Source organism: Cavia porcellus, unplaced genomic scaffold (assembly GCF_034190915.1).
Source record: "Cavia porcellus strain 051 isolate PalLab524CR breed Dunkin Hartley unplaced genomic scaffold, mCavPor4.1 scaffold_25, whole genome shotgun sequence".
NCBI lineage: Eukaryota > Metazoa > Chordata > Mammalia > Rodentia > Caviidae > Cavia > Cavia porcellus.
In genome coordinates this window covers 36,347,055-36,613,050 of record NW_026947508.1, presented here as the reverse complement: position 1 = coordinate 36,613,050, position 265,996 = coordinate 36,347,055, and the positions used below count along the sequence as shown (strand labels likewise).

At 42.9% G+C, this 265,996-nt stretch overlaps 3 protein-coding genes across 15 annotated transcripts; 2 read left to right on the top strand and 1 right to left on the bottom strand.

Moving 5' to 3' along the window:
- Positions 1 to 31,178: 31,178 nt before the first annotated feature.
- Klf17 (KLF transcription factor 17) lies at positions 31,179 to 41,560 on the top strand. Its single transcript, XM_013157834.2, has 4 exons — positions 31,179 to 31,372; positions 37,021 to 37,858; positions 38,738 to 38,982; positions 39,328 to 41,560. Exons 1-3 carry the CDS (start codon positions 31,316 to 31,318, stop codon positions 38,980 to 38,982), a joined length of 1,140 nt encoding a protein of 379 aa, XP_013013288.2. The 5' UTR covers positions 31,179 to 31,315; the 3' UTR covers positions 39,328 to 41,560.
- Positions 41,561 to 125,511: 83,951 nt separating this feature from the next.
- Dmap1 (DNA methyltransferase 1 associated protein 1) lies at positions 125,512 to 134,516 on the top strand. Of its 2 annotated transcripts, none has more exons than XM_063236265.1 (11): positions 125,512 to 125,628; positions 125,794 to 125,943; positions 126,476 to 126,567; positions 126,826 to 127,021; positions 132,365 to 132,523; positions 132,638 to 132,805; positions 133,030 to 133,215; positions 133,338 to 133,409; positions 133,707 to 133,779; positions 133,893 to 134,188; positions 134,402 to 134,516. In XM_063236265.1, the coding sequence occupies exons 2-11, from the start codon at positions 125,839 to 125,841 to the stop codon at positions 134,459 to 134,461; spliced, it is 1,407 nt and encodes a 468-aa protein (XP_063092335.1). In that variant the 5' UTR covers positions 125,512 to 125,628; positions 125,794 to 125,838; the 3' UTR covers positions 134,462 to 134,516. The 2 variants fall into 2 exon arrangements, with proteins under 2 accessions (XP_063092335.1, XP_063092334.1); XM_063236264.1 differs by having other exon boundaries at positions 125,517 to 125,628; positions 125,834 to 125,943.
- Positions 134,517 to 134,879: 363 nt separating this feature from the next.
- On the bottom strand, positions 134,880 to 263,722 carry Eri3 (ERI1 exoribonuclease family member 3). 12 transcript variants are annotated; one of them, XM_013157946.2, is made up of 10 exons: positions 263,237 to 263,598; positions 261,238 to 261,313; positions 248,880 to 249,157; positions 231,054 to 231,170; positions 224,253 to 224,312; positions 220,206 to 220,297; positions 194,418 to 194,490; positions 158,709 to 158,841; positions 143,585 to 143,662; positions 134,880 to 135,400 (listed from the first exon to the last, which is right to left on the bottom strand). In XM_013157946.2, the coding sequence occupies exons 1-9, from the start codon at positions 263,369 to 263,371 to the stop codon at positions 143,592 to 143,594; spliced, it is 1,035 nt and encodes a 344-aa protein (XP_013013400.1). In that variant the 5' UTR covers positions 263,372 to 263,598; the 3' UTR covers positions 134,880 to 135,400; positions 143,585 to 143,591. The 12 variants fall into 12 exon arrangements, with proteins under 12 accessions (XP_013013400.1, XP_013013407.1, XP_063092337.1 ...); XM_013157953.2 differs by having other exon boundaries at positions 158,742 to 158,841; XM_063236267.1 differs by lacking the exons at positions 143,585 to 143,662; positions 263,237 to 263,598 and adding an exon at positions 263,605 to 263,625.
- Positions 263,723 to 265,996: the final 2,274 nt, after the last annotated feature.

Sequence of the window (265,996 nt, the reverse complement as noted above, 5' to 3'; positions counted from 1 at the left end):
ATGTCTTTCCATTTTCTGAGATCCTCTTCAATTTCATTTTTCAGTGTATTATAATTTTCCTTATATAGGTTTTTCACTTCTTTCATGAGAGTAATTCCTAGATATTTCATTTTTTTGGTTGCTAGTGTGAAAGGTGTGGCTTCTCTTATTTCTCTCTCTGTGACTTTGTTGTTAGTGTATAGGAATGCTATTGATTTTTTTTTGCATTTTTAAAAAATTTTATTTAAGGAGAAAAAAAAGCAGAGAAAGGGTACAAGTTATACAGATTTACAGAAAAAATAAACAGTAGGAAATCACTAGTTAATGGATTACATATTGTCATCCTAGAAATAATTGTTCAAGACACAAAGTTAAAGCTTGTAAAGTGGACATTCCATCAATGATACTGCAAACAGTTCTGTTCAATGATCCAATAAAACTCAGTGATATCATTTTCTATCTTATACACTTAAACATACATGCAGTTATATCATTTAGAGCACTTTCTTTTCCTCTCTTTTGTACAATGACAATTACACATTTTGGGTTTTGTTACTCCCACAGTTCTTATTACTTTTTTGGAAGAGAGTAGAACCAAATGTGACATAACAGAACAGAGTCAATCAAATCAAAAGGGTGGACATAATAGATAATGTAAAAGCATAATACAAGGTGATCAATAATGGTTACCATAATGCCTCCCGCTATCTCTAATAGAATTGCCTATATCATCAGTTATAATTAAATTGAACAAAACAGTAAAGAACAAAACCAACAAAACCAAAACATTGGAGACATTGTAGGTCTTCAAAAGTAGATAAAAGTCATCGAGAATGGGTGTCATAATGAATCTCACTATCTTCACAGCTGTTGCCTAAACTTTCGAACCTGGTACTATCAAGCAAAGCAGAATAGGGGGACATCAGTCAAAAATAAGATGGTGAGAGTAATACAGGGCTTTAAATCAAGATAATGGAAAGTCAAAGTGGGTTGCTATAATATATCCTGCTATTTTTATTTATTTTTCCCTTAATTAAAAGGATAAAAATAAAAAAGTAACTAATGGAGTGGAAATTGAGATAAAAGAGGGCATAACAGCAAAACAGCGCAGATCAAAACATAACCATTTAAGCAGAATAGTGTTTCACGACAAGATAATCCTGACATAAAAGTAGTTACCATATTGTCTCTTTCCTTGAAATCCTTGAGTACAACTTCGTATACTGTAGCATTAAATATATCAAAACAATGTAAAACCATTTAAGAGAATGACAGCATTACAGGGTATTTAGAATCAACTAACAGAAAATGAACAATGGTTTCTGTATAATCTCCCTGTCTTTAAAAGTTTTTGCTTATACTATCGTACATAATAAAATCCAATAAGATACAATCTGTTTAGACCAATGAAGACAGAAGAACAAAAGCTTGATGAGACTTCAAAACAAGATGATACTAAATCAGTATTACCTATTAAGATGTCATTTTCTCCAAAATAGCTGTTCCTATCATCCAATCTTCTCTGCCTCATTTCTGTTGAGCTCTTTTTCTGTCAGTAGCTATCAGTTTGTCTTCTTCATTTTGTTCTCTGCTCCATTTGTTGTGGCTTCCCCACCACTATTTCTGGATTCTTTGTATTTTTCTTTTTTTAGAATATCCTGCAATACTCTCTGTAGAGTTGAATTAGTGGTTGCAAATTCCCCCAGTTCCTCTTTATCCTGGAAGCACCTTGTTTTTCCACCAATTTCCAGGGACAGTTGTGCAGGATATCTCAATCTTGGCTGGAGATTATTATCTTTCAAAGCTTGAATTATTTCCCCCCACGCTCTTCGTGATTTGATGGTTTGTGCAGAGAAATCTGCTGTAATTCTGATGGGTGTTCCCTTGTAAGTGGTCTGTTTCTTGCTTCTGACAGCTTTTAATATTCTGTTCTTGTATTGAATTTCTGGAATTTTAATTATTATATGTCTGGGTGTTGCTCTGTTTTGGTTGTAGATGGCTGGGGTCCTGTATGCCTCATACATCTGAGTATCTTTACCTTTTGCTAAAGTAGGAAAATTCTCCTGGATTATTTCTGTGAGTAGCTTTTGTAGTTCATTTGTTTGTGTCCCTACTTCTTCTTTTATGTTCTTAATTCTTAAGTTATGCATCCTCTTATCATCTTCTTGTCTTTGTACTATTGCTGTTTGTTTCTTTGTTACTTTGAAGAAGTTTTTCATTTCATTCTCCCATATTACAAATCTGCCCTCCAGTTCAGATAGTCTGTCCTTAGTTTCTTTCAAGCTGTTATGCCAGTTTTCAATAGAGTTTTTAGTTTCCTGGTAGTCTCTTTGAACCTGCTTTACGTATTCTATGCTTTCTCTATTTTCTCCATCAAACAATTCTCCCCTCTTTTTCTGTTCTTCCATTCCACCATCTGTTTTTTCTTGGGTGGTGCTTAGCATTTCTCTAACTATTCTGCTTACTTCTAGCTTCAGGTCATTGATAACTTCATTCCTGAACTGATTTATGAGGCTCTCTAGATGGCGCTTTATGTCTATTGGTGCGGTGTCCACTATTACCTGTTTCTCAGGATTGGGGGCCGAGGAGCCTTTCTTGTTGCTGCCTCTTCCCATATTCTTTGTTCCTTATACATGCAAGCTTATATAGGAGGCCCAGCTTCCCTCCCTGTCAGCCACAGCCTGATCGAATTGCACCGGCTAGGTGTTCCCGCCCACTGCAGCACACCAGGAAGTTGCAGACCAGGCAGCCTACACGGGGCCTGACCCTCCAGGCCACTCTCAGGCTCTGGGATCTGGGTTGGGCTAGCCTACTGGGTCCACCAGCAGCGTCACGTAGGCTAGGCACTTCTCACCAATCCCTCTTGAGAGGGGGATACGTGGCTGAAGTCGCCACAGCACCCTGCTCCCGCAAGTCTGCTCAGTCCCAGAATGTCCTCTGCTGGAGTCAAACTGATAGAGTGTCAGTTTCTCTCACTCACCTCACCACAAGTCAGTGCACGGCTCCACGCCCGTCCCGCTCTCAACTCCGTTCACTGATTCCCGTTCTCAGAGCTTCCACAGGTCTCTCTCCCTGCTGAGCCGATGCCGATGCAGCCGCGGTGGCGGGAAACCCAAATCCAGGCTTCCAATGGTGCGGGCTCCAGCCTCCACACTGAGGCTTTTCTGTTCCTGTTCTAGCACCAGGACTGCATTCCAAGTTGGTTTCTCTCAGCCCAGTTCGTTCCTGGGTCAGCAGAGCATATCCCCACCTGCTTATGACTCCTTACTCCACACCATTCCTGAATTATGAGTCGAGTCTTTCAGAGAGCCTCCGTAGCTGCTGTTATCTGTCCGCCATGTTCTCCTGGAAGTCAATGCTATTGATTTTTGAGTATTGATTTTATATCCAGCTACATTACTGAATTTATTTATTATATCTAGCAGTCTTTCAATGGAGTTTTGGGGATCTTCTATATAGAGCATCATGTCATCTGCAAATAATGATAGCTGAACTTCTTTTTTTCCTATCTTTACGCCTTTTATTTCTCTCTCTTGTCTAATTGCTCTGGCTAGTATTTCCAGTACTATATTAAATAGGAGTGGTGATAAGGGACATCCTTGTCTTGTGCCTGATTTTAAAATAAAGGCCTTCAATTTTTGGCCATTTAGTATGATATTGGCTGTTGGTTTGTCATAGATGACCTTTATTATATTGAGGTACAGAGCATCTATTCCAATTTTCTGCAAGGTTCTTATCATGAATGAATGTTGGACCTTATCAAAAGCTTTTTCTGCATCTATAGAAATGATAGAAATGTGGTTTTTACTTTTGGTTTTATTGATATGGTATATTACATTTATTGATTTACGTATATTGAACCATCCCTGCATGCCTGGGATGAATCCCACTTGGTCATGGTGTATAATCTTGATGATTTGCTGCATCCTATTTGCCAATACTTTATTGAGGATTTTTGTATCTGTGTTCATTAGGGAGATTGGTCTGTAGTTCTCTTTTTCAGTTGGGTCCTTTTCAGGTTTTTGTACTAGAGTAATATTTGCTTCTAGGAATGATTTAGGAAGGATTGCTTCCCTTTCAATTTCATTGAAGAGTTTGAGGAGTGTTGGCATTAGGTCTTCTTTGTATTTCTTGTAGAATTCTTCAGTGAATCCGTCTGGGCCTGGACTCTTCTTTGTAGGTAAGGATTTAATTACATTTTTTATTTCATTGATAGAAATTGGGTTATTCAGTAGTTTTACATCTTCATGACCTACCCTTGGTACTTCGTATGCTTCTAGGAATCTGTCCATTTCCTCTGTGTTCTCAAACCTTTGAGAGTAGAGGTTTTCAAAATAGGTGTTGATGATTTTCTGTATTTCTCTAGGGTCTGTAGTGATTTCTCTTCTTTCATTCCTTATTGCGTGAATTTGAGCTTTTTCTTCCCTTTTTAAAATAAGGTTGGCTAGGGGCTTATCGATTTTATTGATTCTTTTAAAGAACCAGCTTTTTGATTTGTTGATTCCTTGGATTGTTTTCTTAGTCTCTATTGCATTGATTTCTGCTCTGATTTTTATAATTTCCTCTCTTCTTTTGGCTTTAGGCTTGACTTGCTCATCTTTTTCTAGATGTTTGAGGTGTAGCATCAGGTTATTTATTTGTATTCATTCTGTTTTCCTGATGTGGGAACTCAGTGCAATAAATTTTCCTCTGAGGATGGCTTTCATTGCATCCCACAGATTCTGGTAAGTTGTATTTGTGTTTTCATTTTCTTGTAGGTAGTGTTTAAGTTCTTCTTTAATTTCCTCTGTGACCCACTGATTACTCAAGAGTGTGTTATTCAATTTCCATGTGTTTGTGGGAGTTTTGTAGTATCTTTTATCATTAATTTCTAATTTCATAGTGCTATGGTCCGAAAGCATGCAAGGGATGATTTCAATCCTTTTGCATTTATTTAGATATGTTTTGTGAATTAATATATGGTCATCTTTAGAAAATGACCCATGTACTGCTGAGAAGAATGTGTATTCTGTTGTTGTTGGGTAGAATACTCTGTATATGTCTATTAAGTCTCTTTGTTCACAGCTGCAATTCAGTTCTTTTATTTCTTTGCTGATTTTCTGTCTCTTGATCTGTCCATTGGTGTCAATGGTGTGTTAAGATCTCCTGTTAGAATTGTGTCACTGTTAACTTGGTTTTTCATTCCTGTTAGTACTTGTTTTATATAACTGGGTGCTCTGGAATTTGGTGCATATATATTTAAGATAGTTATCTCTTCCTCTTGGAGTTTTCCCCTAACCAGTATGTAGTGACCTTCTTTATCCCTTCTGATCATTATTAGCTTGAAGTTCACATTGCCTGCAAACAGAGTAGCCACCCCCACTTTTTTTTTTGGGTTCCTGTTGCATGAAGTATTGTTTTCCATCCTTTGACTTTCAGTCTGTGAGTATCCTTTTGGGTTAGATGGGTTTCTTGTAGGTAACATATGGTTGGATTTTGTTTCTTGATCCATTCTGCCAGTCTGTTTCTTTTAATTGGTGCATTGAGACCATTTACATTGATGGTTATAACTGTTACATATTGGTTTATTGCTGACATGCTATTTTTCTGCTTTTGCATCTTTATCTTTTAGTTCTGTTTAATTTTCTGCTTCTTTTTTTTAATTTTATTTAAGGAGAAAAAAAAAAGCAGGGAAAGGGTACAAGTTATACAGATTTACTGAAAAAAAATGAACAGTAGGAAATCACTAGTTAATGGATTACATATTGTCATCTTAGAAATAATTGTTCAAGTCACAAAATTAAAGCTTGTAAAGTGGACATTCCATCAATGATACTGCAAACAGTTCTGTTCATTGATCCAATAAAACTCTGTGATATCATTTTCTATCTTATACACTTAAATATACATGCAGTTATATAGTTTGGAGCACTTTCTTTTCCTCTCTTTTGTACCATGACTATTACACATTTTGGGTTTCATTGCTCCCACGGTTCTTATTACTTTTTTGGAAGAGAGTAAAACCAAATGTGACATAACAGAACAGAATCGCTCAAGTCAAAAGGGTGGACATAGTAGATAATGTAAAAACATAATACAAGGTGATCAATAATGGTTACCATAATGCCTCCCGCTATCTCTAATAGAATTGCCTATATCGTTAGTTATAATACAATTGAACAAAACAGTAAAGAATAAAACCGACAAAACCAAAACATTGGAGACATTGTAGGTCTTCAAAAGTAGATATAATTGTCTGCTTTGTTTAGTGGTTTTTTCCTAAATGTATCTAGGCTGTCTTTCAGTATTCTTTGCAGGGTTGGCTTAGTGATCATGTAGTTTTTCAGCTCTTTTTTGTTGTGGAAGTATCTTATTTCTGCATCCATTTTGAAGGACCGTTTTGCAGGGTATATCAGTCTAGGTTAGAAGTCATTTTCCTTTAGGATCTGAAATACTTCATTCCATGCTGTTCTTGACTTTATTGTTTGTGCTGAGAAGTCTGCTGTGATTCTGATAGGTTTTCCTTTAAAGGTGATCTATCTTTTCTCTCTGACAGCTTTTAATATTCTATTCTTTTGTTCAATTTCTGGGATGGCCATTATTATGTGTCTGGGTGTAGTTTTATTTTGGATATGGCTATTTGGAGTTCTATATGCTTCATTGATCTTGATATCAGTTTCCAATCTCATGTTTGGGAAATTTTCAGCTATTACTTCTCTAAATATTCTCTTGACATCCTTTATGTTGTCCCCTTCTTTTTCATTTATCCCTATGAACCTTATGTTGTTCCTCTTTGCGTCATCTTGCAGGTGTTGAATTGTTATTTCTTGATTTCTTGTTATTTTTTAAAAGATCTTTCCTTTCCTGTTCACTGGCTGCAATCTTGTCTTCGAGGTCTGAAATTCTATCTTCATATTCATTGAGGTGGTTTTTAAAGCTTTCGATGGAGTTTTTGATTTCCTGTGTATCTCTTTGCATCTGCTTTATATATTCTGTTTGTTTCTTATATTGTTCATCCAGGGATTCTATCTTTTTGTTTAGTTCCTCCAGTTTTTTAACTGTGTCTTCTTTAGATATGTTCAGCATCTCCTTCATTTGTTTTATCATTTCTTCTTTTACCTGGGAGATTATTTCTAGTTGAATTCCTTTAAGGCTTCCCGGAGTTGCTTCTTTATTTCAGTTACTATTATTTCAGGTATTTCAAGCATATGTCATGTATTTTCTTCTATTTACCTGGCTCCTAGGCTTTCTTGGGATGGGCCGGATGTTTGAGATTGCATTTTGGTCTTTCGTTTTGTCATTTTCCTATATTCCAATGTTTCAAGTGTTCCAAAGCTTCCCCTGGGCATGTTGGAAATTGTCTCTTATGTCCTGGACTCCTGGGAATCCTCTGGTAGTGTAGCTCCCTCCTTAGGCAGCGAAGCTCCTGGATTAAAAGAAGGTTGTCAGGCTTCTCTCAGTTAGACCTAAAGCCTCCTCAAGCTACACAGCTTCCCCCTGTGGCAGCAAAGCTTCTCTGAGGGAAAGAAGGCCACCTGGCGTGTTCCAGGCAATGCCAAATCCCGCTAAGCCCAATTTAGTGTGGCTGCAAGCCCACCGGGCCCCCAACCCCCTAATGCAAAGGTCTCATATTCTCCTGGGGGTTGGATGTTGTGTAACCACCTAGCTCCTTGGATGGCAAAGCTCCCCAGGCTGATAGAGGGTCCTCCTATGGCCTCAAATCTCCTCAGCAGGGCTGCTCCCTCCTCCAGGTGGTGGCAGTAGTGCTGGTGCTCTCCAGGCTGAAAGAAGGTCTCAGGCAAGGTTGGAGCAGTTTCCCACAGCTCTGCCCAACTCACTTTTCCCAGTAGGCAACTACGATGTGCCCTTCGGGTGAGAGAGGGCAGTCTGCAAGGCTGGAACGGGGACCCATGGCTTGGCCCAGCTCATTCTTCCTGGCAGGCAACTGCAGTGTGTCATTTGGGTGAGACAGGGCAGTCTGCAAGCTGTATTTCATTTTTGGTTACTCCTGCTTCCTCACTCACGTGCTTTATTCTTAAGTTATGTATTCTTTTGTCGTCTTCTAGCCTTTGAATTGTTTCTTTCTGGTTCCTCGTTATTTTTAAGAGGTCTTTTCTTTCACGATCATATATGATAAATCTCTCTTCAAGTTTCAAAAGGCTAACTTTAGTTTCTGTCAAGGAATTTTGCCAGTTTTCAATGGAGTTTTTAGTTTCCTGGTAATCTCTTTGAATGTGTTTCAGGTATTCTAGGTTATGTTTAAATTCATCATCAGAGGTTTCTCTTTCTTTACTGATTTCCTCTATTATTCCATCTGTTTTCTCTTGGGTGGGGCTTATCATTTCTTTAATTAATCTCTTTATATCGTGCCTCACTTGCATCAGAAGTACAGTTTTAAATTCATCTATGAGGTCATGAAGATATTTATTTTGGCTGATGCTGTGTCTAGTATTGAATGGTTACTGTGCTGGTTTTCTTCTGTGTTTACCTGTCCTGGGCTTATTTTCCCAGGTTTAGCAGCTGGGGATTTTTTAATTTCTATCTCTTGTCATGTTTCTGGTTTCTTTTTTTTGTGTCTGTGTTTTTCATTTTTATCGGTACCAGGGATTGAACTCAGGACTGCCTGCTTGTAAGGCAGGTACTTATGCCACTGAGCTAAATCTCCAATCCCAATGTTTCTGGTTTCTTTCAGACTGGTGTGTTCTGGGAGTCTCTGGCCCTCTCCGTATTACTTAGGGTCTTTCCAAAGTGTGCTGACTGGAGTTTTTGCTGCCCTCCCCAGTTTGCTGTTATCTGAGGTAGGCAGGGATACAGGATGGTGCAGGCTAGCCTCCAGCCTCTGTGCCAGTCAATCTTCAAGTTAGGCTGTATCTTGTGGATGTCACAGAGTTGCGACTATTTTGTATCTGCTTATTGGGTCCCAACCAGAGGCATGGTTCAGCCCCAGTAGACCCTGCCAGTTTTCTCTGCTCCAGAAGTGGCTGACTGATGTCACTGTGGTGCAGAGCTCTGCCCAAATCCCAGCTGTCCTCTACCAGATCTCTCTGGGCCAGGGATGACTATCTGATGTCACTGCGGTGCCAGGGTCTGCCCAATTCCAAGATATCCTCCACCAGTCCTCTCTGTATCACTGACACTGTCACAGCGCCAGGCTCTGCCCAATTTCAAGATGTTCTCCACCAGCCCTCTCTGTACCAGAGGCGACTATCTGATGTCACCACAGCATGGGCTCTGCCCAACTCCAAGATGTCCTCCACCAGTCTTTTCAGTGTCACTGATGTTGCCGTGGTGTCGGGCTCTGCCCAATTCCAAGATGTCCTCCAGCCAGTGACAGCAGCCGCAGGACCCAATCCTTAGGACTCACCGGCCTTAGGACTCACTGGGACTCAATGCAGATCTTCCTCTTGGGTCCACTGCACACTGCACTGCTTGTCTTCACTGTGTTCCCAGCACAGCACAGATTGGTCAGAAAACTGCACGGTGTCCAGCTTCAGAGCTCTGGAGCTTCTCGCAATCTCCTGGGGTGCAGTCAGATGGCTTTGGCTCTGAAGTTATTTCTTTACTTCAGTTGCTATCCATTCAGAAATTTCAGGTGTTTGACTTCCAATTTATTCTATGTGTATGACTCCTAGACTTGTTCTGTGTGGCTGGAGGTCTGAACTTGCCTTTTGCTCCTTTGTCTTGATATTTTCCTGATTCTTCCAGATAAGTCAGTTGTGGGGTTCCAGATGCTTCCTGCATTGTCTGCCCATCTGTACTGTAGGGAAATGGGCCAGGCACCTGGGTTTCTTCTAACTTAGATTCCCAAGGAGGTGGTGGGGTTGTGGGGTAGTTACTCCAGGATGTGTGGCTACACTGAGACTCTCTTGATGATGAGATAGATCATGGGGGCATGGCTGGCTGGTTTTCCCAACCATGCTGCTACTGGTCCTTGACAGCTTCTGGCAAGCTCACCAGAAATTTGAAAACTTAAAAAAATACACAATGGGTTCAAGAACTTGATGAGATTTTTTTTTGAGACAAAGTTTTGCTCTGTAGTTCAGGCTGACCTTGAACTCACTATATGGTCTAGACTGGACTCACACTCACAGGACTCATCTTGCTTCAGCCTGTCAAGTAATGTACCACCGTGCCCACCTGAGAAACTTGTGTATCTATTTCTTCAGTAAATCATGCTTACATTTTAATTATGATATATAAGCCATAGTTTTAAGTGAAATCTCACATAGTGATATCAAAGTGCTACATATAGATTAATGTAAAACAACTCAGGAGTAGATTTATAGATTGAAGTGGGCTGTTTTTTTTTTTTTTTTTTTTGTACCATGGATTGAACTCATGCTAGGCAAGCGCTTGAGCCACTGAGCTAAATCCCCAGCCCCCAGTTTTAATCAATGTGTGTCTACCATGTTTTTAAAAGAACAAACAAATACCTTGTTATCAAAATTGTCAGTTGCCTTGGTAACCATGTGTTACCAAATGTGTGTGTGTCACCTTGCATCTCCTGTTCTCTGTGAAGTACTGGAAGGCCTGATAATCTTGCACTACAGTGTCAGCCTCTCAGCAGTGAGGCCCAGCAGGGTAGCAGGGGGACACCCCCTGTTCCATGGGAGCAGTGGATTATGCTGTGAAGAGACCAGAGACCCTTGGAAAGGATTGGTGAGACCATGGGTTTTAATGCTCCTCTGTTTGGTAGGAACTCTCTCTCATCTGTAGTCTTGGAGCTGGAGCAGTGGAACAGCAGTGACATGAGGCCCATGATGCCATTCCAGAGGGCACAGGAGTGGCCAGTGACCAGCACCATGACTGAACTCCCACTGAGTGTTGCTGCTGATGTGGTCAGGCAAGTTGGAACCTTGTGGGACCTCATCCGTGGGATGAGAGCAGGATACCACGGCTGTGCGCATCCTCCCAGGCAGGAAAGAATGCACCCTGGGGCCCCTGGCCTTGTCCAAGCCTGTAATCCCACCACTCAGGAGGCTGAGGCAGGAGGATTGCTGTGAGTTCCAGGCCAGCCTAGGCTACATAAGTGAGTCCAAGGCTACCCTGCACAAGATAATGAGATCTTGCCTAAAAAAAATCTGAGAATGGAAGGAGAACTGATGATATAAAACAAAGAAGAAAAGGAAACAATGAATTTCAAATGAATAACAATCACATTGAAGGTAAAACAAATTCATTTAAAAATTTATCTTGAAGAATAACAAACAAAAAAAGAACAGCATGAAATTTCAAAATAAGATTGGAGGAGAGTAACAGTGGTTAGTACATTGTATATTGTTATTTTGAAATTAGTTGCTCCTATTACAAGATATAGATATTAAAAATTGATCAAACCATATAGGCACACACCTTTATTTGATATTAATCACTTCATGATAATATCAATTAGTAGTATAACTATCTTAACTGGTTTGTGTGTATATATTTATTTATTTATTTTTCCTCTTCCCTTCGTTTTCCCCATCCCAGTTTCTCTTTCTTTTAGAGCAGTTTCCTTCCACTTCACAATATCTGTTGTACTTTCAGAATCCTATTTACATTTACAGCTTCTTACAGTAGGGAGATGATATGATGATTATATATGTAAGTCTGATTTATTTCACTTATGAGTATGGTCTCAAGTTGTATCCATTTCCCTATAAATGTCTCTTTACAGCCGAGTAGTATGCAATTGTATAAAAATATCACATCTTTTTTATTCACCCCTTGGCTGATGGCCATTTGGGTTGTTTCCAAGATTTGGCTATTACAAATTGTGCTGCTATAAACAGTAAACATATATCATGGCGGTATAATGTTTTCATTCTTCTGGGAAAATACCCAGAAGGGGAACAGCTAGATCAAATGGCACCTCTAAACCTAGCTTTTTGAGGAATCTTCACATTGATTTCCATAGTGGTTACACCAGTCTACACTCTTACCTATGGTAGAGAAGAGTTCCTTTTCCCCCACAGCCCCTCAAACATTTGCTATTGGTTCATGTCTGGATGATAACAATCTTTACTGGGGTGAGGTGAAATCTAGTGTTGCTTCAATTTGTATTTCTCAGATGACAAATGATGTCAAACGTTTTTTGATATATTTATTCATCTGAAAAGTATTCAGCTCAGCTGCCTGATTTTGGTTTGGGTCTTTGAATTTAGGGGCTCTGATTTTTTTCACCTCTTTGTATGTCCTTTCTCAGAGGGACACTTGCCTAAAATTTTTTCCTGCTCTGTGGATTGTCTTTTCACTATGTTGATGATTTCTTTTGATGTACAAAATCTTTTGATGTGTTTTTAATAATATTTTGATGTGTTTTTTAATAAAATGAGATTCCAGTTGTTGAGTCTTTGAAATGTTTCCTGGGCTGTTTGGTTTTTGTTCATGAAACCTCTGCCTATCACTATGTCTTCAAGATTTTTACTTACTTTCTCTTTCAGTAGATTTAGTGTTTCTATTTCAATATTTATATCCTTGATCCACTTTATATTTAGTTTAGTGCATGGTGATAGACATGGGTCTAGTTTTAGTCTTTACCATGTAGAGAGTCAGCTTTTCCAGCATTATTTGTTAAAGAGGCTTTCTTTCAGTGAATATGTTTGGTTCCTATGTCAGAGATAAGGTGACCAAGTGTATTTGTAGTTGTGTTTGCATCTTCTTTTTCTTTCTTTTTTAAAAATTTTATTTAAGAAGAAAAAGAAAAAAACAAAAAAATCACTAGTTATTAGATTACATATTGTCATCTTGGAAATAGCTGTTCAAGTTACAAAATTAAAGCATATAAAGTGGACATTCAAACAGTGAGACTGCAAACAGCTCTGTTCAATGATCCAACAAAACTCAGTAATACGGTTATCTATCTTATATGCTTAAATATAGATGCAGTTATATCCTTTAGAGCACTTTCTTTTCCTCTCATTTTTACAATGACAATTACACATTTGGGGTTTTATTACTCCCACAGTTCTTATTGCTTTTTTTGAAGAGAATAAAACCAAATGTGACATAAAAAAGTGAGTCAAACAAAAAGGATGGACATAGTACATAATGTAAAACAGAATACAATGTGATCAACAATGGTTACCATAATGCCTCTTGCTATCTTAAAAAGAATTGCCTATATCATCAGTTATAATAAAATTGAATAAAACAGTAAAGAACAAAATCAATAAAACCAAAACATTGGAGACATTAGAGGACTTCAAAAGAAGATAATAGTCAAACCAGAATGGGCATCATTGTAAATCTTATTGTCTTCACAGTTGTTGCTGATACTCTCAAACTTGGTACTATCAAGCAAAACAGAATAGAGGGAAATCAGTCAAAACAAGATGGTGAGAGCAATACAGGGTTTCAAATCAAGTTAATAGGAAATCAATAACCCTATAATATATCCTGTGATTTTTATTTATTTTTCCCTTAATTAAAAAGATAAAAATAAAAAAGGAGATTGACATAAAAGAGGACATAACAACAAAACAGCACAGGTCAGAACATAACCATTTAAGCAAAATACTGTTTCACCACAAGATATCCCGACATAAAAGTAGTTACCATAGTATCTCTTTCCTTGAAATCTTTGAGTGTAATTTTGTATACTGGAGCATGAAACATATCAAGACAATGTAAAACCATTCAAGAGAATGATAGTATTACAGGGTATTTAGAACCAACTAACAGAAAATGAACAATTGTTTCTGTATTATCTCCTTGTCTATAAAAGTTTTTGTTTATATTATCACATATAATAAAATCCAGTAAGATACAACATGTTAAGACCAATTGAGACAGAAGAACAAAAGCTTGATGGGACTTCAAAACAAGATGATATTAAATCAGCACTAGCTATCATGATGTCTTGTTTTCTCCAAAATAGCTGTTCATACCATCCAACCTTCTCTGCCTCATTTCTGTTGAGCTCTTTTTTTGTCATTAGTTGTCAGTTTGTCTTCTTCATTTCACTTTCTGTTCCATTCATTGTGGCCTCTCTGCCACTGTTTCTGGAATCTTGGTATTTTCCTTTTTTAGAATATCCTGCAGTAATCTCTGTAGAGTTGAATTGGTGGTTGCAAATTCCCCTAGTTCCTCTTTATCCTGAAAGCACCTTGTTTTTCCATCAATTTCTAGAGACAGTTGTGCAGGATATATCACTCTTGGCTGGAGGTTATTATCTTTCAAAGCTTGAGTTATTTCCCCCCACGCTCTTTGTGATTTGATGGTTTGTGCCAAGAAGCCTGATATAATTCTGATGGGTGTTCCCTTGTAAGTGATCTGTTTCTTGTCTCTGATGGCTTTTAATATTCTGTTCTTATATTGGATTTCTGGAATTTTGATTATTATATGCCTATGTGTAGCTCTGTTTGGGTTGTAGGTGGCTGGGGTCTTGTATGCCTCATACATCTGAGTATCTTTACCTTTTGCTAAATTAAGGAAATTCTCCTGGATTATTTCTGTGAATAGCTTTTGTAGTTCATTTGTTTGTGTCCCTACTTCTTCTTTTATGTTCTTAATTCTTAAGTTATAGATCCTCTTATCATCTTCTAGCATTTGTATTATTCCTGTTTGTTTTCTTGTTATTTTTAAGAAGTTTTTCATTTTGTACTACTACATTACAAATCTGTCCTCCAGTTCAGATAATCTATCCTTAGTTTCTTTCAAGCTGTTATGCCACCTTTCAATAGAGTTTTTAGTTTCCTGGTAATCTCTTTGAACCTGCTTCACGCATTCTATGTTTTCTCTATTGTCTCCATCAAACAATTCTCCCCTTTTTTTCTGTTCTTCCATTCCACCATCTGTTTTTTCTTGGGCAGTGCTTAGCATTTCTCTAACTATTCTACTTATATCTTTCTTTACTTGGTTAAATACTTCACTTTTGACGTCGTCTATGAGGCTCCAGAGATATTGCTTTATGTCTATTGGTGCCGTGTCTGATATTGCATGTTTTCTGTCCTCATTCTCCTTTGCATTTACCTTTCCTGGATTAGTGTTCTCAGGATTGGAGACCGAGGATCCTTTCTTGTTGCCTCCTCTTCTCATATTTTTGTTCCTTCCATACAGGCATGTAGAGGAGGCCCAGTTTCTTTCTTTGTGGGTTACAGTTTGTTTGAATCATGCCGGCTAGGTGTTCCCACCCACTGCAGTGTACTAGGGAGTTCCAGCTTCGGCACTGAGACTTTAGCTGTTCCAGTCGTAGCACTGGGATTGCATTTCCAGTTGGTTTCTATCAGCTTAGTTCCTTCCTGGGTCGACAGGGTATATCTCCCCCTGCTTAGGACTCCCCACACTGCACCATTCCTGGAATCTAAGCTGGCTATCTCAGAGAGCCTCCATAGCTGCTGTTATCTATCTGCCATGTTCTCCCAGAAGTCCAAATATTTCTGCATCTTCTAATCTGTTCCACTGATCTTCTATTTTTTTTTTTTTGCTAATACTATGCTGATTTTATTATAGTAGCTTTGTAGTTTAACTTCAAATCAGGGAATGTGATGCCTCCTGCCTTGCCTTTGTTTCCCAGGACTGCCTTTGCTATTCTACATCTCTTCTGTTTCCAAATAAACTTTAGGATTGTTTTTTCCAGTTCTGTGAGGTATGCTAATGGTATTTTGATTGGGATTACATTAACTCTGTTTAACAAATTTGGGAGTTTGATAATTTCACTATATTGGTTCTTGCTCTTCATGAGCAAGGGATAGCTTTCCATTTTCCCGCTCCTGTTTTCATGCACACAGAATTTCAATCAGCTGCTCTCATGTGCCATGTGCCACTTCTGATCAGAGGCCATATAACCCTGTGCCTCTCGGTATCTGGTCAAAGGAGACAGTCTCACTACTACAGGTTGTTTGCCCCTTTCCACATCCTCAACTCAATAAACCTGTTCATTTTGTACTTTTTGCTTCTCTATTGCACCAAAATACCCTACAACATTTGTTGGAACCCTTCTGTGTAGCTGGCATTCCCTCTGGTCTCTGGGCCACCTTCCCTAGAAGTCCACCTCAGCTGTGGCAGGAGAGAGGGGAGAGACTGCTCTTTGGGCTTTCTAGTGCAGTTCACCTGGTTTCCTATGCAGCAGGAAGGCGTGGGAGGGGGCTGTTCTCCTTCCTAGTGTTCTCCTGCCTTCTCATTCAATTTCTTCACTGTGAGAAGTTGGTAGGAGAGGCTGTTCTTCTAGTAGATTTAGAGTTTCACCTGCCATGTTGCTAAACTTCCACTCCAAGGGAAGGCAATGGGTAGGGAAGTTTATATTTGTAATCCCATGAAGGTGTTACTGGAATTCCAATAAGTTAATTCCAATCTTACTTCCAGTGCAATCCATGGTGAGACTAACTACAATAAGACACATTCATAGTTATAAGGAGGCAAGGGCGTCCTAAGTCCCGCCTAAATAATGGTTCACCAGAATAAAGGCCTCAAACCAGCCGACCCAAGAATTTATTAACTTGTGAAGAAGGAAGTGACTTGAGGATGAGTGTTTGTGAGAAAGATAAGAAGTATGTGAATGCTATGAGCTGGGCTAGGTAGGTGACCTGAAATCACCTCTGCCATATGCAGAGGCAAGGATATGCAGAAATTGAGGTAATATCTGATGTTTTGGGGTGGTGCTTCAGTTCTGATGTATACATTTTTCTTCCTTGGGAAGTCATAACCTTTTATGTCAAGGCTTGATCCCAGTTGACAACTTGGAGCAGTGGCTCTTCATCTTGCCTGGCTCTATCATGTTTTTTGGGAGTCATGGGCTGGAGACTTTCACTTAGCTTGAAAGTTTATACATCATAACATCTCTGTAGTCCAGTGAAAAAAAAAAGAAAGTTTATACATCAGCACCTCAGCCAGCCCTATTTACATAGCTTAAAGCCAATTGGAGGGATAACAAAATGGCCTAACCAACTCTGTGCATAGCAGTACATGGACGTAGGGTCAGTTAGCCAAAATGGAGATAGTTGCTGTTTATTCAAGGAGAGTCATCCAGGTAGTTTTCCACATTTTGTTTTTGGGGATCCCAACTGAACTACATCATCACTTTTTAAAAAATTTGTTTGTCTGTGGTACTGGTGTTTGAATCCAAGGCCTTAGCACTGAGCCACAACCCTTCCTATTTTTCATTTTAAGACAGGATCTTGCCAAGTCATTGCCCAGGATAGATTTAAACTTTCCATACTTCTGCCTCAGTCTCAAAGAGCACTGCCAGGGATTAGAAGTGTCATGCCACCAGGCTTGGTGGTGCATAACTGTAATCCCAGTGCTTGGAAGGCTGAGCAGGAGGATCACTGTGAGTTCAAGGCCATTTTGTCTCAGAAAAACAAAATCAAAACAATAGCAACAATAAAAAGTGTCATGCCATGCTTGGCTTTTTTTTTCTTTACAAATTCTCACTAAATTGCCCAGCATGACCTCTAATGTGTGATCCTCCTGGCTCAGCCTGGGTAACTGGGATTGTAGTGTGTACCACCACAGCTGTGTGACAGTTCTTAGGGTACACTCTAACAGTGGCAACCTGTTATTTGCCCAAACTCATAGGGTATGAACACTAGAAGCTAGCTGTGGGCTTCAGGGGACAGTGGTGTGTCAGTGCTGGTTCATCCCTGTAGCAAGTGTCCCACTTGGTGCTGGCTGATAACCGTAGAGGAGGGTGTGGGTGTGTGGGGTACACTACCTCTCTACACTTTCTGCTTAGTTTGGATGAGAACCTCAAACTGCTCTAAAAAATAAGATTTACTTTAGAAAATATGTGCAAGGATATATAGTGTTAGGTTCCCTGTCTGAGAGACAGCACAATCATCATGGCAGTGGTTCAAAGCTGTGCCCTGATAATGCATACCTTCCTCTTCCCAGAAGCCTCTATGGCTTCTCCCTCCCAAAAGTCTACCAAAGCTCAGGCATGTAAAGGTTAACCCAATCCCCAGCACTCTCACAAAATAAATCAGCTCACATCAGTCCCCAGAGCCCTACCCCCATCAGAGGCTATATCAGGCAGAACCTTCCCTTTGTCTGCAAAGAGAGCTGCCCAGCCTTCCTTGTGGTGACTCCCTCCATGCCCTCTCCCCTTATTAAATTTTTTTCTTATCTGCTTGCCTCCACTCTTTAATATTTTGTGCTGCTCTAGATTGAGTACAAATCACTCAATCAGTTGGTGCCATGATTCCAGTGGTTGGAGGCTTTGTGGCTCCTGGGGGGTCTGTCCCCCAGTCTGAGCCCCCTCAACCTATGGACCTTTCCTCTTTGTTCCTCCCTTCTCTCTCTCTCTCTCTCTCTCTCTCTCTCTCTGTCTCTCTCTCTCTCTGTCTCTCTCTCTCTCTCTCTCTCTCTGTCTCTCTCTCTCTCTCTCTCTCTCTCTCTCTCTCTCCCTGGGACTAGGACTCCTTTTCCTTGCTATTTCTAGCTAACATCCAATGCTGGCCTTCATCTCATATGGCCAAGGTGAGCCTCCCCTCTACTGTACTTTGGGGTGCCTGTCATAAATTGCAGCCATGTCAGGGCATCCCCCTTACTACTCTATATCCTTCTGGGACCTCTACATCCTTTAGGACTTCCTCTTGTCTCCTCTGGTGATGAGTAGAGAAGTCATTGTTGGGACTATGCTACTATGCTACTGGTTGTGCTTCACTGGAGGGTGACAATTGTCTCCTGATTCGCAACCCTTCCAACCCCAGCTCATTTTTCTAATTCAAACACATGGGTAATAATCAACCATTACCTGACAAAGCCACTCCTCTGGGCTGCACTTAGATACACTTGGGCTAAAACAAACTGTCAGGGAAGGAGGCTGACATTAAGAGACTTACTTAACTTCTGTTACTGAAATGGCAAGAAGGGGTAAATACCTTATGTCCAGCTGTGGGCGTGCCCTGATCTATTCCAAACCTGCAAGGCCTCCCAAATCCTTTTGGCTCACTTCACAGGTCCTCCTCCTTTATCAGCTCACCACTGTGACTCTCTCCTTTCTTGTTTCTCAGACATGTTAGATGAAATACCTCCATCCCCTATTGCCATAACTCTTGAGGAGGACACCTCCTTCTGCTCCTCCTCCTTCCTCCTCCTGTTTATCTCAAAGTCACTCTCAGACCACTACACCACTGTGAGATCCTCCTCTGTTTACTAGACTCCACGCACTACCCTGTCTTCCTCTGTCCATCACACTTGATCCCACAGTCCTCCTAAAGTCCCATTTTATTTCCCAAGCAGCACCAAACTTTCAGACTAAATTCAAAATGTCAGACCTTGGTCCTCAATACTCCCAAGGAGACCTCTTAAGTATGGCTTTCCATGTCTTCAGCGATAGACTAAAACAACAAAAATATGATGACCTTAAAAAGGTTACATTCCAGGATGGCCATAAAAAAGGTTGCAGTCCAGCCTAAACTCTAAGGCCAATTTATGGTCACAGCAGCTGCAGTGAGTGGCACTCTGGGCTCAAGATAAAGCACAGGCTGGAAAAAAAAATCTAAAAACCCCAACCCCCCCCCCCCCCATCATGCTTCAAGTGTGGCAAAAAAAAATAACACTAGACACAAGTCTGCCTTGACCTGCAGCCACAGCTGAGAGCCGTTCCCATCTGCAACCAAAAGGGCTACTGGAAGTGCGATTGCTCTGTCCACCAGAGAGTGGGTAAGTCATCACCCTCCCTGCCCTCACAGGAGAAGACACTGCCGCCTGGGAGTCATCACTGGCTGGTCTGCTCAGCATCGCTGCTGAAGAGGACTGAAGGGGCTCGGGGCCCACAGCCTCACCAAGGTATCTTGCTCAGAGCCCTGAGTCTCGCTGGACATCTCAGGGAAAACCTTCTCTTTCCTTGTTGACATGTAAGCCTCCCATAATGTTCTTCCTGAGTTTTAAGGCTGATACTCCCAGTCTGCAGTCTCTGTTGTGGGAGTTGACAGCCAAGGTACATGACCTCTGCAGAAAAAATCTACTCCTTCCAGATTCTAAACCCTTTCTTTACACACAGCTCTCTTATTATCCCAACCTGTCCTATGCCTCTTTTTGATAAAAATTTTACTGCAAAAACTTAATTTCTCTTATACTCTCTCCCTCTCCTCATGGCTCTCATACTCCAGTCCCACCATCATACACCACTAACTCAGCCCCTCGCCTTTCCTCCTCCCTCACTGACCCTACAGTCTGAGACACCTCCGATCCCACTCATGCCACCCACATTACTCCACTGCTAATTCACCTCAAATACCCCTCAGTCTTCCCTTCTGTTCCCCAATACCCAATAGCCCCTAAACATCAACGCAGACTCAAACCTATTATCTTGCTGCTTGTTAACTAATGGGTTTTTAAAAGTCACTCAGTTGCCTGATGACACCCCTGTTCTCCCTGTCCTCAAATCCAACAGCTCCTGTCACCCAATCCAATATCCCAAAGTACATCATCAGTACAATAATGCCAATTCATCCAGTTGTACCAAATCCTTACACTACAATGTCTCATATTCCTCCATGGACCTCTCACTTTCCTGTATTAGACTTAATAATACATTTTCCACTATTCCCTTACATTCACAATTCCAGACCTTTTACATTTACACGGACAGATTCAGATACTTTTCCTTAACTCAAAGCACAGGCTGGAGAGAAAAAATATCTAAAACCCCAAACCCCAACTCAACTACCATGGACACTGTTACCCGAGGAATTTAGAGACAGCCCTCACTTCTTCAGCCAAGCCTTAACCAATGATCTTACAACTATAAGTCAACAACCTAGTACACTCATTCAATGCATAGACGACCTTCTTACTCTGCTCCCCTCCTGTGCCACAACAACACAACACACATCTGCCTTATTCAACTTTCTCTGTAGTAAAAGATACAAGGTCTGTTGCTCCAAAGCTCAGATTGCCTTGCCAAAGGTCAAATTCTTAGGCCTCATGCTTATACTCATCACATGGTCCATAACCTCCGACCGTAAGACTCCTTTGTGACTTACAGACACTGATCACAAAACAATGAATATTATCCTTCTCAGGCATATCAAACTGTTTTTACTTCTGGATCTCCAACTTTGCTTCCTTAGTCCAGCCACTATACGAAGCCTCTAAAGGGCCTCTTTCAGACCCTCTAGACCCCATTATGGCAACTGACACCCCCTTCACAAAGCTTTAAGAGGCCCTCCTTAGAGCTCCTTCACTTACACTTCCTAATCCTACTATACTCTTTATTCTATACACTACGACAGATAAAGATAATGTGATTGGAGTATTGGAACACAATAAAAGACCTTCATTCCAGGCCATAGCATACCTCCCAAAACAGCTAGGCACTAAGTTAGAGGATGGCCTCCCTGTCTTTAGGCAACAACAGCAACAGCCCTCCTGACACAAGAAGCCAAAAATTCACTTTAGGACAGACATTCACAGTCTACTCATCACACCATCTAGTCAATCTAATTTCTCACAAGACACTCCCAGCTCTAATCACATCACAGCTACAAGTATGTCTAACCCTTAATACAAGACCCCACTGTCACAATCTCAACCAGCAGCACCCTCAACCCAGCTACCCTATTGCCCCTTCCTACAATAGATAGAGACAAGTCCTCTACATGACGGCACAGATGTTCTCCAATTAACTCATACTTTCTTTTCACATATACATGATTCTCCTCTCTACTGCTAACTTCTAGCCTCTCCCCACATCACCTACTCAGGTAAGCCCCCTTGGAGCTTATGTACAGTAGACCATTTGTCTTACAAAACTTTCCCTCACCTTCTAATATTCCTCCCTTAGCTGACTACATTCTGGTTCTCTCATTTCTCCGACACCTTCTTCAGCAACATACAGCTCTTTACCCCCCTCAACCCTCTGAGGGACACACACCAGATCCTCCTTTATCTCCAGGAGAGTTAATCTATATTAAAATTCCTAAGCCCACAGGTTCAACTTCAACTCTTCAACCTAAGAAAAATGGACCTCACCTGGTCTACCTTGGACTCCATCTGCAGTAAAGGCTCCTCTTGCGGTTTATCCAAGCCAGAATATAATATAGGTGTTCATTACCAAACAAATCCCACTATTGAGCGACATCTCTACCTCACAGACTTGACTGAATGGATCCCTCAATTCCATTCCCTACTACCTTAGGCCCCAACAATGTCCCTTCTCAGCAGGAAGTAAAAGAAAGACTCCATAGTGCCCCCTAACACCAAAAAGATGGGAATATTAGGTCCCCCATCTGAGAGACAGCACAATCATCATGGCAGTGGTTCAAAGCTGTGCCCTGATAATGCATATCTCCTTCTTCCCAGAAGCCTCTATGGCTTCTCCTTCCCAAAAGTCTACCAAAGCTCAGGCATGTAAAGGTTAACCCAGTCCCCAGCACTCTCACAAAATAAATCAGCTCACATCACTCCCCAGAGCCCTACCCCCATCAGAGACTGTATCAGGCAGAACCTTCCCTTTGTCTGCAGGGAGAGCTGCCCAGCCTTCCTTGAGGTGACTCCCTCTTCATCTCCTCCCCCATTATTAAACTCTTTTCTTATCTACTTGCCTCCTCTCTTTAATATTCTGTGCTGCTCTAGATTGAGTATAAATCAGTCACATAGTATTTCAGTCTTTTTTTCTGTGTGTGTATGTGGAGGGGAGACTGAACCCAGGGCTTTGCATAGGTGATCTACAACTGAGATACAACCTAACCTCTTGAAGTCTTTTAAGGATAATCTAAAGAAATAATTTGAGACTACTTCCTAGAGGATATGTATGTTTCCTGCAATACTTGTATAAGACAAATCGTAGTGTTTACATAATGCTAACCTATTGTTCATCAATAGCAGAATCAGTAAATACATTGGGATCTATTCATACTTTGAGAAAATATTCAGCAATGAGAATGGCTGAGCTCTTGCACCACAGGTGAAAAGTACAGAGCAAGACAGGATTCCATTAATGTGAATGACAAAAATCAAGCCAGACTAAACTGTATTGTCTAGAAACATATCCATATATGGTAAAATTAAAAGTAAAACCAGCAAGTGGTTACCATAACATTGCAGAAGCAATTAGTTCTAGGGATAGGGACATATTTCCCAGAAGAGTCTTGTGTGGAGGGACTGCTTTGTGGTGCCAGCTAAATTCTGTTTTTTGAAATGCTTGGTAGAGAAAAAGATACTCACATCAGAACTAGTCATTTCAATTTATCTTTCAGGCACTGCTGTGTATATTTTATGATATAGAAAGTTTTTAAAAAATGGTAGAGATTAAACACCCACACAGAGCATAACCTCAATTTTTCATGATGCCAGACAGTCTCCTGGTGTCCCTTCCTGGATCTGGAAGACAGGATCACTGGAGAAACAAACTAGTGAAGGAGGACACAGCAGCAGGGTGGCCTGGGAAGGGCACATGGCTGCCACTTAGCCTGCCTAGCTTGCCTGCTGGAACAGTGTGTTCTAAACTTCAGTGTGTGTGCAGGTCACCCATAGGATCCCCGTAAGATGCAGATTCGGATTCAGTACATCTGAGTAGAGGCTGAGACAGCTAAAAGGATACAAAATAATGTCAGTCTCACCCATACATGTAGATATAAAATCTTAAATGTAATTATTATTATGCTCTATTGTTCTTTTCTATTTGTTGCCTTATAATGTGAAAATTATCTTTATATTTTCAACATCAGGCTTGGTCACAAGACTTACTTAGCCAATAAGGTATGAGCAAAAGTGACACATTTTTGAGTAGAAGTTTTGAGTGCTGTTGTATGGTTCTTCCATCCACTCACCTGCAAAATGTCCACATAGGGGCTCATCTACTTGAATGAAAAAAGTATGATTACTGCAGCCAAAATTTTATGTGAGCTAGAAATGAACTGTATTGTTCTAAACCACTGAGATTGATATGCAGATTGCTTTTGCAGCAACTGGAGATAGTATCTGGAGAAGGACAACCTGTTGGCCTTCAGTTGTAGTGGGTGTCACAGGAGCCCATTTGCTTTTGGGTTGTACTTTGCAGAAGTAGGAACACCAGCCTAAAAAAACTGGCAAATCTTTGTTTACCAGCATAATATCATAAAACTGGCAAAGTTAGGCCAAATGAAATATACTCTTTATATTAAAATCTGAGGCTGTTCAAGTCCCTTGTATAAAATGGCATGGTATAGCTGAGTGTGGAGGTGCACATTGTAACCCCAGCATCCTGGGAAGTTGAGGCAGGAAATTACCAGGTGGAGCCCAGTGTCACTGGCAGTTTAGAAATTTAATGAGACTGTGTGTCAAAAAAGAAAAAAAGCTAAGGACTTAGTTCAGGGTAAAAGGTTCAACCCCCATGCCACAAAACAAAAAATAAAACACCTGGATATGGTGACACATTCCTATAACCTCACTACTTGTGAGGCTGAGGCCGGAGGATCACTGCCTGTTAGAGGCAGTCTGGATTAAAAGTGAGTTCAAGGTTCTGGGCTAATTTGAATTAAGATCCTGTCTCACAAAACAAAGTAAAGCAAAGAAAACGAAACAAAATGAACAAAAATCTCCCATCGTAAACTGGGTGTGGTGGCACACTGTTGTAATCCCAGCACTCAGGAGGCTGAAGCAGGAGGACCATTGCAAATTGGAGACCAGCCTGGGCTACAAAGTGAGCTCAAAGCCAACCAGAACTGCATAGTGAGACCCTGTCTCGAAAAGACCAAAGCTAAACCAAACCAAACCAAACCAAGCCAAACCAAAAGCTACCATCAAAAGCAGAGAGAGAGAGAGAGAGAGAGAGAGAGAGAGGATGTGCATAGTGCATAGATTATACACAAATATTCTGCTTCCCTCCCCCATACCCCCATACTGGAATTATAATATGTAGCTCAGGCTACCTCTAACACACAGTTATCCCTTGCCTCATCTTCAAGTGCTGGGGTTACAGAGTGCTGGGACATAGGTACACAAACCCACACCTGACTTTTTAAAATTTAATTTAATATGTATCTTTTTTTTTCTGTGAGACTAGATTTTGCTAAATTGCTCAGGTTGGGTTCCATATCGTGATCCTCCTGCCTCAGCTTCCCAGGGAGCTAAAATCACAGGTGTGCATCATTATAACAACTTCTAGTATATTTTAAATCATTCCTTTATTACTTAAACAATAGTGAATACAATGTACATGCTATGTAAATATAATACATATTCAATTTTTTTCTCAGATGTCTTCTTTCCTTCCTTCCTTCCTTCCTTCCTTCCTTCCTTCCTTCCTTCCTTCCTTCTTCCCTTCCTTCTTGGTTTTTTGAGACGGGAATTTCACTATGTAGTTCAGGCTAGTCTTGAACTCATGGCGATCCTCCAGTCTCAAATGTTTTTCAACCCATGGTTTGTTGATAGGTGGATGCAGAATGCACAGACAGGTACAACCTGTAGCTATTGTATTGCAAATCCAGCTTAATTTTCACCTCCTCTACTGCCAGGCCAGGTCTGGGAGTTTAGGGAAAGGAAGAGGTGTGGTCCTGCTCTTTCATTCAATGGCTATCTGTTCAACACCTTTTTTAAAAAATTTAAGTAGAGCAGAAGAAAGGAACCAGAAGTGAACAATTATCTCTGACTGGTCTGGCTGCTGAACACAGAGATGACCCCTTTTTAGGCTGGAGGGAGGTGGGGTAGACTGACAGTGCAGACTGTTGATGGAGAAGACTGAGACACTTTCCTGTTTGTGTCCACACTGAGTTTCAGACTTTTCAGCAAAGTGGTTACTTGCCGTGGAGAGACACTTCCTTTCCCAAGACTTTGCATTTATTTCCTGACTTTATTAACAGTGAACTTGAAGATTTCCAGAAACGGGTAAATTGGCACTGGAAAAGATCTGCTAGAGGTCTCAGGTTTTTTCCCTTCCATTAATGTTTGGGATTCTACAGAAGCTCTTGGCTGATTCTCTTGGAATCAGTTGTGTCCTTTTCTTAATACTACGGGCTCCAGAGAGGCACTGTAATATTTTTGTTTTCCTTTTTAAAATCTCTGATTCTTTGGTTTTGTTTGTTTATTTATTTATTTATGGATTTTTGTTTCCATGTATTGTCCAGGTCTGCTTGCCTGTAGCTGGTTTGACTTAAATTTTGGTCTGTATCCCATACCATGGCTGAACCATGCATGGAGGGGCTTAGATCACTAATTTGGGCTGAAATGCCAAAAAGGTAGCTTGGATATTTGAGAGTCAAATGAGTGCCTTCCAGATCATCCCAGTTTCAACAGATTTTCCTTATGAGGAGCAGCGATGTTTTTGTTTTTTGAGACAGTTTCACTGTGCAGTTCAGAGTGGCCTTGAACTTGCTTTGTAGCCCAGGATGACCTTGAAATTGCAATGATCCTCCAGCCTCAGTCTCTTGAGTGCTGGGATTATAGCCATCTTTTCCACTATGCTGTCTTTTCCATATATATAATGTTTTTAGTATAGAAATCAAACTCAGGACTGCTGTCTTTTCCATATATATAATGTTTTTAGTATAGAAATCAAACTCAGGACTGCTTGCCAGGTAGGTGCTTGTGCTGCTGAGCTATATCCCAGGAGAACAATGGTTTTATGATTTGACCATTGGAGATCTCTGCTGGGTAGTTGGTGGGATCTAGTTTCTGTTGGATGAATGACAGAATTTGGTTTGTTAGATCCTTTGTTGATTTATTTGTGAGATCAAATCATTTAAACTATTCTGTGCTTGTTGGGGATTGGAACGGCCTTTGCCATCTGAGCTAGTGAGTTTTGTGGACATGTCTGCGACCAGTGATAACACTGTAACCCTGTGTCTGCGGCCTACTCAGGACATAATCTTAAGTCTGATTGTTTGAGTTGAATATTTTCCACCTTGCTGATAGCACTAAATTAAATTATAAAGGTTTTTTTTTTTTTTTTTTTGTCTTTTTGAGACAGGGTCTCGCTATGCTGTTCAGGCTGGCCTTGAGCTCACTTTGTGGCCCAGGCTGGTCTTGAACTCTCAAGGATCCTCCCACTTCAGCCTCTCAAGCGCTGGGATTGCAGGTGTGAGCCACCAAGCCCGGTTCCAAATTATAAAGATTTAAAGAAGCTTTGTTCTGATTGGTTTAGGAAGACTAACAGGAGCTTAAATAAGTCCAATTTAGGGACTGGAGATTTAGCTCAGTGGCATAAGTGCCTGCCTTAAAAGCATGTGGTCATGAGTTTGATCCCCAGTACTGAAAAAAAAAAGTCCAATTTAGCTAAAACTCTCAGAAAACAAAGATAAATTCCTAATACTCTAAGTGGGATAAATAAGGCAAAAAATTTTCTTGTAGAAACTGCCAGCTCAGATTTGATTTTATCCAAGAATCTAAATTTATGTAATCAAGCATGTTTTCTTCATTAGCCAAGTTACACTGATTTGATGATTGTGCCCTAAATATACATGTTTTTCACTGGGTGTGGTGGCACATGCTTGTAATTCCAGCATTTGGGAGACTGAGGCAGGAGAATCACTGTGAGTTTGAAGCCAGGCTGGACTACACAGTGAGATCAGAACAAACCTGAACTATGCCTGAACCAGCCTGAACCAGATCCTGTCTCAAAAAAACCAAACCAAATCACATCAAACAAACAACCCCCTTGAAGCAATGAAAATCCAAACAAACAATCAAACATGTTTTCTCCCTCATTTTCCTAGATGTACTTCTTTGTACATTACTGCTTCTCATATATATATTTTTTCTTTTTTTTTGAGACAGAAGCTCACTACAGCTCAGGTTGGCCTTGAACCCACAGGATCTTCCTGTCTCCGCCTCCTGAGTGCTGGGATTACAGGCAAGGCACACCCAGGAACTCTTCTCATATAATATTAATCATCTTTATAATTTTTACCAAAGTAATAGTAATATTTTTTTCTTTTCTTTTTTCTTTTTGATTTTATCTTGAGACAGAGTCTTGCTTTGCATTTTGGGCTGGCCTGTAGCTCACTGTGTAGTCCAGGCTAACCTTGAACTCAGAGTGATCCTCTTGCCTCAGCTTCCCAAGTGCTGGGATTATAGGTATGTGCCACCATGTCCAGCACCAAATTCTGTTTTAGAGAGTGAACTGGCAGGTAGGACATGGAGAGTGATTTATAATGTACAAACATTTCAAAATTTTATAAAAACCAATACAGTGCTAGGTGTGGTGGCATACACCTACTGTGTGGTATTATTATTCCATTCCATGAATGATTGTTTTTTATTTGAAAAACAAAAACAAAAGGATAAAAATGATAGAGAATTTCAAAACAAAATAATAGGAAGTTAACACTAGTTAATATATTAATGTTGTTATCTTCAAAACAGTTGTTCTGATTATGATTTAGGTATGAAAAACTCTTTATTAAATATAATGTTTGTGGGGAGGGAAGACCCAGCTGTCCCCAGTCACCTTGCCCATCCTGAGCCCTGACCACCACCTTGGACTTGGCCAGCCCAGTGACTGCAGGTCCCATGTTGCACTGGTGTCTTCTTGTGTGTGAGTACCTGGAGAAGAGAAACCACACCTTCCCGTGAAGCAGGCTCTGCTATGCTAATCAGTAAGCGCCTCAACCAGAAGAAAAACCATGCTGGTAGCAACTGAGGGGAAGGGAATAGCTTGAGGCTTGTATTGTTTGGTTGACTCTGCAGGCCTGGGGCTGGCGGGCAGGGCATCTACCTGGAGGATGGCAGTGTACATTGTGTCAGCTGTGGGGGATTTCCTCCGGTTTTGTTTTTGAAATCCAATGTTTTATTCCATTTCACTGTTTTGTTTTATGCCTGCATCTGGTAACCTGAGCAACTATTTTGAAGATAACAATGTGCAGTATTGTTTTCACTGTTTTGTTTTGTTTCGATTTATTGTTTTGTTTTATTCAATGTTATGTTTTGATTGGTGTTATTTCGTTCTGGCTTTGTTTGATTTGCTGTGTCTGATGGTATAGACGACTATTGTGAAGGTAGCAAGATACATGATAGTGGCTATTGTTGATTTCCTATTATCCTGTTTTCACTGCTTTGTTTTGATTGGCTTTATTCTGTTTTGTTTTGTTGGATTTTATTATTTTTAAAATATAATAAAAATTGTGCCCATAAACAATGTTTAGCAAATTCTGAATGTTTTAAAACTTTTCCTGAATGCTATTATATTGCATGGATCCCTTTGCAGCTTGCCTTTGAGCTTCCATTGTAACAAATGTTTTTGTTCCTGTATTTTAGAATCTAAACAACTACTTTGAAGATAATAGTACTCAATATATTAACCAGTGCTTATCTCCTGTTATTTTGTTTTGAAATCTTGTATCATCATTTTATTCTTTTTTTTTTGGTACCAGGGATTGAACTCACAACCTCGCATTTGTACAGCAGGCACTTATGCCGTTGAGCTAAATCTTCTCCCTCATCATTTTATTCTTTTTCATTTAAAACAAAATAAAACCAAAAACCATTTGTTTTTCTTTTGCTGAGGATTGAACCCAGGGCCCCTCATGCAGCCTAGGCAAATACTGTACCTCTCTTCTACAACCCCAGCCAGCCCAAGTTTTACATTTTTTAAAATAAACTTTTCATCTGGGAATAAACTTAGATTCACAGAGGAGCTGCAGTGGTCAGGTTACTAAGGTGGTGGAGTGTCACCACATGCCTTCACTCAGTTTTCCTGATGTTGATATTATCATACATAACAGTGCTCATCAAACTAAGAACTTGGGCTGGGAGTGGGGTGCTTGGGCTGGGAATGGGCTGGGCTGTGGTGGAGTGCTTGCCTAACATGCTCAGGGCCCTGCTTTGATTTTCAATTCAAGGTCCTCCTGTCTCAGTCTCCTAGGAGTAGCTATGATTGTGAGCACCATGCTTGGCTCTGTCTACTTCTTCATTTGATAATCATTTCCCATGTGCCAAGCACCAGGCTAGACACCTAGAGGTATGCTTTTAGTGCCTTATCCTAATCCTAGGTTGTCTTATTTATTCTAATAGCTCCAAATCTGAAATCTGCAACTACAGCCCAGGCTTTGCTTTTTAAGCTTCCAACCTATCCAATTGCTTCCTGGACATCCCCACAGGTAACCTCATGTCAACCTATCCAACGTCTGCACACAGCCCTGAATGGCCCTTCTTCTGGGATCAGCCACTTCCCATGGACTGAGAGGATCAACTCAAAGCTGTGCCAGCTTCTGTCTTGGAACCTCTTAGATTTTAAAAGGCATTTGTTTATTCACTTATCTGCATTTATTTGACGCCTTTCATGGGGGAGCCTGTCCTATGCACCCTTCTATCCTCGGGTTATACTACCCTTTCCTCTGTTCACAGCACTGTGATCCCCTTGCTTTTCTTTCCTTCCCATTTTCCTTCTAGCACAGTCAAGCTCTTTTCTTTTTGTCTTCCTACAGCTGATTCTTTTCAGATATTTAGTTGTTAGCTCACATTTCCTGTTTTGCCTTCTTTACTGCAATCACCACCTTCCAAGATACATTAATTACTGACTTTTAAAATGGAAGTGCCTTGAGGGCAAGGCCTTTGTTTTGTGTTCTTTTTTATCTTTTTTTGTCTTTTTGAGACAGGGTCTCACTATGCAGTTCAGGCTGGCCTTGGACTCACTTTGTAGCCCAGGCTGGTCCCGAACTCGAAAGGATCCTCCTGCCTCAGCCGCCAGAGTGCTGGGATTACAGGTGTGAGCCATCAACGCTCAGCTCTGGTTTGTCTTCTTTACCATATTAGTTGTGAATCTCAGCCCCACAGGTGTGGATACTCAGTATTATGGCGCTCAGCTGCATAGTGGAATGCCCAAGCTGTTTGGGACTGAGAGGGGACAGAGGTGTACACTGGTAAGAGAAAAGTTCCAGCCTTCCTACCATGGCAAGAACCTGGCCTGGTGGAGATGTGTTGTCCCTCCTGTCTGCAAGGCCCTACACTCAGCCTTGGGGTTCTTTCTCCTCCAAAGGAGGCCTGGCTGGAGTCTCAGACCTCGGTTTCCCCAGAATATTACATGTCAAACACAGCTGTTCAGATTCAAGTTTAGAAGGTGTAGGTAGAGTGGATGCATGTATTAATCGTCAAGAAGTGTTACTGAGATGGGTGTGGTGGTGCATGTCCGTAATCCTAGCACCCCTGAGATACATAACGGAGGCCAGCCGGGGATACTTAATGAATTTAAGGATAGTTTGAACAATATATCTTTTTTAAAAAAGGGTTACTGAGGTCTCCTGTGGTTGATCCTGGCAATGTGTGGGGCTCTGATGGGAGGCTGGGTAGGCCAGCCTGGGAGCGACAGCATAGAGATGATTTGACCCTGCCCCCGGCTGCTTTGGCCCCGCCCCATCTGCTTTGGCCCCGCCCCTGGCTCTGCGTTTTGTAGAAGCTTCACGGTGATTGTGGCGTCCTAGTGCTGTGACACAGCCTGCGGCTCCCACCACAGCAGCCCCTTGGCTGGAGTGAGCAGTGTCACGACGTCCCGTGTGCAGCTAGTGTCCTGGCTGAGATGGAGCAGGCGGGTGATGAGCTAGACCAATGGCAACCTGCAAACCAGCCAATCCTGGTGAGTCCAGAATCCACCCGCCCTGTTGACCAAGTGAGGGGCTAAGGAGTGGGGGATGTGGATGGGATAAAGCGGAGTCAGGAGGTGCATAATAACCAGAGGGAGAGATGGTGAGGGGAGAGATGAGGGACACTGGGTAATCGAGTGTTTATTCAAGTAGTGCTTGTGTTGGTGTCGGGCCAGTGTTGGGTGTTGGGGTTAGGTGGGTTCCAAGCAACTTCTCAGAGTGACTTGTTATGGAACAGCTAAGAGCAGGAAGGAAAAACTTTTCTTATTCGGATGCCTTTGTCAGACCCTGCTACTACAATGGTGAGTTAACCATGGAACAGGATTATTTACTTGTTGGCACTAGGATGGAACCCAGGGCTTTAATAAATTAGTGGATGGATTGGAAGTGCGGGGCATGGAGCTACAGGAGCAACTGGTAAGACCAGTTTGGTTCAAGTTTTGGAGGTCAGAGTGCAGGTGAGGACTGCTTCTGGACTGGAGAATTGATGGTATGAACATTTCCAGGTCCTGAGACTGGAGGAAGGCTAAGATGGGATAGAGCCCAGGGTCTGCCGGAGAGGAGGCCGGAAAGGGATGTTCAGGGATGGAGCTGTTTCCTCCCAGAGCAGTAGGCTGCCTCCATCTGTCATAATGAGATTTGTAGTTTTAAAAGAATGCCTGGGGGCGGGGGTGGGGGAAAAGAAGAAGAAGAAGAATGCCCTGAAGGGTGGAACCTCAGCTGAAGTGGATGTTGTGATAATTGGATGGTGAAGTGACAGTGGAAAGGAGAAACAGAATCTGGAGATATTTTGAAAGTAGAACCACAAGCTATGTAGAATCACATTTTGTTGTGCCCTATAAATAATCTAGGGATGACTTAAAGTGTACAGGGGAACATGCAGGTTAGAAGCAAGCACAGCAGTGTTTTAAACAAGAGACTGGAGCATCTAGACAGGAGATCTGGAACCAGTCCCCTGCAGATACCAAGAGACCCTTGTAGTTGAATCTACCTGGTGAAAGAAGTGCCCAGAATAACTTAATAGATTTTTCACTTGCACAGTTGAGCCAAAATGGTGACATTTTCTAAGAAAGCAAAGGATCAGAAGGAACAGGGTTAATAGGATCTTTTGCAAGGAGTGGGTGGTGGGAAAGGATTATCATGAGTTTTGGATATAGACCTTTTGAAGTACTTGTGGCTGCCCCGAAATAGGGGGATCTTCCCTGGAGCTATGGGTTTAAGAGTAATTGGAATTCAAGTAAAAATGGATCCGTTAGCATTGGAAACATTGCCTGGAAGGAAGAAGGGAACTCTGGAGAGACAGGAAGAGCCAGGAAAGTATGTCAGTGGGTGTTCAGGAGGCCTAGGGGAAGCTAAGAAGAATGGAGGTAATAACCTCAAGCAAGGTCAGGCAGGAAAGAGTTAGAGAAGTGTTTCATAGGCTTTGGGCTGTGAAGGCAGTGGTTCCCTATGGGAAGCTGGTTTTGTGGGGAGGAGGGAGCCTGGGTAAGTTTGCAGGAATGAGAAGATGAGGCAGCACAGTGTTCACACAGCTCTACAAAAGTTTGCTTGTGAAAGACTGAAAAAGAGGATCAGTCCTGAGAAGGAAGGAAAAGAGCTCTGCTCAGCGCCCCAGAAGTAACGCCCAGAGGTCTTCTCTGTTGCTGTTGTGTGTTTGCCTTACATTGGTTACTAATGGTTAATAAAAGATGTCTTCTAGGTCTTTTTAAAAAAGAACATTTTTCCCTATAGCCAAAACATTATCAAATCTGTCAAAATTAACTTCACTATATCATTTTAGATTTAATCCTCAAATTCTTCAAGTTGTCCTTAAAATGTCCTTCATAGCTGATGTGTCCCCCCAAACCAGGATCCAATTTTCAAAATATATTGGCTCTATCTGGTTATTATATCCCTTGAACCTTTTTCAAATTAGTTTCTTTTTTAGGACTGATGTGCAGTTTTTCATGATTTTAACCTTTTTCTTCTAGAATTTTCTTTCTGGATATATTAGATTGTGTTTTCATAGTATTGTTTTATTTTATTTTATTTGAAGGAAGGGTCTCATTATGTAATTCAGGCCGGACATGAACTTATTAAGTAGCTCAGCTGGCCTCAAGCTCCCTGTGATACTCCTGCCTCAGCTTTAGAGTGCTGGGATTATAGGTGTGAGCCACCACACCTAGCTTTCAAAGTATAATTCATCTTCTGTTTCTAGTATTACCTGTAAATTAAAATTGGAATTTTTTGGGGTGGTTCTAGAGTTGATCTCATACATGCTGGGTAAGTAAGTGCTGTATCACCAAATTGTATCTTCAACCCCTTTGCCTATTTTTGAGTTTAGTTTGTTTCATGATAGGCTGAGACAGGATCTTTGCAAGTTTGAGACCAGCCTGGGCTACCAAATGAGCTAAAGGCCAACCTGAACTGCATAGTGAGACCCTGTCTTAAAAAGACCAACCAACCAACCAACAAACAAAACCCTCTAAATATTAATCCTTTACCAAGTAGGTGATTTGCAAATGTTTTCTCCTGTTGTATGAGTTGTCTTTTCATTATTTTTATTTTTTATTTGGAGACAGAGTCTCGCTATGTCATTTAGGCTGGCCTTGAATTCACTGTATAGCCCAGGCTGGCCTCAAATTCACATCCATCATGAGTTCTGGGATCACAGTGCTGGAGTTACAGGCTAGGCTGGGAATACCTGGCAGTTTTTTGTTTATTGAGACAGGATCTTTTTTTTTTTTTGGTGTTTTTGAGACAGGGTCTCACTATGCAGTTCAGGCTAGCCTTGAGCTCGCTTTGTAACCCAGGCTGGTCTTGAACTCACAATGATCTTCTTGTCTCAGCCTCCCAAATGCTGGGATTACAGGTGTGAGCCACCACGTCCGGCTTGAGACAGGATCTTGCTATGCAGCCCAGTTCTGGACTTAGCCTCCCAAGTCTGGGATTTTAGGCGAACACTGGTTTTGAGTTAATTTTTTGTATATGGTATTAGATAAAGCTTCAATTTCATTCTTTTGCTTCTGTCTGTCTAGTTTTCCTAACACCATATGAAAAGATTGTCATTTTCCCAATTAATGATGTTGGTACATTTGTTAAATATTCTTTAGGCCGAACAAGCATTGACTTATGTCTGGGGTCTCTTCCATTCTTTTGATTTATATGTTTATATGACTATGCTATTACTATGGCTTTGTAATAAGTTTTGAAATCAGGAAGTATGAGTCCTAGCTTTGTTCTTTTTCAGGATTGTTTTGGCTCTTTTGGGATCTTGTAGTTGACAGGTCTCGTTTATTTTCCCAGCCAGCTTTGCCACACCCTACCTTCCTTTCCAAAGGGTTTCTGATGAGAAATCTGCCAGTAATCTTTGAATGTGTGTGTGAGGAGGGAGTAGGGGTTGAGCCCACGGCCTGGGCCATGCTAGACAAGTGCTCTATCACTGCGTCTTCTTATCCTGGTGATCTTGTTTAGGCTGTCTTTCTTGTGAGAAGTCACTTCTATTTCTCTGTCTCTCTTTTAATAGTTTTGTTATAATGTGTCTCAGAGTGAGTATCCTTGAATGTATTCATCTTAGAGTTCATTGAGCTTCTTAAATGATTTTGTTCATGTCTTTCAAAGTTTCGTAAGTTTTCAATTATCCTAAAAAAGAAAAACAATGTATGTGATCAGCTGGATGTAGTCACAGGTCCCTTAGGCTCTGTTCACTTTTTAAAAATATTTTCTTTTGTGTTCCTTAGATTCAACTTCAGTAGTCCTATATTAAAGTTTGCTAATTTCTTCTGCCAACTCAAGTGTGCTTTTGTATCCTTTTAGCCAATTTTTAAATTTTAGTAATCATGCTCTTTTGCCCTAAAATTTGTTGCCTCTTTTTTTTGTGTGTCCAGGGCCCCAAGCATGCTAGGCAGAGGCTGTATTACTGAGTTATATTCTCAGTCCTACTTCTGATTTTTATATTAGAATTTTTCACTTACACTGAAAAAATTTCATTTCTTAAAGTGCTATCTTATTTGATTATGAAAAATAACATTCATCGAAAAAGTAGAGGTAGGGGCTGGGGATTTAGCTCAGCGGCATAAGCGCCTGCCTTGCAAGCAGGCAGTCGTGAGTTTGATCCCTGGTACCGACAAAAACAAAAAAGACAAAAAAAAAAAAAAAAAAAAAAGAAAAAGTAGAGGTAAGTGTACAGTTTAACAAATTATTCCAAGAAACATATACTGTACTACAGAAGTCCATCTATAGTTGCTCTTTATCGCTGTCCCCCTGACCCTGTAATAGAACTCTTTGCTTTTATGGTTCTGGAGATTGAATCCAGGCTCTTGTGCATGCTAAATAAGAACACTACTACTCAGCTACCCCCTGTCCCCTGATACAACTCTTGCAATTATTTGGACATAATTTCATTGAATTCTTTCTGTTCTGTGATGTTCCTTTAATTGGTGTGAAACTTATATTTGTTGTTAAGTTGTGCTTTATTTATGCTTGAATGTTACATTTTTCTTTGTGTAGCACCATTTTTTTCTGATGGATCTGTCTTTTGGGAAATTGCAGTCTTTAATTTCTATTTGGATGTTTTAGAGTCTATGAATACTGTTGTACTTTTACCTTATGTTTGGGTGTTCATATTTGGATGGATTTTTTTCTTGTCCATCCCAATGGAAGAAGAATAGATGGGAAGCTGGGGTAATGTTTCCAGCTCTCATTTATAGAGCTCTCATTTCTATTGCTTTAATATAGTATAATACAGTGGGATTTTTTTCTGAGACAAGATCTCCCTTTGCAGTTTAGGTTGAACTTGAACGCTCTATGTAGCCAAACTGGCCTAAAACACTCAGTGATTCTCCTGCCTCGGCTCCTGAATACTAGGATCACAGCTGTGTGTTACCACAGCTAGTAAAAATGAAATTTGCAAACTCTATCCTATTTTAAAAGCTTCCATTTCCAATCTTTTCTTTCTCACCCTTCATAACTGTCATCCATCAAGGGACACTGCCCTGACTCCTCAGACAACTATTCTTCCATTTGTTTTCAAAAATGTTTTCTTTTTTAGCTTTTATTGTTTTTGTTATGTAATTTTCATATATGCATATAACAATTTGATCATCTGTATTTCCCCATTAACTTACATCCTTTTCTCCTCTTACTAGGCTTATAATCCTAGCACTCTCAGGAGGCTGAGGCAAGAGGATGTGTCCTGCCTCAAAATTTAAAAGGGGGTAGTTTGGGGCTAAGAGTGTAGCTTAGTGTAAAGGCTTGGTTTAACTCTGTACTGCACATGCAATCAATTAATCATAAAAAACATACCAAAAAGAAAAGAGCCTGTTATGGTGGTGCATTCTGGTAATCCCAGAATTTAGGAGACTGAGGCAGGAGGATCACCATTAGTTTGAGGCTAACCTGAGCTATATAGTGAGTTCAAGGCCACCCTGAATTGCGTAGCAAGATCCTGTCTCAGAAAGAGAGGGATATGAGTTTGAATTAGGGTTCCATTGTGCTTCTGTCAGCCCATTCTGCATCATAGAAAGCCTGCGTGTTGGCAGGATAATTCAGGCCAGAGGTGATGGAAGCCTGGATCAGGATGGAGTCTAGGGCTGGGAAGAGGGATGTGTATAACTGGAATTTGTGCTGCAGTGAATTTCACCTAACTGTTTCCCTCCCCTAGGATAACTTGAAGCCATTGTCCATCTTGGATATTCAGCCACCTCTCAGAAGCAATGGAGTGTACACCTCTTGGAACTCTGGTCCACCAGGCACTGAGCTTTGCCATCAGGACAGAGAGATGTTGGGAACCCTTTTGGCATCTCCTGAGACACCCAGGCAGGATGCAGGCGAAGTGAAGACCTGTTGCAGTGTGTCACAGAATGAGTGCAGTGTGAACTGCTGCCCCATAACACTCACCTACCAGATGATGTACTACCAGAGACAGCATCCCTCCCAGCCAGGGATGATTGGCAGGGAACTCCAGATGATGCCTTTACAGTCCAGTTTTCAAGGCAGGGATTTGACCTTCAGTGAGCATTTGAGGATGCCCTATAGTGGGCTAATGCCAGCTTCAAATGGACTCTCAATGGTGTCCCCCAGTAGTGCTCCAATAGTATCTTACTGTGGGCCCCCACCTTCTTTCAGAGTTTCTCTACAATCTGAAATGTTATTGGGTCCTACTATGCCTTCCACTGAGGCCCAGGCTGTGCCTCCATCTGTGGCTCAGATGTTGCCATCTGGAAATCCCTATAATCTTTCAATTCCTCCTGCTGGCTCCCAATCATCGCACAGCTTAGAATCCCAGGATTCTCTTGTGAACCCATCAGGCTCCCACAAAGACCTCTACCTTTCTGAACAACCCACAGCTGCTTTTCAGAGAACAGAGAACTCCAGGGCCTGCGAAGGGTCACACAGAAGGCAACCCTCAACTCTAAGACCTTACTGCTGCCCGTATAAGGACTGTGGAAAAGCTTATACAAAGCGCTCCCACCTTGTGAGTCACCAGCGCAAACACACAGGTCAGTAATGTGTCATCTGGGGGAGGGGTGGAGTCATCTCTGGGTTTTTGATTTGTGTACTGATTGGTAACTAATGGGATTAGCCCTTTCGCTTTCATGTTTGGAATCAAGCTCTGCTAACTCCACCAACTGGCCATCCAGAATGAATGCTAGGATGGCGAGGAGGGTACAATTGATGGTGTTGTACCCTTTCTGACTTTCATTTGTTTTTTTTTTTTTTTTTTTTTTTTTTTTGAAACACTGCCTCCCTATGTGGTTCAGGCTGGCATTGAACTCACTGTGTTCTGGTTTGTGTTTGGATGGCCTCCTAAGCCTCATGCAGTCATGGAGGTGGCTGAGTCTAGCCTTTGTGTTTGGTTTGTTGTCTAGTGCTGGGACTGGTGGTGTGAGTGCTGCACCCACCTAGGGGTGAGAGCTGGTATACAATATAAGGAGGTGGGGGAAAGAAGTGTGCTTATTCTTTTGTGCCCTTTTTCTTGTTGCTTGTGGCCACCTTGAACAGCTTCCTCTTAGCTATGCCACTCTGCCATGGAGCCAGCTAAGTATGGACTGAAACTACCAAAAACTGTAAGCTAAATAAGCTTCTTCCCTCATTGTGGGTGTCAGTTATTTTGTCTCAACACCAAGAGGAAAAGTAACCAAGACACATGTAACTCAAGCCAATATCAAATTTGCAACAATCTTGCCTTAGCCTCCTGCGTAGTGGAATTACAGGCATATATGCCATGCCTGGGCATTTGTTTGTTTTCTTTTTGTATTTTTATTTTTTCTCTGGTTTCTTACATCTTCCCTTTTGAGTCCCCAGCTTTGACCATTCAATCCCTTCATCTCACTGTTTGAACATTCTTCCACTTAATATCATCTCTTGTCACTCCCCAGGTGAGAAGCCCTATAAGTGTAACTGGGAAGACTGTACCTGGTGTTTCTTCCGTTCTGATGAGCTTCGACGTCACATGCGAACACACACCAAATATCGGCCACACAGGTGTGATCAGTGTGGCCGACAGTTCATGAGATCTGACCATCTCCAACAACACCGAAAGACTCATCAGCGACTTCCAAATTCCCCAAGGCAGCCAGCCAACAATGGACAGATGGATGGTCCTCCTGGTCCTGGTCTTTAGGTCAGTCTCCTCTTCCTTTTTGGCTTCTCTACCCAGATTCTGTTGGCCTCTTGATCAGTTCATCTCTTTGGCAAGTAGGGGCTTAGGTGAAGATGGATTAAGAGGTAAAGGCTGAGTCTCAAATGAACTTTGAACACCATTAGGGAGTCCTCAGAACTCTCAAGCACTGTATTGGATGGCTTTCCCTCCCTGGGGTCACTTGATTGTGCCAGTTAGCCAAATGGGAAGGTGGTGCAGCAGACACAAGTTTATTAAAAAGCTCCCTATCTCATGTCATTCCCCAGCTTGAAACCCTTTAGTTACTTTCTGCCTTAAAAACCCAATTTTTTAACCTTGGTTTTCCAGATTCTGGTGTGAGACTGTTTAGGTCTTGAACTTATCACTGTCACTCATCAAATGACCTTGGGAAGTATCTTTCATCACCATGCCTTAATTTGTCCTCTGGAAAATAAGAAAAACCATCCTGGACTATATTGGATATGTCATATACCACAGCAGTTCTCCTGGGACTCACCACCTGCCTATCCAGGGTTTGTCTCTTCCTTTTAGATCTGGGTGGAATGGCCCACCACAGGGTGGGATACAGCATCCCATGTGGCCACAGAAACTTGGAAGTTCCAGAGGATTAGTACTCATGGGGTAAAATTTGACTAATGGGAAATTGGAGGTAAGAGAAAGCCAGGCAGAGATACTCTGTCGTCTTCTCTCCCTTTTAAGAATTGCTATATAAGGCATGGTTCCTCACTGGCAGTATAGCTTGCAGGAAGATTTCCCAAGTAGCTGGTGGACACAGCTGCAGAGCCTGGTTCTTGCCTGGCATATAGCTATACCCTGCTCGGAAGGGTATCATCTTGCTACCTCCAATATTTTTACTCCAATTTCTCACCCCTAATGCCTTGAGTTTGTCCCTCCTAAATAAAACATCCGTATTCAGTTCCTGCTGTAGGCTCTATTTTCTAGGTGCTTTGGAGGAAGAGGAGAACATTAGACTTTGGCAGAGAAAGATCAAGCCCTGCTGTGACTCCTCTCCTAACCTAGCCTGGTGTCCAGACCTCTGAGTATCAGATATTAAGGGGCCTATTCTGCCCTGCTATATGACTTTCTGGGCAGCTCAGGTAGTTAGAGCCTCATTTCTGCATTCATTTTATTGACCAGTCAGTTCACAATAAGAAAGGAACTTGGCCAAGCTGTCAAGTGGTGGAGCTAGGACCCCAACTAGGATCTGTTTGTCCTGAAGGTTTGTCCCTAACAGATGTTACTTAACATAGATGCTGGCCTGAGCCTAGTTTCTGTCTGTCACTGCCAAGTGGTGGTTGTTAAGATGAGTTGGGTCTGATTCTCATACTCAAGGAGTGTTCTTAGTCTAGGTCAGAACGAATCACCTAAGTGGACAATGGGGAAGAGAAACCCAAAAGAGGTGGTCATAAAGGCCTTCTGAAGGAAAGACCGAAGTGACCCTTGTCCAGTAAGAATGTAACAAGTTGAGTGGAGGGTACTCCAAGAGGGAGACAGCCTGCAAGAGCACCACACAGAGCACTGGCACTGTGCAGACCCCTGGCAAGAAGCCTGGAGAGGAAGCCCGGAGACGGGGAGGAAGAGATTTACTTGTATTTGTGGTACTGGGAATTTAACCCAGGACCTTGTACAAGTGATGCATGTTACCACAGAGCTACGTCTTTTGCTCAAGAAAGACTTCTTTAAAGAGGTATCTGAGTCAGCCCTGAAGGACTCATGGAGACGAGCTGTGACTCTCATTTACTGGACATGTACCTGTGATTATGCTGGACTCTGAGGACTCCAGCATGATGAAGACACACTCCCTCCATTTTGGAGAAGAAAGGCCATGGACTAAACTTCTGAATGTGCTCACCGCTGCCAGGGAGCAGAGCTTGTCCTCTTCAGGCTAAGGCCTGTTCTGGCCCTCTGGAGAAGCCCTGCAGACAAGGCTGTGCTGGACCCAGCCCTGGCCTGCCCACTACTGCCCTGACCTTTCCATGATTGGCTTGAGTTGTGCCACTAGCAGCACCAGCATACCTGAGCTGGGGAGCCGGATACCCTTTACTCATACTCAGAATGCACATGGCTAAAACAAAAAGCAAGAGGAACTGGGCTCACCTGTGACCCCATCCCTGGTGCCAGAGACTGAGGTCTGGGTACTGAAAGCCTCTTTCATTCCCAGCTGCGTACCAGGTGCTTTCCAGGAGCACACCATCTTGGGTTTAGTGGGCTACCTGGCTCAGCTCACTGCCGGAAGGGCTGGTGGACTTGAACTTGTGGTCGGGACACAGGGGAGGTCTGTTTGGAGATTGTCACATGCTGATCAGTGGACCTGAAGAAGAACCAGAGTGGGCTGAAGTTGCCAAAACAAGCTCCTGGCCCTGGACAGCTCTACAATCTAGTGGAGGAAGAATGTTATTAGAATCATTTCAAATGTCTTGTATTATGGATGAACCTCATTGTTTTTTTCTATTTATTGTGATTATAAATGCAAAAATATTTTGTAATAGTTATTCAAGAATAATACCTTTTTGCTCTTCAGGTCACTCAAAATTTACTCAAACCTAAAGCCTTTTTTTGGAATTTTATAGGTGCATTTTAGATATACATGATATTCATCATAGGAAGTTTGTACCTGTACCTGTTATATCTTTTTTTTGTGTGTGTGTGTGTCTTTTTCATTTTTATCGGTACCAGGGATTGAACTTACGACTGCCTGCTTGCAAGGCAGGAGCTTATGCTGCTGAGCTAAACCCCCAGACCGTATCACTGATTTTTGAATGCTGGTTTTGTATCCAGCTATATACCTGAATCCGGTTATTAAATCTAGAAGTTTTATAGTGGAGTTTTTGGGGGCTTCTATGCACAGTCCACAAATAATGATAATTTAACTTCTTTCTTTCCTATCCTTATTCTTTTTATTTTTCTTTCTTATCTAATTGCTCTGGCTAATATTTCCAAAGCTATACGGAGTTACAGTGATGATAGTGGCCATTTTTGCCTTGTTTCTGATTTTAGGGGAAAGCTTTCAGCTTTTTGGTCATGAAAATATCTTACTCATCAATTTTAAAAGATAGCATTGTGGTTTACATCAATCTGTGTTGAAGATTTTCTTTTAGGGCTTGAAATATCTCACTCCAGACTCTCCTTGATTTGATGGTTGTGTTGAGTAATCTGCTGTGATTTTGATGAGCTTTCCTCTATAGGTGATTTTTTTTCTTTTCTCTGCTTTTAGTATTTTGTTCTTGTGCTGAATTTCTGGAATCTTGATTATTATATGCCTGGGTGTAGATTTGTTTTTGTTATGGCTGTTTGGAGTTCTATATACTTCATTTTTTTGTTTTTAAAGTTTTCTTTGATACTAGGGATCAAACTTACAACCACACACTTGCCAGGTAGGTGCTTACGCCACTGAGCTAAATCCCTGGTTGCTTCATTTATTTGTATGTCAAATTCTTTATCTATATTTGGGAAATCTTTTGCCTTTATTTCTGTGAAGAGGTTTTCAGTGACTTTTGTTCTGTCTCCAACTTTCTCACACATTCTAATCACTATTACATTGTTCTTCTTTATGTTTCTTTTTCTGGGCTCTAATCACATTCCTGTCTTTTAGATCTATCATTCAATCCTCACCTTCTTTCAGTCTGCTATGTATACTTTCAATGGAGTTTTTAGTCTCCTGGATTTGTTTGGATGTTTCCCTGATTCTACTTCTTGACTATGTTTGGCATTCGTGGTTTCTATTATTTACCTGAGCCGCCTCTATTTGTTTACCTGTGTTTGCTTTAACATCTTTCATTTTAACTGTCATTTCTTTTTTTGCACCTTAGATAGTTTTTTATGACTTCTTTCATTTGTTTTTTCACTTTTGCTATCATTTCAGAGAGTTCCATCTGCTGGCTTCCAAGTTCCTCTCTTTGTGCTCTGGACCTATCCTGGATGGGCTTGGTGTTTAGAATTGCATTTTGCTTCTTCATCTTATCATTTTCTGTTTTATTTTGTTTTCTGTGTTGATGCTTGTAGATTTATGTTAGATAGCTTTATCACCAGTGTTGAGGCTGTCCTAGGAGATCTCTGTTCCTCTGAATGTCTTCTAGATATTGGTGGTTCTTGGTCTTTATTTCTATCACAAGAACCTACTTTTCCAATATATTAAGAATGAGGAGTTGTTATCTTTTGATTTAGGGGTCATTCCTTTGGTTCTGGACAATGGTGATGGTTATGACCTCTTACAATCACAGTGTTGTCATATGGGGGAAAGCTGGGCATCACATGTATGGCCTGTTTAAAATAGTTAAGTTAGCAATAAAAATACACTCAAGCACAACCTGGCTACTGATGCCGCTACCCAGTGTGGCTCCTGAGGTTCTTGGGGTTAAGGACCATGAGAGAATGAGAAAAATAAAGACGAAGCTGGGCTCAGGTGGAGCCCTTATCCCCGGATGGGTGGAAAGGAACTGCTCGACCACTGTAACACCTTTATTTATATACGAGGAAAGATGATGTGAATTTCAGCTCCTCTGCCTAGCAACCCATTGCCTGGCAGCCTGGGCCCCTTGCCTTTTTGATGCTGGAACAACTTGGTTACATAGCTTGTTTTGGTCTTTCTGTTTTTTCTGGGCTGGCCTTGCTTTAGCCCCACACACGCGATCAATCTCCACCTTCGACTCCCTACATATCCCTCTTTTTTGTTTCGTTGTTGCACAGGATGGGTGGTCAGTTGAAGTTGGAGGAGCTGTGTTGGAGAGCTCTGTAGATGTTTTTATTTTAAGTGCAGTCCAAAGATTTTAAGTCCCTGCATTCCGCAATTGAAACCCTGTGCAGCCCATTAATCTGTGACAGTAGTCAGCTACTAGTGTAGCTGGAAATTGCCAAAAGGTATTAGTGATTTGAGTTTCTTTTATAACATATTACTTTAGCATTGTTTTATATACCTCTGGTAGTTGTACATTTTCTGCAGGATGTTCAAGACCAAGTTAAGGTGAGACCTGTTTTAAACACAATCAGGGTTTGTTATCTATCAAGGTCAGTTATGTCTCCTCAGGAACACCTCGGAACCAGCTACAGCACTAAGGTTCTTTGGTCAGTGTCAGCCATTTGGATGAGTTATGCCCATTGTTTGACCAAGCTGTTTTTTGTGAAAGCTTGGGAGATTTTTGCTCCTGGTGACTCTCTTTGGGCACACCATACACCAATGATCACTTTTCTCAGTGTCTCAGTCTTCTTGATCAGAAAACCAGGGACTCACCAAGTATAGGATAATGCAGCAGAGGTTCTCTTATGTCCTGGATCCTCACTGACATTGGAGGGCTAGGGCCAAAATACTGGCTGTCCTTTTAGCCCATCTGTCTCTAACTATTGGTCTCCAAACCTCAATTGTTGAACATCCAAAAGAAACGATTGATAACAGTACAATGTAAATAGAAGCATTATTATCTTATCTAAATATCAAACATCTTACAACATAAAATGGAACCATTTTTTTTTATATATTAAAAAATAAAATAAAAAAAGGAGATTGAGATAAAAGAGACGTAACAACACAGGTCAGAACAGAACAATTTAAGCAACATAGTGTTTCACCACAAAATAACCCGACATAACAGTAGCTACCATAGTGTCTCTTTCCTTGAAATATTTGAGTATAACTTTGAATACTATAGCATCAAACATATCAAGACAGTGTAAAACCATTCAAGAGGTATTACAGGGCAGAAAACGAACAATGGTTTCTATATTATCTCCTTGTCTATAAAAATTTGTTTATACTATCACATATAATAAAATCCAATAAGATACCACATGATAAAATGGAGGGGCTGGGGATTTAGCTCAGTGGCATAAGTGCCTGCCTTGCAAGCAGGCAGTCGTGAGTTCGATCCCCAGTACCGGTAAAAAGAAAAAAGACAAAAAAACAAAAAACAAAAAACAAAACAAAACAAAAAAACAATGGAGACAGAAGAACAAAGACCTGATGGGACTTCAAAATAAGATATTAAATCAGCACTAGCTATTATGATGTCTTGTTTTCTTTAAAATAGCTGTTCATACTGTCACAGACAATACAATCAAACAACCCGGAATAAAACCATTCCAGTTAATGAATGAAAACATTAAAGGCTTCAAAGCAATATATTGGGGAATCATGATTACCACATACTTTTATGTATTGTTATCATTTCTTATACCAGGGAAACTATTCGGTATTTATACATGTGAGTTTGATTTATTTCACTTCTGAGTATGGTCTCAAGCTGTGCCCGTTTATTTATAAATATCTCAATGTGATCATTCTTTATAGCTGAGCAGCACTCCATTGTATAAAAATACCACAACTTTTTATCCATTCCTCAGTTGATGGACACTTAGGTTGACAAGATCTGGCTATTACAAATTGTGCTGCTGAAACCAAGCAAGCAGCTCACCTCCTGAGTAAACGGCTGTGGTGTGGCAGACTGCAGCCCTTCCAGGGGAGAACCACCAGTGTCTCCAAGATCCACGCCATGTTGGAACTTAGGACAGTGGGAAACCAAGCAACCAGCCTGCCTCCCTGCTAAGCAGTAGTGACCCTACTGGTGCACGGCATAGAATCAAACACCTCACTCCCCTACCCCTCCCCTGTTCCCCTGTTAGCAAATGGGAACCAGAAATCTGAGTATCTCTTGGGAGGTTGACCAGAGTAAATAAGGGGGATTCCCTTCTACCATCTCTTTGAAGACAAATATTTTTATTACTGTTTTGCTCTGTTTTGATTAATGGTACTGCTCTATTCAATATTGTTTTGATAAGTTCTATAATGTTCTGTATTTCATTTTATTTTGATTGAAAGAACATATGAAAGAACATGATTGAAAGAACTATTGTAAAATAACAAAATATACTGTGATACCTATTACTGTTATCCTAGTAACCTGCTGTGAAGTTCTGTACCAATTTCACTACACAGAATAAACTCTCAGTTGGCTTTATTCTGTCTTGTTCTGTTGTATTTTACTACTTTCAAAATAAAAAAAAATGCCTAGAAGTGGAATAGCTGGGTCAAAGGGGACTTCCAATCCCAGCTTTTTGAGGAACCTACAGACTGACCTCCACAGTGGTTGTACCAGACTACATTCCCACCAACAGTGCAAAAGAGTTTCTTTTACCCTAAAGCCTCTCCAGCATTTGTTGTTAGTAGTTTTCTAGGTCCTGGCCATTCTTTTCAGGAGTGAGATGAAATCTCAGTGTTGTTTTAATTTGCATTTCTCTAAAGACTAATGATGGTGAACATTTTTTCATTTGCCATTTATTTTTTTCATCTGAGAAGTGTGTATTCATCTCAGCTGCCCATTTTTTTGACTGGTTCTTTGAATTTCAGGGACCTGATTTTTAAAAATTCTTTATATGTTTTAGACAAAAGTCTTTTGTCTGAGGGACAGTTGTATAAGATTTTTTCCCAGTTTGTGGGTTTTCTTTTTCTCTCTGCTGGAGATTTCTTTTGACATGCAGAAACTTTTTAATAAGATGTGATCCCAGTTATTGATTCTGGGAAGTATTTCCCATGCAGTTTGATTCCTGTTCATGAATTCTCTACCTACCCATATGTCTTTAAGAATTTTGCTTACTTTGTCTTCCAACAGATTCAGTGTTACTGTTTTATTTTTTAGGTCTTTGATCCATTTAGACTTTAGTTTAGTACATGGTGATAGGCATGTGTCTAGTTTTAGTTTTCAGCATATGGAGAGCCAGTTTTTCCAGCACCATTTATTAAAGAGACTGTCGTTCTTCCAGTGAATATGTTTGGCCCCTTTCTCAAAGATAAGGTGGTTGAGTGTGTTTGTAGTTGTGTTTGTATCTTCTAATCTATTCCATTGATCTTCAGATCTGTTTTTATTCCAGTACCATGTTGACTTTACTACAGTTGCTTTGTAGCATAACTTCAAGTCAGGGATTGTGATGCCTCCTGCCTTGCCTTTGCTGCTTAGAATTGCCTTTGGTATTCTAGGTCTCTTCTGGTTCCAGATGTATTTTAGGAGTGATTTCTCTAGATCTATGAGGTATGTTGATGGTATTTTTATTGAGATTGCATTGAATCTGTGTAACAGTTTTGGGAGAATGATCATTTTCACAATATTTATTCTTCCCATCCATGAGCAAGGGATGTCCTTCCATTTTCTGAGATCCTCTTCTATTTCTTTTTCAGGGTATTATAATTTTCCCTGAATAGATCTTTTACTTCTTTTGTAAGATTAATTCCTAAATGTTTCATTTTTTTTGGTTGCTAGTGTGAAGGGTGTGGATTCTCATTTCTCCCTCAGTGATTTTGTTGTTAGTGTATAGAAATCTATTTATTTTTGAGTATTGATTTTGTATTCAGCTACATTACTAAATTTATTATATCTAAGAGTCTTTCAATGGAGTTTTGTGGGTCTTCTACGTAGAGTATTATGTCATCTGCAAATATTGATAATTTAACTTCGTGTTTTCCTATCTTTACCCCTTTTATTTCTCTCTTTTGTCTAATTGCGCTGGCTCATATATCCAGTATTATTTTGAATAAGTGGGGTGATAAGGACAGTCTTGTCTTGTGCCTGATTTTAAGGTAAAGGCTTTCAGTTTTTGGCCATTTAGTATGATATTGGCTGTTGGTTTTTTATAGATGGCCTTTATCATATTGAGGTAAAGACCATCTATTCCAATTTTCTGTAAGGTTTTTGTCATGAATAAGCCTTGGATTTTATGAAAAACTTTTTCTGCATCTATAGAAAAGATCATGTGATTTTTACTTTTGGTTCTATTGATATGGTGGATTACATTTATTGATTTACGTATGTTGAACTATCCCTGCATGCCTAGGATGAATCCTATTTGGTTGTGGTGTGTAATCTTGATGATTTTCTGCATCCTGTTTGCCAATATTTCATTGAGAGTTTTTGCGTCTATGTTCCTTAGAGAGATTGGCCTGTAGTTCTCTTTTTAAGTTGGGTCTTTCTCAGGTTTTGGTACTAAAGTAATATTTGCTTCTAGGGATGACTTAGGAGGAAGGAATGCTTCCCTTTCAATTTCACTGAAGAGTTTGAGGAATGTCAGCATTAAGTCTTCTTTGTATTTCTTGTAGAATTCCACAGTGAATCTGTCTTGGCCTGTCCTCTTCCTTGTAGGTAAGGACTTAATTGCATTTTCCATTTCATTAATAGAAATTGGGTTATTCAGCAGTGTTACATCTTCTTGATACAGTTTTGGTGGTTCATATGTTTCTACGAATCTGTCTATTTCTTCTGTGTTATTGAACCTATGAGGGTAGAGGTTTTTGAAATAGGTGTTGATGGTCTTCTATATTTCCACAGAGTCTATAGTGATTTCACTTTTTTCATTCCTTATTGCATGATTTTGAGTTTTTTCTTTCCTTTTTTAATAAGGTTGGCTAGGGGCTTATCAATTTTATTTATGCTTTCAAAAACCAACTCTTATTTATTGATTCTTTGGATTGTTTTCTTAGTCTCCATTGTATTAATTTCTGCTCTGAGTTTTATAATTTGCTCCCTTCTTTGGCTTGACTTGCTTTTCTTTTTCTATATGTTTGAGGTGTAACATCAGGTTGTTTATTTGTGTTCATTCTGTTTTCCTGATGTGGGTACTCAGTGCAATAAATTTTCCTCTGAGGATCACTTTCATTGCATCCCACAGATTCTGGTTAGTTGTTTTTGTATTTTTGTTAGCTTGTAGGTATTATTTAATTTATTCTTTAATTTCCTCTGTGACCCACTGATTGCTCCAGGGTGTATTACTCAATTTCCATGTGTGTGGGGCTTTTTGCAGTTTCTTTTATTATTAATTTCTAGTTTCATCATGCTATGATGTGATAACATGCATTTGATAATTTCAGTTCTTTTGCATTTACTTAAATATGTTCTGTGGGCTAGTACACAGTTAATATTAGAGAAAGCCCCATGTACTGCTGAGAAGAATGCATAGTCTGATGATGTTGGATGGAACACTCTGTATATATTTAGCAAGTCCATTTGTTCACAGGTGTGATTCTCTTCTGTTATTTCTTTGCTGATTTTGTGTGTGGTTGATCTGTCCCTTTGTGTCAATGATGTGTTAAGGCTCCTGTTATAATTATGTTATTGCTTATTTGATTTTTCATTTCTGTTAATACTTGCTTTGTATAGCTGGGTGCTCTGGAATTTGGCGCATAAATGTTTAAGATTATTATCTTTTCCCCTTCAAGTTTTCCCCTAATTAGAATGTAGTAACTTTCTTTATTTCTTCGGATCATTGTTGGTTTGAAGTTTACATTGTTGGCAAACAGAATAGCTACCCCTGCTTTTTTTTTTTATTCTTGTTGCATTAAGTATTGTTTTCCATCCTTTGAGGCTCAGTCTATGAGTTTCCTTTTGGGTTTGATGGGTTTCTTGTAGGCAACATATGATTGGATGTTGCTTCTTGATCTATTCTGCCAGTCTGTTTCTTTTAATTGGTGAATTGAGGCCATTTACATTAATGATTATAAGTGTTATATATTTGTTTATTGTTGACAATAAACCAATTGTATCTGCTGTTGTATCTTTACCTTTCCATTCTGTTTAATTGTATGCCTTGCTTAGTGGTTTTTTCTATGTCTATCTAGAATGTCTTTCAGTATTCTTTGCAGGGTTGATTTGGTGATTATGAAGTTCTTCAGCTATTCTTTGTCATGAAAGTATCTTATATCTTCATCCATTCTGAAGGACAGTTTTGCAGGGTACAGCAGTCTGGGTTGCAAGTAGTTTTCCTTTAGGATGTGAAATACTTTGCTCCATGCTCTTCTTGATTTCATTTTTTTGTGTTGAGAAGTCTGCTGTGATTCTGATAAGTTTTCCTTCATAGGTGATCTGTCTTTTCTCTCTAATAGCTATTAATATTCTGTCTTTATTTTGTTTTTCTGAGATAGTGATTATTATATGTCTGGGCATAATTTTATTTTGACTATGGCTATTTGGAGTTCTATTTGCTTCACTAATCTGAATGTCAGTTTCCATTCTCATGTTTGGGAAATTTTCAGCTATTACTTCTGTAAATAGCCTCTTGATAATATTTGTGTTGTCCCCTTCTTTTTCATTTATCCCTGTCAATCTTATGCTATTTTTCTTTGCATCATCTTGCAGCTGTTGAATTGTTATTTCCTGATTCCTTGTTATTTTTAAAAGATCTTTCCTGTCCTGTTCACTAGCTGCAATGTTGTCTTTTTTTGTTTTTGTTTTTTTGTGGAACCAGGGATCAAACTCACTACCTTGCACTTGCCAAGCAGGCGCTTTTGCCACTGAGCTAAATCCCCAGCCCCCTGCAATGTTGTCTTTGAAATCTGAAATTCTATCTTCACTTTTGTTGAGGCAATTTTGATATCTTTCAATGGAATTTTTGATTTCCTTGTATATCTCTTTGAATCTGCTTCATATATTCTGTTTATTTCTTATATTGTTCATCCAGGGATTGTATCTTCTTGTTTTGTTTCTCTAATTTTTTAGCTGTGTCTTCTTTAGATGTGTGCAGCATCTCTTTCATTACTTTTTCATTTCTTCTTTTAGCTGGGAGATTATTTCTAGTTTGAATTCCTTTAAAGCTGTCCGAAGTTGCTTCTTTATTTCAGTTGCTATTATTTCAGCTATTTCAGATGTATGGCATATATTTTCTTCTATGTACATGACTCCTAGGCTTTCTTGGGATGGGCTGGAGGTTTGAGATTGCATTTTGGTCTTTTGTTTTGTTATTTTCCTTTATTTCCATGTTTTAAGTATTGTTCCAAGGCTTCCCCTTGGCATGTTGCAAATCATCTTCTATGTGCTCAGCTCCTGGGACTGAATAGAGGTTGCTGAGCGTGGTCCAGTCAGGCCTGTGGGACCTCCTGTGCCACCTCTGGTGTTCCTGGGAGCTGGGTGGGCTCCTAACCATTGAGGCTGATGTTCAAAAGCTTTCCCTGGGCTTGTGCCAATGCACTGGAACTCACTTTGCATCCTCTCAGCTCCCCTGATTGAACAAAGATCGCTGGGTGTGGTCTAGTCTGGCCCTGGAAATTTCCTGAGCCTAGTCCAGTGTGTCTGGAAGCTGTGCAGGCACTTACTCACTGGGAACAATGGTCTTAAACTTTCCCCAGGCCTGCATCATTGTGCTGGAACTCACCTCTTTTGGCCTCAGCTCTCCAGATTGAGAGAAGGTTGCTGGGCATGGTCCAGGTAGGCCCTCAAAACCTGCTGATCCTAGTCCAGTGTGTCTGGAAGGTGGGAGGGCATTTAACCACTAGGAGGGGTGATCTTAGACTCTCCCTGGGCCCCAGTACTAGTGTGCTGGAACTCTCTTCATGTAGCCTCAGCTCCCCGGATTGAGACAAGGTTGCTAGGCATGGCCCAGTTAGCTGCAAGAAGTCTGCCGAGCCTAGGCTTGGGTGGCTGGAAGCTGGGTGGGCACTTAGCCACTGGGAGCGATGATCTTAAACTTTCCTTGGGCCTGTGCTGATGCACTGGGATTTCCCTCTCTTAGCCCCAGCTCCCTGGATTGAGGGAAGGTAACTGGGCATCGCCCAGTTAGGCCTGGCAAACCTGCAGAGACTAGTCCAGTGTGGGTGGAAGCTGGACAGGCACTTAACCACTGGGAGCAACTATCTTAAACTGTCCCTGGGGATGTGCTTGTGTGCTGGAACTCACCTCACGTGGCCTCAGCTCCCCAGATTCACCAACCTTATCTTAAAGAGGAAAGAAAAAACTCAAATTTAAGAATTAGAAATGATTCAGGCCTGGGGCTTTAGCTCAGTGGCCTAAGCACCTGTCTGGCAAACATGAGGTTGTGAGTTCGATCCTTGGTTCAAAAAAAAAGGAATAAGAAATGAAAAGGGTGAAATCATTACAAACACAGTACCTACACTGAAAATGTTTACTCATAGGTTTGATTACACAGAAGAAACAGACAGGTTCCAAGATGCTGGAGACCACTATGAAGCAGCTCTGAGCAGGATTTAAAATTAACTAATTGGCTTTCTGTGTTTATCTGTGAGCCTGTCCTAGGCCTCAGCCCCTTGCCTGATGGTGGGAGCTGATTCATAGTAAGTGAACCTCTATGAATCACTAGTCCTGGTTGAGGCCTGTAGTGGCCTGTGAGGCCAGAGATACCTCAAAGGGCAAGATAAAGCCACAGCTGGGGACACTTGGCTCAAACATTAGTTAAGCAGATAGAGATTGCAGCTGCAGAAATTATTCCTACAGTCTCACTCCTCCCATGTCTTCATGATGACAGTTCTACAAAATTGACATGATTCATTACTTGAAGACATTCTTGAAGTGACTTCCAAGGTCCTGCTCATTGTCTGTACTTTCCTCAGTTTCCCCACCCCTTGTTGTTGGACCTAATAAAGCGGGTGGTCCGGAGAAGTCTTTGTGTTAGCCCTCAGTCTCGAGCTCAGCTAAATGGTTTTGACCCTCCTGGAGCCCTAAAATCATACCACTTGTCTCATTTTATTTAAACTTCTGCCATATAATAATCTGGGAGATCAGGGATCTAGGTCAGGACCCAATAACTGGCACCTGGAACAGGAATCTAAAATCCTTGGACTAGAAATTTTAGTCTGAATGAGTAAGTACAGACAGAATAGCAAGTTTTGGAAATGGAGGAGGCCTTCACAGAATGAAAACCTTGCCAGGGAAGCCTGGAGAGAAGAGAGGGAAGAAAAAGGGCGAGTCTCCCCACTGTGAAAAGCCATTTTATCTGGGAGTAAAATACGGGGCAAAAGGTTTTGGCCAAGGAGCAAAGTATTTATTTATTTATTTATTTATTTATTTATTATTCTTTTTTTTAATTAAGGAGAAAAGAAGAAAAAAAAACAGTGAAAGGGTACAAGTTATACAGATTTACACAGGAAAAAAAATGAACAGTAGGAAATCACTAGTTGATGCATTACATATTGCCATCTTAGAATTAATTGCTCAAGTCACAAAATTAAAGCTTGTAGAGTGGACATTCCAACAATGATACTGCAAACAGTTCTGTTCAATGATCCAATAAAACTCTGTGATATCATTTTCTATCTTATACACTTAAATATACATGCAGTTATATAGTTTAGAGCACTTTCTTTTCCTCTCTTTTGTACAATGACTATTACACATTTTGGGTTTCATTGCTCCCACGGTTCTTATTGCTTTTTTGGAAGAGAGTAAAACCAAATGTGACATAACAGAACAGAATCGGTCAAGTCAAAAGGGTGGACATAATAGATAATGTAAAAACATAATACAAGGTGATCAACAATGGTTACCATAATGCCTCCTGCTATCTCTAATAGAATTGCCTATATCATTAGTTGTAATACAATTGAACAAAACCGTAAAGAATAAAACCGACAAAACCAAAACATTGGAGACATTACAGGTCTTCAAAAGTAGATAAAAGTCAACGAGAATGGGCGTTATAATGAATCTCATTATCTTCATAGCTGATGCCTAAACTTTCGAACCTGATACTATCCCGCAAAACAGAATAGGGGAACATCAGACAAAAACAAGATGGTGAGAGTAATACAGGGCTTCAAATCGAGATAATAGAAAGTCAAAGTGGGTTACTATAATATATCCTGCTATTTTTTCCCTTTAATTAAACGGATAAAAAAAATTAAAAAGTAAATAATGGAGTGGAGATTGAGATAAAAGAGGGCATAACAGCGAAACAGCGCAGATCAAAACATAACCATTTAAGCACAATAGTGTTTCACCACCAGATAATTCCGACCTAAAAGTAGTTCCCATATTGACTCTTTCCTTGAAGTCCTTGAGTACAACTTCGTATACTGTAGCATTAAGTATATCAAAACAATGTAAAACCATTTAAGAGAATGACAGCATGACAGAGTATTTAGAATCGACTAACAGAAAATGAACAATGGTTTCTGTATAATCTCCTTGTCTTTAAAAGGTTTTTGCTTATACTATCGTACATAATAAAATCCAATAAGATACAACCTATTTGGACCATTGGAGACAGAAGAACAAAAGCTTGATGAGACTTCAAAACAAGATGATACTAAATCAGTATTACCTATTAAGATGTCATTTTCTCCAAAATAGCTGTTCCTATCATCCAATCTTCTCTGTCTCATTTCTGTTGAGCTCTTTTTCTGTCAGTAGCTGTCAGTTTGTCTTCTTCATTTTGTTCTCTGCTCCATTCGTTGTGGCCTCCCCGCCACTATTTCTGGGTTCTTTGTATTTTTCTTTTTTTAGAATATCCTGCAATACTTTCTGTAGAGTTGAATTGGTGGTTGCAAATTCTCCCAGTTCCTCTTTATCCTGAAAGCACCTTGTTTTTCCATCAATTTCCAGGGACAGTTGTGCAGGATATCTCAATCTTGGCTGGAGATTATTATCTTTCAAAGCTTGAATTATTTCCCCCCACGCTCTTCGTGATTTGATGGTTTGTGCAGAGAAATCTGCTGTAATTCTGATGGGTGTTCCCTTGTAAGTGGTCTATTTCTTGTCTCTGACAGCTTTTAATATTCTGTTCTTGTATTGAATTTCTGGAATTTTTATTATTATATGCCTGGGTGTTTCTCTGTTTGGGTTGTAGGTAGCTGGGGTCCTATATGCCTCATACATCTGAGTATCTTTACCTTTTGCTAAATTAGGAAAATTCTCCTGGATTATTTCTGTGAGTAGCTTTTGTAGTTCACTTGTTTGTGTTCCTACTTCTTCTTTTATGTTCTTAATCCTTAAGTTATGGCTCCTCTTATCATCTTCTTGTCTTTGTATTATTGCTGTTTGTTTCTTTGTTATTTTTAAGAAGTTTTTCATTTCATTCTCCCATATTACAAGTCTGCCCTCCAGAGCAGATAGTCTGTCCTTAGTTTCTTTCAAGCTGTTATGCCAGTCTTGGATAGACTTCTTAGTTTCTTGATAGTCCCTTTGAACCTGCTTCACGTACTCTATGCTTTCTCTGTTTTCTCCATCAAACGATTCTCCTCTCTTTTTCTGTTCTTCCATTCCACCATCTGTTTTTTCCTGGGTGGTGCTTAGCATTTCTCTAACTATTCTGCATACTTCCAGCTTCAGGTTGTTGATAACTTCATTCCTGAATTGGTCTATGAGGCTCTCTATATGGCGCTTAATGTCTATTGGTGCGGTGTCCGCTATTGCCTGTTTCTCAGAATTGGGGGCCGAGGAGCCTTTCTTGTTGCTGCCTCTTCCCATATTCTCTGTTTCTTATATATGCAAGCTTATATGAGGGGCCCAGCTTCTCTCCCTGTCAGCCACAGCCTGATCAAATTGCGCCGGTTAGGTGTTCCGCTCACCGCTGCACACCAGGCAGCCTACGTGGGGCCCGCCCTCCCGGCGACTGTCAGGCTCTGGGATCTGGGTTGGGCTAGCCTACTGGGTCTGCCGGCAGCGTCACGCAGGCCAGGCACTTTTCACCCATCCCGTCCGAGAGGGGAATGTGTGGCTGGAGTCGCCACCACGCCCTGCTCCCGCAGGACTGCTTGGGCCCAGAAAGTCCGCTGGAGTCAAACTGTGGTATAGTGTCAGTTTGTCTCACTCACCTCACCACAAGTCAGTGCACGCCTCCCTGTCCATCCTGTTTTCGACTCCATTCGCAGACTCCCATTCACAGAGCTTCTGCGCGTCTCTCTCCTTGCCGAGCCGATGTAGAGGCAGCCAGCCGCCGCGGCAGGAAACCCAAATCGCGGCTTCCAATGGCGTGGGGTTCAGCCTCCACACCTAGGCTTTTCTGTTCCTGTTTTAGCACCAGGACTGCATTCCAAGTTGGTTTCTCTTAGCCCAGTTCGTTCCTTAGTCAGCAGAGCATATCTCCACCTGCTTATTCTCTTTAGTCCGCACCATTCCTGGCTTCTGAGCCTAGTTTTTCAGAGAGCCTCCAGTAGTTGCTGTTATCTGTCCGCCATGTTCTCCCGGAAGTTGGAGCAAAGTATTTACAACTGCTCCAAAGCCTGCTCAAATGCTCAAGGGCTCGTGTGCCAAAGAAAGACTTAACAAAAATGTTAAAAGAGGTAACCAAATATAATCCATGGTTTCCTCAAACAGGCCCTGTGGAAATTGATATTTGGGAAACAGAAAATATCTTAAAAAGGCACACAGGGTAGGACAAATCATTTCTCCTGAGAAGTTCTCAACTTGGAATCTGGTCCATTCAGTTTTAAGTCTGTTAAAGAGCTTACAGTCAATAGTCTCGAATTCAGACACAGGGCCGAGAGCTTCCTGCTGAGGCACTTGCCACCAAAGCAAAATCCTTAGAGGGATCACCTCAGCAGGGGCCAGAACCTTAACAAAAAATATCTCATACGTCTCTATCCAAAAACGTACATGTAGTATAGGAAGAGGCAGCTGCACGGGGAAAGAATAATACCCTTCCTGCTTGCTTCCCAGCTGGAACTGAAAGAGATGCTAATGATCATGAGTATTTTATTTTGAAATACAACTGCTAAAAAATCTTAAGCAAAGTATGGTTAACAATGGAGTCTGAAGTCCATTTACTGTGGGACTCTTACAAAATGATTTTGATACATATCAATTGACACCTTATGATATCAAACATTTGGCACAAATATGCCTGTCTCCTGCTCAATTTCTTCATTTTGATGTAAAGCTAAAAAGTCTTGTTTTGGAGCAGGCTCACAAAAACAGGATGGATCCCAATCCATTTCCAGTAATAAATGAGGAAATGCTGTCTGGGACAGGGATATATGCACCACTTGAGGAACAGACTTGATGTCCTAAAGCACTATATACACAATTGGCAGAATTAGTAAAAAAAAGCATGAACAACTATTCCAGAGGATGGGGCTCCTGTGATGTCCTTTTTACATATTCTGAAAGGACCCCAAGAACACCTTACTCAGTTTGTGGCAAAATGACAAGAAGCTGTTCACAGACAGGTATCAAGCACAGAAGTTGCAAACATTTTAACTTTAAAATTAGCACATGAAATTGTTAATTGAGATTGTAAACAGGCTTTTAAATCCTGTAAAGTCAACTAATGATTTAACAACATATATTCAATGATGTGAAGACACTGTAACTGAGTCATATAAGACAAGTATGATGGCTCAGGTTATGGCTGGTTTTGTAAATGCAAAAAGGAGTAATAAAAATGTTTTTTTTTATTTAAAGAAAAGGAAACGAAAAAAAATACATGGAGATTAAAGAAAAAAGGGTAGAAAAATAATACTAAATTACAGACAAACAAAAGGTAAGAAATTGCCAGTTGATAAGTTACAAATTGTCTTCTTCGAAATGGCTGTTTAGGTTATAGAATTAAAGTATTTAGAATGACATTCAAAAAAGTGACCCTACAAACCATTCTGCTCTATGGCCGAACAAAAGCTCCGTAATATGATTATCAGTCCCACCTATTTGTTTTACATCTCTAAGAGGATAAGGTTAACCATATCAAAACAGAACAGAACATTTAAAAAAAAACAAAAAACAATTTAAAGAAATACAGATTTCAAAACAAGTCCACTGGAGATCTACCTTATCTAACTGTCTCTAGCTTCTTACAAATAGTTGTCCCTAACTTCACCCACTTTCTATACTTATTGCATATTATAGAACTAATCAAATCATTACAGGATGATGGAGTCTTTTTAGGTCCTCAAGTTCCAAATTAGGGAAGACATTTCCAACTACCATCGCATCTCTCATTCTCTTTGTGATAGCCGTCCCCATCTCTGCATATGCTGAAGTTGAGCTGAAGAAACCAGTCCAGAGTCATTTTAATCAGCAAGCAATAGATTGCTAGAATTTATATTATAATGCTACAAAATAAGCCTCGGGTTTTTCAGGTCTCTTCCTCAGAGTATTTGTTCCTATCCTCTCTGTATTATAGGGAAAACCAAGTCATAACAAGACAGCGAAACAATTTCCTAGATAAACATGCAATGGATAAGACTTACAAAACTATAATATAAATGATCTTCCGTAGCTACTATGTTTTCTCTTGTTGTTTTCAATAGATTTGTCGACAACACTGGCTTATTATAGTTAAATATACTATCACCTATTTTTATAAAAACTTATCTTTGACTGCATTGTAGTATTTGAGAGCTGTTACTGATTCATACCAGTATGGATATCCTTTACATCCTGTCATGCTCAGAGTAGTTTCCTCTACTTTTAGGGTTGATTCTAACACGCATACGGATTTCAAATAGGATCAGTCAAGGCCAACCAATAGTCTTATGATTCAGATACAATTAAGATCAGTCATAGTAAGACAATGTAAGTAATACAGGATTTCAGCTTAAGTCAATAGGAAAGTAAGGATGGTTACCATGGTATAACCTGCTATTTTTGGTTCTAGAGGTCTGTGTCCTCAAATCTGATATGAGTGGACAAACCAGAACAAATTTAATTCAATCTAAATATGGCACTAGGACTACTGTGTCTTTTAAATCGTTATACACCATTAGCAATGACCTCTGCTTTTTTTTTTTTTAAATATAGTTTCAGAGCTGTCTCTACCAAAGACTAGCTTACCGTCTCTGCCTCATGTCTGCTACTCCACTTTTCTGCTATAATTTGTCCACCTTATTCCCTCATTCCATGGTCTGCCCCGTACACTGAGGCCTCTCTGCCACTGTAGCTGTAATCCTGATATCTCTTCCTCTCTTTCTCTGTAATGTCCTTCAGCGCTCTCTGTAGGGTTGGATTGGTGGCCACGAACTCCCACAGTTCCTCCTTGTCTTGAAAGTATCTTATTTCTTCATTAATTTTTAGAGAGAGTTTTGATGGATATATGAACTTAGGTTGCATATTTTTTTCCTTCAGGACTTGGAATATTTCTCCCCACTCCCTTCTTGACTTAAGAGTTTGTGTTGATAAGTTTGCCGTTATTTTGATAGATTTCCCGTTATAGGTAACCTGCATCTTTTCTCTGGCTGCTTTTAATATTCTGTTTTTTTGGTGGATTTCTGGGATCTCGATTATTATATGCCTAGGCGTAGATCTGTTTTGGTTGTAGGTAGCTGGCGTTCTGTATGCTTCTTTTATCTGGATATCATTTCTTTTTGCTATACATGGGAAATTTTGCTTTAATATCTCTGTGAATATTTTTTGTATTTCATTTTTGGATGTTCCTGCTTCCTCACTCACATTCTTTATTCTTAGGTTATGCATCTTTTTATTATCTTCCAGTTTTAGAATTGCTTCTTTCTGGTTCCTTGTTATTTTTAAGAGGCTTTTTCTTTCACGTTCATAAGCCCTAAATCTCTCTTCAAGTTTCAGAAGGTTGTCTTTAGTTTCTGTCAAGGCATTTTGCCAATATTCAATGGAGTTTTTAGTTTCCTGATTTTCTCTTTGGATCTGTTTCATGTATTCTAAGTTATGCTTAAATTCTTCAGATGCTTCTCTTTCTTTTCTGATTTCCTCAGTTCTTCCATCTGTGTTCTCTTGGGCAGGGCTTGTTATTTCTTTAATTAATCTCTTTATATCTTGCCTCACTTGGATCAGGAGTACATCTTTAAATTCCTCTATGAGATCATGTAAATACTTTTTAATTTCGGCTGATGCTGAGTCGAGCAATGGATGGTTACTGTGCTTGTTCTCTTCAGTGTTTAGTTCTCTTGGGTTTAATTTCTCCTGTTGAATAGCTGGAGATTTTTTTTTATTTTTATCTCTTGTCATGTTTCTGGTTTCTTTCAGACTGTCCTGGAGTTCTCTGGCCCTCTCCGAATTGCTTAGGGCCTTTCAGAAGCGTGCTGGCTTGAGTTTTTGCTGTCCTCCCCAATTTGCTGTTATCTGGGGTAGGCTGGGATGCAGGGGCGGTACAGTCTAGTCTCTAGCCTCTGTGTCAGTTAGTTCATAAATTAGGCTGTACTTTCTGGTTGTCACTGAGTTGTGACCATTCTGCATCCGCCCATTGGGCCCCAAGCAGAGGCCTGATCTAGCCCCAACAGCTCCTGCCAGTTCTCCCTGAATCAGAAGCAGCTGGGTAATGGCACAGGATTCTGCCCAGGTCCCAGCCGTTCTCTTCCAAACCTCTCTGTGATAGGAGCTCTAGAAAAGCAGATCTGCCCAAAACCAAGATGGCTCCCACTAAGTTCTCCATGCGGAGCTGAAGCCAGCAAGCAATCAGACTCTGCCAGGACTCAAGATGTCTTCCACCAGCCCTCCCTACAGGGGGTCCTGGTGATGTCACCAAGCTGCGGTTTCTGCCGCCAGGCTAATATGTCTGCACCAGATTCTGTGTTATTGATTTCCCCGTGGTGGCGGGCCAGCTGTTCTCTGGCCAAACCCAGCCGCCGCGGGGGTTTCTGTACTCACCAGAGTCCGGTGCAAGTCCCCGCTCCGGGACCGCCACACACCAAGCCGTCCACTTTTCCCCACCTCGCGGCTCAGCGCTGACCGGTCAGATTTCTGTGCACCGTTTAGATTCGAAACGCCAGAGCTCTGTACATCTGCTCTGGTGCAGCGGTGCAGAACTGGCTGCCGCCTGGAGTCTCGATCTGGGTCTCAGTTTCCGCAGTCCCCAAAAGCAACTCAGCTTTTCGTGTTGGGTCCACGAGTCTGTTCGTTGATTTAAGGGCGCGGGATTTGCAGCCTCCGGTCTCAGCACGACTTTAAATCTTCCAGCTGTACTGTCTTGGTTGATAAGAATTGCTATGGATTTGTCTGGTCCTCTCCATGCTGTCTTTTTTTTTTTTTAGCTTTGAGTTTGAATTCTCTGGAGAGATTCTTCGCTCGATCCCCTAGCACGCCGCCATTTTCTCTCCCCCTCCAATAAAAATGTTTTAACTGTGGAAAAATGGGACATACTAGAAAAAATTGCAGAGCTCTTGTTAAATCTAATAGGACAGATGCTGCAGCTGCAGCACATCAAGAGAAAAGTGCCTCTGGTGAGGAAGACTCAGGTTCCACACCTGGACTCTGTCTGAGATGCCAGAAAGGGAGGCATTGGGCCAAATATTGTCATTCTAAATTCCATAAGGGTGACACACCTTTGCCAAAAAATGAGATGAGGGCCTTTTCTCAGGCTGGCAAAACAATAGAGGAGGCATGGCCTGAGTCCAAATGCCAGTCAATTTTACTCAGTGCAAACTCACCAGCAAATTCAAAAACAGCATCAGGGTGGCTCCCTGGAGAGTTGTTAACTCACCAGGGGAACAATTCAAAGTGCAGGGTTACATCTTCCTGCAGCTTGCTTGTCACTCTCACTGGAAATGACAAGCCCACCCCAATTCCCACAGGAATTTGGGGTCCCCCACCTGAAGGAACAGTTGGTCTTGTACTGGGAAAGGCTGATCTAAATTTAAAAGGAATAACTGTTGTGCCTAGTGTGATTGATGGTGATTGTAGAGATGAGATACAAGCTCTTGCATGTGCTATGGATTTCTGGGGTTTTGAACAGGGAGACTATGTGGCACAGTTGATTTTGTTACCTATAGAGAAGTCTTCTTTTGTTAAGTATAGACAGCTCGAGAGGGATCAAGACCCTCAGAACAAGACTACAAAGAAAGAAATTTATTTTACACAGGAAGTGACTAAAAACAGCTCTGTGTGTTTTATAAGGATTAATGGAAAATACTTTGAAGGTCTAATAGATACTGCTGCAGACATGTCTGTAATTGCATTAGAACAATTGCCTGCTATGTGGCTGACACAAAGGGCTCCTATGTCCCTTATCGGACTGGGAACCCCTCAGCATATATTACAAAATGCCTCACCTTTGCCTGACAAAAAGGTTTTCTTTTACCTTATGTGGCACTTATTCCAGTTAACTTGTGGGGAAGAGATATGTTACAAAAATGGAAATTAATGCTGACTAGTGATTCTGATTTTAAAGCTAAACAAACAAGTTGCAATTTGGAAACTGAACAAATAGATTCAGATCCTAAAATTAAGAAAATGATGATTAAAATAAGATATTAGAAAGACAATGGACTAGGAAAAAACGTACAGGGAATCAAAGAGCTTGTTAAGATTACATCTAAAAAATGACAGGCATGGTATTAGATATCCACAGGTTTTTTTGACAAGGGCCATTGATGCTTCACTCCCCCCAAATAGCTCTGCCTTTACAGTGGAAAATGAAGGAGCCTGTTGGGGTAGACCAATGGCCCCTTAAAAAGGAGAAGCTAACTCAATTACACAAATTAGTTAAAGAACAATTGCAGCTAGGACATTTAGAAAGCTCAGTTAGCCCTTGGAATACTCCTGTCTTTGTTATTCCAAAGAAGTCAGGCAAATGGAAGTTGTAAAAAGATTTAAGAGCTGTAAATGCTTGCTTGCTTCCTGTGGGGCACTGCAGCCAGGACTGCCAGATTCAATTGCAGGTCACAGAGACTAGCCTCTCATCATAATTGATTTTTTTTTTGTCTTTTTCATTGGTACTAGGGATCGAACTCACAACCGCCTGCTTGCAAGGCAGGCGCTTATGCCACTGAGCTAAATCCCCAGCCCCTCATCATAATTGATTTAAAAGATTGCTCTTTTAACATTCTTATTTTTTTCCACAGATAGACCAAGTTTTGCCTTTTCTGTGCTTAATTTAAACTTTAAAAGATCAATACAGCTAATAACATGGAAGTGAGGTTATGCTTGTGTCTTAACTGGTGACAAATCATGAGAAATATGCATCCTTAATGGAAGACACAACTAATGCTGAAGACAGTCTTATGTGACTACTCAGCCAACCTGGGCCCAGGGAGACCTGCCAATGAGCCAGAAAATTGACTTCCACCTCCCCCAATAGATCATGAGAGAAGCAAGTGATCCAGGGGTATGACATCCAAGCAATAATCATGAGGCTAGAGATATAGTCACCAAAAGGGGAATTCCACCAACCTCTAAAAACCTTTTGATTGCCTTAGTGGTTCTGCTGCCAGTATCTGTATATATGAAACCTGTCTCAGGAGTAGAGTAATGGACTTATGTCTCTGATCCACCACTACTTAGACTCTTTGGGAAGATTCTTCACCTGAGACATCATGAACTAGACTTGACTTCTTAAATTGTGTCTTTATAAGGCCACTCATTTCTGTGTAACTCTTTTGCATTATAACAAATCTTTGCATACTTGGATATAAAAAAGCATGTACAAGGAGCTATTCTTCAAAATGTTACTATGGATATCAATATACTCCAGAAGGAGGGGTTGTCAATGTCCCAACAAGCCCAAAAATTTGACGAACAAATTCAAGATTGGGACAAATTTTTTTGATGCTTCAGATCAGTTAAATACATTCAACTATCTGATGGCACACTTCTGGCTTTATATTGGCATACTTGGAGTAATCTGTGTGTTTCTTCTTATTCTATTTATAGTCTATCAAAGAGGAGCCAAGATGGGCCAACTTGTAGACAATAGTCAACCATGTCTTACCCTGATCCAGCTATTGTACAAAAACAAAAGGGAAGAGATGTTGGAGACCACTATGAAGCAGCTCTGAGCAGGATTTAAAACTAACTAATTGGCTTTCTGTGTTTATCTGTGAGCCTGTCCTAGATCTTGGCCCCTTGCCTGATGGTGCGAGCTGATTCATGGTAAGTGAACCTTTATGAATCACTAGTTCTGGCTGAGGCCTGTAGTGACTTATGAGGCCAGAGATACCCAAAGGGTAAGATAAGGTCATAGCTGGGGACACTTGGCTCAAACATCAGTTAAGTAGATAGGGACTGCAGCTGCAGAAATTATTCCTACAGTCTCACTCCTCCCATGTCTTCATGACAAGACAGTTCTACTAAATTGACATGATTCATTACTTGGGGACATCCTTGAAGTGACTCCCAAGGTCCTGCTCATTGAGGAAACTTTCCTCAGTTTCCCTACCTCTTGTTGTTGGACCTAATAAAGTGGGTGGTCCAGAGAAGTCTTTGTGTTAGCCCTCAGAGTCTTTTTTTTTTTTTAATTTAAGAGGAAAAAGAGAAAAACACAAAACAAACCAAAGCGGCGTAAGGGTACACGCAATACAGAACTACAAAACAAAACAAAACAAAACAAAACAAAACAAAAAACCATAACAGTAAGAAATTACCTGCTAGTAGATTACACACTATTTTCTTGAAAATAGTTCCTCAAATCACAGTATCAAAGAACACAAGGTGGACATTCAAACAGGGAGACTGCAAACAGCTGTGTTCAATGTTCCAAAAACATTGATAAAGTCAGCTATTTAACACCCCCAAACACACTTGCTGTTATATCCGTTAGAGCTCTTTTTCTTTTTTTTTTTTCCCTCTCTTTTTTACAACAAAATTTACACATCTTGGATTTTATTAGTGCTTATTACTTAGTGCTTATTACTTTCTTTGGGGGGGGGGGAGAATACAGTCAAATATGGCAAAACAAAGCTGTCAGTCAATACCAAGGATAGACATAGCACATGGTGTAGAACAGAGTACAAGTTTATCAACAATGGTTATCAACGTTGTCCCTTGTTTCCTTAAAAAGAATTGTCTATCTTATTAGATATTATAAAGTTGGACAAAACAGTAGAGAACAAGACCAATAAAACTTAGGCATTGTAAACATTACAGGACTTCCAAAGAAGACAATAGTCAAACCAGAATGGGTATCTTAGTGAATCTTATTGTCTTCAAAGTAGTTGCCTATGTCTTCAAACTTGATACTATCATATAGAATGGAACAGAGTCTAATCAGTCAAAACAAGATCGTGGGAGTACTACAGGACTTCAAAACAAGTTAATAGGAAATCAAAAAGAGTTACTATTTATATATCCTATTTTTTTGAATTTTTCTTTAATTAAGACAAACATAAGAAATGACTAAATAATTTTTTTTGAAACAATAAGGGGGAGATTGAGATAAAACAGGACATAACAATATAACAATAGAGGTCACAGCATGACTGTTTCAATAACCTAGTACTTCACCACCTTATAACCTGACTTAATAGTAGTTACCATAGTGTCTTTTTCCTTGAAATATTTGGGTAAAACTTCATATACTCTAGCTTCAAATATTTTCATATCAAGAAGCCCAGAATAAAGCCTTTCTAATTAATGAGTGAAAACTTTATAAGGCTTCAAGGCCACCTAATGGGGAATCATGATTACCACATATTTTTATATATTTGAATCATTGCTTACATTAGGGAAACTATTCGGTATTCACACATGCGAGATTGATTTATTTCACTTATGAGTATGGTCTCAAGCTGCGCCCATTTATTGATAAATATCTCAATGTGATCCTTCTTTATAGCTGAATAATACTCCATTGTATAGAAATACCACAACTTTTTTATCCATTCCTCAGTTGATGGGCACTTGGGTTGTTTCCAAGATCTGGCGATTACAAATTGTGCTGCTATAAACATAGGTGCACATAAATCACTGTGGTATGATGCTTTCAGTTCTTCTGGGAATATGCCTAGAAGTGGAATAGCTGGAATAAATGGGATTTCCAGTCCCAACAGCCCTCAGAGTCTTGAGCTCAGCTAAAGGGTTTTGAACCTCTTGGAGCCCTAAAATAATATCACTTTTCTCATTTTATGTAAACCTCCACCATACATTCATTTGGGAGACTGGGAATCTAGGTCAGGACCCAATACCAAGAAACACATGAATTACCAAAGCTGGATCAAGAAGATGTAAAACTACTGAATAACCCAATTTCAGTTAATAAAATTGAAAATATAATTATAACCTTACCAACAAAGAAAAGCTTGTGCCTTGGTGGATTCACAACTGAATTCTACAAGAAATTAAAGGAAGACTTAATGCCAACACTCCTCAACTCTTCAATGAAATTGAAAGGGAAACAATTCTCCCTAACTAATTTCTGGAAGCAAGTATTACCCTAATACAAAAACCAGAGAAAGACCCAACCATAAAAAGACAACTTTAAGCCAATTTCCCCATCGAACATAGATGAAAAACTCCTCAATAAAATACTGGCAAACAGAATGCAGTAAGTCATCAAGAAGATCATACACCATGACCAAGTGGGATTCATCCTGGAATGCAATGATGCTTCAATATATGCACGTCAATAAATGTAATACTTCACATTATTAGAACCAAAGATAGGAATCACATGATCATCTCAATAGATACAGAAAAAGCATTTGATAAAGTCTTTCACTCATTCACATTAAGAACCTTATAGAAAATTAGAAAAGATGGTCTTTACCTCAATTGGATCAAGGCCATCTATGACAAACCTACAGCCAGTATCATGTTAAATGGTCAAAACTGGAAAACTTTCACTATATAATTAGGAACAAGACAAGGATGTCCACTATCACTACTCCTATTCAATATAGTGCTGGAAATATTAACCAGAGCAATTAGAGAAGAGAGAGAAATAAGAGAAATGAAGATAGGAAAGGAAGGGGTTAAACTATCATTATTTGCAGATGACATGATACTCTACATAGAAGACCCCAAAACTCCATCAAGAGACTTCTAGATATAATAACTAAATTCAGTAATGTAGCTGGATACAGTCAACACTTAAAAATCAATAGTGTTCCTGTACACAAACAAGAAACCCACTGAGAGAGAAATAAGAGAAGCTACACCATTCACAATAGCATCCAAGAAAATGAAATACTTAGGGAGTACTCTAACAAAAGAAGTAAAGATCTATTCAGTGAAAATTGCAGTACTCTTGAGAAAGAAACAGATGAGAATCTCAGAAAATGGAAAGACATTTCTTGTTCATGGATAGGAAGAACAAACATTTTGAAAATAGCCATTCTCCCAAAATTATTATACAGATTTAATGAAATTCCAATAAAATACCACTAACATACCTCACAGATCTAGAGAAATCATTCCTAAAGTTCAGCTAGAATCAGAAGATACCTATAATGGCAAAGGTAATTCTTGGTAACAAAGGCAAGGCAGGAGACATCACAATCCCTGACATGAAGTTATACCACAAAGCTACTGTGATAAAATCAGCATGATACTGGAATAAAAACAGACCTGGAAATCAATGGAATAGATTAGAATATACATATATAACTACAAAGACCCTCCACCACTTTATCCATGAGTAAGGTGCCAAACAAAAATTCACTGGAAGAAAGATAGCTTGTTTAACAAATGATGCTGTTAAATACTTCAAAGAATCAGCAACTGAGATCTCATCTTAGTAGAAAGGTTCTGCAGGTCCAAGGAAATCACCAACAGAGTGAAAAGAAAACTCACAGAACGGGAAAAGTTTTTTTTTTTTTTTTTTGCCAAGTTTCACTCTGACAAAGGACTTCTACCTAGAACATACAAAGGGCTGAGAAAAATCAAGGCCCCCAAAATCAAAGCCCAAAGACAAAAACTAGCATCTGAGATGATGAATTGAAGAAATACAAATGACAAATAAATAAAGAAGTAAGATTCAACATCATTGTTCATTCAAGAAATGTAAATTAAAACTACACTCAGATACTATCTCATTCCAGAAAGAATAGTTAACATCAAGAAATTAATGAATAACAGATGTTGAAGGGGCTGTGGGGAAAAAGAAACCATTGTACACTGTTGATGGGAAATTAGCCTGGTAAAGCTTTGGTGATAATCAGTGTGGAGCTTTCTCAAAAACTAGGATTAGTGGTTCCATTCAATGCAGCTATTCCCATTCTGAGTATTTTCCCAGAAGAACTGAAAATATCATACCACAGTGATATATATGTTCACCCATGTTTATAGCAGCACAATTTGCCAAAATCCGTGAACTTAGGAATAGATATAAAAGACAAGGTATTTTTATCCAATGGAGTACTGGAGTACTGCTCAGTCATAAAGATTTGTAAACTTGAGGCTTTTACAGCTAAATGGGTACAACTTGAAACCATAGTCATAAGTGAAATAAATCAAACCTTGTGTAAACAGTGTAATGTCTCACTAGTGTAAGAAACTGAAAGTAAATAAGATCTAAAAGTTAAATAGATTTGGTGGTGAGTGAAGAAGCTGCTCAAAAGGAAATCGTATTTTCTGTCAATTTTGCAAGCCTGTGTCTGGTAACCTGAGCAACCATTTTAAAGATAGCAATATGCAATACCTTGCCTTTGTTTCCCAGAATTGATTTTGCCATTCTAGGTGTCTTCCAGTTCCAAATGAAATTTAGGAATGTTTTCTCTAATTGTGTGAGGTATCCTATTCATATTTTGATTAAGATTAAAACTATAAGAATTTTGGGAGTTGGGCACTTTCACTGTTTGCTCTTCCTAAAAATGTCTAAGGAATACCTTTCTATATTCTTTACTTCCTTCATTAGATTGATTTGTGTGTAATGATTCTAGGTATTGCTAGATTGATTCCTACATGTTAGTGAATGTTAAAGGGTCATAGGCTGTGGATATAAGTGAGAAATAAAATGCTCTGTTGGCATTTACTACACCAGATACAGCTAGGATTAGATTTGTGACTTTATAGGGACAGCTTAGTGTTCAAGAATTCCTCTTCTTTTGTTGAGGATGCCCTCAAGAGGACCCCACAGATAGCCTTTTCTCTGTGCTCTCCATAATTCCCTTCTCTCTGTGCTTTACATAAGCCCTAGTGATTCCTCTGACCCCTACCTTGAGCCTGTATCCTTCAACACTGGAAAGAATTTGATGCTTACAATGTAAAGAGAACCAATTCATGATAGACAATGCTAAATCAAGTACATCTCAATTTAATATAATCTCTTTAAGTGTTCTATATTTTTTTCCTATTAGTCCTCCTCATAATGTTTGCATGGTAATTACCTTTTTTTTTTTTTTTTTGGCGATACTGGGAATCAAACTCATGACCTCGTGCTTGCCAGGCAGGTGCTTATGCTGCTGAGCTAAATCCCCAGCCCTAATGGTAATTACCTTTATGAGAAAAAAATTTAAAAAGTGAATATGATGTAGCAAAAAGGGGGTTGAGGTCAGTGAAAAAATGAATTAGGTTGCCCATGTGTCCCTGAGGCTATTGCTTCTGATTTCTTGGCGTGAGATATTCTGGTGTGTGCTGGAAATGGAGCCAAGAATGAGTTCTCAATATGTCTCCAAGATCAAAGAAATGAAGCAGTCTATGTTGTCATTTGTGGAGGTGGGGATTGATTTAACTCTAGAGGAGTGGACATTCTTGCACCTTCACCAGGAGAATTTGTATGGAAAAATGGTGTTAGAAAACTACAGAAACTTGGTCTTCCTGGATCTAGCAATCTCTAGGTCACACTGCTTATCTTTCTACAGCAAAGCTAAGAGTCTTGGAATGCAATGGTCAATATTCTATAACTATATACCCACATTTCAGCAAAACCTTTAAGAAATGCTCAAATATTACTAAGTCTCAGAGAATTCATACTGGAGAGAACTCCTACAAATGCAAAGAATGTGGCAATTCCTTTTTAAATTATTCCACATGTGTCCAATATCAGAATATTCTTCATGGCAAGAAATTCTACCAATACAATGATTGTGACAAAGCCTTTAATCTAATCACAAACCTGACTCAACACCACAGAACCCATACTGGTGAGAAACCCTGCAAATACAAGAAATATCCAAAGCCTTTCACTGAAGCCAAAATCTTTCTAAACACTGGAGAATTCATAGTGGAGAGAAGTCCTATAAATGTGAAGAATGTGACAAAGCCTTTAATCAAATCTCTTATCTTAATCAGATTTCAAGAACCCAAACTAGAGAGAAACTTTGCAAATATAAAGAGTATGACAAATCCTTTATGTATTGTTCAACCCTCCCTCAGTGCTGGAGATTGCATACTGAAAAGAGACCACACAAATGTAAAAAGTATAATAAAGTATTTATCTAAATCTTACATCTAACTCAGTAGCAAAAAATATATACTTCTGAAAAATCCTGCGAATATAAAGAATGTGATAAAGCATCAGATGCTGCTCCAGTCAGTTGGCCCAAGAGAATTCACACTAAAGACAGACTCTACAAATGCAAAAATGAGGAAAATTCTTTCATAGTTGCTCAAACATTAATTAACACCCAAGTAATGTTACAGCCTTAATTGCCATGACTGGCTGGCTGCAGCTCTAGATATTGCTAGTTGGAAGACTTTTTGAGGATGAGAAAATAAAGATAAAAGCTGAGGTCAGGTGGATCCCTCTCTCTCTCAATGGTAGGGAAGGAACTGGACTCTCATTGTAGGAGTGTTGATTTATGCTTAGCCGCTTAATGTCACATGACATCACTTTGCCTAGCAATCTGCACATATGGCAAGCTAAGGGCTTGGTATTTTGGGGCCTGGAATTACTTGTTTTTTCAACATCATCTGGGCAGGCTTTATTCTCAGACCTGGCTGACCAGCCCTTGCAGATATGGTCAAATTTCAGCCTCAATGGCTCCTGACACCATACCTACTAATTCAAGCCTTAGACAGTATTCATTTTAAAAGAATATCCTGTCAATGTATTGCCTTTACCAAAATTTCACCTCTGAACTAACATATTAGGCAGCTTCTACTCGAGAGAAAGCCTATAAATTAAGAATACAGAAAGTGTTTCATGAATGTTCAGTCCTTATTCTGTATTAAAATATTCATGTCGTGTGGAAACTTTATGTACGTATTGACTATTTAATGCCCTTAATGAAATACGCACCTCTGAACATCAAAGCATTTGTATTGGGAGCATCCTTTACAAATGTAAACACTCAGGGAATTCTGTACTCATATGACAGATCTAAATGTAAGAGAACTATTACTGGAGGGAAATCAGACAATTATAGAAAGTATGCAAATTGTAAATTCTGAAAGTATACTGGACATATGAGATGATGGGGTAGAAAGCATTGTCAAACATATGCTTATAGTGCAGATAATTCATTTTCATGGGAAAAGCAATTAAGATGGGTTGTGTACATTTACCAGTTCCCTCAGGAGACTGAGGCAGGAGAATTATCAGGGAGTTGGAGGCCAACTTGGGCTACATAGGGAATTGAAGACTAACTTGAACTTCATAGTGAGAACTTGTTTCCAAAAAAAACCCAAAACAAACCAAACCAAAACAAAACAAAAACTTGCCCAACCCCACAACTATGGAAAATGGAAGAGAGTGAATAGGAAAGGAACCAAGAGCAAAAGCAGGCAAAAAATATGGCTGTTGCAATTGGGAGTGCTTGAAGCGCCCCCAAGACACACAAAAATCCAAGTGCCTATCAAGGAAACGGTTTTTGGGGCTGGGGATTTAGCTCAGTGGCATAAGCACCTGCCTTGCAAGCAGGCAGTCGTGAGTTCGATCCCCGGTACCAATAAAAGGGAAAAAGACAAAAAAAAAAAAAAAAAAAAAAAAAAAAGGAAAGGGTTTTTGCTTTAAATGAAATTAAATCACACACTAGCCACTGACTCTACTATGCCAACACTAGAGTTTTGTTTGCATGTCAAGAGGCTGATATGGCTTTTACATGGCACTGGAGGATTGCCTGTCCTGATCCCCTGAGAAGAGCTCGAGCACTTGATACCCACATCTTACAATCTGACAAAAAGTGTTGGAGTGGGTTGGGCAAACTGCAGTCGTCCTGTCCACAGACATTTTTGTGTCCTGTGAGAAACCTCTGACAACACTACGCATCATGAGTTAGCAAATTCAACTCAAAATTCATGCAGGTGATGCTTGCTCTGTTTTAATTACCTTCTCTGGCAAAAAGTTTTCTAGATCTATTACTATAATTGGGAAGAAGGTCTATCCAGAGCTTCTTTATGCCTGCTTTGACATATTGGCTCAATTATCAAATGAGATTTTAATTGTCTCCTGCATCTTACCCCCTTATTAGGAAGAAATTTTAAAATTAAAATTGGGAGGTAGTCTTCAAAATTGCAAAGACGAGTATTTTTACTTATAAAGACTATAGAAGACCTTGCTGACTAATTAGTTAGTTGAAATTTCTGCTGATATATAATAGAATACTTGAAATCACATATTTAGAGATGCCATTATTCATAAATCTTTTAGAAGTTCCCAGAAAATTTTCCAACCAAAGATCATATCCTATCAAAGAGGCTTGTAAAGTTCTACAGCTCTCATGCATAGTTTTCTCAAACATGACCTTCTATGACCTTATGAGTACCCTCACAACACTTTCAATGTCCCTGTGGTGAACATTTTACAAGAATATTGGATACTGAAAATTCTCCAGCTCCTTAATGAGGCTGCAGTCCCAATTCAGCCTCTAGTGGCAGAAATGCATAAAATTCTCTCTTGAAATGCAGGAAATACAAATTACTCTTAGACTTAGACCCCAAAGAAGTTTTCCTTACCATTCCTGTCCACCCTTCCTCTAAATTATTCCTCTAATTATTCCTCCCAATCCCGGTTGGATTGAATGGAATATATCACCTGAAAGAAAAAATAGGACAATGAAATAATTATCATGAAAAAAGTTCACCAAAGCATATCTTATTAAATTCACAGATATTCAGCAAAGAATCAGAATTTGAAAGGTACCAGAGAAAACCAGAGAATCAAATATAAAAGTAACTCAATTAGAATGACAGCAGACTTCTCAGCACAAATCTTGAAGATCAGAAGAGCTTGGTGTGATACATTTCAAGCCCTAGAAGTGAACAACTTCCAATTTACATTAACTTACCCAAAAAACTATATTTCCAATAGATGGAAAAATAAGATATTTCCATGAAAACAACCAGCTCAGAAGATATATGAGTACTAAACCAGTTTTAAAGAAAATACTCGAGAATATTTTTGACAGAAACAATGATTTGGCCACAGTTAAAAATATAGAGGAAAGTAGTGCAATCCATGTGCATATAGTAATGAAAAACATCAGGAAGAGAAAAGCAAATGATACATGATGAGACAAAGAAATTAATGGTAGTAAATAATCAGCATTTCTCAGTAATGTCTCACAATGTTTAAGGGCCTCACTTCTCCTATGAAAAGGCAGAGAATGATAGACTCAGTAAAGAAAAACAGAGGCAAACAATATGTTGCATTCAAGATACTCATCTAATCCAAAAGATATTCATAGGCTAAAAGATAAAAGATGGAAAACAATATTTCATGTACTAGAAATCACCTATAAAGGAAATCCCATTGGAATTCCTTCATGTAAACCCTTCTCAAAGTAAACCCTCAAGTTAAGACAAGCTTAAAGTGTAGTATTTCAAGCCCTGAAAAAAAAACCAATTTCAATCCAGATTGATATACTCTGAAAACCTATTTCTCAAAATTAATGGAGAAATAAGATACTTCCATGATAACAACTGCAGTAATTCATGTCCAAATCAATCCTAGAATGAGTAATGAAAAATATTCTAGACAGAGATAAAAATGACCACAATTCCAAAAACAACAACAGAAAGAAACCACCAGGCAGTGCAAGCAATTAAAGGAAAACAGTATGATAAAAAAAGCCAATACGTATCAGTTATAATCATCAATGTAAATGGCCTCAATTCAGCAGTCAAAAGAAACAAACTGGCAGAATGCATATAGAAACAATCTAACAATATACTGCATACAAGAAACGCATTTAACTCAGAAGGAAATTCATAGACCAAAAGTCAAAAGATAGTAAACAATATTCCATGGGATAAGATCTCAGAAAAAATTCAAAGGTAGATATTCTGTTTGTAGACAATGTGAACTTCAAACCAAAAATGATCAGAAGAAATGAAGAAAGTCACTACAAACTTGTGAGGAGAAAAACTCAAGAGGAAGAGATAATAATCATAAACATATATACACCATGTATGAGAGCATCCAACTATATAAGACAAATGCTAATAGAAGAATGAAATATGCAATAATACAACTATGAGATTTCATCTTTCTCCAGGAAGAATGACTAATATCAAGAAATCAATGAATAACAAATGTTGGTAAGTCTGTGGGGAATAAGGAACACTTCTCCATTGTTGGTGGGAGTGTAGACTGATACAGCCACTGTGGAAATTCCTCAAAAGACTAGGATTGGAGGTCCCATCCAATCCAGCTATTCCTCTTCTCAGTATTTTTCCAGAAGTGAAAACATCATGCCACAGCAATATATGTGCACCCATGTTTGTAGCAGCACAATTTTTGTAACAGCGACCATGGAAACAATGCAAATGCCATGGAATGGATTAAAAGATGGGGTATTTTTATACAATGGAGTATTAGCTATAAAGAAGGTTAAACTCAAGGCTTTTAAAAGTAAATGGATGCAACTTGAGGCCATACTCATAAGTGAAATAGATCAAGCTTGTGTAAATGAAAAAAATCTGAAAGTGTAAATAAGATCTAAAATGTACAATATATATTGTTAAAATGAAAGGGAAAGTTTTCAAAAGGAAAGAACAACTGGGATAGAGGAAAGGAGAACAAAAAGAAGAGAAAAGATTATGTATGTACATATGTATACATATAAATGTGTGTATGTAAATATATACAAAACAGATAACTATACTGCTAGTCTCTGTTTATGAAGAACAGTTTGTGTTTTCATTGTTTGATTTTCTGATAATTTTTATGCTTAAATCTTGTAATCTGAACAACTGCTTTCAGGATAACGCTATGCAACATATTAACTAGTGCTGATTTTCTATTTTTAAATTCTGTGTCATTTTAATCTTTTTTATTTTTAAAATAAAAATACATCAGAATATTTTAAAAAACAGTAAAATGGAGAAGTCCTCAGCAAGACTCACCAAGAGAGAGAAAAGACTCACATTAATGCAATTAGAAATGAAAAAGAAAATTACAGTAGACACTATCAAAATCCAAAAGATAGTAATTAGTAAAAAATTATATTCTAACAAATTAGCAAATTAGAATTTTAAGGAAATTATCCTCTTTCTAGACACACACATCCAGCAAAAGTAACCCAAGAAGATATACATAAGCTTCCCGACAAAATAACAGGCAATGAAAGTATCTCAATAAAGAATCTACCAATGATAAAAAATCACAGGATCTGGTGGTTTTGTAGCTGCATTCTACAAAATTTTAAGATATTATCTATCACTACTCTGGAAATTCTTCAAAGAAATTGAATGGGATGGAGCACTACCAAATGTGTTTCTAGAAGCCAGTATCACCCAGGTCCCCAAACCACATAAAGGTACAACTGAAAAAAGAATATATACACCAGGCTCTTTAATGAACATAGATGCAAAAATCCTTAGCAAGATATCAAATAGAATGCAGCACATTATAAAAAGATGATACACTGTGATCAAGTAGATTCCAGTGACCAAGGATAGTTTAACATAGTTAAATATATCAGTTGATGCAGAAAATTCTTTGGACAAAATCCAACACCACTTCATAAAAAACATTCCGAATAATCAGATATAAAAGGACTATACTTGGGGTTGGGGATTTAGCTTAGTGGTAGAATGCTTGTCTAGCAAGAAGAAGCCCTGTGTTCAGTCCTTAGCACCAAAAAACTTAAAAAGGCTAAAAAAAGAAGCAAAAAGACTGTACCTGATTAAAATAAAGGCTACGTATGAAAAATAAATAGCCAGCATCATACTAAATGGGGAATAACTACAATCATTCTCCCCCAAATTAAGAAGAAGCCAAGGATGTCCACCATAACCTCTCCTATTCAAAGTATTACTTGAAGTATTAGCCCAAACAATTAGGCTACACAAGGAAATAGAACATTCTTACATGAAAGGAAAACCTGAAATTTTTGCAGATGACATGTTACTATATAGAGTATCCAAATAACCACCAAAAACACTTAGAAGTCATAATCAACTACATCAGAGTAGCAGAGTGAACAGTCAACACACAGAAATTATTAGCATTTGTGTACACCAATAATAAATGGGATGAGAAAGAGATTATGAAACCGATACCATTACCAGTAGCTTCAAGAAAAATGATACATCTAGGAATCACCTTATCATTTTCCAGCCTTTGTATTATTGTTGTTTGTTTCTTTGTTATTTTTAAGAAGTTTTTCATTTCATGCTCCCACATTACAAATCTGTCCTCCAGTTCAGATAATCTGTCCTTAGTTTCTTTCAAGCTGTTATGCCAGTTTTCAATAGAGTTTTTAGACTTCCGGGAGAACATGGCAGACAGATAGTAGCAACTATGGAGGCTCTCTGAAAGAACCAGCTTGGAATTCAGGAATGGTGTGGAGTAAGGAGTCGTGAGCAGGTGGAGATATGCCCTGCTGACCCAAGAACGAACTGGGCTGAGAGAAACCAACTTGGAGTGCAATCCTGGTGCTATAACAGGAACACAAAAGCCTCAGTGTGGAAGCTGGAGCCCACGGCATTGGAAGCCACGATTTGGGTTTCCCGCCACGTGGCGGCAGTGTCTACATCGGCTCGGCAGGGAGAGAGACGCGTGGAAGCTCTGAGAATGGGAATCGGCGAATGGAGTTGAAAACAGGATGGGCGGGAAGCTGTGCATTGACTTGCGGTGAGGTGTCAGAGAAACTGACACTCTTCCCACGGTTTGGGAGACTCCAACAGAGGACATTCTGGGACTGGGCAGACTTGCAGGAGCAGGGCGCTGCAGCGACTTCAGCCACGTATCCCCCTCTCAAGCGGGATTGGTGAGAAGTGCCCAGTCTACGTGATGCTGCTGGCCAAGACCCAGTAGGCTAGCACAACCCAGATCCCAGAGCCTGAGGGTGACCTGGAGGGGCGGGCCCCGCATAGGCTGCCTGGTCTCCAACTTCCTGGTGTGCTGCAGTGGGCGGGAACACCTAGCCGGCACAATTCAATCAGACTGTGGCTGACAGGAAAGGAAGCTGGGCCTCCTATATACACTTGCATATATAAGGAACAAAGAATATGGGAAGAGGGAGCAACAAGAAAGGCCCTTCAGCCCCCAATCCTGAGAAACAGGCAATAGCGGACACCGCACCAATAGACATAAAGCGCCATCTAGAGAGCCTCATAGATCAGTTCAGGAATGAAGTTATTAATGACCTGAAGCTAGAAATTCGCAGAATAGTTAGAGAAATGCTAAGCACCACCCAAGAAAAAACAGATGGTGGAATCGAAGATCAGAAAAAAGAGGGGAGAATTGTTTGATGGAGAAAATAGAGAAAGCATAGAATACATGAAGCAGGTTCAAAGAGACTACCAGGAAACTAAAAACTCTATTGAAAACTGGCATAACAACTTGAAAGAAACCAAGGACAGACTATCTGAACTGGAGGGCAGATTTGTAATATGGGAGAATGAAATGAAAAACTTCTTAAAAGTAACAAAGAAACAAACAATAATACAAAGACTAGAAGATGATAAGAGGATCCATAACTTAAGAATTAAGAACATAAAAGAAGAAGTAGGGACACAAACAAATGAACTACAAAAGCTACTCACAGAAATAATCCAGGAGAATTTTCCTAATTTAGCAAAAGGTAAAGATACTCAGTTGTATGAAGCATACAGGACCCCAGCCACCTACAACCCAAACAGAGCAACACCCAGGCATATAATAATTAAAATTCCAGAAATTCAATACAAGAACAGAATATTAAAAGCTGTCAGAGACAAGAAACAGACCACTTACAAGGGAACACCCATCAGAATTACAGCAGATTTCTCTGCACAAACCATCAAATCATGAAGAGCATGGGGGGAAATAATTCAAGCTTTGAAAGATAATAATCTCCAGCCAAGATTGATATATCCTGCATAACTATCCCTGGAAATTGATGGAAAAACAAGGTGCTTCCAGGATAAAGAGGAACTAGGGGAATATGCAACCGCCAATTCAACTCTTCAGAGAATACTACAGGATATTCTAAAAAAGAAAAATACAAAGAATCCAGAAATAGTGGCAGAGAGGCCACAATGAATGGAGCAGAAAACAAAATGAAGAAGACAAACTGACAACTAATGACAGAAAAAGAGCTCAACAGAAATGAGGCAGAGAAGATTGGATGATAGGAACAGCTATTTTGGAGAAAATGACGTCTCAATAGGTAATACTGATTTAGTATCATCTTGTTTTGAAGTCTCATCAAGCTTTTGTTCTGTCTCCATTGGTCTAAACAGGTTGTATCTTATTGGATTTTATTATGTATGATAGTATAAGCAAAAAATTTTAAAGACAAGGAGATTATAAAGAAACCATTGTTTGTTTTCTGTTGGTTGATTCTAAATACCCTGTAATGCTGTCTTTCTCTTAAATGGTTTTACATTGTTTTGATATATTTGATGCTACAGTATACGAAGTTACACTCAAATATTTCAAGGAAGAGACAATATGGTAACTACTTTTATGACAGGATTATCTTGTGGTGAAACACTATTGTGCTTAAATGGTTATGTTTTGATCTGCGCTGTTTTGCTGTTATGCCCTCTTTTATCTCAATCTCCACTTCATTATTTACTTTTTAATTTTTATCCTTTTAATTAAGGGAAAAATAAATAAAAAATAGCAGGATATAATATAGTAACCCACTTTGACTTTCCATTATCTTGATTTAAAGCCCTGTATTACTCTCACCATCTTGTTTTTGACTGATGTCCCCCTATTCTGTTTTGCTTGATAGTACCAGGTTCAAAAGTTTAAGCAACAGCTGTGAAGATAGTGAGATTCATTATAACGCCCATTCTCATTGACTATTATCTACTTTTGAAGACCTATAATGTCTCCAATGTTTTGGTTTTGTTGGTTTTGTTCTTTACTGTTTTGTTCAATTTTATTATAACTGATGATATAGGCAATTCTATTAGAGATAGCGGGAGGCATTATGGTAACCATTGTTGATCACCTTGTATTATGCTTTTACATTTTCTATTATGTCCACCCTTTTGATTTGATTGACTCTGTTCTGTTATGTCACATTTGGTTTTACTCCCTTCCAAAAAAGTAATAAGAACTGTGGGAGCAACAAAACCCAAAATGGGTAATTGTCATTGTACAAAAGAGAGGAAAAGAAAGTGCTCTAAACCATATAACTGCATGTATATATAAGTGTATAAGATAGATAATGATATCACTGAGTTTTGTTGGATCATTGAACAGAACTCTTTGCAGTCTCACTGTTGGAATGTCCACTTTACAAGCTTTAATTTTGTGACTTGAACAATTATTTCTAAGATGACAATATATAATCCATTAACTAGTGACTTCCTACTGTTTATTTTTTTTTCTGTAAATCTGTATAACTTATACCCTTTCTCTGCTTTTTTTTTTCTCCTTAAATAAAATTTTTAAAAAATAGAGTTTTTAGTTTCCTGGTAATCTCTTTGAACCTGCTTTATGTATTCTATGTTTTTTCTATTTTCTCTATCAAACAATTCTCCCCTTTTTTTCTGTTCTTCCATTCCACCATCTGTTTTTTCTTGAGTAGTGCTTAGTATTTCTCTAACTATTCTACTTATATCTTGCTTTATTTCGTTAAATACTTCACTTTTGAACTTGTCTATGAGGCTCCGGAGATATTGCTTTATGTCTATTGGTGCCGTGTCTGATATTGCATGTTTCCTGTCCTCATTCTCCTTTGCATTTACCTTTCCTGGATCAGTGTTCTCAGGATTGGGGAGTGAGGACCCTTTTTTGTTGCTCCCTCTTCCCATACTTTTTGTTCCTTCCATACAAGCGTATATAGGAGGCCCAGTTTTTTTTCTCTCTCTTTGTCTGTTACAGTTTGTTTGAATCTGCTGGCTAGGTGTTCCTGCCCACTGCAGAGTACTAGGGAGACACAGACCTGGGCAGCCTCTGCTGGGCCCACCCCTCCAGGTCAACCTACTGAAGGCTTCACTGCTAGGGTGCACCATCAAGCACTGGGACCTGGTTTGGGCTAGCCTACTGGATCTTTGTCTGTGACATCACCCAGGTCAGAGCTCCCTCTCAATCCTGCTTGAGAGGGGAATAGTGACTAAAGTCACTGCAGTGTCCTGTTCCGGCTAGTCTTCCTGGTCCCAGAATGTCCTCTGTTGAAGCCTCCTAGTCTATGGAGGGGTCCCTGTTCCTCTCACTCACTGCAGGTCGATGCAGGGCTCCCCACCAGTCCCACTCTCAACTTCTCCATTCCCCAATTCTCGTTCTTAGAGCCTTCACGCATCTCTCTCCCTGCTGTGCCGATTCAGACGCAGCAGTGACAGCAGGAAATTAAAACCATGGCTTCCAGTGGCGCGGGTTCCAGCTTCCACGATGAGATTTTATCTGTTCCGGTTATAGCACCGGGATTGCATATCCAGTTGGTTTCTCTCAACTTAGTTTGTTCTTGGGTCAGCAGGGTATATCTCCCCTTGTTTAGGACTCCTCACACCGCACCATTCCTGGATTCTAAGCTGGCTTTCTCAGAGAGCCTCCATAGCTACTGTCATCTGTCCAACATGTTCTCCCGGAAGTTGTTTCAGCATTTTTCTGTGTTCCTCTGGATCAGCCAGATGCCAAATCCTTGTTGCTTCCCTGCTGATTGGTTGTCCAGCAGTGGGCCTCACAGATCATTGCTAATGGTTTTGGGTCTCTGGGTGAAAGCTCCAGGTCTCTTGAGGTCTCACCAAGGGTTCTGGATTACTGTGGGTTGCTGAGCACAGATTGTCAGTCTCCATGGGCTCAGAGATTGTTCCTGGATGTGGACTGGTCATTTGGTACAGACTTCTAGTCCCTGAAGGCCTTACCAAGGGTTCCTGGAAAACTACACTGGGTGCAGACTCCTACTCCCCATGAGTGTTGCTTGGTGACTGAATGTTGCTGGGCACAGACTTCCAGTCCCCACAGGCTTCAGAGATGGTTCTTCAGTGTAGGCAGGTCAAGGGCATAGCTTCACATTCCTTTGGGATTTGCTGAGGTTTCCTGGATGACTGGGTGCAGCTAGGTGAAGATTTCCATGGGCCTCACTAATGGTTCCTGGGTGTGGGCAGGTCATTGGGCACAGCTTCCCATCCATGTGAACTTCCCTGAGTGTTTCTGGATGACTGAGTATAGACAGAGTATAGACTCTTGGTCCCTGAAGGCCTCAGAGAGTGTTCCCAGGTATGGATGGGTCACTGTTCACAGAATGGTTCCTGAAAACCTCACTGAGGTTTCCAAGATTACTGCTGGTGACTCGGTGCAGACACCCAGTCTCCTTGGTCCTCAGAGATGGTTCCTGGATGACTGTGGGTCACTGGGCACAGCTTCCTGGTCTCCACAAATCTCACTAAGAGTTTCCAGATGATTTTTGGTTTCTGGATGCAGACTCCCATCCCCCAAAAGCCTCAGAGATGGTTCCCAGGAGTGGTGGTCACTAGGAACATCTTCCTAGTCCCTGCAAGCCTCACTGATAGTTCCTAAGTGTGGGTGGTTCACTGGGCAAAGCTTACCAGCCCCTGTGAGCCTCACTGATGCTCCTGGATCTAGGAGGGTCAGTGGACACAGCTTCCTAGTCTCTGTAAGCCTCAACAAACACTATGGTCTTTTTTTTATTTAGAGAAAAAAGCAAAACCGGAAAAAAAGAGTAGAAATGTTACATATTACTAATTAAGAAATTACTAGTTGATAAATTACATATTGTCATCTTAGAAATAGTTGTTTAAGTTAAAAAATCAAAATATAAAATGTGGATAGGTATTCAAATGACAGTACAAACCATTTTGTTAGATAAAACAACAAAAATTTAAGTATGGTTATCTATCTTACACACTTAAGCATACATGCAGGTATATCCTTTAGAGCACTTTCTTTCCCTTTCATTATCACAATATCTATTACACATTTTGGATCTTACTGTTCCTTCAGTTTTTATTATTTTTTCACTAGAGAGACAAAGTGATATTTATAAATGTGAGACTTATTTATTTCACTTACGAGGATAATCTCAAGTTGTATCCATTTTCTTATAAAAGCCTCAAGATTATTCTTTTTTTACAACTGAGTAATATTCTATTATATAAAAATACCACATCCACTCTGTGGTTGATGGGCATTTTGGTTGTTGCCAAGATGTAGCTATTACAAATTGTGCTGCTATAAACATGGGTGCACATATATTGCTGTGTGCGACTTTTTCAATTTTTCTGGGAAAATACCCGGGAGGGGAATGGCTGGATTGAGTGGAACTTCCAATCCTATGCTTTTGAGGAGTCTCCATACTGATTTCCATGTGGCTGCACCAATCTCCACTCCCACCAACAGTGGAGAAGTGTTCCTTCTCTCTCCCAGCCTCGCCAATATTTGTTATCAGTTGATTTCTTGATGGCAGCCATTCTTTCCAGAGTGAGATGAAATCTCAATGCTGTTTTAACTTGCAGTTTCAAATGACCAGTGATGGTGAACATTTCTTCATGTATTTATTTGCTGTTTGTATATCTTCATCTGAGAAATGTGTGTTCGTCTCAGATGTTCATTTTTGGAAAGGGTCTTTAAACTTGGGGTGGGGGAGGTTGAAGTTTTTCAAATCTTTATATGTTCTGGATATTAGTCCTTTGTCTGAAGGATTGCTGGTTAGAATTCTTACCCATTCTTTTTACTTTGTTGGTGATTTCTTTTGAAGTGCAAAGTAATATGAGATCCCAGTTTTTGATTCTTTGAATTATTTCTCATGTGGTTTGCATTTTTGTTCATGAATTCTCTGTCTACTCCTATGTCTCTAAGATTTCTACCTACCTTGTCTTCCAGTAGATTTAGTGTTTCTGTTTTAATATTTAGATCTTTGATCCATTTTGACTTTAGTTTAGTGCATGGTGATAGGCATGGGTCTAGTTTCAGTTTTTGGCATGTGGAAATCCAGTTGTTCCAACGCCATTCATTAAAGAGGCTATCCTTCCATTGAACATGGTTAGCTTCTTTGTCAAATATAAGATGGCTGAGTGTGTTTTGTAGTTGTGTTTGAATCTTCTAATCTGTTCCCTCTGATCCTCAGGTCTATTTCTTTGCCAGTGCCATGTTGATTTTATCACTGTAGCTTTGTAGTACAGTTTCAAGTCAGGAATTGAGATGCCTCCCACTTTGCTTTTGTTACCAAAAATCACCTTTGCTATTCAAGATTGCTTCTGTTTCCAAATGAATTTTAGGAATGTTTTCTCTAGATTTGTGAGGTATGTTAAAGATATTTTGATTGGGATTTCATTAAATCTGGATAACAGTTTTGGGAGTATGGCCATTTTCACAATGTTGGTTCTTCCTAACCAAGAGCAAGAAATATCCTTCCATTTTCTAATATCCTCTTCAATCTCCTTTTTAAGACTAGTATAATTTTCAGCATATCGGTCTTTTACATTCTTGGTTAGGTTGACTCCTAAGTATTTCATTTTTTTAGATGCTATTGTGAAAGATGATATTTCCATAATTTCTCTCTCAGTGAGTTTTTTGTTTGTGTACAGGAATGCTATTGATTTTTAAGTGTTGACTTTGTATCCATCTACACAGCTGAATTTGTTTATTAACTCTAGCAATCTTTTAATGGAGTTTTTGGGGGTCTTCTATGTAGAGTCTCATGTCATCTGCAAATAGTGATAATTTAACTTCTTCCTTTCCTATCTTTATTCCTTTTATTTCTGTCTCTTGTCTTATTGCTCTGGCTAATATTTCCAGAACTATGTTGAATAAGATAGTGGACATCCTTGTCTTGTTCCTGATTTTAGAGTGAAAGTTTTCATTTTTCATCCATTTAGTATAATGTTGGCTATTTATTCATCATAAATGGCTTTTATCAGATTGAAGTAGCTACCATCTCTTCTGAGTTTCTCAAAGGTTTTTATTATAAACAAGTGTTGGACTTTATCGAAAGCTTTTTCTGCTAGGTAACCATATTACTGAGTTTTTATTGGATCATTGAACAGAACTGTTTGCAGTCTCACTGTTTGAATGTCCATTCTATATGCTTTAATTTTGTAACTTGAACAACTCTTTCTAAGATGACAATATGTAATCTATTAACTATGATTTCCTACTGTTTATTTTTTCTGAAATTCTGTATAACTTGTACCCTTTTTCTGTTTTTTTTCTTTTTTCTCCTTAAATAAAACTTAAAGAAAAAAAAGCTTTTTCTGCATCTATTGAGATAATTATGTGGCTTTTGTTTTTGGCTCTGTTGATATGATGTATTACATTTATTAATTTGCATATGTCAAACCATTGCTGCATTCCTGGAATAAATCCCACTTGGTTATGATATATAATCTTCTTGATGAATTACTGCATTCTATTTGCCAGTATTGAGAGTCTTTGCATCAATGTTGATTAGTGAGTTTAGCCTATTGTTTTGCTTTTTGGTTGGGTCTTTCTCTGGTTTTGGTATCAGAGTAATACTTGCCTCCCTAATGAGTTAGGGAGGATTGATTGCCTTTCAATTTCATTGAACAGTTTATTGAGGACTGGCATCAAACCTTTTCTAAATTTCTTGTAGAATTCAGCCATGAATCGATTAGGATTTGGGATTTTCTTTGTTGGTAAGTTTTTAATCACATTTTCAATTTCAATAGCTGATATTGGGTTATTCAAATTGTTATATCTTTTTGATTGAGCTTTGGTGTTCATAGGCTTCTATAAATCTGTTCATTACCTCTGTGTTTTCCACTCTGTGTGAGTAGAGATTTTTGAAGTAGGTATTCATGATCTTTTGAATTTCCATGAGATCTGTAGTAATTTCCCTCTTTTCAGTTCTTATTGCATGAATTTGAATTTTTCCTTTATTTTTCTTGATAAGTTTGGCTAGGAGTTTATCAATTTTGTTTATTCTCTCAAAAAACCAGCTCTTTGATTTACTAATTCTTTATATTGTTTTTAGTTTCAATTGCATTAATTTCTGCTCTGATCTTTATAATTTCCTCTGTTCTGTGAGTTTTGGGCTTGACTTGCTTTTTCTTTTCTAGAAGCTTGAGATGTAGCATTAGATTGTTTGTTTGTGCTCATTCTGTTTTCTTGATATGACAATTTATTGCTATATATTTCCCTCTTAGGACTGCTTTCATTGCATCCCACATGTTTCAGTATGTTTTGTCTCCATTTTCATTGAATTGTAGGTATTTCTTAATTTGTTCTTTTATTTTACCTGTAACTCACTGATTGTTTAGAAGGGTGTTATCTAATTTTTATGTAATTATGTAGGTTTTGCAATTTCTTTTTTTTACAGCTGAACTGCAAGTTTAATTATGTAGAAGATATATATGAAAATAAATTTCCTGCATATATACATTCCATAAAGCCTTTAGAATGAGAGAAAAAATTGTAAAGATACTGAAGGATTTCAGAGTTGAGTTAGGGGTCAAGAACTCTTTGGTTGTGTTATGTCAACTTGTCAGAGTTTGGGAAGGTTCATGTTCATAAAAATGAAGCTTAATATTTTATTTGGGGGATCTAGAAAGCATCAATAGATCTCCTCTAATGCCAGCTCTGCTCAGAAAATCCCTTTCTCCGAAATCTCCTTTACATCTCTAATCTGCGATTTATCCAGTACCTTCTTTTTTTAAATTTTTAAAAATTTTTTTATTTTAAAGAGATTAAGACAAAAGAGGACATAACAAAGCAGATCAGAACAATGCAAGCAACATAGCATTTTACCACAAGACAATCCATAATTAACAGTAAATACCATAATGTCTCTTTCTTTGAAATAGTTGAGCATAGCTTCATATATGATAGTATCAAACAAAACAAAACAGTATAAAACCATTCAAGAGAATGAAGGTATTATAGAGCTTTCAGAACCAAGTAGCAGAGAATGAACAATGGCTACTATATTATCTCATTTTCCATAGAAGAAAATTTTTTTTGTCTTTTTGAAACGGGGTCTTGCTATGCAGTTCAGGTTGGCCTTGAGCTCACTTTCTAGCCCAGGCTGGTCTTGAACTTGCAACGATCTTCCCACCTCAGCCTCCCGAGTGCTGGGATTACAGACGAGAGCCACCACACCTGTGATCCGGCCTGCGGATCAATCCGTGGGGTATATACCTGGAGGGAGAACGGGGATGAAATAAAACGGGGGTGAGGGGGGAGAGACAAAGAGAGATTGAAGCAAGTTGAGAGAATCCGATTAAGCCTCCTTTATTTAGGAAGTGGTCGCATCCTTTATGGGCCAAGGGCGGGTTGATGGGACAGGAAGAGGCTATGGGGTGGTTTCTGATATGTCATCATCACATCCGGGTATGTGATGTAAGCAGGAGAGGATTATGGTTAATGTAGGCAGGTGCATCATATGCCCATAGGAGAGAGGCGGGGAGGCAGCAATGGGGCGGTCGCGCCGCTCCCTACACACCTGGCTCAGAAAATTTGTTTATACTATCACACATAATACAATTCAATAAGACACAACATGATAGAACCAATGGAAACAGAAGAGCAAAAGCATGGTAGGACTTCAGGATAAGATGATACTAAATCAGCACTGGCTATTCTAAATTCTTGTTTTCTTTAAAATAGCTGTTTATACTGTCACAGATAATATAACCAAAAGAATTAGGATAAAACCATGGCAACTAATGAATGTAGACATTATAATGCTTTAGAGCAATGTAATGGAGAATCATGATTACTATAAACTCTTATGTACTCTTACCATTTCTTACACTAGGGAGACTGTATGGTATTTATACATGTGAGTTTGATTTATTTCACATATGAGTATGGTTTCAAGTTGTGTCCATTTATTTATAAATATCTCAATGTGGTCATTCTTTGTAGCTGAGTAGTACTCCATTGTATAAAAATATCACAACTTTTTTATCCATTGCTCAGTTGATGGACACTTAGGTTGTTTCCAAGATCTGGCTATTACAAATTATTGCTGCTATAAACATGGCTGCACATATATCACTGTGGTATGATGCTTTCAGTCCTTCTGGGAATATGCTTACAAGTGCAATAGCTGGAACAAATGGGACTTCCAATCTAAGCATTTTGAGAAATCTCCAGACTGACCTCCACAATGTTGGCACCAGTCTACACTCCCACCAACAGTGGAGGAGAGTTCCTTTTTCCCCACAGCCTCTCCAGCATTTGTTGTTGGTAGTTTTCTTGATCCTGGCCATTCTTTCAGGAGTCAGATAGATCTCAGTATGGTTTTAATTCACATTTCTCTAATGACTAATGATAATGAACATTCTTTCATGTATTTATTTGCCATTTATATTTATTCATCTGAGAACTGTGTATTCATCTCAGATGCCCATTTTTGAATTAGGTCTTTGAATTTAGGGGATCTGATTTTTTAAATTCTTTATATGTTTTAGACATAAATCCTTTGTCTGAGGGACAATTTTCTAAGATTTTTTTCCAGTTTGTGGGCTTTCTTTTCACTATGCTGGGGAATTCTTTTGACATGCAGAAACTTTTTAATAAGATGTGATCCCAGCGATTAATTCTGGGAAGTATTTCCCAGTTTGATTCCTGTTCTTGAATTCTCTACCTACCCCTGTGTCTTCGAGATTTTTTTACCTAATTTGTCTTCCAACAGATTTTGTGCTTCTATTTTTTTTTATTTAAAGAGAAAAAAGAAAGAACATAAAAAACAAAGCAGTAAAAAGGTACAAGTGATACAGAATTTCAAGAAAAAAATATACAGTACGAAATCACTAGTTAATAGGTAACATATTGTCTTCCTAGAAACAGTTGTCCAAATTATAAAATTAAAACATATAAAGTGGACATTCATACAGTGATATTGGAGACAGTTCTGTTCAATGATCCAACAAAAGCCAGTAATATGGTTTTCCATCCTACACACTCAAACATACCTGCGGTTATATCCCTTAGCCCACCTTCCTTTCCTCTCTTTTTTACAATAACAATTACACTTTTTGGGTTTTATTATTCCCACAGTTCTTGTTACTTTTTTTTGAAGAGAAAAAAACCAAATGTGACTAAGCAAAACAGAGTCAGTTAGAACAGAAGTGTGGGCATAGTACATGATGCAAAAATAGAATACCAGGTGATCAAAAGTGATTACCATTGTGCCTCTTGCTATTTTTAAATTGAGTTGCCTATATCATCAGGTATAATAGAATTGATCAAAACAGTACAGAACAAGACCAATAAAACCTACACTGGAGATCTTACAGGACTTCAAAAAAAGATAATAGTCAAACCATAATGGGCATTATAGTATATCTTATTGCCTTCAGAGTGGTTGCCTATACCCTCAAACTTATACTATCAAACAAAATACAATATAGAATAATCAGACAGAACAAGATGGGGAGAGCAATACTGGGGTTCAAATCAGGTTAATAGGAAAACAAAAAAGTTACTATAATATGTCCTGCTATTTTTAAATTTATTTTTGCCTTAATTAAAAATGAGAGAAAATAGATTAATTTTTAAAAAAGGGGGAGATTGAGATAAAAGAGGACATTGTAACAGAACAACACAGGTCAGAACCAAACAATTTAAGCATCATTGTGTTTCACCACCAGATAATCTAACATAATAGTAGTTGCCATAGTGCCTCTTTCCTTGAATTATTTGAGTGTAACTTCGTATGCTATAGCATCAAGCATATCAAGACAGTATGAAGCCATTCAACAGAATGAATGAATTACAGGGTATTTAGAACCAGCTAATAGAAAACAAACAATGGTTTCTATATTATCTCTTTGCCTATAAAAATTTTTGTTTATACTATCGCATATAGTGAAATCAAACTCACATGTATAAATACGGAATAGTTTCCCTAGTCTAAGAAATGATAAGATTACATAAAAGTATGTTGTAATCACGATTCCCAATCATATTGGTTTGAATCCATATAATGTTTTCACTCATTAATTGCAATAGTTTTAACCTGGGTTGTTCGATTTTAGTATCTGTGATAGTACGAATAGCTATTTTGAAGAAAACAACACAACATAAAAGCTAGTGCTGATTTAATATCATCTTGTTTTGAAGTCCCATCAAGCTGTGGTACATCTGTTTCCACTGATTTTAACATGTTGTATCTTACTATATTTCACTATATGTGATAGTGTTTCTGTTTTAATATTCAGATCTTTGATCCATGAAGATTTTAGTTTAGTATGTGGTGATAGGCATGAGACTAGTTTTAGTTTTCGGCATGTAGAGAGCCAGTTTTTCTAGCACCATTTATTAAAGAGACTATCATGTTTCCAGTGAACATGTTTGGTCCCTTTATCAAAGATAAGGTGGTTGAGCGTGTTGGTAGCTATGGTTGTATCTTCTAATCTATTCCATTGATCTTCAGATCTGTTTTTATTCCAGTACCATGTTGATTTTATTACAGTAGCTTTGTAGTATAACTTCAAATCAGGGATTGTGATGCCTCCTGCCTTGCCTTTGCTGCCTAAAATTGCCTTTGCTATTCCAGGTCTCTTCTGGTTCCAGATGAATTTTAGGAGTGATTTCCCTAGGTCTGCGAGGTATGTTGATTGTATTTTCATTGGGATTGCATTGAATCTATATAACAGTTCTGGGAGAATGACCATTTTCAAAATATTTATTCTCACTATCCATGAACAAGGGATATCTTTCCACTTTCTGAGATTATCTTTGACTTCTTTTTTCAGGGCATTATAGTTTTCCCTGTACAGAACTTTTACTTCTTTCGTGAGATGGATAGCTAAGTATTTCATTTTTTTTGGATGCTATTGTGGAGGGTGTGGCTTCTCTTATTTCTCTCTCCCTAATTTATTGTTAGGGTATAGAAATGCTATTGATTTTTGAGCATTGATTTTGTATTCAGCTACATTGCTGAATTTATTTATTATATCTAGGAGTCTTTCAATGAAATTCTGGAGGTCATCTATGTAGAGTAACATGTCTTCTGCAAATAATGATAATTTAACTTCCTCTTTTCCTATCTTTACCCCTTTTATTTTTCTCTCTTGTCTAATTGCTCTGGCTAGTATTTCCAGTACTATATTGAATAAGAGTGGTGATAAGGGACATCCTTATGTTATGCCTAATTTTAAGGTAAAAGCCTACAGTTTTTGGCCATTTAATATGATTCTGGCTGTTGGTTTATCATAGATGGCCTTTAACATATTGAGGAAAAGACCATCTATTCCAATTTTTTGTAAGGTTCTTATCATGAATGAGTGTTGGATTTTATCAAAAGCTTTTTCTGCATTTATAGAAATGATCATGTGATTCTTATTTTTGGCTTTATTGCTATGGTAGATTACACATATTGATTTACATATGTTGAACCATCCTGTCATGCCTGGGATGAATCCCATTTGTTAGTGGTGTATAATCTTCTTGATGATTTGCTGCATCCTGTTAGCCAATATTTTATTGAGGATTTTTGCATCTGTGTTCATTAGGGAGACTGGTCAATAGTTCTCTTTTTCAGTTGGGTCTTTCTCAGGTTTTGGTACTGGAGTTATATTTGCTTCCAGGAATGACTTACGAAGGATTGCTTCCCTTTCAATTTCACTGAAGAGTTTGAGGAGTGTCAGCATGAAGCTTTCTTTGTACTTCTTGCAGAATTCTGCAGTGAATCTGTCTGGGCCTGGGCTTGTCTTTGTAGGTAAGGACTTAATTACATTTTCCATTTCATTAATAGAAAGTGGGTTATTGGGTAGTTTTACGTCTTCTTGACCCAGCTTTGGTACTTCATATGTTTTTAGGAATCTGTCCATTACTTCTGTGTTATCAAACCTATGGGAGTAGAAGTTTTTGAAATAGGTGTTGATGATTTTCCTTATTTCCACAGAGTCTTTAGTGATTTCATTTGTTTGTAGGTATTGTTTAATTTCTTCTTTAATTTTCCCTGTTACCCACAGATTGCTCAAGACTGTATTGTTCAATTTCCATGTGTTTGTGGGGTTTTTCCAGTAACTTTTATCATTAATTTCTAGTTTCATGGCACTATGATCTGATAACATACATGAGATAAAGTGAACACTTTTGCATTTATTTAAATATGTTCTGTGGGTTAGTATGTAGTTTATTTTAGAGAATGTCCCATGTACCGCTGAGAAGAATGTATATTCTGATGTTGTTCGATGGAACATTCTATGTATGTCTATCAAGTCCATTTGTTCACAAGTGTGATTTAGTTCTGTTATTTCTTTGCTGATTTTCTTTCTGGTTGATCTGTCCTTCGGTGTCAATGGTGTGTTAAAGTCTCCTGTTATAATTGTGTTATTGCTTATTTGATTTTTCATTTCTATTAATACTTGCTTTGTGTGACTAGGTGTTCTGGAATTTGGTACATATATATTTAAGATTATTATCTCTTCCTTTTGAAGTTTTCCCCTAACCAGTATGTAATGACCTTCTTTATCTCTTAGGATCATTTTTGGTTTGAAGTTCACAGTGTCTGCAAACATAATAGCTACCCCTAGTTTTTGGGGGGGGTTTCCTTTTGCATGTCATATTGTTTTCCATCCTTTGACTTTCAATCTATGAGTTTCCTTTTGGTTTAGATGGGTTAGACAGCATATGGCTGGATGTTGTTTCTTGATCCATTTACCAGTCTGTTTCTTTTAATTGGTGCATTGAGACCATTTATATTAATGGTTATAACTGTTATATATTGGTTTATTGTTGACATTTTATCTTTCTGCTATTGCTTCTTTGCCTTTCCACTCTGTTTAATTGTCTGCATTGTTTAGTGGTTTTTTTTCCTAATTGTATATAAACTGTCTTTCAGTGTTCTTTGCAGGGTTGGCTTGGTGATCATGAAGTTCTTTAGCTGTTCTTTGTCATGGAAGTATCTTATTTCTCCATCAATTTTGAAGGACAGTTTTTCAGGGTACATCAGTGTAGGTTGGAAATCATTTTCCTTTAGGATCTGAAATATTTTACTCCATGCTCTTCTTGATTTTATTGTTTGTGCTGATAAGTCTGCTGTGATTCTGATAGCCTTTCCTTTATAGGTGATGTCTCTTCTGTTTAACAGCTTTTAATACTCTATTTTTATGTTGAATTTCTGGGATGGTGATTATTTTATGTTTGGGTCTAGTTTTATTTTGGTTGTGGCTATTTGGAGTTCTATATGCTTCACTAATCCATATGTCAGTTTCCATTCTCATGTTTGGGAAGTTTTCAGCTATTACTTCTGTGAATAGCCTCTTAATATCATTTGTGGTATCCCCTTCTTTTTCATTTATCCTCATTAATCTCATGTTGTTTTTGTTGGAGTCATCTTGCATCTGTGGGATTGTGATTTCCTGATTTTTTGTTATTTTTAAGTAATCTTTCCTTTCCTGTTCACTAGCTGCAATCTTGTCTTCGAGATCTGAAATTCTAGCTTCACTTTCATTGAGGCGGTTTTGACAACTTTCAATTTAAGTTTTGTTTTCCTGTGTATGTCTTTATATCTGCTGTATGTATTGTTTGTTTCTTATATTGTTCATCCAGGGATTCTATCTTCTTGTTTTGTTCCCCTAACTTCTTAACTGTGTCTTCTTTAGATGTGTTCAGCATCTCTTTTATTATTTTTATTATTTCTTCTTTTACCTGGGAGACTATTTCTAGTTTTAATTCCTTTAAAGCTTCCCTGAGTTGCTTCTTTATTTCAGTTACTATTATTTCAACTATTTTAGGTGTATGGCATATATTTTCTTCTATGTACATGACTCCTAGGCTTTCTTGGGATGGGATGGATGTTTGAGATTGTATTTTGGTCTTTCATTTTGTCATTTTCCTATATTTCTCTGTTTCAAGTGTTGTTCCAAAGCTTCCCCTGGGTGTGTTGCAAATTGTCTCCTATGTCCTGGGTTCCTGGGATCCTCAGGTAATGTAGCTCCCTCCTTGGGCAGCAAGGTCCCCAGATTAAAAGAAGGTTACCAGGGGAAGCTCAGGCAGGCCTAAAGCCTCCTCAAGCCCTGCAGCTCCTTGCTCCTGCAGCAAAGCTCCCTGGTCTGAAAAAGGACACTAGGCATGGGCCAGGCAGGCCTGAATCCCGCCAAGCCCAATCTAGTGTGGCTGCAAGTTGGGCGGGTCCCCAACCACCCAGAGCAAGGATCTCAATCTCTCCTGTGGATTTATTTTGTGCAGGCACCCACCTTCTCGGTGGCAAAGCTCCCCAGGCTGAAAGAAAGTCAGATGCATGGCCTAGACAGGACCCAAACCTTCTCCAGAGTGCAGTTCCCTCCCCCAGATGGCAGCAGCAGTGGTGGTGCTCCTGGAACCTAGATGGTCGCCTGCAAGGCCCAAGCAGGCCTCCGCAGGGCAGCTCCCTGCTCCAGGTGGCAGCAGTAGCAGCAGCACTCCCAGGACTGAGAAACAATCACTGGCAAGGCCCGAGCAGGATTCCGCAGCTCCGCTCCCTCCTCCGATGCTAGCTGGGGCAGTGGCACTCCCCAGACTGAGATAGGGTTGCCAGCAAGGTCCAAGCAGGCCTCTGCAAGGCAGCTCCCTCCTCCCAATGCTCACCTTCATCATATTGAGGCAAACATCATCTATTCCAATTTTCTGTAAGGTTCTTAGTGTTGGACCTTATCAAAAGCTTTTTCTCCATCTATAGAAATTATCATGTGATTCTTATTTTTGGATCTGTTGATATGATGGATTACATTTATTGATTTACGTATGTTGAACCATCCGTGCATGCCTGGGATAAATCCCACTTGGTTGAGGTATTTAATCTTCTTGATGATTTGCTGCATCCTGTTTGCCAATATTTTACTGAGAATTTTTGCATCTATGGTCATTAGGGAGATTGGCCTGTGTTCTCTTTTTTAGTTGGATCTTTCTCATGTTTTGTTATTAAAGTAATATTTGCTTCCAAGAATGACTTAGGAAGAACTGCTTCGCTTTTGATTTCTTTGAAGAGCTTGAAGAGTGTGGGCATTAAGTCTTCTTTGTGTTTCTTATAGAATTCCACAGTGAATCTGTATGGACTTGGGCTCTTCTTTGTTGGTAAGGACTTAATTACATTTTCAATTTCATTAATAGAAATTGGATTATTCAGCAGTTTTACATTTTCTTGATCCAGCTTGATAATTTATATGTTTCTAGGAATCTGTTCATTGCTTCTGTGTTATTGAACCTATGAGAGTAGAGGTTTTTGTTTTGTTTTGTTTTGTCTTTTCCTTTTTATCAGTACTGGGGATTGAACTCAGGACTGCCTGCTTGCAAGGCAGGAGCTTATACCACTGAGCTAAATACCCAGCCCCCAAGAGTAGAGGTTTTTGAAATAGGTATGGATGATCTGTATTTCCACAGGATCTATAGTGATTTCACCCTTTTCGTTCCTTGTTGCATGAATTTGAGATTTTTCTTTCTTTTTTAAAAATAATTTTGGCAGACTGCAGCCCTTCTAAGGGGAGAACTAGCAGTGTCTCCTGAGATCCACGCCATGTTGGAACTTAGGACTCTGGGAAGCCAAGCCAGCACCTCCCCTCCCTGATAAGCGGAGTCATGGTGGCAGACTGCAGCCCTTCCAGGGGGAGACTCAGCAGTGTCTCCTGAGATCCACGCCATGTTGGAACTGAGGACCTTGTGAAAACAAATGACCATTCTGCATCCCTGCTTAGCAATAGTGAACCTACTGCTACATGGCCTAGAGTCAAATATCCTACTTCCCCTATCCTCCTACCCTCCCCCCGTTAACTTCTCCGTGCCAGGAGCCCCACGTTGGGTGCCACTTGATCCGGCCTGCAGATCAACAAGTTCAGAACTCCTGGAGGGGAAACGGGGATTAAATAAAAGACATAGGGGAGACAAAAGAGAGACGAAAGCAAGACGAAATAATCTGATCAAGCTTCCGCTTTATTCAGAAAATGATCACACCTCTTATAGGCTAAGGGCGGGAGCTGGGACAGGAAGAGGTTAAACAGATGAATACAACAGGATCACCGTCACATCCGGATATGTGACGTAAGCAGGAGAGGATTATGGTTAATATAGGCAGACGCAGTGCCCATAGGAGAGAGAGAGACATCGAGACAGCAATGCCTGTCACTCGGCTCCCTACAAAAATATACTGTGATACCTATTACTGTTATCCCGGTAACCTGCTGTGAAGTTCTGTACCAATTTCACTGTACGATCTTAGTTGGCTTTATTCTGACTTGTTCTGTTGTATACTTTCAAAATAAAAATAAAAATAATTTTGGCTAGAGACCTGTCCATTTTATTTATTCTTTCAAAAAGCCAACTTTTTGATTTATTCATTCTTTGTATTGTTTCATTAGTCTCTATTGCATTGATTTCTGCTCTTACCTTTATAATTTCCTGCCTTCTTTTGGCTTTGGGTTACACTTGCTCTTCTTCTTCTCTATGCTTGAGGTATAGTGTTCATTCTGTTTTCCTGATGTGAGATTTTATTGCAATGAATTTTCCTGTGAGATCTGTTTTCTTTGCATCCCACAGATTCTGATAAGTTGTATTTGTATTTTTGTTTGCTTATAAATATTGTTTAATTTCTTCTTTAATTTCCTCTGTGACCTACTGATTGCTCAAGAGTGTATTATTCAATTTCCATGTGTTTGTGGGGCTTTTGCAGTTTATCATTAATTTCTAGTTTTATGGTGCTATGATCTGATAATATGCATGGGATAATTTAAATTCTTTTGCATTTACTTATGTATGTTCTGTGGGCTATTATATGGTGTATATTAGAAAATGCCCCATGCATTGCTGCAAAGAATGTATATTCTGATGTTGTTGGATGGAACACTCTATATACATCTATCAAATCCATGTGTTGACAGGTGTGATTGAGTTCTGTTATTTTTTTGCTGTTTTTCTGTATAGTTGATCTATTCCTTTATGTCAATGGTGCATTGGTCTCCTGTTATAATTGTGTTATTGCTTATTTGAGTTTTCTTTCTGTTAATACTTGTTTTGTATAGCTAGGTGATCTGGAATTTGGTACATATATGTTTGAGATTGTTGTCTCTTCCTCTTTAAGTTTTCCCCTAACAGTATGTAGTGACTTTCTTTATCTCTTTGAATCATTCTTGGTTTGAAGTTTATATTGTTCGCATGAAAAAATGTTCATCATCATTAGTCATTAGAGAAATGCAAATTAAAACCACACTGAGATTCCATCTCACTCCTGAAAGAATGGCCAGGATCAAGAAAACCAACAAATACTGGAGAGGCTGTGAGGAAAAAGGAACTCTCCTGCACAGTTGGTGGGAGTGTAGACTGGTGCAACCATTGTGGAGGTCAGGTGTTAGTAAGGTTCTCTCAGTGTTAGTAATATTTAAGCATTGCTTAGAGGCCTTGCTACAATGTCATGTACAGCTATGGACTATTGACACATCACATTCCAAGACTCTTGGCTTTGCTATAGAAAGATGAACAAGTATGGCTTAGTGACTGATAGATCCAGGAATACTAGGTTTCTGTAGTTTTCTAACACCATATTTCAGTACAAATTCTGCTGATGAGAGTACAAGAATTTTCACTCCTCTACAGTTAAATCAGTCCCCACATTGATGAATGACAACAGTTCCACAGACTACTTCATTTCTTTGGAGACATACAGAGAACTCATTCTTGGCTCCTACCATTTCCAGTACACCCCAGAACATCCCCTATTCAGAGGTCACAGGCAATAGTAGTTCCACAGGACCACATAGGCACACATAACTCTTTCTTTTCCTTCCCCTCCATCCCCTATTCACTTTAAATTTTTTTCCTCATAAAGGTAATTATGATACAGATTATGAAGAAGACTAATAGAGGAAAAACATAAAACATCTAAGGAAATTATATTTAATCAAGGTACTATTTATTTATTTTATGGATTTATTTTCTTTACATTGTAAGCATCAAACTCTTTCCAGTTTTTAAAGATACTAGCTCAAGGTGATGTCAGAGGGATCAGCAAGGCATTTCTCATGGAGCTTCATTGGGCTTATGAAGAGCAGATGGAGAAGGCTACCTGTGGGTCGTCCCAAGGTCAACCCACCACAAGATGGAGAATTCCTACACCATGTCTGGACTGACTGGGGAGAATCAAATGCTAGTCCTCTCCTGTGAGTTCATAGCATTTGCCAACTGTGGGAGAGGAGAAAAAGAACTCAACAAAAAGCTAAGATATCCTGTGAGTCAGCACCACTCATCGGCTGAATGTGGAAGACACGAGCTCTCTCCTGTGAATCAGCCCCACTCATGGACTTTGGGGGTGGAGAACAGGAAGTCAACAAGAATCTAAAACTCTCTGTGAGTTGGCACCATGCATGGGCTGACTGGTGGAGAGCCAGATGCCAGATGGGCAAGGAGATAAGAAGAGCCAACATCCCCCCCCCCATTGTTAATTCCCTATTATCTTGTTTCAGAATTGTGTATCATTCTCATTGTTTCATTTGGTTTGGCTTTATTCTGTTTTATGTTGTTTGATTTTGCTGTATCTGATGGCATGGGCAGCTATTTCAAAGATAACAAGACATATTACGGTAGCTGTTTTAGATTTACTATTGTCATGATTTGTAGTCTTGTATTGCATTGATTATTTTGCTTTTACTGATTCTATTCTGTTTCTGTTTAGATTGATTTTGCTATATATGTCTGATGCTATCAGCAGCTATTTTGAAGACAAGATACATTATGGTGACCATTGTTGATTTCCTGTTACTTTGTTTTGAAGTCCCATGTCACTTACATTCTTATTTCGATTGGCTTTACTCATTTTGCTAACTTTTATTCTCTATAAAATAAAAATTTTTTAAAAGGTGGAGAATTCTGAAACACTGAGATGTCCCCCAAGAGGCTCAAATCTAATTCAAGCTATCTCTGATGTAGTAGGTGGCAATAGAGCATATTATTTCTCAGATATATACACTGCCTTTGGTGACCCTTATCACTCACTAATATACAGAAATCAATCTAGGATTACCTGAAATCTATATGTAGGGATAAATCTAATGAAGCAAATAAATAACCCTTACATTTAGTACTCTGAGAAAGGACATCAAAGAAGGATATCAGAGTGTAACCTTGGCCATAGGTAGGAAGAACTAACAAAGGGAAAATAGTCATACTTCCAAAATTGTTATACATTTTAATCCTAATGAAAATATGAGTAGCATGCCTCACAGAATTAGAGAAAACATTCCTAAATTTCATTTGGAACCAGAAAATATCAATAATGTAAAAAAATTCTGAAGAAAAGGCAAGGTAGGGCCATCACAATCCCTGAGTTGAAATTATACTGCAATGCTACTGTGATAAAAACATGGTACTTGCTAAAAACAGATCTGAAAATCGGTGCAATGGATTAGAAGATGCAGAAACCACTCCAAGGACTCTCAGTCACCTTATCTTTGACAAAGTGACAAGCATCTTCACTAGAAGAAACCAGCCTCTTTAATGGATGGTGGTGGATAAACTGGCTTTCCACATGCTGCAGGCTAAAATGGACTCAAAATTCTCATCATAAGCTAACATAAAATCAAAATAGATCAAAGATCTGTATGTCAAAATAAAAAAAACTTTTCTGGGTGTAGTGGTGTGTCCTTATAATCCCAGCACTCAAGAGGCTGAGTCAGGGGGATCACTGCCAGTTTGAGCCCACCCTGGGCTACAAAGTGAGTTCAAGGACAGCCCAAACTGCCGAGTAAAACCTTGTCTCAAAAAAAAATCCCACTAAATCTGCTGGAAGACAGAATAGTTGTAATTCTTGAAGACATAGGTACAAAGACTTTATGAACAAAATGCTGGTCACATGGGAAATATCACAAAGAATCAATAGCTGCTACATGGCTACTGAAGGTTGTGTTTTGTACATGAAATTAAAAATGGTACTTCAGAAGGCTCCCATAGAAGGAGTGTCCTGTGATATGGAAATGAAAGAGTTTGTGAGGGATGACTTCTCCTTGCTGCTTCTGGTTGACAGATGGGACTGTGATAACCACAAGAGACATCTGAGGCAATCTGCTTTACCTCAGAAGAAACGGTAAGTTTAGGAAACAGTCTCTGAGTCTCATATAACTGGAGCATTTGAGAGTAAGCTTTAACCTTGCATTATCTCAGAGAGTTTCTACAACAAATGGATTCTGTGGTGTAGATGACAAAATGTTAGACTGTAACAGAGCCTTACACAATTATTCCAAAATGTGTGAAGGCAAGAGAACGTGTAACAGTGACTCTTGTAGAAAGCTTTCCATCACTCCTTAGAAGTTACACAATTTGGAAATAATCAACTCAGAGAAAAGTCCTGTCAATACCCTGAAAATGTTAAATCCATCAACTGTTTTACTCACATTGGTGATCAAAAAATAATAAAGAGAAGAAACTCTATGAAGACAATGACTTTGGGCACATCTTTGCCATGAGCTCATCTCTAAGTTAAACAGGAGGAATCATCTCAATGAGAAACCATATAAATGCACTGCATGTGGCAAATGTTTCAAACACAACTCTTCTCTAGTTCTGCATCATCAAACTCACACTGGAGAGAAATCATAATTGTAGTAAGTGCGAAAAATCCTTTCTTAAGAACTACAACCTGATTGTACATCAAAGGATCCATATAAGCAAGAAGCCATATAAATGCAATAAATATGGGAAAGCATTTAATGATGGGTCAGTTCTGACACCAGAGGATTCACACAGGCAAAAGGTCTTATGAATGTCTAAAATGTGGAAAAAACCCTTAAACAAAATTCACCTTTGATTTTTCATCAAAGAACTCATACAGGAGAAAAATCATATAGATGCAGTGAGTGTGGGAAACCTTTACTGACATTTGTCATCTTACTGTGCATCTCACTATCCAAACAAGTGAAAAACCCTGTGAGTACAGTAAGTGTGGAAAAGCTTTCTTAAATGGCTCATATGTAACCCAGTAGAGAGAACTTACACTGGAGAGTGTATGTTTGAATCTATAGAGTGTGGGAATTATTTCCACAACTCCTACCTCATTGTGCATCAAAAAATCCATTCTGAGGAGAACCCCTATGAGTATAAAGAGTACATGAAGACATTTGTTGAGAACATAAATCTCTTTAGACACCAGAGGATTCATACTGGTGAAAAGCCCTATAAGTGTAATCAGTGTGGCAAATCTTTCCAGGACAGCTCCTATGTGACATGCATCAGAAGATTCACACCAAGGAATCTCCATACCAGTATTTGTAATATGGGAAGTCCTTTAAGCAGCCCATCAGAGACTGCATAACAGGGAGGGCCCCTACCAGTGTCCTCAGTGTGGGAAGTCATTCAGAAGAAATTCATCCCTTGTCCAACATCAGAGAACACACGCTGAAGAGCAGCCTAGTGAAACAAAGAAAGTCAGAACAAAAAAGTCAGAACAAAGGTGGGTCTGACTTCCTGGTCCTTAAGCTACCTGCAGAATTAGTCGTTGTGGGACATTCTGTAGCCCAATTAAGCCCATTATTGAGAAACCCCTGGAGAAAATATTAGATGATGATAAATATGGAAAAAGCTTCAAGAATCATTAAAGCCATTAGTGCATACACAAGAATAACACATGAGAATGTGGAGAAAGCACTTCCATTAAAATATTCACCCATCATTTACTTCTGCCTGCTAGAGAGAACTCATTGATATAGTCAATAAGTGATAAATAGGAGGTAACCTTTAACAGGGAGTGTCCACCTACTTTCCAGAAGCAAATGCTTATTAGTATCAGACCTGTGAGTGTAGTCAGGAAGAGAGGTTTTGGAAGGAGTTTTTAACCAATTTTTTTCTGTATCAGCAAAGATATCTTGGTAAGCAACCATACACACCATATCAACTGCTGGATTAGAGCTGGGGTTTGCTTTGTGGAGCTATTTCTGTGTTGAAGTCCTCCTAGGATTTGTGGAGAAAAAAGAAACTGCACAGAACAGTTGTTTCTGAAGGAGGAGTGACACCATCTTTCTCAAGACTAAAACCTGCATCTAGGATTGAAAGGGCTACTCTGAAGAAATATGATCTGTTGCTTTAGTTGTTGATACTATGAAATAATGAGTTGTTATGTTTACTTTGTCACTTACCTAGCCTCACCTTTGTTCTTCATTTCAGACTTCTAATTTTTTTCTGTTCAGCTACTCTGACTCATATTTACAAAGGTTTTTTGCCCTGTTGAAAATGTTTATAATATGCCAAAAAAAAGAGCCTAAGATAGATTTACTTTCTTTCTACTATAAAGCTATGTGCACATATGGGTATGGATTAGAAACAGGTGGTAGAGAAATAAAGAAGTCATTAGGGGGAAAAACAACAGCTACCTCATTTTATTAAAATAGTTTTACACAAAAAAGAAATCAATAAGAGAGTGAAGAGATAAACCACAGTGTGAGAAAAAATTACCTGCTCTTTCACAGAAAAAGGACTGAGGTCTAGAATATTTAAAGAGCACAAAAACCTTAGACCTCCAAATTTAAAGATCCAATCCAAAATGGGCATCTGAAATGAATAAACACTTCTGAGAGGAAGTACAAATGATAAATTAACATATGAAAAAATACTGAACATCACTGGTCATTCAAGAGATGCAGATTAGAACAACACTGAGATTCCATATCACTCAAGAATGAATGGCTATTACCAAAAAATTATCCAGTAACAAATATTGGCATTGCTGTGAGAAAAAAGTAACACTTCTTCACCATTAAGAGGAGCGTAGACTGATGCAACCACTGTGTAAATCGGTGTTGAGACTTTCAAAACTCAGATAATAAAGGTTCTATTTGATATTTTTATTTCTTTGGGGAAGATATCAAACCACAGTGACACATGTACATCCGTGTTTGTAGCAGCATAATTTGAAACAGCTAAATCTTCGTAGTGGCCCAATACCTACCAACCAAGGAATGGATAAACAAGATGCGAGGTTTTTTTTTTTTATATACAATGGAAATATCCCTCAGCCATAAGGAATGATAAATTTGAAACATTTCTAGGTAAATGGATTGACCTCAAAACCATACTATTAAGTTAAATAAATTGGACATACATGTGCAAATTATCACAGTTTTTCTCTGGTGTGAGAAAATGGAAGTGTGAATAAGGAACAAAACGTATAATAGCTTTTTTGGAGCAGGAAGAAAGTGATCAAATGGGAAGAGCAGAGAGAGGGGGTTAAGAGGAGAGAAGAGGGAGAAAGGAAGGAATGAGAAATAAAACACCAGAAAATAAGAAAAATGGAAACAAAACTTTTGTAAATAAGGAGAGGAAAAAGGATTGCAGGGAAGGGAAGAGAATGTAATAAAAGAACCATCAAGATATATTATGTGCAGGTACACATTCCTATGGTGAATTTCATCATTATACACGTCTAAAAATGTACCAATAAGCTTAATTAAAGAAAAATAAAAATGAAGATATGCAAAGAAAATCATTTACATTCTGCAGCTTTGATCTGGATAATGAGGGACACCTGTGAAATGTCTTTTTTTATATTTGTGGCACTTAATGTAATACTCAAGGCTCTCAGCTAGTCCCTTGGCCCCTCATTCCTCTCATCCCACGTGCTTGTAATCTAGAGAAGTTGTAGGGTTAATAATCCTTATTTGTTCAATGGCATAGTTTGGAATATCTTCTGAAGGACAGCATATTAAAGGCTTAGTCCCTTGCTGTGATTAGGAAGAGACAGAATTCTTAGAAGGTGTTATGGTTTGATAACTAGTGGTCAACTTAATGCCAGCTGGATTGCATCAGCAAGCATTGAGAGAAGATGCTCCACCTGAGGAGGGTTGCCAGGATAAATAGGTGGAGAAGAAGAGCGGTGTGGAGAGGGATTGAGGTGTTATGGAGGCATTGTTAGTTCTCCTACAAGTTGCTGTCTGAGCTGTTGGTTCTCCTGGAGAAGCTTTGGTCTTCACATCGAGCATTGCTTCCTGGCTCCGGAGGGGAAGACATGTGCTGCCTGGTCTCCAGGGTGAACTCGTCACGCTGCTTCCTGGCACGCTCCTGACTGTGCTTGTCGTCGGAGGAGCTTGGGGCCTCCGTGTCACTGAGGACAGTTGTGGTTCCTTTCAGGACAGCCCTGTTCTTTGTTGTGAGTGTGACTTCTCAGCTCCAGTGTGTAGAACCCTCATCCCACTAGCACAGCTCCTTCATCCTGCTGGCATGGACTTTCTGGCTTCCACCGCTGACCCTTGGGTCTTCCCGGCACAAATCCGTAAAAGACACTGGCGTGAGTCCTTGTGGGCCCTGGACTTCCAGTTGGACTCGTGGAGGCGTTGTCCTGAGCTCTGGGTTTTTATCTGGACTCATGTGGGGCATTGCCATGGGGTTTAGGCTCTTGACTTAAATAATCTACGTCGCTGGTGTTGCGGATAGATTTCCTGCATTCTCCTGTGTTAACTTTCAGTGACCATTATAAAAATATTATAAACTCCATGTCCTGATCTGAATTGTTCTCTGTGTACAACCCCTGACTACAACAGAAGGCAAACCCCAGAGGAAGGAAATTATGTCACTGCAGGTACCCTTGAAGGATATATGCAGCTATGGACCCTACTTTTTTTCCCTTTTTGATTCTGAGCTACCAGGTGAGTGACTTCCCCTGCCATTCACTCCCATCATGCGACATTGCTTTACTACAGGCCCAAAAGCTATCGGGCTGACAGATCATTGACAGAAACCTGCAAAAGTATGAGCTCAAATAACTTTTCTCCTTTTTTTCTCTTTTTTATACAGGTTTTCACTATGCAGTTCATGCCAGCCTCAGCAATCCTCCTGCCTCAGCTTCCCGAAGTCTTAGATTGCAGGCATGGGTCAACATGCCTGCAACTAAACTTTCTTCCTTTTAAATGTTTTATAGCAGATATTTTGTCACAATTGTGGAAAGCTGGCTATCACAGAGACATTGTGTAGGACACTTTCTCCCAGATCATACAGTGCTCCTGCATCCTTCTGTCTTGCTTACTGGTAGGCAATGAAGGCCTGAGTCTTTCAATTTTTCTTCCTGTCCTACTTGGCCATCTTGGTACCTACTTACATGATGACAGTTGGAAATGGGCTTTTTTTTTTTTTTTTTTTGTCTTTTTCATTTTTATCGGTACCAGGGATTGAACTGGAAATGGGCTTTTAATACTTGTTAACTTGTATCTACTTATTCTCATGTTTCAAATATAACATTAAAATATTTTTGAAATAATTTACTTATCCCTGCTCTCATCTGGGTTTTAGGCCTCACTGGTCCTGGGAAGTTCTATTGATAGGCCAGGCTCATTACAACTCCCCACCCAGAGATGTCCATTCAAGTGGCTTGTGGTCATTCTGCCTTTTTGGTGCATTAGGAACCCCCTCCTCACAAGATGTCCACTTGGTTGGCTTGGGTACCCACCTTTGTAGCACCCTTCACGTGCAGGCAACCTCATAGGACTTCTCCTTGTCCTCAGTTTCTCTGGTCTCGCACCTCTCCTTGTGGTCGCTATGGGGACACTCCTTCTTGACTTGCCTATAACACCTCTATATTTCGATGCCCGGCTACAGTCCTTCCTAAATCTCTGGGATTCGCTGAACTCAAAACCAAAAGTCTCACCTCCTTCTGAAACAGGAGATCAATTTGGCCTGTCAGAAAAGTACACTTGACTTTAATATCATCTGGGATCTACCTATCCGTCAGTGCAATGTAAAACAGTCCAAGGAGCCCGATGCTCAAGCTTTCTTTGCTCTTTGCAGCCACTTCCTTCCTTCTGCACCAACCTTCTCAGCTCCATCTGAGTCTCCAGATTGCCAAAACTCTTTAATATCCCTTCTGCATACACTCCCCATCGTATCTATAAAGCTCCCCTTGTTCTCCACTTCTGCCATCTTCTCCTATAAGCTATGTTCATGTCCCCTTTTTTCATCTTTTGATCTATTCTCAATTCTACTCTGTCCCCTCAATGAAAGATTAAACTCCCATTTTATTTCCTAAGTAACACCAGACATTCAGATTAAATTCAAAAGTTCAGACCTTGGTCCTCAGTCCCTCCAGGGAGACCTCTTAAAATGACTTTCCATGTCTTCAACAATAGAGAAACACAATATAATCTTACAAAGATTACATTCCAGGATGACCTTAAACAAAAGGCTGCATTCCAAGCTAAACAGCATGACCAACTTCTGGCCACAGAGGCTACAGAGCGGCAGCAGCACTTGGAGCTCAAGATAAAGCACAGTTCACAAAAACCCGAGCCCCCACCACCATCATGCTTCAGATGAGGCAGAAAAATGACACTGGACATGAGCCTGCCCTGCAACCAAGAGAGCTACTGGAAGTGCGGCTGCGCTGTCAGCAGCCTCACCTTCCCTGCCCTCACAGGATGAGACACCACGGCCTGGGACTCATCACTGGCTCATCTGCTCAGCATCGCCACTGAAGAGGATTGACGGGGCTTGGGGCCCACAGCCTCACCTAGGTATCTCTCTCAGAACTCCAAGTCTCATTGGACATCTCAGGTAAAACCTTCTCTTTCCTTATTGACATGGAAGCTACCTACAGTGTCTTCCTGAGTTTTCAGGCCAATGTCCCAAGTCTGTGTCTCCACTGTGGGAGTTGACAGCCAGCATGACTTCCCCATACAAAACCTACTCCCTTCAGATTCCAAACCCCTTCTTTACATGCAACTGTCTTATTGTCCCAACCTGACCTGTACCTCTTTTTGATAAAAATTCACTCCAAAAATTCAATTTCTTACACTGTCTCTCTCCCCACAGCTCTATAACCCAATACCAAGCATCATGTGCTGCTGACTCAGCCCCTCCCTCCCCTTCTCCCTCATCGACCCTACAGTCTGAGACAACTCCAGTCCTACTCACGCCACCCATGTTACTCTGATGCTAATTTGCTTCAAATACCCTGCAGTCTTCCCTTCTGTTCCCCAACATCCAGTAGCCCCTAAACATCAATGGGGGCTCAAACCTATAATCAGCTGCTTGTTAACCAATGGGTTTCTAAAGGTCACTCATTCACCTTACGACACCTCATTCTCCCTATCCTCAAATCCAACAGTTCGTATCACCTAGTCCAAGATCCCAGAGCTAATTAACAATGAGATAATGCCAGTTTGCCCACTAGTGCCAAACCCTTACACTATTCCTACATTTTCCACTATTCCCTTAAAACCCTGATTGCCAACATTTCTTTGGATCCATCTCTATCATCGATCACACTCAGGCTCTCTCAGCCTCCCATATTCCTGTAACTGGACCCTTGTATTTCCTCTCAACCCCCACCTATTCTTGTATTCCACAAACAAGCCCCCCCCCCCCAGAGCCCCCAACCTCGAGTTCAGAAATGGGGCAAGACAGGTTATTTTTTTTAAAAAGCAGCACTGATTTTTTTATCCTGGGCCCAGTGACTCAGTGCAGTTGGAGTTTGCAAAAGCTGTGTATCTCTGTCAAAACATTTTAGACTTTTTGTAGAAAGCACAGTTTACAAAGTAAGGGGTTATGGGCATGGATCAGGAGATCTGCTAAGGAATGAGGAAGACCTTTGTTTCCCTTAGCAGAGGACAGAGAAGTCTAGCAGGAATTAACAATCCTTTGTCAACTTATTTTAGCACAACATCTGTTATTTGTAGAGGGCAACAATGGTTAACATATCAAATAGGTTAGGTTTCCAGGGATTTATAATTATTTACAGAGGGGAGCATTGATTAACATATCAATTAGGTCACCTAGAGGGAGAAAAAAAGGTGCATACAGAACAGTAGGTGATGTTACAGGTACTTTGGTCTTATAGCTTAGGCATAACACAAACATAACAAAGCTCTTTTTGCTAGTGTACAGCACCTACAAGGCATCAGGCTGCTGGCTTTGCCTCCCTCTTCAGTTTCTCTTTTTGGCCCCTCTCTTGGCTCTTACTAGTCCTGGGCCCCCTTGCAAGCCTCTGCGTCATGCTCATGCTCACACCACGTCTCATCTACCTAGTCCACAACACAGTCACAAAAGTCACCACCCAGAAGTTTAACCAGATGCTGCTCTCAGACTTCTCTTATCAGATGGTGTCCACAGCTGATCCTGATGGTGACCCTACATCCCCAGCCAAGCCTTAAAAAAGAAAAAACAGAGGCTGGGATAAAGGATCAGCCTGCCCCTGGAGCGTGTTCATGCTTGGGTTGCAAGAAAAGAAACTTCCTGGGTGGTCAATCTGTTCACAATTGGGCTACAAGAAAAGAAACTTTGCCGGGCATGGTAGCTCACGCCTGCAATCCCAGCACTCAGGAGGCTGAGGCAGAAGGATTGTTGCGAGTTCGAGACCAGCCTGGGCTACAAAGTGAGCTCAAGGCCAGCCTTAACTGCATAGCGAGACCCCGTCTCAAAAAAGACAAAAAAAGAAAGAAAGAAAAGAAACTTCCCAGAACTGTTTCAACTGCAAAAGTCTACCCTGACCAGAATGTGACACAGCTACCTGATGATTGCTGTGTCACACTCTGTTGCTCACATCTGGCTCACCTATAGAACCTGCCCCCAACCCAGGAACAAACCTGCCAGGGCTTCCTGGGAGGATGGCATACTATACAAAAACTTGTTCAAAAATTACCCAAAATTTAAATCTTATGCTTCTTACAGAAAAACCAACCTATTGACCTGTCCCTCAGCATGAGGGTGCTGTTCAGCAGGAAGTAGGCAGACAAGACTGTGTCACCCTAGCTCATATATATATACATACCTACACACACACACACACACACACACACACACACACACACACACAGTCTGAAATGATAGATCTGGCCAACAGTGACTAGCTCCTTTCACAACTGAAAAAGCCCAAACATGGGGACAAAAAGTCTGTTGTCATGTTACAAGAACCTAACCACAGGAACAAGGAAATATTCCCTGTAAAACAAGAAGCCCACTGCCAACCTCCTCCAGAGAAAGACACGTTACATAGTAAGTACAAGAGCCACCCATTGCTCTCAGCCCATGACCAAAAGAGTATCTACCCCTCCTTTTTAACTGTTGATAAAAACCCTGCTCATCCCTGTTCTGGGTGCCTTGCCCTGGTCCACTGGGTAAAGTGCCACTTCTGCTTCCTTTGATTAAAACCCCTCATGTTGACCTTGCAGTGTGTGTTCTGGTTCTTCATGTGGAAATTTGATTGCTTTATCAAATACATAATAACTATTGTTAATTTCTTATTATTGTGTTTTGAAACTTTATCATTGCTTTTATTTTTGTTTACTCACCTCTCTTTTAAAAAAAATTTAAACAAAATAAAAATCATTTTTGGGAAATAGCAATTTGTTTAGCAGAAATGACCCAGGTTGTTTTTGTAAATCAAGGAAGGGTGAGGTCTGACTGGCTATGTTGGGACGGGGATTCTTGAGGCCTTATTTCCTTTTTAATTTCCTTTAACAGTGTGAAAGTAATTCGTTAAGGGGACCTCCCAGGAGAACCAGGAAGAAAACAGGGAACTAGGACAGCAGAGAGGCAGAATTCAGGCAAGGCTACCACTGAATGGAGTCCCATACTTCCCCAGATGCTGCTGGGGTCCTGAGATAAGACAGACTTTGTATTCCTGGCCATCTGCTAGCTAAAGGCAAACGGAGGAGTTGAGTGGGTACATAAAAGTGCCAGACACTTCCAGCCCTCCAAGCACTGGGGTGGAAGTGGTGGCTCGGGGCTTTGGAAGACTGCAGGTATGAATTTTGGCAGCAAATTAAGCAAAGTTTGGGGCTAGGGCACACGGAGTTGAGGGAAGGAAATTGAGGGTTATGGGCAGGACTCCCAGCAACCATTGCCTGCTGTGAAAGCACATATTCCGGGCTGAAATATATGCCCCTCCCCCACTATTATAAAAGTCTTAATCATCAATAGGTGTGTGACTGCATTTGGAGAACAGGACTTTTATAGTGATAATTATATTAAAATGAGATCTATAAAGTACTTACCATGCCTTGGGCAATGGCATTACCTGAGGAATGAAAGAGCAGAGGAATAAATATAAATCAGGGTGTTTATTCTAGTGAGTGTCAAATTATTTATGCAAACAACCTGCCCTCAGATGACTGGTGCTTCCCACTGTAAGGCCCTCAGAGTTAGTCATGATTTTTGGCAGACTGGGCCAGCAGTACCAGCCACAGCAATAGACATGTGAACATTAGCAAACAGAAGTTCACGTGGTTGAGCTCACATTGTTTGTGAATATATTCAGTCAGTACAAAAGTGACTACAGAAGGATACTGGCAGTCACAGAATAGATTTTCTTGTGGTTTTAAAATAAAAACTGGTCATGTTGGTGCAACCCTGTAATCCCACCCCTCAGCAGTTTGGGATTGCATTTTCATTGGGATTGCATTGACTCTGTATAACAGTTTTGGGAGAGTGGCCATTTTCACAATATTTATTCTTCCTGTCCATGAACAAGGGATGTCTTTCCATTTTCTGAGATCCTCTTCAATTTCTTTTTCAGGGTATTATAATTTTCCCTGTATAGATCTTTTATGTCTTTCATGAGATTAATTCCTAAGTATTTCATTTTTTTGGAGGCTAGTGTGAAGGGTGTGGCTTCTCTTATTTCTCTCTCAGTGATTTTGTTGTTAATGTAAAGGAATGCTATTGATTTTTGAGTATTGATTTTGTTCCAACTACATTGATGAATTTATTTGTTATATCTAGGATCTTTCAGTGGAGTTTTGGGGGTCTTCTACATAACATATCATGTCATCTGCAAATAATGATAACTTAACTTCTTCTTTTCCTATCTTTACCCATTTTATTTCTCTCTCTTGTCTAATTGCTCTGGCTAGTATTTCCAGTATTATGTTGAATAGGAGCAGTGATAAGGGACATCCTGATTTTAAGTTAAAGGCATTCAGTTTTTGGCCATTTAATATGATGCTGGCTGTTGGTTTGTCATAGATGGCCTTTATCATATTGAGGTAAAGACCATCTATTTCAATTTTCTGTAAGGTTCTCATCATGAATGAATGTTGGACCTTATCAAAAGCTTTTTCTGCATCTATAGAAATGATCATGTGATTTTTGCTTTTGGCTTTATTGATATGGTGGATTACATTTATTGATTTATGCATGTTGAACTATCCCTGCATGCCTTAGTCATGGTATATAATCTTGATGATTTGCTGCATCCTATTTGCCAATATTTTATTGAGGATTTTTGCATCTGTGTTCATTAGGGAGATTGGCTTGTAGTTCTGTTTTTTTAGTTGGGTCTTTCTCAGGTTTTGGTACTAGAGTAATATTTGCTTCCAGGAATGACTTAGGAAGAATTGCTTCCCTTTTGATTTCATTGAAGAGTTTGAAGAGTGTCGTCATTAAGTCTTCTTTGTATTTCTTGTAGAATTCCACAGTGAATCCATCTGGGCCTGGGCCTGCTTTGTAGGTAAGGACTTAATTACATTTTCCATTTCATTAATAGAAATTGGGTTATTCAGCAGTTTTACATCTTCTTGATCCAGCTTTGGTAGGTCATATGTTTCTAGGAATCTGTCCATTTCTTCTGTGTTATCGAACCTATGTGAGTAGAGGTTTTTGAAATAGGTGTTGATGATCTTCTGTATTTCCACAGAGTCTGTAGTACCTTTTTCATTCCTTATTGCATAAATTTGAGCTTTTTCTTTCCTTTTTAAAATAAGGTTGGCTAGGGGCTTATCAATTATATTTATTCTTTCAAAGAACCAACTTTTTGATTCATTGATTCTTTGGATTGTATTCTTAGTCTCTATTGCATTAATTTCTGCTCTGATTTTTACGATTTCCTCCCTTCTTTTGGCTTTGGGCTTGACTTGCTCTTCTTTTTCTAGATGTCTGAGGTGTAGCATCAGGTTGTTTATTTGTATTCGTTCTGTTTTCCTGATGTGGGAACTCAGTGCAATAAATTTTCCCCTGAGTACTGCTTTCATTGCATCCCACAGGTTCCAGTAAGTTGTATTTGTATTTTTGTTTGCTAGTAGGTATTGTTTAATTTCTTCTTTAATTTCCTTGTGACCCACTGATTGCTCAAGAGTGTATTATTCAATTTCCATGTGTTTGTGGGGTTTTTGCAGTTTCTTTTATCATTAATTTCTAGCTTGATGGTGCTATGATTTGATAACATGCATGGGATCATTTCAATTCTTTTGCATTTATTTAAATATATTCTGTGAGCTAGTGTATGGTCCATTTTAGAGAATTTCCCATGTGCTGCTGAGAAGAATGTATATTCTGATGTTGTTGAATGGAACACTCTGTGTATGTCTATCAAGTCCATTGGTTCACAGGTGTGATTCAGCTCTGTTATTTATTTGCTGATTTTCTGTCTGGTTGATCTGTCTATTGGTGTCAATGGTGTGTTAAGGTCTCCTGTTATAATTGTATTATTGCTAATTTAGTTTTTCATTTCTATTAAAACTTGCTTTGTATAACTGGGTGCTCTGAAATTTGGAGCATATATATTTAAGGTAGTTATGTCTTCCTCTTGACATTTTCCCCTAACCAGTATGTAGTGACCTTCTTTATCTCTTAGGAGCATTCTTGGTTTGAAGTTTACATTGTCTGCAAACAGAAAAGCTACCGCTGCTTTTTTTTTTTTTTTATGTTGCATGAAGTATTGTTTTCCATCCTTTGACTTTCAGTCTGTGAGTTTCTTTTTGGGTTAGATGGGTTTCTTGTAGACAGTATATGGTTGGATGTTGTTTTTTGATCCATTCTGCCAGTCTGTTTCTTTTAATTGGTGAATTGAGATCATTTACATTGATGGCTATAACTGTTATATATTGGTTTATTGTTGAGATGCTATCTTTCTGCTTTTGCATCTTTATTTTTCCATTGTTTAATTGTCTGCCTTGCTTAGTGGTTTTTTCCTATGTGCATCTAAACTGTCTTTCAGTGTTCTTTGCAGGGTTGGCTTGGTGATCATGAAGTTCTTCACCTGTTCTTTGTCATAGAATTATCCTATTTCTCCATCAATTTTGAAGGACAGTTTTTCAGGGTACATCAGTCTAGGTTGGAAATCATTTTCCTTTAGGATCTGAAATACTTCACTCCATGCTCTTCTTGACTTCATTGTTTGTGCTGAGAAGTCTGCTGTGGTTCTGATAGGTTTTCCTTTATAGATGATCTGTCTTTTCTCCCTAACAGCTTTTAATATTCTATTCTTATGTTGGATTTCTGGGATGGTGATTATTTTATATTTGGGTGTAGTTTTATTTAGGTTTTGGCTATTTGGAGTTCTATATGCTTCACTAATCTGTATGTCAGTTTCTATTCTCACGTTTGGGAAATTTTCAGCTATTATTTCTTTAAATAGCCTCTTTATATCATTTGTGTTATCCCCTTTTTTCACTTATCCCTATCAATGTAAATTGTTTTTCTTTGCACCATCTTGCAGCTGTTGAATTGTTATTTCCTGATTCCTTGTTATTTTTAAAAGATCTTTCCTTCCTTGTTCAGTAGCTTCAATCTTGTCTTCCAGGTCTGAAATTCTGTCTTCACTTTTGTTGAAGTGGTTTTGACAATTTTCAATGGAATTTTTGATTTCCTGTATATCTCTTTGGCATATATGTGGCATATATTTTCTCCTATGTACATGGCTCCTAGGCTTTCTGGGATGGGCTGGAGACTTGAGATTGCATTTTGTCTTTCATTTTGTCATTTTCCTATATTTCCATGTTTCAAGTGTTTTTCCAAGGCTTCCCTGGGCATGTTGGAAATAGTCTCCTATGCCCTTGGCTCCTGGGACTGAATGGAAGTTGCTGAGCATGGTCCAGTCAGGCCCACAGGACCTCCCATGTCACCTCCAGTGTTCCAGTAAGCTGGACAGGCACCCAACCACTGTGGATGATGGTCTAAAACTCTCCCTGGGCAAGGACCAATGTGCTGGAACTCACTTCACATGCTCTCAACTCTCTGGATTGAAGAAGGTTGTTGGGTGTAATGTAGTCAGGCTGCAAAACCTCCCAAGTCTAGTCTAGTGTGGCTGGAAGCTGGGCGCATCCTTGACCTCTGGTTGTGATGATCTTAAACTCTCCTGGGGCTCAGGATGGTGTGCAGGAACTCACCCCCGCTGGCAGCCCAGTTCCTCGGATTTCTGGTTTCAGTTTTAAAATGCCATTTTTGCTTTCACCTTTTCCAGAAGACTGAGAACAATAGGGACAATGGTAATGCCATTGTGTTCATAATATCTTACTTATTTTCTTAAAGCTTGTTCAATTGTAATGGACAAGCCAAGGCCCGGAGAGGAGAGGCAGAAACTCAGCACTAAAACTGAAAGGAAGACACTTCACACCGAGGAGTTTGGAAGGCAACAATTTATTACACTATCCGGCTGGTGGGAATAGATGTAAATCACTAGTCCAGCTGGAAGTGAAACAGAAACTTACATACATTTTGTAAGTAGGAAATACAAAAGCTGATAGCAGGTTATCATACAATTGGTTACATCTACTAAGTCATACATTGTCAGGCAGAATTTACTAAGGAGAATTATTTTTATGAGGTAGGGAAATATCAGTCAGACACTGAGAGAGGGCATTTAAGGTTGAGGACACAGCAAGTGTAAAGGTCAGAAAGTTAGAACAAGTTTGGTGAATTCAAAGGAGGCCTAGAAGCCAATGAGGGGGAGGGGCAGAGGGAGCAGTGTACTGGAGAGGCTCTTATGAGCTCTGGTGAAGATTTTAGATTATTCTAAACCTGAGGAGAAGCTCTTGGCATGCTGTGATCTGATGTACACTAAGGAAGATCGCTCCCAGTTCCTCCTATGATGTGCGGTATGGTGACTCACAGGCACCCCACTCTATAGTTTACTAAAGAATTTTAAGACATTTCATATCCACTCTCTCTCAGCCTCCAAGAACATCAGAAATGGTAAACTGGGCTCAGAGAGACTGTGTGACTTGCCTAGAGTAAACCCATGCAACTGGCCAAGTGTGGCCCATGACATAAAGTGGACCATCAGGTGATTCTAACCTGGGTCCATCTCTCTGGACCAGTTGCTCACTCTCAGCAAGCAGCTGGAGTGACCAGCCAGCACAGCGTCTCAGGGCCTGGAGGAGGTGTAGTACTTGGATGGCCCAGAATCCTCCTTACCTCTGTGCTTTCCTCCTCAGAGAGGTTCTAGGGACTTGAATCCAGGCTTTTCTTTATGTGGAGGAAGATGTGGGGCTTTTCAGGGGCCAAAGGGTTGGCAACTATGTAAGGCAACATTGTGCAGAGTGCCATAGCTAGTGGGTTTTCTGGACCCAGCTTGATCTAGTGGAAGATTGGGGTGATGGTATCAACAGATCATGATCCTCTTACTGGATTACGCATCAGGCAATAGGCCATGCACTCCCTGATGGCTTCCAGCTGCCTGCCTGACAGGAATTGTTTTCAATGACTCAGGAAAAATGCTGCCAATCTTCCTTTTTCAAATAAAGAGTATGTCTCCCCCTAAAGCCCTGACTGGCAGTATACAGGAAGACAAAAAAGGCCTGTGACTGAGTGATCGATGTCCTAGATCTGAGCACTTGCCCCTGCCCCCTCATCCTGGGGACCAGGGATACTTACCTGTCACCATGCAACTATGCACCCTACAGAGACCTCCAGATGCACCTCCTGCTAATGTCATACAAGCTCAGCCATGGTGCCATGGTTGAGTGTGTTCCCTGAGATGAGGTAGCACCAATTTATCAGTTGATTGATGACAAATTGTTGGCAGCAACCACAGCTCCTACAACACAAACATTTGTGGTCCTAGGCTGCAGGCTACAGGCAGCCCAGTCATGACCTGGGGCATGGCTCTGTGCCAGGTGCAGCAGAGGTCACCAGCCCTCCACTTGGTACAGAGTCACCCATTTGGGGCCCCTACATTTATTGGCTTGTATATATTGAATGATTGTTGCACCCCTGGGAAAAAGCCTGTTTGGCTGTGAAGTATATTGTTTCTGATGATTCATTGTGTTCAATTTGCCACCATCTCATTGAGAAATTTTTGCATCTATATTCATTGAAGAGATTGATTTATGGTTCTCTTTTTTCCATTGGATCTTTGTCTGGTTTCAGAACCAGGATAAATGCTAGCTTCCAGGAATGATTGGATCCTTGTCTGGTTTCAGAACCAAGGTAATGCTAGCTTCCAGGAATGACTTTGGAAGTGTTTCTCCCATTTAATTTCATTAAAGAGCTTGAAGAGTGTTGGTGTTGGAACTTCCCCGAAGGTTGTGTAGAATTCAGCTGTTAATCCATTGGGGCCTGAGCTTCCCTTAGTTGATAGGTTTTTAATTACAGCTATAATTTCATTGCCTGTATTGAATTATTCAAAATTTTAAAATATTCTTGATTCAGTCTTGGTAATTCATGAGTATCTAGAAATCTATCCATTTCATCTGAATTCTCCAATTTATTGGTGTACAAGTTTGCAAAGTAGTTGCTAATAATTTCCTGGATTTTGGCAGTATCCATTGTGATTTCACCTTTTTCATTTCTGGTTGCATTAATTTGGTTGTTTGGCTCCTTTGGTTAGACTGGCTAGCGGCTTTTCTATTTTGTTTATCCTTTCCAAAAATCAACTCTTTGATTCATTGACTCTTATGAACCATGCTAGCATATTTGAAACAAAAGAAGGGGTTATAGAAATTCTCAGTTATATTTGGTTGGTGAGATCTCTAGGCGACCTTTTAGCTGGCACTTCAAGTAGGGAGTCTTGTGGGACTGAATCCTTAATTTGTTGGGTCTGAGGTATCCTTCAGTAGTGTCAGAACTGAACTGAATTGAATTATAAGACACCTAGTCAGTGTCTGCAGAGCTAGAACTTGGGGTTGGGGTGTAAAAATCCTACACATCGGTGTCAGAAGTGTTATGAATGAAGAGTTCAGGGAGTCCTTTGGGAAATTTCCCTATGTTAGGGGCGGGGTCCCATAAAACTGCCATATAGCTATTTATTCTTCTCATGGGAAACATATGAGATTAACAGACTGTGACAACATCCTTTTATTTTTCCATAATATTTTCACTTTTGTCTGTTAAAAGGTCCCCAAGACCAAGGAAAGTAATTTATATTAAATTTTTATTTGATCTCACACTTGACCTTTTAAGTTCAGTGACTTCACCTGTGGATCAATTTGGATGCTTTTATTATTGAAAATTTAAAGCATATACAACTTAGAGAGAATGGTATAAAAGGCCTCCATGTATCTATCTTCAGATTCAATAGTTACCAATATTCTGTTGATCTTATTTATATTCTATTGTCCCTACTGTCACGTCTTTTTTTTTTGCTGGAGTACTTTTAAGCCATCTTAGATATCATAATTTCACTTGTAAATTCTTCATTAAAGATTTCTGACATATATAGACTAGTTTTGTAGCTATAACATAGCCACAATTTTATTATTATATTAATAATCCTCTAATATCTAATAACAACTACATGTTCAGTTATCCTTAAGTAGCTTTTTATAACCAATTTACCTAAATCAGGATCTAAATATATATGTATTTACATATAAATAATTTGCTTAGTAATCTCTTCTCTCACTCTCTCTCTCTTAAGTTAAAAACATATTTTTCTATTGGAGTAATTTATATTTTTCCTCAGCTGATAGAAAAAGGTACCATGTTTCTAAACAGAAGAAAAAAGCCTTAGCCAAAGAGCCACGTATTATATCCAGACAGGCCTTAGAGAAGACTAGTAAATGAAGTATATTAACTTGAACAAATTTAGACCAGAATTGTAGCTTTTGGTCAGCAACATGTGAACTCAAAGGCAAAAATCTACCAAGATTAAGGCAGCCTTTTTTCCCTCTATTCAAAAATATAAATAGCACAAAGTAGTCTCTTTGTCCCCGCTGAAGGCTCATTCATCTTGATGTTATTTACAGTGTATTGCCAAGCTGGGCTATAAGATTTCTAAGTTTAAAAAGATAATAGCGGGAATGGGGGATTAGCTCAGTGGCACAAGCGCCCACCTGGCGAGGTAGTGAGTTCCATCCCCGGTACAAAAAAAAAAAAAAAAAAAAAAAAGTGACCTCGGATAAACTGCACGCCGGAGCATCCCTGCGTATGTGTGCCTGCACTTCTTACAGGGGTGGAGCCCCCTTCCGATCAGAAATAAGTTGGAGTGGGTAGGAGCGATCACTGGCATAAGTTTCAGAGCTCAAATTCATAAGAACCAGAGACCATTCCTTTCCTAATGTGGGTCACACTGCCGGTCAGCCTTGTGATCCTGAGGACAAACCCCACTCCGTGTTGTACCGTGTTACAGGATGTCTTTGATACTGCGCCTTCATATTCCATTAGCTACAAACTCTCCCTCTGTGAGTGTACATGAGGTACCATACATTTTACTATAAGGCAGGCTTGGTATTAGAGGATCTTGTGCAACTGTAGACTAATATTAGGTGTCAGGCAGGCTAAGCTACAGTGTTCGGTAGAGTAAGTGTACTAGATGCCTTTTGACTTACACATTTTTAACTTACTGTGGCTTTATTAGAATACAACCCCTTCCTAAATCGAGGGGTATTTATGTTTTTTTTTTAAGAGGAAAAAGAGAAAAACACAAAACAAAACAAAGCGGTGTAAGGGTACACGTAATACAGAACTACAAAAAAAAAAAAAACCATAACAGTAAGAAATCACCTGTTAATAGATTACATATTATCATCTTGAAAATAGTTGCTCAAATCACAGTATCAAAGAATACAAGGTGGACATTCAAACAGGGAGACTGCAAACAGCTGTGTTCAATGATCCAAAAACATTGATATAGTCAGCTATTTAACACCCCTAAAAACACTTGCTGTTATATGCGTTAGAGCTCTTTTTATTTTTTTTCCCTCTCTTTTTTACAACAAAATTTACACATTTTGGATTTTATTACTCCTTAGTGCTTATTACTTTTTTGGGGGGGAGAGAATACAGTCAAATATGGCAAAACAAAGCTGTCAGTCAAAACTAAGGATAGACATAGCACATGGTGTAGAACAGAGTACAAGGTTATCAACAATGGTTATCAACGTTGTCTCTTGTTTCCTTAAAAAGAATTGTCTATCTCATTAGATATTATAAAGTTGGACAAAACAGTAGAGAACAAGACCAATAAAACTTAGGCATTGTAAACATTACAGGACTTCCAAAGAAGACAATAGTCAAACCAGAATGGGCATCTTAGTGAATCTTATTGCCTTCAAAGTAGTTGCCTATATCCTCAAACTTGATACTATCATACAGAATGGAACAGAGTCTAATCAGTCAAAACAAGATCGTGGGAGTATTACAGGACTTCAAAACAAGTTAATAGGAAATCAAAAAGAGTTACTATTTATATATCCTAATTTTTAAAATTTTTTCCCTTAAGTAAGACAAACATAAGAAATGACTAAATAATTTTTTTAAAAGAATAAGGGGGAGATTGAGATAAAACAGGACATAACAATATAACAATAGAGGTCAAAGCATGACTGTTTCAGCAACCTAGTACTTCACCACCATATAACCCGACTTAATAGTAGTTACCATAGTGTCTGTCTTTTTCCTTGAAATATTTGGATAAAACTTCATATACTCTAGCTTCAAATATTTCCATATCAAGAAGCCCAGAATAAAGCCTTTCTACTTAATGAGTGAAAACTTTATAAGGCTTCAAGGCCACCTAATGGGGAATCATGATTACCACATATTTTTATATATTTGAATCATTACTTACATTAGGGAAACTGTTCGGTATTCACACATGCAAGATTGATTTATTTCACTTATGAGTATGGTCTCAAGCTGCACCCATTTATTGATAAATATCTCAATGTGATCCTTCTTTATAGCTGAATAATACTCCATTGTATAGAAATACCACAACTTTTTTATCCATTCCTCAGTTGATGGGCACTTGGGTTGTTTCCAAGATCTGGCGATTACAAATTGTGCTGCTATAAACATAGGTGCACATATATCACTGTGGTATGATGCTTTCAGTTCTTCTGGGAATATGCCTAGAAGTGGAATAGCTGGAATAAATGGGATTTCCAATCCCAACTTTTTGAGAAATCTCCAGACAGATCTCCACAAAGGCTGTACCAGTCTACACTCCCACCAGCAGTGCAGGAGAGTTCCTTTTTCCCCACAGCCTCTCCAGCATTTGTGGTTGTTGGTTTTCTTGATCCTGGCCATTCTTTCAGGAGTGAGATGGTATCTCAGTGTGGTTTTAATTTGCATTTCTCTAATGACCAATGATGATGAGCATTTTTTCATGTATTTATTTGCCATTTGCATTTCTTCATCTGAGAATTGCGTATTCATCTCAGATGCCCATTTTTGGATTGGATCTTTGAATTTTGGAGGTCTGAGTTTTTTTAATTCTTTATATGTTTTAGACAAGAGGCCCTTGTCTGAGAGAGAGTTCACTAAAATCTTTTCCCAGTTTGTGGGTTTTCTTTTCACTATGCTGGAGATTTCTTTTGACATGCAGAAACTTTTTAATAAGAAATGGTCCCAGTTATTGATTCTGGGAAGTATTTCCTGTGCGGTTTGAGTTCTGTTCATGAATTCTTTACCTACTCCTATGTCTCTAAGGTTTCTACCTAATTTGTCTTCCAATAGATTTAGTGTTTCTGTTTTAATATTCAGATCTTTGACCCATTTAGATTTTAATTTAGTACATGGTGATAGACATGGGTCTAGCTTTAGTTTTCAGCAAATGGAGAGCCAGGTTTTCCAGCACCATTTATTAAAGAGACTGTCGTTCTTCCAGTGAACCTGCTTGGCTCCTTTATCAAAGATAAGGTGGTTGAGTGTGTTTGTATCTTCTAATCTATTCCATTGATCTTCGGTGTATTTATGTTTTTTAGAGAGAGGTTAAATAATTTAATGTTCTTGCTTATGTTTTCAATTCAAATTAAAGGTTACATAGTTGTTAACTTCTTTGATTTTAAAAATGCATGATTTTTTTCCACATGCTGGAAATCTTGATTCTCAATGACACTTAATTTATCCTACAATGTAAATATAGTAGTTTTGAAATATCTGTACTAATTATTACTAAGTCTATGAATGCTGCTTATGTTTTTTCGTATTTGTTTTAATCTTCATAGATATAGATAGAAGATAGATAACTTGATAGAAAAATCAGTTTTTATTCATTTCAGAGTGATTGTTTTTTCTTTTACAGTTAACTTTATTTTAATCATGTATATATTTGATAGTTTGTCACAACTATGAAACAGTTACATTGAGAGTTAGTTTCCAAATCATTCTTTTTAGAAAAGTAGTCATTTCTATTAGTTTTTGTTTTAAGCACTTTTAAATTACAAAAATGGAGTCAGATAGATATTCTTTTTCTGTTCCTACACCAACCATACTATTATACATATCCTTTTGTGTGTTTTTCTTATCTAGAGAGCATTTGTTAGCAATATATGTATGAATTTTTTTACACTGTTACAGTTTTTTTCAATGCATGTGTGTACCATCATTAATTCACCCATCCTCTATGAATAGACAGTGGACTGTTTATAGTCTTTTTATTGCAAAACATTCTGCCATAAATATCCTTGAGCATTACCAGTACATATTTAGCCAACACACGCAAGAAGAGGGGCTGCTTGGGCAAAGGGTGAGAATACGCATAATACTGCTAGATGCTGTCAGCATAGTTGTACCATTTTCATTCCCATCAGGTATGATATTTTCATTGTTAGTGGTAGTATTTTCTTTCTTTTTTTTTTTTTTTTTTTTGTCTTTTTCATTTTTATCGGTACCAGGGATCGAACTCACGACTGCCTGCTTGCAAGGCAGGCACTTATGCCGCTGAGCTAAATCCCCAGCCCCTAGTAGTAGTATTTTCAAGACTTATACATTTTTATTTTATCTTAATTGCAGGAATAATTTATAAATGTGTGTGTTGAAAATTATTTCCAAGTGAAAGAAGTAAGGTGGATATTTTCTGGAGCCTTGAGGACCTACGCTGTCTCTCTTCCCACAGATTTTCCAGCAGTCCCCTTGCAGTTCCTTGGAAACTAGAACCTGTGTAGCCCACGCCCAGGATTGGCTGTTGTTTTCAGTTTTACCAGTGAAGTTCTCCACCATGAGTGGTCTCTTTTTTCCACCTGATGGTTTCTAAATAATTACCCCTCTACTTCTCTGTGTCTCCTCCTCTGCTATAGATCTGTTTTATCAATGTGATTAATTAGATTGGTGGATTTCCTAATTCTGAACTATTCTTAAGGGCCTAAAATAAATTCTCTTTTTGGGTTTATTCTTAGGTGCTTAATAGCTTTTGTTGCTATTGTGAATAGTACCTTATTTCCCATTATAGTTTTCTAATTGGCTATTGCTTGTCTATAAGAAAGCTGTTGATTTTTGTATGTTGATCTCATATGTGGTCAACATACGAGAATTCTCTTCTTAGTGACAATAGTTTGTCAATTGATTTTCTTAGGTTTTCTTATGTAAGTGATAGCGTCATCTGCAAATAATCACAATTTGCTTCTTCTTATGGAAAGTTCACACTTTTTATTGTTTCTCTTCTGTGAAAATTAGAGAGAACATCAAGGGTCATTTTGAATAGTAGTGATAATAAAAATCATTCTTGTCTTGTTCCTAACTTGAATTGGAATGCTTCTATTGTTTTAGCATCTGTTGGGGCATTTGCTACTGAGTTTTCTCTCCCTTTTATTAAAAATAAACCATGTATCAAATTAGGTTGTTCTTTTTCTAGTTTATCAGTTTATTTTTATATCATGAATGTTCAATTTATTAAGAAAATTGTTTTATTATTAATTCATTAGTATAATAAATTAAGTTATATATATTTATGCTGAGCCATCTTAGCAATGTTGGGACAAAGTCTCTTTATGTTTGACAAGTATTTTAGTACACTGCCAGATTTAATTCGATGACATTTTATTTAGGTTTTACTTCACCATTTATAAAAGGGATTATATGGATTTTTTCCTCTCCTGCTGTTTTTATCTGGCTTGGTTTCAGGATGTAATAGTAAAATGTGTGGGGTGGCCTTCTAAATATTTAGTCTTTTCTAAATATATTAATAGTTTATATATGATGTGAATTCTGTACTCCTCAGAGGCTTCCTCTCCTGTTTAGTGTTTGGTACTAATATTGTGGTATTTTCATAAGTTGAACCAAGAGAATTTTCAACTTCTTTTTTTTTTTTTTTACACTTTTTTTTTCTTTTTTCTTTTTATCGGTACCAGGGATCGAACTCACGACCGCCTGCTTGCAGGGCAGGTGCTTATGCCGCTGAGCTAAATCCCCAGCCCCCAAGAATTTTCAACTTCTTATATACTCTAAAGTTAACTTGAATATATGATAAATAATCTATTAACTGAAGGCATTTATAATTTTAAGCCTGATATTTTTCAAAATTGAAGCTCATTAATAAGATTTTAGAGTTTTATTAATGGTTATTGTTCTATTTGTTTCTCTCTCTTTTTAAAATAATTTTGGCTATGCTTCCTAGAAAACATAACTAAGACTATGATTGTAAGTGACATATCAATTGGTAGCAGATCATGGATGAATTTGGCATTCATGTTTGGGCATGAAAATCCAGTCCTTGGTCTACACCTAACAGATTATCAACTGCAATCGATCACCTCCTGTATGAAAGACAACTGGAGTTAAAACTCTGAGGGACAAAAGAGCCTCTGCCACAGAAGAGTATGGTGCAGTGAAGAAGGGTCTTTTCTAACTGTTTTACACAGAGTTAAGAAAGGAATGATAAGATCAATGCCCTAAAATTCTGGATAAAGATGACTCTCAAACCACTGATACTCTTTGCCTACAATAAAAATAAATTATACAATCATTAGACTGATTATAACTAGAAAGAAAGTTCAAAGTTTGACATGGAGAATTACTATAGTACAGTATCATTTAAACTCACATACGTTCACTTCTCTTATGTGAATGTTTGAGCACTGACCACAAAAGGAAGCATTTAGACAGCTCCGACTGTCCAAAGCCCTACCCCTTGACCCTCCTTTGCCAGAAGAGATGACTCCACTTGTGTTGAGGCTATTGGATGACACCTTGCACTCACTGTCAATAGAAGGAAATGGTAGGTAGTTCTGTGACAGACTTCTATTAACACCTTCTTAGATTCAATGAAATAAAGTATTTTCCATGAAAATACATCTCAGTGATGTTTCTGGAAATCCAGTGTGTCAGATGTGTCATGATATCCTCTCCTAAGGACAAGTTTCTTCATATTATATCCTTCTAGCATATTAAAGAGGAACTGTATCATTTGTTATTGACTCTGAGAAGCACATTTTTCACATTAAAATTATCATTTTTATTTGCAGTACTGAAGATTGAACCCAGAGCCTTTGCATTGAGCTACATCCCCAGTCATTGCAGAATTTTTATTTTGAGACAGGGTCTATTTAAGTTGCTAAACTGCCCAAGCTGGGCTTGAACTTGCCATCCTCCTGCCATAACCACACAGCATATTGATATAACACATATACTCCATCATGCCCAGCTTAAAACATTATTGAGCTGAAATCTATATAACATAAAATTAATCATCGTAAAGTGAGCAATTCAGTGGCATTTAGTATATTCATGATATTGCTGCTCCCCATCATTTTAACATCTCTAAAATGGCAATGCATTTTACAATCAAGGGTATATCATGTCTTAACAGACAATACACAAAAAATTCATCAAAATGGAATATAAATGAGGTGCATTTGTCAGTGAATAATGGCATTTTAGGTTAGTTGAAATATAGTGATTAGTGTCATACAATGGCCTTGAAATTTTGAGGCAACAGAAATCACATTTGAGTATTCTGTATCTTCCCAGTTTTTCAGTAACCCAAAAGGCTTCAGCTTTGAGGAAAAATCAGAGAAAGTCCAAAAATCCTCCAGTTGGTCTAGGTGGAAATCTAAGTAGATATTCCAGCTGGTCTCCTTGATCCACCAAACCAGTCATCATGCAGATCATCATGCAGATGGAATATGTAGCAAACCCAAAAGAATACTGCAGAAGCCTCAGGGTTTGTGAAGAAAGCCATGCCTTGTTTGGCAAAGAGCTAAACTTTCTTTCAAAAACTTCTTTCTGAGGAGCTTCTCCAAATGATCTATACTTCCCATCTTGCAAGTGTAGAAACAATTCAGAGAAGTGAGTCCGGTTAGAGGATGAAACTCCGTGCAGTCCTTTAAGGAGCTCATAGTCTTGGTGAGAAGAAAAGGAAAGGAAGTGATTTCCCTTAATGTAAAACTCAACTTACTCTTATGGACCACAATGTCCACATCTGATCTCAAATCATTTTGTATTCCGCCATTTCACCTGACACACACCACAAAGGCCTTCACATTAGTCAGAGTTCTATCACTGTGACAAAAATATCTATGATTAAAAAACCTAAGGGAGGAAAGGTTCACTTGAGATTGTAGTTTCACAGGTTTCAACCCATGGGTAGTTGCTACTTTCGGGTCTGTGGAGAACCTCATGGTGGGGAATTGGTGCCAGAGGAGACAGGGCCAGGAAGCAAAGAAAGGAGAGGATCAGTGTCCAAGTGTTCCCTTTAAAGGCACACACCCAGTGACTTAACTTCCTTCCAGAAGGTCCTGCCTCCTACAGATTTCACCAGCTTCCAGTCCCAGTTCAAATTTCAATTCCCCAGGAAAACTTTTGCTGACCTCACTCTCTAGTCTTCCACTTCATTTCCCAAATAGCTCTTGTTACCATCAAAAGGGACATTTAAAGTTGATGCTTAACATGCCTAGTGTTTATCTTCTACTAACTACAAGCTGCACCAGGAGGTATCTCTGATTCACCTTTTACATCCCCAGTCTATAATTGTGCCTGACATATAAATTCATTTGCCTGTTATTATCCCTGTCTTCACAGTAATGAGTTTACCAAGAGACATATTTATTAAACGAATAATTAGACTATTAATTGACTGTAAATAGGGTCAAGTATAGAGAAACAGAGCTTTCTCTCATTGCTCTTTCTACTTCTGGTTTCAAAGACCATTCCTTTATCCTGAGAACAACTATCGCTCCCAGACCTAGGTTTCTCCACAATCTATTTGGATCCACACAAGCATCAGGCCTCATGTACAGAACAAAGTTGGTACTGCCAGGCCTACTTCTCCAAAGTTTTGGAGTCTAGCCAGGCTTGTGGTATCTAGGCAAGAACAGGCAGCATTCATACATAGCTAGCTGTCTGGTCTTCTAGTGCCCCCATGAGGATCTCTGGCAGGTCTTGGCTTGGGGTCTGGCAGCCTTAATACCGTACAAACCTTACCCCATGTAGCACAGTCATTGTACATGTGCCCCAGACTTTGGCTGGCCGGTTTGCAGAGGCTGAAACTGGGAGCTTCTTCCCCTTTCCCTTCCGATCTTCCTCAAAGCTTCCACCGGTGTTTCTAGGGAGACCAGCAAATTTCCTCCCTTGAGGGATTATTTCTAGCTCATCCCTGCTTGGGGCTGTGGTTTGGGCTTTTTTGTTAATCAAACTAGTAAAGGAGCTAGCAGTACTTGAGAAATTCCAGGAAGCTGGACTACAAGAAAAACCCAGAGACCCAACCCACTGACACCTCCATCAGAAGAGGCACAAGGGTCTGGAGCCCATCTGACACACACCTCCTCCCCATCAGCCTGTTTCATTCCACTGCCTCATACATAGCACTTAATGAGCATAGTGACACAATGAATTAATGGTATTAACTATCATTGGTTTATTTAAAAATTTAAATGTCCCAGGCACTGTGTGAATGGTTTACATAGATTGTCGGTATTTCATTTAAGCGAGAACTATTACAATTAAAATTCCGCACATGAAGAAAGACGTTCAGAGAAATTAAATGACTTCTCAACATCACAAAGCTCTGGGCACTTTTTCATTGCATGGAGCAACACACAGGGTACCCGCCACAAAGCAGAACGTGCATAACCACGAACTAGCATTCATGTGAAAGGACTAAACTGAAATCCGCCCCGCACGGCCACTACCGAGCTCTCGCAATGCGTTTCCCGCCGGATCTGTTTTCGTCTCGCGCAGTCCGGAAGTGTTTCTGTGGGCCTCGTTTCTAAAGCGCACAATCGGAAGTTTCTGCCAGTGGCTTCACGTTGTTTAGGGAGCAGCGGTAGAGACCGAGCGTAGGGACGCCGGTGCGGAAGCGCAGGGGTAAGAGAAGAAATCTGATGCGGTCACTAGGGAAACCCAAGCGGCAGGATACCGATACAACCCCGACAGACCTGGACTATCTTCCTGTGTGCCCGCCTCTTCACCCTGACTCCCCTTGGGTCTGGAGTGTCCCCGCCCTCTGACCTGAGCCTGGTCCCTCCTCAGGCACCGACTCTTGACCCAGGTGCACCCCCCCCCCCCTCAGGCGCGATGGCTACGGGAGCGGATGTACGGGACATTCTAGAACTCGGGGGTCCAGAGGGAGATGCAGCCTCTGGGACCATCAGCAAAAAGGACATTATCAACCCGGACAAGGTAATGGGGGCACCTGAGAGCACTGGGTAGGGGAACAGATGGGATGGGACGGGATGACAATGGAAGAGATGGTGGTAATGATGGAGTGCTTCACCTCCAGTGAGATGCACGATTAAAAGGTGTGACAGAACGGGATAAAGAACATGTATTATCATTCTTAATGAGATGATGGAAGAGGTGGAACACCGTGGGAGATGGTGGTGCCAAGTGTGGGAAACTTCCAAGAGATGAAGGGAGGAGAATGTGGCATTCCTAAATTATTGGTTAGGGGAGTCAAAGACATTGTGACAGTCTGGAGGTGGGGAAAGGATTTTCTGCTTTGATAGGTCAGAGCTCTACTCAATGGGTAGGAGTGGGGAGAATTAGGAATTCTAAGAAAGTTTCTCTTCTTTATAGTGTGTCATAATTATAATGAGTCATTATGTGTGTCACTGTGCCTGTAGGTGATGGTTTTTTCAGGGATTTTGCTGGACTACAGAATTTTCAGGAAAGAGGGGTCTAGGCTGTGGTTGTTTTCCTGTGGTTTCATTAGAAAAAGTCCAAGAAGTCATCAGAGACACTGACCTTCAAGAGGCCTGAGGGCATGCACCGGGAGGTCTATGCACTGCTGTACTCTGACAAGAAGCAAGTATTGGAACCCCCAGTCACTTGTGCTCCAGCCCCTGGTCCACCTGCCATATTTCTTTAACTCCTGGTTTCCCTTACACCACCCCCCACATCCCCTTCCAAGCTAGGGCCCTTGCTTGCTTGGCAGGATGCAAGAGGAGCCTAGATGTCTTACTCTAGAATGTTACTTGCTCAAGGACAGATCAATTCTTTGGGCCCAGATGCTCTCTACACCTTGTGATTCTAGCATTCTACCTCCCTAAACCCCTCTGGCAGAGATGCACCTCCACTGCTACCCAGTGACACTGGTCAGGGCTACCGCACAGTGAAGGCCAAGTTAGGCTCCAAGAAGGTTCGGCCTTGGAAGTGGATGCCATTCACCAACCCAGCACGCAAGGATGGAGCCATGTTCTTTCACTGGCGTCGGGCAGCAGAGGAGGGCAAGGACTACCCCTTCGCCAGGTTCAATAAGGTGAGCTACCACCATTCAGACAGGCCAGTGCTGGCCACCTGCTCTGTGCCACTTGCAGGAGCCTTTCAGTCTCCTAGCATTGACTCCAGAGACCTGCTGAAGCCCAGCCATGGTTACCTACTCAGTCCTTGAGTCATGTAAATACAAAGTGGGACTTTGGGGGTCTATGCCTGTGTGGGTCTGTCCTTTCCTGTACCTATCTTGGTTTTTGGTGGTTCCTCTTGACCTTTCAAATATTGCTTTTCCACAGAGCTGTATTGTAGGTACTTTATTCCTAGTTTATACTTTTCCTGTATTGTATCTCAGTGTGGATTTCAGTTATCCTTTATAAGCCAGTGACCCAAAGGTAGTATCTCCGGATATTCAAAGCAACTGTTTCCACATATTCAGTCATTTACTAACATCTCCTTTTGAGTGCACCATAGGTACCTCACATCGAAGAGGTACGCTGGAGCATAATTTATAATCTTCCCTTCATCCCCTGCCCCACACCTGTTCTTTAGCCCAGCACATGTTACTATTATCCTTGCAGGTTGCCCACACTAGAAACTGGGGAATTACTCATGTCTTAGCCTTCTTCCTTAGATCTCAACAGCAGGACAAAAATAAGGGAAAACAGACATCAAAAGTGTAAGGAAATAAATTGGATTATGTCAGTTAGTAGCAGTGTATAAAACCAGAATATGAATTGATATGAAAAAAGATAGGGAAATTGTAGTTGTGGGGGAGATCTGTTTTAGATGAGGAAGTCAGGGAAGGCCTCCGAAAAAGTAGCATTTGAGCTACACCTCAAATACATTTAATCATGAAGCAATACATCTAAGTGATATCTTGATAGATCTCAGTGATGTATCTAATTTTTAAGCCCTGCTGATTCTGTTTCCATAATAAATCATATCTCTGCCTTTATCCATCTTCTTTTTTTTTTTTTTTTAAATTTTGAGGGTAGTAGAAATACAACAGAACAAGACAGAACAAAGCCAATCAAGACAGTGTGGTGAAATTGGTACAGAACTTCACAGCAGGTTACTGGGATAACAATAATAGGTACTATAGTATATCTCATAGTTGTCTAGCCAATTAGGTATAGCGAAATCAAACCAAAGACAGAACATTATAAAACCAGTTGAAAGAGAATATTGAATAGAGTAAAACAGTTAAACATAATGAAACAAAACAATGAAAACAACAGTTGCTTTCAAACAGAAGAAGGAGATGCCCCATATTTGCTATATTGCACACAGTCATTCTCCTAAGAGATGCTTAGACCTCTGTCCCCAGTTGCTAACTGTTTGATTCACAGCCTGTGCACCAGTAGGCTCACAGACGCTGCCTGGGTCTCTTACTGGCTCATGCTGGAGGGAGGCGCTTACCAAGAGGGCTGGTGAATTGCTTCTTTGTGCAGCAGCCTGGGTCCACCATGGCTATGGCCAGATCTCTGGGGCTGCTGACTGGGTCCCCTCCTGGCTCACATTGGAGAGAGGCACTTAGCAAGAGGGTGGGCGAATGCTTCCTTGTGCAGCCACCTGGGTTCCAGCATGGCTGTGGCCAGATCTTTGGGGCTGCTGACTGGGTCTCCTTCTGGCTCATGCTGGAGTGGGGAAGTGCTTACTAAGAGGGCAGGCTAATTGCTTCTTTGTGCAGCTGCCGAGGTTCCACCATGGCTGTGGCCATTTCCTGCCTTTATCCATCTTCTAGGTGAGCACCTTTACCCAGATTTTCCTGGCCAGTGAGAGGCAGAGCTAGACTGAGCTAGGAGTTCTTAGCCCATGATTGTACTTGATGACCTCCAAGTTGGGGCAGCTTGGAAGAATTTAGACTTAGCACAAAAGGCTTTAGACCTAGGACTGCAAGATCCAACTTCTGCCCTTAAAGCTAGATTATTCAAGCATACTTGTACATCTTCTCCTGGACTGCACACAGATTTTACAGACTGAGCATGGTCAAGTGTGAATCATTACATCATTACTCCCAAGATCTCAAAACAGCTTTTCCGTCTTCTAACCATTGTCCTTAGGCCCCTCAGGGCCAGAGGAGAGAGGCTGGGAATACAAGATAGAAAAGAGATAGTCAAAAGATGAGTCATCGACAGCAGTGGGAGAGAAGTCAGATGAGACAAATTGAGGTGCAGACAAAAGAATATTCATTTTGTATTTAGTAAATATCACTCCATGCCAAGTGAAAGCGTAGGCATTGAGGATACATGAATGAGCCAGATACATTGTCTGCCCCCAGAAACTCCTTATGGCTTAGGCAAAGGGTGGAAAAGGAGGAAGCAAATATACTATAGTGGGATACATGTGATATTGGGAGAGCCTGAAGGTCACGGAAGCTTCCTAGAATAGTTAGAGCCTGAGAGGCCCTGAAGGGTATCTCCAGGCAGTATTAGGAAAGGTTGTACTTTCTGTCAGAAAGAACAACACAAGCAAAGACATAGGTAGAAATGTTAAGTGGTAGGGGGTGCTAGGGGCATTTCTGTGCTTGAAACCTAGAACCCACAGTGGGGTATGGTAAGAGCCTGAGCAGTCAGCAAGGGCCTCTGCTCAGGCAGGGCCTTGGTAGCAAGGCTCAAGAATTCGGGCTATGCCCTGATTGTCCATGGTAGTAGTCACTGTTTGGGTTTTTTTTTTTGTTTTTTTTTTTTTGTTGTTGTTGTTTTTTTTTTTTTTTCTTTTTCTTGGAGTGATGGCAGGACAGTCTCTTTTATAATGTCCTAATTATTTTTTCCTGGTAACTGCTGGCATTCTGAAATAAATACATGGGCCTCAAACTGCTTCCAGTAGCCACTGACAGATTTTTATAGGAGTAGTGTTAGGATAAGATCTGAGTTTTAGAAAGATTTGGTGAGTAGAGTGAAGAACGAAGTTTTAGTGAAATGAAGATCTATTCCTTCCCCCAGGTTCCCCTCTCAGCAGGGAGCTCCCAGCTACTCTTGCTTAGGCCAGAATCACAGGAGCTGTCTGGGGTGTCTGGGGCGCAGCTTCCATTGTGTGTCAACCCACCCACTGCTTCTGCTGCCTGAAAGCCTCAGTGTGCTCCATCCTCCGCCTTCCACTGTGTGGCTTTCACTCAGACTTCTCCGTATCTCACCTGTGTCACTGCCAAAGTCAGCCAGCAGATGGCCTGGACTCTTGTCTCACTCCTCCATCCTCACTGCTGCCAGGGTAACTGGTCTTTAATACAAGTTTTACCCTTCTCAAAACTAACTCCATGGGCTCCCTTCCTCATAGGATGAATTCCAGACTCCTTAGCAGGGTGCACAGGTCTGGCTGCTGCTGACCTGACAGACTTTCTCATGCTTCTTCCTAAATCAGCCTTTGTTTCCCACCATGTCCCTAGTTGCCAGGCCAGCACACATGAAGTTGTTTGTTGTCTGTCCTGGTTGTGTCCATGCTGGCCCTTTACCCATGCTTGCTTCCCCCCTCTTCCCACACTACTACGTATAACTGAACTAGGCCTCATTTCGTCTTTGACTCTTTCAACTTGTGTCCCCAGACTGGACTCAGTGTCATACTCTAAACATAACTTTTTGTCATCACTATACCATACTATGCTATAGTGATTATTTCTTTTAAGCTGAACCGTGAGCTGGGAGGCAAAGATCCCACTGTGTCCCTAACATAGGTAGAGCAGCCGATGATAAATACTTGTTGAATGAATGAAAGAATGACTTCCTTACATGGCTATAAAATCCTTGAGAGCAGGATTGGCCATCAGTTCCTAAGGTATGGTAGTTTTTACAGTTGAATGGAATTAAGTGCATAGTAGGGATTTGTAACCAAATCAGGCAACTAACAGAATCTCCAGATGAGTTGTACCTGAAGGAGATCAAAAGGATGAGAATGTTACTTAGACAGAGGTATTCAGAAGTGAGAAGGCACTTCAGGCAAAAATAGGTGATAAGGAAAGTCTGGTATGTTCTCAGAATCATCAGTCATTTGGCTGGCACTTAGGGACCATGGGGGACAGTGGCTATAGAAGGCTAGATTATCCACTCATGCTTATTGGTCAATTCAGTGAGTATTCACTAATAGCAGTGATGTACAGAGCCTTAAAGGCAGAAAATGAACTGGATAACCCTTGTTTTGAGGAGTCTATAAATTGATCTAAAAGATATTTTATCTTAGAGGTAGGAGACTTTGAGGGGGTTATGTATGACATATTAGACTGGTCAAGGTAATAAAATTATTTAAAAAAATAAGAGATAGTAAAACCTGTGCTTCTTCAAATTATATTCAGCAGTGCAGTTACCATACAAAAGTTTTTCATTGCCTCCTCTCAAATCCTATTCTTACCATGGACTACTGCTGTCAGCCTGCAAACAGCATTGGTCTGCACCATGCACTTTAAGTAGCACTGTTCAGAGTGATCAAATCTGCAGCCAAGATTTGAAGAGTCTTGATTGAAAGAGGACTGAATAGAAGGAGCAAGACTGATGGGGAGGCTGTCTGATCTAGGCAAGTGATGTTCTGGCCTAGAACATGGCAGTGCAGAGATTTTGGGAATAAAGCCAAAGGCTTGGTGAAAAGAATGAAAGATGTATCTCAGATCCCTGGCTTGAGAAACTGGATTAGGTGACAGTATGTGTATTGAGGTCTAGACCGAGGAGATGTGAGTCTAAGGGAAGATGATGAGTTAGTACTGAGCAGGTTCAGCTTGAGGTATATGTAGGAGGTCCAGCAGGAGGGTCCAAGAGGCAGCTGGAAAGTGCTAATTATTATCTTCAAAGAGAAATTTCACCAGTTCAATCTAGCATGACTCCTTTTTTGGGTCTTTACCTGACAGAACCAACTTATAGTTATGTTCTTTGTCTCAAGGAAGGCTTAAGGGATGGGGATTGGGTTAGGACAGGAAGGGGTTTTGGCAGGCTGCTTATGTTGAAATAGGATTCAACCCAGGTTTTTGTTGAGATGCTCTGAGGGAGCGACAAGTCTCACTGTGGCCACTGGGTGGCAGTGGTGCTTCAGTTTAGAGTTACTTGGAGTAGCCTGGTGCATTTAGCCATCTGCCTGACTCCAAAGTTGACCTTTGGACTCCACAGAAGTGCTTACAAGTGGGCCCCTCACCTTTACCATGGGGGCAATAGCTGTGGCCTGTTACCAGCCTTTGGAGCTGAAGACAAGGTAAAGCTGCTCTGGGACTGAATCAGACAGTCGATAAGTCCTGGACATAGGTTCTTTCCTTACTCCAGGCTACCTTTCATAGGAACACAGGCTAAGGCTTTGCCTTTGTCCAACCCAGAGATTAACTACAAATAGGCAGGAGGGGCTATGGTCACAGAGCTGGAGCCCCCAGGCATGACATGACATGGGCGTGTCCTTTCTGTGTCCTCTGTGTCAGTAGACTGTACAGGTGCCTGTGTATTCAGAGCAGGAGTACCAGCTCTATCTCCACGATGATGCTTGGACTAAAGCAGAAACTGACCACCTCTTTGACCTCAGCCGCCGCTTTGACCTGCGATTTGTAGTTATCCATGACCGGTATGACCACCAGCAGTTCAAGGTAAGCTGTGTGCACCTGTGTGTATGCCCAGCCCCTGAGCCTGGTAGGCCCTACCTTCATGGCATCCCATGCATGTGCACCTGACTGTTTATCTCCGGTCTGTTCGATCCTCAGAAGCGTTCTGTGGAAGATCTGAAGGAGCGGTACTATCACATCTGTGCCAAGCTTGCAAATGTGCGGGCTGTGCCAGGTACAGACCTCAAGATACCAGTATTTGATGCTGGGCATGAGCGGCGGCGGAAGGAACAGCTTGAGCGTCTCTATAACCGGACCCCAGAGCAGGTGAGCCCTGGGCTCCTCATACCTTTCACCCAATCCCCAAAGCCATGCTTACTGCCCCCGTCCCCCATGTGCTCAACTCTCTCGCCCCAGCCTGTTGCTCTCATTGCTCTTCTGTAGCCTTTTCCGCCTCTTCCACCTCACATCCCTTTACAGATAGCCCAGCACCCTGTGCACCCTTGCTGCATATTACCCTCCCATGCTCTCAGCATCTCTCACCTTCCCAGGTGGCAGAGGAGGAATACCTGCTGCAGGAACTGCGCAAGATTGAGGCCCGGAAGAAGGAACGTGAAAAACGCAGCCAGGACCTGCAGAAGCTGATTACTGCAGCAGACACCACCGCAGAGCAGCGGCGCACAGAGCGCAAGGCCCCCAAGAAGAAGCTACCCCAGAAAAAGGAGGCTGAGAAGCCGGTATGGAGGGGAGCCAGCCCAGCTCTGCTTGGAGGATGGCACAGGGCACCATCACATACATGCTGGGGCTGATCTTGGCCCCACTCCCTGTGACACCTGGGTCTCCTTAACTCCTCCCTCAGGCTGTTCCCGAAACTGCAGGCATCAAGTTTCCAGACTTCAAGTCTGCAGGAGTCACGCTACGGAGCCAGCGGGTACGTGAGTTTCCTTTTATCTGTTTGAGCCCAGGGCTCCAGGCAGCCTGAGTACTACAGCTGTTGGACCTGGAGCAACAGGAGAGGTGGTTGTAAATAGAAGTGGCCTTTCCAGGATCATAGGACATGGCCAGGCTGCAGTCAACTTTCACTATATTCCATTTCCTGGTCCTCAGCAACCTCTAGCCCCGGTGCCAACTCCAGCCCCCTACCCCCCAACCCCCCACTGCCTTTAGCCCCCTTCATCCTCAGTCTCTCTGGGGAGAAGGCATTAGCTAGCTGTCTGGGTCACTGCAGATGAAGCTGCCCAGTTCTGTGGGTCAGAAGAAGATCAAGGCTCTGGAACAGATGCTGCTGGAGCTTGGTGTGGGTGAGTATGGGCTGGGCCTCAGGACACCCCCAGGCAGGCGAGGTGGAGGCTGGCTGGGCTGGGCACTTCACATTGTAGGCCTCATGTATAGCTGCATTCTGCACTGCCTTCAGAGCTGAGCCCGACGCCTACTGAAGAACTGGTACACATGTTCAACGAGCTGCGTAGTGACCTCGTGTTGCTCTATGAGCTCAAGCAGGCCTGTGCCAACTGCGAGTATGAGCTCCAGATGCTACGGCACCGGCATGAAGCACTGGCCCGGACAGGTGTTCTTGGGGGTCCTGCCACACCAGCAGCGGGCCCAGTCCCAGCTTCTACTGAGCCAGCAGTGTCTGAACCTGGGCTTGGCCCTGACCCTACCAAGGACACCCTTATCGACGTTGTGGGTGCACCTCTCACACCCAATTCGGTAAGAGTCCCAACAGCTGGGGAGTGTGCCCAGCCCTGTGAGTGGACACATGTACATGCCAGCTCTGCTCTCTCTGGTTCCTGCCGGTGAGAGGCTGAGACTGAGGGCAGGAGTGGGCTGACCAGTAGGTGTCACCTTCCTGAGAGTGCAGACACACACTAAGCCTGAGTTAGGCCTTGGGGCCACTGACTTGGGCACCTTCTGTCTCCTCAGCGGAAGCGACGGGAATCAGCCTCCAGCTCATCTTCTGTGAAGAAAGCCAAGAAGCCATGAGAGGCCAGCTTGGATGCAGGTGGTGCTGTGGTGTAAATAGAGCTGCTGACTTGGACTGGGCTGCTCACACTTCCTTTCCCACACTGCGGCCTCTGTGGGGAGGGTGGGCAGGCGGGCCCTCAGCTGCTGTCTGAGGGGGGTGGTCAGGGTTGGCCTACATTCAGGCTTTGGGCAACATCCCCCTAGTCCTGACAGCATGGCCCAATCCCCAGCCCCATTCACTGTGGTTTTAGGTTCCTGATGGCCTTGCACACAGTAATGCCTTCTGAGGTATGCACACCTCTCCAGACCTATGTGTCTCCAAAAGTATGCCAGTCACACGCTGGTGCCCTTGTGTGCAAGAGGCAGTGTGAGTGTTCCATCTTTATGGCAGCTTGACGGAATTATCACAGCAACCTCCTTTGCACACACCCAAGGCCTCATTTCCCCAACTTTATTCAGTGGCACGTTCACAGCAGGGCTGGGGGTAGACACAAGGTGGGACCTGATCTGTCTTGGAGCCCTGGGGGCACCACACACCATGCACTATGGATGGGAAGGGGCACAGGGGGTTTGGTGGCCCCAGCAGAAGCCTGTGTACCAGGGAGGAGGCAGTTGAGTGCCTGGGTCCCCCTAGCCCAGGCCCACATGGAAGGGGCTAATACTGGGCTGAAATTGAGGGGCGGAGGACACAAAGTGTCTGCTCCCGAGGGACCAGGTGGTCCAGCCCTTGCCCTGGACACAAATCCATAGGGCAGCTGGGGGACACTAGGCGCAGGGTTGTGCCACTCTCCCTTTTCCCCTCTGGTGAGGGAGAGGATGATTCTGGGCTGGGCCAAGCAGCTACCCTGTCCTGCCCCATCCCATACTCGGCCAATCAGAATGGCTTTGATGTCTGCTTGAAGATGAAGCCTCGATATGCGAGTGTCTTCATGATGTTGGCAATGTTCTTGCAGTCATCTAAAAAGAGGGAAAGAAGACATTTAGATGAGCACTGGCCCTGGACCCTTTCCCTCGATGCCCATAAGTGCTCTTACAAGGATGGGAGTGGGAAGGAGGGTCCAATTTAGGATCCACAGGTACTAGAGAGGGGGTTCCAGGCTTTGTGGTTGCATCGCCAGCTTCAAGTTGGGCTGGGTGATGCTGGGCTGGCAAATGCTTTTCAGTCCCATAATTCATGCTGGAAATTGGCCGGCATGTCCTGTCCCGGCCCCAGTAGTGATATATGGGCGCCGTCGCAGTAAGAAAAAGGCAGAGTAAATGTGTAATTTCTCCCTTGACGGCCCCCGGCCGCTGAGCGATCCTTCTTGTTGCTGCCGCATGGGGACGGCTTGTCCGCCACACTCCGTCTTCCCGCCACCCGCCTTGATGTCTCCATTTCATTACTGTGTGGCCATTCATCACGCCCATGGCCAGGGTGACTTTGCTGGCACTTGCGTGTGTGTGGGAGATATGGCCTAGGCCATAATCACTGGTGACAAGGCACTAGGCTCAGCACCACTAGGACAGGGGTCTGGGAGACACACCTGCCCTGGGTACTGTTGCTGTGTGGCTCCAGCCCTGGCCATCAGCTCTCTACCGTCTGGCTGTGTCAGCCCTCTCCCTGCCCCTGCCCGTACCCCAGGTGAAATATGTCATTGTGACAGACCTTGTCACAAGCCTTTTCTCTAGAATGGGTTCCCCAGAAAAAAAGCTCTAAATTGTCCTAACCCTGGAAGCTGCATGAATCTCTGGGATCTCGGTTTGGGCTGGGACTTAATCATCACCACTAGCATGAGGGGCAGCTGCCTTGAGTTTGTGGCTAGAGTCACCCTAGTATAGGAACTGCTCAGGTATGTGCATTTCTTGGTTAAGTTACCCAAAGAGGCCATTGACTTGCCATCCTCTCACCTGCCTCTCCTCCCACTCCTTTCCATCTCCCTTCAATGCTCCTGGGCCATGACCAGGACCTCAGCTGCCACCAGCCCTCATGGGATCGATGCTGTGATTGCAGAAATATTGTACATCGATGTCATAATCAAGTGGGGGGGGTGGTAGGGTCAAGGTGGGGTCAGGAGGCCTCTGCATCTGTCATGGAATGAACCCCCCAGTCCCACCCTTCCCAGCCCTTCAGCTTAGGAAAACGGAACCCCTCCCGCCCAGAGCTACAAAGGGACTGTGGGTGGGGGAGGAGACTTTGGCCAAGGGTCTGTGTCACTAGTCATACGGCTCAGCAGATCCTACCTAGAGCAGCCAAGGAAGACATGGTCCTGTCACAACGCTCAACATGTATGTACCTGTGGTGGCTATACATATGCAGATGATACCTTGTTACCCCAGGGATGCCATGAAGCTCAATCTGAGGCAGAATGGTGGAAAGACAGATGGGTGGGTACTGGCGGCCATGGCAACTCCAGACGTGACCCATCCCTGTGGTTTATGGGCCGGACACGCACCCTGCTCAGCTGAGGCCCTGTCATTTGTCTCCCTTAGTGTGTATGCCTGTGCTGTGGGGGTAGAAGGTGGAGGAAGGAGGGGCTGTGACAGGAGGAACTCGGCAGTGGATGGCAAGGGGCCTGGGGGGGAGGGGAGGACTGTGATGGTACCATTGGAGGGGCTAAAAGAGTGTGATTTTCTCCCTAAATAAGCCTAGCCCTGCCAGGGCACCTCCAATTCTTCCTGTCTCCTGCACTCTGGGGACCATGGCTGCTGTGCATATTAAGAATAAGTCCCCTCGTTATCTGCAATTACCCAGCAACCACACACCTCATTTCTTCCAGCAGAAAAGAAAATTAGTTTTCTATTGACTTCATGTGGCTCCTCCCTCACTGCTGGACAAATCACTCCATCTGCCTCTCCTGACCCGAGTGTCCCAGTCCAGATCCCCAGGCCACCCACCAACCCACAGGCAAGCACTGACCCATATCTGTGTGGGCCCCCAGGCCCTGTCTGTGACTCCTAGCACTATACACTAGCTGACTTCACCCAAACACTAAGGTTCCATTGCCCTTGAAGTCACCCTTTCCAGTCTGGACCCTTCTAAGCACCACTCAAACATCTCTCAAACATCTCTAGGTGAAGACTCGAAATGTTTCCAGTAATGAACAGTCTTCTCCCCACGCTCCCTCTTACCCTTGTTCTCTGCACCAGTGAAAGGCAGGGGAGAAACCTGAGTCAGCTTGACACCTCACCCTCTCCCCCCTCACCTAATCGAGTATGAATTTCTGCAGATTTGATCTCTTTATCTCTCATCATCTACTGTCCATTCCAGCAACAGCCACTCATGAGTCCAGACCCCTTCGCCTCCTGTTGGCTTGCAAAACCCTGTTGGCTTTCTGACCCTCCTTAAAAATCTGATGGGGCCCTTCCCTCTTCCATCTCTTCAATGACTCCCTGTTCTCTAGTGTTCAAAGTCCACACTCTTCATTGTGACTTAAAACCTCTGCTAAAATTGACCCCTGCTTCCTTGGTCTTATTTCTGCCGCTCTATCCCGATTCCTGTAGTCTAGTCTCAAGGAGTAAAGTCTTAACACTTTCTGAAAAAGGACAGAATGGGCTTTGGAGTCAGAAAAACCTGTTCTGGTCTTAAACCTCACCCACTGGTTGCCTGACGTTCAACAAGTGCTTCGTTTCTCTAAGCTTCAGGTTTCTCCACTAGGGGTGACTAGCAGCCTCTGTCACTGAGACCACTGAACAGGGTGCTGCACCACACAGCTTTGCACAAGCTACTCTTTACATTGGGAATGCCTCTTCTCTCCCTGCAGAGTGGACAGGATACTAGTTCACTGGATGACCTGATCAGGAGAACAGTGTACACTGTACAGTCTATGGCCTGGGTGACAGATGGGCCAACACACTTGATGAGATCAGTTGCCATTCACTCCACAGAGTGACTGCTGATCTTGTTTACTGGGGATTCTGGAGTCTTAATTTGTTGCAATTGGTCTGCCACAATAAAGAGACCAGAGGGAGGAAGAAACTTGTTCCAGCTCACCTCAACTCAGTGGAATGGCAGTTATGGGCTGTCAGCCTAGGCCCTTTTTCCCCTTTGGAGCCTTGATAAGAGTCAATGCAAATCACTGATCAGTTAAAAAAATAAAAATCAATGGCACAATTAAAAAATAAGGACACTTGGCAGAAGCAGCACTAGAGACAGATCTGGGGCTTTTTAATAGGCCAAAAGTTGAGAGAGACAGCAGTAAGATGAGCCTAGTGACAAGACTGTTTCTTAGTCCTCTCCTTGAAGTTCTGCACCCCCTGGGTTAGCAGCTTTGCCTTCCAGAACCTCTGCAAGCTTCTGAGGCTTCCAAATTGGGGGAGGGTGGGAGAAGAACCTCAAAGAATGCCTTGAAGAATAGGTCTTCCTCAGCTTCGATCCTGGGATACCACATGTGTTCCTACAGGGTCATCAATATGAGACAATATCTTGTCTCAGATAACTCTCCCTGTATTTTTTTTAACATTAATATTCGTAATGTTAGAAATATTTTTATATTGCCAAGTCCATAAAGGGAGAGGTGGAACTGCATAAAAACCTTCAGAGAGGAGACCAGTGGAGCTAGTATGTAACTAGGCTAGGCATGATTGCTGACTGGTGGTCAAGCATCTGCTTGGCAAGGGAGCAGTGGAAGGTGGCTCAGATCCCCCAAGACCCCAGTCACAGCTTAATCCGAGGCTGCACTTCTCTGGGAACTGAAGGGTAAAGGATAGGAAGCAGGCCCTGGCCAGAAGACCCTCAAGAGGGACAGGGCCCAAGAAACACGTGGAGAGCTATTCATTCACACACTCAATTCATTAAGTATACCCTAACTCTCCATGTGCTGGGCGGTGGGCCAGGTTGGGTCTACGGATGTGTAAGACCCTGTAGCTCCTCCCTCAAGGAGCTCAGAAACTGCCCTTTTAGGGGCGCAGTGCTACTAGAAACAAGAGATACAGAAAAGACACCTAGTTCTGTCTTAGGCTTAGGAAGCAGAGATCTTGGGATAGGGGAAGCTAGCCTGCAAAGTTTGGTTAAAGTTCTCAGAATAATGAACAGTATAAGCATATAAATAAGCAGCAAGGCAATGACAAGATATGGAACTGGCAATGCAGAAATGAGAGAAACCTAATGCTAAATTGAGCTCAGCATGGTGATACACACCTGTAATCTCAGCACTCAGGAGGCTGAGACAGGAGGATCACAGCAAGTTCAAGACCAGACTAGGCTACAAAATGAGTTTAAAGTTGGCCTGAACTACAGTGAACCCCTGTGTCAAAAAAGGGGAAAAAAAACAAAACACAAGAGCTCAAGGTTTTAATGTGGAGACAATAACATGTTTAAGGAGAGGAATGACAGCCAGATTACTGATCCGAATTACAATCCTAGGAGGGGGATGGATTGGTAACTCTGAAGGCAGAGAGATCACTTAGCATACTGGACCAAACTAGAAAGGTTGGCCCAGAACTAGCGGCTGTGGGAGAGATGGTGGAGATACAGCTGAAGGGTGAAGTGGTGGAGGCAAGAGAGTGTTTAGGAGTGAGCAGGCTCTAAAGAGGGCACTGGGAGGTCTGCGAGAGGAATGAGTTAAGATGAATCCCTGAGAAGATGCAGTCTTGGGACAGTGATAAACAGCTCTAGATGAACCCCCACTGACAACTGACAATCTCAATTTATCAGGTGTTTCCTCATGACTTCCAGGCTTAGTATTTTGCTTGAGAAGACTTTCTCTATCCCAGTGTTCTTTTTAAAAATCCTGTATTTTCTTCTAATACTTTGAGCTAAGTTTTATATGTAACTTCTTACTCTATTTGGAATTTGTATTTGTGTGAGATAAGAAACAAAAGTTCCAGTGTTCCCCAGTGGATAGCCAGTTGTCCTGTCTGCATTGACTGAACTGTCCACATGCCCATTCCCTTCTAAAATGACGCATCTGTCACATATGACTCCCACACATGGTTCTATTGGGACTAGGAAAGAGAAGGAAAATGCAATGATAGAGGGGTAAATCAAACAGGAAGGACAACAAGGTGGCAAGCTGCTGACCTTTCAGGCAAGAGGGAGTGTGGCTTAAGGAACAAGCAGACATCCTGAGGTCCCACCTAACAATCTCTGTAACACCATAGTACTGATCTCCAGGGATGGGGCCAAAATTCTTAGGCGAGAGACCAGCAAAGATGGGGGTGCAGAGCTGCGGAGCAAGGACAGAGAAGTACAAGGAGCAGGAACACAGTAAGAATGAAGGAGCAAAAACTCTGGAGTATTGTCAGTATTTTAGATCGTCATTTCATAAATACATCTGTCTGTCTACTCATCTGGAAATTCTGGTGGCAGTGATGCACTGAGCAAACTGCTACGGGTCAGCCCATACTTACACTAAAAACTTACTTGTTATTTATCTAAAAGTTTAACTGGTGTCTTAAATATTTAGCTGTTACATCTGTCAATTCTATGGTCGGGGCAGCATCCCAAGCTATAGTTGGCTGCAGTTCAAGGTGCAGCATCACACAGTAACTGAAGATCTGGGGCCAAGGCGGGAAATTTACAGCTGAAACAGCAGAGCCCCCTGTCGCCCCTCAGATTCTGAATGTGAATGCAAATTCTACCACGTAATTACTGTACGAACTTGAGCCAATTCTCGAACTTTATTTAACTTTTCTGTATTTTGATTGAAATGGGACTAATAATGACAATTACAGCAACTACTTCCCTCAAAGGACTGTTAAAAAAGATGAAATGAGTTTTTATTTGTGAAGTGCTTAAAAACAGCATCTGTGTTATCATTAATGCTATTATTCCAATAACAACCAATAATAATATTGTTATTCTAACAATAATATCCTTATATCCCTCATCACTCTGATCCCTTGTCCCAGACTTGGCTCAGTCCGGTTCACAGCCACCCTGGCCCACCAGACACATCTGCCAGACATACACTTTCTCTCCTCAGGCAAGGTTCCTGTGGCTTCCCACCTCTCCCCCAAACAGGGTCCTGAGAGTCTCGACTCCAAAGTGACCCTTTCTTTCTGCCCCTCCCTGAAGCCCCCTCCACCCCACAGAGGTGCTTGCAGTGCCACAGGGCTGATGGTGAAGGATGACGGTGGCTCCACAATAAGGGGAAAAGGCAATTTCATCTTGATTAGCAGGCGATTTCTCTCTCCGTAATAAGCGCGCTCCAAATAATTAGCGTGTTTTACGTAATAATGAAATTACAGAAATGCAGTCCACTTATTCAAACAACTCACCATTACCATATTTTTAAATATTAGACTTAATTAGAGTTTATCACTTCAGAGAAGTATGCGGACCGAAGATGTTTTTAAAAAAAATCCTCATAAAGTGTTTATTAAGCGCTGGTAAAGCTGGGATAATGATGTGTTTGGAAATTAAGGCAATCAAACACTTACCGCCGCTCCTGGAGGCCGGGCATGGAAATGAGGCCATTACACGCCCATTACCCGCCAGCTCACAGCCACTTGGGGGACAGGGGGAGGATGTGCCTGGCCGAGAGGGCATGGTGCCCGGGAAATGCCTGTGCCAACATCCCAGAGCTGCCTGGCCAGCAAACATCCAACTCCTGAAGTCACTCACACCGCATTTGGCTACCAGATGCCCAACTCGGTCTTGGCCAGGCCAAAGGCTAGACTGGTCCTAAATGGCAAAGACACTCAAGACTATCCCTTATCCAAATTCCCAGGCCTGGCAGGCTATGTCAGCTTCACTGAAACACTGATACAGATGGGGGGAAAGCCAAGTCAGGCAGCCAGGCAGGTCAATGAGAGGAAGCTGAGGGTCAATCCCCTTTCCTATTTCGGGCTACTTCAGAGGAAGCTGAAGACTCAAAGCAGATGAGCACTGCAAAGTTCATACAAGAAGGGATTGCTAGAGTGGCAGTATAAAGCTGAGGAGCTGAGCTTGGAGCCAAAGAGGCCAAAGAGGCAGGGGCCACACCTACGGCTAGAACCTGATCAAGGAAAGGAGGCAAGAAGGGTGACAGGGAGGAGGCTAGTGGCTCCGGGCCCCATTTATGCTGGTGAATAACTAATTCCAGAATTTATAGTGGTGGGTTTTTGTTCTGTGGCCATTTATATTTGCGAGGGGAGGAAATGAAGAGGCAGTGCGGACGCCACATCTTTCTGTGTTATTGCTTGTCTGCCATTTGCAAATCATTATTAATTGTGGGCCCTGGTGGCAGGCCGGGTGGGGGCCGGGCTGGGTACATCCACATAGCTCTTCATCAAGGACCCCAGCCGCTGCCCCAGAGAGCCAATTACCCCGCCCTGATTGGGATCAGATAAAGAGGGAATTTTTACAAATTAGGGAATAAATAGAATTTCCACACAGGGCGCGGGCAGGACCTGAGAGGCTATAATGAAAAACCATCCGTCACCATCAGTGCAGGCTGGGCATGCAGCCCCAGCACTCCCTCCCTTGTGGGCTGGCCCCAATGCTCAGGGGCCTAGGTGACAGGATCTGAGGACACCCAGCTCTTCTGAGGCCTACAAGTGAGAGGGGTCTTCAGAGGTGCGTTCACCCTTTGTGCTGGCGAGGACTAGGCCCCAGCTCAGGCTTTGGCCTGAGCACTGCCTCTGTTTCTCTGCCTGCCCCCTTTGGGGTCCTGGGCAGGAGAAGACCAAGCCAGTCCTGAGACAGACCAGCACTAGGGATCACAGGGAAGAACCCATCCCTGTTCCCACAGCCATGGCAGCCCCAGGGCAGAGCCCTGGCCCCCTGGACCACTTGCTCTGGGCTCCCATTAGCGCTCCTCCCCTTGGATCATTAAATATGTATATCTTATTACACGCCTTGTTAGAGTATCGAGCTCTATTGACTGATGATAAATCCTGAGCCTCGTCCTGGCCATAAATTTATCTGGAGATGATGAAGACTCAATAATCTAGTCAGGCAGATAATATCATCGGGCCTTAAAAAAGATCATTACATTATATGTCAGAATTAAAAGTGAAATACGCCGTAGTAACAGGGCGGTTGCTCTGGCCATTACAATGGATGCCTGCCTCCCCCAACTCATTTCTAGCCCATGCCCCATCCAGGTGTCAGGACAGGAAGCCTCACCTGCTCCCAGCTGTGGGAAGACACAGCTGAAGTAGTGGAGCAGTTTATGACTTGGCTGCGAGGTCCGAGGGCAAGAGGCAGCTACAAAAAACAGCTAGGCAGCCCCGCCATACCTGGTAGTCACATCTGTCCAACCAAGCCTTCACATGATTCTGGCCCTAAGGGGCTCTCCTGAGGCAGTCTTCTGGGTCCTTCAGTAGATCAAAGAGAAAGGTGTCAAAGCCTTCCGCCCTTCCAAAATGGCCTCAACGCCCAGATACCCAAATGGGGCACTGGGATACACAGTGACTGGGTTCCTCCCTGTGTTGCCTGAGATCCTCCAGTCCCAGGGCCTGTGACCTTGGGCCAGCTCATGGATCAGCAGCCTGTCAGGCGGCTTTCTTGTAAGCCTTTACGGCCAGTTCAACCCAAGACACTTCCTTTCTCAACCTCCACACTCCGGCCTGTTCGTTTTTTGACTTCAGCACGAAGACTCCTCTGTTGTCTTTTTTGACTACTGATTTCAATACTAATATCCTCGACATTTAAAACATCCCCTGCTCTTCTCTTAATACAGTACCTTCAAGTATCTCTAGGTTTTGTGTATGTATGTATCTATCTAGTCTTTGTCATACTGGGGAATGAAGCCAGGGTCTTCACAGTGAGCTAGCTACATCCCCAACCCTTTCTTTTACTTTGAAACATAATGAAATAAAATTGGCCAGGCTGCGTTCAAACCTGTGATCTTCCTGCCTCTGCCTCCCAGAGTGCTAGGATTCTTTTTTTTTTTTTTTGGTCTTTTTCCTTTTTATCAGTACCAGGGATCGAACTCACTGCCTTGCAAGGCAGGCGCTTATGCCACTGAGCTAAATCCCTAGCCCAGTGCTAGGATTCTTATGCATGTGCCTCCATGTCTGGCTGACTTGGACAGTTTTGTACTCTCACTCATTGGATCTTTGAAACCATTAACCCTCTCTCCACATGGTTCATGTCTCTGGTCTTCACTTTTTACTACAGATTTTTATGCCACACTGGGCAGACCCACTACTCCCTCCTGCACCCAGGTTATACTCCTCACTCCGAGCCTTTTCGGTGACCCTGTCCCAGTTGCCACATGGCAGTAAATACACTGAAAGGCCATCATCGAAATGTTCTTCACTCTTATGAAAAGAAGCACAAGAAGGAAATTGGCTTTAACATTCTACTGGATGTTTCTCCACACGTGTGCATAGTATAGGGGACAGCAGAAGTCACTTCCAGCCTGGAGGGGAGTTAGCCTGTGACGACCACGCTGAAGATAAGAGAGCAGAAAAGTGGGAGAAAGGCAGGATCCTTGAGGATATGGCTGGGATCAACCAGCCCTAGAATCGCCTTGCCTCTAAATTTCTTCTGTGAGTTAACAGCTTCCCTTGTTAGTAAAGGTATTTTAAACTGGATAACCTATGGGCTGCCTTTTTCTCAGAGCTGAAAAGACATTTAGCTGATACAGAATGTGCAGGTGGGAAGATGACTGGCACAGGACTGGAATCTACAGTGTAGAAATGGCTGAACGGAAGCGGCAGGAGATGGCAGGGCGAAGGGCAGAGAGAATCTGCTACTTCAGGGTGGGAAGCTGGTAACCCTTACTACTCTCCACTGAAACATCTGAGCAAACTGTTGCTCACTGTGTCTCAGGATACAGGCCATGAACAGTCAACTTTAAACTGAGACCTACAAGAAAACCAGAGCAGCACAAAAATAAAAGTTTACTGAGAAAGGTGTCTGTGGCTGCCATTACTGGGTGACTGGAAGTCCCATCAGACTCAGGTTTCTTCCTTGTTTTTGTTCCCTCTTTCATTATCAGCTTGTAGCTTCTAATTCTCAGGTTACTTCATGCACAATATGGCAGCTGGAGCTCCAACTATCATATCCACATTCTAAGAAAAAGGAAGGGAAAAGACAGGAAAGGCAATAACACTGCATTTCTTTGATGAGCTGCTTCCCTTTAGGCATCATTCCTGGAGGTTCCTTCCACACACTGCACTGCTTCTTATCTCACTGACAGAGCCTATAGACATGGAGGTATCAAGCTGAACGAGAAACTAACACAGCAGTCTTTGGACTGGGTGCATAGTGATTCTCCTAGTCACAGAGGGCTCTTTTCAGTGAGGAAGAAGGGCAAACGAGCCCTGGGTATCTATCAACTAGTTCCCATTCTTGAAACATAAAGACCACACCTCACTTTAGAGCCTGGATTTCATGGTCTATCATCTCGTATTTTTTCTTGCCAATATCAACTCCCTTCTTCCCTTTTCCTTTGGTCACCCTCACCTTACCTTCCCTAGTCTGTGACCAAAGAAAACCACAGCACACAGACCAGTATCACAAGGTCAGTGTTCCCAGGCACGCACCACGTTTCTCCAGTCCCCGAAGCTCCAACCTCCACCCTGCTGGCATCCCAGTCTCCTTGCCATGCGGAGGCCACTGTCCTGCATCTGCACTGGCCTCTCCTGACACTCTGTCATAACAGGCAGCCAATGTTGCTGTCACTTCAGAAGACCGTCATCCATGTCGCTGGCTTCCAAAGCACATACCAGCAGCCGGGCTTCTCAGGGCCTGAAGCTACTGCACACCCTTACTCTCCATGCAGCTTAGAGTGCCCTTTGGCACTGCTTCCTGCAGCTGCCTGAGTCACTCCCCACTAGGGCACAATGTTTCCTATCTTCCCCTTTCCTTTGGTTAGCACCCTCTTTCTCAGCCGACCTCAGGCTACCTTGCCATCTGCCTTTCCAAAGGCCCCTCTCTCCTTAAGATTTTACAGCCAGTGGGAGTGTGACCACCATGCTGACTGCTCACCACGGGCAGCTCTCATTCCTTGGCCGCACTGATGTGACGCTCTTCCCGTCCTGTTCCTTGGTTCCTGGGCACATGTCTCTTCCCACTGCTTTGGAGCAGTCACTGGCCCCCTCTCCACGGGCAACCTTATTCACCCCTGAGCTTTAGTTATCATACATTTCCCAAATCTTTAAACCTGGATTCCTGCCACCACCACCATGGCCTGGGTCCCATTTCTCAACAAGGTGACACCAGGGCTCCTGCTATTCTCTTCACAAGGCTTTCAAACCATGCATCTGGTCCTTCTAGTCCCTGTCTTAAAACCCTTTAGTGATCACACAGCAGAAAAAGGACACTAATGAAAACCCTGGTAAAATTAAAACAAGGCTTCAATGTGGTTTACAGCACTGAGGGTAGCTTCCAGGCGCTGACGATTAAACTGTGATCATGCAAGATGTTAACATCAGAGAAAACGGGATACGATATAAAGAAATTTCCCTGTAAATATAAAACTAGTTAAAGTAAAAAGTTTAAGAACAACTGTCCCCACCTAACTGCTCCCACTGCTCCCAGGACAGCACCCCTGTGTCGCAAGGCCCGAGAGATCCAGCCCTCTTACGGCGGCCTCATCTCCCCTACTTGCATGTCACGCAGCCGAGTCCAGGCTCTTCTGCCTCTGACCCTCACACATGCCCCTTTCAGCTCCTCCCCCTGGGCCCGGGCTGGCTTCTGCTGCCTTGGAGCGCCTCCCCTGCCCCACACTGTGTGTGTGGCCTTCTTCACATGCCCACAGCATCCATGTGCTCTACGGTGAATTTCCCTCTGGTACCCCGGCTAGACCACAGCTGCCTTAAAGGGTTACTGACACACGGACCCCCAAGAGATGTGTATGAGTGGAAGGAAGAAAAGCAGAGAAGCAAAGAAGGAGAGGGGAGGCCAGATAGGCCAGATCACAGGCAAATCTACTCCTGCGCTGACACTTGCCACCCAAGGCCTCTATATACCCAGCTCTGAAAATCAATCCCTATCCTCGGTCACCAGCTTCCAAAGCACCAGAGGCTTCGACTCTTTCCCACCTCCATTCCCTCACAGCATCTTGGTTTTCTTAAAACTTCTCATTTCTGGAGACAGCCTGGGACCTGAGCTCTTACTGGTCCAGCCAGCCTGTTCTTCGAGGGCTCCCCAGTCTCAGCCACTGATGCTTCGAAAAGGGCTGAACTATGCCTAGGGACTCTAGGAAGGGGGGCCTTCCTCCCTAAGCCCAGTCCCACCTGGTAAATATTTCATCCTCAAGCTGCTCAGCTAATCCCTATTAATTTCAATACCGCTGCCTTGCCTGGCTCAGCTCCCAATGCATTATTTATCCCCTTTGTTTGTTTGTGGCTAACAGGTGGGCCCCAGCGGAGGCGCTGACTGGGGACAAGCCCACTCCATCACAGTGTGGCTGTGAATTAATCATGAGGACTAATGGGAAGTGCCTCAGCTCCAGGCACTTCCCTAGCCACCTCCCTTGGCCTTGGCACCCAGGGGTGGGCCGGGGCCATCTCAACTCAATTTACCTCAATTCAGACCTGCACATTTTATTTATTATCTGCCTACACTTGTCAGACACTGTGCTATGTTTTGGAAATACAAGCTGAACAAACAGGCATATGTTCTTGCCCTCAGGGAACTTACAGTCTAATGGGGAGAGAGGTATTAAACAGCTAGCAAGCAAGTAATTTCTTAATTACAACTGCGACCCAATGCTGTAAAGGAGCAGGGCAGAGTGCTGTGAAAAGGCACCCGGAAGAGAATAAGATTTAGCCAAGTCTAGGCATCAAGGCTTCCCGGAGGAAGCAAGTTCTGAGCTGAGCTCTGGGATGAGCAGGCATTGAGCAAAGCAAAAACTTGGAACACAGAGCTCAGAGTGGGGGAAAAGCTTCAGGGAAGGGCCCTGAGGCAGGAGGCAGCAGTGCTGGTTCCAGGAGGTGAGGGAAGAGCCTGAATTGTAGGGAACTAGAGAGCAGTTTGAAGAGAAGAGGTCTGAGCCCAGGCAGACAGACTCTGCCCAAAGCTCACCTCAAGGCCCTTACATCCTAATAACTGCCTTGATCCTGATGTCATCACAAGGTCATCCTGAACACAGTTATAAACACTCATACCATTTTGGCTGACTTGAACAACTTTTGATTTCTTGACCTTGAACTTCTGGTCTTCGGGGAGGGAGTCCCTGGTGTTAGGCCCACCATCTTCAATAGTGGGTCTTACTTGCTCCTTCTTGAGCACCCTTAAAAGGTTCAAGGTTGTTAACTAGTCAACCATCAACCATCCATCATCTACATCAGGGAGCTCTGGTGAACACATATCTAGGGCTTGTGGAGAGGCCTGTTTGGGCTTCTCAGCACTCATGAAGGCTTATCTCTCACCATAGGAGGACAGGGCTGGAAACACTGACTTGCCTCAGCCAAACTGGTCCCCTTGCTTCCCAGGAAGCCTCTGAAGCCCAGGAAATATTTTCTGAATGAAAGACTGTGGAGGCCTTAAAATTTCCCACAGAGATCTTTCCCCTAGACACTTCTCTCAGAAATCTTGTTACAGATATAGCTCAGGATTTCAAGTCCTCACTTTCAGGAAGCCTGAGAATTAGGAGCCATCGCCAACCCCACTTTAAAGAGGCAGAAACTGAGGCCCAGAAGGAGAATGACTTACTCAGAACCACTCAACCTTACTCCAGCATGCCCTGAAACACACTGCCTGATGACTCCAGGGACCCTGGACACTGGGAAGTGTGCTCAAAGGTTCCTGGTTTATGAAGTGCAGCACTGCTGGGGCAGAAGCCTTGCTGTGCACATTCTCAGGGTTTGTGATTCTATTCTAAGTGGCCACTTTGAAAATCCATGTCTTCAGGCTCCCCGTACATCATGGTGTCAAGTCCCGGAGCAGAGGCATCCATCAGCAGCTCCCACATGCCATGGCCTGTGTGCCCAGATGCCCAACTGGGGCAAGGGGGCGGTGTTCCTAGCTCCTGCATCCTTGGCAGCACTACCCAGCCCTCTGCAAAGGTTCTCCCCAGCCTGAGCCATCAGCTGGCCAGCCAGCCTTAACCTGTATCTTCTGACCCCGCCAGTTGCCCCGCCCCACCCCTGCCTCAAATGCTGTCTTTGCCCTTCCAGGCCTCTGCTCTTCTCTTTTGGAGCTAGGCAGCCAGCACGGAGGCAGCCTCGGTAACTTGCTAACGTGCTACCCATGCTGTTCTTAAAAATTTATGACTGTGCAACATGAAAAATCCGGCTGAGGAGCCATCATTAGCAGTGCTGCCTCCCTCCCCCCACCAGAGCCGCCCTCGTAAATTGAGATTTATGGCTGCGGCAGGCAGGGTAGGGGCTTGTGCAGGCAGTGAGGATGTCTGTCGTAGGGGAGACAGAAGGAGACAGAAGACAGCAGTGGGGCCAGGGGCTCCCCCCCGCGGCAGCTCCTGTTCAGCGCAGGCTGCAGTGATCGCACCTCAGGAGAGCAAGGCCCGGCCTGGGGCCTCTGCACTGCATGGACACTGGGTTCCTCATGGCAGTGGACTGAGGGGAAGTGCCCATGCCAATCACTGGCTTCTTTAGGTGTATGGGGCCAGATCAGGGGTCTCGAAGCTCAAGCAAAGATCTCTTAGTTGGATGACTTGAGGAGAGGCAAGGCAAGACCCAGGGGAAGCATCTCCTTGCTGGAGTCAGAGTCAGCTTCTTCAACCTGAAGCACCCGGGCAGGGACTGCACAACCCACCCTGAAAAGTGAGGGGAGGCATGGAGGACACACTGGAACTTCACTAAGAAAGGCCTGGGAGAGGATGCTAAAAGTGGGCAAAGAAGAACGGACCAGTGACAGCCTCCCTCCACAGGGACCAAGCTGGGCTGGAAAGAAAGTGATCCCACAGCCAGCTCCCCAGCAGGCCCTCTATCACCTCCTCTCCACCTCCCCCACTGCTCACTTAGCCCTGTCAGCCAGGCCATTATGAAATTGGGGTTTCATTTACAGACTAATTAAACATTACAGCTTGTTCACAATTACAACGCGGGGATGAGGGAGTAACTAATTACGGAAGAAATGAGCTAACATTTATCTCTGCTCCCACCCTCCTCTCCCCATGGCCCCCCCAATCTGGCTTCCTCTCATTCTGGTCAGCACCAGTTCTCTTTGCCTGTTTCCCAGGATAGGGGGCTGGAAACGCTGGAGAACCCCACTCAAGATCAGACTGCTATTCCCACAGCTATTCTCAAAGCCCCATGGGGACAGTCGGGGGTTTTGTGCAAGACCCTATGGCTACAACTAAAATACAGGACCTGGCATGGTGTGTGGGACTATGACATGAGGGGTGGTAGGCAGCTCTGCTTTTCAGCGTATGACAGTACCATGGGGCTGTGTGGATCTAGGATCTTTATCTTATGGACAAGGCTTTGATGTGATTGCTGCAGATGACTGTGATGGGGTACGAGTGTGAACGAACCACACCTTCACCCCCACCCCCAGGACAGGATAGAAAAGAACTAAGTGGCTGTAAGAGGTGATGGTCAAAGCCGGTCTGGGATGTGGCCCTAGCAGCACAGAGTACAAATTCCTGCTGGGTGGTACCATTCACTCACCTGCCTCAGAGGCAAGAGAGGGGCAGGGTTACTCTGCTCTGGGGCTCGCTGGCTTGGCCTTGGCCTCTGGCCAGATGCCCCTTCTGGGGCCCAAGGAGCCCCCTGAGGGCTTGGAGTACCCCCTGTGGGCAGGAGTCCTGGGGTCTGGCTGGCCTGCCACAGGGTTTAATAATAGTAACAGTGAGTGTAAGCGTTTCCATCCTTCCTGCCTTTGGGCAGAAGAAGAAAGGAAAGAGGAGGGAGAGGAGGGAGAGGAGGGAGCCGGCTGAAGGGAGGCTTTGAGGCCTCAGAACTCACATCAATCGGCCGGATCTGGGCCTAATTGTCTGACCCCTGCCCCTGCCTTCAATCAGCTCTGCAGCTCCCGCCCGCCCCTTGCCTAACTAGCAGCCATGTTCTCCTCATTAGGACAAGCTCCCCTTGCACACGTGTCCCTGGACATGTCCCCCAGCACTCCCAGCTCCCAACACTGCCTTGTGGGAAGGTACAGCAGGGACCCAGTTTTGGAGGCACTCCTGGGATTGCTGTAACGTCAGCTACCACAGCTGGCTGGCCTGAGCTGTATGAACCCCTCTTCTTTAGCTACAGGGCTTGCTGCCACATGCTGTGACATATTCCTGGACTGGCTCAGCAGCTGGGTGCATTCCGTCCTCTGTGTGTCCTTTCTACTATAGCTGCTGTCTCAGACACAGAGCTCCTGCAGGCAGGACTTGTTTGGCTTTTGTCCCTGCTGGCCTGGTTCATCCTGGCACAGGCTGCTTTAGCCTGGCAGGTGGTCTGGGTCGGGATCTGGGTCTACAGGTTGGGGGCTAAAGAAACTTGTCTGCCTACTGCCCAAGATCCAGGTATGATCATGTTAAATGTCAGGGTGGGTGGCATGCCAGTGAAACAGGAGGGCCTACTGGTGAAGAACTCAAACCCTAGACTAGGGTAGACATGTGTTTAAACCCAACTCTCCCAATTCTTTGCTATGCAGCCTGAGGTGAGTGACAACCTTCCTGGGCCTCAGTTTCCTCCCAAACAATAAAAAAGGGCTTGAGAATTCAGTGAAATGCAAGGTATATGAAGCCCTTTATACTTCATCTGGCACTCAGCAAATGGTATAGAATAAAACTGGGTGATTCAGACAGACCCCTCCCCCAATAGGCCACAGACCCCACTTTGCCCATCTGGGTCCTTGGCCCTGGTCAGGGCAGAGCAGCTAACCTCAGGGCCAGAAGCAGCTGCACTGGAGTTTAAGTGTGGGGGAAGCTTCACACTGAGGAGCAAGAGCTCAGGCTGAGCACCCACTGGCATTAGTTCAAAGGAGGCAAGTCAGCAGGTCTGGCCCGTGACGCATGGACTACCTGTAAATCTTGTGGCATGGAAGAAGAGCTACTGTGGTCACCTCCAAAGGGAAGGCTGCTTGGTTGCTCTAGAGATCCATCTATGGGCTCTAGGCCTGTTTAGGGCTGGGGGAGGGGCTGGCCTGGTCTGGGCCCTGACATTGTCTCTCACCTTACACCAGTGGTAATGACTTGCAAATATTGATGAAAACACAAACTACAGAGATTGTGTTTTTCAGGGAGTGAAGGTGGGGAGAAGGGATAAAGAGGAAAATAAACTGAAATGAAGTCCAGTTATCTCCCATCTGTGGCTGCTCCTAATCCCCCAGCCCAAAGGAATCCAATGCAGCTCCTTATCTGCCCTGTCAATCATTCAATCACCGCCCAGTGCTTGGTGGGCACCACACATCCACAAACATGCTCACACATGCACACACTCACTCCACTGACTCTTGCTCCAACACTCCCACCCACCCCCAGCCCATTACTCCTCTGAGTTGGAGCAGCCAGTACGCAGGTCCTGCCAGATGGATGTAATTTGCATAATATCAGCAGCGAAGGCTGCAAGATCACCAGGGGTCAGGGCGCTGACATCCCCACACAGTCTATCTGCAAGTGCTAATTTGGCCGGCATTGATCTGTCTTTCTGATTTCTTTGTCATTTATGTCTGCGATGGTTTGACAGGAGATACAGAGAGAGACAAGGGGAGGCCAGGCCAGCCTGGGGCTAGGAAAGCAAGAAACAAAGATTGTACTTCCCAGTGCATCATCCACATGGAACACATATGTATACAGACTGGAACCTTCTTCCATTGCCTCTGTCAACTCACTTATCTATCTACCCAGTTTTCCATCTGTGGTCACTACTGAAGACCAAGGCCTAGTGTCTGGAGGAAACCAATTCCTTGGACATCCCTAGGGCTCCAAAGAGGGAAGAAGCCAGTACCCCTCTCCTTGAGCACTCTTTAATTCTCTCTTCTCACAGTCATCTGTCTCCTGACTCCTTTCTCAGGGACACCCCAGAAAGAATGAGGTGGAGGGGATAGTATTAGGGAAGATATTCTTGTGTTGTTGTCTATCTGTCCCCAATGGGTAACTGGGGTGACTCCTGTCCTCCCAGAAGGTGGCCAAAACTGGGTAGTAGTGAGACACCTCTCTGGGACAGGTGAGGAGAGGGGCAAGATCTACTGGGGCTTCTTATCAACACTTCACCGCCTTCAGGTCATCTGAAGCCCAGACACAGAGTTTGCTGATTTTGAAACCTGTCAGCTGAACCACAAAGTCTTGTATCATATCAGGTCTAAATGCTACCTGCTAGGCCCTCAGCCACAGCTCCTAGTTGTGGCCACCAGAAGGGGCTCAGCATAGGGATGGGACCCTACTACTACCATGCTAGGAAATGTCAGGGGGCAAGGAGAGAAGGTATGACTTCACTCTGTGAAGCAAGAATCCTCTACAGAGAAGGGGCACACTCACTATCCCAAGAGGCATAGGGGCTTGAGCCTGGCCCCACCACCTCTGTCGTGGCACCACCTCCCTTCCCTGCCTGCAGTGGCAGGAGCAGGGTGATCAGAAGGAACTCCCTGCTGGGCAAGGGGGGGGCCAGTGTTTGGTGTGTGCTAATCCCAGGCCTGAGGTCTTCAGAGGGACCTGGGAAACTTCAAGGAGGGAAGGCAAAGCTGCACTGCAGACGAGCTCATTAGCCAGCACCCCCACCCCACCAGGAGGAGGAGGGCGGGCAGCCCAGTGAGCGTGGCGGCAGAGGCGGCAGAGAAAAGGCTGTCACTGTCCTTTCTTCCTTTTGGTACAAGCATCTCCCTGAGCCGAGGATTCTCCCGCAGTGACACCTCTCACGGGCACTAATGAGGTCTGTGTCACAGAGCTAATGCCTTCTGACTGGACTCTGATAGACACCCCACTCCTTTAGGGGAGACCACAAGCCAGAATTGCACCCATGCCAGGGCCTGGCCCCACCCTGCCACCCACCAGCCCAGCTATCTGGCCAGACTGTGATGGGCAGCAAGCTCACAAGAGTCTAGGTGACAGGAGTCCTTGAGCCTCAGAGGGCCGCCCACAGCAAGTTCTAGAACACAGAAACTAAGCTCCCACAGCAGGACCCAAGCCCAACCAGCCAGGCATCAGGGAAGGTCCGAGTTACTCTCCCAGCCATCTGGAGCCAGCAGTCTGTGGGTCTCCTTGCCATGATAGCAGGTGTGCCTCTGCAGAATCCCAAAAAGAAGGGGAAGGGTCCAGGCCCTGCCTTAGAGGGCTCAAAGGTGAAGGAGCTGGCCCTTGGCTCTGACAGATGACACGGGGTCAAGCACACCTTCTTCACGCTCACATTGACAGGGCCAGGCAGAGCCGCAGAGGCGGAGGCCCCTGAACAATGGGCAGGGTTTTCCTGGGCGCAGATCAAACTGCAATCACAGAGTGAAGCCATTGGAGCCTGGCTACAGCAGGTCTGACGGATGGCAACGTCATCTTCCCTTTCCCCCTCGCTCTCACTGCTGAAGCTCTGTCGACGCCTGCAGGTTTCATGAGGCACTGAGAGAAATCTGCAAACTGAGCTTGTCTTTTTCTATAGCATCTTGCTGGGAACACAAAGCCCAACATCATGAAAGCACCTCATAAGTCAACACAATGATCAGCATACAGGCTTTCCATTTGGATGAACGTGGGTTTGAATACTGGCTAAGCTCAACTGGCCAGAGCTACAGAACTGAGCCTCGGTTTCCTCATCTATAAAAGGGGAATGTTGACGCTTGCCTGTGAAGACTAAATCAATTAACAGAAAGCATCCCAATATAATGTGAGTGCTTTGCTGACCCTTTGCTGAAATGAAAAAAAGGGGTCAGTTCCCCTGTGAAGGATGCCCTGCCTCACAGCCTTTGGCCCAAACTCAGGTTGCTGGTAGAACCACAGCAACCGTGGAGGTCAGCAGGAAGCTAACACACATGCAGTGCCCCTAAACCTATACAGCCAACACACATACACAACTCCAGTGCCCCACACTCCCAAGGCCAGACCAGCTAGCCCAGGAGGAGGGTCGGCAACAGTCCAAAGGCCTCAGCTGCCCTGCCCTGTGCGCCACTCACTGCTTCTTGGCCTCCTCAATCATCCTTCAATCCACTTTCTCCCTCAGTGCCCACAGCTAAGCTCACAACTCCACCTCTGAGCTCTATGGCAATGGGGTATCATGGCTGTCATGTTTACCAAGTCATTTCTTTTTTTTTTTTTTTTTTTTGTCTATTTTTCTTTTTATCGGTACTGGGGATTGAACTCACAACTGCCTGCTTGCAAGGCAGGCGCCTACGCCACTGAGCTAAATCCCCAGCCCCCTACCAAGTCATTTCTAGCTCTAGTCGAAGCTCCTAACATGGGGTAGACGCAAGGTGACTGTTCAGTAAAGAAAGAAAAGTTTTACCTGGTCCTTCACGCATGGCCACTACCCTGGCTCTAAACTACGCATCACTTCTCGCTCACCTTACCTTCTTGCTCGTCCCCGTTGGCCTTCCTGTATGCAGACTCTCGCTAGGTGTTCCCACACAAGCTAATAGACTGCTCTGACCCAAGCCCAACTTTGAATGAGTCGCTCCTCGTGCCAACACTCCCATGCTCCCCTCGCCCCTCTTGGGATGCACCACTATCCTAGCTGGCTCCTCCCCTTCTGCAGTCTTCTCTCCCAGTCCTGCTCTCCCTGTTACACCCTCTGTAAGCCTGCCTCCTTGCATTTTCAGCACCTCCATCCTACCAATGCCATACCCCTATGGACCTGTGGGTGAGCCAAACACTCTGCCAAAGCTGAGCAGTGGAATCTGCAAAACCTTGCCCAACATCACCCAATGCCGCCTCAACCCGCCTCCACCAATATACATACCACTTCCCACTCCAGGATGGCAGCTCTTCACACAGTTAATTAGCACCATGTCACTGAAGACCAGCCTGAGTGGCCAGTGACAGGAGCTGACCCCTGACCCCAGGGCTGGGAAGCAGTCCACATCAAACTCTTACAGCGCGACCCTTTTAGCACGCACAGTAACTCAGGGCACCGGCAGCTGAAGCTCATTAAAGCTGTCTCTTTGGCACTAGGGCCATTAACCTCACTGCTCAAAACCCACGCCTCCCCTTCCCGCCTCTCCCAGCCCAATTAATGCCCTACATACTCCCTCCCTCCCAAGCATCCTCACCCATACCTCAGAGTCAGCCAGGAGCTGGCAGGGCAGCCCTCTTCATTCAAAGTCTGCAAAGACCAAGGGCCAAGAAACACCAGTGGTCGGGAGTGTGGGCAGAACCACAGAGGGAGCTCCCCAAGTAGCCACTATGGCCAGGCACTGCACTAGCCCTTTACAGGAGTTATGCACTGAATCCTCCCAACACCCCTCAAAGGAAGGAAGCACTGCCTCTTGTCTAAGGTCCCATGATTCTGCATTGTCCCAGAGCTACCTTGAGCTCCAAGGCCTGTACCTCACTGTCACTTAGAACTTTGGGTGGCCCTAGAGGCCCATCCAGATGGGGGAAATACTGCAGAGGTCTTAACTTAGGGTCACAAGGGTGAAGACACAAGAGGGGTGTCACTGAGATTCAAAGGCACAAAAGAGTGGGCAGAAGAGCTGCTTTGCCTCACAAATACCCCCGAGAACAGACATACTGCAGCAGGACGTCAAGCTCAAGGCTGTGTAGGATGCTCCTCCCACTGCCAAGCTCCATTTCAGGCAGTCCCTCCTACCCTGGACCAAGACAAGTCTTCCCACTGGTCCTCTCTTCCTGGTCTCTCCCGTTCTCAATACTTTTCCACTGATTTCATTTACTCACCCAGCTTTTCACTCATCTATCTACAAGCAGTTACCAAGCATCTACTAAGGCCTAGTTTTAGGCAGCACAAATGGTCTCAATGATCCTAAATCAGAGCTCTGATCACATTCTTTCACTTGCCAACAAGTCTCCTCTAAACCTCAAAACAAAAACATACCCTTTAACCAGGCATTCAAGGTCCTGCTTATTTCTCCATTTTCTAGCTATTCTCTAGCACACCTTTTTCTACTCCGATCTCAGTAAAATGCCTGTAGACGTCTGAACGTGTTTCTTAACATGTTGAGCTTTCTCATGCCCCTAGTCCTTTCATTTTTTCTGGTCAGCAAACTCCTATTTATCCTTCAAGAATCCCAACATAAGAGTCTTTCCTTCTAGGAAACTTTTTGCTGACCTCCCAGGCATATCATCTAGCTGTGTTTGGTTTCTTCTCTAGGTTGCATGGAAAAACTTCTATAGAAGGGAACAGCAGTAATGGTGAGGTACTCTAAGTTCCCTGGGCTTGCTGACCACTTCCTTTTCCCACTAAGCCTTAGGAGAGCCTTGGCATGTACTAACAATTCTCTTCTCGGGATGTGAGCTCCCTGAGGACAGGAACTCTTATCAGTATGCACAGCACCTCTAGGCACCAATGAAAATGAATGGATGAAGACACTAGTCTGCAACTGGTACCTCTATCTCCCATCCTTCTCGTATCTCTCCATCCCCTACCAATGACATTTTACCAATAATCATGGCATGGCAAGGTCCTAGTGCACCCAGGAACATCTTGGCTCCTCCCTACCTAGAACAAAGCCTATGCTTGGTCAAGCCTGCTACCTGAAAACATCTGCATGCACATATAGGCATATGCAAACAAAGTAAGATAATGTGGAAAAGAACAGGCACTCTAACGGATATATCCACAAGCTAATTATTGCTTCCATATACAGACATGTGTCCTTAGAAAAATACAGAGGTAGTGCTATGCATATACACCTCCAACAGATACGCACAATTATGGACACATGATATTCTTAGACACACAGAGACACACAGCTGAAGGTGTCACTGACAGGCAGACAGTGATACTCACAGACACATATTTATACTGCTGTATTAGAAGCCTGCAGAGCCTCCAATTGCCTGGAATCAGTCATTTGAATCTCCTCCCAAGCAAGAGTCCCCTGAGAGTGCAGCCCCACCTGGCACCCCAAGTGGCCCCTCCCAGCCCAGGCACCACTCAACGGAGGCCACTCCTGTGGGGGAGTCAATACCCTGTGGACGAAGTCATTGGTCAGAAGGACCCCGACTAATTAAAAGCTGGTGAGGTTTAAATAATTCATCTCCTTAACTCCCATTGATCGTCCAGTTTAGTAGTCACAGACTTGAAACAATATTAAACAGCCTCCTCCAGCTCCACAGGGGTGGGTAAGCTGACATGTGCCCACCTCCCTGAGGACACCACTCACAAGGGATGAGGCAGGGTTAGGCAGGCTCAACCTGGGACACCTGTGACCCACTCAAAGCCCAGAACTGAGTCTAACATCAAATGGTATTTGGAGAGATCCTTTCCAAAGGTTCCAGTTTGAAACTCCCTCATTCCACCCCACCCCCTTTCTCTCCTCCCCTTGGCTATGGAGAAATCCTGTGGAGCACTGAATAAACAATGGAAACCCTCCATGTGCCAGGGGACTGGGACATGCGGGCAGGGGACTGACCGAGCTGCCAGGGGGATATGCAGAGGGACTGACCAATGCCGCTGTGGGGCCGGCCTATGTGCTGCAGGCTGAGGCCCTTGTTCATGTCTAGAAGTCCGTTCTTGGGCCAGCAGCCCATGGCGAAGCTGTAAGCCTGGAAGACAGGAGGTGAGAGAGATTAACAGAGGCTCTGATCCAAACAGACCCCACTCACCAGCCTCCCAAGTCCCCAGCTCTCCCCACCAAGAGTTCAGTCTTGCATCGCTACTCTGGGCTCCTTTTCTGACAAGTCCCCCATCCCCTTTCTTCTCCAGTCTCTTTTCTCCTTGACTGCCCCATCAGCATGTCCTGCCCTCACTGGGTACTCCCACCAGAGCTCCTCTCTAGAATGCTCCATTTACTAAGAGCTTCCTGATCAGGGGCTTCCCCTCACCAGAGATCCACTTCGCCACACAGTAGTTCTCAGAGAACTTTAGACAGAAGTTCTGTCTAAAGCCCCCAGAACTTCCCTGGGCTCCTGCTGCCCAGGAGCACTGATAACAGAGACTGGCCAGGAAGGACCTAGGAGACCAGTGTATTCAAACTTCACTCCACAGACAGGAACATGGACATGAGAGCTGGCGAATGACATGCCCATGCTCAGTGCCCTGGACTACTCGGGCAAGACTGTAACGGAAGGCTCTGAGTGTCCAGTAGGGGCTCCACTGAGGAGGGGGTTCCTGCCTGGTTGAGTCAGGTAGCTGTGAGGGGAGGACATGTGAATGTGTATGGGGGGGGTAGCAGATGCTCCGCTGAAGGTCAAGTGCTCACTTATGCATATTCAAAGCGGCCACCCATCGATCTGTACTTAATTGTTTTCCTGGGGTTGGGGAAGGAAGTGCTAGGAGAATCGATCTGCTCAGGTCCCCAGCATTCCATTGCCGCCCTCCATTTCCTATCGCGCCACCTGGCCGCCAGCAACCTCAATCTAGGGGACACATGCCAGGGTAAAGAGACCACTTTGCTTTACAGGCGTGACTGGCCTGTCACAGACAAGGAAACTGAGGCTTGAAAAGATGAGGCTAGCATGAGCTAGAAGGCTCTAAAATGGCGGGATGGCATTTAATTTCTGCTTTGTCTGCCAACCAAGTCCTTGGCTTCTGCCAGTGGGCCTGAGAGCTGGCTGACCCTTTAAACATTAACCACCCTCACTTCAGAAGTTCCCAGACACTGGCTGCCCTTTTCTAAGGGCAAGAAGGTGACAGTAGGAAGGAAGATAAAACCTGAGTGGGGTCCCATGGGGAGAGAACCAAAGAACTCCTAGCCACACTCAGCCAGGCACTGCAACACCCCGACTGCTCCTAGGCCCAGGAGGTCCTAGTGCTGAACCTCCTACTTGTGCTGGATAAAACAAGACAGGAGGAGGGACACAGTGTCTGTGCCAGGGCTCAAGAGCTGGCCAGAAGGCCAGCTGCCTTCCTTCCCAGTGGCAGGACTCCTCCAGGCCCGTGGAGATTCAGAAACCAGCAGCCAGCACACCTTACACTTCAGCACTTTCCAGTTTCCTTGACCACAGAGGTACGGTCACAGCCCAAAGTGCCACCCTCTCTCAGGCCACAGCCGAACCCACAAACTCAAGGACAGGGGAAGGATGCTGGCCGAGAGCCAGGGCAGAGCCAGGACACAGGCAGCAAAGGGACACCGCCAGTGGGCGGGGCCCAGCTGGAGGAGCTGCTGAGCGTGGCGGGCTGAGGCTGGGGTGCAGTGGGCCAGAGAGCAGTGGCGGCTGCCTTTCAAGTACTTTAAAATCACTTACAAAGGCCGGATTAAACGATCAGAAATTCCATTTAATAGGACAAATAAAGAAATAACAATCTACTCTATCAGCCTGGAAAAGGCGAGCTGGATAGGTTTTTTTTTTCCCCTCTAGAAAGGAAAAAGGGAAGGAAGGGGGAAAAAAGAAGGATAATGTGTGTTTACTCAAGCAAAGAAAAAAATATTTAAGTGATGTCGGGGAGAAGATTGCAGTAACTAGTGAAGAATAACATCGTCTACTTTGCTGTCAAATCACACCCGAATTTCAGTAATAGATTCTCGGCTGACACTCAATTCAATTCGAAGGTGATCCTGCTTTATCCCAGCCCATCAAATATTAAACACTTGCATTAGCAGGTGCTGCCGCTTCCCAGCTTAAAGCGGCGGGTGGGCGGGCAGGCGGGCAGGCGGGCGGGCGGCAGGGCTGCTAAGGCCCCTCCACTCTGCTCATGGTTCGGGGACAGGGCAGCTCAACGTTATCTGCACGTCATCCTGAGCCTTATCACAGTTAAGCGGGAAGACTACTTCAGATAACAGTAGGCGCTTGCCCTGATGCGTCACTGTGATTAGATTATTATTATAATAATGACTTCCCAAGATCTTCCACAGCCTAGGACATGCAGAAGAGGGGAGGGCAGCAGAGCCAGAGGGCCAGGCTGGACCAGGCAAGCCAGAGCCTCTGGAGGGGAGCAGAGGAACCAGGCAGGGTGGGAGCCCAGTCCTGCCTGACAGACGCCTTTCAGAAAGGGTGGCGTAGCTTGTCAGAGAGGGTATGAGATGAATTGGCGTCTCCACTGCGGCCACGGTGTCATGTCGCGCAGTTTCATATTCCCAGATAAGGCGTGATAACCAATTGCTGCCATGACACAGCCTCATCCAGCACTTCCTCAGGGGGGCATGGGGCGGGGGAGTGAGCGGCGTGTGCACATGGGTCTGCCAAGCTCCTAATAAGAAGGATTTAATTTTTACAAATGCTGCTTCCAGCGGGGCCTTTGCATACCAGCCAAAGTCCAAAATGATATTAAAACTGGTTAATTAAAACTGCTCTCTTTCAGCCTGGGCTTTACTCTTGCTGCCCTTGCCGAGAACGTGGGCGTGTCTCCCCGTATACTGACACACAACCCTGCAACATTCAAACATGATCACCACTCCAGGCCTACTATTCAATCCCCCCCAACACCTCCTGACACCTCAGTATCCCCTGACGTGGCTACCAGTCTCAGACAGTCACCCAGAGAACACAGGTTCTAGTGCAATTAATGCTCCTACCACTCTATGGTATGAGCACTTATACCTGCTGCCCCTCTAAACCTGTGTGTATACATTGATAACCCCCACTACTCACTTCTAAAGGCTGCTCCTTTCCCAGATGTATCAGCATGAAGAGGCCCAACCACATATGTGCTCACACACCCATATATGCCTCAGTCTCTCCCTCAGGTGACTTGATCCACATTGCTCCCTCCTAAAGGTTTGCAAATCTTTTTTTTAATGGTACCGGGGATCGAACTCACGACTGCACGCTTACAAGGCGGTGCTTATGCCACTGAGCTAAATCCTCAGCCCAGGGTTTACAAATCTTAGCAGAGTCTTTCCTGGAGTCCACTCAGAGCAAGGTAACATGGCCTGTCTCAGGGATTCTGGCTGGGAAGTCAAGGCTCGCCTGGAGGGACTCATCAGAACAAGAGAATCCGAGGCTGAGCCCTGTAACATTACCCACAGGGGGCACTGAAGAAAAGCAGGCCATAGCAGATTAAAGGAAGCTAGGAAAGCTTCATGGAGCCTGTGGTACTGGAGACCAGAGTATAGATGACAGGGAAAGGTAACATTCCAGGCAGAAGAAGGACAAAGGAGAAAGACAAGGTTTGGATGTGGCTGGAGAGGCTGGCTCTAAGAAGGACCCACACCTTGAGCCTCCCAACTCTACCAGTAACTCCAGCCTCAAGGAGACTGATGTGCTGGAAACCTGGTACTGAGCCTCGATGATTCTCTGTGGCTGTTATGTTTGTATTTGAAGATCTGTGTGAACACCTAAAACAACTCCTACCTGCTTCTCACCCCTCTTCCTCCCTCTCTCCTATCAGCATGTGGGCAGTGAGGGGACAGGGCCCAGACGCCTCCTGACCTTGATCAGCATGGGGGCAGGATTCTCCTTTAACAGCTCTAAGACCATGTGCCTGAGCTCCTTTCCTGATACTGGGTCCCAATTCTTTGGGTGTCACTTCTCCAGCTGCACCTCCATCAGCCATTGGGGCCCACCTGCCCAGCTGTGGAGTCACCTAACTCCAGGGTCTGTGGCCAGAGTGTGAGGTAGATAGGATGACTGAGGTGCTTCTGTGTCCTGTCCATAGCAGGCACTGATGCTGAGCCCTAAGAACAGGTGGAGCTGGGGTGAAAGATGCTGCATCTACCAAACCAACCCACCCCAGTCCTGTGCCAGGCAGGGATGCACACTTCCCTTCCCCTGGGCTGCTGCAATTTCCATGCGCAGGGAAGCAGGTGCTGAGCTACTCTCGGCTGGCTTTCCCCTCTCGTGGCTTTGCCCGCCTTGGCGGCTGCCCCATTAGCTTAGTGGCCAGCCATCTGCGACGGGCCTGCCGCACAGCCCTGCTGTAGGCGCAGCGGGTGGCCCCCTGTGTAACAGGGAGCTTTGCCATTAGCGCCTTTAATATTCTGACACCTCAGCACAGCCTGCTATTACATGCAAACGCTGATCGCCCTGTGAAATTACATTGCTGGGCCCGCGAAATGGAATCGTGTATAATCAGCCTCCTCCATGCACTGTCAGTCCCATCACAAACACGGCGCCCGGCGGCTTACGGGGGCTTAGCAGCTGCGACAAGTGTATTGGGTTTAATAGATGAAGTAGCCCTCATCAGCAGCAGCATCAGATCCTTCAAAGAGGAAAGATGAGGTATCAACAGCTGCTCTAGCGTTTCTGCCCACCCATATACTACCTATCAGGGACCTGAGAGTCGGGTGGATGCCGAGCAAGCAAAGCGGGGGTTAGGTGAAGCCTAGAAACCAGCTCAGACTACAAACAGAAACACAGACTGCTCAGTATCTTCTAGAAACCCCAGAGCTCCCAAGTCAGCACTCACATATGTCTAGTAAGCCCCTGTATAAGGCGGAAAAAGCAGGCCTTAGCCATAGCTCTGGAGGACATGCTCACCACCTACCTACCTTTTCAATCAACTGACCAACACTTCTATAACCAGTGAACCAAGGCCACAAGAAAACAGTGGGACAGGGTACTTCATGTGTACTTAGGGAATACCCAGCAGCCCCTGCCTCAGCAAGGAAGCACATTCAGGGCTCAAGAGCCAAACAAAACCTGCATTTGATTCTCAGTTCTGCAAGCTGTTAGCACTATAACCTTGGATGAGTTACTAAATCTCTTGGCACCTTAGTTTTCTGTACTACAAAATGGGATGATTGCGATTTTCCCCAGTTACTCAGGGATCCCTGCAGTTACTCAGGGATACTCACTCCGACTGCCACTCACACACTCTTTGTGCCATTATCCTTACATTGCCTTAAGAATACTGCTTTCTAGGCTGAGCCTAACAGCAATTGTGGAACAGTGTATTTTTGAGTTACAGTTGCAGTACTATATCCTATTCCGCAGCCTTAGACTGTGATTGCTCACCTGTCATCAAGAGAGGTTTGTGTTCCTTCCCCTGCCATGAACAGTGGACTTTTAGGACTATATCAGAAGAGTAATGAAGAATCAATGTAACTTCCAAAGCCAGTACAGCAATGTTCAGGGAGCGTCCACCTCAATCACTGCAGTACTTGCCCTGGAGCCCAGAGCTGCTGTGTTAGGCATACTGCCACAAGGCAGCCATGCTGCGAGGAAGCCCAAAGTGACCCAAGCAGAGATCATACAGGGAAGCACGAGACTAGGTGACGGAGGGATGCACAGCCAGCCACTAGCTGCCGCAATCACACAGTAGGTCACATTGTCACTGTCTGAGTATAATTACATGAGAAAGCCTGAGCTAGAATCACAAAACCATGGCCTTCCTGAACTTCTGATTCACAGAAACCATAAGAGATAATAAAATATTTGTGATTTAAGTTACTAAGTTTGAGGAGTGATTAGGAATGCAGCAATACTAATTAGAAAACAAACATCTACACACTTTTGGATATACTCTACAGATATCTTTAAATTCTTCCTCCTTTTTCTAGGGCTATTCATGTTCCTCAGGGACCTCACTCCAATCATTATCACTCTGGGCAACTTCAGTAGCTCAGAAAAACTCTACTTAGGAAACTTGTTGCTCAATTTCTTGACCCCTGGTGCTCCTTAACCATGTTATCTTCTGTCTACGTTAGCCATCTTTCCCCAGGCTCACACCCTGGGCATTTGCTTTCCTTCTGAAACTCACAATGATGGATTCCACTCTGAGCCCAGTCTCCTGTCCCTTCAGCATTTATATACCCTCTATGTCTGCCCTTTTCCCCTACCCCACTCCCTGAGCTGTCTATCCCTTCTCATCTCAATCCCATTCTCTGCTACGACTGGATCCTTAAATCTATTGCTTCACCCACTCCTTGTCCAGTCTTAAGCTTCCCAACTGTCTTGTCCTGCACACCTTCTGTGAAAACCCCCAACTATAAGCTCTGTTTTACCATACCTGTACTTAAGCTAGGCAACACCAGTGATTCCTTATGTGTAGCAAGTGATTACTACAGATCCAAGATTACAGCCTTGGTAACCGTCAGTGAAACACAACAGTTCTATTCCCCTCGTATTTTTACAAAGATAATAAAAGCCACTAGGCAGAACTCTTTCGCTGCGTGTCCTGTATGCATAAATACATTTGAATCCTGCCCCACCTGCTACTTCACCTCTACTGTTCCAACCTCACTTCTCATCAAAGGTCAATGTCACAATTTACACGTCACCCCCTTCCACTTCCTCAGGTTCTTGCTCCTTTCTATATCTTTAACCTCACTTTCTCTGACTCTTTCTCTTTAGCACTGAAACATATGCTTGAATCTGTACCATCTTTACATAACTTCTGTGTCTCAATTTCCTCTTTAAAAATGAGGTTAATAATAGTTCCAATCCCACAGAGTTGGTCTGAGGATTAAGTAAATTATTGTATGTAAAGTGCTTAAAATGATGCCTGGCTCTTTGAAAACTATGTAAATATTAGATTATTATTTTTAAAGTTCTCTTTTTACCCTATAGTCCACATCCCCATCCAGCCACTGCCTGTCTTATTAACAACCAAACTTCTCAAAATCAACTCTACTTGGGCTGGAAATGGAGCTCAGGGAATTAGTTAGCACATATGAGGCCCTGGATTTGATCCCCAACACTGCTCCCTCAAAAATGTTACGTGGATCCAAGTTGCCCCACTCATCTTTCCTATCACTTCATAACACCCTGCCATCTGCTCAGCACTGCTACGGTCAACAGCTCCTCACCATGCTGCCCACCTTCGGGTTCTTACCGGTTTCCACCCCTCTGCAGCTTACTCCATCTTTGAACTGTTCTGCCTTTGATTTTCCAACGTTCTGCCTTTTTCAGTTTTCTTACTGCTCTGCCATGTTCCTTACAAGCTCCTGTACAGTCTCCTCTGCATTTGGTCATCTTATGTGTGCCCCACTGGCTCTGTACTGTTGCTTTCTATTTTCTCCTACAAGCACTTTCTCTCAGTGACTTCCTCAATTTCTTTGTTTTCAACCTAACTTCCAAACCTGTATTTTTATTACTATTTGACCGTCAAACATACGTATTCTACTGCCTACCTGGCATTTCTACTTGGACTTCACAGAGGCACCTGTGGGGTTTCCAAAACCCAAAGCACACCACTACCATTTACTCTGTCTGCTAGGCCAGCCCAGACTCTTTCCTCTTTCTTACCACCACCCAAGTCCTGAGATTTTTGCTTCATGCTTCTAAGCTTACTCAAACATTCCTTCGCCTGCCTAGAATATCCTCTCTGCTTATTGTCCTGCTTTGAACACACACGCTTCTCAACACTCAATTCAAAAGCACCCTCCCTTGTAGTTTTTCCTGACTCATCTCACCTTTAACTCCACCCTAGTCTAAATAGCACCTGTAACATTAGATTTGGTTACAAATCTGTTACTGCATTTTGCTAGGAGATTTCTAAGGGCAGGGCTTCTATCTGCTGTTCCGGATGGTCTTCACTGACAAAAACAGAAGAGAAAGGAGATGAGACAAATCTTAGGGTATATTTCTGCCAAATATAAAGGACTGGTTTCCAGAGCTCTGACTTCTGGCAGGCCTACCCAGTGTCCATCAGGAACCATTGCTGTTCCTGCTCAGCAGAACAGCCATCCTCCCCACTCCTTCTCAGAACTGAGGCTTCAGCTGCATGTGTAAGAAAGAACTGCTCCCTTTCTCCTTTTCTCCACTCCTCAACCTCTAGGCAGCACCTTCTGCATCCTGCAGGAACTAGCAGAGGCATTCCTACGGCAAAAGGACAGGCCCTTGCATCAGGCTACCTAAGCCCATCCTCCTGCCTCCAGCAGTTGATTCTGTTGTAAGCAGCATTCTCTGGCTACCAGTAGACTTCAGAGACCCCAGAGCTATTGCTGTCCATTATCAGAACTTGAATAAGGTAACTGTCTTCTCTGTGTACTTAACCTTACTGCTCGCTGCCTACACCAGATGGCAGCCACTAGTGTGCTGGATGCCAGGAACGCAGGGGTTGTGCCACAGGTCTAGGTTCCACAGCGTTTGGTACTGTGCTTCCCAGATGGGAGGACAGCTGCCAGCTTGGATGGAACCCATTAGGGTTCTAAGTATTTTCAGGTGGAGTAATCCCCTTCCTGTTCCCAGATCTCTTTACTGCTGAGTCACAGGGGACTTAGGGACTCTGAGGTTTCTGGGAAAAGAATAAGATAAGACACTCCTGAGCCATGCAGAGAAGGGTGACCTGTATGGGGCTCTGTGTGCACTGTCAGAGTTTAAGGCAGTTGGTCAGTCTAGCCAGCTGCCCAGTGTGAGAGCTATATTGTGAGTTTTCTTTGTTTTCATTACAATTGCCTCTTCCATTGCTTCTTTTTAGCCAGCTCTTCTCTCCCTGGGGTGCTGGGGATTGAATGAAACACCACCCCCGGCTCCAATAAGTGTATTTCAATTACATCTGTCACTGCATAATGATATAATGATATATCATGTGATATTAAATCCATGGTAATCATATCAGGGATTTTTTTTAATCGTGCACTAATCACATTATTACATCTCTATAATTAACAACAGGAGGTATGGAAATTCAGTTAAGGCAGTAGGCTCAATGTAGTCCCCTCACCTCCATCTTAGCTCCCCCATATTAGGACTGGAGATGGGGACTTCAGGGCACTAATAAGCTGGGCCAAAGCCCTCACTTTCCAGGACCTCAGCCAAGGGCAGATGCATCAACATCCAGGGCTGATGATGACCATCTAGACTGAGACCAGAAAGTTTGTTTATCTTGTAGCTGCTCAGGAAAGCACAGCGTGATCCAGAGGGCAGAGGCCACACAGAGTGATCCAACCACAGGCTTGGCTGGGCCTTCCAGACTTCCTACCACCACAACACCAAAGCATCTCCTTGGGGAAGAGTGTTTCCTTTCCTTCAAACCTGCAAGATAGGGCAAGTTCCTCCCTCCTGCACCAGAAGTCCTCCTGCTGCTACTACACAGACTCCCTTTCTCTGGCCTAACCCTCTGACAGCTCTCAGCATCTCTAGGTCCAGCAGCTGTGATGGTGCTATCTCTTGTCCCATTAGCCCTGACGACAGGTGACAAACCCTTTCTGGGGTATCATTCCAGATCTCTCTCTCTCTCTCTCTCTCTCTCTCTCTCTCTCTCTCTCTCTAGCCTTTCGTATCGCATGGTTTTTGACAACCACTGAGTTGTTCTCCTATCCAGTCTAAATCCTTATGTCCTCCCACCCAGGCCAAGATGGAGAGGAAGGCACAGGGAGTGCAGCCTGAACTATGTCAAATGACCCTGTCTTTCCCACCCCCGCTCCTGATATTGAGCTGTTAGGGCTAATCCCCTCAGGGGTGTCAGAACCAGTCTGCAAAGCAGAATTCTGTGTTTCAAGTCCAAAGCTTTGAACCTGGCATGTAACTAGTCCTCAGTGAGGGGCAGGCATTTTGCTAAGTTTGACTCTCAGAAGTTGGACAGGCCTGAAGATAAAAGAGAAAAATCATGTCCTTTTTCCTAATAAAAAGGAGACACTAATAGCAGTCAGCACTTAGGCAAAGCACTTTAAGTTTCTAAAGTGCTTTCCAAATTAAAATATAATCTTTTATTGAACATTCCACACCACCATCTGCCCACTTCTCACACACGAAAGTATGTGCACACTTGCATGCAGAACACACCCTTTTACTTTGTGAGAACGGTATTCCAAACACTCACCCAGAGCCTTTGCTCCTGACTGGATCGCTCCCTTTTTTTCAGCAGCTACCCTGTGCTAAGTCCTGCACTGGGGATACTCAGATCAAGTGAACCAGCTCAGTAACCTCAAGGAGCCTCAAGCTAAAAGGCAGACATGCTCAACACACCTGCAAAGCACCACAGCACAGACTAAAGTCACGTAAGAACCCTCGGGGAGGAATAAGGCCTGGAGAGCAAGCACAGAGAAAGACCCGGATGGCCTCAGTGAGACACACCGGATGGGATACCATACAGGGAGGAGCTCGGTCTGTGGTCTGAGTTGAGACAAGCAAGTCCTAAGAAAGCAGATGGGTAGTGCATGCAACTGGGTGTAGAAAAGAAGGAAAGCCTTTAGAGTCAAATGAAATCTTCCTTTTCTAAGACATTTGAAAAAAGGAAGGCTGAGATACTAAAATCGAACACCATAGCCTCCAGGGTTAAGCCCCAGAGAACCTTCTCTCTGAGGCACACCCAGCATCCTGGCCCCTCTAACGCCCTTTGTCACATCAGCCTTCATTCTACCCAGGTGTAAAAGGATGGAACAGGCCAGGCTTTGGATTTACAATGACTGACTCACAGCAGTCACTAAAAGCCTGTTACCTACACGTATACATGTGCAGGCAGATAGCAACAGAGACATGGTACTGTCCTCAGATAACTTACAATGTCCAAGAAAGCAAATAGTAAATAAATAGCAATATTAATCACCACTAAATTGCAGCTAAAGCAAAGGTTCAAAGAAGAATTGTAATCTCTTTGATTATAACAGGATGGAAGAGGGATGCTTGACCTAGTTGAAAAATGCTTCCCTCAGGATAGGTAAGCAGAAACGGAGTGGGAGGTGGTGGTATTTGCAGACAGGCTGAGGCCTTTAGGTGAACTGTGCCCCCCGCACCTGGAAGGAATCAAATCAAGGCCAGCATCCTCCAAGCACAGAAAGTAAGCAGGAACTGTGGCTGATAAAACGGCCAAGGATACAGCCTAAGAAGGACCTCAGAGGGTATTGTAAGGGTTTTCTACTCTTTCCTAGTGCCACCCAAGGACCTCCCACTACTAAGCTATATGATCTTGGGATGTTCTACCAGTGTTAAAAGTGAGCTGCTTTGCAGATTCACCCTTCTTTATTCCTGAGAGTAGCCAGGCCTAGGAAAACTAATAGAGAACCAGGACCATTTTCTATACAGATGGAAGAGAAAAACAGCACGAGCATTCACACACTCACTGCAGGCCTACTAGAGCCTGACAGCTCAAACAGAATCATGTGGAGACCCTTTCCTCACAAAACTCATGGTTCTTTGAGAAAAACAGACACAAAACCTAAAAACTGCCTAACAGCTGGTAACAAGTGGGTAGGGAAAACCACAAAGGAGTAAAGTGCTCAGGCCCAGAGGCCTCCAGCCCAAAACAGGGTTGTTTGCTGGTCCTCACCTTGCTCCATAAGCAGCAGTTGGCAGGCTGGGATAGTGCCTGCCACACAGACTGCAGATTCTGAGCCAAGGCTCCTGGGAAGGGACTAGAGACACACAGCAGTGAACCTAAGCCAGAATTTTTACAACAAACAACGGACCTGGACATGGTGGCATGCATCTGTAATCTCAGCTACTGGGGAGGCTGAGGCAAGAAGGCTAGCCCAGGCAACTGAGCAAGGCTAATTCTCAAAGGTTTGTTTGGAAAAAAAAAAAATGTTTTAAAAAACATTTTTTAAAAGAATAAGCTATAGGACTTAAGTAGAAAACTGCTTCAGGAAACAGCAACTCTAATCCCTAGGAGTCAGTTTCCTCATTGAAAATTAGCTTAACTATTGGATTTCTTATGTTCCTTCCTGATCTGAAATGTACCAAACATGAGGTGTTTCAACTACTCACAAGAGTCAGGCTTATTTCTGCCCACATCTTTGCTTATATTATTTCCCTACCCAGAATACTCATCTGCTCTCTCTAAAACCCTGCCTGCCAGGACACCATCTTCAGGAAGCTCTTCCCAATTCCCCCCACTCCTCCAACTCCTACTCTAACTGCTACACCAATATATCCCAATGGCTCTTTGCGTTATCACGTCATATACAGTCCTGTACTCTTACTTGCTTGCTCCGGGGGTTGTCTTACCACACCTTGACCTCTGACATCCACATCAGAGACAGAAGAGAAGCTCTACTCCACAGGCCAGAAGCAAGCAGACACTGTCCAGCCTGAAGTCTAAGTCCCCTTTCCTCTGCCCAGCGTCCCCTGAGAACTCAAGAGGCCTCCACTTGAACAGGGTGCTAAAAGCAATGATGTCTCCAAGTGCGATGGGAGATATTTGTGTCTGCTTTACCCTTGGCTTTTTGCTCCGGTTCAGGTAGGAGCGGGTGGGCTGGCTGGCAGATCTGAGAGCGCGGCACGCCCCAGCGGGCAGGGCACACAGCGCGGAGGAAGGCGCGAGTCAGTCTGGAGTGCTCCCCATTTATCAAGCTCACGCAGGCCGCCAGCCGAGCGAGTCTTTCTATCATTACACCTCTCAAAATCCGATTCATACCACTAATCCTGCCTTCATTCTCCCAGATTAATAACATCTCTTTCAACCTTCACAGTGTGATAAATAGACAAAGAGAGAACAAAAGGAGAGACAGAAGAGAGAGAAAGAGCTGGAGCAAGTCCCCATAATAGAGAGAGCTGAGAAAGAGGAGAGGGAAAAAAGGAGACAGAGCAGGCAGCAGCCAGAGACTGCAGCTACCTCAGAGAGCCGCTCTGAGGAGAGCTGGCGGCTGCGCCCCGCTATGCGCTCTGCTCTGTCCCCAAAGAGAAAGAAAGGCTCGTTAACAGCTCCTTCCTGCCTGCACTTTTGTTCAGATTCTTTTCTTCCCTTCCAATCCTGCTTTAGGTCAAATTCCAGTGAAAATGAGTCTCCTGGCTTCCTGGTCTCCTCCCAACCTCCTGACCAGGCCCAGAGAACCAACCTGGCCCATGGCAGAGGGCTGGCTTTGGGTTCAGGCTGGGTTGGGAATAGGTTTTGCAAGGGTGAAGCAAGCTTCTCTTCACCAGACCTGCTTCCCTAACCTAAATCCTTGCCCTTTCCCTGTTCTTCTGGCAGAGTGGGGAAAGGAACAGAACAGAGCGAAGGCTTGGGGTCCAATCTCTAAACCTCCCGATGGTCCAAACCTGCATCCCCAGTACCCAGCAGCCCCACCAGATGGTTAACTTAGACACCTCTCAGCCCTGCTAAAGCAGAAGTATGGGCCACTCCTCCAGATTATGGTGGAGAAGTGTGACAGGCACAAAATCCCACAAGGCCTGTCCTAACACAGCTGAGGTGTTCTCTGCCAGAAGCTCACCCACACTCGTCTCCACAGTGTATTCCCATCCTCTGCACAACCCAGGTCCACAGTCCCCTTCTGGATGCCATCTGAGCTCTTCCAGAAGAACTCAGTCACTCCCTCTTCTGGGCTCTGGAAAGCAAGTCTATTTACATCATCCCACATGACTGCATTCCCTCAGTCCATGGGAGTCTGTCTTCTCATTTCTCTATTCCAGCTCCAAGTTGTCCATGCCACTGCCACACTTTCTTGACTTTGCCTAAACTGGCCCTAGCTGAACACTGCTCGATCTTCCCTCTGGACTGCAAAGTATTCCTAGGCTGCCAGCCAGCCTGGCTAAGAGGTGGCAGCACAAGCACAGGATGCTAAAAAAACAATGGGCCTGTCACTCACTGCCTCGAGCATCTATCAGACTGGGAGGAAGACTGTGCCAAGCTTCCAGGCCATCTTGCCTCCTGGCACACTCAGAATAGGTTGAAGGGTGGGGCACAGGGCAAAGCATACGGAAGAGATTCTTGCCCTCCCCAGTCCAGCCTCCAGGAAGAGCCTCCCTGAACAGCCAAGACTACTCCAAGGACAGAAACTGGTGGCAGACAGGAATGCCATGCAGCAGACCTTCAACAGAAAGCTGGTGGCCTGGCAGTCTCTTTAGAAGCAAGTCCTACACCTAGGGAATTCTTAGATACTTTCCAGAATCTTCCCTCCACAAAGCCTCCTCTACTTTTCTTCTGCTCCCTGTACCCAAACACAGCTTTCCTTTTGGACCTAAAATGGCTGCTGCTCATGTCCACCACTCATTCCTAGAGAACCATCACTTCCAGCCCAGTTCTCAAGACTACCTAGCTACATCACCACTTAGGGAAACAACCTAAAAGCTCAGAGAAAAGGTCTCATACCACCCAGTAAAAGAATAAACAAGAAAAGAAGAAAAAGAAGAAGAAAAAACAGTAATCCAGAAAGGAAGAGATGTTGAGTGGGTAGGATAGTCCTTGGGATCTCTTTTGCAAAAAATTCGAAAGTTCCATTAATCCTTCCTCAGCCCAGATATCAGAAGGACTCTCCGCCCATTCTGTTCTTCCACCAGGCATCCAGGATCAGATGCCTGCAACAGGGAGGGTGGAAGAATAACAGTAACTGATGCTCTTCTACGGGCCCAAGGCACCCAAGGAGGTAAGGATGAAGAGCGGGGCCAAGGAGACACAATTATACAGTCTCAGTGTGTAGTCCTACAACCAACCCAACCTACAGATGTTGGGGCCAGCAGGGTAGGTTAGGTCTCACTGGCCACAGATGCCCACATTGCTTCCAAGCTTAGGGTTACAGCAGGGCTCCAGAGACATGAATCTTAGGCTCCTCCTCAAAGAGACAGCATCAGCCAGAATCAACTCTGCTGCCTGTCAATATCTAATGCTTTCACATACTAAGTAACTAGGGGACTTCCTCCTGGACAAAGGCTCAGAAAGGTGATCCATCCTTTTAAGCCCTTCCTCAGACAGGTGGATCAGCCTACAAAAATTCGGACAAAAATTCAGAACCCCTCTGTCCCTACCTCTAGGTCACTCTTACCCAACATACATTCTTGCCTCTCTCCTTGCTTCCTCTAACCCCTCTGTTCCTTTCTGAGCCCTTCCTCCCAAAATAAGCCACTACCACCACCAGGTCATACAAGTATAAGGGATAGGCTTTGTCTTCTCAGTTAAAGAGACAACTCTAGGTCCAAGTAAGGGACCTGCACAGGGATCAGACAGAAGGATGTTAGTCAGACACCTAGGGTCTCTGGCAGATCAAGAAGCCAAAACTGAGAGATGATTTTCCCTTCTTCTTTAAGTACTTGGTTCTAGAGCCCACTCATTTAGGCAGACAGTGGCACAGAGAAAGAGAAGTTGGGTCCTAATGTATAAAAAGCTCCAGCAAAGCAAAATCATTTACTCTTTGGTGCGACTGCTCAGCAGAGCTAATAAATCTTGCATGAGCAGGGCCGATTCTAATTTCCTAATATGAAAAGGCATTTGGATTGAGAGAGAGGGGGAGATAAAAGTGATTGAATCTCCAATAGTCCAGGTTACTGACAAGAAACATCCTGCTCAGCCCTGAGAGAAGGATGGCAGCGCCCGCCCGCCCAAACACACCCACCCATTCTGCCCCCTCTTGGCGCGATACATCTCAGTCTCTTCTATTGACAGGACGTGGCTTTAAACACAGTTACACAAGTTATCATTTCTGCCTTCTGATCAATCTGAATTTTCAGGACAATTACCCTCTTAATCAATGATTGCTATCAGCAGCCCCGTGCCTGGACGGATTTCTCAGCAAGGTAATCACGCCGCCAGGCTGGACGGTGCGTGCATAGGCAATGAAGCTCCGGGTGGGGTGTCCTCCCTCCTTCCTAGGCCCCACATCCCAGCGCCACCACCAGCACTGAGGACAAGGACAGCAAAGTGTGAAGGCCACTTCAAGGAGTGGCAGAAGTGGAAGGGAGGGGCCCAGCCACCCAGTCAGTCCCCAAGCCACTTGATTATGGAAGAAACCTAGTGAAACACTAGATTTACTGCCTACCACCTTGATGCATCTCTGTACGTCCTCTTGCCATCACTCCTACCTCCCAATTAGCCTAGGAAAGCCCAACTGTAATCACAGGCTCAAACTATTAGGTGAATTAGTACAAAGAAAAGAGAAATACTGTTTTGCTAATCTCTCAGGAACTCTTGGTCCTAGAAATCCCTTTTCTTCTATGGACCTGGTAGGAACTGTGATCGCAGGGGCAGCCTCTTCTGTCTCCTCAGAAACCCAGAGCTGTCACACAGCCAGCCAGGCCTTGAGCCAGGAAGCAACCCAGCCCAATGCTTCTTCACCCAATGTTCTGTGCATAAAATAATCCAGAGCCCCTCATAAGAGGAGGAAAAGGAGCAAAGAGTCAGTTTCCAGTTAGCTGGTAGCCACATCTCTCCCCTTGGCGGCAACTCAGTTTTTCAAATCACCTGTTGTTAGACAAGGACTTAATCACAAGAGACCAACAGTGGTATGAAAAGGACTAGCTCTGGGAAACTGATGAATGAACTTACGTTTCAGCATGGGTGGCAGGTCTGTGTACACATTATACTCATGGCAGAGCGGGCTATGACACTTTAAAAGATCCTAACAATTTGCTAGTATATACTGAGGGAAAAGGAGAATTAGAAACCATGTGTGTTTTTATTTACTGACATTTACTGCATGCTACCCACAAGCCTAAGTGGTAGAGGTACAGTCTCGAGAGCTCACAATCTATTAAGAACAGACAAATATTTTTCAAAATGCAAAAGCAACAAAGTGAACTTGTACATCAACAGTCACAGCAGCATTATTCCTAATAGTCAAAAAGTAGACAGTAAATAAAGAAAATGTGGTAGGTCTATAAAATGGATTATTCAGCAGTAAAAAAGAAATGAAGTACTGATTGACACATGGTACCACATAGATGGACCTGGAATATCAGGCTAAATGAAAGAAGTCACAAAAGACCACATATTTAAAAATTCCTAGAATTGCCAGAAAAGGCAAATCTATAAAGATGGAAAGTCAGTTCCATCCAATTCATGGCTGTTTAGGGGTGGAGTGTTCAGGGAAAATAGAAGGGACTACTAAAGGAGTTTCCTTTTTCTTTTTTGAAAACAAGGTCTCACTATGTAGTACAAGCTGGCCTCAAAATCATGACAATCTTCCTTAGTCTCTCAAGTGCTGGGATTACAAGCATGCACCACACGCCTGGCTTGGAGTTTCTTTTAAAGAGGAACAAAAATGTTCTAAGCTTAGATGGTATGGTATCATGGTTGTATAACCCTATAAATGCACTACAAGTGAACTGTACACCTTAAATGAGTGAACTATATAGTATGAGAATTAATCTCAAGGAAACTATTTTTAAATATATATAAATATACAGGTACATGAAGAGAGAGAAAGTTCCACTGGGAAACCAGAAATGCTTTCAGAGGACATAAAAGGAGTTAGGTCTTGAAAGATAAGTAGAAGTTCACTAGGCAGGAATACAACAAAGGGCTCTCCAGACAAATTAAATAAATGTAAATAAAACTGGAAATATACTATCTGAACTTCTTTGTATAGCAGGGAAGGCATTTTGGGGGTCTTAAAAGTCAGGTATACCTCCAAGGAAAGTTGAGGCTACAAGGATGGAAGGCTTCAATAGAGCATTCATATTTCTTAAGTAGAGAATGTTAGTACAGGATGGCATGGGTTTATAGTCCAGGTATGGGAAATGAGATAAGACAGTTCAAAGCACATGGTTTTGAGGGTCAAAATATCCAGGGTTTAAACCATTAGTCCTTTTCCCAATAAACCCTAAGGACCACTGAAAGGTAGGGGTTTGTCTGTTTTATTCACTATTTTATCTTCAGTGCTTTAGCAAAGTACCTAACAATAGATGCTCAATGGAATAAATGAATAAATGAGCATGCTGAACTCAATCCCATTTTACAAACACGCACTCAACTCCTTCCATGAACTCTGGCACTCCAGCTGCATAGAGTGAGCTCCTTGAAGCAGGGCACCTCCCTCTGCCTCCGAGCCTCACGCTGGCTGTCTGCCACAGGGCTGGTACTCTATCTGTAGTCATTCCCTTCCTTCTGGTCTAGGAGGTTCCCTTAAGATCAAGTATACTTTTTGATAGGCTCAGCCTGAACACATCCTGATGGCAAGGAAAGGACAGTTGAGGCTGCAAGGATGGAAGGCTTCAATAGAGCAAAAGGAGGAGGTGGTCGTGCCCACAGTGTCAGCCCCACAGCAAGCGATAGTGCCTAGGAGGCCAGTAAGCAATTCAAGTCATAAAACCGGGAAAGAATGGAATGGCAATGAAACCACTCCACAGCCCATTCGTGGTACCCTTCACCAGACTGCTCTGCATCTAAGCAGTGGGTCTAAGCACAGCGAGAAGGCTAGCCCAAGTAAAATGGAAACATAAACTGTAAGACCTGCAGGTGGACGGAGAGGGGACAATCTGGGTCTTATTTTCAGAGCGCTCTGTCCTGCCCTCCGGGAGATCTGCCCTATCTGTCCATATCTTGCCTCTGGTCAGGAGGACCCCTCTGACCACAGAATGAAGGGCTCTTCAGTCTCCCAGCCCCCAATTCCTGTAGGGCTTCCCACTCCCTCCTCTCTTTCCTCCCTTGTCTTCTTGCAGAGCTTCCCTGGAGCCATAAAAATAAAATAAAACACAAACACCCACAGTCCAGGAGGAGGGCGTCAGACAGATAATGGGCATTTTATATCTTTTTATGACACTTCCCATAGGCAGCTCGGCAATCACAGCGCAATAAAGGCAGGCATGCAGCTTGCATAGTTAAACAACTGTCGGGTAATTAGGCACGGCAAACACACCACTGGGGAGGCCTCAGGCCTGCCCTGGGATCTGCCTGCTGCCTGCCTGCCTGCAACCAAGCAGGTGCCAGTCTACGGCCTAGCAGCAAAAGACCTGGTGCTGGTGCTGAGGACAGAGCACCAACAGCTGCCAGAGTCATGCTAGGGCATGACTATGTGTCTGGACACATCCTGGCCCACCTGCTCACACCCACACCAGCATTTCCTGAGCAGTGGCCAGCACCTCCTTTTCCCTGGAGGGCCACTCCTCTTTTCTAGGTAGAGTAACCTAGGTAGGGTCTCAGAAGAGCCCTACTCTAAGGCCTTTGAAGAAGTCACAGCAGGCAGCGGCAGGGACTAGCTCTTTAAGTAGCTCTCAGCTTATCAAGGAGCACAGGCAGGGGGCACGTGTGCATGCAGACACACTTGCATAGACCCTCTGTCTCTTAGAAATTTCAACTCAGTACAGAAATGAATTAAAATAAATTAGTTTTTAAAGACACAAACATTATATACACACCATGTACATATTTCTACCGCTTCTATTGTATTGTATTGTACTGTATTGTACTGACACCACTTCTACTGTAGTTTCCTTCCATTTGCCTAGTGACCCACTCATCTTCCCTGCCAGACCAAGAGGTTTGTCAGAGTCATCTCTGACAAGATGGAGACCAAGTCAGCCTCATCTCTGAGTCCAGATGCCTACACACATAGGGCTTCAGTGAGTGACCGAAAGTGAACACAGAACGTGTCCAGGGCGAAGGCAAAGCACAGGTCCCCTGCTACCTGACGCATAACTCCAGACTGATTTAAGCCAAACCAAGAGAAGAAAGTTCTCACTATAACTGAGGGCACTGTACTGTGAGTCCACACATCAGCTGTTCCTTCTCTACGGACTGAACCAGTCAAATTCAGAAATTACAGGGAACTGAAGCCTAACTATTGAGACAGAAGAGAAAAAAAGCCCTGCTACAGTCCTAGCAGAAGATCAAGAATGCCAAAGGTTCTACCTCTAAGACCTTCCAGGTCAGTTCTGAGGAGTCAACCAAGGAAAGTTAGAGCGTCCAAGCCCAAACCACTCTTCCCCCAAGAAAGCTGACCCCAGGCCAGGTCTGTTCACAGGAAAGGTCTCTCCCTGACCACCACTCAGTATCTGCCAAGACAACTGATAGAAGGGACCAAAACCCAGAAAGAGAGCCTGTGCTGCTCCCTGATACTAGAGCATTAAGGGACCCCTCCCTTCCATCCTCCAAAGAAGTAGAGAGGAAAGCCTCCTCCCCCGCATTTGGATGGTGAAGCTCAAAATCTAATGACTTTCAGCTCTAGTCCAAGCTACCCCAAACTCTGACATGTGCCAGATATCCAAACAATATATTCTGTGTCCCTAACTCTTCTAGATGTGACACCAGGTAATACTCTTGAGCCCTCAGCTTTTGCCAGCAGCATAGTGAAGTAGTCCTAAGGATAGAGATCAAAGTCCACAGAGCTAAACAGAAGGACTTCTCTCACTTTTCTTGCACTGTCTTACTTTTAGCTGGGAGCAAAAAGGAGAAACCTAAGTGTGTTAGTAATTTTCTCATTGCTAAGACAAAACACCTGATGTGAGCAACACACAGACTAATTTTCTGTCAAGCCACAACACACACTGTCTGGAGTCGAGCAGCCAGTGCAGTCCTTCTTCCCAGCAGAATCCTCTCAAGTCTGGTTTTTACTGGCAAGATTTCTATCAGCCTTCTGGTCTTCTGAACTCTAACCAGAATCTCCCACACCTAAGGCATTCCAGCTCTACTTTTCAACCAGCACCTTTCTAAACTCTTCCCCTATGCCATTCCCAAAGGCTGCTGAACCACATGGTCAGGTATAGTCACAGCAACAACCCCACTTCTCTGGTACCAAATTCTGTCTTATTTACTTTTCTCTCATTGCTAAGACAAAATACTCGACACCCAAATTTAAAGGAAGAAAGGTTTATGTGCCTTAGTTGTAAAGGCTTTGGTCCATAATTAGCTGGCTCCAAGGAAGGGTGGCACATAGCAGAGGGGCATTACAGAGAACAGTTTATGGAACTCACAAGATAGCAAAGGGAAAAAGACAAAAGACTTTTTCTGTCCCTTACATTGTATGCAGACTACTCATCCTGCAACAGGTGTTAACACTCATACCCTTAATCCTAGCCACAACTATGCCCAACCAATCGGTGGATTGATTTACTAATCACATAACCTTGATCTCAGTATCACACACTCTAGATTCAGCCACCTCTGAAAAGGCCCTATGACCACATGATGCTTTGGGAGGACATCTAGACACAAACTGTAACACTAAGTTAGTATGAACGATCTCTAATGGCAAAGGCAGGATGGACCATAAGAGCAACTGTCTCATCTAACTCTTTTACTCACTAGAGGAGGAAGCAAGACCTCAAAAATAGCAAGTAACTCAAAACCAGAGCTCACATCTTTATTTTTTAGCTTCAAGTTTGGTCCAAGGATTTTTGTACTGCACTATGCTGCCCTCTAGAGACAAGGGCCCATCTGCCCACCTCCAGTGCATGGACAACAAATCCCACACAGACACCTTCTTCCATACATATTCCTTATGTGAACATACACACATACCACAATAAACACAAGACATGCTCAGGATCGCCCAGGTCTCCCCAAGTGAGGAGATATAGTTCTTTAAATACATACAGGCACATGTACACATGAGCACACTCATTCCCACAGATGCCCATTTATGTCACTTTCTAGAGACTGGTAGTATGAAGTCAATCCCTGTTCTTCCCCAACACTGAATTTCACTGACTATACAACTACTGACACTGAGTGTGTCTGCCTCCAAATGGCCAGATCAGACCCATGAAACTGCCTTCAGTGGCATGTGCTACAGGACACATGACAAGAGGGAAGCTCTGGAAGGACAGAAAACAGCTTCATGTCTTCCAGGTCACAAGGCCTTGGGCAGGCTTCTGAACCTGAAGTTTCATACCCTAAGGACAGGCCCCTTTCTTGCTGAGTAGTTACAAGTACTAAATGTAATAGTGTAAAGCATCCAGCACTGATGCTACAGTGCATCAGGGCTCCAGCATGATTAATACTGACAAATGGCCCAAGCTGCCTTGACAGGGTGACCTGCAGGGTGGTAGGGGAGACAGCAGGAAGTCTCCCTCTCTTTTCCATCCTCTACTCTGCAGCTCCTCCCAGCTTTCAGGGTTCAGAGTAGCAAATGGAAGTGAAGAAAATGGAAGTGAAGAAAAAACAAAAACAAAACCCTGGAAAGAAGGCAAGGTAACTAAGTGCTCGCCGATGCACTGCCTCCCTCCCAAACCGTCCTTAGCGCTTCCACCTACCCTTGCCTCTACAAGGTACTGAGTCCCCTTCTGCCCTCTGGCTCTGTGAATTCAGAGAAGACCAAATGTAGTCTTTCTCCAAGTGGCACATGGTTCCTCACAGGGACAGACCAGGTCACACACTGTAACAGGCAAGGGCTCTGGGTTATGCTAAGCCGTAATAACTAGTTCCCAGGGTTAGAGGATGGGATCCATGGTCAGAATGCCTCAGTTTAAGTCCAGGCCCAAAGTCACATGCTCTAGAGCAAGCCCAAATGCACTGCAAGGACATCAGAGGAAGAGAGAGGGATGGTTTCTAATCAGACCAGTACTAAGACTGCCATGTCTGACAGGGGACAGCCAGTGAGAACCTTCCATGGGTACACTGCAAGAACTCCAAGATGAGGGCCATTTGCAGCAGCTCCAGGGAACCCCCGAGGATGGGGTCCCTTCACCTGTCTTCTCACCTGTGGCTACACCCACCAAGGATCCAGACCAAGGCAGCTGGGCTCCCTGGCTGTGGGCACCCATGTAGTGTGCATTCTTCCAAGAACTTTACAAACACGCTGTAATTAACAGGTTCTTCCATTGTAGCCATCACATTCTGCCATAAGAGCAGGCTGTTCTGCCTAGCAGTCTCAGGCTATCTACTTCCAACATGCTGTGAGGCAGGGTGGCTGCTTCTCTTTCTGCCATCCCTGACCCTTGAAATCTTCCCCGCTTTGCATGGACAAAAATATGGGGGCTAGAGGCATGTTCTGGTTTAGATCTGAATATGCGCCCAAAACTCTCCCATACTCAGAGCAGAGCTTTGAGAGGATGATTAGATCCTAGAGGTGCTATACTCACCAATGGAATCAGCCAGGGAGGAGATCAGAGATGAGTGTAGTGGTCGGGCTGCTATGGGGGTGACCTGGAAGGGTGTGTTTCCCTCACTGCTTCCTCCCTTCCTTCTCTCTGCTTCCTGGACACCATGACATGATCAGCTTTTCCTCTGCGCAGGCCCTCCCACCATGCTGCTTCTGCCTTGGAGCCAGCCAACCATGCAACTGTGAGCCAAAGTAAATCTCTCCTCCTTTAAGTTACAGGTGTCGAGGATTTGTTCTACTGACAAGGAAAGTGACTAAGACAGGCAGCTTGTGCTCTGTTCCAGACCAAGGGAAACAAAGGGAGTGGCTCCTTACTGCCCTTGCTTGCTCTCATTTTGCTCTCCCTCTGCTCCAAAGGCACACACGTCTGGCCCACATCAGTAGCTTTAAAAACTTAAAAATTGCTGTTTGCAGTTCCCCAATCCAGCAAGTTGATTCCCTACTTCAGGGCTTTGTAAGTATGGCTTCCTGTGACTGGGTGCCAGGATGCCCCTACACCTCCATCGCACAAAACTTGATCCTCTTTCAAGACTCAGTGCAAGGCAGGCATGGTGGAGCACGCCTGTAATCCAGCACTCAGGAGGCTGAGGCCGGAGGATCACTGTAAGTTCGAGACCAGCCTGGGCTACAAAGTGAGCTCAAAACCAGCCTGAACTGCGTAGGGAGACTCTGTCTCAAAAAACAAAAACAACAAAAAGAACTCTATTTAAAAAAAAAAAAAAAAAGACTCACTGAAAGTATCTCCTCACTGAAACTTCTCTTTACTTTCTCTCCCACACCCCCAAATAAACACGTTTACCCCTTCCTTTGCTCTGGAAGTAATATGGCAAAAAGATTCACTTCACAGACTCTGGAGTCTACTGCCTGGAGTCCAATACCTCCTCCAACACTCACTACCACTGCACTTGTGGAAGCCACACAACCTCTCTGTGTTTCAATTTTCTCATCTGTACAGTGGCTAACAGTAGCTTCCAGTTGTTTGAGAAGTAAGTGTCAACCCATATAAAGAATTTAGAGGAGGGCTTACTTGTCGTACTACTATTAATTATCTTCAGTTTCCTTATGAAGAAACTAAGGTTCACAGAAGCTATTTTGTCCCAAGTCGTACCAGGAAGGCACTGACCGAAGGCAAATATGACTCCATACTCCACTGGACAGCCAGGCCTGGGCATGACAGCAGGAATCAAGGGCCACATTCCTCAATGTGTGCTGAAGGCGAGCCAGTCCAAGGACAGCATTAAGCTTTGCCTCCTTGATTCTCATATGAGTTCCACTTAGCATGTTTTTCCCAGCTCCTGCCTACCCAGTCCTGTGTGCTGACCTTGAGATCCTGGATTCTTGATCCCTATTCTCCCTGGTACACAGTCATCTCATCTCTGGTTTCAGTACCAGCAGAAGGCAAAGGACAGGGGCACAGGTCAGGTCTGCAGTTGGGCACTATTTTTCTTGTTTTACATAGGAGGATTCCAGGGCTCCAATGACTTAAGCAACTCTCCTAAAACTTCATCGTTAGTAAACACAGCATCAAGAATCTGAATCAGGCCCCCTGGATTCCAGAGACTCAATTCTATCTGTCAGGCATCAGTCATCCTCTATAGGTTCCAAAAGGGCTTTGCTCCAGCTCTCACACTAGAACCCAAGCCTCACTTGTCTGGCTCCAAAGTTCTCTCTCGAACTAAGGATCTCTGTGAGCAACATCACCGCATCTTCAAGGTTCGGTATATACCGTGCACTGCCTGAACACTAAGCAAAGGCTATGTCTCACACACAGCCACATACTCTTCAGGTTTATGAAGATGGCATTGTAATTATTAAAACACAAATCCATTTAAAAACCAACCAAGGCTACTTCAGCTGTTCCATTATATCTATTGATCACTATATGCCCAAATCACAAGTTCTGCCAATTCCTGAAAGAGGAAAGGGATGTCTGTGAAGCTGTCTGACCCTACTAAGGCTCTGCGTGCTCGGCATGGCTTTCTGCAGTCTCTCCAAAAGCACACTCTGGCATGTTTCCTTCCTAAGGTACTTTCCTGATCCTTGGCAACAAACTCACACTACAGACGTGTCTTTTGTGTGGGACAACTATCCAAGGGTAACAGCAGCAACAGGAGGCGCAGTTCCTTTTAGGACTCAAGTCCCACACACACACGAAGGGCTAGTGCAGTTTTTGGCAAAGAGGACTCAAATCTGGGCTGTGGAAAGCAGGCAGGGCAGAGGGTTTCTGTCTTACCTACCCTCAACTCCAACTCCTCCTCTGCCCAGCTAAGATACACAGTCTGGGGAAAAGAGCATACTCAGCTTGATTGAAATCCTAGCTTAGTGTCTTCCTGGCAGTGAGCCCTTAGGCAAGGTATTTCACTTCTTTAAATCCACTTGTCTGGGAACTCCAGCAGAGGAACAGGCACCTGGACTCTGGATCTTGTTAGTCTAGACCTAGATTCAGTGTGGACTTTATTAATGCTCATCAGTGCCTAGTGTTTGCCAGCTCCAAAGCTGAGCACTAGAAATATGGTGATGAGTGATACAAAGATCTCAAAGAGCTTACAGTTTAGTAAGGAACACTAATGTGTAAGCATGTGATATGCTCAGTATAGTAGTTACAGACAGAAGAGGTGACTGGCTCTACACAGGTGGGAGATATCACAGGCAGCTTCATACAAAAGGGTTTTGAAGGATGAACAGGAGTTTTCCAAGATCACTAAAAGTGGAAAGGCAAATGTAAGCAAAGGGAACAACATAAGCAAGTAGAGGTGAAACAGTCAAGTATCTGAACAGCAGCAAGAAGTTTGATGTGGCTGGAATGTTACAAGGGAGATGCAGAGATAAGAATGCAGCCATGAGCTAGATTATCTTGCTAAAGAAAAAAAAAAAAAAAAGAAAGAAAGATAGGAGGAGACAGCTTTCAGTACCTACCCTCTTGGCTCCAGTGCTCTTCTGTCAAAACCAGCACCCTGCAATCACACCCTTTCCCATGCCTTTGATTTAAGAGTTCCTCTCCTGGCCCTGACAGTAAGGCATTTCTGTCCCACAGATTATAACTCACTCTGGGCTATTATTCAGCTCCCCAGCCCTGGCCCTGCTGCAGTTAGTCCAAACATAATATCCTTCATGCATATATTATCTGTCTCCCTATTATCTGGAATCATTTCGGAATTAAATTTCAGTCCTGCAATATTGGCTTCAGGAGCGGCGCGCTTTATGGGCTAGTCAAAGGTTAGAATACCAATCAAAATAACAGTGCCGATGCAGCGAGACATTTTAATATTCCAAAACCCGGTAATTGTAAAAGGACATAATATTTTTTCCCTGATTACCCCAAAGGCAACACATGTTAACAAGGCGAGGGAAGGAGTGAAAGAAATTTCAGAGTTCAGACAGCTGTAAGACATATTTAAAGGAAAAGCCCAGGCTGGGCACCACGCCATGGGGGCAGGGAGACAAGAAAGAAGACACTCCCCACAGCTCAAGCAGCACCTGCCTCCGAACCCAGCAGTGCCTCTGTTATCTGCGGACGACCCTCAAGAGCTGGTTCCCCAGGGCAGATGTTGACGGGATGGGAAGAGAGGGGAAGAACTCAGGACCTGGGTGTTGAGTCCTGGGTTCCAGTTTCTGCCTACAATCAAGTAGACTCCAGCTCCCAAGATTAGCCCCTCCAAGGGTTTCAACACCAAACAGCAGCAAGACTACACTCACCTTCCCCTTGTGCTGTGTCTGTGCCCTACCTCTCATTCATTTCTACCTAGTACTTTGGGTCCTCCACTCTGTGTGCCTGCTTCTTCCCATAAACAGCTAAATGCCCTACTCTAACTGCCACAGATCAGGGTCCCATCAGGTCTCCAGCCTCGAACTCTCCCCTTCCCCATGGACAATGCTCTGCACTGCCGACAGGCCAAAGACCTGCCCACACACTGTCTGGTTCAGACCACTGAGAAGTCCTCCAATTCCAAAACAAAACAAAACATTCCACAGGGCTTTTGGATATTCATGCCCCCCAGATTTTCATTTTTGTTTCATTCTTGTTTTTCCACATTAGCTTCTGAATAGCCCTAGTAGGACAGTGCAGCCATCACGGCACGGCTCTCAGTCAAGAAAAGTCCCAGCTTCTGCCCAGTTGCCTATCACTTGAGCAACTTTGTCCCCCCACCTCCAAAAAGGTGATCTGACTAGCAGAGTTTGGATCCTCTCACCTCTGATGGTTTCCCAGCTAGCTCAGCTTCCAATCTGCATCATCCCGACCTGCTGGCCTGCCTATGGCCCCCAGCAAAGAACTTCATTAAGGCCAAGAATTTATTCCTCCATAAGCCCTTAATTTATTACTATGCTGATTGGGACTCTGAATGCTCCAAGGTCAAGAGAAGTCATACTCAATTGCAGACACCAATGCTCCCTTCAGCAGTTTCTTCGCTGTCACCTCCCAAGGGAGAGAAAAGAGATAGAATATTTCTTGGAGAGATCCAAAAAGGGCTCCTCCTTACACTCTCTAACAGCTGGTCTCAGCCCTATCCCTTCCAGAGCAAGGCACAGAGTACACATGACAAGGGAAAGTGGAACACCAATACCTTGGTGTGGAAGGGTCCGTTAGAATCTAGGCAGCCCCTGTCCCCATCCCTACCACTGCTGGCAAGACTGGCCAAACTCTGCCAGGACCAACTCAGAATCCTGCGGAGGGCGCCTATTTGTTTCCTCCAAAGCCCGCCCAATCAGACTGAGGCATGGGGGGATTCCTGACAGTTTGTGAGTGTGTATACACAGACTTGTACGGCTTGGACTGAACATGCACGACTTGCATGTATATATGAGTAATCATGGGTTTGTACATCTATTGATGTGTATGTCTGTGCATACACAATGGATAAAGCATGCCTGTGTATATCCACATGTATTTATAGCGAGGTCTCATCCTGTCTCTTGCTTACTTATTTATAACATTCATTCCCACACTACCTTAGTCCCCCACTTCCCTGGCTGTACCTTGAAATCTGCCAATCCGTAGAAGAGCACCACCTGTGAAATCACTAGTTTAGGCATCCTATTCTTCCACCACAACCTCTAAGCTTCCATCTGGCAGGCCGAACTCTACCCAGAATAGTGACTCCTCGTCTTAGCAGACCCATCCACTTTTTCTCTACCTATCAGGCCCCTGCTATCTTCTCTTTCCTCAACATCCAGCTTGAATCCCATAGTTCCTCTTATCAACTGCTGTCTCAACAGTATCTTCAACTCCCTGTGCCCTCCTCACAACTCCTTGAAGAAAACCTCCACCTTACTGATTCCCTCTTCCTAATGAATCTTCAACCTTTCCTTCTCTAATGGGTCCTATGAACAAACACGTAAGTCTTCTATCTCAGAAAGCAACACCTGCCTCAACCCCACACAGCTCTTGCCTTTTCTCTCCCCTTCACATTTATTAAAAAAAAAGTTAACATTTCTCTATTTACTTTCTCATGCACCCTTCAATCCATCCCTATTTGGCTTCTCCTTACACACTCAAAAGGCTTCCACTAAGGTCATCTTGGTCCCTGCCACTTTGCACTATTATGTGCCACCCTCTGAAGTGACCACTCCTCCTCTTCTGAAAGTGCCTCTATGCAGGTCCTGGGACACCACACTCCCAGGGAATCTCTTCTATCATGCTGTATTCTTTTTCTGTCTCTTTATCATGAAGAGTCAAAAAAAACTAAATTTAAGTTCCAGGTCTGCCATATACTAGTGTGAAAACATTCAGTATATTTCATCAACCTATGCCTTCATTTCTCTCTTTGTTGCTATTGTTGTTTTTGAGATGAGGTGCTATTATGTTACCAGCCTAGCCCCAAACTTGAGATCATCTCACCTCAGCCTCCTGAGCAGCTGGGATTACAAGTGTTTGCCATCATACCTGGCCAATGCCTCAGTTTCTCACCCTTAAAATGAGAAAAATACTTGAAACTACTGCAAAGTTGTGAGGATTAGACAGTGCATGCAAAGTGTCTAGTACAGTGTTGTCCAATATTAATACAATGTGAGCTGCATATGAAATTTGAAATTTTCTAGTGGCCACATTAGAAAGTAAAATGAAACAGATGAAATTGTTTTTAAGAAAAACCTGGTTTCATTTTGTCTTTTTAAGGCAGGGTTTCACTATGCAATTCTGGTTGGCCTTGAACCTCAAACATGAACGATCCTCCTGCCTCAGCCACTAGAGTGCTGGGATTACAGGCCATGTTGCCACCATGCCTTATCTTTTAATGAATCTTTTTTAATATATCCAAACATTATTTCAACATGTAATCAATATAAAAATTATAATGATATATTTTACATTTTTTCATACCAAGTCTTAAAAATCTTATACATGACTTACATATAGTTCATCTGAAGTGGGAAAATAAATCTTCATCAGAAATAATTTATACTTAGATTTTGTGCAATTAATAGGTTAAAATGTAAAAGTTTCTTGAACAAGTTTTAAATTTAAATTTAAAGGAGGCCAGGTATGGTGGTGTCCACCTATAATGGATGGGATGTCAGCAAATGGGATGATGACAGCAGGAAGAGCGCTGTGAGTTGGAGGCCAGCCGGCGCTACGAAGTGAGCTCACGGCCAGCCTGAACTGTGTAATGAAACCCTGTCTTAAAAAGACAAAAAAAACTAAAGAAAATTTAAAATTTATCCCTCCATCATAGTAGCTACACTTTTAGTATCTAAAGAAAACTATACACATGTACTAAAGGAAACGATAGCGGACAACACAGGTGCTACAATTTGAGTATCTGTCCCCTCCAAACTTCATGTTGAAATGTAACCCCCATTCTACCAGAATAGAGAGGCGGGACACTTAAGATTGGGGAGTGGGGGCACTGATGAATGGGTTAAAGCCATTGGCCCATATAAGAACGGGCTAGTTACAGAAGATGGGAGTTTCACTCTCCTTTCTCCTCTGTCTCACGTACTGCCTTGCCACAAGAAGCCTTCCACCACCTTATGATTTGGCAAGAAGGCCCTCATTACATGTGACCCTCAGAGCTAGGGTACCCCATGAGCCAAATAAACTATTATTTATCATTTACCAGGTCTTTGGTATCTTGTGACGGCAGCAGTAAATGAACAAGGACAACAGGTCCAGTACATAGTACATAATCAATAAAGAAAAACTATTATTATTATTATCACCATTGTTGACCATTCTGTCTTCTCCATTTCTAACTTTTTCTCTTCCATCAAATGTTGCCAGTGTTCTTTTCTTCTCACCCTATCAACCGTCCTTTGCCAATGTCATTCACTTTCATGCATTCACTGTCACTGACATGCCAGTCCCCTCCAATCAATACCTGAGCCCCGGACCTATATCCTCAACTACATCCAATAGCTTCACAAGAATTTCTCAGAGGCATCTAACTTAACATGCCCCATAATAAATTCATCTTCTCTTCTAACCCTATAGCTTCTCTTTCTTCCACTCAGTAAATTCATCCTAATTTACTTAGTTGCTTAAATCATTAACTCTGGGATCATCTTGGTCTCCTTCTTTATCCTGAAGCCTCACAGCCAAACGATAGCCACTTCCTGTCTATCATACAGTCAGTGCTGCTGTAACACTTGTTTTGAAAGAGCAGATTTATTCCAACGTAATTGATGTATTAGGGACTAATTCAGGGGAATGCAACTCTTGCATCTGCTCGTGTATCATTCTATCCACTAGATATACTAAAGAAACTCAGGAAACTCTACCCAGCTGAGAAGGCTGAGCCAGAATATACAAAATGTGAACATATATACCTACCAGTCATGGAGATCACTACAGGTGACATAGGCCACATCGTCTGGTTACAGCTTTCCATCTGATTTCAGGCTATCTTCTTCCATCATTTCAATAACTAATAAGCTGTGAACCTTCTTATGACCATTTCTACGAAAAAACTGATTATGTTTTTCCAAGATAAAGTGCTATATTTATTGTGGCATTTATGTATTTCTTAACCATTTAACATATGAAGTTTTACATTCTTATCCTTTTTTCTTAAACATGTCACTGATGAAGTTTTTGAATGTTATATTCCTAGCTACATTTTTATTGTAGAATTTCTCATAACATGGAGATTTTAATATGGCAGAACTAACCATACCACCCAACATTCTAAAATCAGTTGATTTCTCTGCCTTTCCCACCGCTATCAGCCTAATCCAAGTAATTATCAATTTCCACCTGGACTACTGATTTTGTGATTCTCAATCGAGGACAGCACTTCCACCACTCCTCTCCATCTAGTCCACTACAAACGTATGTGCAGCGGGGAGACGAGTGTTTTTTGTGTAAAATGATTTGCAGAGGGTCAGTGAACAGGCTGGGGATGCTACAGGTTCAGCACTGTCACTCACGTAGTACTTTGTCCTACCCAAAAATGCCAAATGTGCCCCGACTAGGAAAAAGCAGAAGCTGGTCTCCCAGTCTGCACTTAGCTCTCTCTACAGTGCAGTCAGAAAGAGCTTTTTAAAAATGCAAATCAGATGGTGCCTCTCTTATGTCTAATACCCTTTAATAGCTTCCCCTTGCCCTAAAGATAAAGGTCAAAATCAAAGTGTGGGCTGCAAGTTCCTTCCTTTCCCCCTGGCTTCATCTCATGCCACTCTCCTCTTCCACATTCACTGTGCTGTAGGCAGTCATTCGCTTAACAAATACTGATTAAATATCTGTGTGCTGTGATCCATTCAGAGTGATCAGGACAGAATGGCGAACAAGAGAACAAAATTCTGTCTCTGGCTTCTATGAAGCTGCCAGGCCTCCCACATGCTATTTCCTGTGCTTAGCCAATTCCTTCTTCAGATTTCAGTGTGTACATCCTTCCTCAGGAAACTACTCTCTGACTTCACCCAGGACTCTGAACTGTTCAGCGTTACTCAATGTGACTGACATTAAGTAATTTCAATATCCATCTTTTCTGATATATCCCCAAGACCTAGAGTACCTGGAACTCAGAAGGCATTCCAAAATATGTTTATTGATATAGATAAAGAGAGAGAGAGAGACAGATATAGAGATATGGATATTTATATGTGCATGTCTTGACACCTTATGAATATGTATGTATAAATACATTCATGTCTGTACATCTTTCCAAATATTTATGCAGGTGGCTACGTTTATATAAATACACAAAGCTATACGTAATGACATGTAAATAAAATTTGGAGTATACTTACTTGGGGTTATTTGCTCCTGCATATTATTGTATGGACATGTGGCTGTATGTGTGCATGTATGTACAGTGACCACGCATGTGTGTTCTTCAGTGACAGCTCTGACCTCCTGGAGGGAGCTAGAAGCAGGCCCCCAAGTCTTCTTTAAGCTGACAGCTCAATAAAAGTCTGAGATCATTCGATGGCATTCCAAATGTCAGCAAACACTAGCTTGCTGTACTCTGCTAGCGGGGAAGTAGATAGAGGTAGGACACGGAGACCTGGCTTTTGAAAAGCTGCTCTCTCCTAATGCAGCCCTGCCGCTTCTGGGCAGGAGAGGGTAGGTGAAGGTCAATATCTCAGTTTAGAAGCCTTAGAGAATGTAATGCCAAGTTCAGTGCCAGTTGCTCACTGAGTTGCACACCTAGAACATGAGGTGGCTAGAGGGCAGAGAACAAGGGTTTATACTCCTTGTTTTTCCCAGATGTGCCTGGTTCACCTCAAGGTAAGAAATCACAAAGGTCAATCAGGAACAGAGTCCTATGACTTCCTTATATCTGCTCTCTCTGTAACTCAGCAATCTGGCACAGAACCAAGCTAAAGACGCTCAGGACAGCCTCCCTCCACCTCCACAGACCCAGTGGCACTAAGGTGGCCCTGAGTGGCAAAGTTATCACATGGGTCAGCTGCTCTCCTGCCGTTCTGCCAAGGAACCTAGAGGCAGAGAGCTATCCACATACAAAAAAGTCTAGTGAACTTCAGAGTAATTGTTCATGGTCAGCGCCTGCCTCGCCTGGCCGGGCCTTCACATTGCATTTGCTGAGGCCAGCAAGCAGCTTCAGATGAGCTCTGACAGCTAGCATACTGTTCTTCCAGGGGTAAATGCCCAGCCACACAGGCACTCTGTATTCTCAGCCCTGGTCTAGCAATGGGACACAGAGAGGAATAGTCTCTAGCAATGGGACACAGAGAGGAATAGTCTCTGCTCCAGATGGACAGGTCCAAAAGGAAATACACATGGACTTAAATTCCAGCTGCTTTAACTGATATCCCAGTGCTAAAAAACCTCCAGGCCTGAGAAGATAATGAGATTCATTATAACGCCCATTCTCGTTGACTTTTATCTACTTTTGAAGACCTACAATGTCCCCAATGTTTTGGTTTTGTCGGTTTTGTTCAATTGTATTACAACTAATGATATAGGCAATTCTATTAGAGATAGCGGGAGGCATTATGGTAACCATTGTTGATCACCTTGTATTATGTTTTTATATTATCTATTATGTCCACCCTTTTGACTTGACCGATTCTGTCCTGTTATGTCTCATTTGGTTTTACTCTCTTCCAAAAAAGCAATAAGAACCATGGGAGCAATGAAACCCAAAATGTGTAATAGTCATTGTACAAAAGAGAGGAAAAGAAAGTGCTCTAAACTATATAACTGCATGTATATTTAAGTGTATAAGATAGAAAATGATATCACAGAGTTTTATTGGATCACTGAACAGAACTGTTTGCAGTATCATTGTTGGAATGTCCACTCTACAAGCTTTAATTTTGTGACTTGAACAATTATTTCTAAGATGACAATATGTAATCCATTAACTAGTGATTTCCTACTGCGCATTTTTTTCTTCTGTAAATCTGTATAACTTGTACCCCTTCACTGTTTTTTTTTTTTCTTTTCTCCTTAAATTAAAAAAAAAAAAAGAAAAAAACCTCCAGGCAAGAGGAGCTCAGCAGACATGATACCTGAATTAACCTTCAAGGAGAGAGAATATGCCTGATGAAGAAGGCTGGGGGACATTTCAGGCACAGGGAAGGCCACAGGCCAGGTCCCAAAGGCCGGACAAACTGCAGTCCTCTCAGCCAAAGATGAGAGGTAGTCAGAGGCAGCAGCACAGCTGCACAAGCGATCAGTAGGAGATGTGGGTGACGTACGAAGAAGCCAGAGTGAAAAAGGCCTGAACACTGGGAGAAAGCAAAGGACCTCACAAATGCTGCCACAAAGCATGGAACCAAGTCCAGGGATATTCTCGATGTGAAACAAACACTTACAACACTTTCTCTGCCACTGTTATTCATATGCTCACTTAGCTGCAGCCACACACACCAAAAGCACGCTGCTCTGCCTGCCTAGGACGCATTCTCTCCTCCTTGTATCTATATGCCACCTTCCTTGATTGGCCAGTTTATGACCCAAATCCTCACAATTTCTAGCCTGACCTTCCAGGCGTCTCTTATTCTGAGTCTTCTGGGAACCACCATCGCAAACCACAGCGTGTTCTTTCTTCTTCAAGCTTCCAGGGAGCCACCCTGACTGGTGGCTTGAGGTTCCCGAGGTTGCTCGGGACAGGTTGCTGTCCTTTTATCAGAATTATTTATGGAGATCAGTCTTCTAGTGGACTGGGCTCCAGAAGCAAGGATCCCTCCAAAGCAAGGCCCCAAGGAATCTATTCCTACATATGCTTTCTTCTGTATCTAGGAAGTATAGCAAAACACTAGTTTTCTCAATGGTTCATTCTCTACTAGGGCAGGTGTTCTAGCTACCCAGAGACCTTCTTAGCCCACAGCCTCAGGGCCAATTTTCCAGGTCCTTAGTGCTGCATCATACCCAGTACCAAGGCAGCTGGACTCTAGTTTCTGTGGTGCTTACAAGGCCCTACTGGGGCTAGGTGGAAACCAAATCAGCCTAAATGAGGTCCCCCTCCCATAGAGAGGGAGATACCAGGGCCAGACAGAAGGCTCCAAGGCCAAACACAGGAAGGCTTAAAGAAGAATACTTTTGGGAGGCTCAAATAGCAACACATCTCTCCTAGCAAGAAAGTGTCTCCGCCCAGAGTTTCCTATCTGACTGAGGGCCTTGGAAAATCTCCTTAAGTAGGATTTCTGTGCAGATCTCCATGACAGCAATGAGAACAATGTCCCATTCCACCCAGCAACCTGGTCCCCAGGAAGCTTCCATTCCCAAAAATAACTATAACATGTTAGTGTATATTATGGTTTGTGTTTAAATGTGCCCCTAAAGTCTCAAGCGGTATGATGCAGGCAGGCCTCTCAAGGCAGCCGAGTCTAGCATTTGTGATTGGGCCCTTGGCTAGCGCTGGGATTGGTGGTGTGAGTGCTGCACCCGCCCAGAGTCGGAGAGCCCCCACACAGTATAAGAGAGGGAAGGACGTGTGCTCTCCACTTTGGCCCTTTTTGCTCTCGTTGTTTGCAGCTGCCATGTATAATTGCCCGTCAGCCATGCCACCTGCCTTGGAACCAACAGAGTATGGGCTTAAAACTCTAAAAACCTGTAAACTAAATAAAAATTTCCTTGCTTCATTTTGGGTGTCAGGTATTTTGTCTCAGCAACAAAAGAAAGTAACCACGACAGTGCACATTGGCTAGGGAAGAAGAAAAAAGGATGCTGAGTAAAGAGGGCAAAAAGAAAAAGACAACAGAGATGGGAGGGGAACTCTGAGGCACAGGAGAAACAGAGGAAAGCCCTGGGTGAGGCTCAGACAGTACCTTTTTCAGATTAATCCACTGCTTGAAGTAATCCGCCACTGGCAAGCCCAAGTACTGGCACTGGCCTGGGAGCCTACGAGAAAGGGAAGACAGAACAAGTTGGGCACACATATATCCCATGCATGGAGTCTTAAAACAGAAAGTCCATAAATTCTTCAGGACAAAAGGACTTCAAAGACCAACACATTAGTCAATGATTCCATCATGCCCTAGAAAGGGACCCCATCTCCTGCACCACAGACACCAGGCCCCAGACCAAGCCATCAGACCTGTTATGGATTAAGAACTGGTGGTCAACTTAACGTCAGCTGGATTACATCAGTATAGCACTGAGCAAAGATGTTCCACCTGAAGAAAGTTGCCAGCATAAATAGGTGGAGAAGGAGAAGGAAGGTGTTGAGGCGTTAATGCATCATTGCGTTGAGGCACTGAGGCATTGTGGGTTCTCCTACGAATTACTGTTTGAGCTGTTGGTTCTCCTGGAGAAGCTCTGATCCTCATATCGAGCATTGCTTTCTGGCTCCAGAGAAAAAGACCTGTGCCACTTGGTCTCCAGGATGAACTCATCAAGCTGGTTTCCCAACATGTACCTGACTGTGCTTATCAGTGGAGGAGCTTGGGGCCTCCGTGTCGCTGAGGGTGGCTGTGGTGCTTTTCAGGACAGCCCTGGTTTTTGTTGTGAGTATGACTTCTCGGCTCCAGCGTAGAACCCTCATCCCACCAGCACTGCTCCTTCACCCTGCTGGCATGGACTTTCTGGCTTCCACTGCTGACCTTTGGGCCTTCCCGGCATGGGTCCATAAAAGAGACTGGCGTGAGTCCTTCTTCTGGGCTCTGGATTTCCAGTTGGACTCATGGGAGGCATTGTCCTGAGCTCTGGGTTTTCATCTGGACTCATATGGACATTGCTGTGGGATTTAGGCCCTTGACTAAATATTCTATGTCTTTGGTGTTGCAGATAGATTTCCTGCAATTTCTTGCATTAACTCCCAGTGACCATTATAAAAATAATATTATAAAATCCATGTCCTGATTCTAATTGTTCTCTGAACAACCTCTGACTACAACAAGACCTAAACACAAGTGAGTGGAGATGCTGCTGGAAATAATACCAGCAGCTACTATTTTCTTATGGCCTGCAGCAGGCTAAGTACTTTACTTGTATTTTTCACATTTAATCTTCAAAACAATGCTGTAAGGTAGGCACGTCTATCTGAGGTTGTATATATCTCAAAGACAAGGAAATGAGATTCAGAGTGGTCCCAAAGTTAAAAAATGGAGTGTGCCAAAAACTGAACTCAGTTTCATCTGACTCCAAAGCCCAGGTTTTTTCCAGCAGATCAATCTTCTGTTCTTTTATTATATCACAAAGGCAGAAATGCAAGACAGCAGGAGAGAAAGAACACATAATAGAGATGGACAGGCAGGGTCTCAACTCCCCTTTAAGCCTCTAGTTGTGGGCTTATCTCAAATTTAAAAAATAAAAAAGGACCATGCAAAAGATAGGAAGAAGTCAGAATTTAAAGTAAGGGTTTGTAAAAGATAGGAAGAAGTCGAAATTTAAAGAAAGGGTTTGTTTTGGTTTTCTTTTTAAATTACAATTTATCAACTCCCTCTCCTCTAGGTAATGAGTTAATTTATTCACACAAATCAACTCAATCAAATATATATGACATCTAACAAGGTCAGGAACTTAGGGTTCAAAAAATAAGATTTAACCACTGTCTGTAAAGAACTTAGTTTCCAGAAAAATGGATGGTGAGAGAAAAAAGCATGGCCAAATCTGAAAGACAGCCCAAATGCCCATCAACCAAGGAGTGGATAAAGATGGAGTACTACTGAGCCATAAAGAAGGATAAACTTGAGACATGTATAGATAAATGGATGCACCTTGAGACTATACACTTAAGTGACATAAATCAGACACACCTGTAAGTATCATTGTTTCTCTGGTGTGAGAAACTGAAAATGTAAATAAGAACCAAAATATATCATACAAATTGTAAAAGGGGAACAAAAGAGGAGACAGGAGAAAAGGAAAGCAGAGAAAAGGAAAAAATAGGATAAAATGGAAACAAAGCTTTTATAAATAAGGAGGGAAAGGGGTTGAAGGCTGGGGAGGGGAATCGGAAAACAAAAGAGAAATCAAGAAATATCTTGTATAGGTATAAATCCTCTATGATGAACGTGATCATTACATATATCTGAATTGCACCAATAATCGTAACAAAAAATCAGTGCTAAGTTGGAGCATGGATGGGGGGATGGAAGAGGAAAGATCAGAGTGTTTTCTTTCTAAGAGAAGTGGCCGTGGACCATGGAAAGCCCCTGAGGAGCCGCGGCCAGCAGAAACAACACACTGAAAAAGCAGAGTGGTAGCCGGGAGATAAGAGCAGCAGTCCAGACAGCGATAAGAAACAGACAGAAGACTGTAAAGGCAGACCTGGTGACCTAGTGGGAGGTGAGGCCTGCGGTAATGTGAATTCTGAATCTCAACCAAAGGCCTGCGCGTTAGAGGCTTGGTCTCTAGCTGCAGCACTACTGGGAGATGGTGAAACCCTTGAGGTGTGGGGCCTACTTGGAGGAAGAGGAATCATTGGGTAAGTGCCAAGGGGGGGTTCTGGGACCCTGGCACCCTCCCCTCTCTCTCCCTCCCTCTTCCACCCACCCACCAGTCTCCATGAGGTAAGCAGGCCACTTCCTGCCATGACATACTGGGCAGCCGCAGGCCTATAATGGCAGGGCAAGTAATCAGACTAAAACCTCTGCAAGTATGAATCAAAATAAACCCTTGCTTTTAAGTTATCTCAGGAACTTTGTCATGGTAACAGAAAGCTGACTGACACAGGGTCCAACAAGGAAAAGCCGCAAGGCTGATGTCAAAGGTTTACTGCTTGGCTAATGCTATGGTTTGAATGTGCCCCCGCCCAGGCCCGTATGTAGAAAACTTTATCCCTAACACAACAGGGTTGAGAGGTGGGACCTTTAAGAGGTGATTAGGATTAATATATCACAAGACTGGGTCCATTATAAAGTGAGTGGATTCCTGATAAAAGGATGAGTCAGGCCCTATCCTACCTCCCTTCCTGTCTCTTTCTCTCTCCCTACCCATCCTTTCTGCTTCCCACAAGGAATGACACAGCAAGAAGGTTGTTACTAGACAGAGGCCTCTTCACCTTGGACTTCCCAGCCTCTGGAGAAATAAATCTCTGGTCTTTATAAATTCCCCAGTCTCACCAGGCATGGTAGAAAATGCCTTTGATTCCAGCACTTGGAAGGCTGAGGCAGGGGAATTACTGCAAGTCTGATTTCAAGACCAACCTAGACTACCGAGTGAGATTCTGTCTCAAAAATAGTAACAATAAAAATAATAGTAAGAAATTATCCACTCTCAGGTATTCTATTATAGCACATTATAAAACAGCCAGCTTTTTGCTATGGGATAGATAAAAAGTACGAGGTGGTGCCAAAGAGAATATGCTTGACCCCAGAGAGGATGTACTTGGTCAGTTTTTGTCACTGGTTTTAAGTTTTCTGCATATAACATACACCTCACTGCCCAAACTAGAATAGACAATTCGCAGTGCTCCACCCTTAGTAAACTCTGGAAGGACCAGGATTTGGGGATGTAGTTGTAGATAAGTACCTGATCATGGGAAAAATTCAATGTCTATAGAGCCTGAGATGCCTAAGAGACATCCGGCAGTGCAGTGATGCCGGGGAAGCACCTAGATATCCAACTTCAAAAAGCGAGCTGGACTGGGCATACAGATTGCTGAGCCATTAATATAATTTAAGTACATTTAAAGCCATGAGAGTAGGTAAGATCACTTGGGAAGAATAAGGGCAAGGTGGGCAGAGGGTGATGCCAATGTCTTACAAGTTTTACTGAGCTAAAATGAAACTATCTCTATCAAACCATCATCACACATAAGCAGCAGCCCACTTTAATTTTTTACTCAATTTTAGAACATCCTTTTTAAACACTAAACTAAAACCTGTCTTCCCACAACTGTATTCATGAGTCTGAGGTGCATGTCTTCAGAAATTACAGAGAACAAGATTTTTCTCTCTTCCTTGGGGAACTCTTTCAAGATCTGAGAACCTAGAAAGCTTCCCACAGAGCCTCCTTCCCCACATCACGTACCCTCATCTCCCTCCCAGTTCCTCACCATGCTTCAGAGCGCACACAATGCACCCTGATCCCTGAAGGCAGGCCCCAGACATTTAAAGGGTATCAGACACTCAAGGCCACACACGCTCTTCACAGTGCCTACACTGAGGATGCATGTTATCTGTAACATACAGAACACATTTTTAAGCTTAAAATTAGGTTATTAGTGTCCAGTGTCATGGAGGGGTCATATATGATGAAGGCCAAACAAACTCCAGTGGACTTGATGATGAGGAGGGCACAAGGGATCTCAGTGAGAGGTGTCAGCAGGCAGGATGGGAAGAGTACAGGCAGTCTGAAGAGCGTTGAAGAATGAGACACAAGAATGAACAGACCACAGGTGTGAACTTTTTAAACAAAGTTTGGCTATGAGAATCCAGTTGAAATGACTGGTTTAGCCCAGAAAGCTGAAGGGCAGTCCAGCCTTCCCTCTATGACCCTTTAGAACACTCCCTACCAGTTTAAACCACTAGAGGTGCATGCATGACTGTCAGGTGGCTTGTCTGTACCACCTGATGGGACTGTCCCATGCCACCTGATGGGACAATCATGCATGTATCACTGGTGGTTCAGAGTCACCCAGCAGCAAGACACAAATTTGACCCCAATATGAACAATTAAATACTTGACTAATATGAAATTGACCTCCATGTTTCAGGATTTATTTTTGTGTGCATGCATGCATGTATGTGTGCGCATTCTCCTGTCTGAGCTTTCCAAGTGCTGGGATTACAGGTGTACACTACTGTGCTCAGCTCCAGCATTTATCTCTGTAAGATCCAAGATATCTTACTTGCAGGACAGCTTCCTTTCCAACATCTAAGTGTTACTGTGACATTAACTATAACCAGTCAGTTTTCTAAAAGAGTAATTCTGCCTGAGGCCAAGAAGATGAAGGGGTATCCCCAGAAGATGTGGTCCCATGTGGGACAAAGAACCAAGAATGCGAGACATCAGGCAAGGTTTTTAAGGATGACAGGTGGCCTTAGGGGCTACAACGTGGTTGCCTAAGAAACAAAACTAATCTGTTTGAATAATTTTATTCCCTTCTATCTTCCATGTTCCTTATCCATGGTTTTTGTGCAAATACATGCTGTCAGCTACTTTAGAAAAATCACATTAAGGCCTCAGTATGAAAGGGTCTACCAGAGGCAGGAATAACATAGGGGACTGCCCAGCAAAAAGCAGGAAGCATCTATTTTCCCTTAGCCAACCTCAGAACCTCTTGATTCTTTTAGTTAACAAAAGCCAAGAATCCTACTGGTTCTGGCTAATGTGTGTGTATGTGTGAGGGGGTGACAGCTTCCCTCATCAGCAGACTTTCAAGGGTAAATAACATCTGTTGACATTTCCAACTAGTTAGGAAGGCTTTGGCTCAGTAGAACTGAAGGTGGACCTATACCAGAGAGCCACACTGAGGACAAATTGCCAGGCTAGAAACCCATCCATATCTAAGTAAAGCTCAACAGCAGTCCTGAGTGCCATTCTTCACCCAATGTCTGACCAAAGCACCAAAGGGTTGAAGATTATCAATCTCACCCAGGTACATATGCAGTGTGCAGATTACTGATAGGCATTCAGGTTGTTGAGTGGTCCACTGAATGGGCCCAGCTCTGACTCCAACACACAAGGAGTATAAATAAAGGGGAACACAAGTCCGTTTTCATGAGACCACACCAAATGCCAGAACCTGAGCTCAAGGAAAGATAGCTATATGTCTCTATCACAGTATCCTCTCCCTACTTAGCATGAACAGATTAACTCTATGAGCAAGGTGAGTCAGAGTAGTCATCATCTCCTACATAAAAGAGGAAAATGAGGCTCTGAGAGGGAAAAAAAAAAAAGGATTTGCTCAATCATACACATCAAGAGTAGAAGCAAAAAAATGGAATTCAAGATTTCTAACTTTATGGATACCAGCCATCCAGGTTCATTCAGAGCTCCTGACAGTCCCTAGGAAAGCAAAGGGTGGTATCTAGGAAAGGCAAGCAGAACAGTGGCCACTACTCAAGGTTACATCTTCATTTAAGGTTCTTAAGAATCTGGGCTACAGTCAATAGGAACTAATGGATATATGGTTCCACCAACTTAGAAAAGAAAAGGCAAATGTTCCCCTAACACAAAGGATCTGAATTCCTACCTGATTCTGATCCCAAGAGCCACTGGCAGTGGGCCCTGGACTAGCCTGTGGGCATGAACACGCACACAAGTTTATGGTGCCCAGGTCTCCATGCAGCTGGATTCACTGGGCACAAAGCTCCCCAACTGCCCAAACATCATCTGGTCATGCTTATTACTGCTGCCCAATGAAATTTTATGCACCAAGTCCACAGGTGTGATTTCCCTTTCTTTATGAGGGTCGGAATGACATCACTGATGGCCAATAGAAAAGACCCAATTATGTCCTGGCCATAAAAAGGAATGAGATTTTTTTTTCCACCAAATCAAAACTTCCTTCAGCTTCATGAATGCAAGGGGCCCCCTTTAAAGAAGCCTCCCCAACCCCAGTCCTGCCTGTGGGCTCTAAACCAAGAGACATGATTGCTTTTCAAATATTGTGGGCCCTAGGGCCAGAAATGGTCTATGCCCTTGACATTTCCCATATAGCCCTCTCTTATCACTCTGGCCCCTCAGAATATCAGAACAGAACATCAATCCCAATTCTCAGACATTTGGCACCTCACTTATGCATAAGGAGGAAGTTAAAGAAGATAGGGTACTCCTTAAGCTTCTCATGCATCAGGAGAAAGTTAAATAAAATGGGGTTACTTTGCAAGTCCCTTTACTATTTCTTTTGCATAGCAAACAACATGGAGGAGAGGTGTGTAAGAAATCACCCCTCCCCATAAGTATACAGCACAAAGCAAAAGAACTCAATTTTCTCCACCTCTCAAATCAGGCCCACCACCTGCAACTGAGCCACTCTGGCTGGGCCCAGACAGCCTGATGGCAAACAGGTGTGGCTAGCTCAGCGCCAGCCAAAGCAGGAGAATAGCTCATTAAGGGAACACCCCCTTTGCTAATGGGTAAAGCCAAGGTAGAGCCATTGTGAGGAGATGTTCAGCTTTGAAGATTAGGTAAACAGAGCTTGGGGAGAGTTGGGAGAGGTTTAAACGAAGACTAGCAGTATCCATGCAGACAAATTGGCAGACATCATCAGTCAGGTCCAGCAAGAGAGGAGGCACCTGCACTGGAAAAGGCCATAGGCATACCCTATGTGCTCTCATCTTGTCAAATCTTAGAAACAAATTCAACTTGGAGGAATGCACATCAGTCTCGCTTTTAGCAGACTCAATCCATCCTGCACCTCTCTCTGCCTGTCTCAGGAAAGGCTGTGGGACCTGGACCTTGGAGTGATATGGACTGTCAGTCGTAGTGCCCAACATCTTTCAGAGGTGCACACACTGCTCACCTGCAAGAGCAAACTACTTCATTCCAATGATAAGCAGACAGGGGGGTGCAGGAGCAAAGATGAAGAGTAGGGGACAGACTCTGCTTCCTCAAAGTCCTCAGTGGATCCCAGAGGCACAGGTAGCGCAGCCCTGGTGAACAAATGTGCCTGGAGAAGCCTGACAGAAGATGATGCAAATGGACACCTACGTGGTACATGAGGCTTATTTCCAGTTTCCACCAGTGCCCATTCCAGTACAAACACTCTCAAAGAACGTTGTGATCAGTTGGCCTGCACCTCAGAACTACCACAATTTCCTATGCTCCTTTACAAGCACAGAGGCTGAGCTTCAGAAAAGGCCCCACTCCTCCTGCAGCTCAGTCTGAGAGGCCCAGCTATCCAGAGCTGTATCCAGCACATGAAATCCACCCCAGTCTGGGCAGTACTCAGCTAGGGACACAGCTCTTTGTCTCCCGTTTCCATTCCCCACCCACAGGAGATAAACAGACCCCGGTGATGAACGGCCCACCTTTCACAATCACTTTTCCTCAAGTTGAGGAGAGTAGCTGGTGATGGATGGGCTAGAATTTGGTTATCAGGAAGGGCTGTCAGCCAGAGGTGCCTATCTCCTCCCCCACTACACAGGGCATCATTACACTGTGGCACTGAGGTAAAATATGACCAAGGGGAGGGAAAGAAGAAAGAGGAAAAGGCTGGGCTTACACAAGGAGCAAATTGAGCAACAATGAGAGTAGGCACGAGGCTTGGACGTTAGTTATCTGCCTGTGACACCTTTTATCTCTGCACAAATTGGTCCTTCCTCCCCCACTGCATCCTCTTATACAAACAGAGGCAGACACAATGTGTCACCACTGCAATAGCTCAGCAATTTAACCCAAATTAGTGAGGGGGTCAAGCTAGGAAATAGGGGTTTCTCATTTCAACAGGTTCTTTAGTCTCAGCTCTGCACCACCACATTGTGGGGGAGGAAGATAGAGAGAAAGTGACTCATAATTGAATTCACTCACTTGGTCACTGCTGGCGCATAAAAAATTAATGCTCAAGCCTCTTACTTATCAAAGCTGCCTAGTACCCACCTGTGAGATGCACCCATGTCAGAAGACACAGTATGGGCCTGCCCCCAGCACTCAGTACTTAGCACCATTAGCTAACATAGGAATCAGTGAGAACAGGGTGGGGGAACAGGGCAGGAGATAGACACTGCCCAAAGATACTAGTGTCAAATCAGAAACCCTGCTAGAAGCCTCCAGGGCAGAGCTGGATGTGGGTGGGTATTACAGGTATTGCTCATGTCAGAGGTGGTCTTTGAGTTTAAGAACACAATTGAGTATACAGATGGAAATGTCATTCTGGCTCCGCCCTCCAACATAAGGTATCCATGGTGTTTCATGAATAATCCCTCTTGGACACACAGATAAACTCTGCTGTACCTGAAAATGTCAGCACCAATAGCACTAGTAAGTCTGAAAGAGCGCAGTGGGCCCTGGAGCTGGAAAGGCTCCTGAAGGGTGGGCAGTGCAATTCAACCCCATCCAGCACCATGGTTCCATTAACACATAATTTGGTCAAATGATCATATGTCTCTGAGGGTTAAAGCAGCCAGCCACAGACTAACTTATGTTCTGTTTGTTTGTGTGTGAGTGTGTGTGTGGTCCTAGGAATTGAACTCAGGGCTTTCCCACTGAGCTTATATCCCCAGCCTTCTTTATTTCTCTATTCCTTTCTTTTAGGAAGAAAGAAAGTTGCCCAGGCTTGGTTCAAACTTGCAATCCTCCTGCTTCAGCCTCCCAGAGTACTGGGATTCCAGGTATGTAGCACCATGTCCAACTAGAGCTGACTTTATAAACAGAGGCCCGTAGGGGAGATTCTGGCTGCCACAGCACTCGGTACTTAGTGCTTTTAGCGAACACAGGAATCAGTTAACTGAGACCAACCCTAACAGAGCATTTGGAGATACTTCCAGGCCATATGCATGGGGAGACAGTGCCTCAGTCAGGAAAAGGATACCAAAGGATAAAAGGAAAAGGAAAACTTCTACAATCACTCAACAGCTGCAGAAATAAATTTCCTGAAGCTTGGGCTAAGGGGAGGAGTTACGGATGTAGGAGGTACCCTGGGACTCATTCTCCAAAGAATGAGCACAGGAGTACCAGGGAACAAAGGCCAAGACCCTATTCTAGACACAAAGTGAGAAAATCTGCAACCTTAATTGATCACCACACATTTTTAGAACATTACTAAGATACAGGACTCTGAAGGAAGTGGCTAGTTGAACCTGATTCCTATATTCAGTGGCTTCCAGGCCAATCTAGAAGATATGCACAGCAAAAACACGATTGCTTGGGGAGAGACTACTGAGAAAGAGCCAGTTTAACAATGTCCTAGAGCACTTGCAAAGCCTTAGCTATAAAGCCCTCTGCTCAGCCAAGCACATGTGCACCGCTGTCCCTCCACTTTCCCCTGCTTGTCCACAGCCCTGGGATAACCCCCAGCAGACTTCACAGCCTACTTTGCCTCTGCACTTGCCCCCATCCTCTGGGACGGCTGCAGGTTACAATTCCAACCACAGGCTTCAGAAAGATGATACACTTGCTGGAGCCTGCAAAGGGTCAGGAGAGAGTACTGTTTGAAATACCAGCATGACAGCTGGCTCCTTGTCTGTCTCTTCCTCCCCACCCCCCTCCCCAAACTTGTCATGGTACAAGAAGTCTATAAGCAGCCCATCAGCTTTAAATATCAGTGTGCGTGAAGCAGGAGCACGAGAGCGAGGGAGCAGGAAGCAGACAGCGAGCGCCTCTGTCGCCACTGCCTGTCAGGGAACACTAATGAATTTCACCACAGCAGCCATGCTTCAGAGGTGGGGTGTGAGGCGGGGGTGGGGAGTTTTCAGGGAGAACTCTGAGTATTAAAACATCTTTCCCAAAGCCCCGTTAATACATGTCACTGTGGAACCCCCCCAGGATTTCCAGGGAAGGGGAGATTGGGGCAAACCCAGTGGTCCCCCAAACAGGAAGGAGAGGCTGGGGGTTACTGGCTGATCCCCACAATAAGGATGGGTGACTTCTGCTAAGTTTCCACTACCACCCACACTCATCTGATAAAGGCATTGAGATACCTGGTTGAGAGGAGAAGCACAAGAAGGAAGGGCTTCTGGCAACGAATGTGCCTTCCTGGATAGATTTACCACCTAACCCTCTTCACAGCAACTCCACAGGCAGGCCTCCTGGCGGGAGGTGGGGTGAGGAAGACTCCAGCACTAATCCTGACATGAAGCTTTTTCCCATAGATGTCATGAGACAGAGTGCTTCTAATTCTATGGATGAGGCAATCAAGAATGAAAGGGGTAATGTGACTTTCTCATGATCCAACAACTAGCAGGTAGTGGAGCCAGGATTTAAACTCAAGTCTCTCTTAATTGGAAAGAATCTTCTCTTTCCATAATATCAGTGGCTTCTCTGAGGAACAGCTGGTCACCTTATGGTCTCCTGTGGGTCCTCCATTGACAGGTCCTGCCCTGCCTACCCTTCTTCTCAGTCCCCTCCCACTCGTACACATGCCTCAAAGGCTTGGCCTGGGCCGCAGCTGTCATGTAGCACTGGGCTGGGCTCTAGGCCAGGGGAACCCAGCCAGGCAAAGAAAGCCCTGGGAGTAAGCCAGACCATCACCTGGGAATCTCCACAGCTCAGAGGACAAGGATGCAGCGTAAGTCTTCCCTTGAGTGCCCTCTGCAGAAGTCTGATCAGCAGTGTCTGATCTGGCAGTGACCTGCTGTGCAGGGGGCAAATGACATTTAATTTCCTCTTGGTTTCCCTGTGGTAAAGACGAAAAGCTGTCACCTGCGTCTGGGTCTGGCAGCACAGCTGGAAGTGTTCCCAGACATGCTGTTCTGGAGAGTTCCCAACAGAAACCAGAATGCAAGGGATGCAGAGGGATGCCCCTTAGGCCAGGCTGCTGGTCTTCCCAAGTAAAATCAACTGCAGATCCCTAGTGCCAAGCAGTTGCTCAAAGCCTCCAAAATGTACTGTCTGTCGCCATATATAATACCTCCCTGCTCTACAGCTTTGCAGCCCTCTGCCAGCTATCTCTACTCCCAGTTATCCCCCTAGACCAACATGAAGCATACAGGTGCCACAAACACCCACTGGAAAAATACAACATGCATCACCCTGGCATCATGATATCCAATAAACCCTGTAGCCTATACCACTCAGCCCCTAGCCAGGGAAACAAAAAGACAAGCACCCTTCCAGGTTCTTCCCATGCCAGTTCTTCCCGGGAGGGAAGTGTCCACTTGTGTAGGAAGTGTTGGACCTGCCACCAGGACCTCGTCCAAGCTCTCTCCCCGCTGAAATGTCTAAAGCCCCCGCAGGGAGCAAGGTAAGGAAGGAGGCTAAGCAGGTAAGGGGGGTTTCCAGACACTTGGTTTCTCTGCTGAGAGCTCTTCTCTTTTTGGTCAGGGACACCAGGAGCTCTTGGAGTTTGAGCTGTCACTAAGATTTCTCACTGCCCTACCACAGTCTCCAGTTGGCCTGTGGCCACTCTGACCTTATGCCTAGCCTGCAATGCCCTCTGGAGGCACCGCAGAGAGGCATCTTCCTAGTGCCCAGGACCTGGGATGCAGCCTGACATCTGCTTCAATACAAGCACTCAAAGACACAGCTGCTTCCCTTAACCCTTTGGCTGGTCTCTATCCTGTTTCCAGCTCCCCTGACTTTTGAGCCCTGCAAGCACTCAGCCTGTACAGAGCTGCACTCCTGCCTACTAGCATCAGAATAGGTCAGTGGTTCTTTAAAGTGTGCTCCATGGAGCTGTAGGATTCTCAGATGGGACACAGGCTACCTTGTGGATTAGGGAGAAAAACTAGGCAGGGCTTCACACCAGTTCCAAGTAAAACAGTTTAACTTAACAGTAGACTTTAATATTTTATTCAAAAAAATTTACTATTATAAAATGCCCCCGGTACCGATAAAAATGAAAAAGACAAAAAAATAAATAAATAAAATAAAATAAAATGCCACCCATTTTGTCTCTCTATAGTGCTTTTCAGGTTCTCATACCATCTGTCTTGTCACTTTATAGTGTTTGCATATCTACCTTACCATGTAATCAGTTATGTAGTTGCTAGTCTCTGTCCCGATCACCTGGCAATTACTACAGTTCCAAGCATAGTACAAGGCCCACAGCAGTTCTCAACAGCACTGACATTAGGTTACTGTTAAATACCAACACATTAGATGGTCAGCAACTTTGATAGAAGTTTTCAACAGTATCCCTCAAGAGAGAAGAGCTACAGGGGAAAGTAACTGACATTTATAAGACATGTAAAGACATGTACATGTAATTTTTTTTCAGTACTAAGGACTAAGCCCAGGACCATGTGCATGCTACACAGGTACTCTATCACTGAGCTGCATCCCTCTCTGCTACTTAGTTTTTTTGAGACATGGTCTTATTATGTATTCCAGGCTTGCTCTGAACTCAGAGTGATCCTCTTGCCTCAGCCTTTCACACACTGGCAACAGTCATGACAATACAGGCATGCAACTCCTAAATCAATAAACGGGGCATATCTGTTATCCCATCTCATTTGACAGAGGACCAAACTTTGTGTTTGCCCAATCTGCGTAAAACGCAGCACACTCCAACAGGATATATTCAAAGCTTCCATGATCTGAATGTAGGACTAAGGATGGTACTCATCAGCTGAGTACTCAAGAATCTGTCCCCTGGCTCAGGCAACCTATAGAAGAGTCACAAGCCCCATTATTCTGGTCGTGGACTAGAGATGGGTGAAAACCCTTGGCCCAACAATCAAGCCTGTGCCTCCTTCACCAGCCAGATCTGGAGCAGTGGTAGGGGGAAGGAAGAGATTGTGCCCCTCCTAGCTAAAGCCACTTGTTAATAGGCTCAAGATTCCTTTATGCCAGGGAAGGGAAGGTAGCATGAGACTCTTCCCCCACCATGCCTCCCAGCAGGGCCAGGAAGGACAGCCATTAGTGTGTGCCTCAGCAGACAATGGGGAGGAGAAGTCTCCGGAGCAAAGGACAACTGCGGCAATTAGAATGCAGGGAGGTTCAGAAGCTATTTAACTGGGTGACCCCTGAGGTCGCTGCATCTGACTCCCATCCCTGGATAAATATTGTATGAGAGGGGAGGGGGTGGGCGAGGGAGCCACAGCAGCTCGGCTCCTCCTTTCCCCACCCCACCCCACTGCCTCCAGCCACACACACCAGGAACATTATTTACAGCCCTGACAGTCAGAGCAATCACTCTGCTAACCAAGAGGGAATGGACAAAGTCGACTTACCAAAAATTGACTATGGCAACTGAAGAAGAGCTCAGGGATGGTGGGGGAAGGGAGCTGAGCCAACACAGATGCAGGGCTGCCCCGATTCGGGGTCTGGCTAAAGCAAAGGCTGTCACCCTCAAACCCTAAACTACTGGTGAGTGAAGCTTGTCTCAACTGGTAGGGAGTAAACCAGAGAAATGGAGCGTCCTTCCCAGCTTTGGGGGCCTCACAATGAAGAACTCCCAGATCTCACTATTCATGTGCTGCACAGCAGACATGGGAGCCCTGGCTACCTGCCGTAAGACAGTGGGACCAAACACATGCCACTTGCTGATCCAGCTGGCCTTAGCTCACCCAAAAGAGAAGGCCAAGAGTAAGAAAGTCAGACATCGCAAAAAGGGGTCCGGGTGGGGGAGAGAGGAGCTCAGGCTGCTCCTCAGCCCCCACCACATGCCGCTCCTCCAGTCCTGCTCTAATGCACCCTGACATGCCTCTGAAGACAGAGAGCTGTTTGCAGTCAGCACCGTGATTTGTTAGTAATTATTTCCATGGTGTCACATTGCTGTCACTCTGTTAACAAAGAGACAGGCTGCCTCGGGCTGCCTGCAAGAAAGAATCGCAGAGAAAAAGGCCTGTCAGGCTCCCGGGATTCTCTGGGCTGGCTGGCTTTCTTCCCCAAACCAACATTCTCACAGGCTTTGGAAGAAACAGTTTTACAGAACTATCAAGTCTGAGTCATATCACCCTTTAGCCAGGGACACTGAGAATTTAATCCTACCCACTCTAACCTGCTCTTCCCAAAGCCCTACAAAGCTAAGTCCACACATCATTCAGGCATGGGCCACCATGCAAAACAGAAGTCTTGAGTTCCCTGATCTTCGACTCCCAAGACCTTTACTCTCTGTTTCTCCTCAGTGGGGTGTTTGAAGTTGCTCATGTGCTTTTAGGAACCTGGCAAAAGAAACCCACTTCACATCAAATTGAAATAGAGGCTCCACCCTTTGACATGGATGAAGTAAGGGAGAATATGATAGCAGGGCATCCTCCTTTCTGGAATCCACCAACCACCACTCGGGAGCACAGCAGCTCAGGTGCCAACACCCTGCCATCCTCCACCTGCCTAGGCACCTGAGAGAAGTGACCCACAGAGCTGACCTGTCTTCCCCAGGTCTGGAGCTGGACAGCATCTGCACAGGAGAACTGGTGGTTTGCTTTAGTACAAAGTAATGTCTCCATTACCCCAGCTGGGAATTAGAGGACAGATTGGCAAGCACCGACAAAACAGAGGTCACTCACCTTACAGGCATGAAAAGTTGAAGATTAATTCTCTCCTCTCACAGAGGGAATCAGACTCCAGGAGAGTGGAAGGGAAGCGCCAATACCGAGAAACCCTTTCACTGCCAAGCAGCAGCAGGAGCTTCCAATGCCACTCTATCACCATGAGCAGAAAATAAAGATAAAGCCCTAGAGAAGCCCTGTCAAGGTGGCAAGGGCACTGCCACCTAATTCCTGCAGAAACCACCAGACAAAAAAGCCTGGACAAGAACAAGATTTTCTCTGGTGTCAAAGTCCAAAAGGCAAAAGATAGTACCATCTGCACACACTGTAACACAAACTCCATGAAGGCAAGATTTTCCCTTCTTGGTTCATTGTTGTATCCCCAGCACCTTGATTAGTGAGGGTACGTAGTACAGAGTCAACACTCTTTGGCTGGAGGAAGAAATAAATGAGCTAGTATGGCTCAAAGGCCACTTGTACAGACCTACAGTCAGCCTCTCCCTATCACAGAACCTTAGAGAAGTGCAAGGTTAGTGCAGGTTCAGGAACAGATACGAAGACCATAAGGCCAAAGACTGGAATTTGGTTTTATTAAAAGATGAGGGAGTAGGGGCTGGGGATTTAGCTCAGCGGCATCAGCACCTGCCTTGCAAGCAGGCAGTCGTGAGTTCGATCCCTGGTACCGACAAAAATGAAAAACACACACAAAAAAAAAAAAAGATGAGGGAGTTTGGTCAAGCTGATAGCAGTCTAAGGAAATCCCCATATCAAACTAAACGTGCACATACTCATTCAACAAACGTGTACTAAACAAGTAAAGAAGGTAGATGGTTCAACAGAAGGAAAACACAACATAATGAAACATTATGCTGCAATTAAAAGGCTAAAATAAACTACTGATCCACACAACATAGATTAATCTTTCATACATTACTTGGTCCAAAAGAAGTTATGCAAGAGTGAATTTTGTATACGTTCATTTCTACAAAAGTCAGTTACAGACAAAACTAACCCAAAGTAATAGAAGTCAGAACAATGATTATTTGGTAGGGGAGACTGGGAAAGGGCACAAGGAAACTTTTCAGAATAATGTCCTGGATTTTGAGCTAGGTAGTGGTGACAAAGATGTATACTTATATACAAATATATCATGCGTACGCTTCACATTTGTGTATGTTATATAACCTGCCATCTATTTCAGACCTAAATATCTTAAAATACCAAAAACAAACAATGAAGCTCACAAAAAGAATTAAAAAGAAAAACTGATCTAAAAAAATACCTCACCAGGCATGATGGCACATGCCTGTAATCCCGGTACTCAGGAGGCTGAGGCAGGGGATCGCTGGGAATTCAAGGCCAGAATGGGCTAGTGAGTTCAAGGTCAGCCTGAACTACCTAGCAAGACCCTGTCTCAAATACATATATACACATAGGAAACACACAAAGGAAAATACCTTCCAGGAGTACCAGGGGTTTCTTCTTGGGACACGGGAGACAGACCCCTCCAGCTTTACATTCTAATGGTCAAGACCTGAGAAAACTAAAAATTTTCTAAACACCAAGGAGTTCAGCCCAAGTCATAAGCCAAAGTGGCAGTACCTGGTGGGAGGCTGCACAGCTCTATTCCATGCCAGGGAAGGCAGACATGGATCACATAGTCTATCCCAGCTGGTTCTGAGACTCTGAGCCTGACTGTCAGATTCTGCCATGAAGCACAGAACCAAATTTCCAGGGACTGCTCTAAGGAACCGCAGACATAGGATCCAATTTGTCTTCCTGACAATCCTGACAGCTACTAGCTGAGATAGCCCAACTCTAGGCTAAGGCAAAAGTCTCAGCACATCCAGCCCCTCCTGCCAGCAAAGAGGAGATGATAAGGCCCTCACAGATGGCCAAGGAGAGTGCTATCTATCAAATCCTGGGACCAGCATCCAGGCAACAACACTTGACTCTGAACCAATTAAGCAACAGCAAACCATTTACTCACCAGCTCTGTCTCAGGCCAAAAGATGAGGTAGTCACCACCTTAAGCATCTCACAGCCTGGTCAGTCATTAGGCAAACACCTTTATCGTTAATCAGTGCTTCAACGGAGTAAAACTTCCTTTCCAGAGTTCCTAAAATTACTACAATGATTTAAACCCTCTGCAGCTACCAAGGGGTGAGGAGATGAGGTTGCCTACCTTTCACACCGTAAGTGCCCAGGAAGTAAAACACCAGAGGATCCTCTGCTAAGGAGAGGCTGAACTTGTGGGACAGACAACAGAGCTTTGCCTCTAGTGTCCCTCTAGGCACTAAATCAAACAAAAGCTCTAAGGGGAAGTCGTAGGGTGAAAGGCCCATTGCCTGGAGTTTGAAGGAGCAAAGGTTGGGAAGCAGAGGCCTGCTCTGGCTTCATGGAAGCTTGCTCCTGTCCTAGGGACCAATATAGGAAATTCAAAATCTCCAGCCCCTTTACTACCAGTTCTAGCAGGAGCTTTCCGTCCTCCCTCTCCCCCAGCAGGCAGACCCCAGGGGCATCTGAGCTCTCAGGCAGGGGGCGGGAGCACCTTTCGCTCCTCCAAGCCCAAGAACTCTCAGCCCAAGGAGCTGTCAGGCTAACGAGGCTACCCCACTACCACTCCATCTGAGCGTGGCAGGCTGCACCGCACGACTGGCTTCAGGTGGCTCTTCTTTAATTAATGGCATCCCAGGCTCTGCAGGGAGCTTCACCCCACAATGAATGGCCCTCTCTCATTAGAGGCAAGCCTGCCATGATGTATTCAGGGTGAGGGCCAGGATTCATTTCCCTGTCTGTGGGTTGGGGATGGGAGGGAGGAAGAGGCAGCAGGGAGAGATTTATATCGAGTGACTAGGATTAGCTGCAGCTGAAACATGACCCCATCAACTCAAGCTGCCTTCTTGGGGCTAACCCAATGCACCTCTGCTGACGAGAGGGCTCTAGGGAAACTGAAGGGAGGGCAGAAGGTCTGGTTCCCATTCTCTCTGAGCTTAGACTATAATTCTAAGAAAGGCCTAGAATTCCTATACAACCTTCACAGGATCCTACCCTGCCAGCCCCCAGACTTTGTGGGCACTGGGAGCCTGGGCTGATGCTGATCTGACCCACCGGCCTCCTATCTAAAGGATGGAAGCCCCAACCATGGCCTTCAGCTGGCTCTTCTGCCTTCTGTGGTAAGTAATACCCCGACTTCTTGAAACCTCAGAGAAAAGATTCACAACGGCTTGCCCCTGAAACCTCAGAGAAAAGGTTCACAACGGCTTGCTGCTGGACAGAACCCAAGTATGTTCTGCCACAGGGCACTGCGGACCTCAGGCCAGCACGCATGAGCAAAAAAGCAGCCATGAGCCTGTCATAAAAACATGCTCTCAGCACCACCTCACTGTGAGATCCAATGAGCTGAATCCCACCTCCAGGGCGAGGAAGTTCTAGGCAACACTATTCTTCCTGCCACATCCTCACAGGTATTACAGGAGACTGAGCAGGGAAACAGGGTCTTCCTGACAAAAAGGAAAACTTGAGCCTTCAGCTGTCCTGGTTTCCAACGTACTTTGTACAGACATGGAAAGAAGGCCACCCCGCATTCTGCTTGCCACGTAGATGGTTGCAGGTCTAGAAGCACTATGGATCAGGCTGGTAACAGACAGCACACAGCTCTCTACTCAATCCTAATGCAGATCTGACTTTCCATTTTGCTTGTGTATGAGAGGAAAAAACACTTCAGTACCTGCCCTCCTTTCTTTCTCAGCCCCTTTAGAATGTCCAATTCACTGACAGCACCGAAGGGTGGGCCCTCACCTGCCTGTCAGCCAATCAGAAGGTTGCTCTGCAGGCAGGAGACCTGGGTAGGTGTCTACTGCTTGCACACACACTCACTGGATGTCATCCATGCTTCTGCCTGGCCCCTGTGGAGAAACATTCATATACCCTTCCTTCCCTACTCAGAAAGAGATGTAGCTCAGTTCCGCTTTGCTAAGCCCTATTTGGCAATGTGTCTAAACACATGCAAACTTAATTAGTTCAGGAGGGGAGCCCAAGCGCTTGCAGTGACAGATAAAAGTAAGGGGAAATGAGACAAGTCAGGACTGGCAGGGAGTTCTTCCTCCAGCCTTTTCCCCCCGCAGACCACTAATCAAAGGTGATGCAACTCAGTGCTGAGACCAACTGGCACACGGGCAAGGGGCATGGTTCTCATAGCAGTGCGATGAGATAACCACGTGCTTTCAAATATACATACAGGTTAGAAGTGTACAAAGTGATGTTGGCCACGGTTTCTTTAAGATAGATCTGAGGGGTCACAGATTTGGCTCAGTGGCATAAGTGCCTGCCTGACAAGCACAAGGTCGTGAGTTTGATCCCTGGTACCAAAAAACAAAAAAATCTGAGACAGGCAGCCTCAAATCATGACCCATCATATCTTCTGGCCAACCATGCCCCCCTTTCTAAAATGAACATTAAAGTAGAGACCTGGAATACAGGCCAGAAACCAACAGCAGCCTACAGTATCAGAGAGCACCTCGGGCTCAGTGTAAACAAAGCAGTAAACCGTATTCCTACCAGATCACAAAGCCTGGACCATGAAGGACAGAAGCAAATGGCCAGACAGCACCATGGCTCAACACATGGTTGCAGAGCCAGAATACCTAGGTTCAAGTCCCTGCCTTGCCACAAACAGACTGTCATAATTTGCCTTTACAAATTAACTTTTTGGGTCTCAGTTTCATTTGTTAAAGCAAAGAAAGACTAAAAACATAAAAAGGACTAAATGACAGAGTATGTATAAATAGCACAACAGGGTTCCTGATATGCCACACATGCTCAGTAAACACTATCTTTATTTCCTTACTCTCACTCTTCTACAGGAGTCCCAGGCTCCAGTCCTGGAGACACAAGTCTCTTACAGAAAGCACTTTCCATTGTGACCAAGACAAAGCTCCTCCCTGGTCCATGCCTTGGGTCATGTCACCCATCCTCCATCAGCACTGGCAGTGAGAAACCTGAGGGGCTTCCTTACATTAGAAGCTCAGTCCTCTAACTCCTCACATTCAAGTTGAGCCAACAGGGCCGAAACTTCCCCTTCCATCCCATTTGCCCCGTACGTTGGCAACTAATGCTCCCAGTATCCACCATCAAATCTGTGTCACTCTTCCTGAACAGGGATTCCATGGGACCATTCCACAACTTAACTGCCCTTTATTCAGCAAATACTTGGGCTGGGGATTTAACTCACTAAAATGTGCACCTAGGGATAATTCCTAACACCAAAATAAATGAGTAAGCAACCACTACACATTAAGCCTTGCCCGAGGATTATAACAGTGCCTACAATTTGGTGACAGAGGCAGACAAGCAGACACAATACAATTTTACTCATGAAAAAGTACATGGGCTCCAGGAGCATAAAGGAAGGCATCTGGAGAAGGGTGTAAGGAAGCAGCCCGCTAGAGCATCTAATGAGGTGTGGAGTAATGCACACAGAGTACTAAGGGATGAGACTAGACAAGTAAGTGAGAGCCTTCAAAGTCTCAACAGTGTGGATGTGACCTTGAAGGCAAGGGTGAACCTAGCCAGGGGTTAAGCAGAAATGTGATATAATCGCCTACAATTGGTAGAAGGGAATAGAAGCAGTGAGATTGGAATCAAAGACACCAGTTCAAAGGCTTCTGTAGTGATCCAAGAAAAATACAATCATCTTAACCAGAGCAGTGGCTGTGGAGAAGGAAAGAAGGGAATAAATTCAAGAAACCTCTGGGAGGTACGATCAACAGGATTTGGGAATTTACTAGCTGTGACTACACAAGGGATGATTCTCAGTTTTCTGACAGGACAGCAGAGCAACTGGCCAGTCGTCATTGGCGGGAGAGCTGGAGGAACGGACAGCTACGGAGAGAAAGGTGACAGCTGTAGGCACCTCATGGCCATCCAGGTGAAGCTGTAGGAAAGGCAGCTGGATATGCAGGCTTGGAGTTCCAACGGCAGCTGGAGCCGATCTCTCCAGCAGGATCTCTCTGCCTTGTCAGTTCTCATTTCTCACTCGGAGAAAAAGATTAGAAGACCTAAGCAGACAGAGGACAGCTAAAGCTTTGGCAAAAGATGAGATTAACACAGAAGCTCAAGTGTGTTGAATAAAAGGAAAAGACAGCTAAGACAGAAACAGAGCAACACTGAAATTTAAGAAACATCTACACTTAAAAGTAAGAATAAGACAGCTGCGAAGGTGACTAAAAAGGAGAAGCTAGAGAATCAGAAGACACAAAGTAAAGATAGGAATATTTCAAGAAGTGGTCAACTCTGTTGAATGATGACAAAGGACCTGTCCTGACCTGCAGCCAGTATGTCATTGGTCCATCCTTTCAGCCATCTCTCGCCACCCCAGGACTGCCCCTGTTCCACAGTGCTCTCCAGATGTGTGGTTCTGTCACTGTGCCCTGCATTCCCGATTACCAGCAGTCCTGCTCTTGAGTAGATCCTGCTGAAGACACACTCTCCATGCCAGCAGCAAGCAGTGTACTCTGGGCAAGTTCAGTTCTATCTCCAGTACTTCTAAAACCCAAAGTGCTCCAGGTCCACCTCTGCAGAGCACAGGCAGAGAGGTGTTATATGTACACACCATCAGGAAGGCTGGGAATGAACTGAAGCCAGCACTTACACATGAGAAGAGAAATTCTATTCCAAAATAAGGCGAAGCTGGACTAAGATGAAGCTCCTCTGGACCAGCTCTGAGCAGGCCCTGGCTTAGAGTACAGCATCCTCCCCCAGAATACGGTGTTCGACTATGCGAACTCACTCTCTGCCTCAGATCTTGCCCTCTCGCTGACTTGTCCTCCTCTTGGACCCACAGTCTACTCTCATAGCTCTGCCAGGCTGTGCTATTCAGCTGCAGAACTTCAGTCTTCAAGCTACTGTTAAAATCAAAATTCCGCTTGTCACTCTCCACCAGCTCTAGTCTCCCTTCATGCCAAGATGGGTAACAGAAAAACAACACTAACCCCAAAGAGGAGCGTCAGGACCCAGGTAAGGGGACAAAGCAGGCTGGGTAGGGAAGGTGAGCTGTCAAAGGCCAAACCCAAACCAAGCATTGTTTCTTTAAAATGTTTAAAGTAAAAAATTAAATCTGTACCCACTGAATTGAAACCCACCCTAGCAGGATCTGTGGCTAGAGCATCAAAGCTGTAATCATGGGAGTATCAACTCATCAGGATTTGACAAAAGGTGGACACGAAATGATTCTGTCAGGATGGGAGCAGATTTCTTTTTTTCTGGTGATATTTCTGCTGCCACTTCAGTTCCCATTTCTCAGAGCTACATTAATCAAGCCTTTTCAACAAAAGTGATGTGAACCTAGCTGGTAGGGGCGGGAGAGGGGAGAGAGTAAGGACAGTGAGGAGGAGCCGCGGCTTCTAGAAACTAGAGTGTTAAATGAAAATATTTGCTGAATTCCTCAGACTTAGTAAAACCTGGAAATGGATGTCAAAATAAGAAGTAAGCCACATACTAACAACTTGTGAATGTCAATTTAACAGCGCCCTTGTCAGACTCATCAGCAGCTTTTACCAGGCACACAAAAAGGTGATGGCTCTGCAGAGAGCCACTGAGGAGCCCCTGACGAGAGGTTCCAGGAACACTGATAAGCTGTGCACTGTCACGCCACACTACTTAGGTTTCCTCTCTGGCTGTTTTTATTTTGTTACACATTTAATTAAGAGCCTTCCCAGCAGTTATGCAGAGTCCTGCTTCTGAAAGGCAGTCGCGAAGCCCTCCTCCCCCATCCTGCCACCTGACAGCTGCTTCCTCCTCCACGCCATTCTCCAGAGCTTGGCCTTATCCATCCAAATCCAAACCAGCCACAAAAGCCCATCATAACCATCCCTTCTGGAAACTATGTGGCCTTAGAATTCAGTTCTATTTAGCTATGAGTTCTTACCTTTCTGAGCCTGATGGGTTTGCATTTTGCTTTGTTTGTTTCATCTACAAAAGTAAGACACCACCTCCTATGAGAGCCAGGGGTTAGGAAGGCCAAATAATGTAAGGTGTGAGTTCATTATAACTTTACTTCCTTTCATATACACTTGGATTCCACAGTGCAATCCATCATCTCAATTACATCATTTCTCAGAGATATAGAGAAGTGTCCCAACTCACCAACATCTGTCCTGGGCCCAATGCAGGGCCCAAGGGTTAGCCTAGTGCTTTAGATCAGTACAGGTCTAGCCCAAAGATGAATAACACCCTCAGAAACCACCTCTCCATCTCATAGGCAGACCAACTCCATGCTTAGGAGGCCAGGCCAAGTGGTCCAGCCCCACAAACAGGGAAGTTTTCATACATACATATATGTGTGTGTCATTCACAATTACAGCACAAGACTGACATGTGGGCACCAGGAAGAGAAGCACACCAAAGGGAGAGAATGGGAGCCCCAGTGATGCTACTGGAAGAACTAGACCTCTGCCAAAGCACCTTCCTCCTAGGCCTTCAAAGCCCCGGAACTCGAATGTCAGCATGAACCCTGCCCCAGGACTGCAAAGCCTCACGTAAGACCTCTCCCGGCTCCAAAGGCACAAAGCTATCCTGGACGCCCCTAAGAATAACAGCCTTCTCCTCCTGACCTTCTCCATGGATTTCTGATTCAGACCCATTTCCAGTCTCAGCCTGTGAGTCACTGGGAGGACAGAGGCCCTAAACAGCAGACCTAGAGGGGTGTGCTAAGTGTCCACTCCAACAGTCACGGCAGATGTACGTAAGTGCTTCTGTGTTCTGGGGCTTATTCTTTCCCTTGACTCCTCTACAGAGACAGGGCCCAACAGCACACTTCAACTCAGTATCCAAATGGCATAAAAAGGACTTTGGTGAGAAGATAGTACCTGATTTGGTAGGAAATGGCACTCCTGATAGACAACTCCCTTCCCCCCATGCCCACTTTATGTTCAAAAGCTCGCATGCACACACACATTGCTTGCTGCTGCCTTCAGTGACAAAGAACACAGAGGTATTGATTCTATCAATCCTCAGCAAACACTGCCCCCACCACCTCCACCCTCCTTTAATTCCCTGGGAATTGTCTGAAGCCAGGTATCCATGAGGCACCAAGATGCTGAAAGTGTCAACCGGGCAAAGGAACCCGTCCGCTGTCCACACCCAGGGCAGGAGCAGGAGACAAAGCAGAAAAAGTAATGGACACAAAGGAGAAAAGAGGCTAGAGGCTTGGGCAGCTCCCTAGAAACAGCCCTTTCTCATCCTGCTACCAGGCTCTTAACTGGATCACCAGGGTCTTGCACAGCAGATAAAAGGGTAATACAACCCAAAAGTTAAGGGCAAGGACCCCAAAGTCAGATTGCTTAGGTTTCATTCTGGTTCTGTGTGTCCTCAGACAAGTTACTTAACCTCTCTGTGCCTTAATTTCCTTAGCTTTAAAATAGAAATAATAGGGGGAAGGACATAAGGATAAGTAATAGGGGCCATGAATGTGAGCAAAGTATATTATACACAGTAAGCCCCCCATCCAAATTTCTGAAACTAGCGGGGAGGGCAGGACAAGGAGAGTGATAGGGATGGGGTGAAAATTATCAAAATATGTTATGTGCAAACACAAATCTGCCAAAATGAAACTCACTAATCTGTATAACCAATTTTTAAAGGGTTAAAAGAAAAGAAACTACTCATGCAAATAAAATAAAGGGAATGGAGCTCAATATGCAAGTTTTAGGATTAGTCTCCAGTAACACCAAAATACCAAAAACACAAAAAGCCTCTCTGATGCCTTTTTAAAAGTGAGCAGGATTTTGCATGTCTTCCTTGCTCAGGGGCTATGCTAGTCTCTGTATCATTCTATTTGTGCTGCTGAATCAAACACAAAACAAGTACATTTCTTGCTGATAGCAACTGAAGTGTTTGTACCCGTTCATTGTACTTTTCTACCTGCATCGTGTTACATGCAAGTTGTTTTTAATGTTGTCTAGCTTCTGTGCCGATCAAGTTTGCTATTAAAACACATTAAACTTAAAAAACAACTATCTTAACATATGCTGAGGTAAGCAGAAAAATAAATATTGCAAATTTCCGCTTAAAAAAATAGAAATAAAAAATAGGACTGCTAAATGTGCTACTATTTCTAGAGCATTTAGAACAGTAAGCACAATGTATATGATTTTAAAAACGTAAGACCCTTTTCAAGGCCTACTTTCTAGGAAAATAACATGCAGCCCAGCAATCAAAAGGGCTGTTGTGAGCAACAAGATCAGGCAGAGGCAGGAAGGCCCCAACAACAGCAGTCCAGGTGCGGCATGATGGTACACTCCTGTAATCCCAGGACTCAGGAGGTTGAGGGAGGCAGATAGCCGCGAGTTCGAGGCCAGCCTGGATTACACAGTGAACTACAGAGCAAGATCTTGTCTCAAAAATAATATATAAATAAAAATAATAGCAGTCCAGGAAAGGCCCTTGACTTGTGCCCAACATAGCTCCACAGAAGCAGAAGGCAGGCTCCCAGCCTTCCTCTGGTCCTGAAAGCCCACAAACCCAGGAACCCCTGCCCCAGATATCCTATAGGCTTGAACATTTACACCCTGCCAAAGGCAAGTCCTGGCCCCACAAATTCTCAGCACCACAGCAAAGAGCCCCTCTCATACTCACATGACTTTCAAGTCCCAGTCTCCACAGGTGACAAAAATTGACTTGACGTTTGGGTCTAAGAGGCCTTCCTTTGCCATCCACTCATCGACCCTCTGAAAAGTACAAGAACAGATGAGATTTATCTTTTTTTTTCCCGTTTCCCGAACTCTTGAAAAGCCACAACAGTGAAACGCGGATAAGCTGCTTGTAATCAGAGCAAGAGAACACTGTAATCTTACCCCACCTTAGCGCTGCACTGGGCTCTCAGATTTGGCTTGGTAACCACGGAGGCACTTGGAGGATGAACTCTTCAGGAAAATGCCACAGCGCAAGGGTGTGGGAGAAAAGAACCCTCCAGCCTCCCAGTTCGGGAGCCTGCCCCAGGTCCCAGCAGTTCAGTCTCCTGGTTGCTCCTCTCCCTCACTGATGCTCAGACAAAGGCAGAGTCAGGCTGCTCTGGACCGGGAATAGACTAGAGGGAGGCCCCAAGCAGGGACTCAGCATGCAGCTTTGTTCATTCATTTATTCCTTACACCCATCCGCCAAATGTCTACTAATCAAATCTATGAACTTGGTTATTCAAATAAAGGTGAGGTAATTTTCACTGTCAGAGGAGAACCCTGTAGCCAGAGCAGACCCCCATCCTGGCATCTGGATTGTACTGCCTGATGTGGCTGCTAAGAACTCATAAACTGGCTCCAAACTTTGTATTTCTCCTCTTCTGGCTAAGGGTTCAAATTCAGCAGAATATTTTGGAGGCTAAGCATAATTCCTGCACAGAGAAAAAAAACGCAATTGATGTCTAGCTTTCCCTTCATCCCTCAGACCAGTTTTATTTGCATCCATACTGGGAAGTACAAATACTAAAATTAGTTTATAACAAGAGAATTATCATAAAGAATTTATGAAGCACTGTATTTTTCAAATGATCTCAGGGATGGGGAAGGAATGTAGCAGATCACACCACAGCGTCTGCTTATGCAGAAATATTACTGTTTAAGGCTATAATCACATTATAGTTAAAAATACAGTATTGAAAGTCAGACACACCTGGGTTCCAGCCCTTAGCTTCTCCATATCCTGGCTGTGTCATAGACAGGAAGTCATTTAAAAGTCATTTAACCCCTCTGAACCTGTTTCCTTCATCTATAAAACAGGGTGGGATGACTCACCTTACAGAGTTGTTCTGAAAATTAAATGTGATAATGTGTTAAGTGCCTACCACAAACAGACAGTAGGCTGAGAATGGGAGAAAGGTGGACCATCATAAAATAACTGAACAATGGAGAAGTGACCAGAGAGTTACAGGACCAAGAATAGGAAGGGCTACTATGGGTAGAAGCAAAGTTATAGGCATAATAATTCTGCATTTGAGAAGAAATTATCTCTTTAATGTCTGCTTTCCCTATCCGACTTCAAACATCATAAATGCAGAGGCTCTTCCTCATGCACCGCCATAATCCCTACCCCAGCACATCCTATTCAGCAGGAATCTGTTCACCGACAGAACAAGAATGGGTAAAATTTGTGTAAGAAAAGTCTTCAGAGCATAGAAAAGAGGAACAGGCAAAGAGGTTGAGAACTAGTTAAAGGAGAATGCCAAGGGCCTTGTTGCTCAGCAGGTAAGGGAGTCCACGGGTATCTAAGTAAAATTACTCCTAGCAGGTGGAGGCTGCCTCTCCAGAAACCTGTGAGAAGCCACAGTGATCCTTGAGTAAACCAAGCAGCCTATCTTGTTCCACGGCTCCAGCAGTCTGACTCCCAAGTGTCAGAGCTACTCCCTAGCACTATACTGGGCAGACTATGTGGTCTCCAAACTTTCTTCACAGTTGGTATGCTAGAGAATTGTCTTCAGCTCAAGATTCTCCCCAGCACTTAGTCGCAGCCTGCCACCCCAGTCACTTCAGCTCAGCCCTTGTGCACACACACACTGACACGCAGTTACCCCTTCTCAGGGTTACCTAAAGAAAGTAAAGCTGATTCTACACATGGAGAGAGGAACTCCCTAATTCAGCACAGCCTTGGTGTAGCTCACCAAGTAAGTGCCCCATAAGCAAGCGAGTTCTCCAATGCCCCAATTCTTGCATAGTGGGAAAAGACCACTTGACAGAACAGGCCAGACAGTGACAGCAAACCTTTAAGAGACCAGTGCCCAAAATGCCACCCAGAACCCACTGATTTATCACAAAGGGACAACACTGCCATTAAACCTGAATACTGAGGTTTTAGTTTAGAAAGAATAACTCACACATTAGCACCTTTTATCTAAAAGAAAAACAAACAATACAAGCGCCATAGGTTTTCCACCACTGGAATGGGAAAGAGAGGTCACACGCAATAAGACCAGGCCTTCATACAGCAGATATAGTGAGCACTTTATTATGAGCCTATCCAAGGAAGTAATACTACACTTGGAATCAGGCTTGTCCTGCTTCCCTTCTCTGATTAAATAAATGAAAGCTCTTTAGCTCAATAACCACCTCAGGGCTAATGGGACCAGTATGGTCTCCTGTCCTCACCAAAAACACCCTTAGTCAAGCTAAAGCCAGAAATCTTCCCTCCCCACCCAGAAAGTGTGCAGAAGTGCAGAAAGTAGTTTCCTGGGAAGACTCACAATCCTCTGAGCAGCATCCAGGAAAGCAAAATTAGGACTACCCTGGGATTTACAGCAGGCTATTTCCGGCAGTCCATATCTCTTCCTCAGGTGGGCCACAGAGAAAACATGCATTCCTCAACAGCCCAACCCCAGGGACCAGGCTCTAGCTGGGGATGCTACTAACCCAGACACAAGGGAGGATGGGCCCCTCTTGCGCCTTGAGTCTGTTCTTAAATGGAGAAGTCTACATTGAGGACCTCCTGCAGTCACAGCAGAGGATCTCCCTTCAAGATCAGGATCAGTGGGCCCAAGAGGACCTTCAGACCACAGCTTCTCCCAAGTGACTGCTTAGGCACCCTAACCTGGCCTAACCAGAGACTAACAGAGCTGGGCTTCCCGACTCCAGGTACAGGAGGACATGCTGCCACCTGCCTCTGGCACCCTGCTCCATTCTGAAGGGTGCCGGAAAATTCAGTCTGTACCTCTCTCACCCATGGGAAAGGATTCTTGGCTAGAGAGAGATCTGGGTACTTCTGCCCACTACTACTTGTCTCCTTGAAGCTGCTACCTCCTCTGCTATTTCTTCAGATACATACTTGGCTTCTCCTGTACACTGATAGGGTCTGGGCTTTGGGCTATTAGTCTTAAAAATAAATAAAGCACCTAATGAGATCGATGGGCCTTTTTCTTTTCCCCTCTACAGAGGACCGTGGGGGGAATCTTCTTCCCCCTCTCAAAACCCCCATCCCAAATTGGGTGGGAGACAAACACTGCCTTTCCTTGCTCCTGCAGGCTAGAGCACAAGAAGCAGTGCCTTAACCTTTTCCAGCTCCCCGAGGAGAATACCCTAGAAATGTGTTCTCTGCCAAGGGTTCTAAAGTCTTTAATTTGATTTCCCTCACATAGGCAATTGTTGTAATTATTCTGATTAAGAATCATTACCCAGTGCAGCCCCTGCACCCCTGACAGGCACCATGCATCTAGCAGCAAACTGCAGTGGGGCTGCCACAGTTCCTACAGGAGCTGACAGCAAACAAAAGCCATCGATGGGGAGTTCTGGGTGAGTTAATGAAGTGTTCACATGCCACAAGAAGCCAACACTAAAGCTAAACAAAACACCTCCAGTCCCCAGGGCTAGTCCTACAATATAGCTCAGCTCCCCTAGCCCCAGCCCACCTAGTACAGGCTGCCCAGAGCTGGCAGCACAGGGCCACAGGCCAGGCAAGGTGGGGGCCCTATGCCTGGCTCCTGGCAGCACTCGGACATCTTGTCAGTAACCCTGACGGTAACAGCTGGAGACGACAGATCAATGGTTCAATACTCTCAACAGCATGTCACTGATGTGACAGCAAATGTTATTCTAATCAAGCCATAATCATAGTCAAATTACACAGCTACATTCTCAAGAGGGGAGGGAGAGAAAGGCAGGAGAAAAGGGTCAGAGGTCAGGAATTAAAGGTTATTTGACCTACCTCTAGCACTTGCTGCAGGCTTGGCTGGCCATCCACCATGGCTTGAATAATCCCAGTGAGCTGAGAAGAAAGAGAAACAGGCTTTGGGTAGAAAACCAGGATGTAGGGACTCAAAGCTGGAATAGCCCCTTTCTTTTCTATTTTTCTCCTTCAAGTGTAAAGGCCTGGCACTACTTCAGGCTCAGAACCCGACTAGGAGCCTTGGAATAAAGTCCTAAGACACCAATGTGAATGGTCCTACAAAAGCCTAACCTGAGATATGGGTACACATACATACGCTTGGGATATGTCTCAAACCTGGGTTGGCTTTCACTTTGAGAAAAAGAAATTATATACTTTCTGTATTCAACAGGCTCTATAATTTCCCACAAATTACACCTCCAGGCCTCACAGAAGTTCCTGTAAAACTTGGGGAGTGTGAGCATAAAGGGCACAAAGGGCCACTTGGCTTCAAATCCATCCATCCTTGGGCCTCGATGTCCAGCACTTCCCCCCCCCCACACTCTCCATCACACCAGTGAAGCTTGTGGGCATCTACCCTTCACTCTGCATACCCTGTCTCAATGCCACATAATCAAGAAGGAAAAAGTCACCTCTAGCCAATGAGAAACTAAGATGAAAAGATCCAATGTGTCAAATCTGGCCTACAGACTCTCTGACTCACAGGCCTGAGCCCTACCTAGGCGGACCTAGGTTCAAGTAAATTTGTTTTGCTTTTTTGTTTTATTTTTAAGTAAAAATATCCTTCTAGCACAGACTAGGGATAGACTGACTACCAGAATCTAAGGCAGGAGGCCTCTGTCCATGCTTCCACACCAAACAGGCCTGGCACACAGCTTAGTCCCTAAAGGAGCTCAACCTGAAACACAGGGGTTTAAACACTGGTTTGACCAGATATAGCCTTGTAGGAGAAAGTCTTATAACACTCATCCCTCCAAAAATGAAACTAGAAATTACCATGCCAAACAGGCCCTGACTACTTCCAGAAAGAGTAGTATCTCAGGCTTGCTTGCAAACAACTTTTTCTCAAGTAGAGAGGAAGAGGTTTAAAACTCCAATTAAACTATAATTACATTAATGAATACCAAATACCCAACTCACAGAAACTGCCAGCTCTAAGAGGGAAGGTTATTTTCTCAAAGTGACTTACATGGAATGGTAATACACACCTTTTAGGGAAGAAATTTTCATTTTAAAAACGCTGAGTTCCTCTAGGTGGGTTTCTGTAGTTCATCAAGTCATTATTAGGTGGTATTTTAAGGAAGTGTAAGGACACAGCCACTCTATTTTATATTCCAGAAACTGTTTTTATATTAATCTGTATTTTAATTGGGTAACAGCTGCTGCCTACAGACTTCCCATGGTCTAAAAGGAAAATAAATTAGAAAGATTAACTACACTGTTGTTTCGCAAAGCTTTAACCCACAGCATGCCCACCCGGCTGGCACCTCCACACCCTTTCCTTGCTTGGGAGACCAAAGAACTGCCCAGCAGAGGGAGGGCCTGAGTCGAGGAGAAGAAAAGGCTGATGGGCTGAGGGCAGGAGTGGGGCAGCACTGGACAAATGCCCTGGAGCTGCAGCTTTAATCCTGGAGTACAGAAGATTCCTCCTTTCAAGTAGTCAACAACTACTCTCAGACAGCCTACTGTGAGCTAGATCCTATTCTAGGAACCAGGGATCTGGCAGCTAAGAACAATATAAAAACCGTGTCTTCGCAGAATTTATGCTCTTGGCAGTCTCCCCTTACCCTCCTCAGCTAGTACCAAGGGGCCTGTCCACCTTCAGAGCAGGCACTGCCACTGCCCACTTTGGCACAGCTTCTCTTCTGCTTCCAGGACTTGGAAGATTAGGGCTTAGAGTCAGGACTACTTATGGAAAGGAAGCCCACAGTCACTCTCGCTTCTTAGCAAGCTCCAGAGTCCAAATGTCAAGTCTTATATCTTTATTTTCCTAGGGCAAGGTCAAGTCTACTCCTTTCAGCTCCTTCCAAGAGTAACTCAGACAAGGTAGACCCTCAAGAAAGTCTCACTCACACAGTGAACCAATGGCACCAGTGCTAAGTGCCTTGCTCCCTTGCAGAGAAAGCTTAGGAAAGCACCACAAGCACTTCCCCCAGGCCCCAGGAAAACCCCAGGATGAGGGGCAGGAAACTCACAGCATCATAAAGGAAAACTGTGGGTCACTCAGGTGTACTGCTGCAGGACTCTCCACTGCCCATCTCTTCAGGCCCATCTCTTCCCACCCTTGGGCAGCGCCTTCCTGGGCTTTTACTCGCAGGCTCAGCAATCCCAGTATCATCAGCCTGCGAGGCACCAGCCTAGGTCAGCCCCCGCTCTGTCCATGCTTCCAAAGAAAACAGGCCTGGCATATAGCTTAGTTCCTAAAGGAGCTCAAAGGTGGCTCCTTTGTGGGGCTTAAACACTGGTTCGATTAGATATAGTCTTGTAAGGAAAAGTCCTGTAACACTCATCCCTCCAAAAATGAAACACTTCTTAACAGCATTGTCAAGATACTAGATGACCAGGGGGGAAAATTAAGAAAGTTAGTACCTTTACCTGACACTTAGAACCTATAAAACATATAATAAATTTGGAGAGAGAGAGAGAAAATTTTATAAAATTAATACTGGGAAGTTCTCTATTAGGCCTAATTTATACCCTTCATGCTATGCTTCATGTTTAAGGCCCTTCCTACTTGGGTTAATATATATATTTTTAAAAGCTTTCACATCCTCACAATGAAAGTCTCAAGCAAGCCATGTATTATTAAACTAAGAACCAGAGCTCACAGGCTAAACAGAGCTCAGAGACCTTAACCACTTAAAGCAGGAGAGGTGAGAGGAAGAATTAATGTGTGTTCTGTGACTCCTTTCACTGAGGGATTACAGATTAACTCCCACTTCTCCAGACTCAGAAACCACAAGGCGAGGGGCTTTTGACCCTGACTGATAACACTGCTGGGTGCTGAGACCCCCTATCCACACAAGGGCTTTGTCCAGGGAAGAGCTGGCTTCATCACAAACACTAACAACTACAAGAAGCAGCCCTGGAAATCTGGTGCCAATAGCATGTCAGCAACCAGCAGCTTTCTTCTTTCACAGTTTATCTCCAACACAATCGTACTCTGACACCAAGACAGTTTGTTGATTACATAAGCACTTGTCTCTGGTGCACAATCTGATAATCAGAACCACTCTTTCTCCTCACACAAAGAGACCAATAAATCTCACCCTTTATAAGTACAGGTGCAAGACAAAGACCTTCACTGGCATTTAGCAAATGGGTATTTTTCTAGTTTTTTCATGATAACAACAATAAAGATTGCACATGGTTAGGAACTGTGCAGCAGCTCAGGTGCTAGAGATAGAGCTGATGAGCTGGAGCAAAGTCTTGAGGTTTTAGGGAAAAGGCTTCAGAGACAATGAAACTCATCACATCCTGTTTTTGCTAAAACCGAGTCTCAGGATGATTACCAATTGAACTTAGCAAGGATCCTAAAAAAGCTAGTAATATTTGTTATCCAGAGTAGTAAAAGAAAAAGTGTCTATCTGTGAACTGAAGATTCAAGGCAGAATCTTGCTTCGTGTCATCCAGCACTCCGCCTGTCTCTCACCCCATACAAGCATGTGTACATGTGTCCCGTGCACATGCACACACACACATACATACACACCAGCTAGGGTTCTCCACCATGCTTTGTGCACCAGGCATGTGGCACACACCTGTAATCCCAGCATTCTGGGAGGCTAAGGTTGAAGCACTACAAGTCTGAATCCCACCTAGGGGCAACTTAGCAAGACTTTTGTCTCAAAATTAAAAATAAAGTCAGGCAGTCTTAACTTGTGCACAAGACAGAAAATTCTGCCAGAGGAGTTGCTTAGGTATAATCCAGAGGTTTGGAATTACTGTTCACATTTACTAATAAAGACTCTCTCTGGTTGTAATGACCTCTTCTCTACCCAAAGAGGCAGATATTAGCAGGGCAGATGAGGTCTCAGAACAACAGCCCCATCCTGTGTCTCTGCTTCTTTCTGTTACATAGTTCCAACTAGTATGTATAAAGGGCAATATTTAGATAATTTGAAGCCAGGCATAGTAGCCCATGCTTGAAATCCAAGTTCTTGGGAGGCTAAGGCAGGAGGATCGTCATGAGTTTGAGGCTAGCCTGGACTACATAGTGAGACCCTGTCCAAAAAAAACAGGGGCTGGGGATTTAGCTCAGTGGCATAAGCGCCTGCCTTGCAAGCACATGGTCGTGAGTTTGATTCCCGGTACCGATAAAAAATTAACTAATTAATTAATTAATTAAAAAAGAAAGAAAGAAAATATGAGAGGTTTTTTTTTTCTTTTTATCGGTACCGGGCATCGAACTCACGACCATCTGCTTGCAAGGCAGGTAGGTACTTATGCCACTGAGCTAAATCCCAGCCCCAAGAGTTTTTTTTTTACAGTGCCTTTACTTACTTAAAAGAGTAAGTCAGCAGCACAGCTGTTAGGTGGGGAGACAGGAATAATTCCTTGCCAATATTTACTCATTTACAGAACACACACTGAATTGTGAACTCGGTACCAGACCCTAATGATGGAGCAAAGAAGGATCAGGTCTAGTTTCTGCCATCACAAAACTCACAGTCCAGTAGGAAGATAGAAAAATAACTGAAAGTATAATATATCTGATCAGTGCACTGTTGAGGTAAGCATAACCCAGCTGGGGATGAGGAAAAGCTTCCCAGGCAAGGTGACTCAAGTAGAATGCCAGAGGACATGTAGAAATAATCAGTGTACAGGCAGAGCAACCACCACATATAAAGGTGGACTGTAAGAAGGTAGCCTTCGGTGAGGAGAACCAGGGCAGAGACGAAGAGGGGGGTTGTGAGGCTCGAGAAAAAAGCAGGAACCAGGTTATGAAAAGATGAGCCCTGAAAGCTTGAAGAAAAATGGCTGCAGTCCAGTGCCCGCAACATAAACACAGCCTCACTTTCAGAAGTTTTCATAGCCAAGAGTCCTACCACTACTCCTACTACCCTCCAAATTATGGATGCACGTCCTTGGGTGAAACTATCTAGGAAAAACAAAAAATGGTTTTCCTCAGAGTCTCACAAATCTTCCTCCCCTCTGGCCAAAGCAGCCAAGGAGCAGAAACCACCCTGCTCCAGAGGAAACCCCTTTTGTCTCAATACCCTGGAGCATCTACAGCCACCTAGAGTTCCACTAGCACTCTGTTCCATTCCTAAACAGGCATCAACATTTCTAAAATGTGGGCCTAAGCTAGGCATTCTGACACATGCCTATAATCCTAGCACTGAAGAAGCTGAGGCAGGAGGACTGCTGTGAGTTTAAGGCAAGCCTGGACTACATAGTGAGTTCCAGGCCAGCCCTGCACTACAAAGCCAGACCCTGCCCAAAAAGCAAACATGAAAAACGAAGCAAAACAAAAACTTGTGCCTATCTATAGCAGGCAGCCTAGCTTCACAGGTAGCTACAGCACCCAGGGTCCCGGCTGCACACAGAGGATAAGGAGTAGAACAAGAGGACACTAGACTTTCAGGCCAGCATAAGGCTCAGGTAGCTAACTCAATTAAGGACTTCTTTCCCTTCCTATAAGAAAAAGATTTTCATCATCATGAAAATGGTAGATTTTCAAAAGGGGCCAAAGAGAACAGATTAGTATCCCCTGGTGGCACAGGTATTTTCCAGGAGAAAGAGGGAAATCCAAGACAGAAAAAAAAGGAGTCAATCTGAATATAACTGGTTAGAATAAAGACCTTAAGAGACTAACACCTGGGCAGACGGACATCTACAATAAAAGGTCCACCTGGCCCAACGGTAAACACTGCCATCAAGCATAGGAGCAAATCTCCAGACCTTGCATCTAAGTCCATGGAGCCATATACTCATGCCAGAAAAGCCATTCCCAGCCTCCCCAAAACCAAGGAAACAATGGACTTACTCAAGAACTTGCCTCCTATTTCACTTCATAGAAGAAGGTAAATCTCTAACAAAGGTCCAACATTTCTAACACAGCTCAGTCCCAACAAAAACACTCATGTTATCCCATCACCTCTGCTAGCGCACATGCTTGACCTGATCCCACCACAGAATAACATGAAGTATCACATGGAAAAGCAGTCATAGAGGCTTCTCCACACAGTCCTGGGAGTCAGAACTTTCAGCGGCTCTTTTCCTCTGTCAGTGGCTCTTTTGAGCCTGCAGCTAGTATCAAAATCTCACCTCTAATTTCACAATTATAGAATGGGTTCAGTACTAACCTGCTGACAAAACAGCCAAGTACAGCACTAGCCTAACAAGGACAGGCCTGCTTTAGCCAGCCTGTCTTCTCTTTATCACTGTCAGAATATGCTTCTCACAAGTTCAATCTATGTTCCACCCAGGACCACTTCAAGAAAGGACAAAGTTAATATCATCAGATAGATAAGAAAGCCTGATGTAACATTTCCTTCTAAGTGACAGAAATCTTCACCTCTTGCCCACAGACCCTAAGGGAAATAGAACAAGAAAGAACTTGAACCCCAGAAGCACCATCCTCCTCAACCGCCCAGTCACTGGGAAAGGTAGAGATGGTACAGGAGGAAAATGTCAAAGAAGCTAGGCAGATTGTACCACTGCCTTCCTTGGTTCCCAGGGACCAACGTGACTCCAGTAGGGTCATGGACTTTATGAAAGCAAACTGCCAGACCTGATGTACACGTGCCTTAACCACTGATTAGACTAAGCTTTCTAAGGGCTGTAAGAGAACATCAGTGATCCCAAAGGTCCTTTCCAACAGTCCAGGGCCCTTACCTCTGTACAGAAGGGGGTAAGCTGTGGATGGACTACAGGCTGGACATACATGTGAAAGGTAGACTCAATCTCCATGGTCCGACCATTGAGCTTCAGGATGGGGAACTCAATGATTTCCTAGAATGTTAAAAGACACAGAAAAAGAAATAAGTTATTTTAATCAACCACTTCAAACAGTAACTCCAAGTCAAAAAAGAATGACTGGGGCTCATTACTCTTGGAAGGCCAAATCCAAGACTGAATAAGAAGATGCTAGCACCACTTATAATCCTAACCTTTCCGCTGCTAATAGCCTCAGAGGTTCCAAACACTGTATATACCTCTCATCCCCACTGTGTCTGGAAAGGGGAAGGAAGACAGTGGTGTACTCGGCCCCAATTTCTTCAGTTGGTTCTCGAGTAGAAGCCTGCTCACTTGAGCCTCTAAAAAAGGGAGCCCATTTCCTCTCACAGGTCCTGTGCTGGAATGGGTTTGGGTCTCTAGCCACATGGACAACCTGCCACGAGACCAACGTGTAGATTTCCCTGTACGAAGTTTAAACAGAGCCAGGGAGTTTATTCACTATAAAGAAAAAGCCAGGGAGTTTATTCACTTTATAAAGAAAAAAAAGTGATAATAAGCCAAGAAAACTGAACACAAGTAATAGGAGCTAGTGCCTCCTACCTTTCTTTCAGGCAGTACCCATCCCCCTTCCCTGCCCAATCACTTAGCCAGCCCTTCCCAATCCACTGGAACATAATGGAAGAGGAGGAGGAGAAGTGACAATTTGTTTGGTGTCTCTAAGATTAATTTGTCTCCGTTATTTAATAGAGATGCACAGCACCAAGGTCCTGGTGTGCAAACAGGCTTGCAGAACACTGGCTGTGCAGCACGCCTCATACATCGCTCCTAGGAAGGGAGGGAGGGACACACCAGAGAGGGGAGAGGGCAGGAGAGAGCACGCGCACACCAGAGAGAAGAGGGAAAACAGGAAGAGAGAAGAAAAAAATATTGCTTTTTAATATTCAAAAACAGTTTGCAAAATTTAATCAAAGCAGAGGAAAAGCTAACATTTTTACCACTTTGACATTTTTATTAGCACTTTCATAAATTTTTAAAACATGAATGGAATTAGTTTACAACACAAAAAAATTGCCCTGAAAACATCTGGAAGAGACAAATAGGAAATAATAAAAATAAATAAATAAAAGCAAAATCCTCCAACTAAAATTAGTATGTGAAAAAGGTTTCCACTGCAGAGCGAGAAGGGGGGCTATTTGGTGGCCCCAACAGCCTGCTCCAGGGGTATTCCTACCCTAGCCCGCCCTGTTCTAGAGAAGACTTCTTCAGAATCAGTAAAATCAAGGCAAACTGGTTCTCTGCAGAGACAGCCTGGAGAATTATGGCCACAGCTGATGACACCTGACTGCAACGAGAAAATGAATGGGTGGGAAGACAAAAGAAGTAGTCAATCTCAGTGTCCCAGGGAAGCCACATCTCCCTATTCCCTCTCCCTAGGAACATACCCACTAATACTGAGCTTATTCTTAAAGCATCTATTTCAACTCAACACATAACACCAAGACTGAAAACCAAAGCAAGGCAGTCAGGTTTCATACCAGAGATATTCAAAGGTTTTTTGGCTGCCTGGTCTCCCTGGGCTGATCCCAAAAGATGAGGAAGCTGACAAGAGCTTATTGCCAGATACAGGAAGGGCAAAAGAGTTGCAAGATTGAGGGAGAGGCAGACAAAGAGGAGGCCTCGGCACTGTTCCCACAAGGTGAGACCTCTCCTCCAATGCAAAGACAGGAAGACACTTACTCTCCACTTTGCTGAGCATTTTATTCCCTACAAGCATTACAAAGCAGGCTAAGGGGAGAGGAGTTTTGCCCTGAGAAACAAATTTGAGCACATACATCATACACACTGCTCCTCCTAAAACATCAGATACCCAAGATTTCTTAGGTGTAGTTTCTTTGAATTAGACTCATTTGACTCCCAAATTTCTGACAAATCTTTCCTCCCCCACTAACTGGAAAAAGCACTTCCCCCAAAATAAAGAGCTCCATAGCCTGGTGAGTTTGGCTGCCCTACTATCTAAGGAAACAAATACAGCCAGCTCCTCACTAACAATGTTAGCTGAGCCCGCAATGAAATTTAACCTGTGACACAACTGTACTTTTCATTTAAACTTTCATTTGGGGAGAAGCAGTGTTTGGAGACCTGCAGTTTGTCCTGCTAATGAAGACAAGTGTTGGGACCTTTCAGGGTGCCATTCATCTTTGGCTTTTATTAAATTCAATTTTCTTAAGCCCATGATACATTATGAAATTAGGAGTTGACATTCCTCTGGAAACAAAAATATCTATCAAACATAAATAGGAAAAAACCCTCTATTACCAAGAATTTATGGCTTAAAGTTGATCTCTTTCCACTTTTTTACAAGCACATGGTTTGTTTTAGATATCTGAAATGCTATTATAGATCTGGAATTTTATTAGTATTTATTATAAAATAGTACGCGTTTCAGCTCTTGCCCTAACCAGCACCAAGTCAGCATCCCCAGCAGTGTTTCTCAAAACTTGGCCTTTGGATTTCCCCCTGCAGCTCAGTGTTTAAATTTGCCTGCTACTGCCTTCCTCACCAATGGACAGATGAAGCCAAACTAAATGTTCAAACTCAGTGACTCCCTTGTTACAAAACTAAAGAACAAGCCAGCCTCAGATCCTTGCAAAAAAAGGCACAGACCCCTTAAGATTCTTGGACCCAAGGCACTGGACATATCAAACTGAACTAACCATAAAAATACCTCTTAAATGGTGCTAGTCCATTGCCCAGGCCTCCTGCCTAAAACCAAGAAGGACTTACATTAACCAAACTCAAAACAGGACTCTGGAGGAACCCTTCCTACGCAGCCATACAAGCTGTTTTAACAATAAGCCCACACAATAATATTAATTTGAGCCACTGAGGATGCAAAAGAGAAGCTATTGATAGAAGACTTTCTGAGGATTTAGCAGAAAGGACTTTACTGAGGTTTCCTACCTTTTCATACCACGCAGCAATCCCAGACCTCAATCTCCAGCCCTAACAGCCCAAGCATGAGACAGAAGCCCCAGTCTGTACCTAGTTGGCAAGATTCTGCAGCAAGTACACCCAAGTGATGTCAAACACCTTCTGGACAATTGTTAAGGGATAATCCCAACATTATAGGTTGATGGCATCAATTCCAACCCAAGGGTCTCTGACAATGTATCCAAGCACCAGCTTCCAGGTACAGCTGCACAGACAATTACCCTGCCCCTCACCTTCTCCCTCACCCATTTCATTATTCCCCTAGGAAGTTTTCTACAAACAGCTGCGTGCTTGGGCAATCATACAGCCAGGAAGGAAAAATGAATCGTATGTATTTACAAGGCTTCTGTCTGGCCCTAATAATAGTTTTGTGTAGGAACCACTTTGTGTAGGACAATCATAGATATTGCAGTGGAAGGCAGATATAAAAAAGTATCTCTGCACTTTTAAGAAGTGCAAGAACCAGTGAGTGTAAAAGATGCATGAACAAGTAATGAACACTATACTATGATAAATGTAGTATAGTGTAGCGACATTCAAAATGTTTACAGTTTTACTTGCAAAAGTGTGTTTTTAGCAGAGTATGGAAGCACATGTCTATAATCTCAGTACTCTGAGAGGCTGAGGTAGGATGATCCCAAGTTCAAACCAAGTCTGGGCAACTGTACAATTTAAGGGAGATCCTGTCTCAAAATATATAAATAAAAAGGGCTGGGCATGTAGCTCAGTGGGACTTTCACTTACATCCCTATTTTAGCCTTATTAATCCAGATAGACTGTATCATCATCACCACCAGCCTATAAACCAATATTCTTATGCTTCTACACTTTACCAGGCAAGGGCTGGGTATAGAAACCGATGAACACAACGAGAGGTAGCATCTCCCTCTAAGACCTTCAGCCTAGGAAAAGGGAAGAGAGGAACTGACCTGCAACACATATAAAGAATGACATCATCTCTGTTCTACTTATTGTTTACTCTGTGGCAGGTACTATGCTAACAGGAATGACCATACTTAATCCTCCATGTGACTCATGAGGTGAGAAACATTACTATCCTTCCTTCACAAATAACAAGGAGGGTAAGTCATTTGTTTATGACTATATTGCTGGTAAGTGACAGTGCTGGGACTTCAAGTGGAGAAAAAGAAAAAGACTAGCAGCTTTTTAAGTTGGAAGGGTGACAAAAGTCTAATTCTCTTAGTCTGAAAGGCTATCTATAGAGAACTCAGCCTACTGTCTCGCGGAAAGAGAAGTCACTCTAATAGCCATTGACATGGGACTCTCCAGGCAGAAAGTCCTACTTTGGATTGCTACTGAAAAGCCTCCAAGGTGGCTGCAGCAACAGAGAGGGCCCTGAATTGTGCACTTGGGAGGCAGGAATGTTGGGCCTCAGTCTGCCTCTCTGACACCTAGCTCCTATTCAGGCACACAATTCTCACTTTCGACTTTGTTGACCAAATATATGAAAGAGCTAACAAGTAGAAGATGGAAAGCAAGTGCTTGGCTCAAACAAAAAACACTCAGCTTTCAGGGGACCTTCTACAGGATCAGGGAGATGATCAACCTAAGATGACTAAGGTAGCAGAAAGGTACAGTTAGTATGCAATTCCAGATACGTAACACTCCAAAACACTGTCTCCTAAGTTCATAGGTCCACCCATTTTCTCATCCCAAGTGGGTTCTTCTCTTGTCTGCTACAAACTACTAAATCGCAATGTAACCTAGTTTAACCATTTGTCTAGTTTGCCTGCAGCCAACGATTTCTGGGAACACAGGATTTTCAGTACTAAAATTGGGACAACTGGTCACCTTTATACCATTCACAAACTACTTATGTCATTCAGTTGTCCAAGGGCAGAACAACATAAATCTAGGAAGTTGGTCTGCTGATGGTGGATGGAATATAAACCTTAAACCTGCATTTGTCAAAGTATCCAAGGTTTCTCAACCTATTGTTAACCATCTCTTTCAACAAAATGCCAGCTGTGAAAGCTTTTTTTTTTTCGCTTAATATAAGACAGACAAAAAGGAAGCACCAAGAAAATTTGCTTTCACTTTTACCTTTTTAATTGAGTTAGAGCAGACATTTTAAACCCAACTGCTTTAAAATGGCTCAACTAGGAAACCCAATAATTATTCCCTTGATAAACTAAGGATGAAATTGAAACAGCATTTCAAATAAAATCCCACACTCACTGAGTAGAAGACAACAAATAATTATGTAAGTTGTTTGCAGGGTATTCATACACCCTTCAACCAAGTTGTTGGCATGATAAGATTATATTTGAAGTTAGAAAAACAATAACAAAAGGACTATAAGCTGAAAGGATTTAGAATACTACAATTCATGACAATTATTCATAGAACAGCATTCAAGCCCATTTTTCCAAAGCATAGATTTTCCTTTGCCTGAGCTAATGTTTCTATGGTCATATCTGAAACTTGGGAATGAATGAATCATTTTTCCGGACTTGCCTCTCTCAATCTAAGAAGGAACTGACATACCCTCAATTTAGAAACAGTAACAACTAATTTATCCCTCCCTTTCATCCTCTGAAGAAAATGGAGTTTCTGTACTGAAAGTCTTGATAAAACCCAAAAGCAGCATCACTCCACAAGGTAGAAAAGCAGCACCTGACAAACTCGTGGGTTTTATCAGACCAAAGTCCCACGCAACGTGGGCCCTGTCTCCAAAGGATCAAGAAGCCTCTGGGTCACAGAGGAAAAGGAAGTTAGATAGCAGAAGTGAGTTTGTACTGGACAGTGGGGCATAATTTGCTAAACAGTTTCTCTCTTTGAAAAAAAAGACATTCTATGCACAAGGAGCTTATTTCTTAAACAAACACTCGTGGTTTTGATTTACACCACAGCCTGCTCCTAAATAATTTATGGCGGGTTAAATTTATTGCCGAGCCCTGGCTGGCTGCAAATTCGAATTGCCAAATAATTAGATTTTAGGGCAAAGCTTATAAATTACCCGTCGATTTGTCCGGACTTGTTTGTCAGTTGCTTTGTGCTTCAGGTCATCTTTGGCATTTGGCTGTTTGAGTTTTAATTGCTGATTTACACTTTGACAGATGAAAGCTGATGCTCGAAGTTTCAGGACAAGGAAGGGTAAAAAATCGGAGCTTTAAAAAGCTGATTTTTCACATATATGTCCCCCTCCACCCATCTCCACAGACCCCAAAGCAATTAAAATAAATGTAGAAAAGAGGTTGAAAATAAACACTGCTATTCTTTATTGAAGGGAGTAGGGGCATAGAGCGAATTATAATTTATCTTTATTGAAATCTGAATTTTTCAAATATAGTACCAATAAATGAAAAAAATCAAGTCTTAGGAACCATATCTTCACTCAGAGCTATGCACATCTGTCTCCTTCTCTATATACATGCTTCTAAAACACTTTCCATTTAGACATTTTTACATACTCAAATGTAAATAACTTTGGTATCAGTGGCCTTTGTGCAGCTGACTCTTGGGGCAGCAAATACCAGATGATTTCCTTGAAGCCACCTGTTTATATGTATAATTAATTTAAACAAGTCTCAGGTCATGTGCGGAAGTCTCTTGAAGGCAGCATCAGGGGCAGGCACAGAAGTGGAACAGGACACTACCTCCAATTTACCATTTCAGTGGAAGACATACAAGTTTCTCTGGAGAGTGCCCTGGATCTGTGCACTATACATTGATGGAAAGACTGAAGGTTTTCTCTATGCTTCCAGAGAAGTAGAGTTTGCCTCCCTGCCACCTGCCATACCCCAATCAATCACTTCCTAGGAGGCCATAGGTCAGAATAACACTAGTACTAATTCTACTAAGAAGCACTAACACACATAGCCATTACATGCCAGGCACTGTTCTGAATACTTTAAAAAGTAATTTCATTTTCTCCTGCCACAAGTCCTATATGACTGGAACTAGTAACTGCACTTTCCCCAATAAGGAAACTGAGGCATAAATACTACAAGTAGATTGCCCAAGGTCATATTGCTTATAAGTGGTAGACATAAGATTCAATCTGGATATTCCAGTTCTGGGGTTCATGGGGACAGGGGCATGGTATTGGACATTATTTAAAACCAAAGCATTCACACTGAACTACATTCCCAGCTCCTGTTAAGTTTTTGGCTTTTTGTTTTTTTAAATTTAGAGACAGAGTCTCACTAAGTTGCCTAGCCTGGGTTTGAACTTGCAAGCCTCCCAGAATGCTGGGATTATAAAAATATACCAACAACCCTGGGCTCAAGCCTGTGCTCTTAACTACCATGCTATATTGTTCTCATCAAAACAGCCTCTGCCTCAGCTCCTCTCACTTTGGAGGCCAGAATCCCCCTTCTGGGACTTGAGCACATGCAGCCAAGGTCTGTTCAACTAGTCACCTAAATTTGTGATGGGGAATGTGTGTAGGGGCAGGGCAGGAATGTAACTTGGTCAGGATCACAAGATGAATCAGAGGCTAGGTTAAGACAAAGACCATTTTTTTAATCAATCTAAATACGGTTCTAAAGATTCAGTGGCTGAGGACAAAAGAAAGAGAGGGCAACAGGCAGTCAAGGCAGAGAAGTTCTGGTCGGACAACTTGACTAGGAACCCAGAGGAACTGGCTGAGCTCTGGGAATAATTCCCACTCACTGCCCCAAGAATGCTGCTGATGTCTCCCCCAAAGACTACATTTGAGACTTCACAGATTCTCCATTCTCTGCCCACATCTGATGACCAGAAGCCAGGACTGGAAAAAAGATATGCTGGCAAAAGGAGATTTACAAAGTCAGACTATTAAGCAGGCAATCCACAGACTGACTTCCTACCTATAATGCCCTGAAACCTCTGCTCACACATTGGCTCTTAAGCACATATTTCCATCAGCTGGCAGGAAACATTCCCCTATGTTACAGATGAGAAAGCTAAGGTAGTCGGGAACCATAGTTCCTGACAGGAATCTCATCACTTGAGAACTTGTTAGAAATGCATATTCCTGTCCTCTAACCCACATCTTCTGGACCAGAATTCTTAGGTCAGCAATCTTGGTTTTAACCAGTCCTCCAGGTGATTTGATTCTCATTGAAGTTTGAGAACCACTGGTCTTGTCTAGAACACTGTTTCCTGGACTACAAATTCCCTGAAGATCCTGTAAAACTACATGCTCTGCTTAGCTCTGGTGCATGGCCTGAGGTTCAACATTTCCAACATGTTCCTGAGACAGTGGGTATTTCTGGGGCTCAGACATACCAAATTGCAAAAGTGTAACAGCCTAAGACACCTATGACTAACTCCTTCTCAGAGAGGTATGATCATCAATTGAGAATCAGAACCCAAGACTTTCAACATCCACCCTCACTCACCTGCTTTCAAGCACCCAGAGCAAGCCCTTAGATCTGCCCCCTGGCTCTTGCCATCAGACATTTCATCCTCCTTGATGCCAAGAGCTTAGGGAAAAAACTGGTATGTCACTTCCAGAGCTTAATAGAGGGAACTGGTTCATCCCTGACAAGGAGGTGGCAAGAGCTGCTCTTGTCATGGCAATGCTCTCTTGGGAATACAGTCCAGACCATGCCATCAGCTACCACCACAGTACTCAGCATATATCCTGAGATCTCCAGAAAAATATCTCCTTTCTGTTTAAATGGCTTATAAAGAAGGCTTGGGTACCTCTCCTCTAGTTACAGACAAGCTGGGAACCTATCTAGTCTATATTATTGCCACTGCTCCTGACAAAGGTTCCTCGAAAACTAGACAGAAGTCTGGAACAAGACCACAGAAATTCCACAGATCCTGCGACACCAATTCCTTGTCCATGTCACCAATCACCCAGCTCTTACACCACCACCATGCACTTCCTTTTGGGTCTGCCTCAGACGTTGGTACTCTAGTCATATTACCTGTCCAGGGAATGAGGACTGTATCAAAATGGCATGTTTCAAACCAATCATGAACTCCTACTTCTCCCAGCCCCAACTACCATTTTCTTTTAGTTGATCACTTGGCCTTTCGGTGCTCTTAGTCCTGGAAAAACTCATCACGTAAATGTAAGGCTGAGGGGGCTTTTTAAGTATTGCAAACAGCCAGGATAAGAGAATAAAAACTAATCAACCCAATGGCTAGAAAAAGTACCTGTGAACAACCAGCTATTATCACTGGACTCCACTTCCAGACACTGTAATCTCAAATCAAGCTCTCTGTGTCATCACACCTTTAGAGGGCAAGATTCTAAGCATTCTAAACTGATTATCATCTTCTCCACCTAACCACCTGTACCCATTTCCTTTAGACCAATGACCAAGCAGCGCCTCCAACAGATCCCAGAGTAACCACCTATATTACTAATTTAAGAACTTACATGTAACAGTTGACCCTGTACATTCGCCTTCAAGTGGATCGTCAACTCAGAGCACCAATGTATGACAATTTATGATTCTATACTCTATTCCTTACCAAATCTTTTAGCGCTCTTGACTCTCTGGCAGCCCACTAAAATTCAAAGGGAATATGAGCTACCTAAAAGCTTGGTTTCCATGCTTTCTTTTTCAGCACAACTAAGGACTACAACACATAATTCTCCTCCTTATCAGTATCACGATCTTAGTCCAGCCCACTAACATCTCTCTCAAGAAATGTACCTCTCTCCTCAAGCAACAGATTCTAATAAGTTTCTCTATGCCTGTGTTTAACTCCTTGGAACATCTTCCTCTCAGTTCCTATGAACTCTAGTTGATATTTGTATTCCTTCTCTCTCTTCCTGCTCCCAACAATTCATTCAAATTTCCTTTTCTGGCTCACTAACTTCATTCCCAACCTCACCATGGACTCTGGACTGGACTCTTTAGCAATAATGTCTCCATATGAGTTTCTGCCTGCATAACTCGGCCCTTGGCTGGAATGACTCCCCAAGACGAGACACTGACCGCAGCAGAAGAGAGTGGAGCCACTCATGAAACAGATCAGCTCTGTCCCCTACAGATCTTTAACATCCTCCACAGGCCAACTACATGCAGAGCCCATAGAGCATCCAGTTCCAAGGCACCTCTACTTCAGAATAAAAGCATCCTGGATATTTGACTCTCCCACTAATCTCCTCTGATTCGCTCAACAACTAACAAGGTTTTGCCTATGGTTGCACTCCAGGCATACAACCCCTCTACCTGTGCCACTCTGCAGGTAGGAGTGTCAATCTGGGAGTACTCCTGTCTCAAAGTTTTGGACTATGGCTCAATTTTCACAGCTAGAGCTCAAAACTCATCACATAATGTAAGCCTGTGGGGGCTTTCTCAATATTGTGAACACCTAGGATAAGAGGATAAAAAATAATCATCCCAATGGCATCTTAATCAAAATGATGCAAGATCCTTGTTTCCAATGAGACACAGCGACAGAGAAACCATCTCCTAATATCAGTTTCCTCATGTCAAACATGTGAGATCAGTCTACAAAAGAAATGTAATTAAGAGAGGAGAGGAAAAATAAGACAAGATGGGGCCAGAGAAAAGCAAAGCCTATGGACTTGTTAAAAATTTCTTCAGATTTCACTCCCCTAACTCACCCCTACTTACCTGCTGACTTGTTTTCAATGCCTGAGTACCTGCTGGTGGGACTCACAGCAGGCTCAGCCTCCAACCCCAAACTCTGCAGTCCTTGCCAATCTTCTCTTGCTAATTAGACCCTTCTGCCTTCTTTAACCCCTCCTTCCAAGTCCCTCTCAACGTCAGCCAGTCAGCCAGTTTTCTGTGACTTTACTGTTTGTTTATTTGATTGGCTGGTTGGTTTCTGGTGCCGCACATTTAGTAGACATACATTCCCACCATGTTGAGATAGGATCTCCCTAAATTGCTAAGGTCCCTGTGCTAGGCTAGAATGTATGATCTTCCTGCCTCAGCTTCCCAAAGTACCTACACTATCAGCACCACTCAGACATTTACCTGTTTAAGCAGTCTAAACTTCCCTGATCTGCTGAAGGTGCATCCCAGCAGACCCAAATTCCCAGTTCTTTTGAGAAAAGAGGAGGTATAATATTATTCTCCAGCTGTTGCCTCTCCCCAGAGACCCAGCTGTGACCCAACTGCTACCTTTAGTGACAAATGAGGTGTCAGAGCAGCCTCCCTGACAATGCCTTGGCTCATGTATTCCCACTTTGATTCTTACCCTTTTTGCCCAGCCTTTATTAGCTTATACTCTCTTTAGCTACTTCTAGCATACATACCCTTATTCACAGCACCTCAATAAGACCTCTTAGCTTGAATGTGAGAAATACCTTATAACTGCTACAAATAATCCAATTAACTCACTGTTTTCAAAATCTCCATTCTTCCTCTCCCTCATTTTCAACATTCTCACAAAAATACTTATACTCAAGGTCAGTGTTTTCAGACTTAGGCCAACTCATTCTGCTTTAGTCATGAGCCCCTTCTTTTATCCCTGCTGCAACCCTTGTAAGAGGCCTCAGGCCTGTGTGGCCCTCTCGTTCTCCTATATTTCTTACAAAATAATTCAAAATCACTCCTTTTCATGCACTATGAGCAAGGCTGATCACTCCCATCCATTGTACCCTTACTGCACCAATACTTGCCTCTACAATGGGAATTATCAAGTTGGCAGATAGTGGTCACACTTGTGCCTACCCTCCTCGACTCTGAGCTCCTTGAGGGTAGGGACTATTTCTTACTTGTCTTGACATTTTGCCAGTTAGTAACCCAACAGCAAAAAGAGGTCTTTTCCTTGCCTGTAAGGTGGTTACAATGAGGGCCTCCTCATTCCTTTGCTGACTTACTTGGTTTTGTCAGGTCAAACAAAAACTTTAAAAGGCAGCTCAGTGTCACTGTTATTTTACAGTCTCTGATTTCATTCACAGGTTATCAATGGTTCTATTCTTTAGAACTCTTCTCCATCACCCAAGTTAGCCCTGTGCTTAACAAAATCTGCATTTCAACAGCTGTCTCAGCCCTGGGAGGCCACCAGGATAATAAGAGGCTTGGGGGGGATGTCTCTTGACCTGCACTAAATTATGTGGTGATTTTGTTACCAGTGACCCAGTCTTCCCCAAGGAAAATTCCTGGCCCCACCCCCAGGCAACTCCACAGCCTAACTACACATCATGGCAGCTTAAAGGTAAAAAACCCAGGGAAGGTAGAGGAGCAGTCTGAACAGAGCAAATAAACCCACTTCGATTGTGTCTCAGTTATGCCAAACACACAAGGCAGCATGACCATGCATCAGTGCTCCATTCCCCAAGATGTATATTTTACTTCTACACTGCTATGTCTGCTCCAAATAAAGAAGGGCCCTTCAGCTTTCAGGGAGTTACAACATGGCCAAGACCTGGACACAGCAAATGCTTGTTCCCATTCAGGGAGCACTAGTTGGAGGGGGGGTGTGATAGAGGGACCACCAGGAAATAACACTACAGAGGGGGAGAGAGAAGCACCAACAGTGACAAAAAGGACAAAAGGGCCTGGTGGGTGTCCCATTCCCACTGCCATCACAGGTCACCAATAGCAGAATTTATTTATAGTGATTCTGCAAGAAGAAGTATGTTAAAGGACAGACAGAACTAAAAAGAAAGGCAATAACCGGTCTGATGGGCAAGGGAAAAATTATTCCATGAGTTGGGAGCCTGTGCAAGAACACTTACGGCTCACACAGTCATCATAACTCAGTCCCCTCAAGCATTTTGTGCTGTGCTTATGGTGTTAACTTTAATGTCTTAACATATAACACCATCCACACTAACACAAAATACTACACACGCCAGATGAGGCTGAGTTATAGTTGCTGTGGGAAGCATAACTTTGAATTTCCTGATTTTGGTGCATTTAATCTCAACCATAATGTTACATTAACGTCGGTTTTGCATTTCATTTCCTAGTTTAGAAGAATAGTATCAGCGCCTTTGCCTGTGTGTACAGAAAAAAGTGCAGGCTGACCGAGGCACAGGGACCAAAATCCAACAACGGGGCTCTCTTGCTAAAAACCCTAGCCCAGCCCCTCCCTCGTGGAGCAGCTGAAACCTGGACAAGTTAACAGGGAGGAAAGGTTGGGTTCTTTCCAGGGTTGCCTTTCTGTCTATTTGGAGACTGCAGGAACCAAGAGCAGAGAGAAGGAAACAAGCTAAATATGGAGCAAAGAGCAGTATCTATTTAGGTAGGGAGAAAGGTAGGAGTTGAAACTCCTGCATTTCAGTCTTGAATGAAGAGAAAGGGGAATCAATATAGTTCGGTTTGTAGGAATCTAAATCAATTTCCTATGAAGTTTTCAAAAATGTATCTTTTTCACAAAAGAATGGTCAAGATGTACCAGCTTTAGGTCATACTGAAATCCTCCAAACACCTCTCATTTATATTATACCTTTTCCTGTCACCATAAACCCTTCCCCCACTCCACTCTCCAAAAATAGCCCAGCATCTGGACAATTTTCTATAAAAGAGAAACTCCTTTACTCATAGTTCTAACTCAAAATGCAGATGGAGTCTCTTCAAAGTTTCTGTAAAAAGAAAAAAGCCCCCATGGACAAAGACCAAACACTAAAAAACCTCAACCCCAAAGGTCATTTTTCTCCAAAGTTATGGGCACCTGAATACAGATTAGAAGGAAAATAGTAGGCAAGGGCTGCTGCAGAGCAGTGAGAGAAACACTATCCAGTAATGGACAGCCAGAGAGGACTCAGGGAGGGAGGAAGGCAGGACGTCAGCTCCCCAAATGCGGAGCGTTGGGCCACTCCTCCCTTCCTAGCCATCCAGGCAGCTGAGGTTACTACCTCCTCCACACTTGCTGTGGCCTATACCTCATTTTCCTCACTTACATTGGCTCTGGTGTCTTCTGAACACTGAGGCGGTGAGAAAACTTGCCCTGAGGTTAAAGATGCACAATTAAAGATCCCACCGAAGCTTTCAGGCTGCTCTCAGGACTCAGGGTCAAAACAACCATCATTTGATGCACAGCCACACCAAAATGAGCAATGCAAGCTCCAGCTAGTAAGGACAAAGGAACCACGAGTCTCCTAAACCAAATAAAAATCTACTTCTATAACAGAAAACAATTTCGAAAATAAGAATGGTGCCTCTAAAACATTTAAACCATTTAAATTAATATTTAAGTGAAAAAAAATGATTTCCAGTGAAAATGTCTCATATTCAACCAATACTTATCAAGTTAATCTGAAGTAAAACATGTACAACAGATACAATGAGGGTGAAAACCAGAACACAAAAAGCCTGTTATATGCAAACCAAACATTCCAGTTTCACCTAGCTAAACAAAGTACAAAAATAAACAGCAAAAATGATGACAAATGGAAAATACTAGATGTTGTACCATATTTATAACCAATATTGTTACTTACCCAAGTACAACAAAGCTTGCACCTGTTAGTTTTTGTGGTGGCATTCCACTACGATAGTCCCAATAAGCTGCCTCAGGGACTTCTGAAAACCAGAGACAAGTGAGGGAAATGACCCCATGCTGACCCTCCAAACAAGTCCTGGCCCAAATCTTGTTTCTGTCTCTTACATACCCGAAGATAGGAAACACTCCAGAAGGATCAGAAGTGTACTACTCAGAAGTCCGGAACACTGAAAGCTCCTAGGAACTGGTCAGGAAAGGAACCGAGACCACTCTCATTCACGATGCCAGTCCCACACCCAGGAGTCATGCCATGAAGAACCTGTCAAGTGGACAGCCATTGTGCCATTCTAAGAGCAGGAAGGCGGAGAACTTGCATACCACATTCCAGTCCTTTTACTATTTCTTCTGGAAGTTCCTTTTCATCCCAAATCTCAGCCTTTCCTACTTCCATTTAAATTCATTTTTGTCTTTATTAAAATGAAAAGTAAGTTATTATCATGCTTTTACAAATAACTACTCCCTAAATGATGAAACTATTTAAAATGAACAAGCAATCAGCCGTCAAAACTATTTTCCATTTCTTCCCTAAGTCCTATTTTTTTTCCACCTGTAGTGATTTTTGTTCCTTATTCTAAACTTTTCCAATTCCCCACTTTCCTTGCTGACCAGAAGACCTAAACACACAGAGTTCTCTAAAAAGAACCTGAGCTATGATGCCCTCCTTCAGAGGACACCATCCCGTCTGGGACTCAACACTTCTCTAATCCATATTCTAAGCTTTCTGTGAATCCCACCAGAACCCTGCTACTTGCACACCTTAAAGAAGATGGGGGTTGGGAGTGAGTTGCCACTACCAAACAAATCTTAAAATATCCATCCCCTTCCTGAGGGTGGAACAAGGGTAGTTTAACATAGGCATGTAGTCCTAAACTCACCTGTCCACCTGTTGATCACAGCATTGTGGAGGCTTAATGAAGTTTAGACATATTACATTTATCACTTGCCCTAGATCCACTCAAATCCATCACTATGTCACAGCAAGAAGTTAAATTGATCTGACAGGATTTGCTCTTCTTCACAAACCCATGTAAGTTATTACTCAGTACCCATGCTCTTCTAGCTGTTTGCTGATTGATTATCTGACGATCAGGTCAAGTATCTTCTCTGGAATCACAGTAAACTAATAGGTCTATAATTTCCAAGATCATTCGTATTCCTCTTTTAAAGATAAGCAAGACAACAAATGTTTCTTTCTGAGTTCTCTAAAGCAACAGCTAATGCTCTGCTAATAATGAACCAGGGCAGCCAATTCCTTAAGTGCCCTTGGAATCACATCATCAGGGTTCATTGATTCTGGAGATAATCTTTAATCAGGCTCAGATGCTGGTGAACAACATGAAGCTCTAACCCAGCCTGGGTCTAGACAGGCATGGTAAGTTTGGGAAGAAAGTTGGTGGTACAAGGGATTGAATCTGTACTGCTTTATGCCTTCAGCACTGCAATAAATAAATAAATAAATAAATACCAAGCCCTTGAACAAGAAATCAAAGGTGACACTGACAGACCAAACTGAGCCATCAATCAGGCCCCAACTTCAGGAACCCTAGCAGGACCTTCTACCAGACCAGAGAACAGAGCTACACAAAGATCTGAGGTTAAATATAAATATGGAGATAAGAAACACACATCTATAGGCATATGCCAGGAAGCAGAAAACAGCAAATGCCATAATGGAGATGCCAAGCAATTACGAAGGTTCAAAAGAGGGGTGAATAGTAGAGATAGGCTGGAGAATAGATGCATATTCTATTAAGGCTTACTCAGTGACTGAAACTTAACCTGTAAGGGAAATAATACAGAGTATTAGGATGTGGATCACAGAGTCCCAACTTAGGAGACATGTAACCAAAAGTCACAACCCACCATTCAGGCACACCCACCATGCCAGAGAAACTTCAGAAGTTAGGGGAGGCAGAGAAGATGATGCACAGACAGGGGAATGAAGCAGGGAAAGCAAGTGTGGCTTGGGCAGTGCCCAAGCTGTGTTCTCTTTCAAAGTTCTTCTTGGGACATTGTTCTCATCCAGCCCCTGTCCTCCGAGGCCTCAGTAGACCTGATTCCAATCCCCCAAAGGTAAACCACTGCTTTAACAGAGAACAGGGAAAAAGAGAGGAAAAAAGGAAAAGTGGTTGGGGTGTCTGCTTTAGGTGAAATAATATACCATTTTAAACACAAATCCCTTTCTGGAAAAAACCACCATCAAAAGTGAAACCAGTTTATCTCTGGATGGACTCCACTGTTCCCTGCCTCCCAAGTACCCAATGCTGCGGTCGTCTCCCCATCCTGCTTACTACTGAAAACTGCCCCCTGATCAACATGTCTATGCATCCAAATACTATACACTCTATAAAAGAGAAGAGTGAGAGACCTACAGCCAGTATACCCAAAGCTTTCGCACTGCAATGAATTGCCATCAAGCCCCCGATCGTTCTCTTAAAGCAAATACCAAGCACCTCAATGGTACCCAGCACAGGTGCCTCTCTACTGCTAACCCAAGCTTCCTAGAAGCCTTATCTTTAAAGGATACATGATCTTTGTACACAGTGGGTAATTAAGGAAAAAAAGCAAACAAAGATATTTTCCTGTCCAAAAAAAAAATATTTTTCCACCAAACCAACAGTGGTACTTGTTCAGGTAAAATACTGCATAACGCATCACCCCAAAAGTTGTGGCTTAAAGTACCAGTAGCAGTTCTTCTGAGTTAGGAATCTGGGGGTGGCTCAGGTGGCCAAGGGTTTTTCCTGAAGTGGAAGTCAGATATCCACTGGGACTGCAGTCATCTAAAGGCTTCTCTAGGGGTGGCAGACTCAGAAGGGCAAGTTGATCCTGGCTTTTGGACTAGCGACTCCGTTCCTACATTAATCTGCCTCTCCACAGACCTGCTTGAGTAGCATGGCAGCCAGCTTCCACCAGAGCACATCATCCAAAAGGGCAAAGCAGACTGCAGTAAGGTTTTTGTAACTTAGCCTCAGACATCACACACTGCTTCTCCTTCTATATTCTATTTCATTATACTCTATTGCTAGATGTAGAAACAAAGATCCCTGGAGGTCTTTGTGGAGGCTGGTTACCACAATACTCCTTAAAGAACAAGCAACAGTGGCATGAGAAGAGAGAAAGGAAGGTAAAATAAAGAGGAAGAAGAAAGAAAGGGAAATGTTTTGATTCCCAAAAGCTAAGACCAAAGAGAAAGAATGCGCCCAGTTCTCCCCCAAAGACTTCTCACTCTGTCTTGCCCTAGCATCCCTGGTTAAGTCCCACTTCCTGGCAGGAACTCCAGATAGAAGCTAAAAACCGGGAAGATGTGAGAAAACGCCTCTGGGTCCCTCCCTTCTTGCCCACCCCTTTGTTTTCTGAAGCAATGAAACAAGTTACCTGAGGATGAATCTGTGGCTTGTCACACGTGGCCTCAAAGTCCAGCACTAAAAAGTAGTGATACCTCTGGGGAGGGAAGGACACCATTGCCGCCATGGATGCGCCAAAGCCGTGGGCCGCCAGCTTTCTGGTGGATATGGAGCAGAACTCCGGAACACCACAGGGAGAAAATAAGTGGGAGCCCAGCACTTTTCTTGCTCTTGAAAGTAAATATGAAGAAAATCGAGCTGCTCCAGTCTGTAAAGGTGCTAGCATTGAACATCCAGAAGCATCTAAAACTTAGGGGAGGAAAGTTAAAAAAAAAAAACAAAAAACAAAAACAGCCTGGGTTACTTCCCTCCCAGCGTGGCCCTATTCCATTTAGTCTTAGTCTTCAAGAACATCCATGCAATATGAGCCACTCCCCAGTGTTGCTGAGCCCTTTTCTAACTCACAGCATTCATTCCGAAAGTTCAAGACCCTGACACCAGCACCTGCAGCACTTTTACAATTCTGAGTCCCCCACGTCCTCCCCAAAACAATATGTATAAACACTGGCCTTCATCTTTAAATGGAGCTCTTGTTCAAACGACAGCAGAGAAAAATTCTGTAGTCACTTCTCTGGTGACAACAGTTAACTTTAAAGCCAAAGGTCTCAAAGTAACATGAGATGATGATGACCCAGTTGCACAATCAGCCGTAGGAGCTACGTAGCCTAAGACAAACAGTGGGAAATCCCCAGCCTCTTCTCAGCTCCACTGCCTGCCACATGCCCTTGGCTCTCCTGTCTGTGTCTCCTTACACCCCCCTCCCTTCTCCCAACCTGAACATGTGAAAGCAAATAAAGCCAATCCTAAGGGAGTTTTCTTAGGACACTCTAGTAACTCCCCAACCCCACACCAGCCAGCAACATCTGGAGGATGAACAAGTCCTGGAGAGCACAGCTGGCAAAAGCCTCAGGCCTCCTCATCTGTCGCCTTGGGTCTCACTTTCTCCTAGGGGCCCTGAATGGCCCTGACCAACTGTGGGACTGACTTTTTAAATAGGGAAGGAAAAAGAGAAAACCCAGATGTGGCAGTAATGGGAACATTGCTAAAAGTCTAGTAAAGTTTTCTGAGTGAACATGTGCGAAAAAAAAGAAAGAAAGAAAAATTCCAGTCACTTTCCCTGTACATTTTCCTTTTAAATTTGCAGAATGTCTGTTCATCAGAGGACTAAATACTATATAAAAATCAAAGCTTAAGTTTTACTCACAAAAAACTTCAACTTCCCCACTCAGAAACAAAGCAGAAATTCTATGTCCTTCCCACTTTTATACTCAATACTCAAATTTCCCTTAAATTTAATCCTCAGACACCAAATCTTACCGCCCAGTACAGAAGTGGCTGATTTATACTTTCTGAAGCAGCCTGTGTCTCCTTATACCCCCAGAACCAAAGGCTCGCCTCTGAGTGCCAGCAAGTAAGCACCAGGCTTCCTCCACGCAGCCTAGGAAATGTCCTAGGAAATCCAGGGCATACTCCAAGGCACTGTAATGAAAGGCACTGAACTTCACTACTACTTGAAGAGAAAAGGACAATGCCAAATATCACTTCTCAGCTCTCTCCTGTCTCACTAAATGAGTCACAATCATTTGCCTGCATAGTTATCAAGACATATGCTAGTATAGTTACTCAAATGTCCAATTCCTATACTGAGATGTCATGGAAACTCAGTGCAGACCAAAAAAGAATTTAAATAATGTTCTTCATGGACCCTGCACAAACACAGCACTGCTTTAGAGTTTCCTCCCAAATACAGTCCAACCTCCTTAGTCTGTGTACACAAAAGGCAAAAGAGCCAATATCCCTTTGAAAGCCAGAATCCAAAGTATCTCATCTTATCACTTACTGATAAACAGTACTAGAAAACCTGAGATGGAACACAAGCATGCTCACTTACCCATTCCAGTTTGAATCCAAAGTCCCTCGGGGCCTTAGAACTTTCTCAAATCTCTCAAAATCAGGCCCACACATAAGGACTTTTTATAACTCTTAATGGTTTTAAATTTGTCTATAGAAACACAGTATATGTATCAACCAGCTCCTGTCTGCTAAACACCACAGACATTTCAGCTTCCTGATGAGCAAGGACTTCCAGGTTTAATCCTGACTTAACTACTTATCAACCACAGCACCTTGGGCAAGCTCTGTTCAATTCCTCACCTGTAAAATGACAATAAGAGTACCTACTTCTTAATTGAGAATGAAATGACACAACACATGTAAAGCACTAAAAAGTGTGTAACACCAAAGGGCTCAAAAAATATTAGCTTAATGTTATAACTACTACTATCCAATTGGCTATGCCAACCTGGCCAACCCTAGAGTCCCGTAAGTGGGTCTATAAATCCAATAATACATAAAGCACTGTACAGAGTAACAACATCTCTTATATCCCTAGCATGCCCTAGACCTCCCATACATCATTTTATTTTTCTATCTATTCTATTTTTCTATCTCTTATCCCATCTATAGACAATATACCGATATCCAGAGGTCCTCCTGACTACAAGGCCTATTTTGTCACCTGACTTCACCTACATCAAAAAGCATCTCTTGTAGAAACTCTTAAGAACAGAGTTAGGAGGCCTCTTAGGAGGCCAATCCTCCATGTTAGCCGTCACTGGATACTACACCTCCTTCACTTCTAACAACCAAGTTCAGCCCAAGTGAAGAAACAGAGGGTATCTAGTTCTCTTCATTTCCCCAAAAAATTCATTACTAAAGCCATTAAATGCAGCAGGAGAAAGCAAGGACCTATTCTAACTGGGAGAGCCAACAGGGTAAGGGGAGTGACAGAGCCCAGGCAGGGTGAGGAAAGTGTCCATGGAGAGGTGGGAAGCTACACACCGTGCCAGGCCAGGCACGGGTGTGGAGGGCACTCACGTTGAGGGTGGTCTAACGCAGGGATCCATAGGCAGTATAAAAGAAGCAATCATGAAAGGTAAAGGGCAGTGTTCAGCAATGGGAGATGAGTTACATACAGAAGAATTGAGCAAAGGACATAAATTAAAGGTGATGGGAACCTGGTTTCTCACTGTTAAAGAAATTAGTTAAAATATGGAAAGGAAGAAAATCTTGATGATAGATGGGAACTGGCAGTTAACAGTGTGATCTTATGGCTTCTGATACAAACATGGATACACAATTGTAGATGTAAATATAAAGACTGTATGTAGACATATATACATAAACAGTCCTCATTTAACAACAGAGTTCCATTCCTGCATCTATATTGTTAAGTGATTCCTAAATTAGGAATCATATTAGTATGTGTATTACAATATTCACAGTGAAGAAATCGTCAAAGAAAACTCCAATTTGATACCTTATATTTGTATAACTCGTACATGCAGTACTGTAATGTGTAACAACACAGAAAACTATAGAACTGTACTATATGGTACAAGCAAAAATTACAGTACTATATTTTTTAAAAGTATACTATACAAAAACAAAAAAAAATAAGGAAGCTCTATAAACAACAGGTACAGAAATGTTCAAAATAAGACAGGTTGTAAGTCCAAGTACCAGGTCCTAAATCCAAACAGTATGCCTCATTCACAAATCTGAACAGTAAACAGTTGTTAATTGAGGAATATCTATACTCCTATACAAATATATACGCACATGCATATAAATTTTTTAGTTCTGTCTAAAGGGTAGTCAGAGATCAGCAACACTGAATAACAGTAAGCATACCTAATACTCAGCTCCCTGATAAATACCATTCTCCACAAAAACAGCTAAGGAGATCACACTCTGTAGAGAAATGGCCAATTCCACACTGTTGTAAGTTAAAGTACATAATCAGCTTAGAACGCCCTATTCTACCAAAAAGCAAGAAATGCTCAGAGAAGTATGGAGACATGCTGAAAGGACACAAAGTCACCTTGAAGGGACTCCTACTGGCCAATAAATTATGAGCATAATGGAATACAAGGCATTGAAGCAACCACGAAACAGTGAGTCCATAAATAAATAAATACAACTAAATTTTATTAAGAGATATTCAAATAGTTTCCAAGTACTCTCATCTCCCTATGAATTGCTTACTAATTATAACAGGAAGTAATTCTATAATGGGGAAGCCAGGTAGATATCACTTTAATCAACTAATCAAAAATAAAAATCAACACCAGGTATGGTGGCACACACTTGTAATTCCAGCAATCAGAAGGCAGAGGCAGGAGGATTTTTGTGAATCTGAGGCCAACTGGCACTACACACAGCAAGTTTAAGGCCATCCTGAACTACATAGTGAGACCCAGCATAAAAAAAAAACAAAAAATTTTTATAATGGGACATCAAAATTGCAAGCCTTCTAACAGGATACATTTGAAGAAAGCATTGTTTCTGTGACACTCCAGTTGAAAAAGTGTAACTTAAATCTAACCTCAAGAAAGTATCAAGCAAACCCTAATTGAGGCACAATCTATATAATAACTAGCCTGTAATGTTCATAAGTGTTAAGATCACCAAAGTCAAGATAAGTTTAAAGTCTAAAAGAGACTAAAGAGACCTGATAATTAAATACAACTACAATTCTGAACCACATCCTTTTCTGCTTGAAAGAACACATTGCGGGGCTGGGGGTTTAGCTCAGTGGCATGAGAGCCTGCCTTGCAAGCAGGCAGTTGTGAGTTCGATCCCCGGTACCAATAAAAAGGAAAAAGACAAAAAGAAAAAAGAAAAAAGACAAAAAAAAAAAAAAAAAAAGAACACACTTGGGATAAGTGGCAAAAACATGAATAGGTCTGGAGTTAAATGGAGCTAATGTATCAATGTTAATTTCCTGATTCTGATGGTTGCACAGTGGTTAAATAAGAAAACATCCTTGTAGGAAATACATGCAAGATATTCAGTGTGATTGGGCATTAGTTTGGGAACTTAACCCTCAAAATGACTCAAGGAAAAATTATTTGTACTGTAATTCCAACTTTTATGTAAATTTGGGCTGTTTTAAACCTTTAAAAAATTATTTTTAAAGATTCATGTGCAGGGTTGAGAGTGACAAAGCACTGGCCTAGCATGCATTTAAGGCCCTGGGTTTGATACTTAACACCAATAAGTAAATAAAATAAATTCAAATGTACAACATGATTTTTAAAAAGAAACAGAACAGGTGGTAGATGAGGGAGAGATTTCCTCATAGTGCCCACAGAAGGTACTCTATGGAGGGCAGCCCTCAAAGCACACTTCAGTCTCCCACTTTCTTCCAGTTGTGTCTCCATGAGAAGAGCCCCCAACTCCACGCCCCGCCTCACTGGCAGTGTAACTGACAACGCCCCCTACAGCCTTCTTAGGAAATACTCCTGCTCTCCCTATAGAAGCAACAACCCATCTGCTCTTTGATCCCCAGTAGCTCAGAATGTCTCTTTTCTATTGATGTCTTTATACTTAATTACCGGTTTACAGACTATAAATCTATAGCTTATAATATAAACTGGGATTAAAGTATCTAGTAGAAGGGTGGGGTTCAAAACAATAGCTTTTATGATTCCCTGTATTTCTACAAACTATCTTTTATCAGAGACCAAGGTTTATACACATTTATTTTCAGACATCTTTTTCCTTCTCCTAGCAAATTACAGGTAGCAAGCAATCTATGGCAATAGAGAAAACGAAAGATTCTCTCTTCAAAATGAGGGGCTCAGCCCCCCAATGGGGACGGGAAAGGGATAAACAGGGACTGCCCTGGGGCCAGCCTGATTTGGAGAACAGGCCTGCGCCACAGCCCCTGGAGGACAGTCTCTGTGCAGAGTATTTACACAACAGACACCAATGGCTCCTCTGCAGGCATTACTGTCTATCAGGTAAATAACACATGTGCCAAGACACACATTTAATGAGGGAAATAATATGCCTTTATAAAAAGACTCAATCTGTATTTACCTGAGAGACCAAAGAAGCACCAAATCACCAGATTAGTGGAACCACAAAGGAGTCGTTCTGGTGTCTTGAGTAAATAGACATTTTATAGCCTCCATTACTAGAGAGAGAAGTGTGGGTGGAGGGAAGGGTCATTCTTCAACATTCACATATACAGGCCAGGGAGCCTCAGAGATAGGACAAAAAGAGGAGCCTATTAGGAACATGTGGTCTACTCCCACTCCACCTCCCAGCCACACAGATTTAGAATGTCTAGGTTAATGCCATCACTAGATTCAATTCATGCCATTAAAATTCCGAGAGACAAGCATGGGTACACTCCAAGGAAATTCCAAGGTACCGGAGGCAGATCCTGAACCTGGACCACAGAGTAGTAATTTTTTCTGTTCCCAAACCTGGGTCCAGTCCCTAACTCAATCTGATCCACAGGGTCAAGGTACTCAAAGATCACAAAAGTGACAACAAAGACTGTCTGTACGCAATTCACTCAATTCCAGGCTTTGTTGTAGGCAGCTGAAAAAACAGCCTGAGAAAAAAAACAAAAATACTGCATACCTTCCAGAGTTACAATCTTCAATCTGATGAATGCATCCCTACTGCCAGGTACCTTCTGTAATAATCAGACTGTCAAATGTGAAAGAAAAGCTCAGAGGCCACCAGGAAAAAGAAGTCCTAGAAGTTCACTGCCAGAGTTCACACAGCAAGGAAAAGAAATCCACAGCCAGGGTCCAAGGCCACTACTCCAATGCAAGGAGCAGGCTCACCAGTCATTCCGGAATCTTCCCTGACATCTCACAGATGAGGCAGAAGCCTGAGGGCTGTGTCTAGTTTGGTAAATGCTATCAATTACACTGATGATCCCTGAAACCTCTACATGACTTTTGGATGACCACAGAGAGAAACAAAGCAGACTTTTTTATTCAGAGTCCTCTCTGCAGCCTGTCACTGCCTCAGTCTATAACTACAGCAGCTTCTACTCAACCACAGGGTTATAGAAAGCCCCGCAAGAAAGCAGAGGCAGCTAATCCCAAACTACCAGCAGATCTACCATCACCAAAGGACTTCAGGAATGCCAAATCCTTAAGGCAAGATCAGAGGCCACAGCAAACCGACTCTCCCCTTCAAATATCCCATCTCAGCAGCTTGTGGCAGAACATTTAAAAAGGCAACTGTTTGATGGGATTGCTATCTGCTAAATAAGCCATGCCACTAGCTTAGACATGGTTTTTCCAGGAACCAAAGATGGAAGACATCTCTTTGCAAAGTCCTGCAAGTCAGCTGCTGTTCAACCCTACAAACGAAGGCACAAAGCCTGGTTTCCCAACACACCACAAGGAAACTAGGAATGAGGAAAGACCACAGGATGGCCCTTAAGTACTCCCCACACTTTTAGAAGGCATCTACAGAACAGCAGTATTCAGATCGTCAAATACCTTCTATACTCTAGCTTCCAAGATGGAGAACTGGTGCTGAAGCAGCCATGTACTTTTTAAAACACCAATACTAGACAAATCTGTATTTAAATCCTGACTCCAGCCAGGCATGGTGGCAATACACTCATAATCCCAGCACTCAGGAAGCAAGACAGGCGAATCCCCATGAGTTCAAGGCCAGCTTGAACTACACAAGACCCTGTCTCAAAAGAAAAAAAAAAATCCTTACTCCAATATATATTTTTGCAATACTAGCTATAATACCAGTATCTTTAAGTTCAATTCATTCATAGGATGCTTTGCACAATAGTACATAATCAACAAATGCAGCTACTACTGTTAATGCAAGAGAACAAACAAATACCATTTTCTGAAAAACTCCTATAAGCCAGGCACTGTATTGCTTACTTATATAGTTTAGCTCATTTAATCTCCCAACTATCAAGCAAAATAGTTAACACTATTTCCACTGTACAATTGAGGACAGTAAGACTTACAGGTATTCAATTCTTTGAGGGGCTCTGTTCTTCTCTGCCATGGTTTGAGGGCCCACATTTGTCCCACTTGACTGATTCACTCATCAGCCACAGGGTATATCAATAATTTTTCAATTTCAATTATTCTTTTGAGGTAAGGTGTGATTTTAACCAAACTAACTCAGTCTTGAACAATAACTAAATCTATTTTAAATCGTACAAATTTGTTCTCTCTCTCTCTCTCTCTCTCTCTCTCTCTCTCTCTCTCGTGTGTGTGTGTGTGTGTGTGTGTGTGTGTGTGTGTGTGTTTACTCAGTAGTGAACCCCAGGATCTTCACAATGAGCTACATCCCCAGCCCTTTTTAATTCTGGCAGGGAAGGAGGGGTTTACCAGGAATCCAACTCAGGACCTTGCACTTGCCAGACAGGCACTTATACCACTGAGCTATTGCCCCAGCCCCTAATTTTTTTCATTTTTTATTTAGAGACAGGGTCTCAGTAAGTCATTAAATTGCCCATGCTAGACTTGAACTTGCAATTTTTCTGACTTAGTCTCTCAGAGAGTCAGGACTACAGGTGCACACCACATGCGTGGCTATAATTTTTTATATTTTAAAAGAAAAACAAAGCATAGCCCTGAGCATAAAAGCAGAAACAGGAAGAGGTGCCTTGGATTAAAGCAACTGCAGCGAGAGGAGCTCAAAGCCTTTTCTTCAACAAAACTGCAGCAGTGCAAACCTTTCCCATCTTACAGAGTGAGAAACTGACAGAAGGCACAGGTTACAGTCAGCTCTTGCTCAGGTCCCCAAAGGTATGTTTCCTGTTACAATCTATGCCTTGGCAAATGCTACTCCCTTTGTTTTAGAGCACACTTCCATTTTTCACCACAAAAATCATCGCTCCTTCAAACCCAGAACAAATTTCCTTTTCTCTGATAAAATTAATTGCTTAAGTGTGTCTAAGAAACACGTTTTTTGTTTTCTTTTGTGGTACTGAGGACTGAGCCAAGATCTTTGCATTAAGATACATCTCTACCATCTTGTATATTTTGAGACAGGGTCTCACTAAATCACTAAATTACCCAAGCTGGGCTCAAATTTATAATCCTCCTGCCTCAGCCTCCTGAGTAGCTGGGATTATAAGTGCACACCCTCACACATGATTAAGTTTATATCGTAAGGTGTCAAATATTTATTTCTCTTACTAGTAGTAATTTTCAAAGAGTTAAGGGGAAAGATTGGAAGACATGTGTGTACTTGTTTATTTTTCAAAAAGCATATTTAATACAATTCTTTGACTTGTTTTTTCGTCAGACCCTTTCACACATTTTTAAATGCATATATATTAAAGAAAAGTAAGACATTAGTTTTCTACAGTGAATGCATTTTAAAAGCTGAGAAATGCTGAATTAGATCTTTGAGGGCAAGGACTACATTTTATTCATTCATATGTTCCTTAGGGTCAGGCACAAAGTGTGAATATAAACTTGAATGAATTAACATGCCTAAAATCATGTTGCCAACTGCTCTGGAATTAGAACATACCAGAACAGCACACAGCCCAAGCACCAACAAAGGTTCTTTTCTTTCTCTATCATTCTCTAAGCCCACCCAATCTGTCTTTCAGGGAGAGAGCAGAGAGAGACAGAGACAGAGACAGAGAGAGAATGAGAATGAGAATATTGCCAGAATACTATTAAAAGGATTAATTTAGGGACCAGTGTTTGGCCTGTCATATCCAATCACTACCCACAGATCTACAGCTTCCCAAATCAAGCTCATGCAAAGAGGAATCAATCGCAAGGACACAGAGGGTCTGAACAGGCATACTAATGGCCTCCTGAGGTGCCAGCGGCCAGCTTTGACACTCCCATAAATTATCTGCCTTTTGATTTTACCTGTAGCTGTGAGGCACAAGGCACAATTTTGAACATAACAAAGCAATCCCTCCTTAGTAACCCAAGGCTCCCCAAGGAATGTCCCCCAAGGAGAAAAGGCTAAAAACAACAACCCAAAGGAAATCTGCTTCCCAGCAGGTCTGGTCCTTGCAGTCAACAATTAAAACCCAACAGAACCAAATGGATAAAGGAGAATTCAAATCAAACTTAGTAGATCTAAACGAGCCATTCATCAGACTGCAGTTTTGCAATGACTTCGCATCTCTCACTCAAGGGAAGAGAAATTACAGCAATAAAATAACACAATTTTATCTGGAGACAAATTTGCACTAGCTTTTACAGTACCTCACAGCATGATTTTGGGCAACTCACTTAACTTTCTTGGGCCTCAGTTGCCTCACAAGACAGCAAAGAAACAAATGCTGATCACCTGATCTACTTCCTAGCATAGAAGTAAAAAGTAATTTAACAACAACAACAACAAAAAAAAAAAATTGCAGAGGCACTTCACAAAGATAGAGGACCACAAGGATGGCAACACTAATAAATAACCTCAGACCGGGAGAAATCACTGGTCACACTTTGATGAATTCTATTGGGAAGCCACTGACTTAATTCATTTTATAGATGGTATTGAGACTACCCTGAAAAAAGGTCCACCATAAAAAAGTTCTGGAATGGAAATCTTGATGTGTGCAAATCTTCATCATGAAAAGCAGTAGAGTTATATTATTAACTTTTCTCCTGGTGCTACCAGCACCAGGTGCTGCATTTCTGTCACATGGACAAAATGACAACTGTGTAGACCTAAAACATACTAAACCAAAGGCCAAGTCACTCAACTACTGTCTCTTTTTAAATAATTACTAATTGTGTGAAATACTAATAATAAAACATAGGAGGAAGAGACTCTGCTAAGAACTTTACGTATCTTAGTAAAGCCTTTCACAAACCCATTATCTCCACTTTATAGATAAGAAAAGTGAAGCTCAGAGATAATCACTTGTTCAAGGTCACATAAAGATTATCAGAAACCTATAAGCTTCCCTCCAGCAATCCAAGTACACCAGGGCTCACAGGAAGAGGAAGACAAAGGGGAAAAGCAGGTACAGCACTCACTAGACCCTCATGAACCTACCATTACACATTCAACAAACACTTTATCTGCTCCTTGTGCCCACATGTACCACCATACCTGAACTGGGAGACTTTCCGAAACTCAAGAAAAAATGATTAGTCTGCTATAAACAAGGAAGGAGAGATTGTGTAGGACAATACAGAACGAGGACAATACCTAGAAAGCTTACAAATACGGGTCAGTTTCTGTGTGTACAGTTCAAGAAGTTTGAAGCAACTGATACTAACCTATAAGCCCTAAAACCAAGATCTCTCCCAGGGCTCCATTTATTCTACATTTCCTTTAATAGAAAATAGTTTCCAAAATTTTTTAATTCATTCTACACCAATTTTCCTTCCTATATCTCTTCTGTCTGTAAAATGGGACCTAATACATTCTTTGGTAGACGTCTTCTAAGTTCCAACAGATGGGCAAAAAGTTACTAAAGAAAACCAATATGTACATGTATGCAGATTTAGTGATATTGAGGATCTTTTTGTTGTTGTTATTTTGTTGTTTGTACTAGAGTTTGAACTCTCAACCTTATGCTTGCCAGGCAGGTGCTGTGCCACTGGGCTATATCCCTGAGCCCATACTTAGTGTTTAAGGACCAAAATACTACCACAAAAGGGGAAATACAAAGTGCTACCAAATTAACCACCACACCCTCCTTAATGGTCTACTTCCAGTATTACCTAATCCAATCAATCCATTCTTCACACTAACATCAAACTTTCTACAACATAAATTTAATGTCAATCATCTACCATTAAAACCAACAGCTTCTTACTGCTAAATCTCATCCAGGGTCACCAAACTATAGTCCATTTGCCAAATCTATGTGCTACCTTTTTTTATAAGTAAATTTTTATTGGTACACAGCCATGGTTGTTCTTTTTTATACTATGGTTATCTTCATGCAAACTGCACAACTGTGTAGACTACCTGTGACAGAGACCCATGAAACCCTAACATTTTCTATCTCATCCTTTATGGAAAAATTTTGCAACTTCTCATCTTTTTTTCCACTCTCCACTCACTACCAGTCTAATCCTAAATCTACTTTTTCAACCAGATCCTGGTCTTGGCGAAATGGAGATAGGTTAGGACTAGCCATCTATTCAAAGACGACACAAAATTCAAGTTAAATCAAGGTCCCAAAGACTGGTCAGATATATTATCAAGAACCAAATGAACATGTTTCTTCCAAATATATTAAGATGTATATTTCTTAAATAAAGGACTAATTTCTGTCTCTATTCAACCATCCTGAACCTAAAGCAAGTGCTCATGAGATACCGGTTACAGAAATCATGACAGAATTAGAGAATCTGGATTCCCCACCTCCAACTCTGAACTCCACAAATGTTGGGTAAACTTCAATAGGTTTTGAGCATACGTTGTCTTATCAGAAAAACCTACATAAAAATATAATCTGCACCAACCCCCACCCCGTATCACCAAACTTAAACACTCAAAAAGAAGAAGTTAAGCCAAACTTGACCATGCAACAGAATTCTCACCTCTTCTTACTTCGAAGATGCCAAGACTGGCAGCTGGGGATGGCGAAGGTTCTGTGAGAGCTGGAAAGCCCCAATGCTGTGGACAAACATATGTCTCTGCAACAAGTCTATTTCAATACAAAAGACCAAGTCCCCACTAAGGATTACACTACTCTTGAAACTCCTAAACTCCAACTTTGGCAGAAAGCTGTTTATGTAGAAAAACATTGCCCTTACAGAGCTTTCAAAAGCTATCAGAGACTCATTTGCTTGTGGAACAACATACACACACATTCTCTAGTAGCAAACTTTTCTTCCTAAGAAGGCTTATTTCCTAGAAATCCCAAATATTTACAGTATCTGTGTCTGGACTGTGAAAGGACATAAAGTGGTGGCTGCAGAATAATTTTTAGAATTCTATTTCCACAAGAAGGAGACAGTGTTAGTAACAGAAGTTAGGAATTGAGGCTGGACCTCAGGACTGGGGAAAATGTGTTGCCACAAATCTCCAGGCCATAATGCAAATGGCCTTATAGACCAAGAAATACTTTTAAGATACTTCTACATCTCTTCTCTCTCAAGTTCTAAGAAAGTCAAAGTAACCAAATCCCAAGTCAAAACATAAAATTATACTTATAACCTAACTCAGATCTTCCAAAGGACAAGAAGCTGAAGAGATCATGTTGTAAGTTAGTGATGCCTTCTCTACAGAAACATCTATGATTGGAACCAACATATTCCTTTCTGCCATTTACACATTTTAGTCTTTATTCTACTTTAGTACTCTGAGAAAAGGTCATTCAATAACTTACCCCAACTCAGAGAAAAACACTTTTCAAAATGAAAGGGAATAAAAGCACCTTTATTTGTAATTTTCAAATAGGAAAGAGAGCTCTGAGCCAAGCTTATGACCTAGCTAGCTGATTATTTACAGGATCTTTGGGCAGGAATTGTTAATGAGCTTTTAATTTGGAGTGCTTAAGTTGCCAAAGAGCTCTGAGCTCCAGTGAAGCACCACAGAATCCATAAAGGAAACCTTATCAATCACTTCCCGGCAGCTCCCTTCCCCCCTCTGCACCTCCTGAGGAAAGGCAGCCAAGTGGGTTTCTAACCAAGATCACAGACACATATTAGCAGAGTCACACTCCAAATCTCTGTTTATAAATTGGCTTTTAAATGGTAGGGGAGTCAGGTATAATATACTTAAGCTCCAAGAACGAGCCCACTACAACAAGGTATGCTGTGTATGATAAAGTCAGAATAAATCAGAATTTGATGAAGCCAATTGCTCAAAAACTCTACAATCAAAAGTCATTCAACCAATCACAATCCACTATCCTTTAAATAGAGTATACTCTAACCAATGGGGTTCAAGCTTTGCTGCTCTTATGCTCAGAAATATCTAAGAGCAAATGCTACAGAAGTGAGCAGAGACCTCTAGTAGACATTCATGGTCAGTCTGTTGCAAAATCCAACCCTAACAACAAACTCCACACCTGCAATTCAGTATCTCCCAGGTCACCAAGGAGAGTTATATTGTGCAAGAATTCACAGCCAAGCCTCAGTCCAAGTTCATGTCTTTCTGTTCTAAGAAAACACCTGTTGCTGAAACATTTGTAGGAAGGCAAACAAACCTAGCCAGATTAAGCCTTTCTTGACTCCTTCCACCATCTCTACTTCCACTACTTGGGATTTACAGAGCTAACCTGCTAACTTGTGTGTGCGCATGTGTTGTGATTTTATCTGTCTCCTTGCTGTTTCTAACCTCTCTGGTCAAACCGTTCTTCCTCTTCTCTAGTAACCCCAAGAAGTCAGTCTCCTTAATCAACTCACCTACTCTGTCCTGCAAAACCCTGCCCCACTCCCCCTTCACCAGAACATTACTCAGTAGATCATGCATCCAAAATGAGCACAGGGGTAAGCACCCCACGCTACCCAAACTATGCATACCACGACTCTACACCCAGCATGCATAAACCAGGGCCCAAAGTGGGGGAGGGGGACTATCAGCATCACCCACCCCAGGATGTTGCCCCCAACTCGGGCCCATCCAAGTCCAGGGGAGAGTAAGGGGAGGGGCAGGGGGCCAGGCGACCAGCCCTCCTTCCCAGGGCCGCCCCCGCCCCCCGTCAGCTGCGGGAGAGGCTGTCGCCATGGCAACGCCCCCTCCTAGGGGCTAGTGCGGCAGGCTCCCTCCAGATGAAGGCCCCGACGTCTCCCTCTGCCTCAGCAGGAGCTTAGAGCAGTTGACGGCGGCGGGCACGGCCCGCGCCGAATGCGGCGCCGGCCAGGCAGAGGCTGGGCCAGCTCTGCCCGCTCCCCACCGCCCGTTCCTGGCCGCTTCAACAGCGGCAGCCAGCACCACGAGTCCACAACACACCGACTCACCTCCGCGCACTCTGACCCCGATCGACGTGAAGGACGGGCGGGCGCGATGGCCAACCGGTGAGCCAGCCGTCGGCCCCTTTGACCAATAAGCTGACATGGGGCCGGGCTTCTTAGCTCCAAAAGCTACCTCTCCCGACGACATGCGCGCTAACGTGTGCCAACATGGCGATTGGCAGAGACTGGCCTTATGGGACTTGTAGTTTTGAGATTACACGTTCCCAGAAGAGAAGGGGTCCCTTGGGTACTGCAGTAGGGATTTTTTAAAAAACAAAAACTTCCTCAGTTCTAGAGCGATCCAGGTGCCCCACCTCCGTTTTCTTTCAACATATGCATGAGGTGAATATAGGCCTATAAGCTTACATATTCTGATGGTTCATTCATTCAACAAGTAATTATCATCTACTCTTGGATGTAGGCCTGGGAGAAACCTGGGTGAGGAGGGAAGAAAAAATGGGCTAAGAAGCAAATGCTTAGATTTCTAAAGGGCCTTTCTAAGGAGGAGAGAACTGACTTGTTTTCGGTCCCGTCAGAGGAAATATTGGGGTTAAAAGGATTCTGGCTACAGCTTCCATAGTCTCTCCAGTTGGATGGACAGAACTCTCATCAAGACCAGAGGTATATTTCTCCATCATGGTTATGCCTTTCTGGGAAACCATAAGTACCAGGAAATGAACTGAGAAGCTCAGTTTAACCAAGACAATGATGATTTTGACAGCCTGTCAGTCAATCAGACCCTATCCTATGGGCCAGCTTCAGTTACCAGCTCCTGTCTGCCATTTCCTTATTCTCACTTTGGATGATAATATTCCCTATCACCTCTGAGATCTTGACATAGTGGTTCCTGCCTACACTGGACATACTTGGTAATTCCTATATTAGGGAGTATATTCCTTAATCTCATCAACACAATGAGTTAGTTTATGCTATTATGCCCATACAGAATTGACCAGTGTTTTATAATTATCTATTTCCTTGTCATCACTCCTCCAACACTTTAATCTCCTTCAGTATAAGTATTGTTTCCATATTGTTCATGTATCAGTAATACCCAGTACAGTACCGGACATAAAGCTGGCATGCAAGAACTGCCTGTGAACCAATAAGGAACTAAACAGCAGAAGGGACATGAGAAGGGATGAAGGGAAAAGAACAAATAATAGACAAGTACATATAAAAATAAGAGGCAGGTGCTGCAGCACAAGCCTGTAATCCTAGCTACTCAAAAAGATGAGGAAGAAAGTTTCAAATTCAAGGCAAACATGAATCTAGTTTGCTAGATTCTGTCTCAAAACAAAGATAAGAAAGGCCTGGGGCAGAGTGATCCCAGCATTCAGGAGGCTGAGGCAAAAGGATCACAATGAATTTAAGGCCACAACAAGTTTAAGGCTAAAAACATAAGCAGACCCTGTTTCAAAAAACAAAAAAAAAGGTGGAGGACTGAGGCCTGGGGATGTAACTCAATATAAGTCTCTGGGTCCAGTCCTCAATACCACCCAAAAATAAAATAGAAGACAAAACATGGCCACTTCTATCTCTGGCTTTGTTATATCTTAAATTCTGGCCTAAATGAGACATAGACAACCTTCTTAGCTGTAAGAATTAAATACTTTACCTATCTGGATTGGTGGCCTTCTTTAAGGTCCAACTGAAATACTCTCCACTTAGCCTCCCATGATTAATTTGACTTCCCCCTAGACTGTGATCCTTCCCTTTTGGTGCTCTAGGACTCAATTATACAGCTTCGAGGACATTACCAGGCTGTAAGCTTTTTTTGGACAAACACTAGGCACATGAACTCAAATACTAGAACAATTTAAGAGTTCAATATATACACAGTATCTTGCACTACTATCTAACCCATCGTTTGGCTCCTCAAGTCTTGGCTCTGTGGTGTGTGATTTGATCACCTAGGAAACAGAGCCTGAGCCTGATGTGGTGGCACATGCCTATAACCCCAGCTATTTACAAAGCTGAGGCAGAAAGATCATAAATTTAAAGCCAACCTAGGTGACTTAGACCCTCTATCAAAGTAGTTTAGAAATGTAGCTCAGTGGAAGTGAGCAAGGCCCTGAATTTAACTCCCTGTACTACAAAACAAAACAAAACAAAAAGCTTGAGGCAAAGCTTGTAGGATAAGATTTAACTGGGAAATATAAACCCAGGGCAGCAAGAGTAAGAGGGAAAAGAAGTGAATCAGGGTAAAAGGGAGTGAAAATATAAGGCAGTGTACTACCAGCACTTCAAATAAAACACACTAACTACTCTGTCATACAAATTAATTCTAGATGAACAGTTGAGAAGGATCTCTTCTCAGGGAGAAGGGAAGGCTTGTGTTACCCTACCACTCTGGTAGCCACAGGGGGCGCCAGATTCCACACCCTGAAGCACAATG

What these genes read in the sequence shown, in the direction of transcription:
- Klf17 (XM_013157834.2), top strand. Translation starts at nt 31,316, where the DNA reads ATGGAGCAGGCGGGTGATGAGCTAGACCAATGGCAACCTGCAAACCAG. An exon ending in CTGCAAACCAGCCAATCCTG is followed by an intron (nt 31,373 to 37,020) that starts GTGAGTCCAGAA and finishes TCCCTCCCCTAG; the next exon opens with GATAACTTGAAGCCATTGTC. An exon ending in TCACCAGCGCAAACACACAG is followed by an intron (nt 37,859 to 38,737) that starts GTCAGTAATGTG and finishes GTCACTCCCCAG; the next exon opens with GTGAGAAGCCCTATAAGTGT.
- Dmap1 (XM_063236265.1), top strand. Translation starts at nt 125,839, where the DNA reads ATGGCTACGGGAGCGGATGTACGGGACATTCTAGAACTCGGGGGTCCA. An exon ending in CTGCTGTACTCTGACAAGAA is followed by an intron (nt 126,568 to 126,825) that starts GCAAGTATTGGA and finishes CCCCTCTGGCAG; the next exon opens with AGATGCACCTCCACTGCTAC. An exon ending in ATGACCACCAGCAGTTCAAG is followed by an intron (nt 132,524 to 132,637) that starts GTAAGCTGTGTG and finishes TTCGATCCTCAG; the next exon opens with AAGCGTTCTGTGGAAGATCT.
- Eri3 (XM_004999906.3), bottom strand. Translation starts at nt 263,371, where the DNA reads ATGGCGACAGCCTCTCCCGCAGCTGACGGGGGGCGGGGGCGGCCCTGG. An exon ending in CATCTTCGAAGTAAGAAGAG is followed by an intron (nt 249,158 to 261,237) that starts GTGAGAATTCTG and finishes TCCTCCCCTAAG; the next exon opens with TTTTAGATGCTTCTGGATGT. An exon ending in AGTGGATTAATCTGAAAAAG is followed by an intron (nt 158,842 to 194,417) that starts GTACTGTCTGAG and finishes CCTGTCTTCCAG; the next exon opens with GCTTACAGCTTCGCCATGGG.